We start from the raw sequence: 288,358 nt of genomic DNA on the forward strand, positions 1-288,358 counted from the left end.
AATGCCAGGACTCAGAAGACAGAGGCAGACATCTCTGTGAGTTCAAGGCCACCCTGGGCTACATAAGATTGAATCTGCCTAAAAGAGAAGCAGAGCTCACACAAAGGTGATCCCAGAACTTGGTACCATATGCCTTTAATCCTAGCAGTAGGGAGGTGGAGATAGGAGTGATACGCTTGGGTGGCGAGAGGAATATAAAGGGGCAGAGACAGGAACTCAGTGGAGTGTAGAGTGTGGAGTTTGAGGATTTGAGGAGACAGGATCTCACCCCTTTGGTCTGAAGATTTGGTAGAGATAAAAGGTCTCTTTAGTGGTTGACTGCTTTGCTTTTCTGGTCTTCAGGTTGAACCCTGATATCTGTCTCTGGGATTATACAAGTGTAGGGGCACCATTCATATACACACATGCAAAACCACCGTGTACAGTGTGCACACACAGTTTAAGATGATTAGAGGTAGTGTTATCCCCCTCATCCCGAGAGCTGGGTATAGTCAGTATTGCAGTCCTGCCTCTGCGGCCTGCCACCCCTCATGCCTCCCTCCCTCATGAACAATTACCACCTTGAAGTGCGTATGACCCCAGAGATGAGGGACACAAAACCTCTCTGTTGTCAGAGGAGCAGTGGAGAGGGTCTCAGTGACAACAATCCCCGGGATTGATAATTGAATGCCATTGCTCTCAGCCTGTCATTGCCAGGCAGCCTTCATTCTTGCCTCTCTGGCCCTCCTCACATTATGACAGGCCTCTCATCCAAGTTTGGACAGATGACGGATTGCTCACTGCCCACCAAGAGAGAAAGCATGGATGTGCATAAAATCACAAGTTCAAGTTAATCAGATTCAGCACACATCTAGTGAAGGTCTTTCCTGCTCATCATTCTAGACACTTGGGCAGACCTCATTGTAAAAGCATTTCATTGACCAGCACTCCGTGATGCAGAAAAAGAGAGAGCTCCAGAGGTGGGACTGGCAGGCGAGAGACTGGTGGAGATGGAAGCGTCAACCAAGGAGCATTACCCACAGGCGGCAAACCCAGCCAACCCTGGGGAAATCAATGCATTTCAAGTAAACTGGCAGAAGGGACGCTTGAGTGGAGTGGTTCTAAAGTTTTCCTGCCATTGATGAGAGACGGGGAGGAACGGATGCCGCAGCCCCTGTCTGATGATGAATTCTCTGCTGTGCTCCAGGTGGAATCAAAGAGGCCACTGGTGTCACTGAAGATTGGCAAGGGACAGCTGGAAGACCTGATATACTGCTGCTGGGAGGTGACAATGTAATGACCAGTCGGGTAAGCCAGCAAAGCTGGGCTGCTGTGCACCGGCTGCAGTGTGGCCAGCAGTGGAACGGATTCTTAGGTGTAAGGAGTCTTGTGTGTAATACATAGGCTGCAGTTATGCTATGCTCAGCCTGTGAGTGTAGGAGAGAGGCTGGGGACAGTGCCTCTCTGTGTCTTGGGTTACTGGCTAGAGGTACCATAAGTGTTTCTGGTGCCTGGTTAGCCATATTCAAGCCTGCGTTGCCATTTTGCAGGTTCCTGGGCCAATCTCTAGGAGCTGTGGCTTTGCATGATTAATTTCCCAACAAATCACACTTTCTGTTTTAGCTTTCAAACTGAAAAATTGTTATGTATGTCTTTGGTACATAACTAGGAAGTGAGGCTGCTTTTCCCGCCACACCGTCGTAATTCAGGAGTGTTGCCAGACGACAGAGCTCAGTCCAGAGGAGGTCTGTTTCAGATGTCATCTGCAAGTGAGCCCCTGTGGAGGTAGAAAGTGAACAGGGAACCCCAGGAATGCAAGCTTCTGCAGTGCTGCTCAGATCTTAGCTGCAAACATCCATGCTACACATTATACCCTTCTTTGCATTCTGGTAGTAGGGGCCTCGGCAAGCAAACCTACGCCCAGTCTCTTTGCCAGGGGGAGACAAGTGCTCTCTGTGTTGTGAGTTCTGGGTAAATTTGGCAAGCCTGTCAAACTTGACTTCATCTAATGAGTTTGTAGGGGCCAAATCTGTGATTGTAGCCTCCAGGTAGTGGCGCTTTTCAGCGTTTTACATAGGTGCCTCTTGTTCTGATAGTGTACGATGAGATAGCATTGGGGAAGGGGTATAGGTCTGAGGTGAAGGAACACAAAGGAATAGTCCCACAGCAGCTGTGGTGGAGGCTGGGTCCCCATCCCGGAGAAGGAGGCTGAGGGGACCACAATGGGATGTCTTGAGGGATGTTATAATTGGTATGTGAACAGTTTGCTTTGCTATGGGGAAGTCACATAGGATTGAGTTCTAGAACTCTTGAGCTCTAGTTTGCTAAAGACAGAGCTCTCATTTCCCTATCCCTTGTCCATGGGTTTAGGGTAGGCTGCTTTCTCTAGGAAACAATACGCACGCGCGCGCGCGCACACACACACACACGTACATACATACATCTGTACATAGACTATATATAAAACATATATGCATATGTATATATGTACACACATATATGTATATATTTATACACACATATATATATATGTTTAGTGGGGAATAAGGTCTGGAAACTAGAAGCAATGGGGCTTGGTTGAGAAGAGTAAGATCAGGAGTCTCTAGTACTGTAAGGGGCCAGTGAGGCTCACTGTGGTTCTCTACAGCAAAAGCTGCTGATAGGGAATCTGCATTTTGAAGGCAGGCTAATTCCCCCTCCTCATTCGCTCCACCTGCTTCCTGGAAGTGAGGCCCAGCCAGAGTGCGAATGCTAAAGGGTTGCCTGTTGACCACACTCCTCACAACTGGACAGTCAGTCTGAACTGACCTTCAGTGTGCAGTATCTAGAGCCACGTAGGTATTAGCGGAACACACTTGGCTGGGCTCAAGTAACACCAGCAGGGACTCATCAGTGTGAAACTTCTGCTTGTCAAGGATTTGTGGGAAGTCCTTAGGAGTACATCAGCCGGCCGACACCACCCTTTCTCTATTCTCCTCTCTGCTCCCATCTGGGAAGTCCCTTAAGTGCAGACAAACACCTTTCATGCGGTCTGAGTCTGCATCGTGGTGTATGCCACTAACTCCATCCCCCAAAACGCTTGGATGTCAGCTCCCAGGTGAGATTTCCTTGTGCACATGAACAGCCCGGGGTTTAGCCATGATGCTTTTTTGGGCTTCAATCAGAGTCCGTTTGTCTTTCAGGACTCTGGTGTAGCTGGGCTGAAGACAAGCTGAGTGAGAAATGATTGTAGCCTCCAGGACTGAGAATTTTATGGCCATGCCACATATCCAGCCTGGCCTATTTTCTCAAATATAGTATATTCCATGCACCCTAATTCAGCTGACACACTGTGCCAGAATCTTGAACAAATACAAGCTGGAATCCCTGCCACGACAAGGAAACAGGCATCTGGGTACCCAATACTTACTGCCCGTGTTCAGGCAGTAGAAACCCTTTGCAAATGACACAGTTTTAGTTTAGGACTACAGATACAGGTGAACAGACAGACTGACGTAGAGACAGGGCTGAGTGTCATTGCTGAGAGTGGTGGGTAAGAGGCTATGGTGATGGTCAACTGTGAATCTGGTTGAAAAACGTGTGTATCATGGGATGAAAGATGCAGCAGCAGTGTTCCAGACTGGGTTTTATACTTCTAAAACTCTTATGTTGAAACCTCAAGTGTTAGGCTTTAGACAGACAACTAAGATAACACAAGAGTGTAAGAATAGTCAGTCTAATAGTCCTTACTAGGGCAGGGACTAGGACATGTGTGACAGTGTCCGGGAGAGTATCCTTCAAAGGACCAGAAGACAGCAATACATGTGCCTCGTAGGTTGTGACAGTATCCTTTATCTGCCCAAGCAGAGCAGAAGGAAATGAAGCTCGGCCTGTCATGATGGGGAGGCCTGAGGCTCTTTCTACCACCTTGGCTGACTTAGGAAAGCTGCCTCACAGAGAACCCTGGTTCTGCCATCTGTGAATGGAGCTGTGGCCCTTCTAGAGGGATGTGGAACCTTCCTTTCTAAAGCCATGGCTTCACCAGTGTGAGGGCCATCATTATCTTATTGCTCATCTTGTACTGGGATTATGATACATGCAGGCAAAAGCAGGTAGAGCTGTGCCTTGGGCTACGCTGGCATTTGGCTTCCTCCTCCCCTCCTCCGGTTTCACCCTCCCACTTCTATTTCTCTCCTGCTAAGCTGTGAAGCCTTCCTTGGATCTGTGAGTGGATCTCAGGCTCACCTAACTAGGCCACCTGTGTGACTGGTCCTTCGCTTAAATTGTAGTCGCTATTCAAACATGACTTTTTATTTACAGCCCTTTTGGCGTCTGTCTAGAATACAGACAGTCATGACCATGTCTCCAGACACAGACTGACAAATACCCACAGTGGTATAAAGTTGCCCCTGGTTTGTTTATTTCCTTCTCTGTCACACCTTAATACTACTGTGTATGTCTTTTGACTCTACACCCTTTGGTCTTATGTCTTTTCTCTCAAATCCCCCAGTCTCTTCCTTCCTGGGAATCTGACTTAGACAAATCCACTGATAGAGGAAGTCTGGGGAGAGATCCAGAGAATGATCCTTCCCCTCTTTGGAGTCTACACCTGCTCTAGGCGACGTCACAGGACAGGACATTTGAAGGTTGCTGTCTCCAGCTTTTTCCCTGCTGCAAGTCTCCCAAAGGGGTGCTCTGTGTTGGGGTGCGCACAACTGGGTGTCCTTGCTGCCCAAATTTTAGTTACGCCTGAGCTGGGGACACTCAAGGCTATCTCTGACTATTGCTAGGGGGGCATTGGCCTTTGTACCCCCAGACTGAGCCTAGGGCCAGGTTCTGTCCTTTCCCCAGCAGGTGTCAAGGATAAAGCTTCACTGAGCAGTTTCTTCCTCTAACCCGAGGATGGGGACAAGGGCGGCAAAATACTGCTACAAATATGAAATGCAATGGTTTGCAATGTGTTATTCAAAGGCAGGACACATGTTATTTTAAAAGTCCCGTTGCTAGGAAATCCATAAGATGCCTCGTGAAGAGCTGATTTGGGATATCGGAAGAAGCTGACGATTTCTTGAAATAAAAATTAGAAGAGCTTCATTGTGAGGGTTCCACATCACCACCCCCGACTTCATCACCAACTGAGTGAGAAAGCTCAAGTGAGCTTGATCTCTTTTCTGAATTAAAACTGCCGGTGGTCAGCCTTTGCTTCTAATTGCCCAACGGTCTCTGGAGAAAGCAAACAGCAATGTCGTCAGCTCATGCTAACAGGAGACTGCATTTGCACAGCTCCCCATGAATGGCTGACTGACTCTGCCCTCAGTAAGTGCAGAGTCAGTCTTCATAGGTGCCACCTACTCCTCAGCTACACCCCACCGCCAGTGCAACCATAAGACAGAAATCCCTTAAAATGTGTGAGAATCATATCCAGGTGGCAAGGATGCTAGTTAGCGTGTGTGACTTAAGAGTAGCGCTAAGCATCTTGGCTAAACAGCTTGATTTTCTGAATAAAATCATTTGAGTCTAAAGATGGATTCATCATGTGGTAGAGACAGATCCAGATAGCTGCCTCTTATTAGTTGCAGTCATGAGTTAGAACCCAGGTGTCATGAATGTTGCAAGCACAGCACTGTGGGAACGGGGTCTATTAAGTCAGAGTTGCATGCTGATCCTGCCTGTGGGGCACCTCTGCTCCCCATACGTAGACCCGCAGGTATCATACTGCCCTCCTCTCTGCCCATCTAGATTCAGATTGTTCCTAAGTGACCTGACTTCAGTGCAAAGCAAAGTATGTCACTTCGGAGGGCATAGGGTGCTCACTGACATTCACACCACGGCTGGCAGAGCACCTTGTGTTTACTCTTTGTATGCTTGTGTGCTGGGCAGACACAGACTTTTCTCTCAAGGCTTGGTGGAGGCAGACTGAGCTCACATTGTGCTGGAGCAAGGGCTTGGTTGTGAGAGAAGAGACTGTTTATAGTGCTAAAGGGACTGTCGTTGCGTAAGTGGGATAGGTGCAGTGGCTAGGGAAAGCAATGACCTGATGACCCAGTCAACCGATGCTTATCCGGGCAAGCAGGGAGGCAGAGAGCCCAGAGTATTGGTTCAGAAGGAAGTATGGAAGCCTTGCGGCCTATATCCCTTACTTGTGCTGATTGTGGCTAGCTAGTGGGGCACATGTATGTCAGGCAATGACAGTGCTTATAGTCAATGTCAATGAGTTTGAGAGTCAGAATAATATTGTCCCTGTGGCTCCTCATAAGTGGCTTTAGTGCCATGACAGTACATGCCTGGCAGTAGACAAGCAAACTCTGTCAGGGTCGCTCATGGATTCTTCAAGTGTGGTCATGGAGAATCACAATAGATCCTGAGGCCGCTGATAGCCAACAACACGGCCTTCATAGGACACTGTCCTGCCAGGACACCAGTCATCACACAATGTTGGCAGCAGACTCATAGAGGACAGTGGGGAGAGAAGAGGAGGTGGCACATGATACCAATGTCAGGGACTCAGCCCTGACTTCACCTCACTGCCACCTGGCCTTCCAGGGTTTCTGCAAGAAATTGGTCCCTGCACACTGTTACTTAAAAACAAAGAAAACCAAACAATAACAGCGACACTAGCAGTGACAAAACCCTGAGGAATTAGCTCTTGGCCTTCCTCTTGGAAACAAGGCTTGTTGCCAATTTTTGCCTCAGGAAGATACAGATGCCGCCACCCGGCTCCCTTTTGCCATTGTTAAGCTTTAGAAAGCCCAGGCAGGCATCACCCCTAGAAACGCCTCTAATCTAAAGCCTCTCCCAGGAGGTACCATGTTAATGCTCCATCATCTCCCATCACCCTGAAGGTTTCCCTTGCCATGAATCACTCGGCCACATAGGGCTGTGGAGCTCCTTGCCCAGTGTGTTGTCCCTGGTGTGTGGGCAACAGTACTCAGCCTCCGGTGTTCAGGAGACTAGCCAAGGCTGTGACTGCCATGGCTCTGGGATCCCCAGCCCTGCCTAAAGAAGCTCTCATCCCTGCTGCCTTTCTCCACAGGGAGCGTTGACCTATTCCTGGGGTGCTCAGCTGGCTTATGTAGTCATTACTCCTGCTACAAGCTTGTTTGGCGGGGTGCCAGCCATCCTCAGGCCCCATGTGTCTGTGGGTTTAGCATTCACAGTTATCTTCCAGAGCAAAGAAGACAAGTCCAGGAGTGCAGAGGCCTCTGGTGCTCTGTCCCTTGATCAGCTGAGCATATCCTGATGACCAGGGAGGTAACTAGCTGGGAACTTCACAGTCACCTCTTCCAGTGCATCTGATATTCCCAGTGTTTGAGAGCAGAGCCTGGCCTCTCTAAGAGACAGAGCTACTCCACTTTCCCAGAGCTTGCTTGGACTCAAGTTCAGAGCTGCTCTGTGGTTTATTAATGCAAGTCAAGAGATGTCAATGTGCGTGGTAATAAATGTGCAAGTAGAAACACAAATGTGTCTCAAAAGAGATTAGGATTTTAACCAGACCACTAGAGCCTCACAGACTCCGAAAATCCTCAAGGGTAAAGCTAGTTCAGATCAAGCTTTGGCCACGGCCAGGACTGTGGTGACCATCGAACATTTATGTTCAAAGAGATGAAACAGTTACTGGCAAAGGAGGGGTGTCCTCTGATGCTCTTTATGTTCAGAGCTCGTTCTGCAGTTCAGGTGGCCTCTAGTGCTTTTAGAGGGCAGGTATCTAGCCAGGCTTGAGGGATGTCCTGATCGGCATAGAAGAGTTCATTCATATCATCCTACTTAGACGTGTGGCCCGTTTGTAGAAACTGGGCAGCAACAAGGTTTCAGTAACTTACAGATAGGGCTTTATCATCATGTTCTTTGGACCCATTGTAGTTTCACGAGGATAGCTAGGATTCCTGGTCAAATGAATGCAACTGGCTATGTAGTGTCTGCTGAGATTGAAGAAGGGCACTTGGAGGGTGGAGATGTCTGGTAAGTTGGAGATACGCATTAAATGGGGGCATATTGTGTATTCCAGAGACTTGATACTGGAGGAATTTGAGGTATGGTTAACTAGCTGATAAAGTGGGGATTCCAGTGAGGTGGGACACAGGATATCATGGGAGAGCATCGTGAGGTATGATGTGCGTGCGTGTGTGTCTGAGACACTTGGTAAGATGAGGCACCTAGCATACGCAGGACACGTGGTGGTAGAAATACTTCATAAAGAGGGAGAGCTATTGAGCTGAGGATAGCCGGTAAAGTGGGAACTTCTGGTAAAATCTGTCTTCTCAAGCAAATTATAAAGATCAACGAGAGAGGTGGAAAAGCCATTTTCAGGAATGGAATAGCAGCATCTGGAGAAGCGAGTTTGAAGATGTACCACAGCCATTTTAAAGAAAGGAGCATGGAAACCAGCCATTGGAAGGGAGATTTCCTAAGCGTTGATATCATTTCAGCTCTCTCCATCCTGCTCCCTACATTTCTAGCAAAGTCAGCTGGACATATAGACACACAAACATCTTCCATGTCCCTAAGCATCATGTCTGTGTCTTAGCAGCTGTGTGATCTGGGCCATTTCTCTTGCCACATGCTGCAGCTGAGGTGCAGGACATGAACCAAACTGAGTAAACCAGGGTTGATACTTGGCTCACAGGACTTTGGGGGAAAGTACTGTGTGCCTCTGGGTCTCTGCTTTTCAACAGTATGGTTGTGAGAATGACCTTTTGTAATACTTGAATAAGCTGGCACGGAAAAGACACCTTTTTCTTGTCGGGGCAAGGGTGTAAATGTCAGCAGGTGGTAAACCCTGCTGGGGCTTCGCAGGCATGACTCTGCCCTCTCGCCATCCCTGTGGTGTGCAGTGTGTTTATTTCTCAGTACTTCAGTTTTTATCTTTCCTTACTATGCTTCTCCTAGGATACTGGTATAAGACTCAATGTGCTCAAGGATAGGTTTGCCCATGTGGTATTAGTCAGTGACGGGAACAACAAGCATGCTGATAAGATCCAAGGAAGTACAGGCTGCCGGAAGATTGCTCTGCTTTGCTGTTGATACTAACAGGGCCACTGAGGATGCCATTCATCCACTCCCCATGGTCACCACAGCCATGCTGTTGACGGCACTGCGCTACCCACTCGACATGCTGATGAACCACACAGCCCCAATCCGCTAGTTCCAACTCTGCATACAATCACTTTTGATTATGACCAGTATGATGCTTGAAATGGCCTTGGTCTCTCGGCCCTGGAGAAATGAGTAGTGATTTTTGAGAATCTACAGCAAGGGCAGCAGCATTGTAAATGAAGCCTCTTCCATCTGGAAATACAAGACCGGGATATGGTGGGTGGCTGAGCTAGCTCGAGAGGACTAACTTGCCTAGTTAGTTAGGACCGAAACTATGTCTTCACCAAACCTTAAGAGATGGCAGTTTTGGCATCCCTTGAGTTTAAAAAGCATCACTTTAGGGCCAATACCTTTCCTATTTTATACAACACTTCATGAAGCTGAAATCCTGAGAGGTTGGGCTAAAAGAAAAATGTGAAAAACAAGCTGTGAAACGGCCTATGAATAATTCTGACAGTAACCAGAACCATGCCATCTACTGTACCAGCTTACACCTGTCACTGTCTCTTGGCCCCAGGAAGTCTCCAGCAATCCTATGAAGCAAACCTTTCAATTATCCTGTCCCAGGGACCCAGTTCAAAGAGTTGCAGACATCTGTCCCAGAAAACAATGATAAATAGCATGACTGAATTTGAATCCAGGTTAGATTGACCCCCCCCCCCAAATCTTTCCTTTCTACATGGCCAGCTTGCTCAGCTTTCATTGGTTCATCTTCTTTACAGTCCTCATTTAACTGAGAAAAATAATGCTAGTAATTTTGGAAACATTAAGAGTTGAAGATCAAGGGGGGGCAGTGTCAAGTGGGAGAGCCTGAACTTGTTATCATTATTCCCAGGCAGGGGTTCTCACCTGTACTGTACCCTAAATCACCAGGCTGAATTTCTGATGAGCTAAGTCAGTATTTCCCGGGCTTTGATGCCAGGATTCCAGAGACTGGGAATATTGTAAAACTGCAGAAAGAACACAAACAGAGCGCCTCGGCATCATCTGAAGGTGCTCAAGACAGACTTGTAAGCAGCCAGGGCTGTGTGATTCATAATTCTTTCCCCGCAAGGCTGCCCAACCATAGTTGCCAAGTGCTGGCTGGCTCTTTCACTAGTAAAACATGAAGTAAATCATTAAAACAGAGCCCAGCCGTCACCATTCATCAGAAAGGAAAAACTCATAGGCAAACAAGCTAAAAGATAATTTTTGTTAAATAATGAACACTCGTAAAACAGCAATGACATGGTATTAAAACATCTGTGATTACTTATTTCTCAGCATTCATCTGGCAACTGAAGCAGCATGAAGCAAGAGTTGCACTTTAAAAATGACAAGAAAATAGCCATTCATTTAGTCGACAGAGTAAGGCCCATTTCATTTCCGGGTTCCCAGTATTGCTGCTCACGAGCAGGATGAACGTCCAAGAGTTAAACATCCTGTGTGTCTTCACAGTTCCTTTCGCTCAGGCTGGGCTTGTTCTTGAGAGAGGTGGGGTTATGGCTGCCTCTTCTTTAAGACTGATGAGGCCCCAGAACTGTGTATTGCTGGGTATCTGCAGGAAGCCTGCAGGAAGCCTGATGCTCCAAGCTGGGACAGCGTGCTGGGATGGAGCAGGGCCAGGGTAGGCGCTGTGCTCCTCTAGGTTCGCATTCTCAGGCAGGACCCATCTGTGGACAGAGATAGCCGATTTCCCATCGTGTGCTTTCTGCTCCTTCTGAGCCCCACTTGTTTCTGACAAGGAAGCCACAAAGATGGGGGACACAGAGGAGTTAAGCGGGCCACGGCTGTGGTGACATGTCTCCTGCATTCCGCCTATTGCACCATATTCCATAAAAAATAAACATTTTTTTTAACTGTTTGTATATTGCTAATGGGGCGGCGGTCCAGGCACTGGCAGGCTGCAGAGCTGGGTTGTCATTGATCCATTAGAATCCATCCAGGGGCAGCCACTGGGGTGGAATCTTTGGAGCTTCCATGTGGAAGAATCAGCATCGCTCGCTGCCTGGGTGCTCTGCACAGTGCTGAAGGTGAAGTGGAAGGAAAAGAACAAAAAAAAAAAAAAAAAAGAGGAAGAAGTCTGGGAGTAGAAGATTCCAGGGCATCATGGAGTCGGTTGACAATCATTGTATTATACAGCATCACACAGGTGTCTCTTCTCTGCCCTCACACGGGTGGCCCGGCTCCCCCTCCTTCCGCCAGCCTTTGGGAAGATTACAGGTGGTTGTTCTTGGAGAGGTAGGCGATGAGGGCGACGGCCACACCCACGTAGATGCCAGTTCCGATGGTGATGGACAGCACGGCCAGGAAGAGGGCCCTCCGGGAGCTGGTGCTGGCCTGATGGAAGTCTCCTTTGGCCACAGCTTTGTTCGTCTGCAGAGATGGCAGAGAAAAACAAAGGGAGAGTGAATGAGTTGGAAATAATGGTGAGGAGAGAGTTCTGCTTGGCTTCTTTCCGACATTCAACTTCTCCAGATTACATAAAGGGCATACCAGTACAGGCAAGGACACGGGAACAACAAGTATTCCCATAATAAATGGGCACTAGGTAAGTCTCTAACTGTTAAAGAAATGGATGGTTAAAAAAAAAAAAAAGAAATGGATGGTTGGTGTTTGTCACTGTTCCCCACATGTCAAGGGAGTCAAAGCTCCCATTCTGTCTGGTTTCAAGGAAGTGACATCTTGAAGTATCCCAGTGAGACCACAAATGTGAAGGCAGGGTCTCAGAAAGGATGCCCCAGGGATGGGCGAGGCTCTCATCTCTACTGCCGCCCTTCCTGCTCAACAATGGTATGGTTTTCCCTAGGATAACAATTTCTAAAGAACATTTTCAATCCCTATAGCCCAGTAGAAGTATGGGGAAGGAAATTGTATTTCTCATTTCCCAGAGAGAAAAGTAGGGGAATAATGTTATTAAATGCATCCTAGAAATCTTGCGGTTCCACTCTTCAGGAGTTAGCCACCGTGTGCTATGACAGCCCTGATTCCTGACTGCTTTGGCACTATTTGTCTCTTGGTAGAAGTATTCTGGATACGGCCCTCATCTCTGTGCTTGAGCACTTGGTTATAAAACGGGGCAGTGGTTTAGACATAAACTTCTTGGAACCATGAGATAAATAGTGATGTTGAGATTAGATATTGTCTCAGAATCAGAGTTTTGGGGGCAGAACCTGCAAACCCTCCTCTAATTCCTCCTTTCCTTTTGCCTTTGCACAGTTGAGACTAAAACCAGGGAGGGGAGATGGGTGTTGTAGGAAAGTCTCATTCATCTGTGGAAGAACTCTGGGAAGTATTTTGTTCTCTGCTAAGACACGAAACTATGTAAGATGTAAAAGACACAGTCCTCCTTCCTGCCTGGGGACATGGCTGTGGAGCCATCTATAAATGGGTGTCTTGAGACTGGGGAAGTCCCAGAGGTGATTACAGAAGCCCATGTCAACACTGAGAGACCTCTGAACCCGTTTCAGATGTCTCCTGGTCCACACCTGCTGGCTGAGGAACATGAGTCCCTGTGTTCAGATTCTGTGGGCTGGTTGGGACTCTGCTGTATCACACATGCTCCTTGATTCAGGAAGTGGAGTGCTGTGGAGGGACCTCCTGAGTCACATGGCTCATGGACTAGTGGAAGAGATGCTGTGAAGACACGTGATGCCCTGTAGTGATGCTGTGGAAGGCTAATCTGAGAGGTAAGAGACTCTCTGGTCAGCAGAAAAGTATAGCCCACTCTTCCGTGGCATCCCCTAACTGGCTCCAATTTTCATGGTGCATTTGTGATGATATTTCTGCCTTATATGTGGGTACAGGAGGACATATTGTTCATTTAACCTAAAAGCAATAACATGCCGTGAGTCACAGAAGGTCAGACTTGGAGATAACTATTGAGTGTATTTTCATTTTCCCAATCTCCCGATTCTGATTTAGGGAGATTGGAACCCTGTGATAAGGACTCTCTTCTGCCACTGGACCCTTTCTCTGGACACTAACTTATGAATCTTGAATTCTAGGTTTTATTTTTTTTTCCTCCCTCATTTCTTGCCTTGGCATTGAACTTGGAAGCTAACAGTGAACAAGGTTCTGATGAGGTGGAATTGAGGGAATTTAAAATGAGAAGCCTCAAAGGACAGCAGTAATTAATTAATTAAGCTATAATTAGCTGGGTTTCATTTTATATATCAATGCTTCCAAACACTCCAATGTCCTATAACATAATTCAGTGTAATTGCCCTTCTTGGCATTAACCCCAAACAGCCCTGGGACATCAGCAAGCAGCATGACTTGTCACCAGTTGTCGTTATCTTAGTCTTCACATGGTGTGCCTGGGCTAGGATGGAGGAGGGGAGGCAAAGGAAGCCTGCGGGCGGGATAGAGCCCACTTTAACTGATCAAGAACCTTCTAGAAGATCCCCTGAGTTCCACTTCCCTGTCTCATCAGAGTTGAACCTGTAGATACTTACTATGGACCAGGGCCTGCACTTCCCTTGTCCTCTATGGTCACCTGGGAGCCAAGAGGATGCGCACAGGTGATGGTGGTATGTTGGTGGGCAGTCAATAGCTATTAACGGATGACTAAGTTGGAAGTGCTGAAATATTGCCTTCAAAAGCCACGCAGGGTTTGCCCTTTAGTAACTGGTCTTTGTTCTTCCAGGAGAGAAAGCAGGGAGTAGCAGCCTGCCCAACCCTACAGGTGAACTCTGGCCCCGTATTTAAGGTTCTGAGCACAGGGAGTCAAAGCACTCATACCCAAAGTCTCCATGTCTGAGCGCCAAGCTTACTCCTCCTTCTCCTGGTCTGCCTAAGAAGAACTTGCTTTTTCTTTGTTGTTGTTGTTGTTGAGTTATTGAATATTTCTTCCAACAAATACCGGGGAGTGTGACTTGAGGACAGTGGAAAGAGTTGGTCAAAGCATCACGTAGGTAAGGTCAGGCTGTGCTTCAACAAGGCACTCACATTTGCTTTACCCAGGCTCAGAGAGTTCCTGGGGTCGCAAAACCTTGAGAACAGTTGTCATTTACCTACCCTGTGACCCCAGAAAGGGGATTCCACACCAACCCTTCATCTCAGAGAGTGAATGACTGTGACTACCTGCCTTCTTTGTGAGGGGACAAACCAGAAGAAGTGTCTACCTCCTGGCTCACAGCATAAGGTCTATGGCAGGTTAAATTGCTTCATATGAAGGTTAGGAGTATTCATCCTGTCTGCCAATGATGGCCACAAGACTGTGTACAAGAGTTTTCTTCCTAAGACAGGTTGGCTCAGCTCAGCAAATTCTTAAAGCAGCCCCGCTGCTCCTGACCACTCTGTTGGGGAAGGGGAAGGAGATGAGGGACAAGGGACAGATGTAACCAGTGCCTCAAGGCAACTGGGAGGTTGAGGAGATTGGCTGAAGGAACAGTGCCTGGAATAACTAGATCTGTCTACACTCGGATCTACACAGGGAACTCCCGTGACCAAAGTGAGTCTTTAGGAAGCACTCCAAGAAGTTGATCTCAGGGTATTCTGTGGGTGTGAAACTATTTCTTGCTTGTATGTGAACTAGCCACCTACCTGTTGCAGCTTCCGTGAGACCCAGCCTGACTTGTTAACACTCTATCCCAGAATAGGCCTCACTCTTCACAGTCTAGAAGTTTGTGCTGTGTCCATCATCTGTCACTAAGAAACATGGCATCTCCAACCTCTGTGGTCATATGCAAGGCTACTCACTTATGCCCTACAGTGAGAACTGGCTTGTCAGTCTGACATGGATTCGGCTGTGGCCATCTCCCTGTGCTATGGAAGATGGCTGCTCCTTGGGTTGGCAAGATTCAGAATCGGTTCCCACCCCTGTGGATCCCTCCTCATACTGATTCCTCAATCTTACTCAGATTCCACTTGCCCTCAGTGACTCTTGGCAACCTCCTCTTGATTCTTTCTTAGGATTTGTATGACCACCAGGGATGTCCCATCATCCTCCAGATAGACAACTTGCTCATCCTCACTGTAGCTCAGGATCTTTGCATCTAGGAGGTTCAGACCATAAGGTTATCCCTACCCCTAAAGCCTCTGGGAAAGGCTCCCTACAGAATGTCTACCTGCGGGTTCCTCCAGCCAGAATGGAATCTAATCTCAACCAGCCTTTGGAGTGTCACCAAATTCAGGCTCCTGGGCTTAAGAGGCTGTACCTCTGCAGGGTCACCACAGGGGGCTTTCCTTCAGTTCTTCCTCTGTCACTTTAGAGCCCAGAACTTCGAAAGCCACCAGGCTGAACAAGAGGGTGGTAACCGTGCGTAGCAAGCACTAACTAAATACCCCCCTCCCATCTGAATACACCTTCCTAGCCACAAAGACGTTATGCTTCACAAGGTCACGCTAATCCCCATGGTGACAAAGCTGCCGTCTTCTTCCCTTGTTTCTGGGTACTTCTTTCCCTGCCCTTTAGCCAACATGCTGTTAGTAATGTTTCTCATAAAACAGAAAGTGCAGGAGGTTCACAAGCCAGGAGTAGCCATCGCTTGTGTGCACCTTTGCCTGCCGGAGGAGTAGGGCACAGGGAGGGGCTTAGTGTGGCCGGCAGCCATGGCTTCTGTACTCTTGAGCGCTGCACAGGTGGTTTTCAGCCTAACAATAAAGTCCCAGAAGAGGGAAAGAGAACCTTAGAAACTGGGCTGGGAAGATGGGTTAGTCAGAGTGAGAGCCTGAGCTCAACCCCTAGCTGGCTGTGGCAGTCTGTGCCTGGAAACTTAGTGCTGGGAAGACAGAGACAAGAGGAACCCTGGGGTTTGTTGGCTAGCCTGCCCAGCCAAATTGGCAAGCTCTAGTTTCTGTGAGAGACTGTCTCAAAAACTAAATGAAAGTGATTGTTGAAGACTTCTGATGCTGATCTCTGCTACTACAAGCGCACATGTACACACACACACACACACGGGGGGGGTACAATGCAGGCACATATGCAAGTACAGTTTTGGTTTAGACATAGCTGGAAAGGGAGAAACCACCTAAACCATGAGGAGCTGGGCATGCAGAGGCCACTGTACACACTCTAGTTCCTGAGCTAAAGTGCGTTCTTCTTTTGCCTGGCTGTAAAGATCAAAGGAAAATCTGATCTTAAATTCCAAGAGCAAAAGTAGCCATTAAAACTCAAGATAGCAGGTTCACCTTCCTGAATGAAGAACAGTTCCAGCTGAGACTGAGCTCCGTGCTGTGTGCTTGCCTGGCTCCCTGGAGCCCATCCCCCACACCACAACCAACAGATGAAACCAAGAAGTAAATAAAGAAAGGAACGAATAAATAAAACCCGAAGCTGAGAATATAAAGCCTCTGAAAAATGGGGACCTCTTGGTGAAAACAACTGTGCCCTGACTAGCATTGCCATGCTTTGTTCATATCTCCTTAGGCTAGAGTGGTGGCCGTCCGAAAACTGGGCCAAGGAAACACACTGTGAAAGAACTCAAGGCTTCCTGACATGTGATGGCCATTGTGCTCTGATTTTCGAGGTAAGACACGCCAAGTTTGCAGAGAAGTGGTTGTTTCTTCTTCTGGGGTGGTTGTTTTAATGGCTCTGTCTGGCTGCTGGGAGAGCTCATCTGTGGGCAAGGGCTAGATGATGGTTCAGTCTCAAATAAGCACTGCTTTCTGTGGAGGAGCAGGGTGGCTGTGCCAGGATTCCTGTAGAGTCTGCTGGTGGGGCCACACATTTCTAGACCTAGAGATCTATAAGGCTGGCCTCACCTAGCTTTCCGAATGTCTCCTTTTTGTTGAAGACCCAGGTTACCCAATTGGCATTTATTTATTTATTTATTTATTTATTTATTTATTTATTTATTTATTTATTTATTTTTAGAAAAGGAGAGCCTCAAACACTATTAAATCACTCTTATACAAATCTTGCTCCATCCATCTTGTTGGGGATGGATGGAGACACACACATACGCACTAAAGTATAGCATATGAACTCTGGCTATTCAGTGTTTCAGGGTTGCAATGAATGTGACCGTGTGACCTCCATCCAGGAGGAACACTGTCCCCACCACTGTGCCTGTTATGATCAGTGAGTGTGAGGACACAGACCAATTTTGACACATGGTGGTAAGAGCGTCACAGAGGCATGAATACCTGGGCTAGGAAACACTAAAGCCCATCTTAGAGACTGGCTACCACAGTCATGCCCTGGTTATTTTGAGAATACTGGCCTACTTTACACCTCTTAAAAGTGTTAATGAATGTAACCAAATTATAAATAAAAATTGCATCTGAAATCACTATTTATCTGCAAATCTAGCCATACTGGGAAGCTGTCGTTATACAAGGAGTACAATTTTATCATTGGTACATTTTTCTCGAAACAAGAGTTTCTTTTCCAAGGAAAAGTGTGTGTGTGTATGCATGTAGAGGCACCTACAAAGGCCAGAACATGGTGTTGGGAATCCCTAGGGCTGTAGTTACTTGGAGGCTGTGAGCCGCCAGATGTTGGCGTTGGGAACTGAAGTTGGGTCTTCTGCAAGAACAGGAGCCAGTGTGCTTAACTGCTGAACTATCTTGTCCAGCCCTTATAAGGTACTCTTAAGAGACTTCTGAGAGACATTGTACTTCCCAACTGACTTATCTTAACATAGCTTCACAGGCTGGAATATTCCACTTTTCCCTCTGCCTCCTCTGTTCATTTGGTGGCTTGCTCTTTAATAGACACTTCAGCTGGAAGATTCCTATGAGATTTAAGGTCAGGTCACATGACTTTGCGTTGGCTCCATATTTGGACACAGTGAAACAGCTTCAGGATGAAGGAAATTGAGGAATTCTATGGAGTCAGGGAAGGAATCTTGACATCTGCAGAAACTCATGGTCCCAGCATCTCCACATCCCAAGTGTCCACAGACCTGTGCTCATATTTGAAGTCTTAGAGGAGGCTCACTGACATCCAGAGACCCTGTTCTCAGCAATACCATGGCAAGTTCTCCTGGAGGACACCCCGTCTTCTGCTGGGATGAGACTATATTCTCCACAGTTCCTGGACTCTGCTCTTTCAGTGGGCCAGTGACCGACCCTGGGTTGAGGTTTCTCTAGCTCTAAACTAAAATCTTGACAGGCAGTTCTCAAAGTGTTCATTTCCTTTTGCTGGAAACGAGGAAACGACTTAGTTTGAGGTTTTGGGAAAAACCGCAATTTTCTCTGAAAGACTGCCCCGCTGCTCTGCTTCTCTTAAAGTTACTATCCTAAAGGGAAGAAGGCAGTCAGGCTGGATGCTTCCATGTTCTGCATCATCTACCTCACTAGTCTGCTTGCTGTTCATGGAGAGTGCTGGGTCATGCACAGCATGAGGGCCCTGCCAGCAAACGCTGGATTTCCCCCCCCCCAACCCCCGCCCCATCCTTGAACTGTGACAGGCTCCTGTAGTCTTTGAACGACTTCTCTGAGAATTACTAGCACCATGGGCCCCTTTACTGCCCGCATCCTCAAGGATGAGTGGCTGGCTGCCTTTGCATTCTCAGCGTCGCTTCCATGATTTAGTGCCATCTAACATTTATTGTGCCAGGACAAGATCCTGAGGCTGTACTGCCAGTGAGAGCAGCGCAGTGACCCCAGAAGAGAATGGTCCTTACAGGCAAACAGCTTTCATTCCAATATTAGCTGCCCTATACACAATGTTTGAGAAGAACGAGGGACAGATGGAAAGCCTGAATACACATGTCTAGCTACTTGCCACTGCTTAGATCTGAAAATCAGGTACTTATTTCTATGCTCATGTGATCTCCAATTCTGGTCTCATGGTGAAACTTCCTGCATTTTCGAGAACTGTTACACCTTAATAGGCCACATTAAGGTCACCTGGTATGGCCTGAGTAGAGCAGGCTCGCTCAGGCTCTGAGACATTTGGGGTATAACTGGCTTTGGAGTCTTGACTCTTGCCTGGATAACAGAGGCTACAGTGAGATAAAAGTGAGCAAGTGGAGGGCCTCATTCGACACCTTCTGAGATAGGACAATGCTTTGGATGCAGGACAGCAGATCCCACATTCCCTGAACAGGCTCTTGAGGGCAGCTTGCCTCACAGCACACACCAGGCAAGCTGACCCTGATTTGTAGGTTTATCTGCATGTGTCCAAGGCTAGCATACAGAAGAATACAGAACATTTATTCTTATTTATTAAGAACAGCCTCCACGTGGGTTATATGGAGGAAGGCCTCCCCCAAAAGGAAGTCTAGCTGAGTGCATCCCAGGATTTGGTGATTTCTGTATTTCATCTACCTTGTGATAGCCAGGCCGTGAGTCCATGGCAACCACTGCCATTAGGGGCTCACAGTTGTGTTCTGTGTACACTGAGATCCTGAAGGTTTGACCTAGATGTATAGATATCTCTCTAGGGCATCTCCATCCCTGGCTATGGTACCCAGACTGCATACTGCATACTGTTGCATCCCTTTGTGATGTGTGCTGACAGATCTGTGGTTAAGCCTACTTGACTAGTGCTACTCAGTTGAACCACAGACCACTGGCCTGGACAAAAACCTAACTTCAAAATTTGCAGTATTTTCCCCCTGTTCTCTTGTTCTTTGGCACAGACCTGTACGTCATAGAAACCCCACACCCCACCTCCTCAACAGGGTATCCTTAGTGCTAAGGAGATTAGGGTAGCCTCAAAACTCAGATATCCACCTGCCTCTGATTCCTGAGTGCTGCTGGGATTAAGGGTGAGTACCACTCCACCTGGGATTCCCGCTGTTCCCTTTAGTGCTGCAGTTCTAATTTTCTGGACCTCCGGCCTCCACGCAGGAAGACATAGCCTTACAATACGTGCTGCTGAAGTCGTCTAGAAATCCATGCTGTGACTATGCATACCCGTAAATCACAAGATTCTAGCCATTTGATTATTTAGCATTTTGGATGGATACATAAATCCATGTGGGAACTTCCTTTTCCTTAATTTTTTTTTTTAACAGCCCTTCTCATTTCCAGTACTTACCGGGTCAGTCTCAGCAGCACCCAGTGTACTGTGACCCCTCTCTTCTCTAGGAATGTTTGAGGGCATCCTTCTTCCTGGTATTCTCAAACACTTCCTTGAAAGCCCTTTTTTCTTTTTTGATTGCGGAGCTAGTCTCCCACCAGTCCCTTTTGTGTGCCTGCATGTACTATTGTCCGGCTGCTTGCCCTTGGGGACATTTGAGGAGAATTTTCCAGAGCTGTCCTCCAAGCCTTTTATGGGATGTCATCCTGAATACCGCAGGCTGTATTCCCAAGGACTATTCTTGTGCTCTCCCTGCTGTATTTTTACTTCCTCGTTTTGCTTCAGAAAAAATAATTTTGCTTTTTAGCTCTCTGAAAATAATAATTGTACAATTTTTTAAAAAAGTCCTTTTTCCTAAATGTGCTTGTAGCCCAGTCCCTTTCTAAAGACCCCTCCATTTGTTCAGGTCCCATCTGGGGCTTGGTGTGGTGGGGAAAGGCTATCTCAGATGTCGGGCAAAGGCTGGATGTTATTTAATGTTTAAGAACATCACAAGGCTGACTGGTATATGGGGCTGATGCTCATGGGATTTTCACGGGAGCTTTTCAGACTCCACTGCCTGCACTGTACCCTCTCTGGTCGGCTTACATCTTTCATGTGCTGTGTCACCATCTTTGTTTCCGATGTCTCCATCTCCCTTTTCCTTTTTCCTTTATGGTTTCGTCTCTTTTTCCTCTTATAATTTAATGAACCATTTTTAGGACAGACCTGAGATAGTGAGAATGCTTTAGCTGTATGTGTCACTGGAAATACATCCTTTTGTACTAAATGCCACACCAGCCAGGCTGGGGGCTTGGTGCTGAGACAAGATAGAGCAGTGCCAAGTGTAATAGGGCAGCCTAGGATAAGGGTGACCCCAGAACCAAAAATTGAAAATGTAAGAAGGTTCAAGGAAGAAGCCAATTGATAGGTGTAATTTGATCTTACCATTCATCTTACTTGAAGAAGTCTCCACCCATCAGTGCTCCTCATTCATGGACTTTGCCTGGTTTCCTAGTCAATCACCTGCTTCTAGAATGCACCCCAAGGCCCGGGTTACCTGCTCACATTTCATTCCTCATTGATGACCTCCCAGTGGGTAGAGGGGACTGACTGTCCTAATTATCTGTGGTGGGGTAACAAGCAACCCCAGAATTAGTGGTGTGCAAGATAACCATTTGAAGACAGACTATTATTTTAGGTCAGGAATTCAGGTCAGACCATCTGACTTCTATTCCACTGCCATCAAATGGGGTTGCTTGTTCTCTAGCTTGTGGTTGTGCTCCTCTGAAGGATCCAAGATGGCTTCATTCATATCTAGTGTCTTTCCCCGGGGCTCCAAATGAGAGACAAGAAAGAGGAAACTCAATGTCAAACTAAATGGAGAAAAACTCAAAGCGATCCCACTGAAATTAGGAACAAGATGAGGTTGTCCACTCTCTCAATATCTATTCAATATAGTACTTGAAATCCTAGCTAGACCAATAAGACAACAAAAGATCAAGGGGATACAAATTGGAAAAGAAGAAGTCAAACTCTCACTGTTTGTTGATGATATGACAATATTAGTGACCCCAAAGTTTTATCAGGGAACTCCTATAACCCATAAACAGCTTCAGTAATTTAGTAGGATACAAGATTAACAAAAAAAAAAAAAAAAAAAAGAAAGAAAGAAAAAAAGAAAAGAAAAAAAACCCCAAATCATTAGCCCTCCTTTATACAGTTAATAAGCAGGCTGATAAATAAATCAGAAAAAAAACACCATCTTTCACAATAGCTACAAATAACAAAATATCTTGGGGTAACTCTAACTAACCAAGTGAAAGACCTGTGTGACAAGAACTTTAAATCTCTGAAGAAAGAAATTAAAGACACCAGAAAATGGAAAGATCTCCCAAGCTCTTGGATGGGTAGAATAAAATAGTAAAAGTGGCAATCTTACCAAAACCAATCTACAGATTCAAGGCAATGCCCATTAAAATCCCAGCAAAATTTTTCACAGACCTTGAAAGAACAATGCTCAACTTCATATGGAAAAACAAAAAAACCCAGGATAGTTCCTGTATAATAAAGGAACTTCTGGAGACATCACAATCCCTGACTTCAAACTGTACTATAGAGCTACAGTAATAGAAATAGCCTGTATTGGCATAAAACCAGACAGGACAACCAATGGAATCGAATCGAAGACCTGGATATCAATCCACACACCTATGAACACCTGATTTTTGACAAAGTAACTAAAAATATAAAATGGGAAAAGAAAGCATATTAAACAAACGATGCTGGCATAACTGGATATCAACATGTAAAAAAATACAAATGGATCCATATTTATCATCATGCATAAAACTCAAGTCCAAATGGACCAAGGACCTCAACATAAAACCAACAACACTGAACCTTATAGAAGAGAAAGTGGGAAGCACACTTGAGTGCATTGGCACAGGAGACCACTTCCTAAATATAACCCCAGCAGCAGAGACACTGAGAGAAGCAATTAATAAATGGGACCTCCTGAAACTGAAAAGCTTCTGTAAATCAAAGAACACAGTCAACAAGACAAAACGACAGCCTACAGAATGGGAAAAGATCTTCATCAACCCCACATAGCACAGAAGGCTGATTCTCAAAATATACAAAGAATTCAAGAAATCGGTCATCAATAGAACAAATAATTCAATAAAAAATGGGGTACAGACTTAAGTAGAGAACTCTCAACAAATGAATCTAAAATGGTTGAAAGACACTTAAGGAAATGCTCAACATCCTTAGCCATCAGAGAAATACAAATCAAAACAGCTCTGTCAAAATAGCCAAGATCAAAAACACTGATGACAGCTTATGCTCAAGAGGATGTGGGATGAGGGGATCACTCCTCCATTGTTGGTGGGAGTGCAAACTCGTACAGCTGCTTTGGAGATCAGTATGGCGATTTCTCAGAAAATTAAAAAATAATCTACTCAAGATGCAGCAATACCACTCTTGGGTTTATACCCAAAGGATGCTTAATCATATCACAAGGACATGTGCTCAACTATGTTCATAGCAGTATTTTCATAATAGTCAGAACCTGGAAACAACCTAGATGCCCCTCAACCGAAGAAAATGTGGTACATTTACACAATGGAGCACTACTTAGTGGTAAAAACTAACGACATCTTGAAATTTGCAGGCAAATGGATGGATCAAGAAAACATCATAGAGCCGGGCGATGGTGGTGCATGCCTTTAATCCCAGCACTCAGGAGGCAGAGGCAGGCGGATCTCTGTGAGTTTGAGACCAGCCTGGTCTACAGAGCTAGTTCCAGGACAGGCTCCAAAGCCACAGAGAAACCCTGTCTCGAAAAACCAAAAAAAAAAAAAAAAAAAAAGAAAGAAAACATCATATTGAGTGAGGTAACCCAGACTCAGAAAAACAAATATAATATGTACTCATTGCTAAGTGGCTTTTAGACACAAAGAAAAACCAACCTACAGTCCATAATCCCAGAGAACCTAGACAACAAAGAGGACCCTAAGAGAGACATACATGGATCTAATCTGCATGGGAAGAAGAAAAAGACAAGATCTTGTGAGTAAATTGAGAGTGTGGGGGTCATGGGAGAGTGTAGAAGGGGAGAGGAGAGGAATGGAGGGGAGTGGAAAATGCATAACTCAATAAAAGCAATAAAAAAGAAGAAGAAAAGAAGGAGCAAACTCCACAGAAGACTCAGAGAAGTCCCCATGTTGTGTCCTTTTGGTACAGGTTCTGGGGAAGAGGGCACAGCTGCCAAGAATCATCTTTTCTGCATAAATAGCCATGCACTGGAGTCTTCATCTATGAAGTCCCCAGCTCATTGCTGGTCTTTTAATTTGGGCAGCTGAGTAAATTTCCCTTGTTTTAAATACATGTCAAAAGCACTCCAAGCACAGAAAAAGTGTGCCACCAAAAAACACCTTAGTCTGTCCAATAACTGTGCATTAGTAAATACAATTTTAAAAAATTATATTTTCCCTTATGCTATCATTACTGTGATTCATAAAGGCTTGGGTTCTTTATTCTTTGTCACTCAAGAGCAGTGTGGCTTGCTAGTAACATAAGGCATTTAGATGAGTTCTGGGTGGAGCAAGATTCTATCAATCAACCCACAATTTATTGCCACTTAAAATGATTTTTTAAAAAATGAGGCAGGCATTTGTGACATTTAGTGTAGCTATGGTCATGGTCTCAAGATGGTGTTTGAGACACTGAAGCTTTTAGCAGAGTTTCTCTGTAGGGAAACAAAATTGACAAATTCGAACGTGTTTTTATTTTAAATAAGGTCATGATCAAATACAAAGAACCCAGGATGGTGAGAAGAGACATTAAAATCAAACGTGAATAGAATACAAGAAATAGAATCAGGCCATGGCAGATGGACAGCCTCACACAGCTGACTGGCCTTGGGGCCACTGCGATCTCTAAGAGGTACAAGGTGTACTGCAGTTTCAAGGAAATCGCGTTTGTTTTCATATTGTGAAATAGCCACTTTAAATGTAAATTGCAAACCGACTTCTGACTGTGGTTGACACCAGCATGCTTTGGCTGTCACTGATTCCCAGCTGGGCAGCTAGGCCAGAGTTCAGTGCTTATGACAGAGAGAAAGCTTTTCTCTTACTTGGAGAATTCATATAACATTTAGGACTGAATCTGTTATAATTCAAGTGAAACAAGGATGGTAAGGACACCTGCTCCGCCAGGCTCCCTCTCTTTCTCCCCACATGTGTATGTGTGTGTGTGTGTGTGTATAATCAAAGCCAGTCTTGATACCACCTAACTCTGAAGGAGCACCAATTCATGAGCCATAATGGAGACCCACAGTTAGAAACAATGCTTTATGGGCCTTTGACTGTTAAGGTCAGCAGAGTCAGCATTGCCTGTGCAAAACATTTATTTGTAGTGCAGTTGGCAAACTTGCATCTTCCTACTTTTAAATGTAGTATCTTCTAGAAGGGAGAAATGTTATAGAGATGCCTTGCTTTTGTGTAATTGATTTTACCAAACAGCAAATAGAGGCTGAGAAATACGCAGAACTGCAGAACCAAGAACTTCTGAGAGTGAGATTTGTGTTTGTGACTCTTACTCAGAGTTGGCCCTTACTCCTGTGTGCACTAATTTAGTAGAAACTTATTATGTGGCCCAGCTGATTGGTGGGGAGCACTGTCTTGACCTTCCATGCCCAGGGTAGCCCAATCCTGCATGCTGCATAGAATATGCCAAGGACGAATGCGAGCCACAGGGAGGGATGATTACTTACTTAAACAAGCAACAACTGTTTGCATTAATGATTTGAGAATTTAATGTATTTCAATCAGATTTGTCCCCTCCCCCAAGTCCTCCCATGACTTGAATGACATTTCTGTTTATAATTTTGCTTTCTAACATTTTCTCATTTCCAAGAGTCTTTGTCACTGAGGCTGGTGCTCACCTGTCAGAGAACCCAGTTCGTATTCTAGTAAGATGGTAACCTGGCCTATCCTTCCAAGAGAAATCACGTAGCTGGTGGGTGATGAGCGTCTAGCAGACAGGCCTGCAGGCTGGGGCTGATTTTCTAAGGCCTTGACAGGGAGAGAAGGGAAAGCATCAGCAAGGAGAGAGCCCTTGCATAAAACCAGAAATTCAAAGAGAGTGTCCTCTCCCCCTGCAGGGGACCAGAAACTCCTCCTTTAGGCTGAAGAAATCAGCAATCTCTGTCTTTGACCTGGCCCTTGAGTAAGCAATCAAACCAAGTCCAGGCTAATCAGAGGTGTGGGCTCTGTGCTTATTATATTCAAGGCACAAGTGCCCTGCTGAGAAATTAAAATACAAATGGATTCAGCACTCAAGCTGGGGGGGAAGAAATCAAACCACTACAAAGATAGTCTCTAAGGACAATGACAATTCACAGCAAGAGCTCATGAGTTTCCAGCAGAGAAAAAAAAATATAAACCTGGTTCTAGTTAGACCCACAATAGGAAATTAAACTGCAGGAGACACAAGAGGTTGGTGAGAATCCCATCTCAATCAGGATTGTTACTTCCCCAATCATGTCTTTTCATAGCAACTTTGTTGTAGAGATCTAAGAGAAGAGAGTTGTAGAGTGTGCAGGAACTGGAGGAGGTGGTCTATTGCAATCTCAATGTTCAAAATAATTGAAATGAGTTCAGTAATTAAGAGGGACAGAAAGCTATAATTAATCTAGAGTGGGTAATAGGTCACATTAAAACATGAAACAAATCTAAAATTGGAAGCAGCAAGAATTATTGAAAGTGAAAGAACAGCAAGAATCATGGTTGCAAACAGACGATTCGCCACCCACGGCTGAAGAAAGAATTCGTGTTCGGGAAGAGAGATTTAAAAATGTCAACAAGGCAGGCCTAGAAAGAGAGAGAGATGAAAACCCTAAGGAGATATAGCACACCGGAGAGAGTAGGGTAGAAAGAGTGTTCAAAGCAATGGCTGGGGACAGTCCAAACTCAGTCGGGAGATTAGTCTTCAGACTAAAGGGGTTCCAATGAGTCTTGAACAGGCCACCCTTGTCCTTGGTGATCTGTCCTGCTCTCATTGTGGCTGCATGGGAGGACATGGCAAAAATGTACACATCCTGTAACTATTTCCCTGTCCACATTCTCTTGCCTCTTCTCAGAATATCCCTCAAAAGTCTTTCAGTTTTAGAGGGCCTCAAGGCCTGCAAGTCTTGACTCACCTGTCCCTGTCCTGGTTCTTTTCAAATAGCCTACTGGCCGTTTCTCTGGGCTTTTCATTGAGCCTCAGGGCTTTTGGCTTATCTCCCCAGGAGGATGTCTCCCAGTCTCAACATCTGCATCCACTCTCTCTGGTCATGCCTGTCTACATCATGCATCCACAGAACTGACGCCTCTGTGTTCACACCAGTTGCTGCAGTGCTGTCTCCACCGAACCGCAAGGCCCCAAGGAGTAGAGGCTGCTTCTTTGCTTGCGTTTTAATTGTCAGTAGTTAACACATCACCTTGCTCGTGGGTGACATTGAACTTTACTCCTTTAATGAATGGTTTTCGCTGGTTTTTATTTTGCAGCTGGATGAAATTGTTTCTGGGAACCACTTTTTCCAACATGAATTAAAACAGTCCAGTGATAATATATACATCAATCTAGCAGGTGCTGAACCCCATCAGCCAGCCAGGAGTATCCTAGTGCTGACTGTGAAAATTGAATTTGGCACCACTGGCTTGTTTTCTACATAGCTGCACTCGACTTCAAAGTTAATTTCAGATATTTGGCTCATTGTGTTCTGGCTTGCTTAGCAAAGGTGTTAGATATGAACTTCCTCTCATTGCTTTGTACCTGCAGCCAGGATATGGTATGCTGGGCTGGTGCTCGGCTCACACCTGGCTTTTGGTCTCCCTGGAATCTCATTGGTTTCTATCTGATGGCAGAGTCTACCAGCCAGGCCTGTGCCCCTCTGAATCCACTCTTCGGGGGGGGGGGAGGGGCATCATGTTTGACTTTATTTCTCGCAACAAGAAACAGTTCCTGTCCCAAACTAACACCAAATGTTTGATGATACAATGGGAGCCAGGGAGCCAGATGTCAGACTTTATTTGACAGGTGAAGTAAAACTGAGTAGACCTTGTGGTAAGCACAGTGTTCTTTGTGTCCTCAGATCTCCGGTGAATCCAGGACACATCCACAAGAGGAAAGGCTGGAAATCACAAAGCCACATCAGTGTCCTCTCTGAGGAGAAAATACTCATTTCAAAAGTCGATTTTGCCTATTTATTCCATGGAGGTGTTTCTGTGAGGCAAAATGCTATAGATTGAAAGTTTGTGTTCCTATTGGGTCCTTATGTTGAAGCCTAATTCCCTGTGAGGAGGGGAGGTGAGGCCTTTGGGGTCAAAGGTGAAGCTCTTATGCTGCTATTAACTCTTCCGCAGGAAAACGAGAAAACAGCAGCATTGAAGTCTTCCATGCAGGACACAGGGACCAAGATGGTTGCCTGTAACCTAGAAGAGTCCTGACCAGAACCTGCCGGCACTTGGCCTCGAATTCCCACCCTCCAGAGCCCCATAGAAGGATGTCTGTTGCCTACTACACACAGTTTACATTCTGCTGCTGATGTTGTCCCATCTGACCGTGCAAACTGCTCACTCTGTCCTCCACCTCCCACAAACCTTCCTTGCATGTACCTAATTACTAGTACAAAACTTACGACTCGGGATTTTTATTCCAAGTGAAAAAGTCACTTCCTCATTTGAGCCAGATTCCAGCCTGATTGTCTGTCTCCACTGGGATCAGTTTAGAAATTCATTTGAACCTTTTCTTCTCCTTCCAGTTCCTTGAGAGATTTCCACCCTATGGAAAACACCTCATCTTCCTACCAATGGGCACTTATTACTCTTTTCATTGCTGTGATCAAATACCAGACAAGAAGCAACCTGAGAGAGGAAGGCTGTATTCTGGCTCACAGTTGAGGGGGACACAGTTCACCATGGTAGTGAAAGCCTGGTGGTGTTTACGGCAGTGAGACTTACATCTCGGAAGACAAAGAAACGAAGAGAGTAGAACAAAAGTGTGGCTGAACTATAACCCCTAAGACCTCCCTCCTTCAGCTCACTTCCTCCAAAGGTTTCACACTCTCCCCAAACAGCACCACCAGCCAGGGATCGAGTGCTAAGACGCATGAGCCTGTTGAAGCTATTTTACACCCAAACCATAGCAAGGCGCTGGTTCTGACTGGTTTTATGTTGACTAGAAACAAGGTGGTCATCTGGGAAGAGAACTCTCAAATGCAAAAATCCCCCTACCATATAGGCCCATGGGTTATTTTATTCATTGATCATTGGTGTAGAAGGCCCAGCCCATTGTGGGTGGTACCACTCCTGGGCTGGTGGCCCTGGGTACTATAAGATAGCAAGCCGAGCAAGTCATCAAGCAGGAGTCCTTCCAAGGCTCCTGCATCAGTTTTTCTCTCTAGGTCCTTGCCCCGCTTGAGTTCCTTCCCTGACTTCCTTCACTGGTGGACTGTGCTGTGTAACTATAAACTGCAATAAATCCTTTCCTCCCCAGATTGCTTTTGGTCATGGTGTTTTATCACAGGGATAGAAACACCGAGTAAGACAGTGCATCTGGACATACCGGAGCTGTTTGGAAATATTTACCATCATCCTTCCCAGACAAAGTATTTGGCTCACAAACAATGTCCCCATGGCATCACCTTGCCTATCCTAATCAAAAGGAACCTTACTTCTGAGGCAAGAGCTGAAGGGACATGTACAGAAAACAGATGCGAGTCTGCAGTGTGCTCTGTGTCTCTGCTCAGGTGAATGGATGCCAAGCCCTGCAGAGAGGACCGCCATTTGCTCTGCCTGTGTGCAGAGCACTCCTCCCGTGTGCATCAGTCCCCTGGGATCCCTGATTGGAAGCAGAATGCCAAACTACAAGTCTGCCTCCATGGGCTTCTTTGTTAGAGCTTCTAATGAAGTACCGGTTGTTAGATGAGCTAGCAAGAAGCTCCCTGTTTGCAATAAATTCAAAGGCAAAAATAGGACATTTACTTTTACCAGACTCGAAAGAATGAGATACAAAGGAAGCTGGGGTCCCTTGTCCTTTGGATGGTGCTGTACATGGCTTAACATGAACACATTGTCATCTGCTTGTAGACCTGTTGGTGTCAGATAGGCATGCAGAGCTTGTCAGAACTGTTTGGGGGTTCCAAGTGAGATGCTGGATTGGAAAGGGAAGGTCTCTCTCCAGATACCACCTTTGGGAGAGGAGTAGCTCAGATGTAGATATGAGAATCTCCTGAGGCAGGGCATGCATCTGTCCTCTCCCCTCTACCCCAAGAGAAGTAGCTTATGCGTTAGCATCCCAGGTAAAGTGTGAGCTTACGTTCTAGCCTTGTGAGAGAGTGTCTCAATTTTATGCCAGAAATTTCTGGAGCTAGGCAGCATGGGGAACTCTCACTGCAGACCTCTGAAGCAGAAGGGAAGAGCCCACATCTGAAGGTTTAGCTTTTGAGGTCTGTTGGGATGCTGTTCCCCGAGAATCTGCTGACCACTTGTGAATACTGGACAGATGAAACGGTGGTCAAACGGAGTAGTTGTGTGAGGTTCTTCTTGCTCCAGCCTCTGCCACTCGGCAGTGACAACAGTGCTTCCGTGTGGGCCGGAAGGATAGAAGAGTCAGAGGGCTGAGTCTCCTAGAGAGCTCACAGCTGAGAGTCTCCAATTCTGTCTCACAGGGAAGAAGGCTGTCTCCACCAGCAATTCCATCTATGCTTGTTCCGTCTCCCCTCCTCCTTGTCTGTAGCACGGACTGGTTATCCTTGCTAAGCTGCTTAAGTGGGAGCTGTAACTATGGGAACAGACACTGGTGAATCAGCTCTGAGTGTCCTAACTAGAACCATGGGCTTCTCAGCAATGGCTGGGAAGCCAGTTAGTTTGATCTGCTCATCTTGCGTTTTGCCTAAGCAGTCTGCCATTCCTATTCGGATGATCTATATTTAAGAGATCCCAATGCTTTCAATGGAAAAATCATATGATAAATGTAATTAGCAAGGGCTTTTTTTCCCTTGGAAATGAGGCAAAAATCCTTAAAGACACTTTGGAGGCTCAGTTCACAGGCCAGGATGGCAGTGATGAGGGTCATCTTCCATGTGGCCACAGTCTGATCCTGCAGGCAAAGCAGGCAGTTTTAATCTTCCAATAGTTCCTTCTCCGAGTGTCTGCAAACATTTTGGGAACCCAAGAGCTTGTCTCCCTAATTGTCCAGATCTCAAGTTCACTGCTTACCACTCGAGTGATTTTCGGCAAGAGTTTTTATTTCTCTGAGCTTTGGTCTTTTCCTCTGTCAGCTGAAGATAATGAGCCACTGTGTCATGGGGGTCTCTGGGAATAAACAATTTTTGAATAGTAGCTAAGGCATAGCTGTGTGAGGGGTCTGGCGATCAGTCATTCTGCGGCTAAGTATGCCAGGGGCTTAGTCAGGAGATGTTCATGGATACTGTAGGCCAGAGCGTTCCCATGGAAAGTAGACTCGAGGTCCAACTTGGAATTCTTTTTAGACGTCTGTAGCCTGGGCTGAGGTGACTCAAGGGCCTAGTGCCAGTGGCCTGTCCATGGAGCCAGGCTTGCTTTCAGCATGATGGCCTTACAGGGGCTGATTATTTGCACAGCATCTTGGGTCTGTAATATTTGCATCTCCGCAGATGAGGAAGAGGCCAGGCCTGCGTGACCCTGGCCTTGGAACTCACACAGTTCTACCTTCCCGCATTCTCTCTCTCTGACATGCTGGGTGCTAAGCAAATCCCAGGGTGAAGGAGATGACTGGGCTCCTCCAGAGACAGAGCAGGGAGGGGCAAGGTTACCCAGAAGAAGAGTGGGTGAAATGGAATGTCACTGTAGCCGTGTTTGGAAAACACAGATTGCCACAGTGAGGGAAACGCTTTAAAAGTCATTTTAAATTACATCCGTCTTAGAACCTGTATGAGTTGCAGAGGGCTGGGGATGAATAATAGCCTCACTTAAGGGATGAACACATGGAGGTTTGGTAAAGAAGATTAATTTGCTAAAAATCATACACTTAAATGAAAATGTGTTCGGAATCTGAAGTGTCCTGCTTCCAGAATCAGCCACAGATTTCCCTATATTCCTGTGGGTAATGAGAGGTAGTTAGTCTTCAGGATTCTGCATTCTTCTTTGGAGTATAAAATCTAACTTTTACATTTTGAAATATATAAAGCAACCCAAGTTAATTACCACTCAATATTCTTTTGTTTTTGTCACTGCTCAGGATGAGACCAAGGACCTTGTTTTGATGACTTGTCTACTTCTCTGTTGAGAAATCTAGACAGGAGTTACGGAGTAAACGGGAAAAGCCAGTAGCACACCATTGTTTTGAAGACTACATTTTAAAGACTCTACTTTGAAGCTATATTGCTTCTTGTTTGTAGCTGAGGTATCTGAGAAACCGTCTTGTTCATATATACTGTCATGGTAGAAACACATGTGCGCTGCACATAACTGTCAAAGCTCAGGGCACTTAATCACAGAGTATGTCTCAATGCTTACAAATAAAATGAGTAGGAGGGCAGGGACACCAGGATGAAATACAAATTGTGACAAAATGTCTAATTGCCTTAGAAATTTATGGAGCAGCATGACTGATGGCCTTGATGGGAAGATGTTGACCCAAGTGACTTTGGAAATGAAGTGAGATTGTGGACTAAGGGAAAAGGAACCGCACCAGTGTTTTGCATTCAAGTTCTTTCCTGTGAAGCAGTTAGTCAAAAATTATGAAGCTCCAGGTTAATATTGGAGCAGAACAACTGAGTAAATGAACAGTGACTATTCAGAGACGGGGTTCTCATTGCAGAAGCAGGAATCTGCAGGAACACAAGAGAAGACTGCTATCATGATACGTAATAATTGGTTAGAGCTGGAGGCCTCATCATGGATGGACTCAAATTTAGATTAATATAGACACAGATGGGATGCACATGCAAATGTATTCAAAGTAAGTGTAAGTGTAGAAATACTACGTTTTTAAATGTACAAATTCTATTAGAAGTAGTCAAATGACTAAGCATACATATTTACTTCCTAGTTTTGTCACGGTGACAGCTGAGAATCAATAGTTATTGTCTAGATCTTAGTTTCCTACCCTGTTATCCAATCAAAGAAGCCAGGATCTAGCTGGTTCTAGAGCTAGAACAGGGAAGATGCAGGATGGCAATCCTAAAGCTATCCATTACTGCACATCAACACTGGGTGAATGGGAAGAGCATCTTGTAGTGAAAAAAGTGAGCTCTTGAGATGAAAGGATGTCAGCTGGACACAGGGGCTTGTGTCATGTGCTCCCCCAATGGTAAAGCAATAAAGCAACGTAATTTTAGACTGTAAGGCAATATGCAAGGGTTCATGTAATAGCTCCTTAAATCTGTCCTGTTTTTCCACCATGGATTACACTGTCCAAAACTTCAATAGTAGGAAGAAAGTAAAAAGACTACCAAGGCTGAGACGTGAGAGCTATTAGGTCCTCATTAATGTTAAGCTGATATTTCAATTTGTTCCTACAAGTACAGGGAGGCCCTGGATGTGGTGTTCCTGTCATGCAGGTCAGCAAACTGATCCAGAGGGTAACCACATCATCTGAGCCTGAAGACACTAGACTCCTCCTTAAAATGCATGCCAAGGCTCTGCCTTAGGAGCAACTGGTGAGGAATACTGCCTTGCTCTCTTGGTTCTCATGGGCTTTCATCCATAACACAGGGGACTACTGTGTCCCCAAGCCAACAACCAATATTGTAAGTGCCACTTGGGAAGCATCTAATAGCACTGGATCTACAGGGCACAAGTCTCTGTTGGGGGTGTGTAATCCATCCTAGATACCTTAGAACTCTGCCAGAAACCCAGCCACATTCCTCCTGGCTGTCTTTCACCAGACCAGAGTGGCATCTCTCCTGTTCATGTTTCAGACATTGCACATTTCTGGCTGTGACCCTGTGTGCAGCCTCTACGGTCCCTCCATGAGATGGCGTCTCCTTGCCTCCACTTCCCGCTCACACTGATCATTCTCCAAAGACAACAGTTTTACTTGTTGCCCTGGAAGAAATGGCCATAGAGCTGGTCTCCTGGCTGGACTAGAGTATCTCAGCATAGTTGTCAACAGACAAGACCTCTGACACTCCTGGGCAGTCCCTTTTTGCTTATATTTCACAACTGACACTGAACTCATTCTGAATTTGGAAGTGGAAACCATCATGGGCCCATGATGAGGGTCACCGAGAGCCTTTCACGTTGGAGTCCCAGCCTCTGCTTGTTCACTTAATGTTACTCATCTTGACAATTGCTAGTTTCTTTTTTTCCTAATTGTTTTCAGTAGCAACCACGTCCACAGAAGCTCATCTGAGTGCACATCTGAAAACACACAGATTCTGTCTTGCCTTCCACCACACTGCTGTTCTCATGTCTGCATGCCTTCAGTTAGGATCCCCTCTTTGAAGAATTCAGTTTCATACCTATAGTAGACAGATGTGGTGATGACACGGCTCCCAAATTTAAGAGGAGATGTTACTCTATTGACAGCCACCTGACCATCTTCTTGTGGTGGGACAGAGTTGCTGCACAGCCTCCTGATTGCCCTTGCATTGTAGCCCCAAAAGGGAATTCCTTCCATTTTCATTGATTGTCATATTTCCCACCCACTATCCCCAGGAGAGAATGGTGTGCGATTCTCTGATAGGGCATTCTCATGATTGACTTGCCTCCTCTTCTGTGTTAACAGAGGATAAACCAGCTTGCAGTTTACCTTTCAGACACAGAGGCTGCCCTCCCCATGACCACTCCTGCTGCTCTTAGCTCGTAGCTGTACTCTGGCTGTCTGGCTTAGTCTTCTGTAGCTCAGTGTCGACACTTTGGGACTTTCGGCATATTTTCTCCTGATTTTTCCTTTACCCATTTTTTTCTTTTCCCTTCATTGCTGTTGCCTTGCATTGCTCTGAGATGGTTCTTCTGCCATGCACAGTCATGGAGTCTCTGGCTTTGGGACACAGTGGCAGGGATGTCCTGTACTCACTCTTTTCCTATTCTAAATAAGGGGTGAACAATAGCTATTTATTTTACTCAGGTGACCCATCCACCTTCATCTTTCACAGCTGCGTGTGGCAATACAATGTGCTGGCTGGAAAGAACACTCTAGACATTTTAGCCTTGGCTGTGAACCATTTGTTGCAAGTTACACTACTTTTCAAGGTATTTTCTATGATTGTCTGAGATTGCTTCCACAGAGTCCTGACATCAGGAAGTGGAGTGGTAGTTTGGAAGTAAGGAGGTCCAGAGAGAGCCACATGGTTTCGATCAGCTGACTACTTTCATCCCTATTTTAGAGCCAGCTGTGCCCACTCCCATTCACTCGACAACATGAGTGTTGGGCCTTTGCATGGTGCTTGCTGGCTGAGTACTTGCTCTTGTTTCTGGGATGTCTGCCCTCTCCATTTAAATATAGACTATTAATGGCTTGAAATGGGTCACATCCAGGGATATCAGCTCTTGGGATAACTCTCTTCTGAGGACCCTCTACTGTGCTGGAATTTCCTAGGTTAGTAAGAGGCTCTGGGATCCCATGCTAGGTGGGGCCTCTGAGGACAGATGTCTCTGGAGGGGAGGATCTATTGCAACCTAGTTTCCTATCTGTCTAGGTTCATCGCTTTTGACCTAGAAGAGTTGTTAGCATGAAGGGAGGGGCAGATGAACACGCATCTCTCTTTGTTATTTTTTTTTCTTGGTTTTGTGAGACAGGGTTTCTCTGTAGCTTTGGAGCCTTTTCTGGAACTAGCTCTTATAGACCAGGCTGACCTCAAACTCACAAAGATCCGCCTGCCTCTGCCTCTCCAGTGCTGGGATTAAAGGCGTGCACCACCATTGCCTGGCCACATATCTCCTCTTGCTCAACAGTTCTCCAAATGAACATCTAAGCAATGACTAATGTTAGGAGCAAATGCCCAGACGACACTGGATAATCTTCAGAGGCCTCCATCATAACTTTTAATTTATACCTGTGTCCCCGGGACATCTAAGTACGCTTACACAGTTTCCCTGGGTTTCTATGCTGAAAGGAATTGATTCTTTCTACTGATATGGAAGAGCTCCATTTCCGAAAGGAGAAAAGTAGACATTTTCCCTTTGTAAGTTGATTATCTCAGTTATTTGTCTACACAGTGGGAGGCTGACTAACACATGAGTTAACTGTGAAATGTCAGAACACCATAGCAGCTTGGTTATCTGTGTAAGACCTGCGCACAAGACACACACACACCACACACGGAGGGCAAAAAGGGGAGGGAGGATACTTGGGAAAGTGGTTTTCAAGACTAGGATGAAGATAAAAATAGTAATGAGGGTGAATATGAACACAATACATTGTACACTATATGAAACTGTCATAAAAATAAAATAAAAAGGATATTACAAAATCTTTTGAGTGGAGACATTGAGATGGAGAAAGCATGTACAATCTTACGGAAATAAATTGTTGACACAATTCTAGAGAAGAGACATGCATGACATTATGCGATGTGTATATGCCTCCGTGTGTGTTTGTGTCTCTGTGTGTGTGCACATGTGCAACCATGTGTGTTCATGGAAGTAGCAAGAATGGTGGTCAAGGTAAGCAGTACAGTTCATCTGTGGATCAAATACCACACATACATGGAACCAGTGGGGACCAGTCTCACACAGAGTATAAAAAAATGGGCAATAAAATAGGAAGCTCGTATATATAATTACAATAGTTTGCCTCTGCAAAAAAAAATGTGTTATATGAATGCAAGAAAAAAAAACACGTTTACAATAAGGTACTCCTTTGGTTGGCCTCGTCTCTGAGTTGTATTTCCAATTTAGAGACTTACATAGTTACCAGTAAAAAACAGAAAAAGAAAGAAAAGTGGGAGAAAGGCACAGGGTCTGCTTACTTTATATTCTAGTTGCCAAGAGTGGCAGTGTCTTTTGTTCTCAGGCCTGTCTTTAGCACATCAACAACCTCCATTCCTTACCACATTGAGTTACAAGGAGGCCATTGAACAAAGCAGCAAGCCACAGAGATCTTCAAATGGCAAAATGCAGCTGCCTTCTCTGTGTAGTAGGTGAAGGGTAGCTTTCACCTGAGGACAAGAACTTGTTTCCACTTGATTTCTGCTTGGCTCCTTTCTCTCAACTGAAAGCAAGCACACTTCATCCTCATATGTTCATGAAAGACACTGTGAAGCCACCCTAAGCCCCACAGCTCTGCGATAAAAAGAGAGGTCTCTATTGGCATTGGCTCCCTTGTCTCAAAACTCTCCATGACTACAGAATAAGAGATGGCTGGGAAGCTGTGCTCTCTTCCCATTCGGAGCTGGCAGAAGCAGCGAGGGCCTGAATGCTGCTGAGTCAGGTATCCAGACTGCCTGGTGAGATTGGATTGTGTGGTGTTGCCTGGGAGACCATCAGTACAAGTTTCTGCCAAGCAGCATCAAGATTCTGTACAGTCAGCTTATATTCCTCTCTAAGCCACAGAAGAGATTATTTTAGGGCTTCTCTGTGTGGCAAATGGCACTTCTGACTGACAAGTCCATTGTCAGCAAGTATGGGAGCTGCAGCTCCTAGGTAAAGTGAACCGCTGATACGAAAACAGCATCTACGAATCAATAAAGTATAAAAGTTCCATGGAAGTAGCGGAAGGTGTGAGCTAGTAAGTTACAGAAGCAATAAAAATAATGAAAAGAATATATATGTAAATATTTAACATTGTTGTGACCAAGGAAATGGGAGCTGAAAGCAGTAAGGTCTCTGGCTTTATCTATCAGGTGGTGGAAGTTGAACACTGAGCCCTGCACGCAGAAGGAACGGCATTCCATATTTTGTTTCTCAGGAGTAAACTGACACACATGGCAGAAGAATGGTTTACAGTATCTGACTAAAACTGGGCATGAAGAATTTTTGATCCAGTGGAATTTCACTTGCTGAGATGGATACAAAATGAGAATTTGAAAGCAATTTATATGTTCATTTGGAGGGGAAATGATTAGATTATTACACATTCATAGATCATAATGCTACAAAATCATTAAAAATATCAATACTGAATGCGGTACTAAGAACAAAAGTATTTATATTACGTGAAATTGCAAGCTGCAGTAGATCTTGATATTCTTTTATTTGTAACACAAAACTTTATTCATGAACAGGTTAGCAAATTCTTGGTCTCCTGGGGAGGCTGTCTTTAGGAAAAGACATGGAGAGAGAAGTTCACTTAAATTCTTTTCTTATTCTTCTCCTCATATTAACTGCAGGGGTTCCTTGTGTGAATTAAAAGGTACTGAATGAATAAACAGAGGCATAAAACATTAACATGTCCCACTGTGTGTAAGGGACACAGTGCAGCGGTGCTGGTGAACTGAAGGGGGTTGGATTTGGGAAAGGCTGTTGGTTGCCTATGAGGGGCCCACAGAGGAGATGGTACAGAGCTGTTGGTTGCTGATGAGGGCCCCACGGAGGAGATGGTACAGAGCTGTGGTACAGGGATGCTGTACACTGTATCCCCCTGCGCACTGGGATGCCTAATAAAAGTGACTCTGGCTATTTAGGAAAAGACCAACACTGGCTTTCTTTATCCTAGCAGCTTAGATTCAAACACGAGCTGCGCCAGTCTCTCACAGATTTGTCCATTCAGAGTCTTGCACCCACTCTGGAGGGTCTCTTTCACAGCCGAGAGTATGCATGCATCCCTAAGACGTTCCAAGGCAATCGATGCTGCTGGCGCAGGGTCCACACTTGAAGAACTACCCTTGGAGCCAGTAAAACAGAGGCATCTGATTAAATTGTACAACTTCCTCCTCCAGGGTGATAAATTAGAATTAAGAGAGGCACTGAAAAATCTGCCTTCACCAAGATAACTGGTGATGGGTCCATACTGATGCGTGCTTATGTTTTAGTTTCCCTCTGAACTCCTTTACTGGGTCCTTTCAGCTCTATCCCAAAGGGAGGAAGCAGGAGGATTTCACATGGTGATCGTATGCCAAAATGTCATCTATGGGTTATTGTGACACTGAGGAGGCAAGCAGGTACCAGAGAGGTGACAGAGTTTGGAAGTGGGCTCTGATCCCATGATGGCACTCAAGACTGTGGTACCTACTCAGATTGTGGGACAGGAACCTTCCACTCTGCAGATGAACTTTGGCTGGAGACTACTTCTGGGCACACACCACTATTGAGTATGGCATTAAGCTTGCTGAAGACCAGCAAACCCCCATTGTGCTCACATTACACAATTCCTTCATTTCTAGTTTTCCTGAGGGCATTGAGGACCAGAACAGAATGTGAAGAATGGATGGAAATGATGGGAAAGATTGTGTTGTGTAGCTGGAGCCAACAGTAACTCTGCTGACCGAAGAGAAATAAGGAAACCTCATAGCATCAGAGACAGGGCCTCCAGCATCTCTGCAAAATGCCATCATTTCTTTCAAGTTCTGTTTTGACTTCTTCCAAATGTATTCCAGAAGGGAGACCAGTGTGCCTTGGACCATATCCCACATCAGGTTCCCTCCCTGCATGAGGAGACTTGCTTAAATCCCCAGCTATTAACTGTCCTCTTTTCTTCAAACATGTACTAGACACGACCAGAGGGCCTTTTCCCTACTCAATTCGTACAGCCAAATTATCACCCCGCTCCCTGGATGCTCTACAAAGAACTAGAAGGAATGACTTTGGTGTCATTTTGATAAGATCTCATGGAAACATTCAAATTCTTCTCTGGTAGTTATTTTTGAAGAACCACAGAAATATGTCTTGGAAAAAAATTGAAAAAAACTGTCAGAAGTGTGTTTCCTATTTTCCTAGGTCTGCACATTTTCACTAGCCTTATAATTAAATCGGGTGCTCAACTCAGACACCAAGGGATCTTGCACACACAGGTGTTCAAGAACTGTATCCAGAATACTCACTGGCATCCCTGTGTTCCTCATTCATGGCATTTGCTCAGACAGACTCATGCTGAGGTATGAAGAGCGATTTTAGCTTAGCCTGACAGCAGTGGAGGACAAAACCATAAGGAGACGTGTAGCTGGACACTAGTGACCCCCTTTCTACAAGCTTTCAGAGTTTTTTTTTTTTTTTTGCATCCTTATCCCATCATACAGCCATGCTTGGGCTTGGCACCCAGCTTCTGACTTGTGGTGCTTGTGTGTGGCCTCAAAGTACACAACATCCCAAGTGGGACATGGCCACACTTTGCATCTCTAAGCAGGTCTGTGTCTACCATGGTTGCGGATGTCACCTTAGCTCCTGTATGCTTCCTGCACTCCTCACTCTCATCCATCATCCATCCACTGTTAGAAAGGATTTTGCCGAAGCCATATCATCTTCGCTTCTCTTTGCTGGCAGCCTTCCAAGGTTAGAATTGTAAATCACTCCCAGCTCAGAAGCCTCAGTGCTTTATAAATATGTGGAAAGTCTCAGATTCCATGTGTTCCAACAGCACACATGGCACAGACAGTGCCTTGCTTCCTTTCTTTGGCATGTTTATTCGGTGTTGACACAGCAAAGCTGTTGGATTCTGGAAGGACTGAGTGCATACCCATGATTTCACTATAGCTTTTACTTTCCTTCATGTCTTTTCCTTTTTCTTTCTCTCCCGTCCTTCTCTTTTTTTTCTCCCTTTTCTTGCTTCTTCCTTCAACCCCATATATTGTCAGCTTTCAAATTCTCTGAAAGGCCTGAGGCAAGTCACAGGCAATGTTTCCTATTCCAGGATCATCCATATAGGACTTTCTCCTTCCAACCAGGTTCCCACCAAGGGAGGCATCAGGATCCATTCCTGGGGTTGTACAGGGACACCTGAGTCGCTCTTGGGGAGTCCTTCTAGTGTTAGTGGGAAGTATTCATTAAGTTTGTAGAAGCTGGAAGACACGCTTTGGTGTGGTCCAGAAGGATACTGCCATCTTTCTTCAGAACATATTCTGTGATGAGCATTTAAGTATTGCTTTCATCCCACCAGTCTTGGAGTCACATACATGGCACTTACACAAACGGGTGCAGTAAGGCACTATCCTGGAGCAGCTGTCTGTACCCTGTTGTTATATTAGTGTAAGATGTGTTACATTTGTATTGTGGAATGTTTGTTTAATGATGCAAAGATGTGTTGCATTCTTTTACATTGCATCTTTAACTCTGTGAAGCTGTGTTGCTTTGCCTGCCTAAAACACTTGATTGGTCTAATAAAGAACTGAATGGCCAATAGTTAGGCAGAGAGGGATAAGCTGGGCTGTAAAGCAGAGAGAATAAATAGGAGAAAAAGAAAAAGGGAGGAGCAATAAAAGGAGAAGGAGAGGAGGACACAAAGGTCAGCTAACCTGCCGCTCATGGAGTAAAAAAGGAAAGAAAGGAATATAGAATAGAGAAAGGTAAAAGTTAAGAGACAAAAGGTAGACAAGGTAATTTAAAAAATATTGACTAGAAATAAGCCAAGCTAAGGCTGGGCATTCATAAGCAAGAATAAGTCTCTGGGTATTTGTTTGGGAGCTGTGGGGAAGGTCCCTAAAGAGAAAAAAAAAGCCCCAAACTACATTTTGGTACCCAATGAGGGACTCAAATATCCTCCTAGAGCCTGAGAAAGCTGTAAAAAAAATACATAAACAAACTGACACAGCTCCTCTTAGAGTTTCTTCTTACAGTAAGCTCTTGAGCAACTAGTACATTAAGAAAAAAAAAAGCTAAGTAAAAAACCCCTGCCACAATGCAAGCAATGGCATTCTAGAGCTCTGAGATCTGGAGGGTTGAATGCAGTTCCTGGTCAAATGCATCTCCAACCAGGCTGCTAGCTTTAGGCTTGGCTTTCATGAACCCAAGAAGGGTGTGGAGTCAGCTGATAGAGGCATGTGGAGAACCCAGCTGTAGCTTACCAGTTTAAAGTTGCTTACATGGTCGGAAGAGGTCCAGATGGAACAAACCTCTAAACAGGTTGCAGTGTGTTTAACAATGTGCATAGAAAAGAAAAAGAGACAGTCAGAGGAAGAAATAGTTTAAAAATATTAAAATAAGGTCTTTAAAGAGGCAGTAAAATAATGTAAAACAATAAGCCACATAAAGATGAAAATACACAGGAAGTCTGGATTCTATATGGTATTGTGTTGATTTTGAATTTTTTGATTGCTGATAATTTGACAGCAGCTAAGAGATATGGGATTGAAAGAGGGACTACTGAAATAATCTAGTCTAGATATTTTAAGAATGTCTTAACTTTAAAATGAAACTCAAAAAAATGCTTTGCTTTGGAGAAGAGGTTTTGCCTTTATTTCCACAGGAAACGAGAGGGTGTGGATCCCTTCAGGGTTGATATGGATCAGGTTTGGTTGGGGAAGATCTCCTGAATCTTGACAGGTGACATATATCAACAAAGGTCTTCCCAGGACTTGGTCATTACATCAATTTTCTCAGGGATCCCTAAAACTTCCTTAGCCTACAGACAACAGGATACAGTCTAGAGAAGGTGTCTGCATTCTCAAGAGGTGGGGTGGGTGCTTGTTTGTTATTTAATGGGTTATGGATAGTTGTTATCGTTTAGGGGAGTATAGAAATATAGGATAAAAAGACAAGTATTAATCTCAAACATTTTGCATTGGCATGGATTTTGGTATATTGGTACAAATTTAAAGTTATTTTTATTTATATGTTTATGAAGTTTATTTTATTTCTTTATTTATGTGCATATATTTCTACTTTTTTGTGGTACTGTGCTCATGCAACTTTTAAAAAATGCAATGTATAATTAAGAAATGAGCTTACAAGTTAATCTATAATAATCAAACTTGTAGTCACATTAGGTGTGTTTTCAAGGTTAAACAGGTATATTTTAGACAGGTGATTTTCAAAGATTTCAAAGATCTACAGAGTATGACATTTAAGAATTTTAATAACCGAATGTTTTTCATGACAATGAGACACATTAGCAGGACCAATTTACTTTATAAAAGGATGATGGACATTAAAGAAAATCCTTATGGAGTTTGCTTTAAATGTGGCAAAGGTAGCACATAGGAAAAAAACCTGTTTAACTTTGTCAAGACAAGACAGGACAGTCCTTTAAATTTTCCTCTTCACTGAAAAGTCTGTCAGATATCCTAAGCCTGTAGGCTGAAGATTGATGCCCCAAGATTGAAGAGGAACTTTGGGTGACTGTCCAGGCAGCCAGATGTCTTTGTTGTTAGATAATATTACATCTTTCTGGGGTCTTTGATGGAGTTAAAAACCAAATAGAGTTTTCTGTAGTCATGATAGAAAGTAAATTAGGTAAAAAAAATTGGAATCACTAAGAAAAAAAAAATTATACCCTGATCCTGCTTTTGGGTTTGTATTTTGCATCTCAATTTTTGATTTTTTTTTTTACTAGAACTTTCTAAGGAAGACTGTAGGGGTCTGTGCATTGTTCTTCAGGAGCTGTATCCCTTTTCTCTGTGGCTACACTACTCCTACTTCAGGCAGGAAGTTAGCCTTCAGAGACTACATAAGCCACAGCCACATGGCCTGTGGCTGATATCAGGAGAGAGGTGCTTTCAGAGAGGGTGAAACCAAATAGATGCCATTCAGAGACTTGCTGTGCACGTTCCTCATCACCAGGACTGGTTTCTTCATTCATGTGAAGGGCATGAGATTCTCTCTCAGGGGCTCTTTTGCTCTTTCTAGCTAGATGTGCCCATGTGAACTCTAGAAGCTCTCCTTTAGCACAGGCAGGGTACCTTTTCTCACAAGACAGCAGGCCCTCTGAATCCTTAGCTTCCTCTTCTTCAGAATCCTGAGATCCTGTATATCTGAGAGCTTTGTTGAGTGGAATGGACTGGGCTCAACTTTAGCTGTAGGCTTTGTTATGCCTGGGGTGACTTTTTACTTCTGTCTTCTGAAGGTCAAGGAAAAGAGAAGGTTCAAAGGTTGCTGTAGGATAATGCTCTTGTACACTGTAAAGATTTGTCACTCATATTAGTTTAATAAAATACTTGTTGGACCATAGCCAGGCAGGAAGTATAGGCAGGGTGATCAGACTAGTAGAATTCTTGAAAGAGGAAAGGCAGACGTGCATTCCCCAGCCAGATGCAGAGAAAAAAAAAGATGAGAATGCTTTACTGAAAAAAGGTACCAAGCCACAAGAATTTTGGGTTAATTTAGTTGTAAGAACTAGTTAGTAATAAGCCTGAGCAATAGGCCAAACAGTTTATAATTAATAAAAGCCTCTGTGCATTTATTTGGGACCAAACAGCTATGGAACCGGGTGGGTCAAAAAATTCTGTCCTCAAATAGAAGAGAGCTTTCAGATGTGATAAACAGATGGAAATGATGGTAATGGATGCCAACTTCACAAGGATAGCCACCTCACAGAGGGCACATTCCCCAGGAACTGTTATTCGGACACCCATACCTATGCCTGTGATCACCAACATATATATTCTCATTCAGCGAGCAACAGAAAGGGGTCTTCAGCTCTAGGCTGTCAGACTCTGGAAGAATTGTGTACATGCAGGTTCTTATGTACTAATATAGGCTATCCCAACATGGAAACAGTCCTAGAGTCAGCATCACTGTCCCCTATTAAACAATCAGGGCACTATTCACTCGGGGTCTCCTCCTTTCTCTGATATTATGGCGTTATTGTCATACCTGGACTGCAGAAAGCCTATCACTTCAGTTCATGAAGGTCATGGACACCCCTGTTCCTTCTGAGAATAGGGTAAACAACATGGCCTTCAAGGTCTGGCAGTGCCAGAGTTTTCTACTTGTCTTCTGTCAGTCACAGTTAATTCTGGCCTTGTTTCTTCTAAGAGAAGTGTGTGTGTGTGTGTGTGTGTGTGTGTGTGCATGCGTGCATGCATGCACACATGTGTGCACACATAAGTTATATGAACATACATGTGTCCAGAGGTTAAAGATACCATAAGTAACATTCTTTAAGAGACACTTGTTTTGTTTTTCTCGAATAGGGTATTTCATTGGTATCTGGGGCTCACTGAGGTGACCAGATGGCTGGCCAGTGAGCTGCAGGTATTCTATTCACCTGTCTCTGCTTCTTTCATGCTGGGATTGTAATCATGTTTCTTCCAGATCTTATGAGATTTTAGTAATGCAAATACTTCATTGGTTAAGCTATCTCTTCAGCCCATCCAGAAGAATCTTTGCGTAAGGACAGGCTGAACAGGCTGCTTACAACTTTCTAGTACTTGCCTCTCTGACTGGGTTTCCTTCTTCCTAGCTGGGGACCATTCTGCTCTCATCTGAATGCTGTTAAGTACAAATGATCCAACTGGTTTCACATCTGCTGTGAACCAAAAAACATGAATAAAAGATGTACAGACTGGCCACCACTGAGCGGGTCTTCAGTTCTTCACAGCCGCCCTGCTGTCTAGGGTCAATGTGTGTGCCACACAGAGGGGAGTAGCTGGTGCTATGACATCACATTTATAATGTCACAGGAGAGAAGGGGATCTGCTCCAAGGAGGATGTGAGGGAGGGTTGAACAATCATTCCTCCCTTGGGCCCTTCTTTGCCCTATTTTCAAACTCAGCTCATAAATGTGTTCCTTGTGAAGTTTGGTGGCAGAGAACTCTGGGTCTTATTGTTTGTTTTTATGAGAACCGGTTGGTTGATTGTCAAAACTGGTCTCATTTCTGGGACTATGGAAAAGTGTTGGCTATTGAAAGATACACTAAGATAGAATATGTTTTTTGTTCAAATGACATTAGAATAGAAACAATGCATGGTCTATTTGTGCAGGGTAACCAGGAGCGGTGTTCTAAAACTTGAACTTCAGACCAGTTCCAGAAAAATTGCTAGGAGAAGGACCCAGGTATTCATAGGCCTTAACATTTCCAAGATGACACTATGCAGGCCAGAGGGAAGGTCAATGTTTCTTAGGTTAGAAAATTCAGGTTCTTTGTGGCAGAGATTGAAGAGTTTGTGTTCACAGGGCATTGAAAAAAATTTTTTTTTTTATTTAAATCACTGCTTGGCCCATTAGCTCTAGCTTCTTTTTTTTTTTTTTTTATTCTTTTTTAATTAAAATTTCCACCTGCTCCCCGTTTCCCATTTCCCTCCCCTCCTCCCAAATATTGCCCCCTCCCCTCACTCCCCTCCCCCTATCTCCACTCCTCTTCTCCTCCCCCCACACCATTCCCCCTCCCTCTCGATACTGGAGAGCAGTCCAAATTCTCTGCCCTGCGGGAAGACGAAGGTCTTCTATCTATGTCCAGGAAGGTGAGCGTCTAAACAGGCTAAGCACCCACAAAGCCAGTTCATGTATTAGGATCGAAACCTAGTGCCATTGTCCTTGGCTTCTCATCAGCCTTCATTGTCCGCCATGCTCAGAGAGTCCAGTTTCAACCCATGCTTATTCAGTCCCAGACCAGCTGGCCTTGGTGGGCTCACAATAAATCAGTTCCACTGTCACAGTGGGTGGGTGCATCCCTCGTGGTCCTGATTTCCTTGCTCATGTTCTCCCTCCTTTGGGCATTGAAAAATTTTATCTGGGATATTTTACCCACAGGCATAGGGTTGCCAATGGTGGGGGTGTATACCAGGAAGACAGAATGAGGGTAGGTTAGGTATTATGTCCTTTGGAGCTGAAGTCTCAGTCATTAGCGAACTGACATCTATGGGTATTGGGATCTGACGTTAGGTCCTTTGATAGAGCAATATGCACTTTTAATGACAGACACCACCTTGCTAGACCTAATGGCTATTTCATATATTAACTATCTGTGTAAATATTTTTCTCATTATTATATTTCTTAATTTGTGTATTTGAGTTTCTCCCTTTCCTTCCCTAAAATTGTTTTTGTGTATATTAATTAAAAAATAATAAGATGGGTTGTTTACTTACTCATTAATTGACTGCCTTTCCATTATTAGTTGTTAATTTCCCTTTATACTTGTATTAATTCTTGCATTTTATTTTGAGGTCATTTTCCAGTCTTTAAATTAGTCCTTATATTTATAGATCAATTGCTAGCACTTTCAAAAAGTTCTGGAATTTTATTATCTGTTAATCTCCCTTTATTCAAGAGTTGTTTAATGGTATATATGTGTTACTGTTAATTTCCAATGATATGACACCACAAGCTGACAATATTCACCAATGCTGTGTGCACCTGTATGAACCACATTTGTGCAATCCATATTTTTTGAATAAAGCACTAACATTTCAGAATCTACCACATCCTTTACAATTTTTATCTTCTTTTCAATCTTTGATTGTTTTGACACAGAAAGTTGCTACCTTAGGCACTCTGACTATGCATTTGAAAAGAGAGTGTATTCTGCTGTTAAGGGAGCTGTTCCTTTACTGTCAATGAGGTCAAGTTGATTGACAGTGGTGGTTAAGTCATCTATATCGTTCTAATTTTCTCTCTAATCTGTGAGCTATTGATAGGAGCTGAATCTCCAACTGTAATTGCACCTACACCTCCTCAGTTCCATCAGCTTCTGCCTCATCTGTGACTCTTTGTAGTCAGATGTGCATATGGTTAGTGTACTGGTGTACATTGCTTTGGAAAACTGGTACCTTTATCATCATGGACACTTTTATCTTGATAAGTTTTCATTGCCTAAAATTAACATAGCTAGCTACCTGTGATGATTAAATTTAATTGCCAACTTGATGTAATCTAGAATGACCTGGGAGGAGATTACCAATGGAGACTTTCCACATTGTATTGTCTTGTTGGCATGTCGATGGGGATGGTCTTAAGCTCATTGATGTGGGAGGACTCAGTTCAAAGCTGGAAGCACAGTTCCCTTGGCAAGAGGTCTTCAGAACTCTATGAGTGGAAAGATTGAGCTGAGGACAACTAAGGAAGAGAGTATGTAAGCCTTCATTCTCTCTGATCTTGACTGAGGCTATGATGACCAGTTGTTCAAGTTCCCATTACTGTGACATTCCAAGCTATAGTATGGGATTATGAGCTGAAGTAAATCATGTCTAGGTAGTTTGTCATAGCAACAGAAATAAGACTGGAGCCGGGGCGGTGGTGGCGCACGCCTTTAATCCCAGCACTCGGGAGGCAGAGGCAGGCGGATCTCTGTGAGTTCGAGGCCAGCCTGGTCTACAAGAGCTAGTTCCAGGACAGGAACCAAAAGCTACGGAGAAACAACCCTGTCTCGAAAATCCAAAAAAAAAAAAAAAAAAAAAAAGAAGGAAATAAAACTGGAATACTGGGCTATCTTTATTTTCACTTGCCTTATAATAGTTTATTTTTCTATGCTCCTTTTCATTTGTTTATGTTTTTATGTTTAAGATTTCTTGTAATCAACATAAAGTTTGATTTCATTGTTTTAAAAATCTACTCTGATGATCTCTCTCTTTTGAGGATATCCTTATAAGACTGACAGATATCACCTTAATGTTTGGTACATTTGTTTTGGTTTTTCTTTACTTTTTTCAGCTTTTTCGGATTTAGTTGAACATTTTGTATCATTCCTCTTTTGTCTCATCCACTGACTTATTTATTCTGCTTTATATGTACATACATTTCAGTGACTGCCCAGGGTATACAATGCATGCAAACTAACGTTAAGCCTTTTCATGTGTCACTAGAGCTCCTTCCAGCAGTGCGCTCTGCTCTCTCCCTTGGGGTGTGCTGCCATGTCTCACAGTCTATGTACTAGATTCTTGCTTTAGATAAATCAAGAAGAGAAAGAATAGGATTATCTTTTGCTAGTATTTATTCTTTATCTACAGATCCATGTTTTTTTTTACCTATATCATTTTCCTTCTGCCCAGAAAATTTATTCAGTATTTCTTATAAGCGCAGATCTGCTGGCAGTCAATTCACTTGTTTGAGAATGTGTATTGACTTTGATAGATGTTTTCTTTCTTCCCCTCTTTTTTTATTACAGGTGATGTAATTTTTTAAACATTTGTTATTTTTAAAAATTTAGTTCTTGAGATTTTAATATATAATTGCATCATTTATTCCTTCCCTTTCCTTCTTCCAGATCCTCCCATATACTCCTCCTTGCCCTCTAACAAATTTATGGCCTTTTTATTTATTAGTTGCTATTTCATGAACATATGTTTATGAATACAAATGTAACCTGCTCGGTCTGTTATGTTACTTGTATGTGTGTGCAAATGTGTGTATATTTATGTTTCTTGTGCTTTTTCTTTGGTTCTTCTTTGCTTGATTGTTTGTTTTCTCTTATTAAGGTTACTGGTTTTATTTTACCTTATCTTTTTTTCTCTTTCGCTCATTTTTAGATGCTTGTTCGTTTCCTGAGGAAAGAACGAGAATGTGTATAGATTTGGATAGATGGGGAGTAGGAACAATCTGGTAGGAACTGGGGAAGGGGAAGGCATAACCAGAATATATAGCATGAAAAAATATATTCTCAACTAGAAAAAAGAAAAAAGGAATAAAGAAAATCATTTTGTCCTTGGTCATTTCCTCATATACCTTACAATACATATATCTTGGCACCATATTTGTTCATCCTTGGAAATATAGCTTCTGGAAGATTATACAAATCCCAAAGGGCTGCTGTGATGGGTCTCATCTCTCCATCTCTTCTAGTATCCCCAGTGTTAGTTGTATCCCACGAATACCTCAACTAGCTGGAGTCTAGCATATGTAATGCTGCATGGCCTTGGAGGTCAGATCATAACAAGGTCTTGTGCTCCTAGGTGCCGGAGACATTGCTCCTGTGACACACTGCCATGCTATAAGGATGCTCACATTAGCCCAGTAGTAGAAAGACCACTTGGCAAGGAAAGGGATGACTGCTCTCATAAATAGCCTGGTGAAAGCAGCACCCATAGGCAACTCTGACCACCAATCATGAGAGAAGACACTTCCCAATGGTTCTGCCTGATGTGGGATTCCCCTTGTATGCTGTGAATATGTTTTATTACCATTGGTTAATAAAGAAGCTATTTTGACCTATGGTATGGCAGAATAAAGCCAGGAGGGAAATCTAAACAGAGATAGAGAGTAGGCAGACTCAGAGAGATGCCCTGAAGCTGCCAAAGGAGAAGGATGCCAGAATCTTACTGGTAAGTCACAGCCTTGTAGAGATACACAGATGAATAGAAATGGGTTAATTTAAGACGTAAGCGCTAACTAGGAATATGCCTAAGTCATTGGCCAAACAGTGTTGTAATTAATATAGTTTTTGTGTGATTATTTGGGTCTGGATGGCCAGGAAACAAAAAAAACTGTCTCTGTTTACATAATGGCACCCACCATTTGGGGTGTGGGTTCACATAAGATCCAAAAAAGATTAAGAAAATAAATGAGGGCTTCTAGACACACAAAAACAGTAGCCAAGTGCATCTTCTTGGTAGCCACATATTTTTAGTCAGGCTCTGTTTACTGGCATCAAACAGAGGCACAGCTCCTTTATGAAAAGGCTTTCTGACTCAGTGTTGGCAGCAAAAACTGCATTGCTCCTTTAAGAAACAGCTTCCTGGTTCATGGTGGTGGCACAAAGGGCTCTGGTTCTTTTGAGAGGTCTTGTTATGAGGTACTTAAAAGGGGTTTGTGAGCAGCATGTGGCAAGTTGCTTAATGGTGGCAGCTTAGACCTGCTGCATTCCCTGGAGCTGCAGTGATAAGCATGGCTTGCAGAGCTTATGGTAAATGTACCTCCACCATACTGAAAGGCTGAGAGAGGCATATTAAACATCCAGGGCCACAGAAACCATATCACTGACTTTTTTTTTTTTTAAAAAAACAAACAAACAAACTTCTGTTAGAAAAGGATTTCAGATACACAATAGGACAGATTTGGACAAAAAAAAAAGACCTCTAAATGAGACACAGTGTTTAAAAAATGTATGTAGGCTTAAGAAAAAAATGGGTATAAGCAGTTATAGAAAGAGTTTTTAAAAATAAAGCAAAGTCTTTAAAGATACAGTAAAAGTAATATAAAAGATTACAGAAGTCATAGATTAAAGAAGTAAAGTTAGTAAAATAAATATTAAAAAGTAATAGAGTAAAAAATAAGTCACTTAAAGATGGAATATACAAAGAAAGTTTGGATTATGTGTATTATTGTGTTTTCTTTAAATTTTTTGACTGTGAATGAGCTAACTACAGAGAGCATATTTCACTGTACATACTACTAAGCTAATCCAGCATTTATATTCTAAAGGTATCTTGACTTCAAATTTGAGTCTAAGATATGTTACTCTGGAAAAGAGGTTCTGCTTTTGTTTCTATAGAAGATAAGATCCTATGGATTCCTTCTAGGCTAATGTGGTTTGATGGAACAAGACCACCTGAAAGGTCTCCATGAACCCTAAAAATACTTCACCCAACAAACAGCAGGAAGCAGTTTGGGAAAAACTACACCCAAATTCCCCAAATAATTGTTTATAAATGTTTATTTTTATTTTAAAAGGATTGGTTTAAAAGTAAGGTGGATATGCTATTGAGGTGAATATTTTGCATTGGTAGGGATCTTGGTTTATTGATACAAATTTAAGGTCAAATATTTATATATATTTCTGCTCTTGTTTAAGGTATTGTGCTTGTGAAGCTCACTTAAAAGTGTAATGTATAATTAAGAACTACAGATTAATAGGTAGTCATCTATAATAGTCAAACTGTAGTCATGTTAGCTATGTTTTCTAGATGTACAGAGATATATTTTAGATGGATGGATATTCTTCAAACCTTTCAAAGACCTACAGAATATGGCATTTAAAATGTTGTAAGAACTTACACTTTTCTCAACAGTGAGACATATCTGCTTCTGGCAGCACCAATTACTTCAGAGAGGTTGATGGGCAATGAAGAAACTTGTTATGGAATTTGCCTTCAATGTGACAAGACTAGCCATTTGGGCAAGAAACTGCTCTTGCCTGGACTGCTTGATTATGATATGCTTTATAAACTGGATATGAAGGACCAACAGAATAATGACTTCCTAAAAGACAGAATGGTCCTTTAGGGTTCCTGCTTCATGAAAGAGTCTACAGATATTCTGCAGGACACAGAAAAAAAAAGATTGACAAACTTCCAATATAGGCATAACAGTCTTTCAAATTTCCTGCTTCATGGAAAAGTATGCCAGATACTATGGGCCTGCAGGCTGAATATAGATGCCCTAATATTATACAAGAAGTTTGGGTGATTGTCCAGGCAGCAAGATGTCTCTGTAAATTCTAGAGTTTTGGAAGTTGCTTACAATGCAATGCCTGTTTACTTAGGTAATATTATATCTTTCTGGGGTCGTCAATGGAATTAAAGACAGACAGTTATAGTTATAGCTTTCCTTAGTTATGATAAATGATAAATTAGATATGAAGCTTTCCAGACACAGATAGACTAAATATTGTAAATGTAATTCTTGCTTGATATCTGTTTTGTTACCTGTAATTTTACTATGTTAAAATTAAAAACTTTCTTTTTATTTAGATGAAAAAAGTAGATGAGGTGGGATTCCCCTATGTAGGTTGTGAATATGTTTTATTACCATTGGTAAATAAAGAAACTGTTTTGGCCTAAGGCAGGGCAGAATAAAGCCAGGTGGGAAATCTGAACAGAGATATATCTAGAGAGAGTAGGCAGAGTCAGAGATAGACCATGTAGCTACCAAATAAGAAGGATGCCAGAACCTTACTGGTAAGCCACAGCCTGGTAGCGATACACAGATTAATAGAAATGGGTTAATTTAAGATGTAAGAGCTAGTTAAGAATATACCTAAGCCATCGGCCAAACAGTGTTGTGATGAATATAGTTTCTGTGTGATTATTCAGATCTGGGCAGCCAGGAAATGAATATGCAGACTCCATTTATATCTGCCCATCTGAGGTTCCAGATTTCACTGAGCAGAGATAAGCCCATGTCACAGTGACCACTGAACTCCTTGGCTACACAGAAACATGAACCTAATGATGATGTTGCCTCATACTAAAAGGTATAGGAGTTTTGCAGCACCCAGGTCCTACATAACATTTTGAGTTTTAGAAAAACAGGGAGCAGGTTATATACATACATTTCTCCAAAAATCAACAAGAGCTATGCAGAACTTGGTCAAAGTTTGATGCAAATTTACCCTGCCATAGAGCTCACTTTCTCTGTAGTGTTAAGAAAGCTCCTGCCTGGGTCAGAATTTCTAACCATTCAGCAGTTAGAGTACTTCTGGGTCTATGTGGAGGTCCTGGGGCCTGTGTTCTGATAGAGAACCTTGATAGAACCTTGCCTTATTCAGGCTTTGAACCCAGAAGGCTTAGTTTCATCCTGTATGTAAGTTACTTTTCTTGTTGCTTTGACCAAATACCTGACAAGAGCAAAGGAGGGAAGAGTTACGTGGACTGCTTATTTCAAAGAGTAAAGCTACAGTGTCTTGGAAGTGATGGTAGAGCAGAAAACACATCATAGGGGCAAGAAAGCACAGACAATGAGAACACAGAAAGACCCCAGAAGAGAGAAAGTCCTCAAGGTGAAGCCCAAGTTAGCTATTTCCTCTAACTAAGTCCTAAGTCTCACCAACATCTTACCTATCAACAATGCCATCATACTATGAATCTATCAAGGAGCTAATCCATTCATTAGATCAAAGCCTTCAAGATCTAATCAACTCTGGAAAGACCTGACAAGCACACCCAGGAGCATTCTTTACTAATTCTTCTGGGCATATTTTATCCAATCAATTTGACAGTCAAGATTAACTACCCTAAGCTTCTTTGATGCTCTCAACCAGAAAATACTGAGCTAAGATTTTACACATGGATGTTCAGCTGGTTCATACCATCTGGGGCCTGGGTACTGCATGTTCTTGACACTATTGAAAAAAACCTTCTCCTTTATCAGTGGAGCCTCACAAAATAAAGTACTATAGTTAGTAAGGGTTATACTATTAGCTTATTTTGTGTTCTGTTGTGTATCTCAGAAGAGCTGAGAGCAAGCAATTTATAAAGAGAAGTAAATGTGGCTCTCAGTTTGGGAGGTTGGGAAGTTGGAGAACAAGGAATGGCATATGCTCAGCATCTGGCTAGGACCTTCTGCTGCATTATAACATGTCCAAAGGCATCATCACATGGTGATAGAACAAACATGCAATTCAGGTTTCTCTTCTTAGAAAACCGCCAACACCACCATGGGACCACTTCTACCGACCTTATCTAATTAACAGCACTAATCCCTTCTCAAAGGACCAACCTCCAAATACTATTAACACATGACTGGAGATTAAGTTCTCCATGCAAGAACGTTGGAGAGATACATTCAAATTACAGCAGCTGTTCATGACAACATCGATTGTATTTAACAATGTAAAAAAATAAGCACACTGTTTGGATAAGGTATATGTGTGATCACGTGTGGAGTGCACCAAATGCCTGACCTGGTTGGTGTCACACTAGCGTGTCCCATGGGAACACCTAAGAACAAATGTGTGTGTGTGTGTGGGGGGGTGATGGGGGAAGATGGGGAGAGATGGGGGAAACTGGGGGAAGGGAAGGCTTGCCTTCTATTTCCTGGCTCCATAGCCCTACTCTACTTTGCTTTGCACTGTATGGCTGCCACTTGGGAAGTCTCAATGCTCCCACTACCCTTTTCTCATTGCAATAAAAAGAATCCTTGGAAGAAATGAAATTTTGTGGTTGACAACTCTTGCTGACCAGTGCCCTGTCCCTCTGTTCCACATCCTTCAGACTGGCCCCCTAGGCAAGTTCCGCTTGAGATCTAGTACGAGCATCCATTTCTGTCCTGTTTCTGTTATGACATCTTAAACGCAGGTGAATTTAGGGAGACTTGCTTAGTCCCTTCCAAGTGACTCCCTGCTCCATGTCTGAGAGCAGTTTAGAAAGGAGAGACTAAGCTATGGCAGGAGTGACAGCTGGTGACTGTGCACTAAGGGTTGCTCAGATCATAAGGACATGTGGCCCCAGCACTGGCCAGATCTTTCTTTCACACTCCATGGAAGAATCTCTGAGACCTTCACAGTCAAGAGTGGCGGCAGGTTCTACTAGTCACATGGCCAGAGTGGATCCAGACTCATTTTCCTATTACTAAAGCAGATGAGCCCCACACCACAGCCTTCCCCCAAGCATTTCAGCAAGCTTCAAATTAAAGAACCTCACCCCTGCCATCTGGGCCTGGGAATACTCTCACCTCCCATTTGCTCCCCAGACACCTCTATCTCCTCATCAGAGAATCAAAGGGTTCACAGAGGCCACAGCTGGGTGAAAACAAGTGGTTTTTCATTCCTTCACATATTAGATGACATTTCTTGTTTGTTTTCTTGTTGTTGCTGTAATTGAGGAAACTCATCTTAGAAGATGTTCTGGAAACAGGAGTTAAAAAACTGAAAGAGCATAAGAGGACCAGGAGGAGAGGAAAGAAGAGAGGGAGGAGGGGCAATGGAGCAAGAGGAGGGGAGGAAAGGAGAAGGAAACCAAGGAAGAGGAGAGGCAGCTGCCAGCATCAAGGTGAGAAGAGTGAGACAGAAAATGAAAGACGCTGCCAGTACGAAGAGGTCACAGTGGCTATTTCTGGTGTGTGAGGCATTCCATTAGCGTGGTTATGCGGAGGGCATTAGCGCTGTGACCTGCGGGAAGAAGTGATTTAATACCGAACATCCTTCCTTTAGCTTCCAAAGAGGAGGATCACATGTGAAGGTGGTGAAGACACTGCTGAGAACAAGCCAAAGAGCAATGTGGGCGTCTACCGCCAACTACAGGAGAGCAGTATGAGGCCATAGCATCGCAACTCTACTGTCCTATATAGCCTTGGTACTATCCCACGATACTGCAGGCATACTGTCTTGAGCACCCCATTCAGTGATACAGTTTGGGGAGCGATCACCTTACACCCTCCCTCATCAGTCTGCCCTTAAGTCCTCCTTTGTGAGTTCCTTCAGGCTCTCTATCCTGGAGAATGTTTTTAAACCTGTTCTGCGGCGTTCCTCCATCCCTCAAGCCCCCCCATCCTGGCAGTGTCTTAGGACCTCCACCATCAGGCGCTTTTCAGGCCCACCTCCATGAAGTACGCCTCATGTCTTTCATCACAGGGAGCCTCTCAGACCTTCCATCCTGGGGCACCCCTCATATTTGCCATCTTTGGGCACTGCTCGGATCCTTCATCTGGACCACCTCCTCAATCCTCTGTCATGGGGCACCTCCTAGGTATTTCTTTCTGGGACATTTCTCAGACCCACCGTCCTGGGGTACTTCCCAGACCCCCCATCTTTGGACATCCTTTAGGGCCCCCATCATTGGGTATCTTCCAGGCCCCCTGTTCTGGAGTATCCTTTAATCCCTCTATTATGGGAGTTGACGCATGATTAATAAAAACTCAGAGAGAGAAATTGGGGTTTCATCTGAAGATCTGAAAAGCAAAGCAGCTATCCACTGGCTCTTACTTCCTCAGTCTGGAATGGTGATCTTGCCTCTAGGAATCTCAGAATGAGACTGTGTCTGAGAGCTGTCTCCTCTCGTTTTATAATCCTCTCTAATTCTGTGATTAAAGGCACGCACTACTACCGCCTGGTTTCTATGGAAAGCTAGTGTGGCTACTGAGATTAAAGGTGTGTGTTATTGCTGCCTGGTTTATAAGGCTGGACAGTGTGGCTATTTTACTTTTCTGATCCTCAGGCGAATTTTATTTATTAAAATACAAGTGAAATGACACTACAGGGAGTCACGTATGTTTTTTTCCCTAGTCTTGGAGTATCTTGAAGAAGGAGGCATCCAGGTCCAAGCTGAAGCTAGGCATTGCCTATGACCCCAGTAAATATCCATTCCTAAAACACCAGCGCTGCTGTCCTGCCAAAAACAGTGTAAGGGCTATTCTTGGTTGTCAACTTGACTACACCTGGAATTGACTAAATCCCCAAACTGGAGGAGCACAGCTGTGAGGTATTTTTGTTTAATTTGTGGGGAGATCCACTTCTAATCTGGACCTCTGAAGTGGGAAGACACCTTTAAACCAGATCTTTAGAGGTGAGAAGACCCACCTCTAATCTGGGCCACCCCTTCTGATGGAGGTCTAAATAAGCATATTGAGAAAGGGAGTTTTCACTCTTTGACTGATTGCTTTTGCTTTACTAGGAAGATCATTCCTTAATTGGCATTAGAGCCTACTTCTTCAGGATTCTGGCATATAGTAAAGACCAGCTGAGACATCCAGGCTCGTGAACTGAGCAACTACTGGGTTCTTGGACCTGCCATTCATAGGCAGCCATTGCTGGATTAGCTGGACTATAGTCTATATATCATTCTAATAAATCTATCTATGTATCATTTATCTATATTTATATCTATATGGACAGGACCTGGGGTGGACCTAGAACCCGGAAGCTATAAACTCCCAGGCCCATGAGGCAGATGCAGTGGGTATAGCATGAAGTTCTCACACTCCCATATCCCTTCAAAGTCCCACTGACCACATGGAGATGTCCAGCAATTACAGAAAAGTGAGTGCTCTTATGGCAGGGAGTACTGGGGTAAAGGAGTGGAGGACAGGGCAGAACCTAAGGGTAAAAGAGTATTGGTTACTTTTGCCATTGCTGACGCAAAGTACTTGACAATGATCGCTTAAGGAAAGAAGGCTCTGTGGTAGCTCACTGTTTAAAAAGGGAGCCATCTACTATGGCTGGGAAAGCAGAGAGTTGGGGTGTCAGGTGACTGGCCCTGGTTCATCTGTTTGCAGTCCTGGAAGCACAGAGTAGATAAAGAGTAGGGCTTGGCCTTAAAGCCTCCAGCTCCCTTCACCAGCACATAGTCCATGACATACCTTCCCTAGAGAAATTCTCTCTCCTAAAGGCTCTACAGCCTTCCAAAACCATCATCTACACCTGGAAGTCAAGGGTTCAAACACATGAACTTACACGGGCATTTCACATTCAAACACAGCATGTGGGCTGGCTCCAGGTCACACCTCACTGCCTTGTGGCTTCAGACATCACTCTCAGCTTAATCTGTGATATTAGAGTAATACTTCTGGGTTCACCAAACAGCTTTTAGGGCAAGAGAAATATAAAAGTACATCACATTGGCAAGGCAGGCCATGGTGATGTAGAAAAGTCATGTGGACCAACTATAGGGAGGGAGGTTCAAATCCCAGCAAGGAAAGTGCCTAAGCGTCTTCAGGTATGAGAAGCTGTAAAGATTTTGATAAATGTGTGTAAATCAGCTATTCCTTTCAACTTGAGGTTTACAGTTATTAAAGCGAGCCTCTCAGAGAACCCCTTGACATATAAGCTAATTGCAAAGGAGTAGAAGCACTTGAAAGCAATAATGTTATACCAAAATATTTGACAACTCAGGACTTTTCCCCACTCTTGATCCCAACTAGGAGGTATTATTAAACTCAGTTCATCTAATTCCCTAACCCACCAATTGCATTAATTTACACACGATAAATATTCTAAATATACTTTGAGCATCTACACAGGCAAATCAGGATTTCTCTTTTGACAGCAAGGTGGTAATGATTAAGGCTTTAGTCAGATTTATCTTATGAGCACTTTTCAAGAGGATGGAAGCTAGAATCCATTTCTCCCATATAATTGACCATTCAAATCTTCTGACTGAATTATTCTAGTCTTAGCTTCTGGTGTCAGACTACATTTCCTCAAATTCTTCTAATTGGTTTCCTGAAATCATCTTTATAACAATATGAGCAGAAAATTTGAATAAAGAGGCTTTTAACAAGTTAGTCCCTTCTGATTTCAAGATTTTCTTATTTTTATTTAACATATATGAGTGTCTGTCTGTCTGTATGTATGTATATGTGTACACTCTGTATGTGCAAGACCCACAGAGGTCATATAGGATCCCCTGGAGACTCAGTTCCTTTGTAGGGAGTTCCTTCCTTTCTCTTCTCAGTTGTGAGGAAGGACTTCCGAACTATAGATTAATGTGCCACTTGGTACCTGTAAGTGTGGCTAAGGCACCACTCAGTACCCACATGACACTTTAATGTTCCTGAGTGTCCACTCTGCTGTCTCCATAAGGGCCTTCCTCAGATCTCAGGTTGCTGAGAGCTGAACCCCACTTGCTGCTTAGGCTAAAGAACAATTACCCTTCTGGGCTGGATTTGAGAAAGGATATGTCTAAGGTAAGATATATTTAGAAACGTGTCTGAGGTGGTTCTGTTGAAGCCTGTCCCCCAGCTTTCCAATTCTGTTTAGTTACTGAGGAATAAAATTAATCCTTCCTCAGGTTAATGGAAGGTTGTGCCAAGTCTGCTTTAAGCCTTGTTGCCAAAGTCGGCTGTTAGTCTTTGGGCTTGGGATGCAACATGCCATGGAAAATGAGGGTAGAATTATTTCCTCCCCTGCTTCAAAACAGGGTGGCTTGGATGTCTGGGTGGGCGGGGACCACCACAATATTCTCAACTGAACATTTTTACATTGAGAAGTCCTTTCTGAAAGTTGAGGACACAATCCCCCTTCCAATCCGCATCAGAACACTCCCCTCTACTGAAAAAGGGGACTGTTTGTTGTGAAATATGCAGACTTCTGTGTGGCCTGCATGTCCCCAAGTTTGGGATAAGAAATATCAAAGAATTTTAATATTTTTAAAAAATCCTATTCACTTACCTAAGTATGTGTGAATGAGCATAACATAGCATTTGTGTAGAGGTCAGACAACAACTAGAATTTGGATCTAGATGGAACTTAAAAAATTCAGTATGCATTTGTTTTGTGAGTGTGTGTAGGAGGGAGGGTTAGAACAGACTGGCCAGTCTCAGGAAAGCCTCTGATGTGAGTGTGGAGAGAAGCCAAACTGTCTGCATTTAACAGAGCGTGGGCCTGTAGGATTTGTGATAAGTTAAGTCTTGTTCATCAGGATGCCGTTTTCTTGCTTGCCATGAAGTGGTTATGTCACCGTTGGCAGTTGTGTAGTGAACAGGACACAGGAAGAAAACTCTTGTTACCACATACCATTTCAAGCCAGAAGCAATGGCTGTGTGAAATCTGTATTTTATTCCAGAACACCTGAATGACAGGTTGTTTAACCTTTGGGATCATGTCTGATGCTGACAGGAAGATGGGTCTTGTGGGAATCTCTGTGATTCCTGGGCCCATAGCTGTTCCACACAATGAAGCTGGCACCTTGAGGGGAATAAGGCGAAAGAGCCAGGTTACCTCAAGGGACCACCAGGGTCACGGCCTGTACCGTAATCTGAGTTGTTGTCCCCTGAAGACTCAGGTGGTAAGGGATCAGTCCTCACCGGTGCTTCTGGAAGTGCTAGAACCTTTAAGAGCTGGGACTTAGGGGTATGCCCCGGAAGGAGGTAGGAGACCCAGCACCTTCGTCTTTGCGTGTCTTTTGTACCTTACTGTTGTGTGACACAGTCCCTGGGGAGATGTGAGCGAATACATCATCCTAGGTAGGAAACCGAGGTCAGACCAAAGCATGAACACCACCAGTCCAACTTGGTGAAGCAATCAGCTTTACTGGAGCTACTTATGGGGATGTGGGTGAGGTGTCACTTACAGGGACAGAAATGACTCAAAGAGAGCTGCACCACCAAAGCCGACCCTAGTATGGGAGACAGGTCATAAGAGCTGGAACTCTGGAGCACTTAGCACAGTCTGCCGCCAGCTCAACAGGTTGGAGAATATTCCTTTCCAGTGGCTCAGCTGGTCTGCACCTCTTTAACGAAGCTTGGTTGGCTGTTGTTTCCCGTAAGCAGTTGGGCTGGTCTCTGCTCCTTCCATGCTGCCTGATGTGAGCCTCTTCTGAGAAACTCAGCTTGTCTGAGAATAACTCTCAACAGCCTTTATTCAAGAAAGAGGGGCCTAGTGAATTTGGTCAGTTTCGGGGACTTCTTGAAGCTATTTTGAGTTGTTTGCTTCCCATCTTAATGGGCGTCCCTGTAGGATGGGGTGCTTCACTTTCCCTTAGGACATCACGTTATTTCACTGCCCTTTTCACATTCTATTTTTAAGAAATTTCGATCCAAACTGGGAAGTTTTAACGTAGGAGGAAGCAGAAACATAGGAGTTACACAAAATCTGCCACAAGCCCCCTAAAACAACAAGCCAATGGGCCACTGGCTGCAACCTCTGAAACCATGAACCACAGTGACTCTTTCTTTTCTCAGGTTATTATCTTGTAATAACGGCAAGCTAACGCAGCCTGGCTATGAGGGAGGGGTCAGGGCAGCACCCTGCACAACAGTCATGAGTGACGTGGAAGCTGAAGGCAGGAGGGCAGGCAGCAGGTCAGGGAGGGGCTCCGGGAGAGGTGGGATGAGTTCCAGGTGGGGCTGGGGTAGGAGCACAGGTACACCAGGGGAACTGAGCTCCGTGGAATGAGGTGTGAGGACAGCTAGGCCTGGACTGAAACATCAGGTTCTAAGGAAGGAACCCTGCCTGGGGACCAGAGGAAGCTGAGGGTGTCTCTGTGTTTTTGAATGACAGTAGCCTCTCTACCTCAGGCATACTAACTTGTTGACTTTGGAAGACACACTAGAAGCGGAGGGTACTGAAAACAGGGTTGTGATCTGGAATACTAAATCAACGGCTCTGAAAAGAGATTTGGGCGTGAGAACCTAGTCCCTCAAAGGTCCTGGATAGGGGAATAGGACGATAGGCGCAGCATTGTGGAGTTTTATCTGTAGATAAACGTCAGGTCCATCAACAGATGACGGGAACTCACCTAGCGAATACCTTGAGCGCCACCAGCTTTGAGGAAGTGAACAGATTCCATATGGCTCACCAGGAACCATGCCTAGGCCACACAGGCATGAACAGCCCTGACTTGAAAAAGATGACAGTTCCACCCCTGCCTGCAAATGTAGAGCCAGGAGGCCATCTGAGGAAGATGGGGACCTTTTCTTTTCTCATGTGTCTGGAGCAGCCTCCCTTCCTGTAGCTTTTCCTCTCTACCCGGGAAGAAACACAGGCTTTGGGTACAGACACAAGTACCTGAGGAAACACAGCACAAGACTGTCTTCCCCTCTCCCCTCATCAGTGGACTCTGGGCTGTTCTCTCTCGTGTCTCAGCATTCATTCATAATAGATCACACCCTACTATAGGCAATTAATTAATCGCAAGACAGCTTTGCATTGCCTTAGAAAAACAACCGAAGGTCCAGGGCAGTCAGGCAGTGCATGAATCTGAGCTAACTATGTGGAGGTGTATGTGACTCAAGGACACACCTACAGACTCAGAGCTAGAGATATGATACAAGGTCTAGTTGGTTGCTGCTCGGCTCCATTGTGTATGATGCCCCATGGGTAAAGTGGGTCATGGGTGAATGCGCCCCTGTTGTCTGTGGACGTGCCTTCCTGAATTGTTGCATAGAAAAGGGATTCATCCTTTAGAAGATTCTTTTCATTCTTCACACTCTGTGCGACACTTCTGGAAGAGTACAGAACACTGTGCACGCTCACTGGGACCAGGCCCGAGGTACTCAACATGATTGATCTTGGGAATGCAGAGGTTAGGACCGTGTGTAATGTTGCATATATATAATTCTAGCACTTGGGTGGCTGGGGCAGGATGACTGCTGCAAATTAGACACATCTTGGGCTACACAGTGACTCCCAGATTAGCCTGGGATACAGAGTAAGACCCTGTCTTAGAAGAAAGGTAGGTTGCTAGGTATGGTGGTGCTACCTTTAATCCCAGAGGCAGAGGCAGGTGAGTCTGAGGTCAGCCAGGTCTACATACAGAGTTCCAGGCCAGTCATGGTTACACAGTTGGACCCCGTCTCAACACACAACAGCAACTATAACACAAAATAAAAGGTACAAAAGAACTCAGTATTCATTGGGCTTAGACACAAAGCTTAGGTGATATGCACAGAGGTCAACGTTAGCGAATGCTTACAGTGTCTGGACAGGCTACAAATTAAGTGTCCTGTCTTAAGGATGACAGATAAACTGAGGTAGAGGGTATGAGGGTATGGCAGCATGTTTAGATCACAGCACATGCCTGAGATGGTTTGTCAGCTTAAAATTTAAAATTTGCTAACGCTCAGTATCTGGGATCCTCATAACTCTCAAATGCTGGAAGATGCTGAAGCTAAGCCAGGAGGCAAGGAGGCACTGCTCAGAGTGGGTACCTTTCATGCTAAGGAGTGCTGAGCCTGAGTACAAGCTCTTGTTGGGCATGTTTCAGCACAGATTGGCAGGTGGTCATGTGACCGACATACATATAATGCTGTGTGAGCTAATATGGGGTCTTTGAAATATGATTGTCTTCTGTTGTATTAATTCAAAATGTTCTCAAATCAAATCAAGGTGGACAAACATAGGGAATATTTCAGTAATTTGGGATTGTACTTGATTCAGATTATCTACTGCCTCCCTTTACAATCAATGAAATTGGTAGCCTATTACCACAAGTACTATGCCCACTTTCTCCTTCTGTGAAAAGTGTGCCCAGCAACCTTGGACCCCCACCTGCATCATGCCATTGGTACACTCCTCTCTGAGCCTGTGGATAAACTTCTCTTCCCTTTAATAACCATCAAGTTTGGCCCATTTCTATTTAAATGTATTCCCAATACATCCCAATACAGGGTAAGAAAGGTAGGATCCTGCCTGAACTGATTTTGGGCACATGGGACAGTAAGGCAAAACCTGTGTCCTGAAGTAAACTTATAGGGATAATTATTTATTTATCATTTTATATGTATATATAATTTGGCAAGCTTATCATTAAAGTCAGATGCATTGCCAGGAGGAACATGCTCAGTAAAAAAAGATTATATGACTAATTCATTAGTCAGGACAGAGAACAACCCTCGTTACACCCTACTAGTAAATAAACTCTTCTTGAACCCCATAAAAAGCCCTAAACAATAACTGGAGGGCTTAAATATTTTTGCTCTCATGGTCTCTGCTCCCTTGCAGTGTGTTTGGAGCTTCCCCATTGCTTTGCCTTAGGTAAAGCTTCCTGATACTTTTGCAAATCTGTGTGGATTTTAATTAATTAATTTCCTTGAATAAGAGGTCAAGAACCCGGAAACACTAACCCCAAACACCAGCAACAAAATGGTGTAAAAACCTAGTTGTCAAGAAGGATGTGATTGTAGCCTTTGTATGCAAGCACTGGCATGCACATGTGTGCATGTGTGCGGGTGTGCATGCATGTGTGCGTGTGTACTGTACACCTGTGAATGGATATGGTATATTCCTGTGTGTCAGCATGCATGTGTGTAATCCAGACAACCATTCTTTGCCTGGCTTTTTATGTGGATGTTGAGGATTCAAACTCAGGTCCCCAGGTTTGCAAGTACTTGCCTGAGTTGTCTCTCCAGCCCTGACCTTAGCTTCAATTCACAGATTTGGGAGTAGTTAAGAGAGCAGGAATTGTGTTATCACCACTGCTGGCAATCTCTGTATCCTAACTGTGCTGCTCTTATCCCAGTCTCTCTGAACAGCCTGGCCACTGAGACACATCTGTGCCTCGTGAAAGCCTGACAGCTTCCCTTACCACAAGGAAACGTGGTTTCTGTGGCCTCTTAATCAGTGGCTTATCCATAAAAGGTTCGCTTAAGTTCCTGTAAGTTCCTGCCAAATGTGGTGTGTTTGGGCCTCTTTCCTAAGTTTGTTAACTCCTGTTTATGTGTGTGTGTGGGAGGATTGGGTTGAATGTGAGCACCTTCAAGTGTTGCCATTTAAAGCTGGTCCCAGGGTGGGAGACAGATCTTCTCTCTAGGGTTGGATATAGAAGATAACATTGCTAGTGTTTTATATTGCTTATGCATTATTCATGTGGGTTTACCTACTAGAGAGAATATTAATTGGCTAGCATAGCAAAAGATTGAAATTTCATGACAAAATGGCTTCTGTAAAACCATGTTTGTGAGTCATTGCCTGCAGCAGGATCGGCCAGTCCTGGTGATCACACCAGCTTAGAAGGCAAGAATTCACAGGTCACAGAATCACAGTCATGTCCCTGGATACAGACAGAGCCTTGAGACCAGACCTAGGCCACTGGATGTTGGCATGGGAACTCAACACTTATGAAGACACTGTGGGGGAGGCTAGGACCAACCAGAGCATTCCTTAAAGAAAGTGTGCCCCCAGGCTCTGGCTAAACAGGACTTAGCTCTTTCAGAAATGGCTAACAATGCTATCTCCAAACCAGCAGCTTCTGGCATTGCGCCATCATGGTGCCAAAATCCCCATCTAGAGGGCTCAGTGTTCAAAGAGATGCAAAAGAGGTGTGTGAGCCACTCTGCTGCTGGTGGCCCGCTCCACCCTAGTTAATAGCTTCCGTGACACCATTTACCAGAAAGCATCACACATTGGAAGCACACTCCGAGCAAGCCCTAAGCCTAGACAGAACACACAATGGAACACACTGAGATTTCACCTCTGGGTGCCAAAGTGTCCGCAGAGCACCACCAATGGTGCTTTCAAAGTCAGCTCACATCATTCTCAACTATACACCACTAATCACAAAATCAACACTAATTATCCAGACAAAGCTTTCCCACAACTGAAAAAAAATCCATTCAACACACCACAGGGGAAAACAGACAGGATTTGTTCACTTATTTATCCAAACAAGTTTTGTTGGTTTTTTTTCTTTTTTTATCAGTGACTCATCTACAGCATAGATTCCATGGAAAGAGGTGGAAATCAGAAATCTGATCTGCTTGACTGTATCAGGTCATTAATATTTATGTGGAATTGTTTAAATTCACAAGTTGCAAAAATGACTCTTAGATGCTACAATCAGCATATTAAATATTCATATGGGAACACAGATAGAGATAACGGAGGGGAGAGAGAGAGGCAGGAAGAAAAGCAGTGAGGGAGAGAGAGAGGAGAGTCGGGAGAGGGCTCACAGCTGATGCCTGTTGAGTTGAATGCAATCTCTTGATGCAGGTATGACATGTCCATCTGACACACTGTCCCCTCTGTTGGGCTTTTCAACGAAGCAGCATAGCTGTCCTTGATTTGGCCTGTGTTTACAGGCCACCGCAGCTCCCTCACTGTCCCCTGTGCTCTTGTGTCACTTGCCTGGGGACACTGAGGTAACCCAGTCTTTCCATCTACTCTGTCCTTGTCAGCAGTCTCCTGGTGTGGCCCTGTCTCCTGTTCCCCAACTCTCTCAGCGTTGGGGTACTTTCTTTTCCATTACAGCAATCTCCTAGCTCTCAGAAGACAATCCCCCCAACTCCTAGCAATCTCCAAGCTCTCAGAAGACAATCTCCCCAACTCCCTGCCTGGAAAGCTGTGGCTCTCAGGTGCAAAATTAAAGCTTGAGCTGATGAAATCAGCTAGCGCTTATGGGGTGCATTCAGCCATAGGATCCAATTTACTCTAAATCTAGTGATGCTGAAGAGTAATAAACTCGAGGTCAGAAGAGGCAGACAGCGAAATGCAAAGGGCATTGCCCCTGAAGACCTGTGACTGTTACATATACCATCCAGTGTGGGAAGCCCATGGCCTCTCACAAGATCTAAGCCACAATATTGAACAATAAGAAATAATAAATATTTCTAAGCCTGTCTTTGTACCCAGGCTTAGAGAGGTCAATGTATACATACGTCCCCCCCCCCTTTTTTTCCCAAGAGAAAGCAAATAGGTGATAGTTTCTGAAAACAACCTGTCAGTTTCGGTTTAGATGACTGAGGGAGTCCAAGGCAAATAATCCTAGTAATCAAAGGAGCACCATGGAATGAGGCGAGGTGCTAACAACCTGGACTGCTGGCTCTCAGCATCCATCTCCAGCAGTGCCCGGCTGTGCCTGACCAGGGTCTCTGCTCTTTTCCTCATGAAAAAGACACCCTGGGTAAGTCAATGTCAGCAAACTGTTTCTCTCCACTGCTTCTTGATGCTGTGCTTGCAGGGGAATTCTCCCTGCCTTTAAATGCTGAGCCCATTAGGGACGATTCTGGTTTGTTTAGAGGGCTCTCGGGTCCCACCTTGTCTTCTTAGCTTGTAGTCAGTCGGCTTTCTACTACAAACAGTGTGCCTTCTCAGGCCAGCCTCCTACTTTAATTGCCTCTGTCTTATTTCCAGGAAGGAACTGGAGGACCAAGGCCTTAGCTCATTTAGGAATAGTTTCACCTGACCGCAACAGCCTACTCCTTCCTGGAGAACAGTTTAGAGAACACACTGGTTATGCCTCTAAAGCTCATGAGGCCCTGGTGGTTTGAGTGCTGGCTGCCCATTGTGTTTCACTCAGAGCACGGGGTGGCTGGATTGGTTCTTTGCTGGATTGGTTCCTGCACAACTATGTCTGACCCCCTTAGGTGACTTTGTACTTAGATCTCTACATCTGCTACAAACAACTGCCTTGACTGAGCAGGCACAAGAGGCCAGACCTGGCTTGCTGTTTCTCTGTATTACTGAACTTTTTCTTTCTTGGCTTTTGAATGAGAAGTACCAGGGATTGCCAAATTTCTTACATCATTCAGCCCCAGTAGATCGCACTCAGTTATCCAGGCAAATTTAAGCAACACAGCTTAAATTTCAATTAGCACCAAAGGGGATGGGAGTTTGAGTCATAGATAATTGAAATCCACCACATGAGAGTTCACCAATTCACTAGTCTAAATTCAAATACTGATATTGGAAAAGGAGGATATTATTCATTTGTATAATTTAAAGAGACAGAAGAGCAGACTCCTGCTTTGGGTAGTGGCAGACTAGTAGTTTTTCAATAGATCGTGTCTAAAAATATTATAGAGAAAATAAAAGGCTATTTTAGCAAGCATCAAAGAAATAAGATGAATGGTTATAAGACCAAGATTAGGGAGAGCCAGGAAAGTAGACGTGTGGGGACACTGTTGCGTCATCCATAGAGGTGCCCAGGAAGGTGTTTTTGCTACTTTGTGGGACAGGAGAGAAACAAGTTTAAGTCTAGAAGCCACAAAAAATGGTGACCTTGGAAAATCAGTCACTGCCCTGAGATGGAGGACCAGAGAGCTAAGCAGTGGGAGGTCAAAGAAATGAACCTTGCTAGGAAAAGTCCGTAAAATACCTGCTCACTATGACCAAGAAATTGATCAAGAAGAGAAGGCTCAGAAATATGGGAAGGTGAGTGGAACATAGAAAAAGCCTAATTAATCTGAGAAAGCAGAATCAGAACTCTTAAAACTCGTCAACAGACGAACCCAAGGTTATCCTTCTGGGGATGGTTTGGCAGAAGTTGAGACATGGAAGAGGGGGTTATTGACTAGAATTCCACACCAGGGGCTCAAAACTGCAGTGACAACAGGATATTCCCAAAGACACAGAACTGAGAGGATTTACCACCATCAAATTCACTAGAATGGAAACCCTAAAAATCATAAGCAGGCAGGGCACTAGCTCTATCAAGTGGAGGGTCAAAGATGCTGTGAGGATGAGGACCAAGTCAACTGGAAGATGAGGCCAATGCAAACAAGGGCTTGTGGGATCAAACAGTAACATTACTGCCTTCAGGAAGCATTTGCGTCTTTCTGTTTACCCATCCATTCATATATCTGTCTATTTAGAGCCAAAAAGAAGACAGGGGAAGCCTAAACTCATATCGTGAAAGAGATTAGTGAAGTTGATGATCTATACGGAACTGACAAAAGTCACTTTCAAATGCCTTATCAACCTATCATTCTTCCCAGGGGCAAATCAGCTTTTCTTCTCATGTTAAAAACCTGACGGATGAGGCACTTCCTCCAAAACTCCCACTCCCAGTCCCAGTGTTCTAATAACCACACATGTCCAGTCACAGGCAAAAGCACAGGCACAAGTGGCATTATCTGACTGATGCTCTATGAGGAGCTTTAAAACACAGTTACCAAAACTAACGTGAGAAGAAAAAAAATCCAACCAGCCTTATCAGCATTAAAAAATTAAACCATTAATTTAAAGTCCTCCTGACAACAAAGTCCCTTCCTAGGCACAGAAGCTCCTACCCCTGAACTTCACCTACCATTAAAATAGTCGAGGATTTGTTTCAAACCAAGCTGCAGAGAACAAATGAACAAGGAACTCTGCAAGCAGCATACCAATGGCACCAAAACTCAATGAAGAAATTATAAGAGGTAATGAGGCAAAGAGAAGCTCAACAATTCTGTAGGGAGTGTTCTACAAACGCAAGGGAGCTCAATGCTTTCTAATAGCCCGTACGCTTGCCACATCGGCACAGGAAAGAAGAGCACTCACAGATTATTTGTCATTGGCCCAAAATGTTTAGGTACCCGAAACCAATCCATGACTTAAAGACAAAGTGCCTAAAGATCTTTCTTAACAGTGAAATGGTGGCAATTTCCCCTTAGAGATGAAAAGAATGCCGTGGAGATCCCACAGGCTTTTGTGAGTACAGTAATGGGTAGGCAGAATTAACATAGTAAAAATGGCAATCCTACCAAAAGCAATCTATAGATTCAATGCAATTCCTATTAATTAACATTAAATATTACCCTATTTTTATTCATAACAAACTTTAAAAGCCACAGCTCTGTCCATATTCAACCACATTCAGCTGCTGTTTCTCAAGTATGTGTGCATCCTTTTAACTGAAGTGTGACAGACCTCAGAAAGTGCACGAATCATAGGTGTGGGTAGAGCTCCAGGAGTTTTCAGTGTGTTGCCAACAAGAGATCAAGAACTAGAATGCCCCAGCACCCATGGCGCCTTCCTGGGTGCCTGCCCAGAGCCTACCATTCTGTTTTCTGTGGCATGGTTCCCTGAGCATGGAAGGGTTCTGTCTCACACCCTCTCGAGTCTATTCCTCAGACTGCCCCTCCCTCCAGTGCCCACCCACCTCCTGACTGCTCCCTCTGATGCTTAAGGTTTAGTTCTTGGCTTTAGTCTTGGCTCACATTTGTACCCAATCTTTCCCCTGAACCCCAAACTACACATCCAATCTACCTACTCTGCATGTGCCTCTCTTCTGTGCCAACACACTTGCTGAAGCCAAGCCAAGCCCCCACCCTGCTCCTTTTACATGCTTGCCTTCCTGCAGCATAATGTCCCTTCTCCAGGGACTCCATCCCTGTCTCTTCAAGTCACAATGCAAACTCAGAGGTCATTCTTCCAGAAGACATTCCAGCCTCTCTACTTTAAAACCCCTGGTAGCAGGAGTGGTCCAGCCCCACTGGCTTTCTTCTGGATTATGATGACACCTTTAACTTTGGGACTCTGATGCCAGCTGCCTTCTGCTGTAAAACCACATGCCTCCTCAGACCCAAATCAGAGTCTAGCTCATTTTGACAGATAAAGGTCTTTGGGTCTACCTGTACAGCCATACCTGTTTCTCTGTCCTGGTTTCCAGCTCTCACCTATAGGAGTCTCCTGGCTTTAGTCATACCAGGTCATTCTTCACGTGTGCCAGACTGGTTCCCATCACAAAGCCAACACTGGTTGTCTCTGCCAGGAAGGATATTTCTCAAGAGCACCTCTTGGCTTAGGCCTATGGCTTTGTCATGAAATGTCACCTCCTTAGCAGCCCTTTCTGTGACCACGCCTTTAAATTTTATCTCCCATATCCATTTGCAGTGTTATCTTTCTCCTGCATAATCATAATCCTCTGGTTTTATTCTTGTTTTCCCTGCCTGACTTCACTGGAATGCCAACTCTATGAAAGGGGGGTTTGACCCGTCTTGTTTACCACAGCACCCTGGATCAGAGCTGACACAGTCTCTGTGTTCAATAGATGTAGGCTCCTGGGTACATTCCAAGGAGATGCTGACCAGCTCTGCAGGACCCCTGTCCCTCCAGAAGAAGGTTCTCTTTCCCCTTCATTTTCCTGGTTCCCTTAGCTGTCATTATTCATAAAATTTCTAAATTTGTAAAATTCCACCTCCCATTTAATTATTGCTGTAATATTGTCATTAGTAAAGGAAATGAAATGAAATCAAGGGCATAATGAATGTCTCAAAGAGAACGCTCCGCTAGTCACCTTGCACACGCGACCTCAGGGCTTGTGGCGCAGATCCAGACCCAAGGCCCCTGGGGACTGTGTCCAGCTGCAGCTTCAGGTCACCATCTGTTCCAAGGCACAGTGCTGGGCCACAAAGTCAAACACGACCATGTTTCCCCTGGGATCCCCGTGCCACACATTCTTCAAGTGGGCTGCGGGGGCAGAGGACCGAGGAGGGAGCCCCGTGATCCTGGATGTGTTTGGATAAAGGGGTTCTGGGACAGCAGATTCTGTCTTAAGGGATAGAAGCACCAGCGTTTTGCCTCCTGCACCCCCATACTTGCCACCTTTATGAGATATGGAAATTGTTTTAATCCTTGAAAACTTTTCCATTTCGATGGAGATATTAATTTTTCACTTTTAGACTTATTGGAGGGATTAAAGAAGATAAGCGTGGGCATTAACTAGCTTACAACAGTTACTCAGCAAACTGAGATTTATTTTTACCCTTAGTATCGTTTGGAAACACCAGCTTCTCACTTAATCTGCAGTCCATGCCTTTCTCTGTGAGCTGGCTTGCTGAGCCGGCTCTCATCAGGGCCAGATGACACCATGAAAATGAAGTGGGCCGCATCCTTCACTTGCCGGCCCCGACTCTGCATCTATACCAAGTCCTTTGTTACAGCCCAGGGCACAATGTTGCCTGACAGGTTTCTTGCCAGATTCTCTATCCTCGACCCCTCTCCCCCAGTTTGCATGCCACCTCTCTGAGTCCAGGCTCAGCCACAGTAAGATATATGTGATCCCAGTCCTCATGAGGCCACACGGGTAGACAGCAATCTACCTGAGCTCACTGAGTGGACAGCTCACACTGAGAGCTTAAGAAATCAGCCAGCAAGCTTGTCAAACTGGGGGAGAGGTTCCCTTCCCAGGCCTCACAACAGAGGAGCAGGTCTGTGCTGGGGAGGGAAAGTGTGGTCCCAAAGCATTCTCTTCCCAGAGGGACCAGCGTTTTAGCAGGGGTGCACGGTGGCATGTGGTCTCTGGCGCATAGTGAGTGCTCTATGGCAGTTACTCTTGCTGTCTGTCATACAGTTAGTCTGATCTCACAGCTGTAGGAATCCTGGCTGCTGTATGTAGCCACCTGCCTGCAGATCCACAGTGCTTGGATAACTGTGGGGCCCAGCAGGGCACCATTGTGCTTTCTGTCCTAGCTGCCTCTGGGAAATCTCAGGTGTGGCAGTTATTTTGATGACATGCTGTGGACCAGGAAACAGGAATGGAGGGATTGCCCATATGCAAGGATCTCAGATATGTCTTAGAAAAAGATGGAACCCTTGCCGGGCGGTGGTGGCGCACGCCTTTAATCCCAGCACTTGGGAGGCAGAGGCAGGCGGATCTCTGTGAGTTCGAGACCAGCCTGGTCTACAAGAGCTAGTTCCAGGACAGGGTCCAAAACCACAGAGAAACCCTGTCTTGAAAAACCAAAAAAAAAAAAAAAAGATGGAACCCCAAAAGCACAAGTTTATAAGCCCAGAACAGTGATTCAATCTTTTTACCACTGACTGATTTAATCAGCCCCCCTGATTTGCTTTCCTAGAATGGCCCTGTGTATTTCTGTCACCTGAGAGTTGCTTGACAATAGGTAGGCACAGGTGACTTGCCAGTGGATACACTAAGATAGGTTTAGTGAGAAAGGAAAAGAAACAACAGCAAAAACCAACCAATCAATCAAGCAGAAATAACTGAAGTCACATGTGGAATTCAAAGACTTCTTGGGAGCACTTCCACAGCCTTGGGGAGCCTGTCTTTAGAGTAGCACTGTGCTTGGCTGTAGCTCCTTGGAGGCTCCACAGCTGAGCACTCTGGGCCTTGAAAACATCTGTCAAGAACCTCCAGAGAGAGCAGTCACCGGGCTTCTACCTCCAGGCCCCAAGATTAGAAGTCCCAGCTGGCAGTGTGCAGGCCAGTGTGCCCAGGCCAGCTCTGATTCAATTTAGAGCTTGATTCTGAGGGTGTCTGTTCTAGTCCGTGCCATGCACTCTCCTCTCGGCAGCTGCCTGCTCTCAAAGAGCCTGGAGATTTCTTCCCTGTCTGCAGTTTGGGTTGCAGAGGCATAAACAGAGTGCACAGCAGCCTTTGGGCCGGGCAAAGGCTCTGGAAAGTGTTTGAGTATGGAAGCCCCATCTAGATAGGACTTGGACACAGGCCCTGCAAAGGAGACCCCATCCAGACAGCTCTAATGGAAACAGCAGTAGCAGAGCCCTGGGTTCCACAGCAGGGAACTCATTCTCTGAATGCAGGGCAAAGCGAAGCTGGGGAGGAGGGAGAGGAGCTGGGAGCACCTCTTCCTTCTCTAGCAGCACAGACCCACCCCTACCCACTGCAAATATTTTAGTCTTCCTTCCAAAAAAAGAAAAAAGAAAGTCACTAGAAGTTGGTACAGAAGGTACAGTTTGTATTTCCTGCCGAACAGTAACAACCATCTTGACCACCAAAGGTATTAAACTCCTTGAATCCTGAGGCTCAAGTCTAATAGGTTCTTACCATATAAAAAAGAAGCTTGATTTCTGAGACGAGACTGAATGCTGTAACACCTTTGGTACAAAAAGGTGCTGGCCACAACTCACCCAGCCTACAAGAGGCAGGGGCTTCACTGAAGGATAAGTGAAGAAGCAGCTTCTGGTGTGGACACACAGGGCACCATTCCTTGATCCACGCCATTTATCTAGGGTTCCAGTATTTGATACCCTGGGAAGAGGTGACACCTTCCCCTAGTGAAACCTGAGGTAAAACACCAGTCCCATTTCAAAACTTGATGTCAAATCTAAGCTCTGGTTTTTCACGTGTTGTTGCCTATGCCCCCGCATTCAGGAGGGCAGAAGAACCACATTCTTCTTATTCTAGGACGACATGGATATGAAATACAGGATCCTGGGTCTAGATGCAATTGGTAGCATATTCAGTTCATGAGTTAGATCCACAATGCGCTTGCTAGGTGAGCGGCTGGCTCTTTTCACGTCATTGTCTTGGCCCCGCCCCTCTTTATTAGTAAGACTTATTGTCTAACCCAGATTTAGGGTGCTTCTTATATAGGCAGGAGCAGACTGGACTCGCCAAGAATATCTCACAAAGTCTTTCTCAAACCCTCACATACCCTTATGGGCAGTATGGGCAGTGCCTGTGGAAGCCTTGGACGCCAGGCTCATCTGAGCCTGCCTCAACTCACAGCTGCCTGGGCCCGGGCATCTGGCCTTCTGCACAAGTTTATACTGTTGATTACAGTCATGGGGTGTAACATTCATAGAGCACATTCACAAGAGACACCTAGACAGACCTTTCAGGTCAGGGCTGGCCCTTGAGCAAGCTCTCAGCATAACCTTAGGGGTCCAGGATCACCCATCTAGTGCTTATCATCCAGAACTGAGACCAAAGAACAGCACAAAACAGGAGCTGTGCCCTCTGCTCCACCCTCCTTGTCTGACTCCATATGCCTCCCACCCCCACCCCACAAACATCCTGTCCAGTGTACCCTCCCTTCTGTCTTGAGGCAATTCTCTGTGTCTTAGTTTTTGCAAACAGCAATGGTCCTCAAGAGGTCCTCAGATCTTCCTCTTAGGATATTAGAAATTGGAGGCAGGCAGTTGGCCATTGCTGGAGCCATGCTGGTGCCAAAAAGGGAGCTAGGCAGGGCTTCCCTCACCACACCAGGTCAAACTTCATCAACTCAGAAGCCATCAAGAAGTAACTGCTGGTTCAGGCAGGAAAGCCATGTTCAAACAAGGAAAAGGCTATTTCAAGTATGTCCGTGAGAGTTTGCAGCCTCAGCCTGGGAATCCTGGAAGCCAGTAGGGGTATCCTGGCCTCCTGCAGGGGTCATCTGCCACCGGAAGAACTTCCAGGAGCACTAGGGCTTCTAGCACTCTGCGCTACCCTGGGCTGCCTTTCTCCCTGCTCTGGTTGGGACAATGATGGTAGGTGGTGGCGATGGTAATTTCATGCTTTAATTAGTGCATATAAATGCCTTTCCTTTATGAGTAAGAATATAAAAGCTGTCTCTTTGCTAGGAAAAACCTAGCAAATGCATTCCAGTGGGATGCTGTATAGTAAGATAAGCTGAGAATTGGTACCTTAGTGTCTCCCACACCCCATGGATCCATGGGCTATTGGAGACCAGGCTCTGTTATATGAATATTTTACAACAATGAGCCTTTGCCAATGAAAACAAACTCTGTTTCCTCCTTTCTGGCTACGTTTAGTGTTTATAAAGGTATCTCTAACCTGGACCAGATGTTTCCCTACAAATGACACACCAAATCTCATTTTAAGGTCAAGCCTCCAAAGGCCATCTGTCCTCTGATAGGTGGATGCCTGCTTCGGTCATCAGTTCTGTTTCTGAAGCCAGTATCACCTCTACAAGGACAAAGCTGAGTGACCAGGAGGTAAGGCCACCTAACAACCCTGCTTGACGACACCCTTCATGGCAGACAACGGCCAAGCTTCCTTGGCTATCCTTGGTCAAGGTGTGTTTGTATGAACATCACCCTGTAGTGTGCATACCCAGCTACTAGAGGCCTTACCTCATGGGACAAGTAGAAGGCCGCAATGCCCAAAGGCCAGAAGCAGCAGAGCATGGAGAAGACGCTGAGCCCCAGGTGGTCCCGAGGGGGCATCATGAGGAAGTTGTCCTCACTCTCTGTGTCGCTGGAGTAGTCACTCTGCAGAGACAAGGGGAAGGGCGGGAGGGAGTTCAGTGAAGGAGTAACGGAATGCCACCTGGCCGGAGCAGGCCCTGCCTGGCTGCTGCTCTGCTGTTCTTGCTGTTCTTCCTACCGTGATCACCAGCAAGTGTGAACCTCGAACAAAAGGGTAGCAGTGGGGAAACCTGGCCAAGATCAGGAAAGCTAAAGGCCTTCCCGTTCCAAACCTTGTCCACAGCGACACAGTAGGCAAACGCTTCAGAAAAGAATTGTGATATAAGAGGTCCTCAGCTCACCATGGTTCAACTTAGAGCTTTGCTATTGTTGTTGCCGTTTTGTTTTAGTTTATCATTGATTTCTTCAGGCATTAAATGAATTCTGACATAGAGGATAGCTTAGACTTATAGTGGGTTTATTGGGAGGCCAGTGAGGAAAATCATATTTCAGAGATCTTTGGGACCCTAGTGTATGGTGGCCTAGGAGAATTTCAGGAGACATGACCTTCCTGTATCTTGCTGTTTGTGCGCAGCACATGGTGGGGCTAGTGTGGACAGAGGGAGGATGCTGTCTCTAGGTATGCGCAAGTTTCCTTTGCTGCTGATCCGAGTCAGGATGTAAGGGACCCGAGTGTTACCCAGATGTGCAGCCTCCCTCGTGCATCTGTGACAGCTGTTCTGGGAGCAGCTGCCTGCAAATGCAGCTTTCTCTTCCCTGTGATACAGTGGCGCATGGGACTCTCACAGACCTGGTGAGAATTTCCTGGGAATCTGATGTAGGTGCTTTGGTGGGTGGGCTGGGAATATCAGCGAGAATGATTCCAAGACTTCAGGATAACCACTGCCTAGCTACCTCGTGCATGCTTGCTTCCCAGATCTTGGATGGACATCCTTTGCTAGTTCCACTCCCGGAGGATTTTATCTCATCAAAGCACATGCCCTTTGTGCCGACTCATCAAAAAACAAGGCTGCCTCCTCCAACTGTTTATCTCACACAAAGATGAAGCCCTAGCTTGCTCCAGACACTGTTTCTAAAAACAAAAAAGAAACAGAGCATCTCTTCTTCAAAGGGCTCATTATCATTCAGCTCCTACCCCAGCTGGGAGAGAGAAGCTTGACAATGTACTATGGTGCGTGGCTGTGGGGTGATTCCACTTGACACCTGCCACACCAGGCTAGCCATCGCCCACCCCACCCCCCAGCAGCATGGAGTCACTCATACACAGATGCAAAAATCCCCCAAATGAAAATGATGCTGTTCATAATTTTACACATAAAACTGCTGGAAGCCATAGCCGCCAGGCAGACCACATAGCATTGCATTGAGAGGTCAGGGACTCTGAGTGAAAACTTGGTTTCTGTGTAGTTACTAGAGAAAAGAAGCACAGGGTGTTGGGATCACTCACATAACAAACAAGGATTTCTTCGGGTGAGGAAGAAGCTGATGACGCACTGCCCACATAGGGCTGGTTCTCCCCACCACACACAGGCAGACCTGAGGGGCAGGGGTCCCATGCTTCACTCCCCAGAGCAAAAGTCATCTCTAGAGGCTATAAGGCCAGCTCCCTATTATGGCCCTGTCCTGCTGGTCACTGTTGCTCTCTGCCCAGGTATGAGTCTTCTGCCTGGTACAGCATCTCTTCCATGTGTCTGGGATTGCACAGTGTCCCTTCTACGGAACTACATCTGTGGAATTTCACTTCATTTTATTCCGTACACATCTCCCATATGGTCTTCAGAACAGTAAAGGAAAATGAAAATTACTATCATTATGGCTATCTGAGATGGAAATCAACACAGCCAGCAGGGATGCATAATTCATGCAAGATCCAGGGACTGCACTGTCCAGGCCTTGCATAGCATGGAATCACCTATCAGGATGAAGGAGGCGCTGTGCTCAGCCTGAATGTTGTCACACAGTGCCTCTTCACATACAGACCTGTCACCTTTAGCTCTATTTCCTGCTGAAGACTAGTGATGTAGAGAGGAGGTTTACGGCCACAGCTGCACGTTGACTGTCCTGCTGGAGGGCCATCTCCGCAGGAAGTGCCTGAGAGTTTGGCCTGTGACAAGTCCACCGGGGTCTAAAGAGCACTCTTGGAAGTCAAAGGTCATCCTTCTTCTTCCTCTAGACCTTCACCTTCTTAAGCTACAGACCAAAGTTGCCCTGACGAGAGCGGAGGTTTTGGCTCATGGGCAACAAATCTGTGCCTGTTTGTTTGGATTCTTAGCTTTCAGGTTTTGATGTTTAGTTTACAAAGAGTTCTGTGCTCCTGAGGTCATTGTATCTCATAAGGACTCTAGAAATAATCGAACTTTTATTGCCATTTCTGTTTTATAATGGGCAAAACAGTGGCTGGGAAAGGTTGACATTCTTGCCAATCGCCCCGCTCAGCCAGCTCTTCACTGTCTATTCCAGGCTTCGTGTTATGCTTGAACTCATAGCCAGCTGCACAGAAAACACTTTGGTCACCAGGGACTCTGATTATCTTGCTTCTTAAGTAGTGTGTGCCAAGATGGTTGTGTAGGCATGGCAGTAGCCACAGAGATTCTGAAATGTTCCCATACAGACAGGATAAACTCTGCTCCTCCACAGCACCCCAAGCATGCCAGGACTGTAGGGGCTGGCTCTCCTGTCTCTGAAGAATCACATCACTGTCCCTATGCTGTGGAGAAATGGGTTTCAGGAGAAATGGGTTTCAGAAGAATACATATTTTGCTGCTTCTTAATTGAACCACACACAGAAGTTACAGAGTTTTTCTTGCCTGACACCAAAATAATTAATCATCTTGATTAAAATGGATTTTCAAAATTCAAGAAAAATTACAGAGACGATAAGAACATCCTGCCTTGTAATCCTTCCTTTGCTCCTCGGTCTGTAGGATCCTGATGGGTTTAAGTGGTCATGGGCATAGAGCCACTAAATGGGGAGAGGAGATACAGCTGGCCCAAGAGACGTGCAGATTCCTACGCCAAGGAGATGCAATATGCACCGCCCACGCAGAGGAGACTCAGCTTGTAGGGCAACTGTCTTTTAAATCCCTTTCCTAGGTCACTGTCTGGAACATCTGCAGCAGATGGGGAACATTCACAGAAGTTCAGGATTCATGAGATGTTTCCTTGCGAGCTGTAGGAAGCAAGGCAGAGGCAAGTGGACTGCTGGTTCTACAGCCTGTGCCCGTTGATTGGTTGCTCCCCTGAGTGACATATCTCCCCACTGGGCTTGTGGGTCTCAAGTCTCATTTTATTTATTTGTTTTATTGTTAAATAGTCTCAAGGTCAGGCTTTGTTGCTCATCTTCCCCGAGTTCCACACAGACTGCAGCAATGCGAGCAAGTACTACTGATTGTTTCCAGGGAGCAAACTTTGATTTAGCTCTGTTACTTGAACCCCCTCCAGGTGTCACCACCAGTGTGGGGTCCTGGAGTCATCCTTCTTCCTCCACCCGGTCATCTGGGCAGAAAGGACACCGTTTGGTCCTAGGAGGCACTCTGGCTGGGTTCATTATGCTGAGCCATCAGCTGCTAGCCACGCAGACCTATGCAAACCTCAATCACTTAGAATTAGATACAACCAAGAGCTGGCTCCTGGGACTCAGTACACATTCTGTTACTCAGAAGCCACAGTGTTCAGTATCATCCATCTATCTATCTATCTATCTATCTATCTATCTATCTATCTATCTATCTATCTATCTATCTATCATCTATCTATCTATTATCTATCTGCACACTTCTCTCATGTACTTGCATCACCAGGGTCTCCCCGACACTGGACAGACTGTCTCAACCTTCCTTGGCGGAATCTTCACCTACCCAGAAATTTTCAGCCATGTTGCTGTCTACCAACTGACTTGGTCTGAGCTCCTGGCAGGCAGAGATCCCAGGTGACACACATCGCTGGCACAGGGAGGACTCAGTGCACCTTTGCTGGATAGAGACTCCCCTGAGGCCTTAGTCAACAGAAACATCAACTTCAGCTGAGAAATGACTCCACCAGAGTGGCCTACAGGCAAATCTGCGGAGAATTTTCTTGATTAATGACGATGTGTGTGGGGTGCCCCGTCACTGAGGGTGGTACCACTCTGGAAAGGTGGACTTGGGCTGTATAAAAACCAAGTTGACTGAGTCCTGGGGAAGAAGCTAGTAAGCAGCTTTCTTCCATGGTCTCTCTTTCAGTTCCTACCGTGAGGTCCTGCCTGGTGGTCTGGAGTTTATGAAATAAAAGATGAAATAAATCCTTCCCTCTGGCTTTTGGTCATGGCGTTTTTTTGCATCAATAGAAACGAAGATCAGATAAGGTCCACGTTCCCTGCTTTACTCAAAATCGGGTGACATTAAAATCCATGGCATCCTGTCTAGCCCTATTGTGTGGTACCTGCAAGGCTCAGAGATCTGGGGTCTCACAAACACAGGACACAAGGAAGGCCCATTTCAGGACATGAGTACAATTGTCCTAAACAATACATAAACCATCTTGGGTGTATCTTAGGAGTATGTGTTTAGTTTCTCCTGTTTGGCCCTAGGTTCCCCACAGATTAAAAGTGTATCTGCTTCAAGGTGGAAGCAAAGTAAACCTGCAGCAGGTTGAGGAAGTAGCTCAGTCTAGCATGAACCAAGCCCCTGAGTCTGATCCCCAGCACTTCACAAACAAAGCGTGGTGGGCCATTTTCCTGTCTGCATATTGGGTTCCCAGACAAACTTTTATAAAACAAGTAGCACTTAGTAATTGACAAACTTTGGAAATGAGTACATTAGTGAACCACTCAGAAGCAAATCTATTTCATTTTTCCAAGTGGCATCTAGTTCAATGTTCCTTAAATGATGGTGTATTCCTTGAGATGAAAGTTTCTATGACTTTAGAAGACATTGACCTGATTGAAATCCTGAAATATGAAAATACTTTTTAAATGAAGAAGTAAAAAGTAAAGTTAACTTAGAAGGAAACCAAATGAAATGCAAGTGACATGAATGTCTCCAAGGGATGGGATGGAGTGACCTGAATGTCACCCAAGGGATAGGATGGAGTGACATGAATGCCCTCAAGGAATAGGATGGAGAGACATGAATGTCCTCAAGGGATAGGATGGGGTGACCTGAATGTCCCCCCAGGGATAGGATGGAGTGACATGAATGTCCTCAAGGGATAGGATGGAGTGACATGAATGTCCTCAAGGGAAAGGATGAAGTTCCTACTGCCCACTGTCCAGGCTTGTCTTGCAAGAGATGAGGCAGAGTGTCCTGTCATCTCCCTGCCTATCACTGACAACTTTGAGCCAGACAGAACTGAAGCATGCAGAGAGACAGGAAGAGGTTTAAGCAATGGTTCTCAATCCGTGGCTTGCAACCTCTTTGGGGTCCCATATCAGATATCCCCCATATCAGATATTTACATTATGATTTATAACAATAACAAAATTACAGTTATGAAGTGGCAACTAAATGATTTTATGATTGGGGATTATCACAACATGAGGAACTGTATTAAAAGGTTGCAGCATTAGGAAAGTTGAGACCCACTGAGTTAAGAGGATGTGGGTAAGGAAAGAAATTTCACTGGTTGTTGGGAAAGGATTGCTGCACTACCCTGCAAACAGGGTTGTATCCCTGTTGCTGTTGATCCAGTGGCTTCCAACACCCGAAGAACATGTACCAGTAACCTGTGGAATGACTGACAGGATGCTTGCTAGTGTGTAAATGTGGAGCTGAGGATGAAGGCAAAACACACTGCTGTGTTTCTCACCACCAGGAACAGTGCTTTTCCCCCCAATTACTCATATTTTGTCCTGCTTTGGTCCTGTTCCTCTTGGCTGCAGCTCTTCAGATCCTAGCTCCTACTTTCTCAGCTCCCTATTAAGATCACATTCCCATGGATCAACATGTTTTGTATGAGATTTCAGTCCAGCCTATAAAATGTTCGCTTAGCCTTTTGGAACAGGCTCCAGGTCTTGAAGAGAGCTGTAAATAATTGTCATCCCCACCCACTTGTGTCAAAAACATCTGAAGTCACTGTGCCAGAGACAGGTTCCTCTGGGGAAGACTGTCATGAGAGGGGCTCGTACATGCAAGGCAGTGGTTAAACGAGAATCTTCTGTTCATAAGCATTTGTTCTGGGTAAAAAGCAAACCCATTTTTTTTTTTTTTTATTTGAGAAGTGTCTCTAGTTAGCATCTAAGGATGGCTAAGGCCTTTGGAATCTGTGATGTTCTGAAACCAGGAGTCAAAGGATGCAAAACTCATTCGAATTCACCCCTTGTGTGGCTTTTGGTAAGTCTTTGGTCGGGGGTGGGCAAGATGATAAGGCATACAATTATGTGAGAGGGCTATTGCTCCCTATGCAACCAATGGCTTGGTGAGGATAAGAAGCCCCATTTCCCTCTAAGATAATGTTTCTGCCATTGTTCCTGAGGTCTGTGCGTGCTTAGTGCCCTGGGAAGGCAGCTTTGGGAAGTGCCGTCTTTAGACCCATCTTAATGCTGGATCTCCAGGGTTCCTGGCGTCATTTTCTTGCAAGGCTTTGGTGCTGTATTGGTTACTTTTCTTAATTTTGTGAAAAAATAACTGACAAGAAGCAAGTTAAGGAAGAAGAGGTATAATTTGCCTCCTGGTTTCAGGAAGTTGAGTCTGTGATGATGGGGGGGAGCGAGGTACCTGCAGTGGCTCTGTCTATGATGGCAGGAGTTCGAGGTCATTGCGCCCTAAGCCTTTGCCCACCAGGAAACAGAGAGCTCGGTCTGGAAAGAGGCCAGGCTACAGTCTTCCAAAGCTCTCCCTCCAGTGACCACTTCCTCCAGCTAGTCTGCCTCCTACAGGTTCTGCAGACTCATTTAACAAGGCCACCAGCTGATGTGTCTAAGCATCTGAATCTGTGGAGATATCTCACGCTCAAGCACTCACATGTATGTTTCTCAGAACTCATGTGCTATGAGCTCCATTTCCAAAGCCATCTGTCAATGGCAATAAGAGTGGAAACCAAGTCTGGCTGCAATGTCTGGAGCTGGGAATGACTGGAACTAGATAAGCCTTGGGGTGGTATCCCCACTGGATCCTGATGGCTTTGTAAGGTGAGGAAGAGAGCAGAAGTGATCCATACGCTCCCTGCCTTTTGCTGTGGGATATCCTGTATTGACTAGGCTTTCTGCCATCAAGGTGTTCACTGTCAGATGAAGCCCCTCTGTTTGCTGGTGCAGAACCGAAAGAAACAAGCCTGCTTTTGTCAAAGCCTTGTTTTCATGGCATGGTTATTAGCCATAGAGGATGAACTAATGTGGAGGAACCCCCAGGAAATGAGGTGGGGTGAGAAGTGGCGGACCAGCAGAGACTGCTGTCAGTGCGGGAGCAGTACAGCCTTCATGGGCATCTGGAACCTCTTGCAGGAGTTACAGTTGTTAGCATCTTGGGGGATAGGTTCCCCATCAATTTATAGAGCAGATAAAAGAAGAGAAAGTCTTCAGGTGAGTGGAGGTCAGGCAGGGAACCTCACGGGCAAGAGTGCTACCTCAGAGAGAGTGAGGAGCTAAGTGCACCTCCTCAAACCCTGTGGAGAATTGGGGGTTATTGGATACCCCCAAACTTCAACTAGGGTACCACAAAACTCAGGGTAACCTGGAGAGATGAGGCAAACATCCAGACCAAGGTCAGGTGGGATGAAGAACCATCACCATTGCCAAGAAAATGGGTACAGAGGAGAAACACAAATGTGGTTGTAAAAGCAAAATCAGTCCAACCTAGACTTGGTGTAAAGGACACTGCATGATTCACATAAAAGTGACCAGGACATAGCAGGAGAGCAATGTATGTGGAGTCAGGTACCCCAAAAACCCAGGACAAATGGCTGACTGTGATGCCTATTACCACACCAAACTGCACGATCACTGCAGGCTCACTCAAGGCTCATGGACCTCTCAGCTCTTCTCACCACACCCTCGGCTCTGAAAATCAACAGGCCAGGGGCTGCCCATCCCTTCCCTGTTCCTCTTTGCTATACAAACCTGCCATTTCTGCCACCTGCTCTCTGCTCTCTTGGCTCTCTTGGTCCACTTACTCTTCTTTCTTGTACCTGTCCTTTCTTTTCCTCTCTCACTCAACCCCCCACACCTCTCTCCTTTTCTGGCCTGGTGCCCTCTCTTACAGGGTATGATAAAATCTTTCTCCTCAGTCATACTTTGTGGTCATGTCCTCCTTATATTCATGTGGCAATGGCAATGTTTTGCATGTCTTGTTATGAACACTAACTCATGGCACAATGTGTTAGCCAGATTTCTGTCACTCTAACAAAATACATGAGATAACTTATGAATAGGAAAAGTTTGCCATGGCTCAGTTTTGAAGGTTTCAGTGGGGCCTGTAGTGAGGAAGCATATCATGGCCAACCACACTCACTTCTATGATGAGCCAGAAAACAAAATAGAAGGAAGAGGGGCAAGAGGAGAAGAGAGAAAGGAAGATAGGAGAGAGGGAGAGAGGGAGGGAGACAGAGAGAAGAGAGATCAAGGTCCCATTGTCTTTTTTAAGGAACACCCACCAATGACCTACGGGCTTCCTGCTAGGTTCCACCATCACACAATACTGCCAGAATGGGAATCAAGCATTTCACACATGGTCTTTGGGAAATACTAAACATACACAACAAACATCAGGCTTTAGGAAAAAAATGAGATTTCAGTTTGATGGTCCTCGACTTAGTGAAGGATCTACATGCAGAGGAATCAGCACACGCAAAGGTCGGCATGGGCTTAGGACTGTGGACAGTAAGAGGGTACAAGCATAAGGTGAATGGGGTAAAGCCTGCATCTAGCCCATGCCACCAGCCAGCCACACCCTACTGCGTGAGAAAACTAGGCATACCCTACATCAACATAAGTAATAGGGAAATACTCAGAGGGTTAGTCTATAGGCTGTTGACACAGCAGATAGACCTGCATCATTCATACAGGCGATTCTTCATGACATGTAGTGATCACATGTATATTTTCTAAGACAAGTGCCTATTTCAGATTTCAAACTCTAGTTTGTTATGTTTGGGGAACTTAGACCTTAATCTGCCCTTTACTATTTTTAACTGGTTTTACAAGGAAAGTTGAAAAAATACCCCATCACATAGGCAGGGACCCTGTTTCCTCACCCCTCCTGGAAATGTTCCCTTTCTGAATGCAAAGTCAAGAACAGAGAAAAGCTATAGGCAAGGCAAGTGACCTCTGTCACAACATGTATCAACCAGCCCCATTGTTCTTCCAGATGGTGCTTGACCAATAAGGTTCTCTGGCATTAGGCCTGAATTACAAGACAGTACAACTTCTTTTAGTCTAGTCTGGTGATATCAGTCAACCTTGAACACACTTCCCTGTGACATTTCACTTCCTCTTCCTTGATGAGGGACCTTAAAAGAACAGGCTCTGTTCTGTACAGGCTGAAGCTTTCACTTCAGACCCCACCACATCGCCAAACTTGAACAAGCCCTGCCTGGAGGCTGGCTGAGCAGCTGTGTTGTTGCTGAGACAGCACGGGATTGGGCTGACAGGATGCCAGTCAGTGCGACCTTTAGGAAGCAAAGCTGTCAGGATATAACAAAAACATGGATTTTAGTCTCTGGTCTCACAATCCCAATCCTAGGAATTGATCTGGAAGATTACACAACAGAAATGTAAGATGCAGGAGCACAAGAAGCTTCATTGCAATGTTATTTGTAGCTGCAAAATATTGGCAACAGCTAAACTTGAATATTAGTTCCATGAAGAGTGTTGTTGCATGACTCTCCCTAGATAGATGTAAGCAAATGTTTACACGTCAGAAAGGCAAATGGCAGACCAAAGAACTGACTGTACCCAACTCTAGCTTGGTGAACCAATGGGCTCATTGGACTAGTTACTAACAGGAGCATGGGGAGCACACAGGCAGCCGAATAAACCAAAAGCCCACTCTGAATGGATGATGACTCATAAGGCTGCACCTCTGGGGCTCCCTGTACAGTCTACAGACAGATCTGTTGGCTGGAGCGTCTTTCTCACCAGCAGTTGGTATTGCTTATATGACCTTGGCCAGAGGCTCTGTGACTGTCTTAGCTTCCTGAATCTTGTAAGTTCTGTGAGCAGTTCCTGAGTCATATATTCCTCCATCCTCACTCCAGGAAGGAGTGTTCCAGTTTTGAAAGAATAGCCACAGGACAGGTGGTAAAATGAACTGTGCTGTGGCCCTACAGGAGGACATAATGAAGCTTGTAAGAAAATGATAGATGAGACCAGAGTGAATATTAATAAATACCATATCCGTAGAGAGATAGAAAAGCACACAAGCTTGTAACTCACGACACTTGCTCCATATACAAGGATGGTCACACAGAATATCGTTCCAAGTGACATCGAAGCCATCTTAGTTTATGTCACTCCAATTTATGATGCTTGCACAATGAAATTTCCTAATAGTGTCTTTTATGAGATACATCTAGTTATCAAGTGTGTGAAAGAACATGTATGTTGCTGTGTAATACACACATTATATACAAATCTATTCACAAATATTACAGGGATCACAAGTGCTGGACATTTGTCAAAAGGTGCTAACATGAGCACCTCCCTGCAAATCACTCAGAGATTACCAAGCAACATAGTCCTGTGCTCAGTGAGAAATTTGGCAGGTACCAAAGGAAGAAATCAGAATTACCCAGACTGTTAAAAGGCAAATAGATGCTATTGTCATCCTGACTGGTACCATTTTTATAGATTAAGATTTATTATACAGAGTCAAACAGACAAGCCTGAACTTACAGCTGCCCTGCAATGTAACTGCTAATTTCCTAATAATTATATTCCTAGAATATGTGTATGTGCACACATACATGCATGTATTTGCATGTGTGTAAATATAAATATTTTTCTACTTATATTTAAGAACAAAGAAACATCACAACTGCAACTTACTTCCAAAGAGCACAGAAGACAGAACTTGTGCATTAGTATTGCAACTTTTTTCTGCTATCACCTTAAACATAAAATGTCAAAAGTCTCCTCATAAATGTTCTATTTCAGTAGGAAAATTCCACTTTAAATTGAATTCTTTTCCTTTGGGGATTAAGTATTGCATACAATTTTTTTCCTTCTTCTGATTGTGCTTTAATGGAAATGCTGATGTGGATGCTACTGGAAAAAAATGAAAAAAAGAAGAAACTGAATTCCTTTTTATGACACATGAAAATGGATTCAGCATTGCAATCTGGTTCTCATCCTGTTTGCCCTTTTTGTGTTTCCATAGGGAAACTACTTCGTGGGATTTGGTACACACATCTGCCCTTAAGAACATAAGACATCAAATGCTTCCAACAGATGATCTCGAGCCAAGCAAACCAAAGAGGGAGAGGGCCTTGGGGTCAGGATGGTTTCTCAAACGACACAGCAAATGAGCACCCAGTGCAGGGCCACCAAGCAAACAGCTGCTGGCGCATCTGGAAGAGAACTCGTTGTTTAAGTCACAGGACGCTGGTTGAATTCTCAAGCTCTGTAGCCCAGCAGCTCCACTAGTGTGAACTAGAAGGAATCTGCCAGAAAACCAAGACTGTAACTGCAGGGTGCAGGGTAAGGAGTACGGGCTGGGAGGTACAGCAGCCAAGCAGCAAGCCAGCCCCCGCTAGAACTCAGGGCAAGCTTGGGGAAGGTGAAACTCATTTATCTGCAGCTAGCATCTTCTCAGTAGCATTCTCTGTGTCCCTGCAATGGATAAAGATTATCCCAAATGCTCTGGGAAAGGAACACCACAGTGCCCCTCCCCTCGCAAGACCATTAGCCATTTCTACCCCTGTACCAGCCCTGTACAAAGCCCAGGTTGCCAGCCCCTTTATCTGGGATGAGGATCTCATTGCACTTGGTCCAAAGCAGGTGAGCAGCAGATCCCCACCTGAGCAGCATGATGCCAGTTCACCATCTCCAAGTTCCAGGTACCGGCCAGCAGTACCAGCTCTGGAGAGTTTTAGAACTTGGTATCTACATCTTTGCAACTAGGAGGGAAGCCAAAATTCAAAACATGGGAGCTGGAGGATCCTGTCCTCCAGCAGACCCAGATGTGGTTCAGCCATCTTCTCTCTTGGCCCCGTGTCCCCAGCTGACCAAGGGTCCACACATACCACATGCAAGAAGCACCTACAGCACAGGTGGGCACTTTCGCTCAGAGAATTATTTTCTAAGCCAACAGCTGCTTCTGCGAAAGCGTCAATTACAGCAAATCTTTGTGTTCATCAAAACGGCTGTGTGCTCTGTGTAATTGGGTATCGGCCGTTTTAAACAACTCTCTGACTCACATTTTTCTTAGGTGTTCTAAAACACTCTGAGATTTAAAGGAAAGCATTTATTTAAGGTGTCTATTTAGTTAGAATTTGAAGACTATAGAATAATATTAGAATTCATTAGTTATTGCCATATTTACATACATTTGAGTGTGCATAAATTATTTAAAGTATATAGACTGTATGTACTTCGAAGTAATACACAGAAATATACATACTTTGAAATAGTATATATTCACTTTGAGATATAACATGTATATATATACACTTTGAAATAATTTTAGACACTCATACAAATTTTAAAAATAGAACAGAGTTCCTGTAGAAATGGCAAAGATAGAACAGAGTCCCCACATGCCCTGACTTATGCCTTACATAACCACAGTCCAACGATCAAAGCCAACACAGTGACATCGACTCAGTACCTGTGACTCAGTGCTAGCCTGACGGCAGCCACCTGCTCTCTAGTGTCCTCGGTGTCAGTGGTGACGCTTCTGTGGATTCAGGTCCTCACGTGGGTTTATGTAACTACCAGTAATCAAGAGATAGAAACTGTCCGTCATTTCCAGGAGCCTGCATCCTCTTCCTCTTCAAATCACATCCCTGCTCAGTCTCAGCTCTGAACCATTCTTGAACTATTGTCTGCTCTTACGGTGATGACGTTGGGCAGTGTCACACCACATCACACAGCACATAATCTTGTGAGACAGGGCTTCTACAGTTAGTGCAACACTCCTAGGAGACATCCAGGTATCACTCTTTCCCTCTTGCTGCATAATAATCCATGGGAAAGAAGTACCACAATGTGTCTATCCATTCCTCCTCTGCTTCTGTTTTTACACCATTCAAAGTAAATATTACGGATAGATTTGTTCAGAAATTCACGTGGATGTATGATTGTATTTCCTCAAACATGCACATATAGAAACCACTTAGACAGGGCTAGTTTAACTTTATGGGAAGCAAACTGTTATTCGGAGTGGCTGCAGCGGGTTGCATTTCTATCTGCAGCTGTGAGTCTTGCAGAATTGAAGGCTCTCCGTCTCCATCCAAGACCCCACCAAGCTGTCCTCAGTGCAATGCTCTAACTCTCCCAAGGCACCCCCAGCCTATCGTGGGCTTCATCGTGGCTGGTTACGACTATGAGGTTGTAAGTCTCCTAATAAAATTCTCGTCAACGGGGATTTCATGACACTTCCTGTCTTTGAGCCTGTGGTAATTTTCAGAGCTGTTTACTCTTCGTCCTCACCAGCACCCGGTGGTGCCAGGTTATGGGATTTTTGATGTTGTGGTCTGTCTTCCTTTCCTTCTGATTCTGGTCACTCTAATAGGTAAGTCGTAATATCTACTCACGATTTTCTCTGTGCTTCCCAGATGGCTGATGCTGTTGGACATGTTTTGTGTGTACCCATTTGCCATCTATTTATGCTATTGGATTTTTCCCATTTTAGACTGAACTGTCTGGTTACTTACATTTGAGTTCAGAGAAATTTATACATACTGTGCTAAGATAGTTTAATTGTTAACTTGACACAATCGAGGATCACGTTGGAGCAGTCTTGGTGAGGGGTTGTCTAGATAAAGTTGGCATATCTGCAGGAGTCTGTCTTGATTGTATTTTCTATTAACTGAGGTGTGAAGACCCAGCCCGCTGTGGGTGGCACCATTCCCTAGGCAGGGGATCTGATCTGTGTAAGAATGAAAAAATCAAGCTGAGCCCAAGCATGCAAGCATTCATGGCTTTCTGTTCTCAATTATGGATGTGACAAGATCATCTCTCTTAGGCTCAGGCCACTATGAATTTCCTGCTGTGAGGAACTGTAACCAAGAACTGTGAGGTAAAATAAACCCTTTATTCCCTAGAATACTTTTGTAAGGGTATTTTTATCACAACTAGAAAAGAAACGAAGAGAGTGTCACACAAAGTCTTTGTTGGGTACGTGATGTTTTTATCTTTCTTCTAGTATCCTCACCCACTCTGCAGCTTGGTTTTTACATCAACTTGATAGCGGCTTTTGTGAAATTAAAATACATTAATCTGCATTGTACTTTTGGTACCATATCTAAAACTCTTTCATCTAATACTTAGGTAATGGATAGTTTCTATGCTTTCTTTCCCCAAAGTTTTATGATTACATGCCTTACATGTAAGCGAGATGACATATATTTTTAGAATAGAATTCCTATATATTTGGTTACTAAATTGCCTTATCTAAAAGAACAAATATGCTTACTTGTCTAAGCCCTAATGTGAAAGACACCACTAACGTCAGTGTATGATAGTTTTAAAACAGGTTAGAATATGTTAGTTGATAAATGTCAAAAGAAAACTACCTGTGCTATGTTCTGCACCAATATCTATTCTGAGGCGATAAGACCCACCAACGGTTAAAAGAATCCTAAAGCAAATCCTCCTGTGGCTGCTACTCAGATGCCACAATTGGCTTCATCGTGTGTCTGCCCATCTGCTCACTTTTCTACCCAGCCTTCTCTTCTCATCTTTCTAGATGCTCGGTACTGTGAGTCACGGCCATTTCCCTGACTCTGCAGCACACATCCTTCACTGAGGTTCAGGATTTACTTGCCGGTTTTTAAAGTAGTTTAAAAATGGTTTCAATAGAAAGCTGGGTCTTCTAGTTCTGATTCAGCTCATTTGGATCAGCATGGCCTTAAGATACAAAGCAAGGGGGGAGTAGCTGTAAAGTTTGATTTGCTCTCTCCTAGCTGTGAGACCCTTGGGTCAGTCATCAACATCCTTGGTCCAATATGTTCTTGTGGTCAAGACACCATGATGCCTCAGGGCCGCAGAGATCTAATACCTGATTCTATATGTGAATTTAATATGCACATAGACAGGGTAGAAAAGCAGTGTCTGGAACATCTACTTTGGCATCTGTCACTCTATGGGACATGATTGTCTTCCTTTTACATACGGCCCTATTCCTCTCCAGTGGAACACTCACAGCCAAGGCTGAAGGGTGGCAGTGGTCAGCTTGCAAAATTCCCGCACCCCGCACAGTGACCACTCTGGCTTTATTTTGTGCCTACGTTGCTGTCAATAGCTTGGTTGTAATAGGAGGTGGGCACATCTCCCTGACAAAAGATGAGGCATTCCACAAATGGGTTAGGGTGATGCTGGCAGATAGAAGCTTTTCTGTGTCCCTCAAGTTTCTGGACTCCTACAGCTAGTTCTGGTTACCCCAAACAACTCCAGTCTGTCAGGCATTGCTGGTGGTGACTGGTGACCCCCCGGCAGGGAGCAATGTGAGCAGTGGGGACACAGCTACCTTCTATTCACATATTTATGCTGAGGTACAGCATCATCTTGAAGAGAATGGCAAGAAGTTCTGCTGCTGTTTTTCATCAGCCTTCACTAGCACACCAAACACTGTGGCTACCCTTAGCCCGTGACCTCTGGGAACACATCCTGAGTACTTACAGGAATATAGGAATTTCTTCTTACACTTTTCATTGCTGTGAGAAAATATATGAGGTTTTATACAGATAGGAGGTTTTGGAGGATGCAAGTTCAAACAGTAGTTCTGGTGAGGGCTCCTGTCTACATAACACCATGGAGGATGGACTTGTGGTAAGGAGGACCTCCATGGTGAAGTGGGAATCCAGAGATGGGTGGGGTATGGTCTTGTCCTTTTATGATAATCCTCTCTTGAGAATCAAACCAGGAACCAAGAGAGCCATTTAACACCTCTTGTGTTAGCACTTGAACAACCAAGCTCTTGAAGCCTAAACTGTTGGGGCCACATCCAATCCATGTCAATCCTGTGATAAGACTTTGATCTATAGCTGTAGCACCCAAGGGGATTGTTGGGGCAACATGAGTCTCTTATTTGTTTGGTAGATGTGGTGTGTGTGTGTGTGTGTGTGTGTGTGTTTGTGTGAAAACTCTCCTGGAAGTCCCCAGCATCTTTATCTCAGGTTCTTATAACCCCAACTTCAGTCTTTCACCATGTGGACAGACCCTAAGTGTGACAAAGAAATTATACCATGAGGGACAATAATCAGCCCCTAAAATGACAGCACCCTGTGATATCCAAGCCTTAGAAGTCTAAAGGTCTCATAGTTCTCCCTGCCCATGCTAATGACAGATGGTCTGGAAGTTACCAGCAAACAATTGCAACCGACAGACATCTCAATGTACGAACCAAGAAAGAGCCATGTTGAGTTCCTTTTATGAACCCATTTATGGCTTTCTGGTCATTCCTTGAAGCAAAATTAGAGCACCTGCCTCTAGCAGCTACCATAAATATCAAATATCCTAAACGGGACTGGTCATTACAATTCTCCAATCTCAGAGAAACATTGTGCAACAGATTTGAACACCCTGTTACATCCAGTATCTCAGAACTAAAGCTTGGACTAAATTTTTCACACACAGAACCTGGAGGTGCTTACTATGTTCATACCAGATTCTGACCTAAGGCGCACCACGAATTTCTAAGACCTTGTGGCCAGATGCTTGCCTAGGGTTCTGGTAGATCCCTCCCTCCTAGTCTCCTTCTCTCTTCCTCTCCTTCACTTTCTCTCCACTTCACCCCTTTCTCTCTTCCTTTCGTATATAATAGTCAACTGCCTCATCCCGGACTCTGTACCTCCAGCCTTTCCAAAACAACAGTCTCTGTGCGATCCTCTGTGTTATGCCCCACAGAGTAAAGCTTGACATGGAACACCACACTCGAGGCGTTAAGATCCCCAATAGTGCAACGATTCTGAATGAACTCCACCAACTGCTCCCTTGCTGCCTGTAGTCCATTGGTTTCATGGCAGTGCTGCTTCCCCACACAGGCCCCGGCAGCTCTCACCTATGCAGCAGTGGGATTCCTAAGTACTTGTGGTCTAACACATGGCCCTGCTGTACCCCGACTCTCTGCTTCCAAGTGCACTTCAGGTGCAGTGTGAAAACCCGCTGCAGACCCTGGGGATGTTTTCCAATTAACACCAGCGACCCACAACGTGAACTTCGTGTCTTGAGCATGTGGTTTCTAAATTAGATAGTGTCCGCTTTTCCTCCCTTGGTCTCACATTTCCCTGGTGACTGGTTCATGAGAAACAATGTTATTTTTCATTTTCTGTGAGAAAAGAGAGAAAGAAAACCACCTTTCTTGGGAGATCTATAGGAAACTCCAGCTTCTAAACTATCCAGGCTCCCTGCTATTCCTTAGGCCTCCACTTGGGAATGAAAACAGGTCTCATTGAAGAGATCCCAGAAAAGATCTGCTCAGCATGCATTTCACAATGGGGGTGTGTGTGTCTTTCTCCCATCCTTCTGTCCCCAAATGGTATGTTTGTTTCTGAGAAAAGCACTAGCCATGCAGCCACAGTGCAAGACCCCTGAGCACGGAGGGTTTGGTCTTTATCTGTAAGGACAGCTTCTGTCTCCAGCACCTGATGATTCTAACAGGCAAAGCTACTAAAACAACACAAAACAAACTCTTCTTACTATTTCAAAAGGCTAACTTTTAAAACTGCAGAGCACCAACCCTAGGTCTGTGTCATCCATCCCTGCCCAGCAATTCCCTTCGACATGTCCTGGGCTGCAGCCCAAGCTAGGCAAGCTAAGCAGCATCCGATGCGTGCTTCTTTTATGTTGCCAGAAGATACTGTGATCTGAGCCATGAAAGGAGAAACGGAGACTATCCATTAAAGCTACACGTGTGCTCAGCTTTGATTTAGTGACGGATTTCACGGCTTGCTGTCAATAGAATGATTGGTATGGCCAGTAATATCAGAATCATAATATAAAATGTGTTTGTGTGGCGTTTTCTTAGTTTCTTCTCTAGTTGTGACGAAACACCACAACATGAGTACTACGGGAAAGGAAAAATATATTTCGGCTCATGGTTCCTGGTCACAGCTCATCAAAGCAGCAAATTCACAGGAGCTGGAGCTGGAGGGAGCTGCTCTTGGCATCTTTTTAGCAACATATACATGTGTAGCATGTGTGCCTGCATACATATTCAAAGGTGTGTGGGTCTAGGTAATTGGAGACTGGAAGTTGACACTGGGTATCTTCCCTCATAGGCGAGGCAGGTTTTTTCTTACTTATCCTGGAGTGTGCCATTTTGGCTAGTCTGGCTAGCTATTTCACAAAAGAAATCACCTTCCTGCCCCCTGGGTGCTGGGATCATGGGTGGGCTGCCACACTCACTTGGCTTTTAAGTGGATTCTGGTCCTTACGTTTGCACTGCTTTTACCCATTGAATATAACCCCCCATACACACCTCTTTAGCCAACACGCTTCCAGATTCAATGACTTCTTTGAGTGCAGAGAGTGATCTTTTATCTTAGTCTCATACTTACTGTCAGTATTTTGTCTTTCTGATCATTGAGGTGGGAAGACACACCTATAATCTAGGCCACACCTTCTGCTGGCAGCCTATATAAGAAAGAAGCTTTTATTCTTTGCCTGTTTGCTTTTATCTCACTGGTGAGTCTATTCCTTCACTACCATTAGAGGCTCCTTTTTTTTGGATTCTGATGCACACTGAAGACCAGCTGAGAAATTCAGCCTCACGGATGGAAAAACTACTAGATTCTTAGACCTTCATTCATAGACAGTCACTGTTGGATTAGTTGGAGCATAACCTGTAATAAAGTCTCTCTCTCTCTCTCTCTCTATATATATATATATATATATAGATACATACATTCATACATACATACACACATATGTATATAAACACACTCATACAACAATTTGTTACTCTAGAAAACCCTGATAATGCACTAGGGACAGCATCAGCCACAGTGGGCTGGGCCCTCCTATGTCAATTAGTAGTCAACATATTGCACCACACACATGCCCACAGGCCAGTGAGGTCAACCTGACCTAAGCAGTTCTTCAATTAAAGTTCTCTTCCAAGTGACTCTAGTCTGTGTCAAGCTGACAACGGGAACTAAGCAGCACAATCTGTCCTAGATCTTCTTGAGTGTTGAGACAAGAAGACTTTAGTCACATTGAGGAAACAATATAAGCACATTTTCATTTAGAACGAGAATTATTTTGGTATTTGTTCAAAACTAAGTATGAAAGAGGATCTGTCAGTTATGGGCTTTCCTTTTTCATTGTTATTCGAACTCCATTTGTTTCAATTTCCATGATAAAAAGCACGCGGCTCAGAAAGGGCAGATTTCGTGACAGTAATGATCATCTTGCAGGGACAGGAGGCTCTGTTCTCTGGTGATGATTCTGTTTATTGGCTCCATAGCTATAACAGACCTTCAGCTACGCAGGAGACTGATAATGACCCAGTAGTCACCATGAAGGCTGCTGACCAGCACACTGCGTAATTCCAATTACAGCCTTTGCGGCCTCCAGCAAATTTGGTTGTTGCCTGTGCCTTTGCTTAGTGCCGGGTTGGGGGTACATTTCAGGGGAATATGAGTAATGACCCTGAATTTCTATGACAAGAGAATAAACTATAGGGCAAGCCTGCCCTTCCCATCAAATGGCTTTGTTACAACCTCATCGCTTCTACTGACATGTATAAGATAAAAATATATAAGATGGTGACACAGCGTGCGAAGGGCGAGGGGGTGCAGTAAAGCAATTGCTGATATGACCACTCCATTATCTGGAAAGGTTTCTATTGCAAATGAGAGAGAGAAAAATATCCAGGGGCATCTGTAAGAGACCAGAGAGAAAAGACAGCAGACTGGACATGGCCAGGGCTAGGGAAGAGGGAGGGCAGGAGACAATAGTAGAGATAGAAACAGAGTATAGTGAGAGAGCAAGGGAACAGCACAGGTGGAGAGAGAGAGAGAGAGAGAGAGAGAGAGAGAGAGAGAGAGAAAATAGCAAAGGAGGGTTAGTAGCCTAGCAGGGTTGGTTATAAAGAGGGTGAGTAGCTGGGGGGAAGGGAAGCCAGGGAGCTGAAAGAAGTTTAGAGCAGAGGAGATAAGAAGGGCTAGGATGCTATCATGGGCTTTGAAATGTATAAAAGGGAGCATGGAGACCAGCACCTCGGATGAATGTCAATTGGAGAATCATATGTCCCTTCTGATAGATGTAAGGAAAATTACTCCTTTGGTGTGAGTGTAGGGGATGTACACAAAACTTATTTCACAAGTTACTGAGAAATGCTGTTTTTTTTTTTTTAAATCTAACTACTAGAAATCCTTCTATAGTCCAGATTGAGCTCATTTCTGGATATGTGGATTTCTTAAGACAAAATAGACACAAGATTGTTGGTTATTATTATTTGAAAAACATGCCTGTTATACATTTCAATGAATTTTTATGCCCCAAATTAAAATAATCAATGTCATACTACTATATAATACTATATGTCACATATATGACTATATGTGATTTATATTATTTAAAACATATAATATAAATAATATATGACTATACATAATTTATAATATATATAAATAACTTCCCTGTAGATAAGGATGGGGAACGTGGCTTAATAGGTAAAGTACTTGCCATGCAAGTATGAGATCCTCAGTTTGAATCACCAGAATACACATACAGCTGGACGTGACAGAATATGCATTGATCATCATCCTTTCCTATGGGGAGATGTGTGGTTAAGACAGAAGAATTCCCAGAAGTTTGTAGGTTAGCTAGCATGTCCATATGTAGCAGAAGAAACAAACAAAGCAAAAAAAAAAAAAAACCAAGGAAACAACAAAAACAGTTGGAAGATAAACACCACACACACACACACACACACAGAGAGAGAGAGAGAGAGAGGAGAGAGAGAGAGATAAAAATAATTTATATAGAAATTGCATTTGGTATTATGTCTAGACCAGCAAATACATTTTTTGAAGTAAACTTCATTTCTTGGTGAGTCAAAGTTACTTGTACAGTGCTTTTCATAGAACAAGGTGGAAGCGCAGCTAGAGCCCTAGAAAACCCCATGGGACCGCAGTGACATAAAATAGTTACCTTGTTTGTGACCTAACACAGATCCCAAAGAAACAGAAGTGTCCAAATACAATTTTCATGGGTAGATTGTCCCAAGAGAAAAACATGAATAGCTTAATTTTCTAATAGCATATGTAGTAATTTGTCATATTATTTAAAGATAATTAATTTAATTAAAAATTCTTAGCCTAACCATAAGCCATCTGTTCTAGTTTGATTTCTGTTACTACAATAAATCACTGACCAAGGGGCTGGAGAGATGACTTAGCAGCTAAGGTCATACTGGTTGTTCTTGCAGAGACCCAAGTTCGATTCCCAGCACCCACACAGTGACTGGCAAAAGAAGGTCTGTAACTCCAGTTTAAGGAGATGCAGTGCCTTCTTTCTGTCTTCTAGAGGCATTGTGTGTAAGTGGTACATAGATATACATGCAGGTAAAACACCCATGCACCTAAAATAAATCTAAAACAAAACAAACAAAAGAACACTAACCAAAATAAACTTGGGGAAGAAAGAAAGATGGATGTATTTATTATACCTTGCACATTAGAGTCCACCATCAAGGGAAGAAACCCAGAGGCAGGAACTGAAGCAGAAATCACAGAAGAATGCTGCTTACTGGCTGACTCCCTCTGACTTACTTGGCTACAGAGCTTTCTTATACAACCCAGAAATACCACCTAGGGATGGCACCACCTACAGTGGACTGGGCCCTTCAACTTCAACGAGCAGTCAGGAAAATGCCCCCAGACATGCTCATGGGTGGAGAAAATTCTTCAGCTGAAGTTCCTTCTTCCTAGGTATCTCTAGTTAGTTAGCAGGAAAAAACAGCCAGTATACCGTCTGTTCCCATCTAAACAGCCTCTGTCCTCATCTGTCACATCTGAGGTATGCTGAGACACCCATGTCCAGAAGTTCACATAACATTCCACAAGAGTTCTTGGAAGCAAGGAAGAAGAAGTCAAATCCTGTCTCTAGAAACTCAAAAAAATAGTAACAGCCAGATCAGGGCTCTCAAGCTCAACAAAGGCCATCAACACACCAACGATGTTTGTCTGTGGAAAACAATTGAATTAAATAAGAACAGATGGGGCCCTGCCATTCTTGTGGGCTACTCCTTGCCTTCTCTCAGCATGGTCCCTGAAGCATTTCTTTGAGAATAGAACTGTCTAGAGAAACTATGAGCTTTGCTGGTAGGAAGCACAAATTGCTAGAAGCAGAAGTTGAAACCCATGCCTGCTTAAGAGAGTGGGGAATCTAGGGTTATAGTCTTGGGCCAAGTGTCAAATTGAATCTAGTCAGAAATTTAATAGAGCGTTCCTGGAAATGAGAGACCCACCGAGAGTCTGTGTAAGCTCACCTCTCTTCCTGGATGACCTTGGGTCAAAGCGAGGGATGAAGCAGAGGGAGCAAGGTGGACAGTGGAATCTGGAGAAAACTGAAAGATGTTTGGGTACATCCCCAGCAACACGTGATCGGTGGGTACATTGAAAACATCATCTGCTGGAATTATCTGGACACGGTTTCTAACCAGTAACGATCTAAATCCCAGTGGTAGAAGGGAGAAGTAGAGAGAAAAAACAAAACAAACAAAACCACGACGGGAGTAGTAGAATTGGCCACATACCACAGAAGAAAAAAAGATTGTACATATTAGCCCAGACAAGTCACTAACAAATCCAGTAATAAAAATAAATAAAAACAGAGAGTATTAAGTAACCCACATTTCAAGTAAAAAATCTAGAAAGCATGATCCATATCCAGGGCAAAGAAAAACAGTTCGGAGAACAAGTCTGAGTGGGCACAGCTGTGCAGTTGGTAGGAAAAGAAAGACTCAGTGCAGCTGTTGAAAACATAAGTCTAGCATAAAGGAAGCCATATTTAAGAAGAAAAGAGAACATGATGACAATGATTCAACATCTTGTTAGTGAAGGGAGAGAAACTACTATTGACTCACCAGAAAGCAAATTGAAAATGCATCTGAAATAAATTAAAATAATAAAAATCTTTCTCAAGAAAGACTCAATGGGACAGAGGAATCTACATACTTGAGAGACAGATCTAGTACCCCACTTGGACAGAGAAACAGCAGTGTCAAAGGAGAGTGGATAGCATGCCAGCATATTTACATCAGCTAACAGCATCCTTAACTGTGGAATCCTCCTTCTCTCTCACCCCCGGGCACACAAAGACAAGTTGTTCATTACAACTACCCTTCTTTAAGGTTCACACTTTTCTTTTTAAAGGTTTCTAGTCAGTGCAATGATATAAACAAAAACAAAAAACAAACAACAACAAACAAACAAATCCTCCAAAATCCTCCTACCCAAATCAGCCTAAGTTCCCCTGACCACATGATCACATAATTAATTCCTCATATCTGAAGCTAGGAAACTCACATTTTGAAAATGCTACCGTTTTCTAAGTTTGTTTTGTATCCTTTGAGTCAACTATTCTGAATGTTATTGGCAGGTCTTATCCACATTATTTGGTTCTCCTCAGTTGTCTGTTGAAGACTCTCTACTGTCCTGAGCATGAATGACTGCACAAATCTTCATTGCAGTTGCAGTCACACAAGTCACAAGTTTCTGAATGGAAATACAAACACAGAAGTCTCAGAGGGCCCAGGCTAGGGGGTTCTCCAAGCATTGGCCAGTGACAATCCCAGATGTGTCTTTTTGTGATCAGTTTGGGGACACTGCACAATGCTGGCACAGTGGTTTGCCATACATACATACATACATAAACAAAAAATAAAACCATCATGGTCCCGAGGCAAGAACCCAGAGTTAGCTGCTCTGTCTTAGCTCCAAAGGCTCTAGCAAAGCCAGATGTGTGATGCTGGAAGCGCTTCTAGCATGAGCCATCCCTCATCTAGGGTGAAACTTTAGTGTTCCCTATCTCTAGTGCCGTGAGCATTATATGTCACAACCTGCAAAGTGTCTGGAATGGAGCCAGTGCTCTGTGGGCTTCCACTTGTCTCCCCCTTTTTTACCACAATGAAGAAAAGGCCCAGACCTCATGGGCAGGTATAGACAGTGTAAGTCTGAACAGATGTGTGTTGAAACAAGCAAGCCAGCAGTGATGCGTCTTTTGCTACAGGTCATCACTGCAGTGGCCTCTAAGCACTTCAGCTCACTCCGTGCCTTTAACTCCCATTGTATGCTTTGTAGAATTGCTTTGTTATGTGCCCCTGTAATCTCCCTGCTTGAGCTTATTTGTGTGAAATGAGAAGCGGCTTCCTGTTGTCTATGCTCCTGGAAGCTTCAGGTTTGAGGTGGGGGCTGGCAATCAGATAAAGCAATGATCTCACACCAATACCAAATTCCTAGTATGTGACTATTGCTTCATTTGATTCCCAGCCCTCACCTAAACCTAAGCTTCCTTCCTGCTAGGAAGGATGTCCTGAGGGGCTGGACACCAGGCAATTATTTCTACCCCGACTGCCCTGAAGAAACCAGCAAGATGCCTGTCTAATGAGTGAGCTACCCTGAAAAACCCTGGGAGGTCCTTTAGCTTTCTCTCATACCATACCAAACTGCATCCTGCTTCACTTGGTAACTTGAAGCAGGAAAGATGGTGAACACCTGATGGAACAGGAAAACCTTTCAGGAGTCTTCTTGGAATGGACTGTGGAAGCCATGCACAACACTTCCACAAACACACAGGCCAATGGAGACTCCTTACGTAGTCTCAGAATTGTGGCTGGATGGGAAAGGCTCTCTTGGATCTAGGATTGCCCTCTCCAAAAGAGGAGCTAGTGAGCGTCTTGCTACTTCCTTCTCCTGGTGGAAAGCATTCTAACCTGTCACTCCATCACTGCAGCCCAAAGGTAGCCAGCATTCACAAGCACAGCTGCTAAGCCAATCAACTAGCAGTTAACTACGGTCAATGAGTGAGGCCAGGGGACCAACAGCAGCTAAGCTCAGCCAGTGTTGGCCTCATGAGAAATGCTTTTTTTAAGTCACCAAGCCTTGAAGTGATTTGTTACACAGCACATGCTAACTAGCATATGTCTGTCAATTACTTCATAGAATAAAGAAACAAACAAAACCCACAGAACAGTTAATCAGTTAATATATATTTTTTTCTACTTCTCCCCCGTCCACACACAAAAAGAACTAACAACAGATTGCTGTTATGCCCTAAGAATGTTTTTGAGAACATTTCTTTGTTCTTCTAAGTTTCTTGAAAGACCCAGTAGTCACTCTGGGTATCTCCTTAAAATCCACCACTGGGGTTAGGTCTTAGATTTGAGGAATTGAGAGTGGCTATACTATGTCCTGATTTGTCCTCAGAGTCTGTGGGGGATGGGACTATCTTAGTCTGAGTGAGCTCCCAGAGATTAACCAGAAAGCCTATCTAAATGCCCAAGTGGACATTTATTCTGAACACTGTGCTGTTCCATTAATGTTATTTAAAGGCCTTTCATCTGACCAAAGTAGAAATACCAATGTACTGTGTCAACTAGTAAAAGGCCACTCTAAAATACAAATGCTGAGTAACACCATAACTCAATATTCCAGTTACCTGATTCTTAAAGAATTTTTTCTCTTGGTTACCAATGCCGTTGCATGGGCAGAGGAAGGCATTTGGGTGGTACAGCTCATTTCCTCAGGCCCTTGTGTTACCCATCAAAGTCCTGTATTTATCAGGGTAGGCAACTCTGCCCCCCTTAACACCACCTCCTAATTTTTAAATCAAGAGGTCACTTCTGGATAGATGTCAGACCTCCGCAGAGTTCCATAAACAAAACAAAACAAAACAAAGCAATAAACTGAGGTCACTGTGAAAAAAAAAAAAAAAAACTTGCACTAAATGGAGTCCAGGTGGTAATGGATTGCCAAAAATGTTGATCCAGACATAGCACTAATCAATACAAACCGCATTTAAATATTGGTCGTTTAGTTGCAAGCTCAGTCAGATACCCACAGAAGTGTTAAAAAGGAAGAAAATTCTTAGGCCTTTCTGAAGTCTCAGAAGAGATGTTGGCTGAGGCCTAAGAAGATACACAAACACCTCTTCAGCTCCCAATGATCTCGACAGAGTCGATTACTCAGGAAATATATATGAGTGTGTCAAGAGGGAAAAGGAAATAATACACACATAAGAGGAAAAAGGATAATGGAGACATTCATAAATTTCTTTTACAGTTTCAGTCTGGCCAGTATCCCATGCCGCAATTACAAGGACATAGTGTACCTTGGAACTGACTTTCCAAAACCCCTTCCAGAGCTGCACATGCTTTGTGGGCCCCTCTCTTTACCACCAATCACTTCCCATTGCTAATGCTGTCCTGATTTCCTCTCCATCCCGTATGATAACAGGGCTCTGTGCCTCCAGTTCGCTATGTCTCCTCCTTCTGTTCCCCTACATCTCTCTCACATCCTCTGTCTACTCTGTAGCTAGAGCAGCTTCCCAAAATGCAGGCTGTCTATCTGAGTTAGGATTAACATTGCTGTACTGAAACGCCATGGCCAAAAGAACTTGGGGAGAGAAGGGTTTGTTTCACTCACAGTTCCGCGTAACTGCTCAATATCAAAAGTAGTGAACGGAGTTGCAGCACTAGGGAGAATTGACCCCATCCCTCCCCAAGTGCAGCCCTCCGGAGAGCAGCTCCTGCATCTCACCTGGGCAGCATTGCAGAGTTGTCCCTGATGGCATGGGTGCAGGTGAGTTGGCCCTCAAGGCAGGAGAGTAGGAAAGCTAGACCCATTGTTTGTCGTGCAGTGGTGTGGGCAAGGGAGAGAGATACTCACCTTGCCTCTTGTCCCTCACCACCAGTGGCAGGTGGGAAAAGCTGGTCCCGGGATCACAAGAATAGGACAGCTGACCTTCACTGGCTGCAGAACTCATAAGAGCAGGTTCTGCGCCCTGCCCTGGCAGCACAGAAGGGCTGACACTGTTGATTGGGGAGGGGGCGCAGGTGATGCACCCCTGCTAAAGTGTGTGGGATACCTGACCCCAGTTCTCATCTGCCATATGGTAGTGGGTGAGGGAGTGAAGAGCTCCCCCCAAGCCTGTGGTGAGTGGGAGAGCTGGCCCTGGGGTCATGAAAGTAGGAGAGTCGGCACCACACCTCACCAGGGCAGCACAGCAGAGCTGACCCTCTCCGGGTGGGGGGGGTGGTGCATATGAGCCTGCCCAGAGGGTATGAGAGTGAGAGAGCTGATCCCACACCCTTTGTCACCCATGTGGTGACATGAGTGAGGGAAAGACACCCCCCATTCCTTGCCACCTGTGACAGAGAGAGTTGGCCAAAGGGTCACTAGAGCTGGAGATCTGGTCCCACTCCTCACCAACTATAGCACATGAGAGCAGGCCCTGCACCTCACCTGGGGAGCACACTAGACCCTGCTGGTGGGGGTACAAGTGAACTGGTGTTGTGGACAAGAAACGGGAGAGTGGTACCTACTTCATCCCTTTTATGTGGTAGCATAGGTGGAGGAAAATATACCCTCCTCCCAGCCCTTGCCAACTGCAGCAGGCAGGAGAGCTGGCTTCTGGGACACAAGAACAAAAGAGCTGCCTTTGTTCCTTACCAACTGCAACAGTCCGAAGAGCAGGCCCTACACCGTGCCTGGGCAAGACAGTGGAGCTGGCTCTGGTGGTGTGCGTGCAGGAGAGCCAGACATGCAAGTGAGAAAGCAGGAGAACTGGCCCTGCTCCTTGTTGCCTGCTACAGTGGGTGAGCTACCTGGGTCAGTGCTGGAGAGCGTACCCTGGGGATGACTATGAGGGAGGTGACCATAAGGGAAAGCTGGTGGACTGACCAACCCAGCCACCACCCAGGCTCAGAACCAGGACTATGAGTTATCCTGCCCCAACATCCACCTTATCTGTGATCGGCTGGAGTATGTGAGGGGTCGGATCTGCAGATCCAAAGTTTCAGGGTCTCCATGACACAGGACAGCAACAGGATATCCAGGAGGAGCCCCAGTGAGGACCTAATATCAACAGAGTAGCAGAAGCCAGAAGCCTTAAGCCAAACCAACGTTCCATTGCAAAGAACACTTACAAGTAACGATGTATGGACTAAGAGGTGTGTGGCTCACTAGGCCACACTACAGCTTCCACACTGAGATTTTTATTTTGTTTTGTTTTGTTTGGGGGGGGGTGGTCATAAGGACAGAGGGTAGAGGCAAGGGGATGGAGATGAATGAGATCAGGATACGTAATATGTAATCTACAAAGAATCAATAAAAACCTTTTTTTAAGTAGTAAGAGCAAGAACTCAGGCAGGTATAGTGGTGTGGGACAATGGTCTGTATTTTGTCAATTATATTTTAAATAAACACTGATTGGCCCGTAGCCAGGCAGAAAGTATAGGCAGGACAACCAGACAGGAAGTAGAGGCAGGTCAAGGAGAACAGGTAATTCTGGGAAGAAGGAAGTCCTAGTCTGTCGTCCTGATCCAGTCACAGAACAAGCAAGATGTGACTGCCTCGCCGAAAAAGGTACCGAGCCACCTGGTTAACATAGACAAGAATAATGGGCTAATGTAAGTTATAAGAGTTAATAAGAAGCCTGGGCTAATGGGCCAATCAGTTTATGATTAATGTAGACCTCTGTGTGATTTCTTTGGGACTTAACGATTACAGGAACCGGGAAGGACAGAAAACCCCCAGTCAACAATATAGAACATGAAAGATGCAAAGGCCATAGAGAGGTGTGGCTTACTGGCTTGTTCCTCATGGTTTGCTTAGCCTACTTTCTTATAGAATCCAGGAACACAAGTCCAGAGCTAGCACTACTCACAATGGGCTGGGCCCTCCCCCATGGATCACTAATTAAGAAACTGCCTTACAGGCTTGCCTACAGCCTGATCTTATAGAGGCATTTTCTTAATTGAGGTTCCCTCCTCTCAGATGACTTCAGCTTGTGTCGAGTTGACACAGAACCGTCCAGCACATTTGTCGCGGCCTTCCTGTCTGAAATCTTCTTTGATCCTCTGCTACAGCCAAAGGCAGAAATCAAAGCCTGCAGCCTACAGGGCTCAGTTCCTCCATGTAACATTCCACTTCCTCTGTACTGTTTTGTGGATTAGATACTAGAAGGTTCCAAACTTTTTAAATTGGAATCTAGCAGGTTGGCCCACAAAATGTTGCACAGCAGAGTAGCCAAGGGACATGAAAGGTAGGGATGGGCTTGGACTCGTCCGCCCTGCTCCCTGTCCCTGAAAGCTCCGGCTTGTCAACCTGCCCTTCTGTTTTATGGCTTAGTGTGTAACTTTCCTGAATCCAGTCTCCCTTAGATGGTTAAGGTTCTGGGTGGTAGGACCCTGCTTCCTGAGCTCCATATTCACCGTGCCCCAAAGTCCTTAGTATTTCTATTCATTTAGATTCAGGGTCAGCTGTTTCTGTGCTTACCATATCTCCTAGGTCTGAGATTTTTCTCACAATAACCCCTCAAGCCTCTACATATCTGTTCCCAAGATACAGGATAGGGGTTCCACTTCTTCTGTAATGATCTCGACAGCCTCACATTCAAACCACAATGTCAGTTCCACATCTTCTCTGGGGACTGTTTTCAGAGCCAACAAGATACTCCTTCATCAGAATTTCTGTGTCAAATTCACATGTACCTGTGGTGCTTGCTTCCCTGATTCATACAGGACAGGCAGATTTAGACACTTACCCTTGGCCAAACCCCGAGACTTTGGAAAACAGCAGACACTAGCAACAGGCATTAGCCCAGAAGCCAGAGCACCCAACATCTAGCTTCCCTCAGGCTCTGGCTGGCCTCATGCCCTCTCTTCCTATTAGTGTCTGTCATAAGATGGTCTCTGCTCATGGAGGTGGCTATTCATAGGCCTGTTGGCTCTCACGGGCTCCATTCCTGACCACTGTACTCAAGTCCCAACAGAACACCCTCTGTTCACTACTCTACGTACTTGGTAGTGGCCTCTCAATGACTCACACATCACATGGCTGGCAATCGCTGTGTCCTATCTCAGAGTCCTGCTTGCATGTCTTTGTGTGTCTAATTCAAATGCCCTCACTTGCCTCAACTACTAAAGAGGTAAGGCGTAGTTCAATGGACCAATGCTTTCCTAGGATTTGCGAGGTTCCCAGGTTTAATTACCTTTTCTCCCTTTTAAATTTCTATTGTTTCTTCTGGAGAGTTCTGAGCTAGCAATGATCTACTAGTAGAAACTTCAGGTGTCAAACTAAGGGACCCACTATGACAGTAAACCACTTTTCCACTTGTTGCCACACCATGTGTCTCTAACTCATGTGTCCCTCTCTCTCTCCTGTAGGTTATTCAGTGGCAGTATCCTCAACTACCCTGCCATACAGTGCTGGTGTCTGTTGCCTCACCTACAGGGCTATTACCAAGGGTCACCTTTGGCCAGAATCAGCCACAGTCCCCAGTCTTTTTCCATTCCTTCCATCCTTTGCAAATGCTTAGGAATAAAGTGATACCAAGAACACCGTCTGGGGGCTGGAGAGATGGCTCAGCGGTTAAGAGCATTGCCTGCTCTTCCAAAGGTCCTGAGTTCAATTCCCAGCAACCACATGGTGGCTCACAACCATCTGTAAAGAGGTCTGGCGCCCTCTTCTGGCTTGCAGGCATACACACAGACAGAATATTGTATACATAATAAATAAATATTTAAAAAAAAAAAAAGAACACCGTCTGTATTTTTCCATGGCAAAACACAATGGCTTTTGCTAAGTGCTCACAAGTATCCCCCAGACCCCGTGGCCCCAATCCCAGAAGGACTCCAACAAGCACATCCTCTGACCTCCAGCTCCTGTAACTCCTCTTCCTCCTCCACGTCATAGGACAGGGTGTGGATTTTGATGTCATCAGCTGAGAGGTCGATGAATTTCCCATCGGGGTACTCCAGGCTGTCTTTGGTGGGTGACCGGTCCTCAATGAAGGTGGTCTCACAGCAGTCAGTGGCCACGCCATCCCCCCAGGAGCGGAGTACACCATCTGAGTAGAGGATGATGTTGGGGCGATAGTGGGACTCCACGGACTGCTGCAGTGTGTTCGGGTCCAGCAGCTGCTGCACTGGCTCACTCCTGCCTCCTTCCAGGCTGCCTGGTGCTGCACTGGCCACCAGCCTGTGGCTCTGGTACTGAGGTGCTGGGTAAACAGACACCAGGCCATCCCTGCTCTCAGCCATGAAGTTTCTGGTGTTAATTAAGCCATTCCTTTTGCCAGCATCACTGATCTTATTGTGTACCAGAACACTCTTCTGCTCAACGATGCCATCCATGGTAGACTCCCTCCCTGCTGGGCGTCAGGCTAGCAGGCTGTGCTCACTGGTCACACGAGCCCCATAGGACCCATTTCCCTAGAGGAGCAGGAAACAGAGAAAGTAAAAATTATGCAAAGCTCATCACACAGACCCACATTGCGTCAGAGTTTACTAGGCATCTGCCATGCATAGTAGTTACAGAGTCAGACAAATACAGTCCATCCTGTTCTGTGAATTTTAAAAAGGCTCCATTAATGTGCCATGCAAATTAAGCCAGAAATCGATTACCTGCTTCTCTATGAAGTCTTGGCTTCCAAATGGGGGAAGCTGCAGGAACTGGATCTACTGCAGCCCTACAGAAGCCTCTGCCTGCCAACAGACATCCTGAAGCTCTAAGAAACTCAATCACATTAGCATCCCAAAGGTCTACAGAAAAATAGAATTGTGCGTCTGTAGTGGGAATTGACTATAATGAGTACACAACCATTCATTCAAGAAGGAAACGTACCAAGGGAAGACAGTTTAAAACCATACCCTGCACAGACAAAGAAAATAATGACAGGAAGCCCATGCCACTAGACTGTATGTGGACACAGTTCCACACTAAGGCATACATCATGCATTCTTGTGTACCTAGTAGGATGAACACCGACTGCACTTACAAATAAACACCAACTCCAAATTGGTCCCCCTTAGATAATTTTATCACCTAGGCTTGCACAATGTACAAAGAAAGAGAAAGAGGAAGGAGGGAGAGGAAGGAAATACGAAGGAGACCAGAGCTTAAAGTTCTAGGGAACGTAATGAGTACATTTCCTCAGATTGCGTGTTAATAGCCATTTTCTGTATATCATCTCGTGTGGGCTGAGGAGATGGCACAGTTAGCAAAGTGCTTGCCGTGCAAGCATGAGGACCCTAGTCTCATCCCAAGAACCCACATAAAAGAAAACACGAAGTGTAGTGATCTCTGCCGCGGGGGCCAGAGACAGGAGGATCCCTGGAGCTCGCTGACCAGCCAGTCTCCCGGAATCAGCAAGCTTCGGGTTCAGTGAGAGGCCCTGTCTCAAAAAACTAAGGTAGAGAAATGACCGAGGAAGACGTGTGACGGCAAGCTCTGACCTTCACACACATCCAAACACGTATGGAGACATACACATGAACACGGATCCACACACACAAGCTTCATCTCGGGTTCCTCTGGCACTAACATTTTCTATAACATTTAAGTATTTTCTAATTATAGACGTTTTATTATATGCAGTGGTAAATAGAGTCATCTAAAATTGCACTCTGATGAAAGGAGGAGCGGTAGAGAGGACCTTTGTGGCTAATTGAAAATTCTGAGATCAGATTCAAATAGCGAGGTCAAGCTACAGCATAAAGCACTGAGAGATAATAAGAATTATTAATGTGAAACCATGGACAGTTTAGAGAGGGGTCACAATGCACCATCGCCTCTGCTTATGCAGTTTTGACATGCCTGTCTCTGGAGATGTTATTACTATTTGAGAGCTAAAATCTTGAATTAAACTGCTTGAAGAGAGATTCTGTAGGGGTGACTGTAACACAGCAAGGGTAACATGTTTGAGGACCATCTCTATGCTTCATGTCTTCCAGGCAACCACAGTGTGCTTCTGGGATGTTTCTGGTCCAGTCTTTCTCTTTCTACAGAGTAGGCTCTGGCCTGTGCTCCTGAGTCCCTTGCATCACTGTGGTCTGTGGGTGTACTAGCAAGTCCAGTTAAACCCTGAAGACCCAGCTTCTCAGCCTGAATTCCATCTACACAGAACCTTGTAAATAGCTTTCTAGTAGACACTAATTACTTTTGTTCAAATTCAGCCTTTCAGCCTTTTCCATTGAGTTGTATGCTCTTGGACAGCCAGAAGTAACATTTCCATTGGATGGTGAGCACCAAGAGCCTCTTCTTGACTTTTACCCTTATGATTCCTGTTGCATTCTCTGTGCCATTCTGACAGCTGCTGAGGTCAGCATCCTTCTTCTCCCCAGACAGGAAGTTATGATCAAGCAATCAGTGGCATGTTTTCCCTTTCTTGTATAAGGTATGGAGCCAGCATCCAGGGACTGTGCGTAGAAGTAAGCCATCTTCAGAACTGTGCAATTAGAATAAGCCCTAGCGTTGTCTCCCTGAGTTGGCCAGGCCCTGGAGGGGGCTTCAATAAGGTGCATTGAGGCAGAAATGGCTTCATTTCTTTCATCGTCCCTGTAGCTTGTTGTTCAAAGTGAAACCTGAGAGTTGGTTAGATCTTAGTAAAAGAGCTGCGGTAGAGCTCAGAGAGACAGAACACAGTGCACACGGGGTCCTGGGTCCATCCCTTGCTCCACACATATATACAGGACACATGCAGAGCAGAAGCTGCAGCAGATACATACCTTTTGAATCACAGCCTACATTCTAAATATGATTTCTGCATCTCAGTCTGCACATGAAGGCTTCAGGTTCGGTGGGCTGGCGGGGGGCTTATACTAGTCTATAGCAGTGTTATGTAACAAGTGTCTTGATTCTATAGCTGATTACTTACTCTTTTTGCTGCTTTATTTTTAGAGTATAATATAATTACAATATTCTCTCCCTCCAAACCCTCCCATATACCCCTCTCCACTCTCCTTCAAATTCATGGCCTCTTTTGTATTAGTTATTATGGCATGCATAATATAAATATATTATATCTATATAAATATATTTATAGAAATAATTTTACATACATTTTACTGAATAAATAATATTTATATAAAATTATATAATATACTATATATAATATGAATATAACCTCTTCTGGCCATATAATGTGTCATGTACAGACACTTTCAGAATGACTGTTTGGCACTAGACAACCAATTGGTGTGCTCTTCCCTAAGGAAAACCACCTCTCCTGCTCCCAGAACAAGACATGGAGTAAGAGTGAGACTAGCTAGAAAGAAAAAGGGGTCCAATAAATGAGAGAGGGAGGGAGAGAGGGAGGGAGGGAAGGAAGCAAGAGAGAGTCATGGAGCTGAATCTGAACAAAACACATGGTATATAAGTATGAAATTATCAAATATGCATTGAACACAGGTATGTTTTTTTAAAGAAGAGAAATATAAAATATGAATTCAGGTCCCACTAATTTTCGAAAGATTTATTATTTAATTGTGTATATGTGTATAGGCATCTGAATGAGAATTCAGGTGTTCCCTGAAGGCCAGAAGAGGAAGCCAGATCTCCTCGTGCTGGAGTTGCAGGAAGATATAAGCTGACTGACTCGGGAGTTGAGCACTGAACCTGGATCTTCTGTAAGAACAGTAAAAACCTCTGAGGCATCTCTCTAGCCCCAAGATATAGTCTGCTAATAGCTATTATTAATAGCTAAATGCCTGGGACTGCTTTTAAAATGCTCTAGGTAGAAGGAGTGAGTACCAACATAACGCTCATGTCGAATTGAGAATTCATGAAATTGGTGGATGAAATATGTGGTCTGCTATATAATTCTCTCTAGTTCCATGCATATCTGCAATTTTCTCTAATAAAGAAGATCATTTGCCGCTCAGGGAAGCTGCGTGTGTAAGGGACACTACAGACAGAGGGAGAAGCATCTAGCCAAGGCCGAAAGTAGGGGAAGTGTTGTTGGTGGTGGTAGGTGAGCAGAGAGAGAGAGAGAGGACCAAGAGACATGGAGAAAGAAGGGTGGGGTCTTCTAGGAGGCTTTGCCTTGTTTGTTTTTCAGTGTTGGGTATCTAAGCCTGGATCTGGTACATCCTAGAGCATGTATCACTAAACTGCATCTATATCCCTACCTGGAGGGTCTTGAGTCCCTGTGTTAGGAGACAACCAATGAACTGCAAAGGTTGTTGAGTGGGATGTGCTCATCACACCGGCCATTTAAGTCTTCGGGTCTGTGAGCAGTGTGGGGAATGAATGCCAAGAAAGTATACAAACCCAGATCTGGTACTCCACAGTAATCCCGACTTTACTGCTCAGCTGACCTTGGGGCAGCGAATAGAACATTCAGAAGCACAGAATATCCTACAAGACCCTTTGAGGTTGCATGACCCAAGAGCCATGGCAATGCTGCTGTGCGTTGTGTGTCCCACCTTTGTGAAAAAAGTCACAATGAGGCAAGCTGAAGAGTCTCCTCCAGTGTGGTTAATGCCAAGAAGAACAGCTGCTCATTGCCCTTACTCCCTAGGGAACAAAACTACCTGTCGGCAAGACTCAGTTTAGCTTCTCCAGTCCTCTGTCATGGGCAGGCTTCTGGTGTGGGAGGCAGGAATGGGGCACGTTCAGAGTCACGAGCTCCGTTCACAAAAGACAAACTCAAAGCATAGCTGGTTCAATTCCAGTTTCTACGAAGGTTAATAAGGCAACTGTTAACCTGAGACTACTTCTGAATAACCATTGAAAACCTGTTAAGAATTTCCTCCCCTAGAAAACGACCAAAATAAAAGGTAACAGAACACACCTGAGTGGGAAGAAGCAGAGTTCTTGCCCTCTGTCCACTCCCCCCTTTGCCTGTTTTCTTTGTGGCTGATTTGGTGATTGATTCTTGATGCTTCTATTGCTCTTAGTCTAGACTTAGCTCTCCACGTAGAGCTTCTTCTGTCTCCAATTTCAAAAAGCCATTCCCCATGCTTCACCCCTGGATGCCGTTCAGGGACCAGGTCCTATTCTTAGGACTGGTGGTGCCACTGAGACTCAGCTCATTCTGTCCTGCTGGTCAAATGTTTAATTTACAAATCAGAAATACGGTCCTGGGATGGTCATGTTACTATACAGTATGGGGCAGATCTCTCTCTATCTCTCTTTTCATCCCTCCTCTCCTTTTTCCCTCCCTCCCTCCATCTCTCTGTCTCTTTCTCCTTCCATCTCTGTCTGTCTCTGTGTCTCTGTCTCTGTCTCTGTCTCTCTCTCTGTGTTGGGAGAGTTGCTTTTAATTCATCAAAACATAACTAACAGAAGAGATAGTTTATAAAATATTTCTAAGTTTATTTATGTTGGCACATTTGAAAGACACATGCACAATGGTATTTGGGGTCATGGGCAATCAAGCTAACCATTTTTATCCTGAGGGCTATTGGTGTAAGGTTCTGCTGGCATAGGGTCTTCTGAGAGACTCTCTTGAATGCTGATCACATTTCAAGGCCCCAAATTAAACTTTATCTCCCTCCAACTCTGTCTCATGGACTAAGATTCAGAATGCCTACTGCTCACTCTCTCTCTGGAGCAGGTATCTGTTTTAAACTTATCGTTTCTTTTTTTTTTTTGGATTTTTGAGACAGGGTTTCTCCGTAGCTTTTTGGTTCCTGTTCTGAAACTAGCTCTTGTAGACCAGGCTGGCCTCGAACTCACAGAGATCCGCCTGCCTCTGCCTCCCGAGTGCTGGGATTAACGGCGTGCACCACCACCGTCCAGTTTAAACTTATCTTTTGAATGTGAAAGATTCTCTTGGGGGATCTATCACCCTGTCTTTATCTGCCATCCAGTAATAATTCCCATTTGATCCATTTCAGACATCACTTTCTCTCAAGGGAGAGCCAAGCATCAAGGGTCTCACAGTGTTCCACTCAAGCTCTCACAATGTGCCTATCATGTTCCTAGACATAGCTCCCTAGCGGGCCCACTCTGTCAGCCACCTTTCCACTTCCACTGAGCAGCTCTACATCCTTCGCCTTGCTCCTTAAGTGCCTGAAGAGTAAAACAGTCTTCGGTTAATGACAGCCAACAATGGGTCCTACAGGAAGTGCGCCAAGAACCTTATTGATGAAAACAGAGCATTATTCTTATTCAGTGGAGAAAAACCTCTTGTTCAATAAGTGGTCCACAGAGCTGTGCAATAGATCACCTATCTCAGACCAGACTGTGAAATCCAGTAGCTTCTCTTGATTCATAAATAAAACGTTCATCTACAAAGAAGCTATTTAACCAGAGTTTCTGCATTTCTTAGTAGGAAGTGTATCACTGCACGATCTTCTAGAACAAGCAATTTTCTAGAACTTGCCTCTGGCAACAAAAGCTGCCATTTGATTTCCTTCAACAAGGTATTGGCACAGATGACTACAGAGAACATCACTATGAACTTTGTTAGGAAAGGAGGTGCTTCTATTCATCTTAGTGTGGTTTGTGTTGCTATAGTAAAACACCCGCCGCTGGATAGCTTGCAAAAAGAAGTTTGTGTGGCTCATGACTCTGGTGTCTGAAGGGTCCAAATATCAAGGTGAAAGCAAAAAGGCAAGGAAGGGGCAAGCACACAGGGTGACCTGACTTTACAGTATGCTTTTGAGAGAACTCATCCAATCTTGATCCATTCCCAAGAGACGGCATTGATCTGTTCTTAAGGGCAGAATCTCTGTGTCCTAATAACCTTCCTCTAGGCCTGGCCTATTAGCGGCACCTCAGTATCTCTATGAAAGGATCTTGGCATGGACTTCCATGAATGAACCTTTGGGGAATAAATCACATTTGAGTGCAGCACCGTCAAATCTCTAGTTTATTTAAGGTTGGTGATATCTGAAGACTACAGACGTGCCGGTCTTTGAAGCTTCCTAAAGCTGAACCGAGGCCACCAACCTGCAAAAAGGAAGACTCGTCTAGTGCCAGTGAAAGCCAGTCTTTGAGAACAATGGGCTTCAAAGGGACCCAGTCAGTGCCTCAGAGCACAGCTGGATTCAATTAGTGATGCAAATTCACCAGTGGAAGGGTCAAAATGGGGGATCCAGATTATCACTCAGATGCAGGTTCAGGAAGAAAGTGAGCCAAACCATCAGCATGCAGCAAGGACAGAGCAGGCACAACTGCGCATCCACTTGACAAGCAACCAGTGGCACCAACTGAGGGAACGTGCTGGACGAGGGGTGATGGACACCCTGGCTGGGACGCTATTCACAGCATAGAAGGAAGACCAGTTGGCCCAAGTGCTGGGGTGTGAGGACAGCCAGGGACAAGGTGAAACGAAACGTGCCTGGTAGGAGGAAGCAGATGGGTAATAACCTAGTTTGTGGATAAAGATTTTTCATTTAAGGAAAGTCCTGAAGGGTGGGGTGGAGTTAGTTTGGTCACGAAGAGCAGGGCATGATCCATGCCATATGCTTAGGGCCCTGAGGCAGGGAACAGACAGGAGAAAGGCCAGGACAGCTGGACCGCACACAGGCTAGGGAATGGAGAAGAGGAGGTGGGGGCAGGAGCACCATCCTATTATCTCTGGGACTTAGACCCAGACCTAGATCTTCCTCAGTGTGTAATGTGGGAGGGAAGGAGAGGAGGGTGAAGACTCTGGCTTCTTTTTCTTTTTCCGATGTGGTTTGTATTTATTTCAACGTCCCAGAATCAACTGTGAGAAAGCATTTTCACATCTCATGGTCTAGTGACTCCTGTCTTCTTAAGCTCAGCTGATCTGATGCCATAAAGTCTAGGACTGGGTGCTTCTGACTCTGAAGCGGACAGCCGAGTACTGAATGAATTGCGTCTTCAGATAATGGCATGGGTGCACCCAGGACTGTCATTTAATATCTGTTCTTCTGCATCTTGCTTGTTCTGGATTTTAAAAGTGATACATATTTATGCATTACAAAAGGGCAATTTTCTAAATACTGAAATTACAGATAGCATGTCATAAATAACATTTGCCAAAACCTGCTACATATATTGTGATATATATTTCTTCTACCCACACGCATGGACAATAGAAGACAATGAACAAAAAGGACAGGTAACTAAATTGTCTGTGAATTTGTAAAATGTTGCAAATTTCAAATTAGAAGATTGTTTTTATTTTGAAGTGCTATTTTTAAACAATGTAAATTCTTATGTGCATAGTTTTATTTTGGGCCTCATCCATAATATCAATGAATGTGTTTTCTAGTACCAACCTTAATTATTTATCTTCAGAATATACTTTTTTAAAAAACAAATATAATTTTATTTATTTTAATCTCTTTATTTTTATTATTTTAGTACATTTTGAATATCTTATTTATGAGTGTTTCTATATGTATATGCACATATGTGCCAGAGACTGTCAGATTCCCTGGTACTAGAGTTACAGGTGGTTATGAGCCCCACCATGTGGGTGTTGGGAAGTGAACTTGGGTCCTCTGTGAGGCCAAAAAGTGCTCTTAATTGCTGGGCCATCTCTCCATGCCCTTTTACTAGCATTTAAAAAGACTTCTTTTTTATAATTATATTTTTGGAATAATTCCAAAATAAAAAATTGAGAATGTAATCAATGTGAAAAACATATGCTTTCCATATTTGAAAAATCTTATGATCCAGAAATTTAAATACCAGATTCTTTAAAAAAATAGTTCATTTGCATTCTTGGTTATAATAATTGCTATAGTTGAAACTTTAAGTAAATTGTGACAAATGAAAAAACATTTTTGACTGATTATTCAATCATGATATTCATTTAAAATCTCATCTCTCATTTAAGCAAAACTAAAAATAGTTAAAATTTGGCTATAAGTTTATGTCTTCTTTCATGTCAATCAGTTTTCCTTGCAAACAAATCAAACTATGTCAAATAATTTTTAAAATTCCTTTCGAACACACTGAGAATGTTGCTCGTGTTCAGCATGCACAGATTTGGAAATCTCACAGTTGGCCTTCCTTTCAGTTCTGCATCCACTCACTCAACCAACCACAGACAAAAAGTACATGGAAAATATTTCATCTGTACTAATATTCCCCAAATAATGCAGCTCTTAACCCAATATTCATGCTGTACTAGATATTCTGAGTCACCTAGCAATGATCTGAAGTATATGAGAGGATGTGTGTAAGTCACATGTGTTTTTTTCATGGCTTTATTTTTTATTGTTTATATTGAGCTGTATACTTTTCTTTGTCCCCCTTCCCTTCTTCCTCCCTCCCCCTCTGCCCTCTCCCATGATCCCCACGCTCCCAATGTATTCAGGAGATCTTGTCTTTTTCTACTTTCCATGTAGATGAGAAAACCTCTGGTCTGATTAGACTTTTAGACAGGGAACAGTGAGGACCTAGTGAAAGTTCACACGTACCAGATGAGCTGACCTAATGGGAGCCTCTTCCTACCCAGGCCTCCCCTGCTTAGGAGCTGATGGCACCAGCCAGGACAGGCCAACAGGGTTTCAGGGTGCCCCCTGCAGTTTTATCTAGCCAAAGGATAAATGGCTCAAAACCAATATCCTAAGGATTTGATGATGCTGAGGCCAGTGTCCGGTCCTCTCCTACTGAGCCTCAGCTCTTCAGAGATGAACTTAATTATATGTCTTGCAGTTTCTCTTTTCCTTGGTTCTCCAGACCCTTCCAAGTTCTTGGCTCAGGGTGCTGAGGTTTAAATATCTTTTGCCTCTGCTGAAAGCCACGTTAAAATTTGTCACCAATGTGAAACATCATGGGGTGGAACAGGTGAGTATAAAGCGACTTTAGGGAGGGAATTAAGAATAGAATGTGGTCAGTCTGAACCTTTGGGATGGAGTCTTGCTGACTTTGTAGGAAAAGAGACATTCCAGGACACACACACACACACACACACACACACACACACCTCTGTCTTTCTCTCTCTTTCAGAGCCATTCATACACATGTGTCTGCACAGTACCCTTACATGGCCACACACATTCTCATCAACAGCCACACACACACACACATACACGCACACACACACACACACACACACATCTCTTGCTTACACTCAATCCCCCTCACAAACCCTCAATTCACACACATTCACACGTATTCATTCACTCAACCCACAGAGCTCTCACAATGCCCTTCCATGTTCACACACACACACACACACACACACACACACACACACACACACACTTTGTCCTTACACAATCTCACACACATTCATGCATGCACATAACACATCCATCCTAACACTCACTCACATATTCACTCTCACAGTGATAGACACACAAACACACACTCACTTAGGCACACTCTCACAGTGACTCACCCTCTCACACAGACACATCATACACACACACTTTAACACACTTGTGCACTCACGCACAAATCCACACTCTCACACTGACTCATTTTTTGCACTCAATTTGCACACACTGTACCTTGCCGTGTGATGGTTCCTATGTGTCACTATAAGATTCTGCCAAAGGGAGGGGAGCGGAGAAAAAAGTAGAGCTCAATAAAAATCAATAATAATAATAAAAAAGGAATCTGCCAAAAAGATGTGTCTTCTTTATCTTGGGCCAGAAATGTATGCAGAAATTAACCTTTTAAAAATTATTTTTAATTTTATTTTATCTCTTTTCTTTATAAAGACTGTGGTGTTTTGTGACAGATTCTAGAGCTGCAGTGGCTGCATAGCCTGAACTGGCCATACCCTGTGACTGATTTGGTGACTACCTGGGTTGTCAGAGGAGAGCTTTCATCCAGCAACTGATGGAGGCAGATTCAGGGACCCACTGCCCAACATTGGGCCCTACTCTGGGGGTCTTGCGGAGAAGATGAAGAAGGGGTTGTAGAAAACAGGGGGGCCAGGACCATTGCAGGAAAACCCACAGAAACCACTAGCCTGGCTCATGGGAGGTCACATAAAGTGAACCAACAAGTAGGAAGCCTGCATGGGACTGACCTAGGACCTCTGCATATAGGTGACAATTGTATAGCTTGGTCTGTATATGTGGGACTCCTGGCAGTGAGAGCAGGGCCTGACCCCAGTTCTGTGACTTGTTCTTGGGAACCTGTTCTTCATGCTGGACTGCCTTACCCAGCCTGAACATCAACATGGCAGCTTGATGTATCATACTTTGTTGAAGCCTGTGAGAGGCCTGCCCCTTTCTAAGCGATTACAAAGGGGGGTGTGTGTGAATGGGAGGGTGGGAGTGAGGAGAGGGGAGGGAATGGGAGGAAAGGTTGCTGTCAGGATGTAAAATAAATTAATTAATTAATAAAAAGGAAAAAAAACAGAAAACTAGAATTGCATACAGAGCTTGCTTCTTGGAGAACAAGCCCCAGCCACTAGACTGCTATGCTATAAGCACAATTGTAAGTTCAGTATGGCCAACATGTGCATAGGTATCACCAAACAACTAGAACTCTATCTATGGTCAGGGCTTGGAGAAATGGCCAGCTTGACATATTCAAGCAGAAGCTCCCTCACAGAAGTATAAACAGAAGCAAGAACACTGGCCTGCAAGGGGAAGGAGATTGTGTTGGCATCTTACCACAAAAATCAGAACCAGGTCTGCAAGATGGTTAATTTTCTCTGCAAATTTATAAACTGTTGATTACAGGGAAAAGGGTGTATGGGGGTCACACAGTCTTTGTGACCTTGGTCCCCAAGAGAATAGTTCCTCATCACTAATTGATAAATTGGTATTCTGGTTCCACAAAGCAGTCTCAGAAGGTGGACTAATTAAGCCTGTTCTGAAAGATGCACTCTCTCACAAAGGCTTGGGCAACAGTTTCCTCCTGGCCTTCAGGCACAAGAGCAAACACAGCTCACTGAGCGCTAAAATAATGCATGTTCCTGGGTACCTGTGGGCGCAGACTCGTGGCGGCCCTGGTGGGCCTAAAAGTACAGTTGCTGAGCTAAACGCTGAAAGAAAAGATACCCTGGCTAGTAAGAGGGACAATGGGACTGGAACCAACCCAGGTCGACGTGATGCGAAGGTGTGGTCTCACTGTTCTGAAGACCCATTCGGCAGCTGAGCAGCCTGAAACTGCTCAGACCAGGTTAGCCCCCTCACTGTCTCTCAGGCTGAAAAGTTTTGGGACTGAGAGTGGTCCCCAACTCTGCTGGAATAATGAATGCTTCCAGACACCTGTGGGACACTTCAATTGGCTCCCTGATTTGATTGTAGTTTGTGCCCAGGGTTATGTACAGACAGTCTGACCCTTTGAGGAGGAGGGGAGCATTTGAAGAGGAGGGGAGCATTTGAGGAGGACGCCTATACAATCTTTAGGCCAACTCAGAGTGTCCTGGGGAGATAGGAAGGGAATGCTAAGGGAGGGAACCCTGGGGAAGAGAGGATGAAGGAAAGAAAAGAGGAAGAAAGGGGACAGAGGAAGGCATGGGAGACATAAAAGCTTGAGCCAGGCCAATCAACTTTCGGACTTCCTATTTTTAATGGCACCTCAACCCTCATCCCTTCAATTCCTCTCTCACTATTGCACTCTGCTATGAGGTGACAGAGTGGCTCTTGAGAGAATCTGTGGCAAGCTGCTTGGCCTCCAAAGCTGAGTTAAATGAAACCTCTTTCACAGACTGCCTCAGGGCTTTCGTTAGAGGCACAGAATAATAAACTAACAAGATTAACCATTTCATTCACTTCTTGTCTGCAGTGCTAGGGGTTCTGGGCCATTCTACACTCCCGAGTTACAGCCCTATTCTCATTTTTCAAACCTTCAGCTCTACTGAAACAGAATTCATGAGTCTTAAAACTTAGCTAACTTTTCAAGCGCCGCACTGAGTCTAGGCACGGACTATTAAGAGCTAGGCAACTTTCTCCACTAAGTTTACAGAATTCCCAACACACCACACCCAACAGGCTTTGCCGCTCCCTTTCCCAGGCCCCTGGCCATTACTACTCTTTCTCTCTCTGGGTTTGTTTGTAATGGACATTTCACACCCACAGACTCACGTAAACCTTTGGTGCTTGGCTTCTTCCCTTTAGCTTATTGCTTTCAATGTGGACCATTCTACAGCCCTGTATTCCTTTTATACCTGAAGAGTATTCCTTGTACGCACACATTGTGTTCGGGTGCAGCTTTCGTTTGCTAATTATTGTCACTAAATCCTCCAATATCACTGAGTTAGTTACAATCTCAGTCTTCTGGTGAGTGACTGAAAAAATAATTCTTTCCTTTGGTAGGCATACAGTTAGAATAAAATTATCTTTAAAAGGAAACAATATAGCAATACTCTCAGTAGATACCTTTGTGATGAAGGAATGGTATGGAACATAGGTGATAGATCTCATACTCAGCTGGGGAGGGGCGTGTCTCAGAAACTTCGGCAGGACTAAACCATCCCTACCAGGCACGGTCTCATTGGGAAACATAAAACCCAGACACAACAAGTGCCAGGTGACTGCACTCTATGGAGCTAGATTCCTGCAGATAAGGCTCTTCTCCACCTTCCACACCAAAAGAGCAGCATTTCCTCACACACACCCAGCTTGTAGCTTTCCTGCAGGCCAGCCTGTCCGGGAAGCATTCTGCATCATGGATAACACAGAACTACATAGGATCACTCTGTGTAGAAATCAGGATCGTATGTTACAAGTTTAGTTTTCCTGCATGTGGGTCTAATGATCAATAGAAGGTTTTGCTCTGGAGAAATAACAAAAAGAAATAAACATTCCGGAAAACAGTACCAGAAGAATAACTGTTTTCAAACAAAGGCATGAATAACAAAGTAAATACAAACAGTCACTTTTCCTTTGTTTCAGAAGATATCAATAATTCTGGGTTTAGAAATATCTGTATTTCCCCCTTTCTCTGCTTTTTCTTGGTTGGCCTAGTTGGTCTCCTCCGTTTCTCGGTTGACAGGCCTGCACCTGTGGTCCTGATGGGTTATTCGTGTGAGGGATACAGCGAAAGTTAGAAAGCCTATGTTTGGATCTCTGCTGCTGACAGGAACTTTAGAACAAAGACTTCGGTGGACAATAGTCATATTTAGTACCTACAGAGCAGCTTCCCCAGCAGAAGCTGAAGGTTAAAACAACCCAGGAAACCGAGGGAGAAAACTTAAGTAATTGCAGTTAGCTGAGCCAGGGCTCTGGGTGTGTAATGGGCGGGGCTAGCTCCCAGTCCTTTCAATCCCTTCTCATCCTGCTCAATTAAGCAAAGCACTCAAAGGGCACCAGGTGCCAGTTGCTCCTGAGCCCCGGCACTGCTAGAAGTCTTGTACACAAATAGCCAGCTCCCCTACAGCTAAGCAGACAATACCCATGCTAAAAAAAAAATGCAAATCTTTATTCAACAATCCTTGCCCAGCTTTAATATGAGGAGACGTGCCTAATTTTGTTACATCTTGAAATGCCATGTTTGGTTGATATCCATGGGAGGCCTGCAGTTTTCTGGATAGACAGAGAAGTGGGTTGGGGGGACAGAGGGGAAGCAGGATAAGTGGTGGGGAGGAGAGAAGAGAGGGGAAACTTTGGTCAGGTTGTAAAATAACAATAATGCTAATAATATCAATAATGATAGTAACTCATTAATTAAAAAAATTAAAAACAAAAAATTCACCTCTAGTACAAACACATGGAAAAGCCTGGGATTTGGCAGTGGTGACTGTTGATGAAGTATTCAGAGTCATGTGAGCTATTATTACTATTAGTGTTATGACTATTAAAAATTGCCTCTAGTACAAATGCATGGAAAAGCCTGTCAATCAGCAGGGGCAACTGTTAATGAAGCATCAGGGCCAACATCTGAACAGTATCTTGCCCTGCAATGGCATAGACAATGTGGCCTGGTACTTCCTGCTCACAGGTCAACCCAAGCTTCTGCTGGAGAGTGAAGGCTCCATATAGCACCGTCGGGACTGTCTCTATGCATTCTTCACCTGATTTATTAACGGTCAGAGAAATCTAGCAGTTATAATGGAATTCAGAAATAAAGACACATGGCATATTTGAGCTCTTGCTGCCTTTAAAAATCATGTTAATCCCCTATAGCTTTGTGATTCTCTACATTTCTCCCATACCCTCAAGCAACTTAAAAATTGTATAAGCACATAACTATGCGAATGTGTGGGGCACAGTGTGATATTTCAACACGTGGATTCAATATGAACAGACAAAATCAGAATGATTAGCAGTTCTATCAGCATGGCATTTTGTAAGGGAGATGTGGGAAGAGGAGGTTTCTTTATCACCAGTAGTGCTGCCTGCCAATCAGTGCTGTCTCCAGCACCCTCACTACCACTGTGAGCATAACTTATCTCTACCATGGGAAGTGCAACACCACTGTCGCCATTACTACCACTGTCACAAACAGTATCAACCTGACTACTAGCCTCAGTACCACTTTCCGGACCACCTCTAGCTCCATCCCCAGGGTTGCTACCCACACCACCATCACCATTACCATCATCCCTAGCACCCCAGCATACCATAATCACCACCACTACCATCACAAAGACCTTCACATCATCAGGATTTGCAAACTATTGCTTATGGGCTAAACACCTAGTATCCATCCATGTTTGTAAAACCCAGAAGATGGGGATGGATTTTACCTTTTCTTTTTTTTTTTTTTTTTTTTGGTTTTTCGAGACAGGGTTTCTCTGTGGCTTTGGAGCCTGTCCTGGAACTAGCTCTTGTAGACCAGGCTGGTCTCGAACTCACAGAGATCCGCCTGCCTCTGCCTCCCAAGTGCTGGGATTAAAGGCGTGCGCCACCACCGCCCGGCTTGATTTTACCTTTTCAAATAGTGGAAGGAAAGAATTTTTCATGGCACATGATAATGCCATGAAACACGAACGTTAGTGCCTATGAACAAACTTTCACTACACTATATACACACCTCACTCCCGTTTATCTATGACAGCTTCCTCACAAGGACAGTTCTGATAGGAACCATATCATCTGCAAAGCTTAGTCCACATAATTTGACTTTTAATAGAACACCTTCATCCCCTTCCGACCATTATCCCTGTTACCTCATCAATACTCTGGAGCACCGCTGCACATAGCTGATGCTAGCAGCATGTCTGTCAGCGAGGCCACCACTACCCACTAAGGGAGAGAGGGAAGGTCTTCAAACCATTTGGTCTCTAAACTTCTCATTGCTGAAGCTAGTTTTCAGGGGGCAAGTCTTGGAGCTTAGCTTCTCTTTTGAGGATTTCTACTTAGAAGCCTCTCAGAGGTGCCCATACTCTCAGTCTCTAGAAATGTTTTGGCCATGAATTCCCTTCTCTGTTCATGGCAAAAACAAAAGAACCTATAAAAAAAATGTATGTTAGAGACAGGCCTCATAAGTTCTTCATAGATAAAATGAACCCGGGTTTAAAATTAAAGGGTAAGAAATACTTCTATGGTTTGAATAAATTGCTTCCCCACGACATAAATATGATAGAACTTAATGCCTAAAGTAGACATTAGAACTATGAGAAATAAATTTATATTAGTTATTACTTAACCTGTGGTGTTTTGTGATTGCATCAAGAGCAGACTAAGACAAGCATGCAAGAGGAAATAAGATGCAATTAGCAAGGATAAGCAAAACACCACAAATCAGGAGCACAAAGGCTGCAGATGCTGACACCATCAGATAAAGACTACAGGCTAACAATGCTGAATGTGTCTAAAAATAGAAGACTCAGACTTTTAGAAATAAAGAAATACATTGGAGAAAATTAAACACTCAACAGGCAGACTATTACTTCTGGCATTAAAGTTGATTAGATGTTCTGAATGATCCTCTTGCTGCAAAATGAGAGCTTGAATTCTGAAAGACACTGCTGGCTTGGAGGAAAATCTCCAAAGATTGCTCCTGTACCACACAAACAATTAGTGGAAGGGGTATGATCACACCCAGAAGCCAAGACCAAAGAACTGTTCTCAGCTAAGATTCATTAAAGAATAGGTCTCAGATGTATGTGTGCATCAGGCTCACTAGAGAACTTGCTAGAATCCAGATGGCCAGGTCTGAGAATGTGAAAAAAAAGTACTGGGTGAAGCTGGAAAATCACATATTAAGTAGAAAACTGAGTAGATGGAAAATAAAACTGTAGACTGTAGAAAATCTTCAAGTCTGCGTCTGGTGCAGGACAATTCTGTATTCTGTCAATTATGTTTTAAATAAATGCTGATTGGCCAGTAGTCAGTCAGGAAGTATAGCGGGACAATCAGACAGGAAGTAGAGGTGGGTCAAGGAGAACAGGAGAATTCTGGGAAGGAGGAAGCCCATTCCTCCACAGTCTTGTCCAGACATGGAAGAAGCATGGTGTGACCTGCCCCACTGAAAAAGGTACTGAGCCATGTGGTTAACCTAGATAAGAATAATGGATTAATATAAGTTATTAGAGTTAATAAGAAGCCTGAGCTAATGGGCCAATCAGTTTATCATTAATATAGACTCTCTATGTGATTTTCTTTGGGGCCAAATGGCTGTGGGATCTGATGGGAGGACAGAAACCCCAACAAGCAGGCCTTCATGTTACATGCATCAGTTTCTCAATGGGTGTAACCTACAACATTCAAGCAGTGTTTTTGTGGTGCTGGTAAGGGGAGTTTGTGTGTCTCGGGGCAAGAACGTCCATGGCACATGAAGGTGTGAAGGTTTTCCACTTCTAAAGGACACAGTTTCAAGAAAAATATAAATTATCCAAAGATCACAGAGTCCATGTGGAGGCAGCTTTCTGTATCAACAGTGAGGATACTCAAGGCAGATGTAGGATGCAATTTGCTGTGGCTAGGAGCCAGTTCCTGGCAAAATGGTAAAGAAAACTTCAATAGTCACATGCTGTTTACTTGTCTAAGTTCACAGAAACAAATGCAGAGATGATAATACAGACAGCCCATCATTCATATCACAAATAACATTACTTAAAAATGCTGGGGTGGTTAGAGTATAGATTCTGGGTTTAATCCCCAGCACATAATGATGATGATGATGACATAATAATGACAATAATGATGATGATGATGATGACATAATAATGATGATGATGACATTGATGATGATGACATTCTCGGTTTACAAAAACAAAATAATATAGCTATTTGCTTTTTCCTATGTCATAGGTTTTTCCTCAACCTCAGATTTCCCAAATAAACCAAAAGCAAAAAACTAAAAGTCATTATTCTATGTTTTTCTTCTATAAAATGTGTGTGTTCAATACAAAACTACAACCTGTTTATCACAAAGATTCAGAAATAAATACACAATTTCATGGGTTAGGATTGAATCCACCCTCTAATTAGAATCACATTGCCATAATGAATGCTTAGCCTGCTTCCTGGACCTTCACATGGAACACCAGTTCAGGCTGATAAACAAGAAAATATCTGTGGCTAAAATTAGTTTTTCATAGTTCTAACCAATGAGAAAATGATTCTCAGTGCAATGCAGAATTTCTCTGCTAATATCTTTAATTTATTCCTATAGCTATTTATTATTTGAATACTAGTTTATAATGGTATCATTATTTGCCTATTAGCCTGTGATGGCCTTCAAAGATGGAGTGAGATCAAGGAACACAAACTGGGCTAAAACATCAACTCCAGGGAATGTGATGCCCAACCTGAGTCCACTCAAGGGGGGTCTGATGCCCTGGCCAAGAGGAAGGCCTTTAAGAAGACAGGAGTTCCGGCCCAAAGCTGGGCCAAAGGCCCCTTCATTCATTTCACTACAAAACTTGCCAACAGATAGGAACTTGGGTTTCTACTGGGTGAACTCTGGGGGCTATGTTTTGCTCTGTGGACTTTGTTTTAGACTGGAAAGGCAGTGCGGAGAGGATGCTCCACAGTGAATAGAGAGATGAGTCAACCCTCTGACAGCAGCAAGGGCCCTGTGAATCAGACCTTGGGCAGGAAGCCAGGGGCTGGGACACAGGCATGGCTGGCTAGGGAGCTCCTATGATGACCTGATGCCTGGAGTAACAGAATTAAGCTTTCTTTCCAAATGAAGATATATATATATATATATATATATATATATATATATATATATATATATAATGAAAACATTTCCTTTAAAAATGTAGCCAATGATACAGTGTCCCAGAAGGACACTGTAGTTTTCATAGCCATCATAGCCATCATTTCTGCACAGGAAGCACTGTAGGGACACTGTGGTCCCCAGGCCTCTTCCTCACCAATGACATGCTAGCATGTCATCCAGTGACATGCTAACTAGAATGACATGGCTCATTAGGGCGGTGAAGAGAAACTGGAGACTGTTTTACTTGCCTGGCTGGAGGAATCTCTATGCTAGAAACCCTATGGCACATGGCTCTGCTGTTTGAAATCCTGACATTTTCACAGTTGGGAAACCCTACACTGATGCTCTCTGAAAGGTTGTCTTGAGTGGGCAATTCCTAGGGGTATCTGTCAGGCACACCCTGACATCAGGAAGTCGTCAATGACAATTTTCAGTTACACTTCCATGGAAGACATCTTAATTCAAGACTTTAAAACTTATCCAGAAACAGGCAGAAGTGCTTTCCAGAACTTCAGGGTAGTGAATGAAATAAGTCTGCTCCAAGATATCCAAGACACACAAGAAGGAAGTCAGTCCAAACAGGGAAAACTACAGCATCAAAAAATAGTCTTTAAAGCGCTTGCTACCCAAAGTATGAAGGCCTGAGTTTCATCCCTGGCACCCACATAAAAAACTGGATCTGATGTCATACGTCTTGTGATCCAGCAAAACCACGAGGATTGCTGGGGCTTGCTAACCAGCCAGTCTAGCCAAATGAGTGAGCTCCATGCTCAATGAGGGAGTCTCTCTCTAAAAACAGGGCGCAGAGTAAAAGTCAAGAAGGACACCTAACACCAGTCTATGGTTTCCAAGTGCATATGTGTGCACACTTGTATACACATAATTACATAAACCACACACACACACACACACACACACACACACTTAGGCAAACCAAATTGGAATTTTCTAAATTAAAAGTAAACACTGAATTTCACACATAGCAATTCGTTAATAAAAGCCTGAAATATTTGATGAGGGAATTAAGAAACTAGAAACATGAATTTAGCATGAAATATACAAGTTGCGTTAAACAGCGGGAAAATGACATGAGACTATCCCTCAGTCAAGTAATAAAAATTCTGAAAGAATAGAGAAGGGATTCCAGAAGAAACAAACGCTGAGGAGGAGAAAAGGCAACAGTTGAAGAGATCTGAGAGTTTCTCAGGACTCAGAGATGGTACTTTACAGATTCAGAAGACTTAACACCTGGCAAAGGAAAGTCACTAAAACAAAACTAAGAGATTATATTACCCAGAGGGAAAATGCTGAATTCCTATGTGGAAAAACACATCAAGAGTACACTTCTCACAACAGAAACTATACAAACATGTGTGGAAATGCACACACACACACAAATCTGAAAATGATTTAAAAGTTCATTAGAAAAAACTTTAAATCTAGAATTTTATATCTAGCTAAACTTTCATTTACAATGTCTTCATTCAGGGCCCATGAAAAGAAACACTTGTAGACTGTTGTTAGGGTGATTAAAAACTATCGTTAGGATGATTAAAGGATGTTCCTTGGACAAAATTAGCACCCATCAAAGAATGTGAAAGCAAGACACAGGCAGAAGAAGGAAGCAAGGATTGCTGGTTATCTTAAGCAAGCATTGAAAGCAGAAAACAGCACCAAAAGCTATCAGAGAGATGAACTCTGGTGCTATACAATCTAGATAGAGCAGAAGTAGTGAATAATAATATTAAACGGGGTGGGGGAAGGGTCTAAGTTCTTTGGAAGGAGAACGATGACAGTACTCTAGAACTTAGTCACCTAGAAACACATTTAGAAATGACAAGGGTAACATTTAATATTATGCGTAAGTAGTAAATAAGTAGTATACCTTCTAAATGTGTGTATGGGATATTTATTAGAATGGCTTTCAAAGAAATAAACAACTTTAGAAAAGCTGGTGGGCCAAGATTATTTTACACTTATGAATTATTGGAATACACACACACACACACACACACACACCTCTGCATACACAAGTGTGTTCTGCCTCTAAGGGCTAAATAAAGCACTCCTGCAGCACATCAGGTCATCACCTGTGAACATCAGTCATCTGCACCCGGACTCAGGACACTTTGGTGAATCAGAGCTCACTCTAGGGAGTTCTCCTGTATCTTATCTTTGGCCTTCTCCCTCCTCCTTCTTCTTTGGCCGCTCTGAACACACGCTGCAGCAAACTCTGCACCACCACCCATTCTAGCTTCTTCTTCCTAACCCAACGGCGAGGCTCTGCTAATCTGCAAGCTCCTTGCTTCCCCCTCTGTTCAGCTTCCTTTTCCATAGCTGCTCAAGATTATTCCAGGATGTTCTGTGGGGGAGGTGGGAGTGGGAGCTGGTGAAGTCTTGTCTTAATTTTTTTATACCATTTTGAAGGGCTATATTTATTTCATTTCCAATTTCTGCTCTTGTTTTAACTTTTGCATGCTCATTTGGATTTTATTTTAGGTTTAAAATACAGCCTTTCACTTCTAGACTTCCCTTTTAATTTTGTTGGCTGTGGGCTTTTGCTTGTTTGTTTTAGCATTTATTTTTAATCTCTTTTTATTATACTTACCTCATTATTCATCTGAGCATTTAAATTGCAGGGCATTTCACTATTATTCTATATAGCATCAATTTCCCACTTGTCCTACTGTTAACATTGCCAGTTAATCTTTCTTTCTCGCCTCTTCTCTTAATCTCTTAATCTTTTTACCCTCTTCTCTATGTTCCATTCCCTCTTTAATTAAGCACTGTCCTTTCTAATGGTTCTAAAGATTATGTTGTGTGCCCCAAAGAGGTCCAGGCACTTGATCAGGTCAATCAGCCTGCAGTGGTCTCCTTGGGAGACCACCTATACCCACTGATGTTGTGTCCCATTGAAATGGATCACACTTGTGTCCATTGGACACCGGACTTCCCATGTCTCACCACCCACTCTTGAAAGATGAGCTCCCTGCTTGCAGCATCCAACTGTGGCAAAACTGGACTCCTAGGGCTGTTAAGGAGTCATCTGAAAACAGAGATTTAGACACAGGAGGCCCCACACTGTGCTATATGTGGCTTCTACCACAAGACCCTTGCTCTCAACAGCCAGTGGCAAAATGGTGCTGAGTCTCATTTGTTCTACCTTCACCTTCAGAAACCACAGGGGGATAATGATGGATCAGGGAAGCTGTTCAGAACATCTCCAGGGATGTAGATAGGTCCCTGAGATGCTGAAGTGTCTTACTGAGCCACCCACTAGCACTTCTTAATGGAAGCCCTGGAGGCGTGTTATGCAAGGGCCTCTATGATGGGGCCCTACTAGTTTGAGAGCACCATACACTATCACCAGCCTGTAGGCAGAGCCAATATGAAGAGCTTCTCCTTGTCTTCCTGGGCTCCAGCAGGACAATGTGGTGGCTCTTGACAAAGAGTCGTGTGCTGGTTGCCTTCCTTCTCCTGTTTCTTCCCCATCACACTTCTATGACATCTTGGAGTCTAGCTCTCAGAAAACTACACGCACCCAAATACTTGAATTACAGTGGGTCTTAGGAGGGTCCTGGGTGCCCTAGTCAAATCCTCCTTTGCTCTGGTTGCTATGTCCCAGAGTGTGAGACAGAGGGTGTCCACACCTACCTCTCCTGGCATGGCAGATTCTTTCTCTTATGATGAACTTCAGAAGGCTGACTGGGAGCTAATTCTTCAGTTTCCAGGAAAAAAATCTAAGTGACAATATACTGACCACCTTGAACTCTGGTGGTCTCAAGGGAGATGACTACTGGGCTCTCCACCTCTCAGGGGCTTTCTTTGTATCGCACATGGTTTCCTTATAGCATGAGCATGTCATGGTACTTGTCTTTTCTCCTTCTGGAGGTGTGGACACTTGGCATAGTTTAAAAATGTAACTTTATCCTATGCTCAGTGGATGTGGTGTGCGAAACTCTAACTGTGATCTACTTTCTCATTGGGATTGCCAGCCTGCAAATAATGGCATGGAGACTTAGTATTAATTGTGAAAGTTTGGCCTTAACTCTCGTAACTTAAATTTACCTGTCTCTACTAATCTGCATTTTGTCACATGACTCGGTTACCTCTGCCCTGTACTGTATAGCCAACGTCTACACTTGCTGCCATCTCCCTAGTGTCTTCCCAGAGTCCTCTCTGCCTGGAAGTCCTGCCTATTGTCTCCTGCCTAGCTATTGTCCATTCAGCTCTTTATTACACCAATCACAGCAACACATCTTCATACAGTGTACAAATACCCCAGAGCATCTAACCCTAGCTCCTGGGGGGCTGAGGGAGGAAGATTGAAAGCGCAAAGACAGATCTGGCTACACAATGAGTTTGAGGCTAGCCAGGGCTACGTAAATAGATCCTATCTCAATATACCAAGGGCTGGAGATCTAACTCAGTGACAGAGTTCTTGTCTAGCATGTGTGAGGCCTGGGTTTGGTCCTTGGCATGGAGGAAGGGGTCTAGAAGCACAAAACGCTTAGTTTTATTTTATATGCCTTTTGTCTATAGCCTCTTTTTTTTTTTTTGTCCTTTAAAAGCCTGGGTTAACAGACTCTCACGTCAGAGCAAGAGTAAGCTCCCAGATACAGATACAGATGTGCTGACTTACATGAAAATTCCTCTCTGGAGCTGTTTATAGAACTTTGCAGCACTAATTCAGCACTTGATATAAATTGGGACCAGGAATGGAGAGTATCATCCTGTGGGGGTCAACATTTGAGATGGCATGAACCCCCTCTATCAGATCTGTCATCCGCGGCCACGTAGTGAACAGAGGACCTCACGTCAGCAATACTGTGATGTAGGCGGCCTACACTTAGCACAGGACCAGAGGATTTCATGGAATGGGGAGAGGGAGACAGTTAAGAGTCCCAAGTCTTTAGGAGGCACTGTTTTTAACATTTTCGTTCAGGTGCTGCAATGGTGAAGAAAGTTCTGCTCCCATCCCCTGCTGTCTGTGCCCAGCTTCTTAAGGATAGTTCTGGAAAGCATCCAGTTAACACAAACACCTGAGGCAGACTTGGAGAGTCAATTTTGAATCAGCAAATATACAATAATATAAAAAAAATATATTTATAATTAATATTGATTTTCAATTTGGTATGATCTAATATCATCTAGGAGGCCAGCCTCCAGGCATGCAAGTAAGGGGATATTAGATGAGAATAACTCAATTGGGAGAAACCTCCTTAAATGTGGTTGGGATCCTTTCGTGAATTGGGATCTTGGACTGGGTATAGAGAAGAAAGCGAGCTGAACATAAGCATTAATCTTCCTAACTGCCTCCTAACTGCTGATGCAATGTAACCAGCTGCCTCAAGCTCCTCTGCCTGACTTTTAGCTGTAAGGGACCTGGCACTGTGAGTCAAAACAAATCCTTTCTCCCATAAGTTGCTTTTGTCTGAGTATTTTTATCACAGCAGACAAGTAGTTAGCACAGACAGTTCTTTAAGATCATATTGCATTTAAATTTCATTAAAATATTGTGGCTCTCCTAATACACAACATAGACATCTCAGAAATCCATGCGGACTCCTGGCATCCACCCAAACTGAACTTCTGGGGTGAGGGAGTTGGGGGCAAGTCAGGGGTGAGGATGTGTGGTCGCAATCCTGATCCTCTTTTCTTGTCTCACTGAAGGGAGCCTGCATAACCAAGAGCCAAGAGAAGCCTCCCTATGCCTCACCATGCTTAATGTCTCAGAAATACATCAGCCATGGACCAAGGCTGCACCTGCTTCCCATTCTCTTGCCCCACCAATGTCGCCCTGCACACTTCTCTGTTTTTTCACTAGAGGCTTCAATTCTTTTCTGATTCTTCATCTCCCTGGAGCCAAGGGTCTGTGAACAGGGGACCATCACCACACATCAGACCCTTTGCCAGATCCTCACCACCGTGTGCTGTGAACTGCCCCACCAACTGTCCGCCAATCAAAGTATCAACCCCATAGCTTATTTTTCACCAATTCTTTCACTCCATCTATAATAGTTGTCTTGATTGTCAAGTAGATGAGATCTGGAAGCACCTAGGAGCCAGGGCTGTGCACAGGTCTGTGAGATCATTAACTAGAGGAAAGACCCTTCCCCAGAGTACATGGTACTTTTCTTCAATCCTAAGAGTTTGGAGGAAAATCACTGCAGTTTGCATGTCTGCCTTCACTTCTTGCTGGTGTGTCTATCTCTGTTGTTGCTGCCGCCATCAAATTACAGTTTCTTTGGGCTCCAGTATAGACTAAAAAACCAGCAACTACTCTGGCCATCTTCCCAGGTTTCAGCACCATATTGGGACGACTGAGATACCCTGCTCTGTGTACTGACCACCTAACATATATATACTCCTCTTTTCCAGCGTGAATGCAACCATTGATGAAATACCCAGCCCCTATGTGTCACAAGCTGTTCTATCAATTCACTTTACACACACACACACACACACACACACACACACCTCAAGTCTACTCCTGTAGGGAACTCTCCCTAATAAACCATCCAAAGTGCATCTCTGACCAGAACAATCAATTCTCCCTTGTCACTCTAGACCAAGTCAGCATCATTTTTCACCCAGTTTATATCAAGGGCCTTCTAGCACCTTCCTACTTACACGATTGGTTTATATGACAACATCAGGGGGTCTTCTAGAAATAGAAGTGATCTTGTGTCCCTTCTGAGTAAATTCCTACAATGACATTATGTCTGGAGAACGTACCAGACTCTAGCCTGGCTTTTGCTACCCTCTTTCACCACCCCTGTGTATTCTCTACTCATACTCTTGATGAGTCCCATCTTTCTATGTTCAAACACCACTGGCCCCCTTTCATTCTGGGAGGATAGAGGGGTATTTTTGTCATCCAGATGGTTTTCAAATTCCCAGGTTCAAGGGGTACCATGTAGCTGTGACTACAGGTACGAGTCACTATGCCTGACTTCTTTGACACTTTTTGAAGAATTGTTTTTTTATGACATGAAGGTTTGAAAGTGAATATCCTGTTCCATTCTCAAAAGGACTGAACACCAACAGCTTTCCTGTTTCACAAAAGGATAGCAAAGTTCTAAGACTCAGAGCTTAAGCAGCTTCGTAGCCATAGATAGACAGCCAAGGCTAGGGTAGACAGTATGGCTTGCACATCTGAACGGATTGCTTTTAACTTTCTTTCAAAGGTCTTTTATGTATGTATGTATGTATGCAAGTATGTATGTATTTGGTTTTAAATAGAGTCTCTCTATATAGCTTAGCTGTCCTGGAACTTATTATGTAGACCAGGCTGGTCTTGAACTCACAGAGTTCTGTCTGCCTGTGCCTTACAAATGTTGGGTATAAAAGCAAGCACCACCACACCGAGCTACCAACATTATCTTTAAACAGTTTGGTCATTGATGCAGTTCTTTTGTTAATGTTCCACCTGTATTTGTTCCCTAGGTCACAATACATATAAGAAGCCATCCAGAGACTGCAATGGAAGATCATCTCCAAGCGTGAAGTTTCTCTCCACACATTATGTAGCTATACTTTGTGAGAAATGGCTTTTGAGAGATTCCACCAGCCCAGTAACTTCACAGCTACGTGCTGTTCTAGGGTCATCAGGGATCCAGCTGGAGCAGACCGTGTCTGTGTAAAGCTGGCACTCCATCCAAAGTTTGGAGGCGGATGGCGAATTTAGTAAGGAGCGACATGGGAAAGAGCCACAGAGAAGCCTTTCAAGCAGGAGGGAGCCTGGAGTGCGTGGGTTGTAAGGCATCTCCAGTGGGTGTTTCTGGGGATGGTGCTCATTGCACCTTCTATCAAGAGCAGAAGGAGATGAGCTCTCCATGAGTCTCTGGTCTATTTTTACCTCTTGGACACCATGAGTCATGCTACTGATTGTCTCTCCGCACTGCTGCTGCTGAGCTCACAGTCGGCCATGGACATCAGAGTATATATTTGGGATCCTGACCTCTCTCTGGTTTAATCTCATTTCCCCATAATGTCTTCCATCCACCTCGTTAGCATCACCTGTGCATCTTGTCATACTGACACATCTGTTGGGTGTGCCCTGGGTGATAAGTCCCAGGCAGAAGCAGCCCCTTCCCCTTTATCATTTCTATCCACTGGCAATCCACCCCTGGCAAAACAAAAGAAAGCCAGCCTGTCTCCATGGTCTTCAGGAAAGGGCAGCCAAGAAGAAATGATGAGGCTCCGGCACTCTCACCTGCCTCAGTTAAAGACGTTTACAAACCCTGACACTGAACGCGACCACTCTTGTGTGCTTGCCAAGCTCAGTCATGACAGCCTTGTTACTGGGGTATCTTCAACAATTATCAAATATAATTTTGTAAAAGTTGATTTCTACTGAGGGTCTGATCTTGTCTAAGTTTAGAATAGGGCAAATGTCAATATATCAGAAAATCCCTCATATGTGTTTTCCAGGCAACTCAGAGCTCTGCCTCTGATCAAGCCTTACAATTCAATACTCTTATCTTACTCAGTGGCCTTGGCATTCTTTCCTCTCTAATTGAGAGCGACCCCCCCTCCCCGCCCCGCTCCCACTCCCTGATAGCCAGAAGCCAGATGGCCAAGTACCATGGAGGACGTGCATTTGATCCAGAAAGTGGATTTGCATGTTCCTAAGAAAGATGTAGATGGGATGTTCATAGGATGGCGTTTATTCTTGAAAGCCACTAAAATAGTTTTTTCAGTTTGAGAGAGTGTTTATTTCAGGCCAGTGCTCTTCCCCAGTAGGGCGTGTGTGCAGGGCGAGATGCACTGTGGAGTACCCTGAGAAGTATTCCTTCTCCGCACACCGTGATTCATCCTGAATCGAAGGAGCCAGAGCCCCACATGAGCAAAGCTGACTCCCAAGTGACATTGCCTCCCCTGTGACACATCAGCTCCAGGCCATGCTGCTCCTGAGATGAAATTCACTTGCTGATAAAAGGTGATGATGCGGAACAGGCCACCTTCTCAGCAATGCCACGGTCCCCATGCTTGGATGTTGTCACAGCTTCCCAGAAGCTGACCTAAGAGGAGGGCTGGGCATGGATAGTCAAGTCATCCCTTGGATTTTCTGGGGCTGGCTTCAGAAGCTGACTTGAGAGGAGAGTTTTAGTGTGGACACTGCCATTCCTCCCCTTCCCAGTGGGGCTGACTCAGCACCTCCACAGACAGTGGATGATCAAGTCAATGTTTGCATGTAACTAAGACACATCTTTCAATATACTAGAAATCATCTCTAGATTGCTTATGATATATGATATACTGTAAACATTACATAAGAAGGTGCTACACTATTCTACAGTTTAGGGAACAATGACAAGGGGAACACCTATACATGCTTACTACAGGCAATTATTTTCTAAATGTTTTTGAGTCATGATTGGATCAAAATGGTTGAATCTACAGATGTGGGTCCAACCCTCAGGGTTGATTGTAATTTACTTAGGAAGCAGTTCCAGAAAACTGGGCAGGTAGGTGTGCACAGGGTGTGGAACACAGGGGAAACACTGCTCAGTCAGGTTCTGAGGAAGCCAGACTCAGCCCTGCAGGGCAGTCTAGAAGATGATTCTCAGGAACTCCATTGAAATGTGAGAGCTGGGCCCCTGTCTGCCACCCTCCTGCCCGTTGTTGATGGGAACCATTCCTGTGACATTCTCTCTCCGACTCTGGTAGTTCACCAGTGTGAGCTGAACAGTCTCCAGCTGCTGAAAATAAGTCCCCAGGTAGAAAGCCCTTATCACCAGTGGTAAGAAGCTCTGGACTGACAGAGGTATTTCACACCTGGGCAAATGACCTTATTTGCTCTAGTGTATAAAACTCTTGGATGAGACACCAGTGAATCATCCATTAACTTTGAAAGATACAACCTACTGGATGGGTGGATGGATGGTGGATGGATTGATGGATGGATGGATGGATGGATGGATGGATGGATGGTATCAGAGGCACACAGTCAACCACTTGTGACTGAGTATGCCACCATCATTCTGTAAAGTGGACATTGTTATCACTGCCACCACTTTCAAAGCAGGATCTGAGGTTCAGGGAGGTAAACCTAGTTGCTTACAGTTAAGTAACTAACACAAAGCTGAAGGGGAACGCAACCATTCTGGTTCATGGCCTGTTTTCCAATCTCTGCTCCCCAACATGCCCCCTCAAGAGACATGCAACCACTGGAAAGACTGTCTACAGCAGAGCTTGTGACCTGAGATAAACCTGAAGGCTGGCGTAGGGATTCAGTGATGTGGAGACAAAATCTGCAATGATTCTGCTGTTCTGCACCTTCAGACCCATCAACTCTTTGCCTTGACCCAACCATGACCCCAGGACTCGTGATCCTCTGTAGAGAATTCACAGGCAGAACATTCTAGATCCCAGTGGAACAGCAATTTTCAATAATTTTAATGTATAAGGAAGTACAGTGTTCCAAGCAATTCTGAAATATGAAGCATAAAATAAACTATGCTATACATAAATAGATAAAATATGCAAATGCACAGTTTTCCTAGTTAGAAACATGAAGTTATTTCTTTCCCTAAAAGCTTCCAATTATTTTAGTATGTGTGCCAGCTTAAGGAAATCTCACCTCTTTTCATTCTGTGTGTGTGTACTGTGGTATGTGTGTGTGTGTACCGTGGTGTGTGTGTGTGTGGTGTGTGCGCATTTATATGGCAGTAAACTCTCTTGCTTTCATTTTCAATTTTTCTTCACTAATTAGGAAACGTTCCCCCCGGGCTCCCCTGGAGTTGCAGGAACTGCAGCTGCCAGAGTCAGATCAGCAATGGAATCTGTTTTGCACAATGGGAAGTGGCTCTCCCTCTGCACAGGTATGAGGATAAACCACACCAGCCTCATCCCTCTTCCTCATCAGGAGGCTCCTGCCACCCCAGTAGACACTTAGGGATGTTCAGCATTTACAAGTCAAGCTTTTACTGAGGTTTTCATTTTGGGGGTGTTTTTGAGTCAGACATTGAAGTTAAACCTAAGGAAGGTGTCACTGTGTTTGACAGGACAGTGCTTTGGTTTCATGTTCTGTGACAGGTATAGCACACATGTATTAAGACATAAAAATTTAAACATTTGTGTTACAGTTTGGGCCTGGAAGGCCCTCCAACACTCATTAGTTGAAGACTTGGTCCCCAGCACATTAGCACAGTGCTACAGGCAGGTGGTGGATATAGGAAGTAACCTTGATGGGGTGGGGCTAGGTTACTATGGAGGTATCTTCGAAGAGGCTATTCAAATACAGACCCCATTCCTCCATTCTCAGTGCTTCTGTCTTCTGTACTCCTAGGATGGCCCATTAAACTGTGCTTGCTGCATTCAACCACTTTTCTAGTCCAAAGTCTCAAAAGTATCCCACATTCCTTCAAAACCAGCATAGTTAGGAATGCCACAACAATAGCCCTCTTCCTGGTAGCAGCTTCTGTCTCCGTTACTATTTCTGTAACAAAACACCATAAGCAAGGCAACTTATAAAACAAAGCACTTTGCTTGAGATTTATGGTTTCAAAAGGTTAGAGGCAGTGATGACAGAGCATCTGGGAGCTTACATCTGGATCCACAAGCAGGTGGCAGAGAGAACATACCAGGAACAAGGAGAATCTTTTAAACCTCAGAACCCACCCCCAGGGGCACACTTCCTCCAACAAGGCCACACCTCCTAATCCTTACCAAACAGTTCCAACAACTGGAGACTAAGAATTCAAATACTCAAGCCTGTGGGGGCCACACTCATTCAAACCATCACAGAGAGTTTCATTTATTTATATACTGAATTGTGCTTCCTTTCACCCTCCATTTTCCTCCCACATTCCCTTTCTTTCCCCTTCCTACTTTTAGGTTTTACTTTTATCTGTGGCTCACTAAGTTTAATTAGAGCTTCTTGATGGAGTGTGGAGTTATTCAGTGAAGCAAGAGCAACTTACCTGTGGCTACCCCACTGAAGGAAGTGACAGCCCTCCCCAGCAGGTGGTAATTGCCAACAATCTTAAATTTCTACTTGCGATGGCTATGTCCTATCAAAAGACTGTTTTTCTGTACATCTCCCTATTCTGGATGGTTACCTTTCTCCCATCCCTTCTTTTGTGGTGTTTCCAGAGCCTTGGAGAGGGTGTTATAGCTGGTAATGACAAACACTCTATTATCACTGTTCTAGGTGCTTTGACCAGCTGCAGGTTTCTGCATTTATTGTATAGTGCAGTATAAATCTTCTTTGATGAATGTTTAACACAACACTGGCCTATGAGTATAAGCAGGAGTCTTTTTTTTTTTTTTTTTTTTTTTGGTTTTTCGAGACAGGGTTTCTCTGTGGTTTTGGAGCCTGTCCTGGAACTAGCTCTTGTAGACCAGGCTGGTCTCGAACTCACAGAGATCCGCCTGCCTCTGCCTCCCAAGTGCTGGGATTAAAGGCGTGCGCCACCACCGCCCGGCATAAGCAGGAGTCTTAAAAAGCAGTGTGGCAAAAGGACTGTTTAATATATCGGTAGTAAGCAATTTCCCCCTGCGGCTGGACCTCTCTAGCAAAGGGTTCTTGACCAAGTTTACAGAACCAGACATGAGCTCCTGTCTATGGAACTGGCCTCAAATCCAATCAGAAAGCAGGTAGCTACTCCTGTATCAGAGTTGATGCTTTCTATATAGCTAATGATCATGGACACTTCCTTAAGTGACATGATTTTCATGGCACCTGGACTTTGATTCTGATATTCCCAGTGAATCTTTTGTGAGGATGTTATTGGTTGGGCCACCACTTTCTACTGTGCCATTTTCTTGATTGATCTGCTGTTTCAGGTCCAAAGAAACCTTTTCCTGAGAGCATCTAAGGAAGTAGTCGTGATGAACCTGAGTGGACAATGCCAGGCAGGTGCTGGGAAGTGGTGTGGAGGTCTGATGAGGACCCACTGGAGGCATCCTAGAAGCTGGATTTATCAACATTAGTGCTTTCTCCCATATTTGTCCTTGTGGATTACAGTTGCATTGCCATTTTCAATGCTCATGATGGGTTTTGCTACCTGTAAAGTCACAAAGACTCTCCGGCATGGGGAGAAGCTTGCCCCCCATGTGCAACCCAACGACTTGCTGGTGAACTTCTGGCAGATAAGACACAAATAGGTATCATTATGAACATGTAGGCACATTGAAACCCAAAGTATATTTCTTTGGTGGAAAAAACTCGGTCTCAGATCTTTCAATTTTTATTTTTGTCTTTCTTTATTATTTTTATTTTATTAGTCTTTTGAGCCATTATCTCACGCTGTAATCCTGGCTGATATAGAACTCATCATGTAACCCAGGTCTTAAACTTTTTTGCCATCCTCCAGCCTCAGCAGCCTCAGCTCTTGTACCGAGATACTTTTTCTCTGATGTGTGTAGGGTAATGCATCTTGAGGGAGCTCTGGCAGCTGAGTGTTCTGTGGCAAGTGAGGTACGTGTTGAGGCTTGTTGAGGTGGTAGGTTTGTTGACATTCTCCATCAGATGCTGTAATTTAAGCGTCTCTGACTTTGTATTGAAGGTTCCACACCTCTGAAAGCCCAAAACCCTCAGGAGATATGGATTGGGTCCACCTCAGGACCACTTTCTAAAAAAGGCTCACCACTTTCTAAAAAAGGCTTGGGCTATAAATCATTGGACAGGAAGTCACCCTTGAGGCACTTGGGGTTAATATCCAAAGAAGACTTTTTAGGGTAGTCTTAGAGAAGAAAGAGGTTCCTGGGACAAGGTTTGTTGTCTAAACCGAGATTCTGTTCAGGTGCGTCCTGTAGGTGTGCTCAGCATTTTGCCATTGAAACATGATGTAATTTATAACATTTGGACCCAGGAATTGTTGAGAACTGGGTGATTAAGGCACACACACACACACACACTTACACACGCAATCTCATAATATTTTAAGTGAGTTTATGATTTTGTGTTGGACTGCAGTCTCACTGATCCTCAGGTGCCTGGAGTGTGTGGGCCTCAGCTGGACTTGCCCAGTTATGGGGACAAGAATGGAACATGCACAGCAGGTGTCACCTTGTCCTGAAATTTGCAGACAGTATGTCCTCCCTTCCTTTTGTAGCATCTCAAGCCTTTGTATTTTTTCTGTCGCTTTCTATCAATAACACCTTCTAACAGTAAGGAACCGCTCACTTTTAAAGACGCAGGCGTCATATGTGGCATCATTTCATGTGCTGTTTGTAAGACAGAGCTGAGCGAATCAAGCATCCCCTGGGGCAGCAGGGATGTGAGTCTGTCCTGGTGCTTTGCCTGCACAGATGCAGACGCCAGCTCTGGAGTCCGGTAGCAAACCCATACTCGGTGAAAGACTGCTGCCCTCCACTTTCCGTTTCCCTTTCCTAATGCCTATCATTTGGTCGTTTTACTTTCCACTAAGCATGGGAAAAGGGAGCGTAGCTCTTCAAGATGCAGAGATTGTATTTGAAATATGCTTTGATTAGAGTAATAAAAACAATAGCAATGATGTAATTTACAACACAGTGATGCTCTTCAGTCCCCTGGTTGAAAATTAGGAGCTGGCTTTAATATATATATATATATATATATGGTTATATATATATATATATGGAAGTTGTATATATGTATATATAAACTGTTCATAGAGATCTCAACTATTACCTAGTTTCTAAATGGCAGAAGAGTGGCTCTCTCTTAATTTATTACAAATACATCTAGTTGTTCCCTTCTCTTCCACCACTAAACCATGCTTTGCTTAGACAGACCAGTGAGAGAAGCTATATACACTACAAGGATTCATTGCAAAGCTATGGAATGTGGACAGGAACTAACCTAAGACATATATGTCAAATAATCAAAATTCTGCTCCTTAAATGCTTATGCCACTCAGGCTGGCAGGCGCTGGCAGCTCTCCACAGCTATGGGCAAACATCGTAACTGTGTTTATGGACAGCATGTGATGTAGCCTTGCTGGGCAGCAGAGGCAGACCATAGAATATGAACCAATTATCTTCCATGCCTTCCTGAAATAACTGTGCGCCAGCAGGTGGGATAATGAGAGAACACAAAGCCCCATTTCCTGTTCTTTTCCAATCCAGTCAGAAAAAACATCAGCTCAAGAAAATATTTTCACCTCTCCTTCAAATGGTGACATTCATGAAAATCAAGACCCGTTGGCCGGAACAGCCATTGTGGAAAACAGTGTGAACACTCCTCAAAAAATGAAATGTAAAAGCACTCACTATACGATGCAGAAACCCCATTACTGGCCATGTATCTAAAGGAAATGGAATTGAGCTCTGGAAAGAGATTATCTGAACTCTGTGTTCACTGCAGTGCCATTCACGAGAGCCAAGATTTGTAACCAACTTAAGTGTCCTTCAGGGGACGAAAAATGAAAGACCATGGTTGTACAAACATGATGGAATAGTGTTCAATCTTTAAAAAAAAGAAACAACAGTTCCTGCTATTGGCAATATGGATGAGCTTGGAGGACATATATTAAATGAAGTAAGACACAGGACAGATACCATACATGATATAGAGAATATAAAGCAGTCAAATTTATAAAAGCCAAAAGCAGAATGGTGATTGACAGGGGCTAGAAATTGCAGAAGCGGGAACAAGGAGATACTGGTCGAAAGGCACCAAGTTTTGCTCATGCAAAGCGAGCAAATCTTAGATACCTACTGATTCAGAGTCTGTACATAATAAAAGGGACCAAACTCCTAGACATTTGAGGAATGAATGTCTAATGTTAAGTGTTCTTAGCACTCATAATTACTAGTCCGCAAGGGGAACTTTGCAAGTGATGGGTGAGTTGTAGATGCATGTGATTGATGGCCTCAGGTCTGCACGTTTCTCAGCCATCAATGCTCACAACTTTCTGCCTACCAGTGATATACCTTGATAAACTCGGGTGCTTTGGATTTTTCTTCTGAGCCCACAGCTGGATGCTTTCTTTTGGTCCAGGATTTGATATCACCATGTGGTAAGCACCCTGGGCTGAGGTCTGGGAAACAGCTGAGTGACCATTGATATAACTTGCCATGTATTGCGTGGACAGCAAAGCCTTCTCTGTATGCAAACCTGTACTAGGCTTACTCACTCATTGGTGCATACTAGCTGGAAGCAAAGGATATTGAGCCTGTAGTTCATGGTCCTAGAGAAGCTAAGTAACAAGGTGAACCCTAAGAAAAACATACATAAATCTACCTGGAAAGGGGAAACAGACAAGACTGCCTGACAAAATTGGGAGCATGGGGGTGGGGGTAGTAGGGAAGGCGGAAAGGGAAGACGAGGGGAGAAGAGAGGGAAGGAGAACTTGTGGGAACAGGATTGTCAAGATAGGAGAAGAACAGAGATGAGAGCAAGGAAGAGATATCTTGATTGAGGAAGCCATTATGAGGCTAGCAAGAAACCTGGTACTAGAGAAATTCCCAGGAATCCACAAGGATGACCCCAGCTAAGACCCTAAGCAATAGAGGAGAGGATGCCCTAACTGGCCTTGCCCTGTAGTCAGATTGATGAATACCTTAAATATCACCATAAAACCTTCATCCAGCAACTGATGGAAACAGAGGCAGAGACCTGAGGCATCAGAGCACTGGACTGAGCTTCTAAAGTCCAGTTGAAGAGTGGGAGGAGTGAGAATATGAACAAAGAGGTCAAGATCATGATGGGTACACCCACTGAAACAATTTATCTGAGCTAATGGGAGCTCACCAACTCCAGCTGGACAGGGAAGGAACCAGAATAGGCCCAAACTAGTCCCTCTGAATGTGGGTGACAGTTGCATTGCTGGGGCAGACTGCAGGGCCACTTGCAGTGGCACCAGGACTTATCTCTACTGTTTGTACTGGCTTTTTTGGAATCTATTCTCTTTGGATGGACTTTGCTCAGCCTAAATATAATAGTGAGGGCCTTGGACCTCCCCCAAAACATTGTGCCTTACCCTCTCTAAGGAATGGATGGGGGTATGGGGGGGGGAGTTAGGTGAAGGGATGGGAGTAGGGGAATGGAGTGGCAACTGGGATTGGAATGTAAAATGAAAAAAAAGATAGTTTGTTTTATTTTTTTAAAAATAAAAAAAACCCACAAATAGATAATACAGGCTGAGATGACCATGAATTGTGAGCATTTAGCCAACAGTTCCTGTCTAGTTGCAGTGGAAGTGAACCAACAGATGAAATAGAAAAACAAAACACAGTATAATCCTCAAATATTTCTTGGAATCATTAGCTAAGTTCTGAAACCCTCAATGGGAGGCTTCCCTACTATGCTTTCTCTTCAGAAACAATGGATCTAGGGTTATTTTAGAGCCTTGGTATCAGGTCAGCTGGTGGCAAAGACTCAATGTTATTGAGGAAAGAGACCATCCAATTGTTTGTTACTTCCTCATGGTTACAGTGTGGTGCATAAGGAAGACAAGACCTGTCCTGTTCCAACCAGGTACTCAGCCCCTTTCTATCATTTTGAAATCTAAAGATCTTGTTTATGATTTAAAAGAAATGAATTAAAAGACAGAAAAAAAAAATTGTTGGTTTTTAAGATCTGGACATCAGCTATCCCAAGCTTTACATATAAAACAGACAAAAACAAACAAAAATATTCAGATAAAATTGTGTACTTCTAAGAAAATATGAACTAGTAGTAAGATAGTAAGTGAATTAAATTTTGCCCATGAAGATTCTATAAAACCCTTTAATAGACTCAAATTAAGGCTGGATTCAGAGTAAAGTACCCCGTTTTTTTTTTTTTTTAAGGAAAGAAGTGGGTAGGAATTGAGAATTAGAGATACAGAGGCTGCCACCGAAGAATAAGTAAGTGTGAGACTATTTTAAATATCGCCAGTGCAGAAGCAAACACATTTACCCACCACCAAGAACTTTTACAGGAGTGTTTGATTTAGTGTCAAGCTTTATGGCCAATCTAGTAAAGGGAGGGATAGACTTTACTATCGCTGAGCCATGGACACTCATCATCCTGGGTGGAGAGCCTGCCAACAACAGCAGGGATGAGTTATGGTGCCCATTTTATAGATGAGGAAACAGATGGTCAGGGAAGCCAGTTATCCTGCCTAGGGTTAAAACCTGGTGAATAATTACATCTAGGTTTCCCAGCATCAATCGAAGCTCATATCCATTCCAGTGCATCCTTCCATACTTATGGGAACAAAGCAAAGAAATAAAGTAAGTTTAACAACGATAGGAAACAGCTGTATGCTGAAGACTGCAAGGTGTCATTGGAATAAATGGCAGGGGTCTAAATAAAAGGGGGAGACTTTGTGACGGTGAACTAGAAAGCCTCTATCTTTGATGGCAGTAATTCTAATTGAACCACAGGTTCAGCGCCATCCCTGTTGACATACCAACTGGCTTGCTGGCAGAGACTGACAAGTGTATCCCCAAATTCACATGGAAGGGCAAGGGACAGGGTCACACACCGACTGCTTCTGAGCCATATAGTCAACGGAGCTTTTTTTTCCCCCTGTAAAAATAATAGCATGCTTCGCTTAGCGGGCAGCCACTATTTGCCTAGCCTTCTGCCAGGCTTTAGCAGACTTTGCCGGTATGATCCCACTTGAATCCCCAATAGCTTTAGGATTATGTTACTTTTGCTTTGTGTACTTAGAAGGCCGAGTCCCAGTTCTAAGATTTGAGCCTAGTTCCATCCGGTAAATCCCCCTGTATGTTGAGAAAAAGCTTTCTAAGACTTGAGACTAGTTCTGTCAAATAAATTCCCCATACGTAGAGAAAAGGCTGTTCTTTAGTGGGCTTGCTGTGATCAGTTTGATGTTGGATGCCAATCCGGTGCGTCTCAGGAACAACAGGGCGGTGAGTCAAAACTGTCCTCCTCATGCTCCTCTCCAGTGAGTGAGACAGCTTTGTGTCACCTTGGTAAAATACCTAAGACAAACAGCTTAAAAAAAAGTTGGCATGTGGCTCATGGGTTCAATCCATGGCAGCTTGAACCTGTGACTTTGGGCACAACACATCCTGGATGGATCATATGGCAGAAGAGGTTGCTACCTCATGGCAGTCAGAAAGTAAAAGTGAAAGAGGAAAGTGGCCAGATCCTAATATTCCCTTGAAGGGCAAGTCTCCCACGACCTAACTTCCTTTCTCCAGACCACACCTAGTGTGTGTTCTCTTTCTTCCTAAGAGCTCTGCATGATAGCCCTTGGAAAACATATGAGTGCAAAAGCATAGACCATATCTGTCTCTCAATATCATTGGCTGGTCAATCAGAAATGGAGCTACTCTGAGATCTGAACTAAGACAGGGATAACAATGATGGATGGATGAGTGTCCTTCAAAAAGGTATCAAAAGGAAGGAACCACTTGAAGTTGTCTAGAGTTGATCTTCAGCAAGCTGAGAACAGACAGACCATACCATGCCATTGTTCTCTTACCTAATAGGAACACAATTCATCTTGTGATGATTATGAGAAGCTGTGGACATTCAGACCACAAAATATAACTGAAAAGAATTCCATTCTAGGACTGGAACAAGTCTGCCCTTTGGACCATGGCATCCCATCCTTGTCTTGGATGGTACCATATAATGTTGTACCATAAAACGACTGTTTGCCAACTCTGAGATTCCATCTTTCACCTGTAAGAATGGCCAAGATCAAAAACACTGATGACATCTTACGCTGGAGAAGTTGTGGGGGAAAGGAAACACTTCCGCATTGCTGGTGGGAATGCAAGCTGGTACAACCCCTTTGGATGTCAGTGTGGCAATTTCTCAGAAAATTAGGAAACAACCTTCCTCAAGACCCAGCAATACCATTTTTAGGTATATATCCAAAGGATGCTCAATCGTGCCACAAGGATATGTGCTCAGCTATGTTCATAGCAGCTTTGTTTGTCATAGCCAGAACCTGGAAATAACCTAAATGCCCCTCGATCGAAGAATGGATAAGGAAAATGTGGTACATTTACATATAGCGTACTACACAGAAGGAAAAATGACATCTTGAATTTTGCAGGAAAATGTATGGAGCTAGAAAACATTATTTTTGAGTGAGGTAACCCAGACACAGAAAGACAATTATCACATGTACTCACTCATAGGTGGTTTTTAAACATACAGCAAAGAAAACCAGCCTACAAACCACAATCCCAGAGAACTTAGACAACAATGAGGACACCAAGAGAGATTTACATAGATCTAATCTACACCGGAAGTAGAAAGTAGAAAAAGTTCTCCTGAGCATGGAGACCTAGGGGGAGGGTGGAAGCAGGGAGGGGAGAGGCAGGGAGGGGAGCAGAGAAAAATGTAGAGCTCAATAAAAATCAATAAAAAAAAAGGGGAGAAAAAAGAAAAATCCAGAGCAATTACAAAACAAACAAACAAACAAAAACCCAAAAAACAAACAAACAAAAAAACCTCACAACTATTTGCATCCATAATGCATCAAGTGCTGGTATGATTGTCTTTATGACTACAAGTCATTATTTATATCTATGTAACAACCAAATCCAAAAGGTATCAGTTTCTCAGACCCTAAATGAAACAGTGCACATTTCTCCCAACAAAGAAGGGGATTAGATCCAGATCCTTAGGGGGAGGGGGAGGATCTAGAACCACACGGTACTTGCCATTTCAGGTCCCTCCTGTCTGCACACTGGGGTTTCTCTAGGTAGCCAACCACACCTGCTGCATGAACTGAGGCAGGAGCGAGCAGGCCTGCTCCTTGAGGCACCATTTCCACTCTAGGACCCTCTTCTGTCAGTTGTGCCCTGACCCGGTTGGTCTGCTTCCCCCTTCCTGTTCCTGGTCGCCTTTAGGGCTCACCATCCAAGACACTTTCAACACAAGAAGAATGTGTCAAGAAGAATGCCATTACTTGATCCTTTCTCTCTTCACCACAGGGTTATGTCATTGTGTGACATCGATGTTTGCTAACTCACTCCTGAAGGTTTTGGTTTCTCAACCTCCAAGCTCCTCTTTCCTCTTTCTTCCTCTGCTGCCATCACACTTCAAACCTCAGATTCCTTCAGCTGCACGTTATTAAAACCTCAGTTGTCAGTATATTTGATTGCTGATCGACTCACCTGAGCATCAAGGCTAGGCAGTTCCTGACTCTGTTATATCTTTCACCCTCTACTCAACTGCTCAACCTCAAGCCTAATGAATCTTCCATGTCTTACTCAGCCTGTGCTTTTTATATTCAGACAGCCATGTGAACATTGTTCCCTTGCTGCATCCCTTGCTTTGTTTCTGGTTGGTGAGGCTTCTGCTTTGTTTAAGCACAATCCTTGGTCCTATAGCAACACACTGGCAGACTAGCTTCCACTAACTATGGTGTCTACTGTTCTTCATCCTAGCTTCCACAGCCAGTCTTCTGCTTAGACATCATACGTTCAGATGATGATGGAACCCAACCTGTTCCTCCTTTATGTTCCTGTGGTTGGCTAGTCCTAGGTCTTGGGGATATTATGATGCTAATGGTGCCTCCATGCCTCATTTAACCCCCATCATGCCAGCCCTCTGAGCATGACTGGCTGACATGAGCACTGGGACAAAGTCCTCACACAGGTTTTGATGCAGAATTCTGCCTTCCTCCATCACACTGTCTATTCGCTCAACTGTACAGAAGCACCAGACATTTTCTAAGCACTGAATAGAAAAGCAAGACAGGTAGCAATCCTTGTCTTCATGGAGATTACCACGCAGTCACTCCACCTGAAACCCCAGAGTCATCCTGAGTCACAGTGGCCCAATCCATCTCCAGCCATAGAAAATACTGTTTCAATCTACATCATCTGGACAAGAACATCTATTGCCTATAACCTGATCTCTGCTTACCCCTGCCCTCAACACTTTAGAAAGGCCAACCATCCCATCTTCCTACTGCAAAGAGCCTGACAAACCCTCCCCATATTCATAGACTGAAGTACAAAACCTATCTGAGACCCAGGAGATAATCTAACCTCTAGTGGATGCTCTGAGATCATCTCTAATGACTGTTCCTGCTTGGTGATTCTCTAAGTGTGTGTCTGGTCAGTGCAACCACACTTCTGCTCAATTTTCACCTGCACCACATGCTAACTGGATTTCCATATGGATCTCAAGGCCTGTGCATCCATACTCTGATGCTCTGTCTTTACAAGGTGAGATCACTCTTGTCTTCAGGATCTTGCTGCAGGATTATTTTCTTGAACACACTGTTGTTCACAGCTTGCGCACATGCTGCTCCACAAACCTCCAACAAGCAGCCATGTGAACTTTCTTCTGAGTAGTCACACAACCCCAAACTCTCTCCTCACACAAATAACACCATCACATTGAGACTCTGGTTGAGTCACAACTTTTGAATACCATGCACTCGGAGTAAAACTTGGCATATCAAATCGCTCATCTTTTTCCACCGCTCTCTAGTATTGCCCTTGCTAGCTTCCTGCTTGCAGTGATGAGCAAGGGGTGGGGCCAGTTCTCAGGGGTTTAAGTCCTCAGGGTTAGTTCTCCCACACTGACACTTTCGGGCCAGCTCTACTGTGTTGCTCAGGTGAGGTGTAGGGGCCACTCTCCCAAGTAGCAATGTATTTTCATGAACTATTTTCAAGGGATATGTAATAGCAGAGGGAAATCCACTTAAATAAATCAACTTAAAACAAGAAAAAAAGCTTTACAACTTTATAGTGTGTATACAGGTGAGGGAGAGGTAGATAGATGGTGTGATAATTGAGATTCATGTCCTTATGACCGTGCAAACAAGTTTGTTTAATCTTTAGCAAGATTCAGAGTCAATTTACAAGTGTGTGCTAATTGCCAGGACAAAAACTGGTCCAGATTCATTGAGGTTTGTTGGCATAATTCTGCCAAAGCAATTGGTTTTGACAGTGGCAAAGAAAGCTTTCCACAGCAATGTCCAAAGGCTTCCTTGAATTTTTGAGCATGTCACAGCGCTTTGATAGACTCATACTTGCAAAGTGCCTCTCCAGCCCCAGGCCCAGTAGGCTTTCTCTGCATCATTTATTAATGGGTTAGCAGAGCAGAGTTATGGTAATTAATGTCTTAATCCCACATAGACACACCCCCTACATTGCAGCCACCTCCTGGATTCCTGCCATTCTGCAAATATGTTGATTCTCATGGACCCGACTTTTAGGCAGGAGAATCAGACGTGCCCGGATGTGACCGAATGGAAGAGCCAGTACAGGAAGACTGTAAGTGGTCTGAGTCACCAGGTGCTAAGGAGGTGGGTGAGTCTCTGCCTGGGGAACTTGTAATTAGGAGGACTTGTGTGGAATGATTACACGTTTGGTCATGGGCACTAAAGAATATGCAAAGACCAGCACAGCCCAACTCTAGGAAAACAGGTGATTTTATCCATTGTTTCCTCTGCAAAAGTTCGTGTGTTCAGATATTGGCTTTCTACATTGGAAGTGGGGATCTTTAACAGACTGCACCTAATAGTGGGGCACAATAGTTGTGTCACAAAGGTGTGAACACTCAGAATAATTATACCCTCACCTCCCCCCCCACGCATGCTCACGCACACACACACACACACACACACACACTTACACGCTTCTGGCAGGGCTCTTTCCGGCCTTTACTGTGTGAATACAGTCTGAACATTCACCCCCAAAACTGCGAAACCGCTAAATGAAGTATATTTCTGTGTAAAGCTGGCCTGCCTCAGGCTTCATCATAGCACAATAAGCAGACTAACACGCCTTGCCAGGGTTCCACCAGGCTTTGTTGTTTTATTTTTTCTTTGGAATTTGAGGATTTACCCAAGACAGGTTAAAAATGCACCAGACCACCAGTGTCTTGTCTGGAGCTGAAGCTTAGTGGAACCCACACTCTAGGACCCGCCCATCCTGCTCCTCTCCAGCCTAGGGTACGGTCACCACTCAGTAACTCCCCATGACCTTGGGTCTGGCACACACTTTCTTTATTCAGTGATGTTCCTTGGTGAAAACCCTTCGAGAAAACCATAAGGCTTTCCTGGGACTTGCAAAAAGAGTCTCCCTTTCTGAGGAAGTGCATGTGGTGGAGGTTCTCCCTGGGTCCCTGTGGGTGCTGAAGCAGAACATGCCTGACCCATGATAAGAAACTTAGGGTTACTCGAGGAATAGTGAGGTCACTGAAGCCAGAAACAAGAACCCACTTTCTAGACAGGAAACAGTCAAAACACAGGAGGGCACAGCTAGTACTCCCAACCACAGCTCCAGTACAGAAGAGACCCCAGGGTCCCCTGCTTATCACAGGAAGCAGTAAACTATGACCATCCCACCTCTGTGTTGGTTCAACAGGCGGAAGTCTATTCTCAGCTCCTGTCAGGTAGTGAAAGCCATGATCAGTGACAGACAGACATTAGTGTTGGTGGGAAGGTAAGGCTGCCTGGGAAGTGCCTGTGTCCATATGGCATGATAAGTGTCTGTTTGGCTCTCCCAAGTCTGTGTGGGTGTGAATACAGCATCTACACAGGATCTGAAGGTCCCTGGCTGAATGATTTCCATACTGCCTGTGTGGAAATTCAATGGTGAAGGTCTTGCTCACAGCCAACATTTGCCCAAGGACTGAATTACTGAATTGACTTATGAATACAGATGTTTCTTTCTAGTCATATGCCATCACTCCCTAGGTAATACACCGGAACACTTAGTAGGTGGGTTAAACAGCAGCTACTGAGTTTTCTGATCCAGCTACTGGAGAGATGCTGGGCTCCTGGGTTCTTGGCATCTCTCCTGGGGTCACTCCTCTAAGTTACCCAGGACTCTGTGGTGCCTGGCTGGCACACCGTGGTGTCATTAATGTGCATGGCAGTGAGAATGGTCAGCTAGACCATATTCAGTAAGATGTGTTGACCAAAGACAGGCATGGAACCCACGCTAGGTCACGCGGAGAGCAGACTAGTACTCTTGACAGAAAGCATTGGCAGTGTAGAGTAGGGAGCTTAGTCACTGAGCCTTCCTCAGAAACAATCACCCACCATCTAGAAGCAGGATCCTCTGGAGAAGGAATAAGACGTTATTCCATGCACATGTGTGGGTGGGTGTTGCAGATTTACACTCATTTATTTACCTGATTCTACTGTATGCTAAAGAACGTACTGTATATCTTTGCAAGTATTCCCTCCCTTTCTTCGAGAACATGGAACTCTTTTCAGTTCAGAAATAGAGAAGCCAAAGCAAAGAGATTAATGAACTCAAGTGAGCTGTGGGGCTGGGAAGAGAGAGATCTGGCTTTGAAGCCTCCAGTCCCTCACAAGCCTCCTTACAACAAACTGCCCCCAAATCAGATGTGTGGCAGTAGAGATGCCACACTCGACATACATTCCCCTTCTCCAGGTGTAAACAAAATGGATGCTAGTGCTGGTACCTGTTAGAAACACAGGCTATCAGGCCCAATCCAGACAGGTTAATCTGTAGCCTGCAGTTCTGCGGAGTCCAGGTGGTTGGCACAGGCACCAGCTTGAAGATGCCGCCTCCTGAATGCTGCAGCAGTCAACACTGATGCTGATGGGTCGCTCAGGACTGCCCCACCTTCACCTACAGTAGGTTCGAGTATTCTCTCGTGTCATCTCTTTCCCGTTGCTGTAACAGAACACTTGAGGTTGATATTTCACACATACACACAGAAATGTCTAATCAGCTCACAGTTTGGAGAGCTGAGAGCAGGGCACTGGAATGGCTCAGCTCTAGCGGGGGAGCTGACAAGATAGCGGAAGTGTCTGTAAGAGGAAGCTATCACATAATGAGCAAGAGGCCCTGAGGCACCGGGGTTACTCTTTATAAGAATCCATTCTTTTAGGCACTAACTCATTTTTTCTGAGACCCAATTCACCCGCAGGGCCAGCATTAATCCGTTTCTGAAGAATGGCATCCCTGGGGGCTTACAAGCTCTCCATGAGATCCCCAAAGTTCCATCACCTCAACCACCATACCAGGATGAAGTTGCCAGCTCAGAAAGCTGTGAGTGAGACACTTAAAGTGTTTCCAAACTGTAACAGAAGGTGAGCCAGTTTTTAAATAATCCCAAGTGAGTCTAACAGTCAGCAGAATATGAGAGCCACTCTGGCTCTGGGTGCTCTCAAGGTGTGGTCCAGGAGCTGGTCACAGTGAAATTCAGCCCACGTGCTCACCAGTTGCATTGTCCAAAGTACAGAGAGCTTCCACCCTAGATCTGTCTTCCAGATGCTCTGGCCAAGCCTGTCACTAATAGGTTCCTCTCTGAGTTTACAAACACATTCATCTTTGCCTGAAACCTATGCCCCAGGCTGTGCCCTTGGGGCCTGGCATTGGCTGGATGCAGCACTCACTGATGGATGCCAATCCGTCACCTTTCCCACCTTCCTCAGGAGGCTAGGAACGTTAAATTCTCATGCTCATTCCATACTTCCTTATAACCAATGGTGGCCATGGATCTAGCTAAGGAGTCTCCTGGGAGGTTCTGTCCACCTTCTGTATTTTCTTTGACTTCACACATGTTATCTGGGGTAGAAGCAGCTGCATAGAAGCCATGATGGAAAGGCTGTGAAATCATAGAGGTTCAGTTCTGATTTCACTGGGCACTGAGTCAGCACCTTCTGCCTCCAGGCTCACATCTGAGGTGGGAGGGGGCTCGATTCTTCAGCTCCTGAACAGGAGGATGACTACACACGGCTTCTGTAATTTCTTGCTCTTTAATTCTGACCTGTGCCATATCTGCATGTTTCAAATTTTCATGCTTTAAGGGAGATGTTACAGTGTAGGAAGGAAAGAGAAAAAGGAATAAACAACAATAACAACAAAAACCCAGAGAAGGTAGATCACAATTGGCATTGACACCGATTCCTGTGTAAGTCTGGAGAAGTCACCAGAACAATGATGACCCGACATTTCCAATCTTTCTCCCATCTTTCTAATCTACAGCTTCACTAAAGGAATTTGGAAGTGATGAAATTGAAGAATTCCAAGCCCTAAAACTCCCTTTCACAAGAGTAATATGTCCGTACAGCACATAAAATTGGTGCCATTCATCTCTGTCCCAGTTTCTGACTTATGACCTTAAGTGAAGCATCACACTGTAGGTGAAACTTTTAAGAATAGTCAGACACACTATTTTTACTGACATTGGAGAACAATTAAGACTAAGAAAAATTAGTATACTTTTTAAAAATGAACCTTAATAAATCCTCTGATGAAAAAGGCTCCGCTTTTCATTTTCATGTAACATAAAGGCTTATGGTGTACACAAGCATTTTCCCGCTTAGGGTTGTGTCCACTCATATTTCCGAGGGTGAACAGTATTTCTTGTCTCACATTTATGCCATCTGTGGCCCTGGCACTTTTTGCCAGGAGAGGTATGGGTCTCTGCTCCTTTGCCCCAAGTCTATTTAGGTGGGATTCAGGTTAGCAGAAGGAGGGTGCCGGCAGTGATATTTGGGACTCCTGAGACTTATTAAGAGAAGTTTGTGTAACCTTGATAGAAAACTTGAGCTGAGTCCTGAACTGTCACTAAGAAGCACACAACCTGAAGGCTGCCACACTGTGCTGTGGGGTAGAATGGTGTAGCCTAATAAAGAGTCCACATGGGGACCCTCTGGTAACAGTTTGGGGAAGGGTCCCAGCTTTCCAAGTCCCAACTCTTCCAGGTCCAGATGCCCTTAGATAGTGCTTACATCTGGTTCTAGAAGACACAGCTGACCCTCCAAAGAGTTCATGCACTAGGTTTGGGGCAATCTGAATGCAGCAGTAGGCAAAGCCCGGGGGAGGTGAGTCTGTCTGACTTCACCTGCTGTTCCTCAAGTTGTCCCCTAAACCCTAGTCACATCATCAGTGTGAATCAAATTCTAAAGTCACCTCAAAATCTGACCCTTCACAAGACCCAGCCTCTCTAACCTTTGACTCGGCCCCATTCCCTTCGTCTAGAAATCCGAACTTTCTCCTCTGTCCAGAGCATTTATGTTTAGGTCGTGGCTGATTCTTGCCACAGCATTCTACTTCCTGATCTGGCCAGAGGCCTGGGTCCACCCTTCTCATCACACTCGTGACAGCACAGGGTAGCCTACCTACCTCCTGGGCATGGCTACATGGTCATGGGGTGTTCTACAGTCTTCTCAGCTGTGTTTCTGAGCCTAACGCCACACTTAGCTTACGCCAGCCCAGCAACCCAGGCTCTAGAAGAGCTTCCACTGCTGTGATAATTGAGCCAAACCTGCTACCACAGAAAAGAGAAAGCACACACCCACTCAGAACAGAGGGACACCCTCAGACTGCAGTCTTGGGGAACCCAGGACAGCTCTCTCAGGAGGTAAAGCAGTGGAAGTATGTGGCCCGGTGAAGCCCATGATGTATGTAGACTCCTGGCACAGAGCAGGGGCAAACAGCATGACTGAAACAGGACTCTTGTTCTCTGATGCAAGTGTTCATTTCTACTAATTGTATGTTTTCAAATATTGCTTTCAGTTCTTTATATAGAATATAGAATACAAATTTAGTTTATCAATGGTTTTCATACTTACCAATGCTAAGGTATTCTGCTATGAGCTAGACATAGCCAGGCTTCTTTTTACATACTTTTATTAATGCTTCTTATATTCATTCAGAGACTGTTGTAATAGGAGTTATACTCCCCAGAAACCATGAATTACATGATTACACAGTCTGCCCACTTGCACCTTATTCAAATTCCTGATCCACAGATCCCAAAACACTAAGTTTGGAGGTCAGTTTGTTAAGCACCAACAGCAAAACAAAACAAACAAAAAACAACTAGAAAAGTCTATTAATGGTTTCCTAGTAGCTAGGATTATATAATTTCTAATGTAGTTTTTATTTTTATTTTGGTAAAACCTAAATCACATAAATTTTACCATCTGAATACTTCATATGAACTGCTATGGTGTTCTGTTCATTCAGAATGTGTTGTGAAGTCGTGAGGAGGAGATGCAAACACTTTACACACAAGTAGCCTATTTCCTCCACATTCCATGCTTTCCCCAGGCCCCCACATTGCCATCCCTAGCACTGGGCTCCCAGGAATATATCTTAGCGTGCTTTATCTGTTCTGGGTTTTTTCCATGATAGATTGGATGTAACTGCAAAGCCTTTAAAGGGTCCAGTTTGCCTCTTCTTGGGTCTAGACTGGCTTAGAGTCTTACTACTGAGCAGAAGAGCAGAATGGACATGACACAGTATGAACTCCCTCCTGTTCACACATCATCATCTTTAACACAAGGAAATCAGCTACTCCAGAGCTACTGTGTTGGGTGCAAACTCAGACATGAGATGTGTCCATGAACCAGTTCTAGGGGGCGCAAACCAGCACACTCCAATTCCAGATATCTGGGAAGCCACAAAGGTTGACAAACTGTCTCTGTGGACGCTTGTTCAAATCCTAACCCAATGAACCATGAGTATGGAGTTGGGGCAAGTTAGTTACATAGCAGTAGATAATATCCACATCCTATAAACTATTTGCCAATAACTAAGATTCTAAAAGTTTCCAATGTAGTTATCATTGTTGCTATGGTAAAAGGTGCACTGCCATCAAATTTCCCCTCTTAGCCACTTTGTACTTTACAGTGCAATAGCATTAAGTGATCCGTGTTAGCTTCTAACAGATCTCTGAAACCTTCTCATTTTGTTTCTGAAACTCCATAACCAATAAACAATAACCCACTATCTCCTCTCTTCCTAGCAACCACCACCCTACTTCCAGCTTGACTACTGGTATGTATCTTTTGTGATTGGTTCATTTTACTTAAGTACCCAAGTAGTTCATCCAGGTTATAACATATGTCAGAAATTCCTTCTTCTTAGAGCCTGAGTAATATTCCATTGTATACATACTACACACGTATTCACTCATCTGTTGATGGCTTCCATGTTTTAGTTGTCACCAATAATATGGCTATGAAATATCAAGACTTTGCTTTCAATTATCTTGGATGTATAGCCTGAAGTAGGATTGTTGGATCACGGGGTAATGCTGTTTAATCTTCCTTGGTGCCTCCATTTTTTTTTTCCCACAGTGACCGCCCGATTTTCCCATCTGACAACAGGTGTGGATCCACTTTCTCCACCTCCTTCTTAAAACTTGCCTGGATGCAAGGTCAGTGAATGTGATTTTGCCACTTGGTTTTATTATCTGGTAGAACAATTCTTCACACAAAGACATGCTAAGTATTGCAGCCTCATTATTTTTTCATGAATTTGTGACTCACACCATCAAGCTTAAAAGGCAGCGAACACTGACATTCTGATTAAACGGCCTCTGCCCTATCAACTACCATGAAGGGTTCCTGCTCTCTTACTCCATGAGGAAATCTACATAGTCTGCACTCCATGGATCTCAAACACATCTTGCCGAAGTCACTTCTCGATATCTCATCTTTGGTGGTCCTGCTAGTACCATAGCAGGGTGAATTCAGGTAGGCCAGATACCAGAGACACCCAGAAGTGGAAATGCTGAACTTGGGAGGAGGACACCACCAGGATAAGGGGATAACTAAGCTGATCTCTGAATGAAGTTAGTGAGAAGAAGCTAAACGAAGCTGGAGATGGAGGAGGGCATATGGCATGTGTACACGCATACACTGATGCACGTATGTGCAAGTGCATGGAAGGGTAGGAGGAACCCCATGTTCTGGAATTAGGGGGGAAGTAGTGATGAGATTGGGGGGCCTGTAGCTACTGTTTCAACAGCTTCATATTTTCTTTAAATGGTCTGTCCTGTGTGTCTAGAATGGGGATGCCTGATAAGAGGAAGGGAAGGCTGGTAAGGAGCCAGAGGCAGACGTGCATTCTGGTCAGCTTATTTCTGGACAATCCTCACAGCCAGGTGGCAGGTAGAAGGAGCTGCAGAAAGGCTGTGATAGGGTGGTCAGGAATGGGTCCAGATGTGTCCAATGAGAGGGAGTGGCTAGACAGGTAGGAGGGGCAGCTAAGCCTAGAAAAGAAGAGAAATGAAACCTCAGGGAGTGGGTACCCCATTTCTGAGTATCCCTCTCAGAGGAGGTAGGAAGTGGGAGGAGGGCTGGAGGATGGTAGGGAACCTGCAGAGAATGTGGCCACTGAGGAATATCACATGTAGTGAGCTGAAGGCTGAGCCTTGAGTACTGTCTTAGAACAGAGAAATCAGCTGGGACCCAGCTGTATCTGCGAGTGATCTCTGACTTACAATGGCTCTGCTTAGGATTTTTCAACTCTACAGTAATGCAAACTGGTAAGTATTCAGCAAAGAATACATTCTGGATTTTGAATTCATTTCTTATCCAGTCTGGTGCTCTTGTGTCTGGATCTTTTTCACCTTGCTGTCCAGGGCAGAGAGACGCAGCCACAGAGAGCCCTGCAGTGCCAAGGGAAAACAACTGAGAATACAGCCTGTGTGCTGCTAAGCCATTTGGATGCTCGGCAGGTTGGGTACTGTGGTGGTGTGAATAAGAATATACCTCGCAGGCTCAGGTATCTGAACACTGGATCCCCATTTGGTGGTGCTGTTTGGGGGGGTTTTGGTAGGGCAGCCTTGCTGGAGGAAGTATGTAACTGGGGGCAGGCTTTGAGATTATATAGCCTTTTCTTATTTCCGGTTCCCTTTCTCAGCTCCATGCTTGCAACTGAAGATGTGAGTTCTCAGCCTCCTATGTCTGCCATCATGGCCATCACTTTCCATTGTGCCTTCCCACCACAACGGACTCATCCCTCTGGAGCCATAAACCCAAGTGAACTCATCCTCTGGTAAGCTGCTTCTGCTCCTAGTGTTTGATCACGGCAACAGGAAAGTAACTTGCAGGTGTTTTCAGGGCATTTTAAACTTATTGTATTTCATCAGGGGATTGGTCTCTCCGGGCAGAATCCCACCGTAAGCTGAAGAAGATCTAAAATCCACAACCAACAGTGATGCCACTGGGCAGCTTGGTTAGGAGTGCCAGTTATGGTCTGGGTGTGAAACGACACCACAGGATTATCTGTTTAACCTTGGCCCTCAACTAGGGACCGACTTTAGAACGTTATGGAAACGGTAGGTCACAGCAACGTGACACTCTTCCTTATCATGGGCTGAGAATGAATGGAGCCAAAGCCTAAGGACTGGAAACTCTGAGATGGTAAGGCAAAATAAATTCTCACTTGTATTGCTTTTTGCCAGTCATTTGATCACAGTGTTGCAAAATAGCTCGAACAGCCCTCTTACCCTGACAGCTTTGTAACAGGCAGGAAGGGCAGGAATGGGGGAGACGCAGACGGAGGGATGCCTGCATCACCAGTGGGGTCCCAAGATCCTCTTCTGGACTAAACCAGACCCTATAGAGACAGAAGTACTTCGATAGGGCCCTTCTGAGACAGTTGGAATCATGCTTGATTTCCCCCACAGATATACTGGCCTAAAGACTATTGGACAAAGTCCAACTCACTAAAATGTATTTCTGAAATGCATAAGGTTCTGAAACCAGTTCCAGGAAAGCCAGTGTTTTCTGGGCAGTATCGGCAGAGGAAAAAAGATTCCACCATCAGGGAAAAGATTAATGTTCAGAGCAAGAGAAGAACAAGGGTAGACCTGCTGTTCTATTTAGCTTAGGTTGTTGTTCTTCTGGGACCTGTGGCATTGGAGGCAATAAGCACCTCCCCTCTGGCTGCCTGGATGTGCTGCAGGTGATTTCGGCTCTCTGGGACTCCTAAATCCTGAGTCATGCTTAACCTATGTCCTGTGTCTCACTTGCTGACTTGCTGTAGGCATTGCATCCCATGGAAGCCATCTAAACTGCACAGATAAACAACCTAAGTATGACTTGGTCCACTTGGGAAGCCATCTAAACTGCATGGATAAACAACCTAAGTATGACTTGGTCCACTTAGAATAGTCTCCATCTCTTTGCCTTTCTCACAGGATGTACAACAATTCTAGCAGGTACTGAAGGTTTCAGCAGTGTCAGGAGGCCTGAGCAGCCAAGCATAGCAGGGTGAGATAACATGACCTTTAGAGACAGGCATGCTCTGAAGATGTGCTTCTGCAGCAGTACCCCACTCTGGCAGCATAAGGCCAGACAGCAGGTTGGCACCCTCTGGCTCTCCTGGTCATGCCAAGTGGCCAAGTGTAAAACAGGGGCATCTCCAGAGTGTTCCGAGAGAACCAAATGGAGTCACAGGCACACTCCACATCTCCCTTTCCCTTTTTCCACTCTGCCATTTCCTTCCTTGGTGCTGCCATCTGGCTATGGAGAAACATCACTAGCAATAAGGACCTAAGAGTGGAAGCTGCTGTCAGTTTTCCCATGCCAACACTCATAACATGATGCAAATAAGCCGCACAAGCTTTGGTCTGGCCCCTCCATTAGAACCCCTGTATTTCCTAAATCCATTAGCTCACCCAGAAATCAGAAGTCACCTATATGTCTTCAGAGACAGCCATCCATTCCTGAAGTGAGGAGCTGAACAGAAAGACCAGTCTTTCCACTCCAGCCTGAATATAAACCCCAGGGTCAGAAAGTTTAGAAAATGAGATCAGAAACCCTTGGAATCTGGAAGGTCCTCAGCCAGGCAGAAGTGACAGTGACTGAGGCCCATCATCAGCCAGCACTCAGCTCTCTGTTAGTTCCTTCAGGATTCTGCTCTTCTCACAGGCTCAGTTTCCACGGAGGTGCTAATGTTCCCAGGGCCCAAGGTTCTCCCCAACCTATGTCCCTAGCTCTATGTCACCTGGATACATAATTGTCAGAACACAGTGAGTCCGAGAAAGGAGACACTTGCTATGATCCTATCAAGGCTCACCATGTCCCTGCCATGGCATCATTCACCTGCCCATCTTCTCCACACTACACGCATTTCCATTCTACTCCCTTGACATTGTCACTCCCCAAGCCCCTTCATACACATTCATGAATAGACAGTTGCCTCAACTCTCACTTAGCAGACAGACATATCTCAGATGGAGGACAATGTCTAAAGGGGTGGAACTGATTTCACTCTGGGGCAACAGAGAATCCCGGGAACACCAGACCTTTGTTTAAAGTGTCTGTCAGTGCTAAAACTACCCTTTCAATGTCCAAAGGCAACAGAGAATCCCAAGACTATGAGACCCAGGGCTGGAGGCAGAACTTCCTAGCAGGGCGGTGCTGTGAGGAGGCCCTTGGGGTAGATGGAAGGATCTACATAGTGCATTTGAGTGTCCAAGGCAGCAGAGGGGTCCTGATGGCTAAGAAGAGGCACCAGTTAAGGCATAAGATGATTACTTTTAACCTGTTCTTCACTCCCGGGTCCTGATGCTGGCAGAGTGGACATGCCAGATACTGAAATACTATGAGTCCACCTGTCAGACAGTCTTTCTATTCAACCCTGGGAGAGCTGAGCCTTAAATTGGTTGCTGCTTGCTATTCCTAGTCAGACACGCCTCTGCAGGTCACTGCAGTAGCTAGAGGACAAGACAAGAAGGGGCAGGGGTGTCTTGGACCAGCTTACAGCTTATACTAAATATTCCAGCTATCTATGTGTCTTATTCCTTTGGGCCTCAGTGTACCTGGGTAAGGCTGTAGGGTCTGAATTGGTGGCTGGAAAGACAGTGCAGAGTTCTGTTGGGGTTAGAGCCAGGGAAAGGGTCAGTGGATTGCAAAGGAGCCTCCCAGTGCAGGGAGCAAAAATGGTCAACTAGTAAGATGGGAAGCAAGCATCAAAATATCAACTTTCCCAAATGCAATCTCGAGGCCACAGAAAACCTGGACACTTAAAAACACTAATACTCTAATAAAGAAGGGTGTGCTGGAGGCTGGGTCATGGCCAAGCACAGATGGAGAGAGGTCATGGTGCTCCACTCATGTCTGCACCAACATTTCCTGTGTCCCTGGCCATGTAGACAGGTGATGCTCATCAAATAGGGCAGTTGTTGACATGTGGGATGGAGACACACTCCGTGACTCAGGCTCCTGAAGTGTGCAGCTCTCAGAAAGGCACCTGGAAAATCGGCAAAGTGACCCAGGGTCCTGAAGTGTGCAGCTCTCAGAAAAATGCCTGGAAAATCAGCAACAAGAAAGGGAACTGCAGAGGTCTACGTGTTCTGAGTCAACAAATAGGTTTTCTCCCCATGGATCGTTAACTGCAATCCTGTAAAACACATCTGGGGCTCTTTTTCACAGCCAAGACACCAGTCAGTAGGAGCAGTCAGATTAGCAATGGTGCCAATGAGCACTACACACCAGGACCTGAACAAGGGGCTCAAAGAAGGTGACTAGGGACTCAGGATATGGTGGTTCTGAGCCCCTTGGTCAGCTGTACTGCAGACCACATAAACCTTGCTGTCAGAGAAGCCACATTTGCGCACACACACACATACACACACACACACACTCCCACCTTCTTACACTTCCTACATACACAAACTGTACACACACACACCAGCGGGGTCAGGGTGCAAATGAAAGTCAGGAAATAGTAAAACCGATTATTTCCTCGTATTTACATTTTAAATAAAATTCTATTTCTGTCAGGAAATTTAGAGAATTTTTTTTATGTCAAAGCACTGAAATAACTGGACTAAGGCCTCAGGAGCTGAGTGGGGGGTGGTTGGCACATTCATCAGCCAGTTCCTAGATCTGTAGAGGAGATGGAAGGGATGGGGGGGGTGGGTGGGAGATAGTAGAAAAGTGAAAAGGTTGGATCCGATACAGGCATTATCAAGGCCTACAGACAGATCCTCTTTGCTTGTAGTGACTTTGAATTCAGAGAGCTGTTCTGGGTTATGCAGAGCAGATAAACAGTTCTGAGGTCTATCTAGAGATGTCTGAACTGCAAGCTCCGGACAGACCCTGCTGTGTCTCTCTCAGACGCTACACATAGCTATTGCTCTTCTGTGAAGTCTTACCTCTTCTCACCACCCTAAGGCCCTGCACCAGTATCCCATGGTATGTTCAGCTGGTAGAAATAGGGTCTCTTATAAAGAAAACATATGGAAGACAGGCTGAAACTGAGATTTTTGGAGGTGAAGGTGGGTGTAGAAGTGCCTGTATCTTACTAGATGCATTTTTAGACTCCATTTTCAGTGTGGGGCTGGTGCCAGTCTCTCATAGGATGAGTTGGGGATCCTAGAAATCTACTAAAACTCACTCTTGAGCTTGCCCCACCATGGATGTGCACTGGTCCCAATTCTACCCCAGAGTGGCTCTTGGGACATAAACCCACTTATTTCAAACCTGCTCCAGCTCAGAGCCATCATCACCAGGTGAGGACCAAGCCCATAGGAATTCATTTAAATGCATATTATTCCCACCATGGAAGAATAGGCTTATATAACATCCACTGTTTTAATTTCCTAAGGGAGAAGGCTGAATCCCAAATGTGTTGGAGGTGAGAACACGGCGTTCTGCTTTCTGAAGTGTGTTTAAAGTTGAGGCAGTGGAATGCAACCGCAGTGGTTCTTAGTGTCTGAAACACGTTTGCGATTTTAGATTTAAATACTTTTGGACCAAGAAAAAAGGAAGGAAGGAACAGATAGACACACATCTGAATGGTAGCCCAGTCTATCAAATGATAGATTCAAATGAGATATCACAACTGTTCAAAATATGAATTTCCACATAAGCCCTTTTGAAAGATGGATCTTCAGCTAAATCTAAGTTTCCTCTCTCTGAGTTACAACCTCAAAGTGTTCTATAATACAACTTAAACCCAGGTAGGAATTAAGAGCCAACAAAAATATTCACATTAAACACATTTGAAGGGGCTGGAGAGATGGCTCAGCAGTTAGGACTTAGGTTCAATTCCCAGCACCCACATGGCAGCTCACAACTGTCTGTAACTCCAGTTCCAGGGGACCAGACATATTCACACCGATGAATCTAAAATAAAGACTTAAAAAATGAGACAACAAATGCATTTAAACACCCACAGGCACACACAGAAATACACAGACACACACACATACACACACACACACACACACACACACACTTGAAATTCAGTAGCAAAATGTTTGTCTCTGTAGTAATACTAACTGGATTCTAAATGTTGGTTTATGTACATGAAGTTCCAAAGTTGTCTCTGTGTTTTCTGAAACAATGTTTGCTTGTTTTGTGGTACTGAGAATTGAACCTAGGGCCTTTTGCACTCTAGACAAGCAGTCTGCCATTGAGCTATATCCCTAGTTCATCTTCAGTTTTTCTTTTCATTTGCAATGGGTTCATGATAAGTTAAGTTGTCCAGGCTGGCCATAAACATTTTATGTAGCCTAGGTAGGCCTTGAACTTACAATCCCCCGTCTCAGCCTCCTGGGTAGGTGGGATTATAAGAGTATATAGATCCAGCTTAGATCCAGCTTTTATTTTATCTTCCGTGTGTGTGTGTGGGGGGGGTGGGAGTAGAGGGAGGGAGGGGGAGAAAGGAGGAGAGAGAGAGGGGGGGGGAAGGAGAGGAGAGAGATTCTCCATTTACGGTTATTTGGTTCTAACTGATCTTCCAATCCCAATGCTCACTCATTGTTTTTCTCTATTGCCTTATTTCACTTTATTTTGGGTAACAGATTTAATAGATTTGTTGTCACATGGAGACTTACAGTGATTTAGACTATGTGATGCATACAGCCTAAATCATTGTGATAGTCTAAATCATCATGTGTCCCACATGGTGGCTGGCTTTTGTTGGTAATCTGACATGATGGTTTAGGCAATGAATTGTGAGCAATGAATCGGGAAAGTTCTGCAATGTGATAGGAATCCACTTTTCGCTAAGTTAGCTGTATTCAACACTACTGCTCACGTGGCTGTCTCCATGGTCCCTGAAAATCTAAGTTAGCTGTATTCAACACTACTGCTCACTTGGCTGTCTCCATGGTCCCTGAAAATCTTTAGCACACAGGACTGTTGACCGTTTCACACACATTCCTGTGGGACAGCTGGGCTGCCCTCAGGAAGTGGACACACTGTCCTCCTGAAACTCCTGATGACCAGTAGTTATAAGATACAGATACAGGAAAGGAAGGCCCACTCTGTTTTCTCATCTAGTCAGTTACTGAAAACATGCCCAAAAGAAACAGTCAGTTAAGACTTGTGGTGTGGTTTGAATAAAAATGGTCCCCACAGACTCATATATTCGAATGCTTAGGGAAATGGCAGTGGGGTTGTTTGCAATCATTAGTAGCTGTGGTCTTGTCAGAGGAAGTATGTCACTGCGGGTGCCTTTGAGGTTTCAGAAGCCAGAATCAGACCCAGTTTCTCATTGCTCCTTCCTGCTGCCTGTAGATATGGATGTAGAACGCTCAGCTCCTCCAGCACCGTGTCTGTCTGAATGCAACCATACTTCCTGCCTTGCTGATAATGGACTAAACCTCTGGAACTGTGAGAAAGCTCAATAAAATGCTTTCCTTATTAAGAATTACTGCGGTCGTGATGACTACAATAGAACAGCAACTAAAATCAGACCGAAGGGCGTCCTTTACCTAGAGCTGCCTTTCTTTAGCAAACAGTGGTGACGTCTTTAAATGTTTTGTTTTTAAAACCCTGAGAAGCATGTGATGGAAAAGCAAGAGAATCTCAGGAAAGTTAAGAGATTTCTCTAAGCCGTTCAAAGCTCAGTGGGAAAGCCCAGACTTTGGAACACTGACCTTTCCACTGCTTCTGAAACTTCTGCAGGGACAGACAGACAGCCAGAGGACAGAAGGCTCACTCTTCGCCGGGCGGTGGTGGCGCACGCCTTTAATCCCAGCACTCGGGAGGCAGAGGCAGGCGGATCTCTGGGAGTTCGAGACCAGCCTGGTCTACAAGAGCTAGTACCAGGAACAGGCTCCAAAGCCACAGAGAAACCCTGTCTCGAAAAACCAAAAAAAAAAAAAAAAAAAAAAAGAAGGCTCACTCTTCCCTTTGCCTCCAGAACACCAGTGTTTGTAAGAAACGATGGCCAGGGAACTGGGTCACAGAGTGCTGCTCGATTGCTCACAGCCTCCAGTTAAAACAGGTTTGCAAACTCTCAGCAATAATTTGAAACACGCAAGAGTCCTGCACCGAGAATGTTAAAAATTCACATCTAAAACCACCTGCTGCTCTTCATTACTACAGTTCTGGTGGCCTGGGTAACAGACTGAGTAGCCTGCCTTCAACGTTTTGAGTATTTTCACCTTTTGGACGCTGTGCCTCAGTGTCCCCAGTGCAGTGAAACTAGGTCACAAGCTATGGCCCTCGGAACATCTCTCACGAGCATATTTCTGTAAAACAGCCCCATGCAGCATTCCAGTGTCCCCGGCTCCTACCAGCTGAGGATGACAAATGGACCCCTCGGCCACCCGTCTCATAGTATGTCAAACAGCTGCCATTGTTCAAACCACAGGTTGCAATACTGTGCCAGTGCCTGCCATCCCTGGGGATCTGTGTTCTCCAATGGGCAGGGGAAACTTGGAAGGGACAATGTGAGAAAGGGGCCTGCCCTGGCATAACACAAACATATCAAGGTTTTATCTGGGAGGACATGGTGAAAGTGCTCACCTACATGACAGTTGTCCACTTAACAAAAGGTTAACCAAGGATCCCTTCATACAGCGCTCTTCATGAAGGCATTCCAAAGTCTACCGAGCTCCCAGAACTCCACTGACATTCTCAGAGATGACTGTTATCCCAAAGAAATTACAGAGGTGTACAGCAGGGGTCTGCAGGGGAAGACATTCCTCCTGCAGACCCCCCTGGCCTTCTATGGTATGTGTGGCACCTCTCTACAGTACCAAATCCCAGGCAGGACACCTCTTCTGAGGGCCTAGTAAGCATGACAGGAAGGCCCACCCAAGGCTTCCCAATGCACCCCTGGAGCATGCAGCCTTCCCAGTGAGCCCTGCAACAGCAATAGCAGAGATGGTGTCTCAGAGAAAACTTACATAAGCCAATGTCTCCTGGCAAACAAGACTCACTGAAGGAGGCTAATATGAAGGACAAGTTGCAGCCCTTACATGTATGTCACTGTTAAATGTGGAAAAATTGCGTATGACTTAGGAACTGAATAAAGTTTTTACCAATTTTTTCCCCAATTATTTTGTTGTTGTTGCAGCAACTGGTCAACTAAAATCTCACTCATGCCCCCAGATAGATAGGTATAGAAAAATTTTAAAGTCCCTTTTCCTTAGTAACTGGATTTGTCTTTTCTCTTGAAATGTCCTTTCCCTGTTCATCCAGGAAGAATAGCGGCTGTCTTTCCACTCCCCACCCCTAACAAGAATGGGGAGAGGAATGCCTCCCTCGTATTTGAACGTTATCTGTGCTCTAAGTGGGATCACTAGTAACAGTCATATTTTGGAGCTAAAATGTAACTCAACCATGCTTAGCATTTGTGGTGAGGTCCTGGGATTCAATCCAGCACAGAACCAAACACATAACAGTTATTTCTGATGGTCAGGCCAACCCACAATGAACTGCCATCCGCCACAGAGATAGGACTATGTGCAGACAGATGAAGTCAGCTATGAATGCCTTTTTTTCCCCCTTAAGGTTAAAACCGAAATGAAACACGTATGAAAATTCCATATGTAAGCCTATCACTTTGCTAGGTCATTCAAAAAGTAAGTTGAAAAGGCAATGTAATTTATTATTTTCGACCCATAGATTTGCTTTGTTGGTTACTGTACATACATTCATAATTGTATAAACTTGCAGGACACAAAGTGATGTGTGATGTGGAATAACTGCACCAAGCTAATTAGCATATCCCTCCCCCAAACAGCCATCTTTTGGGGCATGGCTTTTGAAGCCTTTATTTAGGGCCTCCAGCACTCTGAGAAACAAGGAAAGGGCAGGGGCATCTTTCTACATTTCTATACCACTGAAAATTTCTGCAATAGAAAAGTTTGAGATGCTTCCTCACTCCCTCTGCCCCCATGGCGCAGTCCTCTCCCTTACTGAAAAGGGTCAACTAATTTATGAGTCCTCTTTGCACAGGCAGGCAGTGGGGGCAGGGTGAGAAAGAAGGGCACCTGATCACTGACAGAGCCAAGCTCACCCTAGCAAGGGGCCAAAGTGAAGGCGCGAGGAAAGGAAGCAAAAAAGAGAGGTGCTTTCTCACTCATCCACAGGACCAGCACCTGTGGTCTACAGCTTCAAAAGGCCGGTCAAAGGGATATGCAGCTCCTCTGAAAATTCCTCCGTTTCTTACTCCTATTCTCCAAACTGACACCAGACTGTTGACGCTACTTTGGCGACCCTATTTTTCCTCTTTGAAACCATTTCTCTGCACGCACCCCTGAGGCTCCAGCAATGACACCTTGGCAAAGAAAAGTTGGCTGGCCCTGAGGTGGTTGGAGGCTGTCACCGGGCTCAAGCTGCAGGTCTGCGCAGCTCGCTGCCTCTGGCTTAGGGTTCTGACCAAACTCGCTGGGCTGTAGGAGAGGGCCTCACAGAAGCATGTCCACTGCTTGATTCTAAACAGAAAAAAAGAGCCCCTTGGTATTGCCCCAACCGACGTCAGTCCCCCAAATACGCCGGGACCACCGTTTGCTGCACCAAAAACCTGGTGAGGCTCTGAAAGGCGCAGGCAGCCCAGTTCTTACCCGCAGCGCAGAGGCGCCACCACCACAGCTAACACCGCAGGAGCCAGGAGCGTGGTGCGCACTTTAAGTCGGAGGTGCCCCGTGCCTGAGCTTCTGCTGCCACAAGACCCCACAGAAAATGAGGACTGCTAGAAGACCCCTTCCTTTTTTCCTTTAATAAAGCCAAGCGCCCCTCCGCTGCCTCCACAAAACTCAGTTGAAAGGCTCCCACACCGAGGGAAGGGTCCTCAGAACAGGCAAATGCCCAAAGCCCTTTCTTAAGGAAAGTGTCCAACTCTATGGGTGGCCCACTCTTTCTCCATTATACAGAGAGAAGAGCGCAAATGAAGAGTAGAAATCTCGCCTGGGGACAACCAAATTAGTATCTGAACCCCGTTAGCGCATCTGCTTTCCCCCCACCTAAGCGCCAGGACTGGCGGCTCCAAGGCTGCAGACTGTCGCGCTTGCCAGGGCCCGGACCGCTCATAAAACCCGGTCTCTTCCAGGTCGGACCTAAGGGGCTCTAGAAGTCCTGTCCTCCGTCCAGATAGCTTCTTGTGCCCCCTACTTCATCTAGGTCCTTCTGAATTCTACCTTCCCTTTCCTTTGGCCCTTTCCTTCTCTGTCCCATGTGGACTTCAGCGCCAGCTCCACGGGTGCCTCGCTCACCAGCCCCTGTTGGACTCAGCTAGGTCGCTCCAGGGAATGATCGGAATCATCTAGGCTGGTGTACCCGTATCCCGGCCTGGCCCGGAGCAGCCTGGCTCCGTCGCACTCAGTTCACAGACTCACTAGCTCTAACCGACGTCGCACAGCAGTCCCTTCTCGCCGCCTGGGTACCCAAGGTGGCGAGGAGCCAAGGTGCAGCCGGGCTGATAGTACTGGTTCCTGTCCTCTGCATCTTCCCGGCCAGGCGCCATCTCCCCTCTCACTGGGCGACACTGTGTCTCCCCGGTCCGGCTACCGCGACCCAACGGGACTTACCGCGGCCGGCACACCGCCGCCTGGTCTGCGAGCTGCGAGGCGTCCGCCCGCCTGAGCCAGGGCATCCTCCCGCGCCCGCCGCCCGCTCGCCGTCGCCGCCCACTCCCGCAGCCCCCGGTCTTCCCGCGCCGCTCCGGCGCTCAGGACTTACCTCCTGGACAAGGTGACCCGGCTGGTGCGCCCAGGCGGCCGCCCGCGCGTCTCGGGAGCCAGCGAGCGTGCGGGGCGCGGTGCGGTGCGGAGCCAGCCTCTGCTCCTGGGCTCGCGGCTCTCCGCCTCTGCCCTCCCCTGCGCTCTGCTTCCCCCGCCGCTCCCCTCCCTGGATCGCAGCCAGCGCCTCGGGCTGCCCCGCGCACAAGGTTCCCGAGCGCCAGGCGCGGGGCAGCGGCGCCGCCCTAGCCGAGCTGGGTCCTCTTGGCCCCTTGGAGCAGAAAGGGCTCGGGCTGAGCAGGGGGTGACCCGGAGTGCGCCGCTCCGCTCTATTAGGTTCACCGAGACTGGCGACTTGCGTGAGGGAGGAGGCGACCGGGATCCCCCGGGGAGGAAGAGGATGGGGAAAGGGAGCAGCAGTGTGCGAAGGTGGCCGCCAACTTTGCCCCAGGCCAGCCGTGCCCTCGTCAGTGATAAGCGGCTGGCGGGTGGCCCGGGGCGGGTGTCTGGAAACGTTGGGGCGTCAGAGGCTGGGAGGGGGGAAACGGGACTGCCACCGGGGACTAGGAGAACAGGAATTAGCCTCGGACTATGGAAACGATGGCTCCCTTGGTCCTAAAAGGCTTCCCCAGGCTCCAGGTTGCCTTGAGGTTCAGAAGAACTCACTCTGTAGGTCCAGAGAAAGCCCAAGTGCTGACGAGCAGGACCAGGAATAAAGACAGAGGCGGGCGGTCAGGACGTCGGTACTCTGAGACTCAGCCTGCAGCTCGGACCTAAACTGGTGTAGGTGCACTGCGGGTGGCCTCATAGTAGTTGCCACTAGAAAAAAAACTGGGGTGGCGGCGCCTCAGGACTGGGGGTGGGGCAGAGTGGTGGTTTGGAGTAGGTCGAAGTGAGCCATAGCAGAGCCGCCTACGAAGACAATCTACATTTCAAACGTTGTGGAATCAAGCGCGAGAGGGTGTGTTTTCATTATAGATTTAACAGGGAAGAATCTAGAAAATGTGCCAATAACAGGATCAAAAGTTTTTTTGTCTGTGCGACCCCCTTTCAACAACTGTGGAAGACTCTCTGTACTTCAGCTCAACCAAACCCAGGCTTTTGTCCTGAGGGGAGGGGCTCGTCACTGTTTATCCCCTAGTTCTATAACTAGTTGTATAGCTTTCTTAGAGAGTCCGCCCCCTGCTTGAAAAGGTGGGCTTTCCATCTCCGGATTTGGAAGTGGCTCTGGTCCTTCCGGAGAGCCCTCTGCAGCACTTGGCTCCCATGGACCCTCGGCAGTTCATAGAGGGTAATCTTATTAAAACGACATAGGAAGAAGGCTGAGCTGATTAATAGACCCAGGTGTGTTCACTGCAGCTCCTCGTTTGGGTTCATCGGAAGGTCTTTACATCTAAATATCACACCCATTCCCAACTCTGCAGCAGCTAGGTGCCTGGCTTTCTTCCTCTGGTTGCTCTTAGCTGTGGGCAGGATTGTTACCTGGGATGGCCCGAAAAGGACACTGTGAGGGTTCCCCATCGAGCAGCTCTTAAACTGAGGGAGAATCAACCCTAACTATGTAAAAACACCTTTCAGTCTCTGCTTCCTTTCTGAAACCAACGTTCTCTACTCTCCTCTGAACTGCTAGGCTAAGCATATGTTCTTAAACCCATGTGAGGTGGAGAATCACCATGGCTGTTTGTCTGTTGAAGAACCTGAGGCTTGAAAGAATGGGAGCCCCATGGCTCCCAGACTCACGAGTCACCCACAAGTATACTTTATTTTCTCTATATAAGGCAGTGCTTTCTTATCTAACTCACAGAGATCTGTCTGCTTCTGCCTCGTGAGTCCTGGGGTAAAAGACTTGAGCCACCATCGCCAGGCTAAGGCAGTGCTTTCTTGATAGCCCGTCTTGAGGTTGACTTTAGAGGTGGCCTTGGTTTGGCCAGAGCACCTGCCAGGTTTACAACTGCTTGAATTTGAAGTAGAATTTCCCTGCTATAGTAGGCAAATAATTTGCAGAATGTAGTGGTAAGCCTGACCACAGGTCCCCACTGGCTCTCTTTTTCTTCTGAACTGAGAGCAGAAGGAAGAAGGTGCTTTCGCAGTGGCCTCTAGGGTTGAGTCTCTGTAACCTGTTTCCATGAATTAGGGACTGCTAACGGTTTCTACTAGGCCATTCCAGGCCATGTGAGCATAGAAATTTGTCCATAGATTGACAGTTTTATCTGGCCTTTGGTTTGACTGGATAGGTAGGTAGATAGATAGATAGATAGATAGATAGATAGATAGATAGAGATAGGTAAATGTAGTGTGTGTTTGGATTTCTGAGAAAAAGGATTTCTAAGACTTTAATTCTCTTAATCTGCCTTATCTACTTTTCCATTTAACTTTTTACTTTTTACTTGTGGAGTGGATGTCCACCTCTCCATTGAAGGAAGGGTGCCCTCCTAACATGACTGTATTTTATACTTAGTACAGCTTTTTTTTTTGGTCACACCCCAAGTCTTGAGCAAATATTTAGTGATAAATAATTATTGAAGGATAAACCCACACTGGATTAAGCTATCAAAGGTAGAAGTCAGAGCAGGGGACAGCTCAGTGGTAGAACACTTGCCTATTGTGTATGAGGCTCTGGGTTCCACTCCCAGAACCACAAAAAGAAAAACTGATATCTGTTAAAGAAAAAGAACACTTTGGAAAAACAATTTATACCCTGCATTAGCTGTTTTGACTTACTATAACTTTGATTATTATTTGCCTCGTGCTGATCACTTAGCTTCCGGATCCTAGCTAGCTGCTGTCTCCTATTGAGAGCACTCCCCTCACCTCTCGCTGTGAATATCCGGAAGCACACTGAGGCTCACACACAGTTATGTCATCCAAATGAGCCTTTCATTTTGTTTCAAAAGAAATCTACTGTTTCTTAGTCAGGAATCACGTGTTAACAGGGACACCACCTGTTCCTGGCGGATGACAGAACGCCTCAGTTGATCTGGCATACTGGCACACATGAGGGACAATTTTTCCTACCTGCAAAGCCCTAGTTGTTGTTGGGAACGTGGTGATCGGAGCTCTTTTGCTATGTTGTAACAGTGAAATAAAGGCTTTCAAGGAAGTCAGTGAAGAACTGTCAGTATCAGGGTAGAACAGGACACCACAGAAACTGCTAATCTCCTGGAAATTGGCTAACCTTCTCAACAATGCTTATCTCTTAGAGGAGATTACAGAATTCTCAGAGCTTTGGGAGGTGAGTGGGGCCAGTTCCTGTGTTGTGAGCAACTGTCACTCAGGTGCTGAACAAGCTGTCAAGCCTCTGGGTAGCAGAGATAGGGGACATGATAAAGAGAACACAGATTTAAGAGGGTTTTTTTGTTTTTTGTTTTTTTACTTTTTTAAATTTTAGATAGAAGACATTTCTAAGTGTGGACTCACTAAAAAGCTTTAGAGTTCAGGGTAATGCAGTGTCAGGATATGTGCCTCGTGTTTAGGTGTCAACAACATTCATTGAGAAAACATCTTTAGATTATAGGTAGAAAGGTTCCGCCTCCTCAAGCTAATCAAAACGCCAAAGGAGATGAAATCAGACTGTACCCAGTTCCAAAGCTATGCCACTAACTAGGGTTTTGTTTGCTTGTTTTCCTCTTCTCCCTCCAAGATCTGTTATTAAGTTGTCTGTATTGAGCTTAGGAGATTCAAGAATCAAAAAACTGGCTGTCTTGTTAAAGTTAAATCTTATTAACGTGGAGGGTAGGAAGATAGCCATTGCAGTGATTGATATGTTAATAAACCCGGTGGCCAACCTCTATAAGGGGCAAGGGTTGTTATCAAACACAAAGTGAAAAATTCTAACTCTTAAATAAAAGTCGGAGACAATGGTGGCATGAATTTAGGACAGGAAACAAAAGGAAACAATGTCAGAATGTTGGTTGGATGGAGCATCATCTAGCCAAATGCTTGGTATGCCAGCTTAAGCTGTTGCAGAAGAGCTAGGATGTGAGTTTGGTCAACTCCAGGTTCAGCTCCACAATGGTCCAGAGTTTTCAGAGCTCACTTGCAATAGGACTGCTGCAGGCAAAAACGAAAGTGAGCTTCTTTGCAAGTGCTTTTTTTTTTCTCCTATTTTTATTTTATTAAAAAAAAGCAAAAAGCCATCTTTTTTTTTCATTTTATATACCAATCCTAGTTCCCACTCCCTCACCTTCTCACGCTTTATCTGCTTTCCCCACTACCCCACTTCTCAGAGAGGCTAAGGCACATTGCTTTGAGGAAGGACCAAGGCCCTCCCTACTATATCTAGGCTGAGCAGGGTACCCCCCCAAAGAGCCAGTCAGTATAAGCAATAGGGATAAATCCAGGTGCTACTGCCAGTGGCCCACAGTCTGCCCAGCCATACAACTGTTACCTACATTCCGAGGACCTAGTTTGGTCCTATGCTGGTTCCTTCCCTGCCCAGCTAGGGTTGGTGAGCTCCAATTAGCTCAGGTCAGCTGTTTCAGTGTGTATCCCCATCATGAGCTTGACCTCTTTGCTCATATTCTCACTCCTCCCACCCTTCAGCTGGACATTGAGAACTCAGCCCAGTGCTCCGCTGTGGCTCTCTGCCTCTGCTTCCATCAGTTCCTGGATGAAGGTTCTATGGTGATATTTAAGATAGTCATTAATCTGATTACAGGGCAAGGCCAGTTTGGGCACCCTCTCCATTATTGCTTAGGGTCTTAGCTGGGGTCATCCTTGTGGATTCCTGGGAATTTCTCTAGTGCCAGTTTTCTTGCTAGTCTCATTATGGCTCCCTCAATCAAGATATCTCTTTCTTTTCTCTTTGTCTCTCTCCTTCCCCCATCTTGACTATACCGTCCCCTCAGGTTCTTCTCCTTGCTCCCCTTCACCTTTCATCTTCCCCTTTCATCCAATGAAATTGAATTGAGACCCGGATATTAATCCACATACTTATGAAGACCTGATTTTTGACAAATAAGCTAAAATTATACAATGGAAAAAGAAAGCATCTTCAACAAATGCTGTTGGCATAACTGAATGTCAACATGTAGAAGAATGAAAATAGATTCATATCTATCCCCATGCACAGAACTCAAGTCCAAATAGATTAAAAACCTCAAAATAAATCTAACTACACTGAACCTGGTAGAAGAGAACGTGGGAAGTAGCTTTCAATTCATGGGTTCAGCAGACCACTTTCCTGAATATAACACCAGTATCACAGACACTGAGAGCAACAATAAATATATGGGACCTCCTGAAACTGAGAAGCTTCTGTAAAGCAAAGGACACAGTCAATAAGACAAAAAGGCAACTTACTGAATGGGAAAAGATCTTCATCAACTCCACATCAGACAGAAGACTGATCTTCAAAATATATAAAGAACTCAAGAAATTAGACATCAAAACACCAAATAATCCAATTTAAAAGTGGATTACAGAACTAAACAGAGAACTCTTAACAGAAGAATCTCAAATGGACAAAAGACACTTAAGGAAATGTTCAATATCCATGGTTAATATCAGGGAAATGCAAATTAAAATGACTCTGAAATACCATCTTACATCTGTCAGAATGGCTAAAATCAAAAACACCAATGATAGCTTAGGCTGGAGAGGAGGTGGAATAAGGGGAACACGCCTTCATTGCTGGTGGGAATGCAAACTTGTACAACCACTCTGGAAATAACTATGGCAGTTTCTCAGAAAAATGGGAATCAACCTACCTCAGGACCCAGCAATACCACTCTTGGGTATATACCCAAAGAATGCTCAATCATACTACAAGGACATTTGTTCAATTATGTTCATAACAGCATTATTTGTAATAGCCAGAACCTGGAAACAATCTAGATGCCCCTCAAATGAAGAATGAATAAAGAAAATATGGTACATTTTCACAATGGATTACTACTCAGTGGTTAAAAAAAATGGTTTCTTTAAATTTGCGTGCAAATGTATGGAGCTAGAAAAAGCCATCCTGAGTGAGTTAACCCAGACCCAGAAAGACAAACAGTGGATACTAGCTGTAAAAATAAGGATAACGAGCCTATAGTCCATCATCCCAGAGAAGCTAAGTAACATGGAAAACTCTAAAAGTAGCATATTTATAGATCCTCCTGGAAAAGGAAATAGACAACATCTCCTGAGAAAATTGGGAGCATGGGGATGCGGGGAGGTGGGAGGCAAGTACCTTTATCAGGCACTCATCACAGGACTTCATTTACTGAAGCAAAGCTAGTTGCTCAGTCCAGACCAGAAGAGGGAGAAATGACCTTCTGGTGAAACCACAGAAGTCATATTGACATTAGAGATAGCATGTTTTGCAGTGGGCCATACCCCGGAATGAGATGTGTTTATATACCTACATACATGCATACATATATACACAGATACACATACATGCATACATACACACATGCACACATATACATACATACATACATACATACATACATACATACATACATACATACACATATGGCTATTTTACCCTTCAGTAGTGGGAATTGAATCTCAGGCCTCAAGCACTATAGTCACATGCTCTACCACTGAGTTATATCCCCAGGCCCCTTTTCGCTTTTGAGGAAGGGTCTTAATATGTAGCTCAGGTTGACTTGGAACTCTCTGTAGCACAGGCTGTCTTTAACTTGTATTCTTCCTTCCTCAAACTCCTAAATATCTGATTTTACAGACCAGTGTCAATGTATTCCAGCTCCATGTTAAATGATATCTTATTTGTCTGTTAAAGAATTCCACTCTATGGCCCAGGCTGGCCTTAAACTCATTAAGAGTCTCCTGTCTCAGCTTCCCAAATGCTGAGATCAGAGCTTTTAATCCCACACTCAATTCTTCACTGACTCTTTTCTGTTTATTTGTTTGTTTTTCAAGATATTGTTTCTCTGTAGCTTTGGAGCCTGTTCTGAAACTAGCTCTTGTAGACCAGGCTGACCTTGAACTCACAGAGATCCACCTGCCTCTGCCTCCCTAGTGCTGGGATTAAAAGCCTGCAGCACCACTGCCTGGCTCTTCATTGACTCTTATTGAGAACTCTGTGGGGTCCTAAGGATGACCTCTGAGAATTAAGAAACAAGGGTGCAATAGCTCTTCTGGGCCCTCTGTGGTGGGTATTGATGGAGGGCATCAGCAAAGGGTTGAGTAAATGCATACCAGCCAGGTTAAAAACTCAGACTGAGGAGGCAAGGAAACCTGTGCCTGAAGTGTCTGCCACCCTTTGTCACACTGTCCCGACTGGCAGAGCCAGGCTTCCTCATATCTAAATATGAATGATTGTTATGATCTTGCCTGCCTGGCATTGCACTGACATGCTCAGAGGACTCACTGTGTTTCCTGATCAGAGCTGACTGGCTATTGTTCTTAAAGACAGCATGGCAGGCTACTGAGGGCTTTATTCAAGGAGGCAAAGGGGAATGGTACCTTACGGATCCTTGGCACAGAGCCTGGTTGATTCTGGATGTCCTCAGAGTATAAGAAGCCTAAAGTCTACGGGAGGGGGGCTGGCACTCTTTCATCTTTGATTTTCCTTTTTAAGCAGTCATCTTAGATGCTTGAAGTTACAGTTTATGGCTAGTCCTGGTTGTCCAGTTTTCTCCAGAGAGCTTCTGTTTCTGGCCCCTGAGTACAAGAATTAACATGTGTAATTCTTGTTCCCCACACATACCTGGAGTTTCTGTGGGTTCTAAGGACTCAAATGCTGGTCCTCATGCTTGCATGGCAAGTGCTTTAACCAGTGAGTTTCTTTATAGCCCAGCAGTTATTTTCATGAGCAAGGCCCTGGATATGTCAAGCAGCTGCTCTCTGTCACGAAAAGTATGTAACCAGGAGCCAGGACGGTTTTGCCTTGCGTTCCTTTGTGGAAGGGCTATTTTCCCAAAATTATACTAATCACACGTACACTCGACCTGGGGTGTGCCCCAGTGTGGAGACCCCTTACCTAGCACGAGGCAGACTTTGCCTTTCTATCTTTAGTACTTACCACCACAATTTACATTTCTGCCACAGGCCTTTGGGGTCCACCCGGTCTTACATTGTAGAGGTTTTCTGTAATCCAACTTGGCCTCAAAACTGCTGCAAACACTGCTGGCTATGTCAGATAAACACGAAGGGAAGAAGTTTGATGTAATCTGCTCAGTGAGGTAGATTCTGGAACTTTGCCTGCTAAAAGTTATTCTTGTGCCAAACAATTGGGAACAATATAAGAAAGAGTCAGTCAAGTTCCAGGCTGCACCCAGATGAATTGCAGCCTGTGGGTCTGTCCATGGTCATCCAGCTTGCACGGATGCATGGAAAGCTGCAGCTTTCCTGCTCTCTCCCAACCTTGCTCATTCACTTCACCCTCCTAGATAGTCCCTTGCCCTGCAGGTCGACCAGGCTTTGCATTCTCCTGAATGTTTCTGGTTACCACAGGTAACAAACAGCCAACCCACAATGGAGACTGTGGCCCGCATGTCTGCTGTGTGTGTGGTCTCCACATGCCCCAGACACCTACCTGGTTCACCTGGTTCTGTTTTGGTGAATGACTTGCACTTCTGGGTCCTAATTTCCATGGTCCAGCTGATTACTCCATGACTCATACCTATTATGACGACAGAAGGCAGCATTCTCCTCATCAATATCTTTGAAAAAATTTTTTAGTTTACCTGAAAGTTGGAAGCTGTGACTTGTTCCCAGGACTTTCAGAAAGGAGGGGAAGTACAGAGAAAAGAAGAGAAGAAACGAGAAGAGAAAAGGGAAAGTGAGGGAAATAAAGAAAAAAAAAGAACTTGACTTTAGAAATCCTTGCCATCAGGATGGGCTGTGTCCCAGTTTGATTTCTGTGACTGTGATAAGTACCATCACGAACTCAGGGAAGACATGGTTTCTTGGCTTATACTTCTAGGTCACAGCCCATCACTGAGGGAAGTTGGGGCAGCAATTCGAGCAGGAATCTGGAGGCAGGAACTGAAATGGAGACCATGGAAGAACACTATTCAAAGACTTGCTCCCTCTCGTTAAAACTGAGGCCTGCTCAGTCTTCTAACACAACCCAGGGCCACTTACACACAGTGGACTAGGTCCTCTCACATCAGCCAACAACCGAAGCAGCTCCCTCCACACAGGGACACAGGACATCCTGATCTGAACAATCCCTCATTTGAGACCCGGCCCCCTTCTCGGTTAACTCTTAGTTGTGTTGAGTTGGCAATAAGAACTAACCAGGACAGGCTGGGAGGCTAGAATTTAAAGTGTGAATCAAAAGCATTAACTCAAAAACATTGGGACAGATACCTACCCCAACTGATGCTCCGGAGTGGACAGATCCCTCTGCTTCCTTCACTAAAATGAATTGAAGCCATGTTTTCCTCATTGTCAGACAGGAGTCCATACACTGCTACTGCGGCAGGTCTGATGTGAACGGCTGAGAGGTGAGGACTCTGGGAAACACTGCTGGTGCAGAACTACCCATTCAAACGTGTCAGTATTTATTAGTGTGATTTTCTAGCAATTTCTAAAGGGCCCAAGAACTCGTTTTGGGCTCAAGAAAAATATATTTCTTGCTGCATTTGCTTTTTTTTTCCCTACAAAAAAAGAGAGAAAGTTCTATTGCAAAAATAACCTTCTATATCCGTGGAGGATGCAGAGCTGGAGGGGAAACAAGGGTAAGCAGTTTCCTTTCTGTGATTCTGTTTGTCTCTTGCTTTCTAAGGGAAGAATGACTCCTAGACAAAGGAACTCAGACAGGTGCCTGTAATGAGCTGCATTCTCTCACCCCCTCCCCTGTTGCTGCTCCCCACTTGTTCAGAGCCTCCTAGGTTGTGACACCATCATGTCTTGCCTCCAGGGCCTTTGTGTGACTTGCAAGGTAGTCTCATGAGGGTCGTCTCCCACAGTAGGTACCTTGCCTAGCAAAGTGGAATCTCTCCAGTTTGGAGTACAGGGTAAATATGCCTTGGCTAGTAGGGTCCTTTTGGTTCAATGAACACCTACCAAAAAGAGTCTGACCAGCTAAGAACCTCCTTGTCAGAGGAGTTGAATCTTCTCCCACTGCAGCCATGGAAGGAAGAGTAAAGCAAAATGATTCAGAAAGAATGGAGAGAGTGGGGCTAGGGATAAGGCTCAGTGGTAAATTGCAGTGGAAGCATGAGGACCTGAGTTCAAATCCCCAGAAGCCATATAAAACGCCAGCATGTGCTGTCATCCCAGCATTGAAGAGGGTGGCAGATCCCAGATCCTGGGAGTTCAATGGCTAGCTATCCTATTTCCATATGGTAAGCTTTAAAAGTTTAGTGAGAGACCTGGTCTAAAACATAAAAAGGTGGGAAGTAGTAGTGGAAACACCATAGGTCCTCCGTTAGTTAGCCTCTGACCACTAATCTGCACAGCTATGTATGGATACACAATATGAATGCGTGCACTGGGAAAGCTTGGGCAGCCCTGTGATAAGGCAACACTCTGAGGCTGAGTCAACCTGCATACTTTCTCCTGGAACAACAGCAGGATCTGTTGGGGTCTCCTGCTGGGCAGGTTGGGAGTACAGAGGGGTGATTCCTAAGGGCATAGCCCTGCTCACAAGCAGAAGCAGCAGCGACTGTAGCCTGACCAACTGTTCTAAAGAAAGGATACCAGAGTCCCAATTGAGCAGGAAGGAAGTAATAATCAAGACAAGTGGATGGAGAGTAATAAAGGAATCTCTGGCCTAAGTAGGAACACATAGGAGAGCGAAAGGAGGTGATACTTTTATTGGTTCTTCTGGTAGTGTTTCCCCCCTCAACTTGACAAAAATGATGTGGGATTCTCCTCTGTATGCTATGAATATGTTTTATTATCATTGGTTATTAAAGTAGCTATTTCCTCCAATGGCTTGGAAGAGTAAAGCCAGGTGGGAAATCCTAACAGAGATATAGAAAGTAGGCAAAGCCAAGGAGATGCCATGTAGCTACCAAAGCAAAGAGCTGCCAGCTGCCAGTCAGAATCTTACTGATAGGCCATAGCCTCATGCTGTAGGACCCTGGATTCCAACTACCAGGAGGAGTCACCCCAAGAGACCATCTCTCACACCACAGTTGATGTAAAAGCATGAGGATTTTATTAATTCTGTCATGACAGGGTCTTTCAGCATTTGAGAGGCCAGAAAGACCCCAAATGGCTGGTACAGGCTATTTTTAAAGTAAAAAGCCACATAAACAAGGGGGAGTTTGGGGGTTGTTCTTTAACTATTATGATTGGCTTATTCAAATGGCTATTACCAATAATTGGCTAGAGAGCAGTTGCCAGATCAGATGAGGTAAGAGGGAACATCTGAGGGTTACTTTGCCCTTTCCCAGGGACTGAGTCAAAACACCAGGAACTGAGTCAACACCTAAGGGTTATCTTGCCCCTATTCAATAGAACATTCACAAGGACTCAGGGAGATGATGGAAAATTCCCAACATTTTAGTACGTGCATGTATAGTTGTTAGGTTCTTGGTTTCTGGCGGGGTGGGGGAGAGGAAGCTGAGAGGCCTCAAAATTATTTTAAAGTCCTATAATGCCTATACACATCTTAATAGAAATGGGTTAATTCAAGATGTAATAGCTAGCTAGGTGTTGTAATAGGAGGAGCGGCAGGGCTGCGTCCCCGGCACCCGGCCGCCCACATGGCTAGCTTATGCCCCGAAATAATTACACGGAAACTGTATTTTTTTAATCACTGCCTGGCCCATTAGTTCCAGTCTCTTATTGACTAGCTTTTACATATTGATCTAACCCATTTTTAATATTTTGTGTAGCACCACGAGCTGGCTTACCAGGGAAGATCTTAACCTGCGTCTGTCTGGAGTGGGAGAATCATGGCGACTCCTGACTCGGCTTCTTTCTCCCAGCATTTTGTTCTTTCTACTCCGCCTACCTAATTTTCTGTCCTATTAAAGGGGCCAAGGCAGTCTCTTTATTACTTAACCAATGAAACAACAGATAGAAAGATGACCCACCTCCATCAGCTAGGAATATGCTGGAGTCATTAGCCAAACAGTGTTGTAATTAATACAGTTTCTGTGTGATTTTTCAGGTCCGGGCGGCTGGGAAATGAGCCAGCAATCTCCGACTAGCAGTCTCCGCCTACACACAAGCTAGGATTATTTGGGAAGAGGGAACCTTAATTGAGAAAATGCTTCCATCAGATTGGCTTGTGGGTAGGTCTGTGGAACATTTTCTTGATTAATGGTTGATGTAAAAGACCCCAGCCACTGTGATGCCTGGGCAGGTGATTGTGGGTTGTGTGGAAAAGCAAGCTGAGCAGGTCATGAAGAGCAAACCAGCAACATTCTTCTTTGTTCTCTGCTTAGGTTTGGCTTCCAGCTGCCTCCTTGAATCCCTGTCTTGACTTCCTTCAGTGACTGACTGACATAGACATGTAAGCCAAATAAACCCATTCCTCCCCAAGCTGTTTTTAGTCATCAGCTTATCATAGGGATGGAAAGAAGACCAGAACATGAGTCAATTTTTTTTATTTTAATCTCAATTTTTTGAATATTTTTTATTGTTTATATTTAGCTATATATTTTCCTCTGTTTCCTTCCCTTTCTTCTCCTCCCTTCCCCCTGCCTCCTACCCTCTCTCATGATCCCTACAGTCCTAATTTACTCAGGAAATCCTGTTTTTCCTACCTTCAATGTAAATTAGATTCATGTATGTCTCTCTTAAGGTCCTCTTTGTTGTTTAGGTTCTCTGTGGTTGAGAACTTTAGGTGGGTTTTTCTTCACTTTATATTTAAAAGCCACTTATGAGTGAGCACATATTATATTTGTCTTTCAGGATTTGGGTTACCTCACTCAATATTATGTTTTCTAGATCTATTCATTTGCCTGCAAATTTCAAGATGTCATTATTTTTTTTCACAGTGTAGAACTCCATTGTGTAAATGTACCACATTTTCTTTATCCATTCTTTGGTCGAGGGGAATTTAGGTTGTTTCCAGGTTCTGGCTATGACAATGCTGCTATGAACATAGTTGAGTACATGTCCTTATGATATGATTGAACATCCTTTGGGTATATGCCCAAAAGCTGGTGTTGCTGAGTCCTGAGATAAACTGTTTCCTAATTTTCTGAAAAATTGCCAACTGATTTCTAAAGTGGCTGTACAAGTTTGCACTCCCACCAGCAATGGAGGCGTATTCTCTTTATCCCACACCCTTTCCAGTATAAGCTGTTATCAGTGTTTTTGATCTTAGCCATTCTGACAGAATTTCTTTGTATATTTTGGAGATCAATCCTCTGATGTGGGGTTGGTGAAGATCTTTTCCCATTCTGTAGGCTGTTGTTTTGTCTGGTTGACTGTGTCTTTTGCTTTATAGAAGATTCTCAATTTTAGGAGGTCCCATTCAATTTCAGGAGGTCCCATTTAATTGTTGCTGTCAGTGTCTGTGCTACTGGGGTTATATTTAGGAAGTAGTCTCCTGTGTCAATATGTTCAAATGTACTTTCCACTTTCTCTTCTATAAGATTCAGTGTGGTTGGTTTTATGTTGAGTTCTTTGATCCACCTGGGCTGGAGTTTTGTGCGTGGGGATATATATGAATCTATTTTCATTCTTCTACATTTTGGTATCCAGCTATGTTAGCACTGTTTGTTGAATATGCTTTCTTTTTTCCATTTTATATTTTTTTGTGTCTTTGTCAAAAATCAGGTGTTTGTAGGTGTGTGGATTGATATCCGGGTCTTCAGTTCAATGCCATTGGTCCTTTTGTCTGTTTTTATGCCAACATCAATCTGATTTTAGTATTATAGCTCTGTAGTAGAGTTTGGAGTCAGGAATTGTGATGTCTCCAGAAGTTCATTTATTGTACAGGATTATTTTGGCTATCCTGGGCCTTTTGCTTTTCCATATGAAGTTGAGTATTGTTCTTTTGTGTTCTGTGAGAATTTTGCTGGGCATTGCACTGAATTTGTGGATTACTTTTGGTAAGACTGCCATTTTTACTATGTTACTTCTGCCTATTCAAGATCTTGGAAAATCTTTCCATTTTCTGGTGTCTTCTTCAGTTACTTTCTTCAAAGATTTAAAGTTCTTGTCATACAGGTCTTTGATTTGTTTGGTTAGAGTTACTCCAAGATATTTTATGTTATTTGTGGCTATTGTGAAGGGTGATATTTCTCTGATTTCTTTCTCAGTTCATTTATCCTCTGTATAAACGAGGGCCACTAATTTTTTTAGTTAATCTTGTATCCTGCTACATTACTGAAGGTGTTTATGACTTATAGGACTTCCCTGGTGAAATTTTAGGGTCACTAATGTATACTATCATATTATCAGCACCAAACAGTGAGAGTTTGACTTGTTCTTTTCCGATTTGTATCCCCTTGATCTCCTTTTGTTGTCTTATTATGACTCAAGTTGTTTTTATTGGTTCTTAAGTCTGAAAAAGCACAAGGCACCAAAATATAGGTTGTATAAAAGGAGATTGGATAGGCTGTGGTCATCTGATCACAAGAGGCCTCGTGTCAGTATGTGGGAAAGCCCGAGTAAATTTCCACAACAACTCAGAAAAGTAGTTCACAGAAAGAAGTCTCATGACAGCTTCAAAATAGGTACACACCATTGTCACATACTTTCTGCAGTGTGTTTGGCATACAAAACACCTGAAACCAGTGATGTGTCTGTGGTTCCAGTTCTCTCTGAGTTCTCAACCTGGGCATCTCTCCAGGGCCATGTGTCATGGCCACAGGCACATCTCCAACATGGCCTTGTTTTCATCTTAACTCTTTAGTTACCTGTGGTCCTTCTCAGGAAGTACTTCCATCCTGATCTCTCTATGGGTGGAGCCACCTTCTGCCTGGAGCCTCTGACACAGCTCACAACAGATCAAGCAAGCCCTGTAGTGGAGGGGTCACAGGAAGTGGAAAAGTTCTCTTTCTGGAGTGGTTGTGTTCTGAGCCAAGCCTTAGGACAAAAGAGTCAAAAGGGTTTTTAAAAAATAGAAATTTATACACTTACATCAAGCTGAAGTTAATTATCATTGAAGAACAAAAGATATTTTAATAAGTTTAGTGCAGCCTAGACACAGCATTGATGTATCTGCAATGATGTCATTCTAGTCTACTGATGCCCCAGAGGCCCCACAGGCCCTGCACAGTTCATTACTGGCACATACCTTACACGTTCATTCGGCTTCTCAATCTTTATAATGTATCTTTTCTATGTTTTTGTTTGTATATTGTGTGCTCATGTGTGTGCAGAAGCACGTGTGTATCCTTATGGAGGAGAGAGACATCAGGTGCCAATCTTCAGGTGCTACCCTTCCCAACGCCCTCAACACATCTTTTTTTTTTCTTTCTGTTTTTAGACAGGGATTCTCACTGGCAAGTCACTTACCAAGTAGGCTAGGTTGGCTGGCCAGTGAGTCCCAAAGATCTGAGTGTATTTCTTCCTCATCCCTAGCCCATTGCTGAGCCTAAAAACATATGTTTCAGGACCTGACTTTTTTAGGTGGGTTCTGAGGCTTGAACTCAGGTCCTTCCTTGCACTTGCGAGGTAAGCACTTCAATAGCTGAGCCATGTCCTCAGCTGGCCAAAGTAAAAGCCTCTCTCTCTCTCTCTCTCTCTCTCTCTCTCTCTCTCTCTCTCTCTCTCTGTATGTATGTATGCACATGTGTACCTTTGGTGACCTTTTCACTTCCTTTCTGACTTTTTGATTTAGTACCCAAATTCTTACCAATGTGTTACAGTTGCCTGTAACATTCACTATAGTAACTTGAGTCAGCTGTGCTATGCAGCCTGGGGCTTCTCATACTATATCCTCTAGCTGTGTACAAGTGAGCTTTTTGCAGCATCTACAATGACAGTTTCACCTAGTTCTTCCCCTTCCGATGTGTGTGTGTGTGTATAATGTTAGTGTTTCCTGACATACATTTGTGTACTTCCTGATTTATCACTGTCTGGAAGCTCTTATATCATACGAAACAAACATATATGGATGTGTTTGTGTGCTAGTGTGCAGAATTGCTCGTGCAAAATAAGGATAAGCACAGGAAATCACACACAGTGACTCGGATGCATTTTCCATGAAGTTTCACAATGGACCCGAGTTGGTGTGCCTACAGCCTGACATTATACCATGGTGCACTCTCCCAGCCACTTCCTGTGAGCACCGAAGGAGCAGCACAACAGCCTGTGCACACTGTCCCCATCCTGCCAGCAGTCTAAGTACCTGTATGGTGTCAACAGCCTGTGAGTTGGCATATGTAGTATCTACCCTAAGTGAAAAGGTTTGAGAGCTGGACATGGCACTCCACTATTATCTAGGGACATTTTTCTGTGATATTCTCATTACCTAGAATGTGTGTGTGTGTTGGATTTTATCTTTCTTTTATAAATATATTAAAAACTTACAGTATCTATAATGGTAATGATTTGTCATGTCATTAAGCTGAATAAATAAATAAGGCAAAATTTGTTTTTAAAAATTGACAGAATAGACATAAAGTAATTAAGAAGTTTCTTTCTCATAGTTCAGGAGCTGAAGTCTAAGATCTGTATGAGTCATGCCTTGATGCTGGCACATTGGTTCCTGATGATACTTCCTGGCTTGTAGGCTGCTTTCTCACTCTGCTCTTGCTGAGTGGAAAGAGTCCTCTGCACTCCCATTCATTCTATGTATGGACACTCACCCAATCCTGGGGAGCCCCATCCTCAGAACCTCATCTAATCCTAGGTATCTCCCAAAGATCCTTCCTCCCCTAAATAGCACCACAATGGGGGGAAGGAGTAGAACCTCATCAAGTGCCCTAGGGGGAGGCACAGATACTCGGTTCATGTACTGTAATGACACTTGCTGCGTCAGTGACAGTATCAAACCCCCGCAATGATTAAGACAGGGACGTTCTTGCAACCCCAACAGCAACCTTCCCCCTGTTCTGCCCTCCGCTACTGTTCTCAGGATGTGTGTGTGGGTGACAGAGCCTTGGGAAGGGGCTGTGAGCTGAGGCCAGTGACAGATAGTCTCGTGGTCCCAAATCCACAGCAAGACATGGGGTGTCTAGTGACTCATGTGAGTCCTGTATTCAATCAGCGACACCCTTTCCCAGCCTCCCTGCCAGCTCTGCTCCGCAGTGAGTAGTGATTGGAGCTGTGTTTTCCCAGTGTATTCTGATGGGCTTTTCCAGACTGCATATACCTGCCTTCTCAGTTGAATATCTAAGAGGGCACGGGAAGAAAAAGGTCAGGACAAGTCAAGGAGTGAAGTTCCAAGCTGACCATGTGGGCTATTTGCCACCTGAGTGGATGAGCAACTGAAAGGACACTACTACAATGCTGTCCTGCTGGAGAGGAAAAGACTATTGACTTTTGCCTTTATTTAAGCCTGCCACTGTCTTCAGGCCCCTGAGTTCTCACTGTCCTATAAATAGCTCATAAGCTAAAACCGAAATAGCAAAATAAGAACAATTTGACTGTTCTCATTTTAACAGCAGGCTCTGGTGGCACTCCCTTTGTGGCCTTGATGGGACAGGGCAGAGCTGGTTGCACTTGCTATCCAGGAGTGCAGAGGCTGACCTGACTTCCTGCTCCAGACTGCTGTACCCTCAGCTGCAAAGACAGCTGACATCCCACACTGTTGGAAAGAACAAACGCCTGGGTGTCTTTAGTACTGTGGCCAGCATCGTGCCCAATACAGGCCTCTGTTCTCATTGTACATTGTTGTTGATTTTACAGATACCTCCGGTGAAAAGAGGGTGCTTCTGAGAACTCAGACTCACCAGCATCCTGGAGTTGACCACCATCTGGGGTCCTGCAAGCAAGGGGTTTCTTCGCTGACATCTTCTGTCCAAAGAGATGGACACAGAGCTGCATAGACATTGTCTTTTTGGTAGTTGAGTCTACAAGTATCCTTCCTGGAGCTGGTTCAGGTGTTAGGGGATGTAGAGCCCACACTTAGAAAAAGCAGGTATGCTCTGAATCACACCCCACTGCTCACCCATTTTCCTGACCTCTACCCTCCAGCTGCTGGTTTGCTTAGTCCCAGCTTTCTTTGGCCTTGGACTGATTTTCCTGTCTCAGATCTGTTTTTGTGCCAACAACAATTCTGGTGTTGATCAACGGTTTGCCCTAGAACTCCACCTCTGCAGGAGCAGAGTAGGGTAAGGGGATGGCACATGGAACCCTTTTGGTCTTTAGGACCAAGTGCTGATGACCCACATGTGGAGAGCGTCATTAAGGTCTTGGATTATGGGTTTTTCTTCTGTCCACAGCCTATGTATGGAGAAGCCTAAACCACCCTACCTGACCTACGGGGGCTCCATCTATTGCTTTTGACAAGAGTGGGCATATGACAACTCACAGGCTGTTGACACCACACAGGTAGTTTGACTGCTGGCAGGATGGGGACAGTGTGCGCAGGCTGTTGTGCTGCACGGGAAGTGGCTGGGAGTGTGCACCATGGTGTAATGTCAGGCTGTAGGTACACCAACTCAGGTCCATGGTGAAACTTCCCTACTTCTGTTTATTCATTTGTTACTCTGTTCAGAGGAAGAGCCCTTCATTTTTATAAGAAAGAGAAGGAGAGAAGGAAGGAGGGAGAGACCAGAGAGCAGAGGAGGGGAGAAGAGACTTAAAGGTTTGGTGGGAGGAATGGAAGCTAAAACTATTAAGGAAGAAAACCCACAGTAAAAAGCTGCTTTTGCTCCAGGTCTGTGAAGTGGCAAGTTAATCCATTTGTCAGCTTTTATATCTGCCAAATGGAGATACTCACTTCTAAATTTTTCCTAACACCCGAGGGCTTTGGGAGAATCAATGAGCTTGCACTTCGGCATAGTGCTTGTGTGATGGAAGGTGCTAAGTCAATAGCTGGAAGACAGGAATAGTAAAAACTGCATATTCAGGATGTCTGGGGTGTCCCTTGATGGTGATGTGTCGACTCAAAATAAATTCTGCTCCAGCAGAAGAATGTTTTGAATCATGCCGAGCAGCAGCGAAACTACCTTTCCACCAGGCCAAGTGAGGATTGCACATTCAGGGAACCACTGGAAGAGTGGGGCATAGGAGCACACATTTGCAATTCTAGTGTTGGAGGGAGGGGGCACTGCTAGAGACAAGAACGTGGTGAGTTCCAGGCCAGCCTGGCCTACATAGTGATATCCTGACTCAAAAAGTGAAAACCACACAAAAACAAAGGAAAATTCATGTTGATGGGTTGACCTTGCCCTATTCATAACTCAGAGTTTATGGGGCAAAAAAGGCTGTTGTGGGCACTGAGAAGTCTCAGTGGCTAAAGATGCATGCTGCTCTTGCAGAGGAACTGAAATTGCCCATATCAAGTGCTCACCATTGCCTGTAACTTGGGGATCAAACTCCCTTTTCTAGCCTCCTGTAGCAATTGCACACACTTGTATATACCCTTACACACACACACACACACACACACACACTTTTTAAAAACGCTGTTCAACAGCCTAGTAACCCTATCCATGTGCATGTATGTGCTTTTGTGTGTATGAGAGAAAGAATGAGTAAGAGAAAGTGAGAAAGAGTGAGAGAGCAAGAGCTTGAGCAAGAAATCGATAACCTGAGGTTGTGAGCATGAGAGCAAATGAATGAGAGTGAGCAGGAGGTTGTGGAGGGGACCATCTGGGAAAGATACTTAATCTTAACATATAAAGTGGGCCAACAGTAGCATTCCTTCATGATAGACCAGTAAGTAGGTAGAATGGCATCCCACATGCATGAGCTTGCTATGGAACCCTAGGTTAACATGCAAAATACATAAGGTTTTGCTATGGACTCCAGTCTGCCCTTTTCCCTTTTCTCATCAGCACCTGTGTGTCAAGGGTCAACGGAGGAAGGCTTTATTTAGCATGTGCGGAACGAGTAGGTGCCCATCCCCTGGACTCCACGGTGGGAACAAAAGTGAAATAATTTTCTATTCCCTCTGGTTCATACAGCCAAGCAGTGCTTTATAATTAGAGGATTTTTTTTCCAGGGAGAGAATGTCAGAAATTTATGTTACTAGAGCCTGCTTATTGGATGCCCGCACATAAGCAAAGAAAGGACAAAAACACTTAGGGAAATTAGAAGCCATTTAGAAAATAAACCCCCAGGGAATCTTTAGAATTTCAATGGGCTGAAGACAACTGCTACTTTCTACAATATTTTCCTGTCTCCTTTTTTTTTTTTTCACTCCCAAAGCAGGCCATCTTTTCCCAGAGAGTGCTGAGTTGCCAGACATTTCTGAGCAGAAAAAGGAGCAATCCCCAAAGTGAAGCATGCCTTTAAAAGGTGAGATCACAGGGCACAGCAAGCATCCTGCCTTCAGAGGAGTAGGCAGATAAGAGGCTTAACTCACTACTCAATGAGTAGACTCATGATGCTGCAGAGGACATTGATGGTCAATACACAGCTATCTTGACAAAGAGTTACAGCCAGAAGTGGGGGAGAGATGAAGAAAGAGGTGGCGCAGAGACACAGATGTGAATCTGTTCATCCAAGACAGTACACCGATGACGGACTGAAGAAATGATTCCACCTAACTCCAGCTTAGTGAACTAGTGACTTTACTGAGGGTGCTTATAGGAATATAGGCGAGGGGTTACTTATAGAAGCACCGGTGACTTAAAGCAACTGCGTCCCAGAAAAGCGCACTGTAGCATGGACAAGGACTCGTGAGACCTGCATCCCTTGAGCTACTTATATGACTTGCAGGCCCCTAGACTGTATGGAGAAATTGTCTCCTTGACCACTCTTACCTTTACATGGCCTCAGAGAGGGGTCAATGAATCCTGAAAGTTTCCAGAACTTCCTGAGATTTGTGAGCTTTGCTTACTTTCGTAACCTCGAGGATTCTCCCTCCAGACTGACTATTTAACTTCCAAAGACAAGGGGAAGAGTGGAGGGGTTCTGAGTGGCATCTGAGGCAAACTGTGTCATGCATAGCCCCAACCCCTAGAGCCAGGGATCTTACTCAGTCACTAGGTTTTCCAGGGAGTCACTAATCTTGTCAAAAGAGGGAGTGGATGCTCATTTTCACAATCCCTTTTCCCTGAAGTCCATATCCTTTGTCACCATGTAACAACTCTGCTATTAAGCATCTGGTCTAAATAAAAAAGTAAACATTTAAAAGCACACCTACTTGGCAGGAGACATATCTCATGGGTAGAGCTCTTGCCCAGTACACACAAAGATCTGGGGTTGATGCTTAGCAGTGCAGAAGCACAGTAGACCATGTATATATGTAGATAATATGTTTCATGATGTTCTAATTGAATTTTATGAGCATTTGAAAATTTTTGGTATAAAATATCTTCCCAGAAGAATTCTCACTTATTTGATCATAAATATAAGAAGATAATGAAAAAGTTTTCAGGTTCAGGGAAGTGGTTGGCTGTTTGCTGAGGTTTAGGTTGGCGTTCGCCAACACTTTCCCCCATGCTCTTCTGAGGTAGGGTGTGTCAGGGGCTCTCTGTGAGCATGTCACAGGATGCTGCTCATACATGCTTCTTCAATCTCCCCTCCACTATTATGATCTCCCAGCAAAGCGCTAATGGAAATAAATGACTACATTCTACCCCAACCCTGTCTCCTTCAACACAGTTAACAAAATCAGCGTTTTATATGAATGTCAGCAATCAGTCTCCTAATCTTAATTTCTAATTGGATGCAGCAGCATCATTGTGGTGCATTATTTAGAATAAATCACTGGATTTACTAATTCGTATTTGTGATGTGTCTCACTCTTCACAAAAAAAATTAGATTGATTCATTAAACTGTGAATAATAGACTGGGTTATAGTATTAAATACACAATCATCTCATATTAAAATAAAAATGAGTAGTGCATTCCAAGGACCAGCAAACTTCTAAATTCTCCTTTCTGGGTGGAGCTGATAGAGAGTGCTGCATAGTGGCTGTTCTTCTTTCTTCATGGCCAGCTGGATGTCATCAACCTTCTCTGAATGTAGATTTTGTTTGGTTTTATTTGGAGATAGTTTCTTGGTATACAGTTGTGACTAGCCTTAAACTTGCCGTACTCCTGCCCGAGTCTCCAGAGTGCAGTAATTATCACACATCTGGCTTTGAATGCTCCTCTTTTTTGTATATCAAAGTTGCTTCCAAGTCTGTCTTTTCGCCAAAACCAAGAGACGAGACCAATATCTTTTCTTGTCCCTGTGTTAAATGACACCATGATCAAGAAAAATAACCTACCTATCCATCCTCTGGATGAGTGTTCCAAAAAAATCGCTCTTGTCAGAAGTTAAGATTTAGCTAAAGAATCTGCCTATCATGCTTCTCTATGAAACCTCCCCTCTGCATCCACTCTACCACGGTCAATCAATTGCTAACTTGGTAGGAGCTACTTCACTATTGCGATCACCTAGCTAATTCCATAGGCAGCCTGTCTGCCTGCCTATCCTTTTCTGGGTATGAGGAGCGAGAGCCATCAGCATCCAGACCACTGTTTTCCCAAGGCAGGAACCTGCATTAAAGATGCCTTTATCGTCTCTTTCTCTTCCTCCCTGATCCCTCTGTTTTTCTGTACTAGATAGGGAGTCCAGAAGCACAGGCATATGAGGCAAATGCTTTACCACTGACCTACAATTCCTGGTTGGTTTTTTAAAAAAAAAAACAAAAAACTTTCATTTTGAGAAAGTTTGCTAGGCTGGTCTTGAACTGTGGTCCAGGCAGGCATTAAACTCAAAATCCTCCTGTCTTAGTCTTCTTAGTAGCTAGGATTATAAATTCGTGTTGCCAAGACCCTGCTTAAACTTGCCTTTTAATTTTGAGAGCCCATTTAATTCAAATTAGAGCTTTGAATAAACACTAATACCTCAATCTTTCCCAGAATAGTTAAAGCAGGAATTCTGGGTATGGGACCTTGGCATTCACACTTTTTGACAGTCATATGTGATGATGTGCTTCCAAGGTCAAGAGACTTTTACAGAAAAGGTTGGCATTTGCCACTCAGTTTTTCAATCACTCATTTTTACCAAATATTTATTGACTGCCTTGTATGTGCCAGACAGTTCTGAATTCTAGAAATAAAATACACATTGGAGTGACTGGAATCCCATAGTCAAGGACTTTCAGGGGCAAGAAAGGGGTAACTGTAAGATTAAACACACACTGGGAGAAGGGTAAAGATGAGATAATGAACAGAACAAGTCTGGGAAAGTATCTCGCGCTACAGTGATAGCCGGAGGAGTCCTAAGGGAAGTGAGCTGAGAGCTGGTCCTGGGGCTCCAAGAAGGAACTGTATAACTTCCAGGTGAAGGCAAGTTGTCCTGAAGCTGCTTCCTGTCACCCTGAAGTATCCGACTGAAGGGAGGCTTGTTAAGACTTAGGAAATGATTAAAACTTACAGCTCAGAAGGCTCCTTAAACTGACCAGATTAACAAAGCCCCTCTCATTGTTACATAACAGTAGCAATTGCTGGATAGAAGTGGGCTTTCTGGAGAAGCAAGTCATATAGGGAGTTCCAGGGATACAGCTTTGTGGTCCAGCTGGGCATTTTGGTGATACAGATGCCTTTGACTCATTCCTACTCCTGTGAGTGACCCAAATACACTAGTTCACTAAGGTTGTCTGGGGTGAAATAATTTCTTTGGTCTGTTACCCATGCCTTATTTAGAATGAATAGATATTTGTTTCCCTAGGAAAACCATGTAACAGAAGGGAAGGATCTGTAGCGATTAAAAGTTGGGATTTCTTGGCACACAGAAAACAGACAAGGCTGTGCAGCCAGCTACACTGCATGGCTCACATGCATCTGGGGAGTACATGGCGTCTGGGTAGAGTTTCACGGGGTATAAGAAAGACTTGGGTGATGCTATGACACTAAGAAGCCTTGGCTAAGGACTGGAATAGGGTGCGCTCTCAACAGAACAGGCTCCAGACCTGACCTATCTACAAGGCCATGGCAGGGAATGGACTGCTGCTCCAGAGTACACCTTAGGGAGCTGCAAAAACAGCTATGTGGTTACTGAGAAGACCAGGTGTGAGAGGAAGGTGACCCACTGAGGGACAGAAGAACTAGACGTGTTCAGGCAGGCACAAAGAAGCCAGAGAGCATTCTGGTGGAAGGTTAAGATGAGGGAAGGGGCTCCTTAAGAGTCACAGGTGATATGAGGTGACTGCTGAACAGTCTTTCTTCCTCCCCCCACAGTGCCAGAGCAGTTCAAACAGGGCTCGCTGTAGGCCTGGACAGAAGGAAATTATGCTGTTAGTGCCAGGTAGGGCCAGAGGGTGAATGCATCCTCTATCCTGAAGGAAATGAGGGCACTTCCCAAGAGCCGCAGAGGCTGTCCTAAATAAAGGCAATTACTCTACCTGCTCTTCTCCAGAGAAGTGGGTTAGGGATTGGTCTCTTTTCAAGATGAGTCAGGAGGGTGGGGGGTTGTAGGCAGAGCAGAAGTAGGTGAGGAAACCCAGGATCCAGACCTGGTGAGGAACCTCTGACACAGAACACAAGGTGTTTATGGAAGTGTGTGTGTGTGTGTGTGTGTGTGTGTGTGTGTGAACCTATGAGTGTATAACTGTGCATGTTAAATAGTGAAATCGGTGTGTGTGTGTGTGTGTGTGTGTGCATGTGTGTATGTTTGTATGTGGAAGTATACAAGTCCCTAGACAGAATGAGTGACTGTGTGTAAGTACAGTGAGAGTGTATTTGTGTGTCATTGTGTATGAGAGGGTGACAGTGTGTGTGCATTCCTGCATGTGTGTGGATGCATGTCTGTAAATTCTAGTTTGCACATGTGAACATGTGCTTGTGAGTGTGCATGGAAAGGTGACCACAGTAACTGGCAAACTGGGAGGAGGAGCTCACTACTGTCATGTATAGCTCAATTTTTTCAATTATTACTCTATCTGGGACATATTTTTCTTAACCAAACACTACCATGAGATATAGGTATCATATTTGTTAGATGTCATCATAAATTTGGGGCAGGGAAGAATTTGAGTGTGTTACTGACTTCCTTTACAAACTTGGCAGGTTCAGAATGTCCCAGAAAAGCAAGACATTGGCCCCATGTTGAGAAAAAAATTAATAAGGGCCTTGCCTGACAGCGCTGTGTTGAAAAGAACATCGTAACATCAGAGACAGGGGAGAGAGGTAGGTACTCTGTCTGGGAAACACACACATGTATTGTAACAGGAGGTAGGTACACACATAGAACCAGGTCTGTTAATCCCCAAAACATGGATGAAGGCTAGAGCCAGGCAGGAGAGCTCACATGCTTTTAGATCCTGCCACCAGAATCAGACCTGCTGTGAGTGTATGGAGATCCAAGCTACAGAACAACAATTTGGAAAGCCCTGGAAGTGTTCTGCATCATAACACGGCCAGTTATAAGATGGCCTACATAAAGGCTGACTGCACTCGGTCCCTTACCCTCTGGAGCTCACTTCACGGCCCATGATTCTTCTCTTTGCGCATGTGTGTTGCCTGCGGTGCTTTGTACTTGCATTCAATTCTCTTGTTTATTTAAATATTTATTTACTTTATCTGCGTTCATACCCACATGTGGCACAGTGTGCATGAGGAGGTTAGAACAACTTGCAGGAACTGATTCTCCCCTTCTACCGTATGAATGTTGAATGTGCAGGAATCAGTTGGAGATTGTTGGTACTGGCTGCAAGCACCTTTACCTGCTGAGCCATCTTGCCAACTTCACAAATAACCTTTTTTTTTTTTTTTTTTTTTTTTTTTTTTTTTTTGGTTTTTCAAGACAGGGTTTCTCTGTGGTTTTGGAGCCTGTCCTGGAACTAGCTCTTGTAGACCAGGCTGGTCTCGAACTCACAGAGATCTGCCTGCCTCTGCCTCCCAAGTGCTGGGATTAAAGGCATGCGCCACCACCGCCCGGCTACAAATAACCTTTGTTAAAAGAAAGTTTAAACACATTCTAGAAAAGTGATCCATACTTCCTTTTGCTGAAAGAGGCCTTGTTGTAGCATAAGGTGCTTAGAAATTCCAATTCCCAACACTGCTTATCTGGACTTCCCATGGGAAATACATAGCCTCATGTGACTTCTACTCATATCTCTGTCTATGTAATTCTGACTTAAAGGATCACAAGCTACAGTGTTGGTTAGTCCTATCCAGTCTTGACCTGGAAGAATTTTTTTCAAAACCTGGTTTTGAACTGTCTAAGATGGGAGTAGCTGACCTCTAAGGAAGCCATTTGTATTATGGCATAGGGGATTTACTTCATGTTTTAATGTGTGTTCTTGTAAATACTTATAAACAGAGTGAAATAAAATGTAAAGACAATCAATATATGTGGCATAAATGCTTTTAGAGAGTTGCAATGTGTGATGATCCATAGGAAAAAACAGCAATAGTCATTCTTTGGGTTAGTCACTTTAGGATACCTTAGATAAATTCTCTATGGGCAATGCTTTCTCACTGCAATTGAAAACATAAACTTGGCAATCTGGCCTGACTCCAAAGACTATTAATATTTGCTTTCACATTTTCTTGCTCCCTTCTCCCTTTTGCACTCCACAGTTTTCATTATGCATTGCTTTCCCTGCACAGCAGTGTGTAGAGGTGATTAATAGCAGTGATTGTCCATGGCAAGGTAGGGCTCTCTGAGCCCCACGCTTGCTTGTGGCCTGAGGAAAACCCAGGAAATGATGGGAGGTGAGAAATGGCCAGACGATGGTTGCTGAGCTGAGACCAGGACTCTGTGCAGTGAAGGGTTTCTCTCTTTCATGCTATGGCTGGAGCTGGTGGCCCAAGGCTCTTATTTCTGGAAGGTCATAAGGACTCAGAATGACACTAGATGTATTGAAAGGTACCTGTTACAATTTGTTTTCTGTTGCTGTGAAAAATATCATGACCAAAAGCAAACTGAGAAGGAAAGGATTTATTTTACTTATTCTTCCACATCACAGTCCATCACTGAGGGAAGCTAGTATAGGCACTCAGGGTAGGAACCTGAAGGCAAAAAATAAAGTGGAATCATGGAGGAGTGCTGCTTACTGGCTTGCTCCACATGGTTTACTCAGCCTGGTTTCTTATCCAGCCCAGGACTATCTTCCCAGAGGATACATCCCTCACAGTTAAGCTGGCCCTTCCCACATTAATCATTCATCAAGAAAATTCTTACAGGTCACTGTTAAGTAATTCTTTTTTCAATTGAGGTTCTATCCTCTTAGATGACTTCAGCTTGTGTCAAGTTGACAAAATGACCAGCATAGTATCATCATACCAGGAAGCAAGTTTGAGGTATCAAGAACATTGTCAACCCCAGCCACAGAGTTAGGGGAGTGAAGTCCTGTTCAAGTCTCTGAAAGTGATTTGTCCTTATGAATAAAGAATGCCTCATAAGGGTCAGGGATGTAGTTCAATTGGTAGTATAATTGCCTAGCATGCACAAATCCTTGGTACTATTTCTAGCATTGCATAAAACTTGGCGTGATGGCATACACCTATAATACCAGCAGTAGGAAGGTGAACACAGGTGATTCAGTGTTATCCTTTGGTACTTAGAAAGTTCAAGGCTAGCCTCGGATACATGAAATCTCATCTCAAGAAAAGAAGGGGGGAAAAAGAAAAAGAATGTCTTTTTGTGATGCCTCTGGCCTCTGCTTTTCAGGTCATTTCTTCTCATCTATTCTCCAGAGAGGCAGCTCAGCTCAATGGCAGTCACATCCAGTGTAGGAACACAGAAGGTTGGGTCAGTGACATCCCATTCATTACAGGCATGGCCTTGTGCCACTCCTAACACAATGTGTATAGGGCATTGTGTTGGGCAGCTATGCTACCGCTTTGCTTGTTTATCCAGAGTTGTTGGTGTTGGGAGGAGCAGGATGATACATATTCAGAGCCACCAGTTTCTCTGTGATTTGAAAGTTTCCCAGTGGAAAGATCAATGGTGCATAATGTGGAGGGCTTTGCTGAGTCCGGGGAAGCCATGTTTGCTTTGGTTGACTCCCATAACAAATATGAACATCACAGAAAATTCAAGGACGGTGGCCCTGTGGCCCTGCCATTCAAGTGAGTTTGGCCTCTGTGTCATGTACTGCATATATGTATGTGTGCATATTGTATGTAATTATAGATGCACATGTTTGTTCACTCATGTAGAAGGCAGAGGCCAACATCAGGTGTTTTCCTCAGTTGCTCCCCATCTCACTTTTAAGATAAGGTTTCTCACTAACCCTGGAGCTCATTTCTTTAGCCATTCTGACCACCCACCAAGCTCCAAAAATTTATCTAAGGTGCAGACTTCTGATACTTTACACTGGTTTATTCTTGGGTGCTAGAGATCCAAAGTCATGCCTTCATGTAATGACTGAAAAACATTTTATCAATGAAGCCATCTTGCCTGAGTCCTGTCTTTTTAAAGGTGGTGACGGTAGCAGTAGACACCACTGCAATCATCATACACCATCAGGATCCTGCTCAGGAAGACAGATATAAAGTTGGTGATGGATGATTTCCTGTTCTCAGTTTGGAGGAGCTCTTAAATAACATGGGTATCTGTAGGTCATGTACCAAGTCAGTGAAGGTACCATCAGTTTCTGGACTGCCATGTTGTCACCGTTGCCTGTCTGGAACACCCTCCCCACATTATCATGATCATTTTCCAAGCTTGGAAGAAGATCCAAATTTCATTCCTGTCTGGTCCAGACCCACTGGACCTCTAGAACACAGAAGAAAGGATTGGTCTCCTTTGGATGCCTTGCAACCGCACCCCACCAGAAGTCCTCTCTGCTTCCCATCCACGGGAAGGAGTTCTAAGTGTAGCTGTCTTCTTGGGAGGGGTTGAAAGAGGATAGGCCTCACCAGCAACCAGAACAAAATATGAATGAATATTTCAATAACGTCCCACTTACTAACTGTTTGGGAAGTCTTATGAGTGACTAGTTATTAATAATGACCTTCGTCACCTGGCCCAGGAAGGCCAACCTCTGGTCCTGCTATACAGCCGAGTAGGAATCAGCAGCAGAAAGCATCCTAAATATGATTGACGGTTGCTAACATGCTAGCTGCTCAACAAAGGACGTTTGCTGAAGTGCAGGGAAACCATGATGTCTTAGTGCTTTTTGCATGTGCTCCCTATCATTGTTACAGCCTCATCTGTCTGTGCTCTGTAGGCTCCATTGGGCTTAGCCAATGTCTGCTGGCTGAGAATCTTAAGATCTACTGATGACTCTCTGATCCCTCTTCAATTAACTTAATTATAAATTGTCTCTATAGCAATGAAACACTCTGCCATCTCTGCAAATAATTGCTAATTATTAACGAGATATAAAAATCATCTGCGCCACTTCTTCTGGGTAAAGCAGTGACTTTCATCTTTCTCTTGCTGGACCCCTCATTTTATCGGGCAGTATCTTTAATTCAAGGAAAGGCATGGGCTGAAAGTGCCCTTGTGTGAGGATCAGGGATCTTCCAGGTGAATTTCTGTGGTGGTGCTGTCATTTATGCCCACTCTTGATAAATCCTCCAGGTGTGCAGATTAGTTCTAAGATGCCCAGAGGAAACCACCCATTGGTGCTACTAGAATCATCCAAAGAGAAACTTGGTAGAAGGTATATGCACCTCCCTCTGCTCCTAAGTATGCAAGCCACAATCCCCAGGATTAAGAATTACTACTTGAGCCGGGTGGTGGTGGCGCACGCCTTTAATCCCAGCACTTGGAAGGCAGAGGCAGGCGGATCTCTGTGAGTCTGAGGCCAGCCTGGTCTAGAAGAGCTAGTTTCAGGACAGGAACCAAAAAAGCTACAGAGAAACCCTGTCTCGAAAAATAAAAAAAAAAAAAAAAAAAAAAAAAAAAAGAATTACTACTTGAATATGGGAATCCACTCATTTTGTGGAAGGCAGGCTAAGGCTGGGGACATTTGCAAATTCTGTCTCCTGGGAAGAGGTACCTAGCAATTAATTTTTTTCTGGTATGACTTGACTCTTTTCAATACTTTTATGATTAAAGTATGCTGAGTGGATTTTGCATGCCGTGGGAGCAGAATGCTGAGATGACCCAGCCACCTCCCTTGTGCTCTTCCTCCTTAAGTCACTGAAGGATATGGATGCTAGCGAGAATTCCAAAGAGATGGTAGAAGTCATGCCACATTGACTCTAGGATGGGGGTTGTCCAATCATAATACACCCAGATGGGCCTTCCGATCTTTCTTCAGGTCTTCTCCCCTTCTTTCTCCCCTTCTCCCTCCCTCTCTCCCCTTCTCTCTCTCCTCTCTCCCCTTCTCTCTCTCCCCTTCTCTCTCTCTCTCCCCTTCTTTCTCTCCCCTTCTTTCTCTCCCCTTCTCCCTGTCTCCCCTTCTCTCTCCCCTTCTTTCTCTCTATCTCTCCTTCTCTCTCTCCCCTTCTCCCTCTCTCCCCTTCTCCCTCTCCCCCCTCTCTCTCTCTCTCTCTCTCTCTCTCTCTCTCTCTCTCTCTCTCTCTCTCCTTCTCCCTCTCTCTCCTTCTCCCTCTCTCCCCTTCTCCCTCTCTCCCCTTCTCTCTCTCTCTCTCTCTCTCTCTCTCTCTCTCTCTCTCTCTCCTTCTCTCTCTCCCTGTCTCCCCTTCTCTCTCCCCTTCTCTCTCTCTCCTTCTTTCTCTCCTCTTCTTTCTCTCCCCTTCTCTCTCTCCCCTTCTCTCTCTCCCCTTCTCTCTCTCTCCTTCTTTCTCTCCCCTTCTCTCTCTCCCCTTATCTCTCTCCCCTTCTCTCTCTCCCCTTCTTTCTCTCCCCTTCTCTTTCTCTCTCTGAGGAGTGGATGGGTGTGAAAAGGGGGATTAGGTGGAGGGAATGGGAGGAGGGGAGGATTGGAAACTGAGATTGGTATGTGAACTGCAAAAAGATAGTTTGTTTTCTTTTCTTTTTTTTTTTTTAAATAAAGATATCTGTGAAATTACCTAAAGAAAGAAGAAGGAGGAGGAGGAGGAGGAGAAGTGATTCTAATAGAAGCGATGAAGTTAATTCATAGGAGGAAATTTGGCTTGATGATCATGAGTTGTCAAATACTGTGTTTCAACTCTGTACTTGAGGCCACTGGTTTGGGCCGGTTGGGAAACACCAGTCAATCCTCAATACAAACATAGCTCCTCTGTTCCATCTACTGAGGCTCTTGGTTGTCTGAGATGAAATGAGCCAGCCTTTCTTTGCAAAGGAATCATGCAAGATTCCGAGGGCCTCTATTCCCCTGTTCATTTTTTAAATTAAAAACAAGTTTTATTTTGAACAGTTAATAATACTCTGATAAAGTGTCAACAGCAGAATGTAGCCACAGATATATCCCAGGGCAAATGAGATTCAGTAGGATGGAACCACTACCCATATTTCCTGATTAAAAATAATTAAAAAAAATAAAAAGAGAATACTGCTAGAGGACTAATTAGTACAGAAAATTCTAGAACCATGACACCTTTGACATAAAATCATGATGAAAACTGAAAAAGGTTGATCTACCTCACAGCCTGAAAGAAATACCTTCTGCCAGACAGCAAAAGATCTTTGCCTTTTTTTCCCCAGAAATGGCATCACAAGAGAGTTATTAGAGAAAAAGACCCTTTCTTCTCTGCTGTCATCAAGCAATCTGAGCCACAGTCAGTTTTTATTGAAACCACATATAGTTCAAAAAATAATGGCTATCATTTGCTGAGAGCATACCTCAACCATATCAAAGGCATGCTTCACCCTTCACCCACATGCCTTTGATTCCTGCTGAGAAGGAAATGGGTATAGTGGATTTGCCATCTTGTTTGGTCTTCAGGTTACCCGTCTACCACTTCTCTGATTACTTCTAAAATCCTCAGTCTTCCCATAACTTGGGTAAAGACTCTTTAAAAAGTGGGGTGTAACATGCAGTCCTGCTTGCTTTGTTGGGGTTTCTGTCCTGCCCAGTTCCCACAGCCATTTAGCCCCAAAAGAATCACACAGAGAGTCTGTATTACTTATAAACTGTTTGGCCCATTAACTCAGGCTTCTTATTAGCTCTTGTAGCTTATATTAACCCATTATTCTTATCTATGTTAGCCACATGGCTCAGTACCTTTTTGAGTGGGGCAGGTCACATCTTGCTTCTTCGGTGATCTAGGCAGGACTCAGGTAAGAACTTCCTTCTTCCCAGAATTCTCCTGCTCTCATTGCCCTGCCTCTACTTCCTGTCTGGTTGATGTGCTTATACTTCCTGCCTGATCAATCAGCATTTATTTAAAACATGATTGACAGAATACAGACAATTCTCTAGCACTAGTGAGGCTATAATCCAGATGTGGCAGTCATGCACAGCTCTAGTCCCAGCTAGGCCAACATAAGAGGATCATGGGTTTGAGGCCAACATAGGATGTGTAGTAAGACTCTTACACACACACACACACACACACACACACACACACACACACACACACACACACAATAACTCAGTACTACAACCCTTTCCTAGTAGCAAATATAAGAGACTAAATTCCTTCCCCAGTACTACACACATAAAAGTAGTTCCATATTGTCTTCTAACTTGTTACAGTTTCTTGGTTAATGTATTATTCAGATCTCCATTAGCATAGCAAATGCACGAGATGGTTAGCTTATAAAGGGAAAAGGTTTGTTTGTGTTCATAGTTCTGTTGGTTTTACTTCACAATCACATAACCAACCCACTGGAGTGGTACTGTGTTGGCACAGCACACCACAGTGGGAGCAAGTAGCAAGGAATGCCTGTTAACCTCAGGCTAGAAGTAAAAGAGAAAAAGAGGAAGAGACTGGAATCCCACAGTCTATCCCAACCCAAAGAGAATGCACTCGAGAGAGAAGGGGGAGAGAGAGAGAAGGGGAGAGAGAGAGAAGGGGAGAGAGAGAGAAGGGGAGAGAGAGAAGGGGAGAGAGAGAGAAGGGGAGAGAGAGAGAAGGGGAGAGAGGGAGAAGGGGAGAGAGGGAGAAGGGGAGAGAGAGAAGGAGAGATAGAGAGAAAGAAGGGGAGAGAGGGAGAAGGGGAGAGAGGGAGAAGGGGAGAGAGAGAGAAGGGGAGAGAGAGAGAAGGGGAGAGAGAGAAGGGGTAAGGCACATTGCTTTGGGGAAGGTCCAAGGCCCTCCCTACTATATCTAGGCTGAGCAAGGTATCTCTCCAAAGAGAGTGGGTTCCCAAAAAGCTGGTACAAGCAGTAGGGATAAATCCTGGTGCCACTGCTGGCGATCAGCGCTGATCAGTCTCCAAAGAGGCCAAACACAAAAGGAGAAACAATACACACTCATTTCTCAGCATTCTTGGCAGGAAGAGGGTTCCTGTGATTGAGATTTGGCAATTGAATGGTAACTTGAAATTTTGCAGAATATCTAGGTGTTAGCAAAACCTCTCTTCATCTGATGGGGAGGAAGGATGAAGAAAGTTGTCTTGCTGTCTTTCTCCCCATCCCACCCACTTCACGCCTCTGGTAGTAGTTGTCTTGAGGGTACCAAGTAGCTATAATGTATTTGGATGAAAATCTCAGACCAACAGTATGGCCTATTCTTATTCTAGGCCCGAATGTAAAGAATAAGGGTCCTTGAAGGCACAGTGTAACCTGTCTCTTACTAGAGCTGTGCCAAGTTGATCTGAACCACAGTTAGCTGTGAATTCTACCACTTGCAGCCAACACATCCCACAGGCTAAGATCTCCTTAACGTAAGCTTCCCTTTTAGGAACATGATGAAAGAATCTGGGTCTTTTTTATAAAACATGTGTAAAATAGAAAACATATGTAAATTCTTAACATCTTCCACAGAAAAAGACTTAGATGACGTTGCAAACAAAATTAGCAATGGAGGTGAAAAGAAGGCCCTTATTCATTAATGCGTATGAGCAATTAGTACTGGTATTTCCTTCATTATGTCTAATGTCTTTGTCATACAAGAGAGCAGGTGGTAGAGACCATTGCACAGCCCAGGGAGTTTCCCTTACAGGGCCAGAGAGTAAACATTTGAGGCTTTGCTGCAAACAGGCAGCTCTGCTGTCACTCAGCACAATAGCTGCCTCAGCCACTCGATGAACAAAGGAGTTGGGCTATGAATCATGACGTTCAGTTACTGAAGCAGGTGGAGGGCTAGTGTACTGACTCTAGAGGGAAGTTCAGGGAATGAGAAGGCCCAGATGTTCATCAAGAGATCGGTATCAGAAGTGTTACATATATTCACCTCATGCTCTTAGGAAGCCCACAAAACAGATAGCCAAGTTTCAGAGAAAAATAAATCATCCAGCATTCGGCACTGGCAAAACACAGAGCTTTGCTTCCTAAGCACCACGACATGTTTCCTGCTCATTTTTGAGGATTCATGCTCCTTTACTACGAGAAGTGAAATAATCACCTACAACTGTGCACTTGGGTGTGGTTTCTGCAGTGGAAGTTATCTCTGTCAGTCTCTAATGTCTTCTTCCTGTGAGCTAGATGGATAGAAGACAAGACCTTGTATTTACCTTTTCGAAGCCATCAACTTTGCTTTTCCTCTTCCCAAAGAGCCCCTTCGAACCTTTAAAGGAAGAAAAAAGGGTGAAAGCTCGCTATTCCTACCAGTGTATGGGAGAATTCACAGTGGCAGAGTCTGGGGCAGGGAGAAATTGGTGGATATGAAAAGATGCCTCTAGGGTGTCCTTCCACATCCAAACATACGAGTGGACTTGCACGGCTCTCCAGAAACAGCAGATTCTGGCGGGCTGCACTGATTTCTTATTCATGGGGTTTGCTATCTCCATCCTAGCTCAGTTCTGATGCATGTGTGTACAGGTCTATGTGGGTGTTCAGGTTTATCTTGTCTAATAAAAAGAAATGAAACAAATTAGTCAACCGTGACATAAAGTATACACGAAAGGGATTTGCTGTGCTTTCTTTCACTTTTAAATTTATTTCATATATTTTTATGCCATGCATAGGAAACAAATGTTATGTTCAATCAACGACCTTTAGGTGAACTGGGTGTGAAGCGAGCACACTGCTGTGATTCTAATTATTCAGGAAACGGGGCGGGAGGATTCCCAGTTCAAGATCAGCCTGGGCTTCACGGTAAGACTCTGTTTTTAAAATCTCAAAGTTGGGGAGAGGCTGCTGAGCTTGTGGCTCAGTGGTAGAACGCTTGCTTAGTACTGTCAGGGTCAGGGAAAACAGAAGAAGCAGCCGCTTTCATCTCTGAAGGGGTTGCAGATCGATGGGTGAAGTGCTGGTCTGTCTAGCTCCTTTCCTCAGACTCCATTTTGTTCCTGATTTCAAAATGATTTGGTTTTATGTTATGTAAAGCTTTCTTATCAGGTTACTATTACATTTCCTGCTTATTCCTGTCCTGGATTTATATTATATTTATATATTCCCAATTGCATATAAAAAAAACAGACTCCTTCAATCTGTTTTTTCTCTCTTTTTTGTATTCAGAGGAATTTTATTTTTTGAAGTAGAATTGCTCCCTCTGTTTCTTTTTTGTCTTCTGGATTTTATGTGCTCTTGCAGGATTTTCCTTGCTTAAAATATACACATCGTACTAAAGCATTTTTTTAATCTCTCGCCATAGTACAAATGGTGTGTGTATGCACACGTGTGTTATCAGTCAAGAGAAATACAGGAGTTAACCCAAGGCTGAATTAGATTTCGGGGAAACAGCATTGAACAGGGACAGCAGTATATCACGACGCAAACAGTACGTGTCCATAAAGTATGAATGTATTCAGTGAGGTTCAGGTAAGAGAAGGCAAAGTTTTAAAGTTTGAAAGGCAAAATTGAGGCTGATTACACAAGATATTTTGGAGCAATCCTCTTCGACACATGATTAATAACAAAAATGACATCAGTCTCTGGTTGAACAGACAGTTGCTGGGAAGGTGTGTCTGTCAGGGTACTTTTGGTCTGAGGCTGTGGCGGCTTCAGAGGACCTGAGTTTTTCTAGCACAGTCTTGTTGTGGTGTGGCAGGCAATCCTACCGAAGCTCCCAGCTTCCTGTTTTTGCTAGGGCTGACATAAGCGGCTCCATCTGCATCCTATCTAACCAAATGTTTGGCTCATTTGTTATTCTAGAATTTACATTTGTCATGTAACCTGAAGTGGGATTCTTACTTCTTCAAAGTTTATTAATTATATCTTGTGGCTGTTAATAAATTACCAAATCATTTTGCGACTTAAATCAACACAAAGTTACTATAAAAGTTCTATGGCACCCAAACAATCCAACATTGCTCTTGGGACTGACACAAAGGTGCTGAAAAGGCTGCCTTCCTTCGCACATGCTCATAGTTCAGGCTGTGTCATCTTGTCCTCTAGCTTGTGATGCTGCTCAGTCCTTGGCTCATTCCTTAGTCCTTGATGTCAACAGCATCTCACCCCATCTACTTTTCTCTATCACTGACCCCAGACAGGAACCCTCTGCTTTTAAGATCTCCTGTAATTACACTGCATCTGTGTAACCCACCTCACTATTTTGATACTCAGGACTTTACCCACATTTGCAAAGACCCTTTGTCATGTAAATATGGACAGCTGTAGGCTTTTGTATGCAACCTACTACAGCATGGAGTGGAATCTTTTAGATGAAATCTCTGTCTTTTTTTCCAGCTTTGAAAGACCGCTTGCTGTGGCTGGAGAGATGGGTGAGTGATTAAGTGCTCTGTTTTTTTTTTTTTTTTTTTTTTTTCTTGCAAAAGGCCCAAGTTCAGTTCTCAGTACTGACATAGAGGCTCACAAATCTGTAATTACAGTTCCTAAGAATCTGTTGCCCTCTTCTGGCTTCTGTGGGTACTACAGGCTCATGGTACACATACATGTAAATACATAACTCATGTACATAAAATTAAAAAGCACTCATACACATAAAATAAAAACATAAATATTTAAGAGAGTTCTATGCTTATTTGTTATTTGATCTGTTTCTGAGCAATCTGTTCTCTCAATTTTTTTATACCTTTATTACTGCCACACATATTTGATTACTGTAGCTTTATAGGTTATTTTTATATTTGGCATAGCAAGCATTTCATTAATATTTGTATTTCCAAATTTATTACTATTCTTTTGTACTTCCTCTTCCATATTAACTTTATAGATTCCTTTCCAAGATTCATTAGAAATGAACACAGGTTTGAGGCAGGGAATATGTATTAATTAGTTAATTTAAAAGTATTTATATTTTTATAGTACTGATGCTTCCCTCTGTAATGTAGATTATTCTAGTAAGTTTTTCTGAGTTGTTTGAGCTCATATGGATTGATCCTCCATGTCAGACCCAAGTAAGCTTGTCCTAAAGCACCCCCAAGGTCCCTTGTTTGGGGGAGGGCTATCTTCCACCAACTCTGTGACTGGGAGGGAAGAAAACAGCAAAACAGCCCAAGAGTAAAACCATCCTGTCCTTGAATGCAAATAGAAGGAAAATCATTTCTAACAGACAGTACTACTGTTTTCCCAATGATATAAAAGTAGCTACAGTGGGAGAGAAATGTCAGAAATTGAGACATGGGAAGCTCATCCATGGAGAGAAAACTCCCTCGGGAAATTTGGCTTAGTGCTTCAACTCCCACAGCCAGTTTCTGTTAGATGTTGTAGATGCCAGGTTTGATGACGCTGTCTCTGTTGTTTGTTTAGTTGTGTTTTTTTTTTTTGTCTTTTTTTTTTTCAGTGGCCTGAGGATACCCTCTATTCCACCTGGAGCAGGAATTCTAATTTTGCTGGATCTTTATAAGCCCCTGATTTGATGCTGCTGCCTTCCTGCTGGCATTTGTTCTCACCTGAGAGGGCGCTACGCTCTGATTAGGACTCTGGGAATGCCAGCTGACAGCCTCAATGGTGCTTGCCAGTCAATTTCTGCTGGATGTTTTGAACTCCCAATTTGATGCTATTCAATCATTTATCTATTATTTCTATCCATCTGTCACTTGCTATTTTTCTTTTATTTTGGGTTGCTACATATTTAATAAATCCACTCATTCAAAACTGAAAGTATGGCTATCATAGATGATTCCCCAGACTGTATATCCTCGTAGGAAGAAATCAAATCCTGTAAAGACACATGGAGGTGTGTGTGTGTGTGTGTGTGTGCATACACGTGCATGTGTGCCTTAAAGTCTCTACATTCATGCATTTCCTAATTTATGTATTCTGGGGTTATTTTTTTTTACTGTGATATCTCTTTTTAATCTTGATTAATGCAGGTGAAACAGTTGATTTTTCTAGTCCATGTCACCTTTATCAAATCAATGTTTTCAGTTCCAGCTCTTGATCAGTTGATCCTGTTGGAGGGTTGAAGTAGACAAATATTTGGAGTTAGTGTTTCAGAAGTACAAATTAAGGCTGTTAATCATTTCTTTTCCATTAAAGAGCTTTGCCTTACGACTCTTTCACAGTCAGGAGAAAAGGCAGCTGTAAGTAACTGCTTTAAAAGAATTGTGTGCTCACCTCCCTCTCAATCTCGTCAGTAAGAAGCTAAGAATGAAATAAAGCTGGGAAGAGGGCATCATGGTGGGAAGGCCAGGGGTTCCCATGATGAGGTGGGTACTAGTGCCCCCAGCATGGAACACTGGGATCTTATCCAAGAAGGATTCTTTTGGGGGCAATTTGGTCTAGGTTTCCTAGTTCCCTTGTTAGGAGCCTGGCATTCGCTCAGGCCTGGGGTAGGTTCTGAGCTCCCCCAGGATCAGGACTTCTCTTTCATCTTCTCTCCATGTCCTGCATGCTCTGCATACTTCCTGGATACAATTATGGGAAAAGACAGCACTGCTTTCTCGGGTCCTATGGTGGCCTTTCCAGGGTTGCTTCCTGGTCACCCGTCTGCCTGACTGTGTTAGCCTTGGTGGCAGACTGCCACACTGTCAAATCCTCGGGGGCTGTGGAAGCCAGAGTGTTGCTTCCAGCAAATCTCGAAGGAGTAAAAACCAGCACAGCTTCCTTGGAAGTCAGGTGAATGCAGGAGACTGAACTTTTTACTTAGGTCTCTGCTGTTTGTGACAGACACAGGGTCTCCTGACCATATTCATGTGACTGTACCTAACACTGTATGTTGTGCTCTTCTGTAACATCTGTACATACACATATGTGTGTGCATGTACATGTTAGTGACTATCTTACAAATGAAAGTATTGTACAAATGCCTTTTGTCTTCCTAGCTTCTTCTCTGAAAGCTTTTTGACTTTCCTGCCTGTATGCACACACTGTCATGTTCTCACTGCTGGTCACCACTGAGAAGTTATCATTTTCTTTCATTTAACATAATTTTAGGGAGGCTGTCTGATCCTGCTTGACTCCTCTCTCAGCAGCTAGAGCTTATGTTTCATCAATGATCCGATGTATCATGGATAAATGAGTGTGGCATGTGATCCATTCAGACAAATAACCCCATGTGTATAGCTATAAATCAGTAGCTATGTATTTTTGTGATAGTGCTGGTATTCCTTTGTCTGTAAGTTCATGTTTCTCTCAGTATTAAAGACAATTTCAACTATTGTTTCTCCATATAGTTTTCTATCCAATTTTTGTTATCCTTTCCTTCTGAAATACAGTTACACGGATGACATCATGCCATGAGTCGTCTGTGCCTGGCTTAAAGTTTTCAAGCATTTTTTCCCTCTAATCTTCAGATTGCATACTTTTATTTGTAATTTTTGTGTGCACGTTTTTATATATGTGAGCACACACGAGTGTGGTGGCCAGAGGCCAATGCTGCTGTCTTCTTCAGTCATTCCCTATCTTATTTTCTGAGACATGGCCTTTCACTGATCCTGAATCTCATTGATCAGTTAGACTAGGCAGACAAGCCCCAGAGATCCCCTCCACCTTCCCATATCTGAGCTTACATCCTTGCACCTCTGTGGCCAGCTTTTATATGGTGCTGAGGACTAAACTCAGCTCCTCATATTTTGCCTCAAGTATTTTACTGATTGAGGCATCTAGATTGCATACTTTCTGCTGACCTGTGGTTGAGCTCATTGATTCTTTTACTATCTCTAATTTGCTTATATAATCCCAATTGATTAAAAATTTATGCATTGTAATTTTCAGCTCTAGAATTTCCTTTGGATTCTATTTATAATTTTCATGCTTTCCTTAAGTCATGAAGACACTTACAGGTACTGCTTACATGTTTTTGCTGCTAATTTTTATGCTGGGATTACTTATGGTTTATTTTAGAAACATCTTTATTACTTTAGAGCAGTTTTAGGTTCACAACAAAACCATGGAGCAGATTCAGAGTTATCTAGCATAACCCCCCATGTGCAGGGTCATAGATTCTCTCACAATATCCTCTACACATGCATTGGTTAAAAGTCAGTGAATCCGCCACTCATGATTCTCCCAACATACATCATTTGCATCAATTCTCTCTATATATACAGGTTGTTGAACAACCTGTGAATTTTGACCTTCACATAGCTACATGTGTCCGCCATTATATAGTTACACAATGTCTTTACTCCCTTAGCAATCATTTGGGTCCTGTCCCTTCACCCCTCTCTTGCCCCTGACTCACAAACTTGTAGCTTTGCCTTTTATAGAGTGGTACGTATCTAGAACCACACAGCATGGAACTTTCTCACGTTTCTCTTCCTTTTCACTTATTAATATAGTCTTCCATTTCTTCTATGGTTAGATCAACAATGACTCCTATTGCTAACAGGAAGGGGTCTGGTAGGAGATCTTTAAGTTATTAAGAGCATACAGTTAGATAAGATTATGGGTCCCTGGTCCTCTGCTAATTCTCCTTTGCGTCCTGGCTATTAAGGTGGGTAAATTTCTCCACCATGGGCTCCTAACATCATGTGTCATCACACAACAGTCCCAATTCAACAAGGGCAATCATCTATGGAATGAAATCTCCTAAAGTGTGAACTAGAATAAATCTTTCTTTATGAGAAAGATAAGTTGATCATCTCAAGTATTTCATTAAAATGAAAGAAAGCGAAGTCACTGTTTCCTTCATGTCTTTTCACGGCTTGATAATGCATTTCTTTTTAACATGGTCTGATGTACCGCAGAGGATTTATAGCTTCACCTACTGAAAGGCATCCTGATTGCTTACAAGTTTTAGCAATTATGAATAAAGTAGCTGTAATCATGTATGTGATGGATTTTGTGTATACATAAGTTTCCGGCTTCTTTGTTTGGAAGCTGAAGCACGTGACTGCTGAATCACAGTGTAAGAAAGTAAGCTTGGTTTTGGAGAAAACCATTAAAGTGTTTTCTAAAGTGACTGTGTTGATTTGCATTCCCACCAGCAACAAACAAGAATCCTTGTGGCTTCGCAGTCACCGGTTTGCGGCTTGTCAGGATTCTGCATTCCATTCTGAAGATATGTGGTGGTGGGGAGCTCATTTTATCTCATGTTTGTCTGATGGTATATAATGTGGAGGACATTCCACACGCTCGTTTACCATCTGTAAACCTTATCTGCAGGAGGCTATGGCTAACGTCTTTGAGAAATTGTTTAATTAGGTCACATATGCTTGTTGGATTTCAAGTTTCTTATACATTTTAATTGACAGTCTTCTGGTAGACCTGTCTTCGCAAATGCTTTCCTGGTCTGTAGTTTAGCTTTCATTTGTTGCTCAATCCTAATTAGTCTTACTACATAAAACCCCCAGTCAGATATCAGGGGGTGAAAACTGAAAGATCAGAGAAACAGAGCAGCAGCCACTAGAGTTCTCACCTCTCTGAATGCTCAGAACAAATAGGCAAGGCTCTGTCTCTAGGAATCCTCAGACTGAATGCTCTGAGCTCCTGTCTCCTCCCACCTTATAGTCCCCTCTCTGACCAGCCATATCGCTCATGTCTCCACCTTCCTAGTGCTAGGATTAAAGGCATATGACTCCAAGTGCTGATTTCAAAGGTGTGAGCTCTGTTTCTCTTTTAGACTGATTGAATCTTGTATAGCCCAGGGTGGCTATGAACTCACAAACATCCATTTGCCCCAGCCGGCCAGTGCTGGGATTAAAGGTGTGTATCTCCACTGCCTGGCCTCTATGGCTAACTAGTATGGCTAGCTCTGCACTCTGATCTTCAGGCAAGCTGTATTTATAACAGCACAAACAAAATATAGCCACATTCATTCTCTCCACATTGTCTCTCACAGAAGAAAAAAGATAATTTAATCAATCTAGCTTACTTTGGATCATGTTTCGGTGTTATTGTCAAACCAAAGGTAATGAAGAATGACTCCTGAGTTACCATTAAAGAGTTTCATAGTTCTTTGCTGTAGCGTTAGGACTGTCATGTATTTTGAGTCAATTTTATGAAAGGTATAGGAAACTCATTTTTTTTTTGTGTGTGTGTGTGTGTGTCAGTGTCTAGATGCTTCAGCACCATTGTTGAAAGCACTATTCTGCTCTCTTGGTTTCATTACAAAAACTAATTGGCTGTGTCTATGTGGATCAGTTTACCTCTTCTTTTAGTATTTCATAGAATATATTGTATTTTTGTAGTTATCCTATAGTTTTTGGATATATTCTCTGTTTAATCTGTCTTGTCTATACTTTTTAGTTTTGGGAGCTTCTACTGAGCCATTCTTGTGTTCAAAGATCCTGTCCTCAATTATGTCGGGTATGCTAGCACACCCACAGAAGGTCATCTCCATGTCTGCTATGGTACTTTGCCCTCTATTGGGGGAAGGGTCGCTTGTTCTTCCCGGCCACCCAGAACGAAAATAACCACACAGAAACCATATTATTTAAATCACTGCTTTGCCTTTTAGCTCTAACTTCTTATTGGCTAGCTCTTACATTTTAATTTAACCCATTTCTATTAATCTGTGTATGGTCCCGTGGCAGTGCTTACTGACAAAGTTTGGGAATGTCTGACTGGGGGTGGCTCCATGGTGTCTCCTGACTCTGCCCTTCTTTCTCCCAGCATACAGCCTAGCTTTTCCTGCTTGGTTTTCTTCTTCCCTGTTATAGGCTCAAAGCAGTTCTTTATTCATTAACCAATAAAAGAAACACACAGATAGAAGGACCTCCCACACCAGCCCTCTAGCTCTTCCTATTGGTTCTTCCTTAGGATTTCATCTCTGCTACATTTCCCATTTGTTCATGAAAACTGTTTGCCCAGGAGCGACTTTACCTTCTTAGTCAGAGTCTCTTTCAGTTCTTTGATGATTCTTAGCACCTGAACTGTGTCTCAGCTAATGTTTGCTGCTTCCTAGCAGAACCTGTGATTTTGTTGTTGAAAGGCGAACACAGCAAGTTCTGGTGTAGACCATGAACACTGCGGAGGCAAGTTGTGCAGACAGGGGAAGGTTCTACACACCCCGCACACCCCAACAAGACATCAGACTTCCAGTGAGTCACTGTCTGCATGCTGGCAACTTTTGAGAGTTTCCTCTGGTCATCTTCTCACTCTGCTGTTTTCTCTCTAGACAGAGAGTTTCATTGGCCTTTTAAAAAATTTTCATTTTTTGCATGTATAGTACTTTTCAATTGTATAGCAGCTATTGTGACTTGCGTGTTATAGGAACCTAGATTAAACACTCCTGCTTTGAAAGATGTTGGGCTTTGTTATGACAAGCAGCTAGAGCCTGAATTCTAAGTGCTGTTGACCTTAGCTACCAATGGTGTCCCTCCCTTGCAGTGCTGCCCTGTTTGCCATCACAGTATCACCTCCATGGTCATCAAGCACACGCACAGAGCAATGAAAGGTCTCGTAAGGGAAAAGGAGTCTATGATATCTTCACTTTGTAGCTGCAGTAGGAGGATTACTAGTTCAAGGCCTGCCTGGCTCACAGAGTGAGTTCTAAGTCACTGTCTTTATATGATCATATTAACAGCTATGCCTTGGCTGATTTTGATGGTTGTTTTGTTTCTTCAAACTGTCTTTTGTCTTTTAGCCTGGCTTGTAGTTTTGCTGGTGTAGAAAGGTAAGGTTGGGACTGGAGCCCCGTGGCAGTGCTTGCTTAGTGAGGATGAAGTCCTGAGTTCAACCCCACCAGCGCAGCACACATACACCCAACAGCAAAGGAAGCAACAAAATAAAATTAGTCAATTTTTTTTTAATAATTTTCTTGATTGGAAATTCTTGTTTCACTTTCCATCACACACAATTTGCAAACAAGCTCAAGGGACACAGCTGTTCTATCTGCTCGTTAATTGAGCGCAAGGATATCAAAGGAAGCAATAGTGAAGGGGGTGGCATCAATGCGAACCTTTTCACTAAAACAGAAGACGTGCACCACCTTGAAAATTAAAATGACTTATTTCAATGACACGTATTGTCTGAAGCTCATTTGACACAATACACGTTAGAGAAGAAATTTACCAGCACATTCTCCAATTAAGGGACAAAGGCAGGGGTGACTTAGAGATTTGTCTACATGACCAAGAAACCTACAAGGAGTCCAGTTTCAACCCATGCTTATTCAGTCCCAGTCCAGCTGGCCTTGGAGAGCTCCCAATAGATCAGTTCCACTGTCACAGTGGGTGGGTGCACCCCTCGTGGTCCTGATTTCCTTGCTCATGTTCTCCCTCCTTCTGCTCCTCATTTGGACCTTAAGAGCTCAGACGGTTGATCCAAATTGGGTCTCTGTCTCTCTCTCGATCCATCGCCAGATGAAAGTTCCTGTGCCATTCTCCTTGGCCTCTCGTCAGCTCTCATTGTCCACCACATTAAGAGAGTCCGGTTTTATCCCATGTTTTTTTCAGTAGCAGTCCAGCTGGCCTTGGTGAGCTCCCAATAGATCGGCCCCCCTGTCTCAGTGGTTGGGTGCACCCCTCATGGTCCTGACTTCCTTGTTCATGTTCTCTCTCCTTCTGCTCCTCATTATAACCTTGGGAGCTCAGTCCGGTGCTCCAGTGTGGGTCTCTGTCTCTATCTCCATAAACTGGACTCTCTGAACAAGGCGGACAATGAAGGCTGATGAGAAGCCAAGGACAATGGCACTAGGTTTCGATCCTAATACATGAACTGGCTTTGTGGGAGCGTAGCCTGTTTGGATGCTCACCTTCCTGGACCTAGATAGAAGTGGGAGGACCTTGGTCTTCATGTAGAGCAGGGAATTTGGACTGCTCTTCAGTATCGAGAGGGAGGGGGAGTGGACTAGGGGGAGGAGAAGTGGAATGGGGATAGGGGGAGGGGAGCGGGGGGAGGGGGCAATATGTGGGAGGAGGGGGAGGGAAATGGGAAACGGGGAGCAGTTGGAAATTTTAAGTAAAAAAAGAATAAAATAAATAAATAAATAAAAAAAAGAAACCTACAAGGGAAAGATCAGTCTGGTCAGATATGATGGCCAGAGTTTATCCCTTAGCACCACATGGCTCAATACAGTAGACGAAGAAACAACTTAGACAACAGAAAATAACTCCATTATAGGGGAAAGAGCCATGTGGATCCATAGAACACTGCTGCTCAGGGCCAGGGAGATGGATGGGAAATAAATCATTCCCTAAGAAAGAACTTCACAGAATGTTGTTCCTCATGAGGTAGGCTTTATTCTATATGATATATTTTCCCTATGGCTGGAAAGAGTACACTGGTACCTACTCTGTGATCTCATTTTTAAAAAAGGCCAACTGATAAACACCTTTGGTAATGTGGCAGGATACAAAATCAACTCCAAAAAATCAGTGGCCTTCCTATACACTAAGGATAAGGAAGCAGAGAGGGAAATCAGAGAAGCATCACCTTTCACGATAGCCACAAATAGCATAAAATACCTTGGGGTAACTCTGACCAAGGAAGTGAAAGATCTATTTGGCAAGAACTTTAAGTCTTTGAAGAAAGAAATTGAAGAGGATACCAGAAAATGGAAGGACCTCCCTTGCTCTTGGATTGGGAGGATCAACATAGTAAAAATGGCAATTCTACCAAAAGCAATCTATAGATTCAACGCAATCCCCATCAAAATCCCATCAAAATTCTTCACAGATCTGGAGAAGACAATAATCAACTTTATATGGAAAAACAAAAAACCCAGGATAGCCAAAACAATCTTATACAATAAAGGATTGTCTGGAGGCATTACCATCCCTGACTTCAAACTCTATTACAGAGCTACAGTACTGAAAACGGCTTGGTACTGGCATAAAAACAGAGAAGTCGACCAATGGAATAGAATAGAAGACCCTGACTTTAGCCCACAAACCTATGAACACCTGATTTTCGATAAAGGAGCTAAAAGTATACAATGGAAAAAAGAGAGCATCTTCAACAAATTGTGCTGGCAAAACTGGAAGTCAATCTGTAGAAGAATGAAAATAGACCCATATATATCACCATGCACAAAACTCAAGTCCAAATGGATTAAAGACCTCAATATCAGTCCAAACACACTGAATCTGATAGAAGAGAAAGTGGGAAGTACTCTACAACACATGGGCACAGGAGAACACTTCCTACGTACAACCCCAGCAGCACAAACACTAAGGACATCATTGAATAAATGGGACCTCCTGAGACTGAGAAGCTTCTGTAAAGCAAAGGACACTGTCACTAAGACAGAAAGGCAACCCACTGACTGGGAGAAGATCTTCACCAACCCCGCAACTGACAAAGGTCTGATATCCAAAATATACAAAGAACTCAAGAAATTAGACCGTAAAAGGTTAATCAATCCAATTATAAAATGGGGCACTGAGCTGAACAGAGACTTTTCAACAGAAGAAGTTCAAATGGCCAAAAGTCACTTAAGATCATGCTCAACTTCCTTAGCAATCAGGGAAATGCAAATCAAGACAACATTAAGATACCATCTTACACCGGTCAGAATGGCTAAAATCAAAAACACCAATGATAGCCTCTGCTGGAGAGGTTGTGGAGAAAGGGGCACTCTCATCCATTGCTGGTGGGAATGCAAACTTGTGCAACCACTTTGGAAAGCAGTGTGGCGGTTTCTCAGGAAAGTCGGGTTCAACCTACCTCTTGACCCAGCAATACCACTATTGGGAATATACCCAAGAGATGCCCAAACATACAACAAAAGTATATGCTCAACTATGTTCATAGCAGCATTGTTTGTAATTGCCAGAACCTGGAAACAACCTAGATGTCCTTCAATGGAAGAATGGATGAAGAAAGTATGGAATATATACATATTAGAGTACTACTCAGCAGTAAAAAACAATGACTTCTTGAATTTTGCATACAAATGGACGGAAATTGAAAACACTATCCTGAGTGAGGTAAGCCAGACCCAAAAAGAGGAACATGGGATGTACTCACTCATATTTGGTTTCTAGCCATAAATAAAGGACATTGAGACTATAATTCGTGACTCTAGAGAAGCTAAATAAGAAGGTGAACCCAAAGAAAAACATATAAGCATCCCCCTGAATATTAACCTTCATCAGGCGATGAAAGAAGACAGAGACAGAGACCAACATTGGAGCACTGGACTGAAGTCTTACGATCCAAAGGAGGAGCAGAAGGAGAGTGAGCACGAGCAAGGAACTCAGGACGGCGAGGGGTGCACCCACACACTGAGGCAATGGGGATGATCTATCGGGAACTCACCAAGGCCAGCTGGCCGGGGACTGAAAAAGCATGGGACAAAACCGGTCTCGCTGAACATAATGGACAATGAGGACTACTGAGAACTGAAGAACAATGGCAATGGGTTCTTGATCCTATTGCATGTAATGGCTTTGTGGGAGCCCAGGTAGTTTGGATGCTCACCTTAATAGACCTGGATGGAGGTGGGTGGTCCTTGGACCTCCCACAGGGCAGAGAAACCTGCTTACTCTTTGGGCTGAGGAGGAAGGAAGACTTGATTGGGGGAGGGGGAGGGAATGGGAGGTGGTGGCGGGGAAGAGGCAGAAATCTTTAATAATTAAATTAATTAATTAATAAAAAAAATCAGCAAGAAAAAAAAATAAAAAAGGCCAACACAGTGCTATTTTCATGAATACTTTTCACCATAGAATTGCAAACCATTTGCAGCAATCTCTTTCCACATGCCAGTATACTAAATCAAAACCAAATGAGGATGCCTAACTGAGAAAACAATTATAATTTGGGATTCAAGCTTCCAAATAATCAATAATCCAGTTTTGTGAAAGCGCTGTCTCTCTTGAAAATAGATTCTTCTCTCATACAATACATCCCAATCACAGTTTTTCCTCCCTCCACTCCTCCGGGTTGCCCCTTCTTCCACTCTGGCTTCCTTCAGAAGAGTGCAGGCTTCTAAGAGACAACAACGAAACACAAGGCAAAAGTGCACACACCAAAGCTGGATAAGATACTATAACTGGAGGATTTGTTTATGTTTTCCTGCTTTTCTTTAAGGGATTTATTCATTTCCTCTTTAAGAACTGTTGTCATCTTCATATAGGTGGTTTTAGGGTCCTTTTCTTGTGCCTTAGCTATGTTAGAATATTCAGGTCCTTTTGTGGTAGGATAGCTGAGCTCTAGTAGAAACATAACCTGGATGTTATTGATTGTATTCTGACAAGGGGGCCTAGGTATCTGGGTTTGGGGTGGTTATAGGTCTAGGTGCTGATTTCTGGGTTTGTCTCATTTGGATGTTTTGTTCCTTGGTTTCTATTTCCCTTCTGGATTTTCAGAGTTTGATGGCTGTGTGTTGCCTGCTCTGCCGGAGTGTTCACAGGGAATGCCTGCTGGTATTGGATGCAGGGATGCAGGGATGAATGGGGTGTTTGGAGGATAGGAGGGGGATGGTCTGTGGGATCCACAGGGGTTATGTAAGGGGGGAAGGGAGACTGCAGCTGGTGTTCTGTTGCAATGCCAGGGAGCCTGAGGGATTGAGTCTGCTAGGGGAAAAGAGTGGAGAAGGTCTGTGGGCAGGCTACCTGGTCTTCTGGCACGCATGGCCTGTTGAACCTCTCTTTTCTAAACGCTATAGGAATTGCAATGATGCCTTCAAGACCCAGTGTGCTGCCTGGAACAGAGCAGGTGCTCACATTCATTGGTTTATTGAACATCAATTAAGGCTCAGTGCTGACAGCTCTGCTTTCTGTTTTGGGTTCATTCATTCATTTCTGGCATAACTTGTGAGCAGATGTGGGTGAGCCCTTCCAGCAGTAGCCTGTAGCAGCATCTCCATGGAGACTCTACCTTTCCCTCCTGAGTTACCCTAAGGTCCACAAGTATAGGACTGTGAAGCTTCCAGTAACAATTGACTCCCTATTTCACATCTGATAATGGCACTGACGGCATATTGATTCTGTGCATAGTTCTGAGAATTGAAAGAGACAGTGCATTTGAAAGCCAATTGGAAAGTGTCTGGCACTATTAAAAGATAAAGTCACAATGTCAATGTATTTAAATTGAGTTGTATTCCCTCAGAGGGCATTCACTCTGATCTGGGAACTTTAACACAGCACTCATAAGAGATGCCCCATGGGCCTTGGCATTGAAAACACAGTTTGGTCATTCCTACCTAGAGGCTCAGTTTCAAGAAGATCCCTTTCTCTTTTTTTGTCTATTTCTCTTTTTCTTTTTCAGCAATGACATTGAACATGGGGCCTTACACTTGCTAGGCAGCTCCTCTACCACTTAGCAATACCACACACAAAATCCAAAACCATCAGAGTACAACAGAAACTTTTTATAAGGTGTTATGATTTTTCTCTCTGTCATCATTATTAGTCCAGAGGCTTTGTGTGACTTGACCAGAGGCAGAGAGGAAAGTGTGTCATTTGCATGTTAGAGTCAAAAGTGTGACAAAAGTCCAATTGGGAAGAGAAATAAGTTCAACACTTAAATCATGGACACGGAGTCTAGAGTTAATTACAATGCATTGTATTCCTTATAAGTGAAACATGATTATTGACAAGTTGTGTGACCATGGGGGGAGGGTTATTTACTAGAGTATGGCTAACTACTATTGACTATACTACCAAAGAAAATGACTTCCCCTCCCTTAGCAGCCATTAACAGTCAACAGTTCCTCATAACAGGACGGTATTCTTTATGTTAATTTCATTCTATTATGGTGGTGTTTTGTCTGCATGTATACCTCTCCACCACTGTCTGCCTATTGCTTGCGAAGGCCACAACACATTGTCATATCCCCTGGAACTGGAGTTCAGACCATTGCAAGCCACTATATGGTGCTGGGAATTGAACCTCGGTCGTCTGGAAGAGCAGCCAGTGCCCTTAACCACTGAGCTATCTCCCCAGCCCCAAGGGTATCCTTCACAATCACTGAGACTAAGTTTTATTTATTTTTTGACTGAAAAAAAGATAAGCAAGTACATTCCAATTAACCATTTTTAGTCATTTTACAGTGTCTTTGTGGTTCAAAATACTGTGTTATACTTATAAATACTTGCTTCTATCAACTGAAAAATACATGATAAAAATAATTTTGCAGTATAATTGTTAAAGGGACAGGAAAGGACTTTCTGAACTCATTACATAGGGAAAACAGGCTGAAGGAGACATACTTGCTTGCCTAGCACATAGGAGACAGTAGGTTTGATTGTCAGTGCATACACACTCAGTGCGTACACATATACATACAACACACACACAGACACACACACTAAACAAACAACTAAAAAGATAAAGGGAAAGAAAATGGGGAAATTTAAATAAAGACACCATTTTTTTTTTTTTTTTTTTGAGACAGGGTTTCTCTGTGGCTGTCCTGGAACTAGCTCTTGTAGACCAGGCTGGCCTTGAACTTACAGTGATGTGCCTGTCTCTCTCTCTTGAGTGCTGGGATTAAAGGCGTGTGCCACCACCACCCGGCACCATTTCCTTTTTAAGATATCTTTGCCTCCAAATAAACCAATATCGTTGCGCACACATTTCTTTAAGATGATTTTAGACACTAGTAGTACTGCCTTCATTTTTGACCTAGGCTCACTCTGTGGTAAGGAATATATCTTTTTGCTTCCTGCATGCTGTTAATTTCTTTTTTTTCCAATTTTTTAATTTTTAAAATTTATTTACTTATTTTACTTCATGACCACAGTTTCTTCTCCCTCCTCTGCTCCCAGTTCTCTCCACCCCATTCATTCCTCCATTTCTGTTCAGCAAAGGGCAATATTCTCATGGATATTAACAAAATGTGGCATATCAAGTTGCAGTAGGATTAAACACCTCACACTGAGCAAGGCTACCCAGTTTGAGTGAGTCCCAAAAGTCAGCAAAATAGAGACAGTACCTGCTCTCACTGTTAGAAGTCCCACAAGAAGACAAAGCTAAACAATTGTCACATATATGCAGAAAGCCTAGACCAGTCCCATGTAGGCTCCCTGGTTGTGGGTTCAGTCTCTGTGAGCTCCTATGAGACCCAGTTACTTGATTGTGTGGGCTTTTTGTGTGGTGTCCTTGATTCCTCTGGCTTCTTCCTCCCTCTGTTCATCAGGATTCCCAGAGCTAAGCCTAATGTTTGTTGTGGGTCTCTGCATCTGTTTCCATCAGTTACTGGATGAAGCCTCTCTGATGACAACCAGACTAGATATCAATCTGTGGTATATCAAAACAACCTTAGTCATCATTACATTGACATTCTTTCCTCCAGTCATGTTTGGTTCTATCCTAGGTCTCTTGGCCATCCAGTCTCTGTGTCCTAGAACTCCGGGAAGTGTCACGGGTGGGTTCAATCTCATGGCACAAGTTTCAGGCTGAACAAGTCATTGGTTAGCTACTCTCACAATCTCTTTGCCAACCTTACCCAAACACATCTCATAGGTAGGACAGACTAGGCAAAAAGTTATGTGGCTCAGTTGGTGTCCCAGTCCCTCCACTGGAAGTCTTGTCTGGTCACAGGAGATGGTCAGATTAGGCTACATATACCCTGTTGCTTGGAGTCTTTCTTGGTTGGGATCATCCTTGTGGATTCCTGAGAGTTTCCCTTCCACCAGGTTTCTACCTCACCCTGAAATGCCCCCACTTTGCAGTCATTTTTTTCAGTACTCTCCCTTCCATCCCTCCCAAACCTGACCCTTCATGTTCCCATCCCCACCTGCCCCCAGACCCATGAAATCTTGAAATCTCTTCTATTTCTCCTTCCCAGGGAGATCTGAGCATTCCCCTTTGAGTCCTTGTTACCTAGCTTTTCTGAGTCTGTGGATTGTAGCATGGCCATCCTTTACAGCTAATATCCACTTACAAGTGAATGCATACCATGGTTGTCTTTCTGGGTCTGGGTCACCTCACTCAGGATGTTTTTTTTTTTTTCTAGTTCTTTCAAATTGCCTGTGAATTGCATGATGTCATTGTTTTTAATAGCAGAGGAATACTCCATTGTGTAAATGTACCACATTTTCTTTATCCATTCTTTAGTTGAAGGGCATCTAAGTTGTTTCTAGTTTCTGGCTATTATGAATAAAGATGCTTTGAACACAGTTGAGCATGTGTCCCTGTGGTATGTTTGAACCTCCTTTGGGTATATGCCCAGGAGTGGTTGTTATAGCTGGATCTGAGGTAGGTCAAGCCTCAATTTTCTGAGAAACCATCATATTGATTTACAAAGTAACTGTACAAGTTTACACTCCCACCAGCAATCGAGGAGTGTTCTTGCTCCACATCCTCTCTATCAAAAGATCTCACTTGTGTTATTGATTTGACAAGTGTAAGATAGAATCTCATTGTCATTTTGATTTACATTTCTCTGATGGCTAAGGATGTTGAACATTTCTTTAAGTGATTCTCAGTCATTTAAGATTCTTCTGTTGTTAATGCTCTGTTTACATTCGTACATCATGTTTTAAATTGGATTATTCATTTTTTGAGGTGTAGTTTCTCCAGTTTTTTTTTAAATATATATTTTAGAGATCACCCCTCTATCAGATGTGGGGTTGATGAAGATCTTTTCCCATTCTTTAGGCTGTCATTTTATCCTACTGACAGTGTCCTTTGCCTTACAGAGGCTTTTCATTTTTATGATGCCCAATTTATTAATTGTCAATATTGCTGCACTATTGGTGTTCTATTCAGGATGTTGTCTCCTGTGTCAATGCATTCAAAGCTATGTACCACCTTCTCTTTTATCAGGTTCAGAGTGTCTGTATTTATGTTGAGATTGCTGATACTCTTGAACTTGAATTTTGTTCAGGGTGATAGATATGGATCTATGTCAGCACCATTTGTTGAAGAAGCCTTCTTTTCTCCACTGTATCATTTTGGCTCATTTGACAAAGATCAGTTTTCATAGGTGTGTGAAATTATGCCTGGGTATTTGATTCAATTTCATAGATCCACCTGTCTGTTTTAATGTTAATATCACGCAGTTTTTATTACCACAAGGAGTATTGATATTAACTCTTCTTTGATACTCTGGTAGAATCCACCCTCAAATACTCTGATCCTGGACTTTTTTTTCCACTATGGGGGTGAGGGGAGACTTTTAATGACTGATTTTGTTTCCTTAGATGTTACAGATATATTTAAATTGTTTATCTGTTCTTGATTTAAATTTGGTAAGTGATATTTATCTCTATTTCTTGTAGAATTTTCAATTTTGTAGAGTACAGGTTTTTGTAGTATGACATCATAATTCACTAGATTTCTTCTTTCCTATTATTCTTAGGTTTGGTCTTTTCATAGTCTCATATTTCTTAGATGTTTTGTTTCAGGATTTCTTTTAGATTTAACATTTTCATTGACTGATGTATTTATTTTTTCTATCATGTTCAAAGCCTGGGATTCTCTCTTCGATCCCTTGAATTCTGTTGGTGATGCTTGCTTGCATCTGCAGTTCTTGTTGACTTACCTAGATTTTTCATTTCCAGAATTACCTCAGTTTGTGTCTTTTTTATTGCTCCTTTTACCATTTTCAGGTCTTGAACAATTTTATTCCTTTCTATCAACTGTTTGCCTGTTTTTCTTAACATTTCTTAAGAGATTTATTGATTTTCTTTAATTTTTGATTGTCTTTTCCTTGGTTTCGTTAAGGGAGTTTTTCATCTCCTCTTTAAGGATCTCTGTCATCATCATAAAGTTGATTTTAATACCATTTTCTTTTCCTTCCACTGTGTTGGGATATTTAGGGTTTGCTTTAGTGGGATGGCTGGACTCTGGTGGTAACATATTGCCCTGACTGTTGTTGTCTGTGTTCTTACATGAATGTTTAGGCAAGTGATTTAGGTCTAGGTGCCAAATTCTGGATTTGTCTTTGTTGGACAGGTATTTTTTCCCCTTGGTTTCTGCTGTGGCCTGTGGTTGAGCAAAGCATCTCCACCCCACATTGGGGGCTGGATTTTTGATGACTTGGATGGCTTCTAATATGGCAAGGAGTTGCTCCCCAAGGTTGGGACTGGAGTTCTGGCTATATGGGCGGTTTCTATTCTGGCCAGGTATCCTCTGGGATTGAGGATCCTGCCTTGTCTTCTGGTGGGGCAGGAGGCTTCTGCCTGGCTTTTAGGGAATTAGCCTGGTCTCTGAGGTTCAGCATAGTGGTCTGGCCTCTGCAGTTCAGGATGCTGGCTTGGCCTCTAATGGGGTAGAAGGCTTCCACCAGAAGTGTGGGCCAAAATATGCTGATGAGAGCAGGAGCAGTTGGAGTTATGCTGGCCAAACTTGGGTAGGGTAGGGGGCAGACTTACCTGGGGTTTAGGATGCTGGTCTGACTTCTTCTAGTCTTCCTTTTTCCCTGTCTAAGTTTCCTGATCCTTTCCTCTTTCAAATAAACACCCAATGACTGCAATCAAGAGTTCTGCTTTTTAAGCCTCTGACGCTGTTAACTCCATTTTCCGAATATTTCTTATATTTTTAGTAGAAATGAATTAAGATTATTATGAGTTTTCAGAGCATGACTGTTGACTTTTTCTTTTCTTGCTTTGTCTTTTCTATGTGTGTACCAATTTTGAAGGATGAAGGCAAGTTTCACAGCTAGTAATAACGAACACTTCTCTGGCTAGTGAGCATCAAATTTCTATAAAAAAATCAAAGAAAAGATGAAACCAAAAACAACAATAATCTGTAGAGAGCTTGTTCTAGGTACCCCATCAGTTGAATTTGCCAGTGTGTATGTGTGTGTGTGTGTGTGTGTGTGTGTGTGTCTAAACATCAGGGAAGTGAGCTGCTATTTCTCTCTACGATATTTTTTGAGACAGGGTCTTTTTCACTAAACAGGGCATTTTCCATTTGGGCTAAGCTGACTGACCAGAGAGCCCTCTGGTTCTCTCAGTCTCTGTGTCCCAATACTATATTTATAGGTATACCCAGCCCTGCCCTTGAGGATTCCAGTTCAGGTCCTCATACTCTCAGACCGAGTGAACTCATCCACAGAGCCATCTCCTCAGTCCCTGGGTTTGCATTTTAATCGTAGTAGCAAGGAAATCAGTTGAAAGGATTCTTTTTGGCCAGGAATCACTGAGTGTTTAACTTAGGCTGATTCCCAATCCATGCTTTTTTTGCCTCAGTCTCTTGAGAGCTAAGATTTCAGATAGGCGGCTCCACACTCAGTGAGAGGGCCTTTTGTACCTCTTTTTTCCTTACCTTATGGGAAGAAGAGGACTAAGGGGTCATGGGCTGTGTGTTTTATGGGAGTACTTCCCTCCAGAGATCATGCCATTTCTTTCCTATCTGGAATGAAGATAGCACATCTTTCCCGTGACACTCGGGGTTTTCTGGGGAGTCTCATGTGTGTACCCAGCCTGCAACTGACATGGCCCATTGCCCTTGATATCCGGCATTTCTGAGTGAAATTTTAATTTCTATTATTCACATTATTTTGAACTTTTTACATAATTGATGATTTTTATATTTTTCAGGGCTGCTGGATTTAAATTTGTGTAACTATGCTGAAAATCAGAGAATGGGAGAAAACAAGGTCCTCTGTGTAAGGGCCTCACTATCAGGGATGCCCTCCTCCCTTTGGAGTGAACAAACCACAGTAAAGATAAATATATCTTTATAGGGCGCCGGTGAGAGCTCTGGGTTGCCTGCTTCAACCTCCAGCAGCATCTGGGAACATCTTGGAATCCTCCTGTCAGAACCCACTTCTTAGTCATGACACAGTTATTCCTCAGTGATAGACCTGCTCCTAGAGGGGCTAGAGGTGTCTGCGATTGTTTTAACATCTTAATGTTGGAGGACAACACACCCCAATGAGCCTTTAACAGTCCCTCCAGCTGCTCAGACACCTTTATTCCTTACTGGCAAGCCAGTCCAGCTGGGGGATGATGTTTGTACAGGGTAGATTTTGGCATTTGGCAGTTTCTTGCTGTGAGGAAGAGCTCTTGGTCCTTGAGTTAAATTGATTCAGTCCTGACTGCTGTGATTTTCCTCTGATTGGGTCTCTCAAAGAAGAGTTGTACACCTATCCTCTGACAAACACTCAGGGGATTTGTTTAAGGATGCCCATGGCGTGATTTTCATGATGTGTTTTCTCATCCATGCATACAGCTCATGCCCTGCCCATGACAGGCCAGTTGTTCACACTGGCAGATGCTCTTCCTGCTTGCTCTTGAGAAATGAGGCTCCGAGTCAAATTTCATTGTGGAAATGAAGAACTCTAATTTCCATCTAATCTAACTGTACCGCATCACAGCAAGCAGCAAAAGGTGAGTGTGGTGAAGGCCACTGTAGGAAGGAGACTTTGAGTTTGGATGAAGACAGCATCATGCTTGTCAAGTGGGTGACACCTCAGCTCCTCTCTGTCTCTAGATCTGACTAGAGCGGAGTCTACCCATGGCAAAAATATTCTGGCCATCTTGCCAGTCTTCTCAAGGTGAATGATATAGTAGGTGCTGTCTACTTCCTTTTAGGAATTCAAGTAATCACTCTTCAGTATTAAGGAAGCTTTCCTCAATTGGAGAAGCAAGTCCACAGGAAAACTAGCGATGACTTTTGGTGCACAGAGAGTGGTTTGGTTAATTTCTTTCTCCACTCTGTTTTTCTCCTCTTGATGGCCAAAACTTCCACCTTTCCACAGTTATTCCTTGTTTGACCTTGTTCTGGTTAATCTCAGGGGCTCAGATAATATAGCTATTATGCAAACATGCTATATCTCAGCCCAGTTTTGAACTTGCTCACCCAACCCCCTGCCACCTCTTGACTCCAGAATGTTTATAGGTTCTGCAAAGATCTATGCTTTTACTGCAGCAGTTTCCTGAAATAAGTGTTAGCCCTTTATTTTGTTTATAACTGCTTTCTAATTGAAATAAAACTTTCAATGATATTTCGCTCTTGTAAGAATGACTATTAGCAAAAAGATTAAAAAAAATAAGAAAAGCTGATATGAATGTGGAAATTCTTTACACATTGCTAGTGGGGTTGTAATTAGTATAACAATTTCAGAAAACAGGTGGCTGCTTCCCTTCAAGCTAAAAATATATCTGCCATATGAGCTAGATATTCTACTTCTGCATGTATAAGCAATGAAAAGAAAGTAAACATGACAAACAGACACTAGCACATTCATGTCCCAAGAGCTAAGCTGTAGAAGCAGCCCTAGGTGCCTAGCAGAGGGCGAATGAGTAAAGAATGTGCTAGCTATACATTGTGAGGCATTAATCAACTGTAAAAATGAATTGTATCTTGCCATTTGAAACAAAATCAACAGACCTGGAGGACCTTAGGCTAAGGGAAATAATTCACTTGCAGAAACATAGACACTACATGTTCTATGTCATCATGTGGAATGCCAAACACAAAATTAATGTGAAATTGTGATTACTGGAAGTTGGGAAAGTAGCGTGACAGTGAAGGGGAGGGGAGAGGAGTTAAGGGAAGCTGGATAATGACTGCCCAAGTACAATTAGAGAGAGCTAATCACTTCTCATATTCTGTAACACCAGGAAGACCAGAGTGGACAAGAACTCATTATGTACTTTATAGGTAACTGCCAGACAGATGTTCAAAGTCTCCAAACACAAAAACTGTTAAAAGATATAAATATTAGTTACTGTAACTTGATCATGATATATTATATGCTTATATTAAATACTATACTGAACTTGGGCATGGTGGTACATGTTTTTAATCTTGGCACTGTGGAGACAGATGCAGTTTGAGGCCAGTGTGGTCTGCCGAGTGAGTTCCAGGATAGTCAGAGCTACACAAAGATACTCTGTCTTGAAAAACAACAACAAAGATCCTATAATGCATCTCATTATGTGTATGAATTTTATATTGTTTAATGAAAAAAATGTAACAAATTTTAAAATGCTTAATGAAAGAAATAATGCTGCATAATTCTATGAAATACAAAATTATGCTACATTTTAATTTGTGCACATTTTATAATTATCAAATTATGAAATCTAGCATATCCATTACCACAGACAGTTATCATTTCTTTGATGTGACAACATTCAGAATCATCTTTTCTGGTTATTTTGTTTCATTGACCTGTTAATGTGGTTTCACATCTCACTGTGTTTGGAACACTGGAACTTAGTTTTTCTGCTTGATTTTGTACCCGTTGACTGATCTCTGCCCATTCCCCTTTCTCCTTCTCTCCCTGGCCTTTGGTAACCACTATTCTATTGTACACACCCACGAGATCAGCATTTTCAGATTCTACAAGTGAGTGAAATCATGTGTTACTTGCATCTATGTGCTTGGCTTATTTCCTTAATGTATGTTCTCCAGTTTCATCCATGTGATGACAAATGACAGGATTCATTCATCCTTATGGCTTGAGCAGTATTCCATTGTGTATATTATATCATACCTCCATGCATCTGTTAACATGTACTCTGATTGATTCTATGTCTTTGCTATTGTGAATGATGACATGGTGAACATGGGAGGGTGAGCAGCTCTTCGAGACACTGATTTTATTTCCTTTGGATAAATCCCCAGTAGTGGGATTGTATCCAGCTACAGTTTGCAGATTCATTGGAACTACATCATTCTTGAGCTTCCCTAGCTCCTAGCATTGGAATCAGGCTGGGTAGAGCCACATGAGTCCTGCTTTATATGGGTCCTGCTACCTTGCCTTGCTTACACTTGCTCAGTGGGTTCCAGAGGCCAATAGGTTCTAGACCTGACTCTGCCAATCTCCTGTCACTGCAGGACAGTGTCTAGCATGTTCTCTGAGTGATTCTCTCTCATTTCTGCTGAAGGGTTTCTGTCCTTACCCTCCATGTTCATCTACATCACTATGAGAACTTCTACTGAGATTGATGTGTTAGCAAGGGCCCTGAAACAAGGTTGCATTCTATTCATACCAACCTTCAATCAGGTGAGAATGACTTTGACAGAAGTCATTTTGCTTTTTCTCGTTTGCTTCTTATTTGTATTTTCTGCACAGTGCTGGTCATGATTTATATGTGTACTGAGTGGCTTCTAAATTAAGTTCGGGTTCCTACACTGCATTGAGGATTCTGTGAGATCGTCTTTACCTTCTAGTACAGTACATAGTTCAGGTATAATTCATGGAAGAGCTTGAAAAATAAAGAAAAGTAAATGAATTGGCATGATTCTAAGGATTAAAAATAAAAGGGTGGCACTTCATTTCCATAAGTCCTAATATTTGTGACCACCCTTGATGGAACTGTCAAGCATGAACATGATCTAGGTTTTGAGCCTGGACGGCAGCTTTAGATTCTCACAGTGGAATTCATTATAAAGATTAAGCACATTGGGGCACTGCTCTTCTGGGCAGGGGACTCTTAGGGGACTCACCTAGGGTTGTACTGAGAAATAGCTCTCACTGTCATTTCATTCTGATGGCGTGCCAGCTTCCTCCAGCTATGAAGACCACTTCCAGAGTGTCTGAGGATAATTCTTAGGGGTGAGGAGAGGAAGACTGAGGGCAAAGCTCGAAGATGTAGCTGGAATCCAGGAGAAATAGACACTTGGCAACTGAGTCCCAGGATGGGCACTCACTTAGCAGGCAAAAGAAAGCACTGTGCTAAGAATGTCTCATATTGCAAGCTCAGGATATCAGCTTCCTGACAGGTTCACTGTCCCACCTAAAAATCTTGAAGTGATGGGACACAGGATTCAGAAAGAATGTATTTTATTTGCTTTGATGCTTCCTCAGCTGGACAGCTTGATTAGTGCCAAAGCAGCCAGGAAGACGAAGGAGCTCTCTAAAACAATATCAGAAAGGAGTCAGTGTGAGCCCAAGCCCTGCATCTTTGCGCATTGTTCACTATCTGGATGGCTTTCAGCAGTCTCTTCTGCACATTGGAGGAGAGACAGCACATCTGTTAAGTCTAAATCTCATGATTCCTATCTTTGTGACAGGCATCTTTCCAATCCTATTTTAAACACTGATAAACGCCCTGTATATATAAAAGGAATGCTTTAATTTTAGATGGACAAGTGTTACTAGGAAGGATGGACAGAAACTCAGCTTGATAGCCTCTGTTGCCTGCCTCTTCAGGACACCGACCGCAAGAGGACTATAAGCAGGAAGGACATTTATGATGAATGTATGTTTCTACTAGGAACTGCAGAAACGGTGCTCCATTGCCATCCCTCTGCTCATAAATCATCAGAGAGACACCCACAGCAACTGTTCCTGGCTCTGAAGATAAACATGCTCCGGGCTCCGATGTCTGAGACAAAAATAACGAAGCTCAAGCTCTCAGAAGCCTTGTTTCTAATAGTTCCGAACACGCTGCAGACATTAGCAGTTTTATGTGGAAAATCCCACAGTTCATGCTTAGGTCTTCTAAGCTCTCACCTGCAGTCTTTCCTGATGATAACCTCTGTCTATATGACCTCCAAAGGGGTCGCAGCAGGGTTCTGCTTGCTTTTGCACCATTGATATTTAGGACCATTTTTTGAGGGCCCAAATGCTGTGATAGCTCATATACGACATACAGTTTTACATTGCTGTTAATGTAAAAAGGGAATTAAAAATAATTGATATTATGATAGACTATTCTGATCAATTTTGGTGTTTATATGACTTCCTCCTAGAGACACAGTGTTTAAAACTTGGGGATAAGGGTCTGTGAGGTAGATCATCAGATAAGAACACTTGCTACCAAGTTTGTTAAAAGGTAGAAATAGTGACTGCCTGAGTATCTGGGTTCAAATCCCAGGATCCACATAGTAGAAGGAGAACTGATTCCTGTAGGAAGTCCTTTGGCCTCTGCATGTGTTCTCTCTCCCTCTCTCTCTGTCTCTCTCTGTCTCTCTCTGTCTCTCTCTCTCTCTCTCTCTCTCTCTCTCTCTCACACACACACACACACAGAGAGAGAGAGAGAGAGAGAGAGAGAGAGAGAGAGAGAGAGAGAAAGACCTTGGAGACATGTCCTGTGGTGAATTGGATTCAAGTCTTAGGTCTGATTAAGTCTTAGCTGAAGTAACGTGGGCAAATTCTTTAGTAATAATAATCAAATGAAATAAGTGCTGTACAGCTATACATGTGAGCATCTCACTGCAATGACAAAATGATATTTTGCCGTAAGATATGACAATCATTTCAGGTCAGGCCCTGCTTCCAGAGCACAGGACCAGTGTAGAGAGAGAGAGACTTTGTTGTTTTTGGAAATGCTGAGGAGGAGTTACCCTTCCCAAAAGAACCAACAGTCAGCCACTGATTTGAGTTCACAGATCACCTGATTGCTTCTAGATAAGCAACTGCTGTGGGCTATGTAACTCAGAGTCCATGAAATCATGCTGCTGTGATTTTGGTAAGATTTGGTGCCTTGATTGTGTTGTAAGAGCTTCAAGTGCTAGGAGCTTGGGATCCATTATGGTGAGATAGAGATGTGGGGTCTTTAAGAGGTAGCAGACAGACCTGGAAGAGAGTAAAGGAAACTGGCCAGAGAAGGAAGGAGCCTAGATGAAGATAAGACTAGGAAGAGTCGAATTTCAGCATGAGGTTTAATCTAATTTCTGTTGCGAGAACAAAATACTCAAGCTGAGTGCTTTTTTAAAAGAAACAAGTTAATTTGAGTCATAGTTCTAGAGATTTAAGAGAATTGATGGAGGGATTATATGAGCAAGGCGGCGGGGGGTGGGTCAAGATCATGATGGGAAAATCCACAGAGACAGCTGACCTGAGCTTGTAGGAGCTCACAGAATCCGACAGCTGGGCAACCTGCATGGGACCAAGGTAGGCCTGTATGTGGGTGACAGTTGTGTGGCTTGGTCCATCTGAGGAGCCCCTAGCAGTAAGACCAGGATCTATCCTTGGTGCATGAGGGGCTTTTTGAAGCCCATTCCCAATGGTGTAATGCCTTGCTCAGCCTTGATGCAGTGGGGAGGGGCTTGGTCCTGCCTCAACTTAGTGTGCCAGGTTTTGTTGACTCTCATGGGAGACCTTAGTCTTTCTGAATGGGGATAGGTTGAGAGGTAGGTGGGGGAGGGAGTGGGAAGAGAGGAGGGAGGTGGAGAAATTGTGTTTGGTATATAAAAGTTAAATAAAAAGAGAGAGTGGTGTTGGTTACAGTGAGGACTTTCCTGGCTCCACCACACAGTAGCAGAAGGCATTGTGACTTGAGTGTGTGTGTGTGTGTGTGTGTAAGAGGAGGGGAAGGGCATGGATACATGGTGAGACAGGAAGCCATTTTTCTATTTTATCACAATTCAGTCTTGTGAGAACTAACTCACTCAACAATACCAGCAATGAACTTGACAGAGGCAGAGTCCGTAGAAATCTAAACACCCTCCCCTAGGTCCCTCCTCTACAAAGCACCACACCTCCCAACACTATAACAAATCCCAATCTCCCATAACTTGAACAAAACAATAGCCAAACCTTAGTAACATGGCCTACAGGGTGTTTTGGGCTGTGTGTTATGAATGCCACCACAGCTGTTAATCTAGAAACAAGAAGCTGAGCTGTTAACCCCCAAATAATTCACTGACTTAGGGTCACTTTTGGAAGGGTAAATTTCCAGAATTTCTAGTCTAAAGGGTTTCGCTTTAGGCCAGGTAACCTTTTGGTGAAGGTGTTCTCATCAGCTGGACTCTGGATGCTGAAGCCTGAAGAAGCACCTCTAGCAGCATTTGTTAGCTTAAGAATGAGCAACAGAAACAAAAAAATTATTTGTCCTAGGAGCTGAGATAATCACAGGTCCAAAGTTAAGCAGATGTATTATCAAGAAATACATTAGCAGCATTTTCCAAATGTACTTCCAGTTGAGTTAACAGCTGATGAAAACAAATTTTCTAGAGTTACTTGGAGGTAAATAAAAGTGCTTTGCTATGCATCTGGATCATGCTCTAGAATTTATTTAATACTTTCATAACTTATTTATTGTGAAAGCAGAACGTATCATCATACGTCTTTATTTTGGGCAACAGGAGTGCAAGAGAACTAAAGCGAGATTGCTCAGAGTTTGAAAACAAATGGGTTATAATACACAGTTCCCCTGTTGGCTTCTTCACCTGGATATATCCCTCCCTAATTTCGAAATATGATGTTTCTCAACTCACTTATATAAAGTCGTCCCCAGCTGCCTGGCTGGGCTTAGCCATATTCTTACTGAATAAGCTGATGGTGCAGTTTTCAAGGTGAGAAGTTTCAGTTTTGCTACTGAGCAGACAAACACCATTGAGAGAGACCCAGAGTATCTCTCTAGCTGGAAGTTCTTCATAGCCTGGTTCAGGAGTCCTTGTTAAAGTCCTCAGAGCCAAGTATGACACTAAATGAGAGTCAGCAGAAGCCTGCAGCATCTCCTAGGAGCCCACATCACTCCAGGGCCAGATGCAGCTCCTGTTTTTTTTTTTTTTTTCTTTCTTCTGGTCAATCTTCACATTCTGTTAAGGTTTCTAATCCCCACTCCCACTTCTCTTTTAAGTGTTCACTGTCACCCAACACTTCTTCCGAAGAGTTCTCAAATATGTCCTCAACCACAATGGAACCCACCAGTTATGTTTGCTTATTTATTTATTTATTTATTTATTTATTTATTTATTTATTTATTTTTTGTTGCAGTGACAGAAAATCCAACACAAGCAACATAAAGAAGAGAAGATTTATTTTAGTTCCCAATTTCAGAGGGTTCAAGCCATGCTTGCTTGACTGTACGATGAAAGCATCCTGGCAGCGGGATTATGCCAAACAAGAGGCAGAGAGAGAGGGCAGGGGAGCCAGGACTCAAACCCACTCTCAGAGTCCTACTTCCTCTAGCTAGGCCCTACCACCTCATGTTTCCACAACATCCCAGAACAGCAACACCAGCTGGGTCCAAACATCCAAAATACAAAGCGGTTGTGTCATTTCATTTCAATCATATGTTGGACTCCAGGGCCTCTGAGCCTCACTACTCACAGTGTGGTCCTCAGACCAGTGGCATTGGCAACACCAAGGACAAGTAGAATCTTATCTACATCCAAGGCTGACACGAATCTCCACATTTGAAGCAGAATCCCAAGTGGATCATATGTACCCCAAATCTTACAAGCACAGCTGTGGTGGTTCAAATTAGAACTGTCCCCACAAACTCAGGTGTTTGAACACTTGGTCCCCTATTGATGGTGCCATTTGGGGAGGCTATGGAATTTTTAGATGTTGTATCCTTGCTGAGCAAAGAAGGTCACTGGGGACAGGCCTTCAGACTTCATAGTCTCAGCATACTTCCGGTCCACTCTCACTGCTTCTTAGAGGTTAAGGTGTGGTCTCTCAACTCCATGCTCTAGCACTTTCTACTGTGATTCTTCTGCCGTGTGGAACCGTAAGGTAATTTAAACCCTTTCTTTCACAAGTCACTTTTGACCATGGTGGGTTTTTTCACTTGGTTAATCATTTTTTTAAAAAATTAAATTCTTTTGTTTATTATTTATTCTGTGTATCTGTCACATCATGCCTCCCAATCCCACCCATCTCCCTCCCCAACCCAAATAAAACAATAAAATTTAAGAGGAAAAGAAAAAAGGGGAAAAAGGGAAAAATCTTGTCGTTGAAGCCTCAGTGTGACACAATGAGTCATGCAGTAAACCCCTTTATCCATATATTTTTACAAGAAGGCATTTATCACAAAGAATCATTGATCTGGTTTGAGGCCCCTGGTCTCTACTGTATCACTGATATGCTGGGCCCTCACTGGGATTCTTGCTGGACATCCCATTGCTGCCCTGTGTCATGGAGATCCTGCAGCCCTGGGTACACAGTACTGACCCTCTGTCCCCCTGTGCTTCAACAGATCACAGATGGGGTGTGTTGCTGGATCCTAACAGCTCCCTTGGGGGAGGGGGGCAAAAAGGCACAGGGTCAACTGGGAGTCAGGTAAAAGGCAAACAGCAGACTTGTTTCTTTAGCAATGGGGAGAGTCTTATATACCCCCTCCCAGCACACAGGCTGTGTCCTGATTGATCCAGTGATGTTGCATGGTTGCTCCTCATTGGCTAGGCATGATCAGGACCTCTGATAGATCCTGTTGCTAGGCCAACAGAATCTCAACAGGCAGACTCAAGGTTGGTTCATTGCTCAGTCTCCTAGGACCTATCTTCCTACAGGGGTGGATGTTGAGGTGGGCTAACACCTAACTCTGGTTCTGGGCCTGAGTAGTTGCAGGGTCGGCCTGCCAGTTCTCCCATGTCTTTGCCACTAGGGTAAGCTCTCCAGCATTGCACTGGCTAGTTTTCCCCTTGCGGTGAAGAGCAAAGGAGCAGGGCCGGGTTTCTAGTTTTCAACTCCCCATGGTAGGTTCTCTCACACCTGCACCTTCAGGGTCAGCTCTACTGCCGCCCAGGAGAGGTGTAGGGGCCACTCTCTTGAGTGCTGCAGCTTATAAGGGGCAGGGGCAGCTCTATGGCTCTTATGACCTCAGGGCCAGCTCTCTCACCAGTTTCAGGCATTGATGAGCGTGTGGCATTTCTCCCTAGCCCATGCTGCCATAGGACAGATGAGTAGTGGGCACAGCTCTCCCACACTCGAAACCTTGGGATTGGCTCACCCACCCCTCTGCCAAAAGGGTTGACATTATTGGACTGCCCAGGAAGATGCAGTGGTCATTGGGTTTTATTTTATTATAATGAAAAGTAACTAATACAACTACCCTATGGCACAGATTTTCCATTTTATTTGTTAATTAACTCATCTGACCATGAGGCACTTTCTCCAAGTCGATTCTAAGGATGGAAAGTACATTTGTAAGGTGCATAAAAGCAGGTGTTTCTTGGCAGAGGCTTATCCCTTTTGCTGCATGAGGAGGTCCCTGTAGGTTCTCATTAGCAACCTTCATGTTTTAAAAGAACTTAGATGTATTTCCTTGAGGTTCTTAAAGGACCCAAGAGGGGCCATTCTATCAGAGTCTTAATGGCAGACGGACAATGATACCTGAGAATCCTCTGCTTCAGTATTGATCGTTGGAACCATAAACAAAAACTTTTATGCTTGACTTTCTCTCTCTGAGGCCAGCCTTGCCTAGGATGAGGTATAACTGGGCATAGTGATTAACACATAATTCCAGTGCCTCCAGAGGCTAGGGCAGAAGGAACTCCTGGAAGTTCAAGGTCTTAGTGTGTTATGGCACTTTCCTACTTAGTTGTCATTGCCAACTTGACACAAACTAGATTTGCCTCTGAAGATAGAAGTTCTTTTGAGCAATTGCTTGAATAAGCTTGGTCTGTGGCCACATCTGTGAAGAATTACATTGACTGATAATTGATGTGGGAGAGCTCAGACCACTGTGGGTGGCACCATCCCTAGGCAGGTAGGCCAGGGATATGTAAGAAAGCTAGCTGAGTATGAGACAAGAGTCAAGTCAGAGAGTGAGCCAGTGAGTAATATTCCTCTATAGTTCCCATTGGAGTTCCTGCTCTGACTTGCTTCCATGATGGACTGCCATCTGGAATTGAAGGTGCAATAAACATTTTCCCCTCCAAGCTACTTTTGGTCCAGGTATTTATTACAGCAACAGAGAATAAAACTAGACCACACACTAAATACAGTTTTAGTATGGTGGTCTCCTGGGAGTAGAAGACCACTAGCGTGAACCAGCTGCTGGTCATTCATGGGATCCCATTTATGAATAGCTGCTCTTGTCCAGCCTGAGGTATCTGAAATATACTGAAACAAATGCCAAATTAAACAAATACAGGATATAACAGAGCCAGATAAGCCCCTCCATCCACCAAGAAGCTCTGTTTCTGAGACGACGAGACGCTGGACCTGCGTGTGACATCCTTTCTGTGAGGAATATAATTACCCTTCAGATGTGTCTGACACTTTGTCATAAGCATTACAGGTTTCCTTTTACTCAATCCTCACTGCCCTGAACGAAACAAATTCCATTGTTCTCTCCTTTATCAGAAAGCACAGAGAAGCTTGGAGAAAACAGGTCACCTGTTCAGTGTGCGCCACAGGCCTTCAAACTTCAGCCCTACTCCTCAGCACGTACGCCCTCTGTCCCCTTTCCCAGCCCCTTCCTATTAGTTCCCTCTGTTCCCTAGGCAGTTTATACTCCATTTTCAGTGTCGCCTATGCACCCATGATTCCAAAGGTCTATACAAAATCCAGGAAAAAGAAATGAAGACAACATGCTGTTTATCTTCCTGAGACTGACTTAATTTGCTTAGTATGATTATCTTTAGCTGCTTGCATATTTCTGAAAAAGATATAAGTCTGTGCCTTAAGGCTGAAGAATATTGGATTTTATATCGACACACCACCTTTTCCAAAAGCTATTCTTCTAACTTAGAGCACCTAGATCCTGTCTATAACTGAGCCACTGTGAAGGGTGCTGTGATAAACATTGTGTGCAAGTGTCTCCGCGGTTTGTTGATCTGGAATTCTTTTGTCAATGTCTAGGAGTGGTACAGCTGGGACACATGCTAGGCCTAGTAGCTTTTGGAGAAATTTCTGTAGCAGTTGGATTAGTTCACCTTCCCACTAGTGGTGTGTAAGTAAAAATGTTCTCTTTTGCTGCATCCTTTCAGCATCTCTTTGTTCCTAATGACTGACATTCTGATTAGAGTGAGGTAGAAGCTCTATTTGGTTTGTTTTGCATGCCTCTGATGGCTAGAGAGGTTGAACATTTTTCTTTTTTTCTTATTTATTGCTTTATAAAGAATACCATTCAAAATTTCCACTTCCTCCCCTTCTCCCATCTCCCTCCCCCACTCCCCCACCTACCCTTCCTTCCTCTCCCTCCAGTCCCAAGAGAGGGCAGGGCACCCTGCCCTGTGGGAAGTCCAAGGCCCTCCCCCTTCCATCCAGGCTTAGGAAGGTGTGCATCCAAATAGACTAGGATCCCCAAAAGCCAGCACCTGCAGCAGAGACAAATCCCAGCGCCACTATCATTAGCCCCTCAGTCGGCTCCAACTGTCAGCCACATTCAGAGTCCAGTTTGATCACATGCTCCTTCAGTCCCAGTCCAGCTGGCTTTGGTGAGCTCCCATTAGATCAGGCACACTATCTCAGTGGGTGGACCAACCCCTTATCCATTTCCTGGTCACTTGTATTTAATGGTTCTCATTTAGATTTCTGAGTTCTTTACATAGTCCATATTAGTTCTCAGTGTCAGGAATCTTTAAAGTTCCCTTGGTAATTCTAGTTGGCTACCACAGTGAAAATCACCAGTGCATGCAGATTTGTCTTTCACTCTATCCCAAATGAGTGAGGCCGATGTGGTACTAATGGATAACCCCTTTGATACTGTCCTATGAATTCTTGATGGACTTTTATAATGTTCCTGACCAGGAAATTCTGAATTTGAGGGTATTGTTCAAGCTAAACTGGCAGGCAGGGTACTGGAAGAAAGCTGAAAACTCAAGAGGATATCCTGTAGGGAGGAGTCACATTGATGGGACACATGAGCCAAAGTAGATCTAGATTCACATCGGTGTAAAGGGCAGGGCCTGGCCACATTGAATAATGTTCTGGGGCTAGAGCCTGGAGACTGGAAAAATCAAGGTCAATTCCTTTACATGACCATCAGGCTCTGAGCTGTAGTTTTCAAGGTGGTTCACATATGCCTCCCATCTGGGCCACTTATGTTCCAGGAAGCTGCACAGCTGACTCATATCCACTTCACTCTGATTCTCTTTCTTCCCAAGCCATGTCTCCTCTGATATCTTGTCAGTAAGGAACTTGCCCAGGAGCTCTTGTATCTCTGGTTGTGGTTCATCCCTTTGTTGGTGAATGTAGTCGCATTAGCCACCAATCATATCTGATTTTGCTCAGCCATGCCCAAAGAGGTATTTTGACTTTCTCAGGCATGAGTTTATCAAATAGTTAACATTTAAAATTCAAAGAAGTAATAAAACAGCCAAAGAGAGCTGCCAAAAACCATGAGTATTCTAGTTTTAAGACCAGAATGAAAATCCCTTATGATGAGCATTGGAAAGTGTTCAAATTAATTTTTGGCATTAAAAAATATTTTCAGCCCTAGTTAGTGCAGCTTAGGGCAGGATTCCATTTTGTTACCCGTGACACAGAGGTGTGAGGGAGGCTGCTGCTTCCTGGCACGGTTATGGCAAGCTCAGGGTGTGGTGTGACTGTTGGTAGCTCGGATGAGAAGTAGATGTGGGTGCTATCTGGGGTGCAGATGCTTTCTGAGCAAATATATACGTGACAAGTAAAGGCTTGGAAGACAGTATGCCAGCTTTCTTTATTTGTTCTGGAGTAATTTGGTTCATTCAGTGGGATGTGTGAGTGTGAGGCATTTTCTTCACCAGATGGCTCCAGTAGCTTCAATGGGTGTTTTCTACTCCAATCTGTGCACAGTTGGATGTGGCTGGAAGCGGATGGTATCACTGGCTCTGCTCTTGTAGGACCCCCAATAGTTATTCCCCTGATTCATCTTTGAACTCACTTGTAGCAGCAGAACTCCTCTCAAGCAAAGAAGAGAAGCCCCTCTCTCATACACCTGCACCACAGTGTGCCACTGCCTGGGGGATTATCCAGCATTGTGGCAGGCTGCTCAGTTCCCTATAGGGCATGCTAGGAGTGCCATTGGTTTAATACCTTAAGGGCAACCTCAAGCAGTGCAAAATGAGTCATTGGGAAATATCCCAGCTTCTCTGCCCTCCAGAAATAAAATTCGAAGGGCCTCGCAGAAGGTTCCCAGTGGGTTGGTCCTTAGTTATCTTCACTGTGACTCATGCCATCTTGTCTCCTTGGCTTTTAAGTCTCACCTTCCCTTCACATTGCCTTCGGCATTGTCTGCCTTTCTAGGAGCTCTCCAAATAAACTACGCACTCGAAACCCTTCTTCTCATTCATTTTTGAAGAAAATCTAGAGCAAGATAAAACTGGACTGGAGCTGAAAAGCAGAAGGTTGGTCAACCATGCGGTGAGGGCCACTTGGAAACAATGCATGCTAAGGTACCAGTCCATGTCAGGTTCTGTAATGTCATTGTTTTATGGGTGAAAAGAGGTAAACCTGGTTAAAAACATTTCTTGCTATCCTAGAACCCAGAGGAAGGAAGGAGAGAGAGAGAGAGAAAGAAGGAAAGAAGGAAGGAAAGAAGGAAGAACTATAGTACCACTGGAGTTAGAGCAAATGAGAATTTTCACAAAGGACTCAGTCGAGCATTGGAAAAGGCTAGTCATTGCATGGGGATTTCTAGAAAGAGTTAGTGTAATAATATGGCACATTTACTGAGCTCTTAACAGGGTCAGAAGCAACAATTCTCTGACTCAATACAAAATATTCATGTTGGTGCTAGAATTGAGGCAACTTCCAGGAAAGGGTTCTTAGAGAATGAAGGGCTCTCGATGGGTTCAGTCTAGAGGCAGCCATTGCGAATCCACGGTGGTGGGTTTTAGATAAATCACCAACTGTGATCACATTAGGTCTTTGATCACCTTTTAAAGAACAGGTGGGCTCTTGGAGCTCTACTCTAAATATGCCGTGTGGGGCATTAACTGCATCGGAGTGTGCCTATTGATGGCTTTCCCACATGAAGCTCAAGTCAAGAAAGACTGATGCACATCGCAGCTCATCACAAAACAGCAAAAGTCGGTCAAACTCTAAAAAAAGAAAAGCAGAAACTGGGATTTGACATGACCCCTAAGCTTTCAATTCACCATGGTTTCTAGAGCTCAAGATGGTTGACTGTCCCACCTGCTCTGTTGTGGAAGAGGGAGGTTTTACATGGAAAAATATGACTATTCAATTCTTAGATATTATTTTACATATAGTTTATAAACATCTTAGTAATATATCCATAATGCTTTTGAAGATTTATTTGTTTATATTTTATGTGTATGGGTATTTTGCTTGCATATATGTCTGTATATTCTGTGGGTGCCTGGTGCTCTTGGAGGTCAGAAGAGGGCACTGGATCCTCTGGGACTGCAGTTACAAATAGCTGAGAGTCACACGTGAGTGCTGGGAATTAAACCTGAGTCCTCTGCAAGAGCAGTAATTCTCTTAACTGTTGACCATCTCTCCAGTCCCAACACATATTATAACACATTATTAACACTAAGATGCACCTATTCTTGCTACAGTTTTTACTAAAATGATCCAAATGCATATTGTTCCCAAACATTCAATTGCTCAGTAATTTATATAAATGGAATGCACATAAATCATAAGCATGTAGCTTGAGGAATTATCATTTAAAAGTTGCATCTATGAAATCAGTTCCAGAATCACTACATTTGTCACATTGCAGAATGTACTATATTGCAAAGAGAGAGTTATGTATCTAAGGTCTGACAAAACAGCTTCCTACTGGACAAGTATGATGACATGTCTTGTGTGCCCTAAGTTTATAAGTTCTGGACTTTCCAATGCAGCTCTATTGGTTTTCTTTTTAAAAGTGAGTATTAAATTTGTGGTTAAACACAAATGGCTAAATATGACAAATTTTTTCCACCAACAATCCTTTTGGTTTCTAGAAAGTGGGTCACTATGGTTTCCAAGAACAGAAATTAATTTTTTGTATAAATGGAATTAGGCAGAAACTATTTTACTGTGTGTGTGTATGTATGTATAGGTATATATGTATGTATGTATGTAAGTATCCCTGTGGTACACACGCCTGTGTGTGGCTGTGGAGACCATAGGTTGATGCTGCATGTATCCCTCTTTAATACCCTCACTTCATTTGGGGAACATTTCACTCACTGAATTTGAAATTCACCAATTGGTCAGTGGGCTGCTGAGATGCTTCAGCTCTGCTGGATTATAGGTGTGTGACACCATTTATGTAAGAGCTGGGAATCCGAACTTAGATCCTCATGCTTGCACAGCTAGCACTTTAACCACCATTTAACCATGTTCTAAGCCACCAACATTTCATACTTTCCAATTAATAAAACACATTTAATGTCCCAGATTCTACCGATTCCCAACAGTGCTTCCCTCCATACCCTGGAACCACAAGATGAATGAAGATAAGCATAGAACTATTTCTTAGTGTGCAGTGTTGGGGCCTGCATTTTAGAGGAGACCACTTTAAAACCCACCAATGTGATTCTCTAGTGAGATCAACAAGTACTTCCTGTGTGGAGTCCAGGCCCATGGGACCATCAAGGCACCCGTATTACAACTGGGGATCTGTTTGTCAGAACAGCATTCCAGCCCATCTGACCTAGATAAGGAGATTTTCCCATGGACCCAGGAACATGGAACAGAAGCGACTGGTGTTTTAAAAGGCCATTGAGTTTAGGGAGGTTTGTGTCCTAATAACTACTGATAGATACAGTCACTGTGATGATAAGAGAAAAGGTAGATGCTGAAGGGGAGTTGGCAGCCATGGTTGCAGAAGACTTAGGACTTCCCAGACCTCAGTCCCTTGAACCAGCATACTTACATGGGAGGTGGGGGAGTGGCAGGAAGCTGGTTTTGTGAATTTCAACATTGTCTGATATACCCATTTGAAGGATGGAAAAACTGAAACTTGGTGAAGTCAAATAATGTATCCAAGATCAAATAATATTTCTATATTTCATTTGATCCCAAACCTGGGTTTTTTTCTTTCAACTTGCATCTTAATTTTACCTTTCAGCCCTTTATCCTCTTTCTTGAGGATATTCAGTCCATCTATTGAATGGGTTCATTGCAGTTGACTGCTTCAAAGGGGCTGAGGACCAGTACAAGTCCCTGGCTCACCTGATTTTTCTCTACTACCTAATCAGAAGAATTATGAGGACTATCTTTACGCTGTATGTGGTAGCTCAGGAAGTCCCTTTTATAAGCCTTTCTTCTTTGATCTCGTCAGTATACTTGTGTGAGATTGTTGTTTTCTCACCACACTGAAGTGAAAGCTGACACTTGAAATAGATCCCCACTAGTAAGGTCTACATATAGAACGGAGACTCATTCATGCTTTTCAAGGAAAACTTTAGGCCTCTTTCCACTAAAAACAAACAAAAATGGAAAGAAACTATTGATAAAAGGAGAGCTTTGAGAAGTTCTGGGAAGCTGTCCAAAATGTTCCATGTGGTGAGTATAGGTGGATTATTTAGTTCTTTGCAAGGTTTTCGAGATAGATATCTGTGAACTGGAAGGATCTGCTCTGTTGTAAAAGTATTTTAGAAAAAGCCTTTATAACTGGTAATACAAGTTTAGATGAAAGAAAGGTCACAAAAATCAAGCCCCAGGGAAGACTCCTTGACCAAAGGGGACTTCAGATGCTCCGTACAAAGGAGCCACATCTTCTCAGAGAAATCCCAGAGTTGTCAACAGGTGAGACACGGAGGGAGAAGCAGAAGTTGTTGGCAAGTGTCCCAGAGACTGCAAGGGGCATGGGGATGGAGAAGGGGTCTCTGCTTGGGCTGTGGCAGCTCTGCTGAGTGCCAGTGTGAGGATGGATAGACTGTAGTAGGCACACATGCTTTGAGATTCCTTTTTCCTTTCTCCCCTTTACCCTCTTCTCCGTTTCCATCCCTCTCCCCTGTAGCAAGAACAGACACTGGGAATTTCTTTCCCTTACCCTCTCTTCTCTTCTCACAAAAGGTTGAACATATATCCCAAGTGGGCTTCAAGATTCCTATGTAGTCAAGAATGACCTAGAACTGATTCTTTAGCCTCTATCTCCAGAGAAAGTGTTAACCTGTTAACCCCCTCCACAACTCCTTCAAGATCTGTATGTTCTCTCTCTCTCTCTCTCTCTCTCTCTCTCTCTCTCTCTCTCTCTCTCTCTCTCTCTCTCTCTCCCTCCCTCCCTCCCCCATCCCAATGAGTCCAATTTGTGTTACCCAAATACTCTTGGATGTCAGACCTGCCTTCAGGAGTGGTTTACCTACCGATCAGTGGCCATGTCTCCTTACTCAAAGCTATTAAATGTCAATAGCTCCCCAGCTAGTGATGGAACTTTATGTCCCCCTGTCCTTTTCCATGCTTGGATTTTGTCTGGCCTGAGCCTGCATAACTCGTGTATGTTGTCACAGTTTATACGTGCATCTTCTTTGTTGTGTCTGGAAAGGACTGTTTTCCTTGCATAATGCACCTCCTCTACCTCCTTCAATCCTTTGGCCCCTCTTCAGTGAAGATCTGTGAACTTTGGTGTGTGTGTGGTGTTGTGGTGTGTGTGTGTGTATGCATGAGAGAGAGAGAGAGAGAGAGAGAGAGAGAGAGAGAGAGAGAGAGAGAGAGAGAGAGAGATCCAATTTAGGGCTGAACAGTCTACAGTCTTTTATCCTCTTCACGGCACTCAGTTGTGTGTTAATTTTTACCTACTGCAAGACGACTCTTCTCTGAGGAGGGCTGAAAGATGCACAAATGTATGGGCCTAGTAATACATCATTAGGACACTTGGGTTCACTTTCCAGGAGCACAAAGGTCTCAGCTTTCCTGACTTTCTTCACTCCCTTCTTCCTCTCATCTGTCTCCTTCTCGGTCTCTCTGTGATTCCCTTTCCTCCATTTAACCAAACTCTGATCCTCAGCTGATTTGAATTGCTACACTTTATTATCAGAGTGTAAACCAGTGCAATAAAGGAAAACTCAGATCAACCATTAGCTGCAGATACTATGGAAAATGAGCAAATTAGGTTCATAAATATGATGAATTAATAATTAATGTGCTTAACAAACCTCCATCTGCCTCTTATATGAAGCCTTAGATGTCCCATAAAACGAGTGAGTGATTTTTATCAACAAAGCTTACTTATTGAATTACATTCACAATGTTTCCACACACCATAGAACACATCTTACAGAGGAAAGAACAACAGCACAGCCAGGGGGTATAAACACTGAGAAGGAGGCATCATAAAGACCTTTGGAAGAACGTGCAAAGGCTCAGCAGCCTGCCAATCAGCCTCAGCAAGAAGATCAGCAAGAAGAGCAGAAGGTTTGATTTTAAAAAAAATGAGTGAAGGTGATCATAAACCCAATGAACCATGGTGATTAATCCTACCCTGGCCTTTAAGACAAAATATTTCAGGCCTGGAGAAATGGCTGAGCAGTTAAGAGACCTGGATGTTCTTCCAAGCACCCTGGTTCAATTCCCAGGACCTACCAGGGCACCTGGCTAGTGTCTGTAACTCCAGATCCAGGGGATCCCGTGCCCTCTTCTGGCCTCTGTGGGCACCAGTTATGATCTGGTTTGTACATAGACATACATGCAGGCAAAGCACCCTTATGAATAAAATAATAAATAAATAAAAATTAAGAGAGTAAACCTCCACAAGCCAATCTATAACATGGAGTTTATCATGTGATTTTCTTCTGGAAATGTTTATTTAGTTTGTGCTAACTGAAGTGGGCTGATCAAAATCCAGAGCCCTCGAGCAAAGTCTGATACAGACTTTGAAACCTTTGCCATGTGAAGTATTGCCATGAGGTAAAATGATGGAATCATCAGAAGGAAGACCTGCAAAAACCTGGTGGGGAGAAAAAGGATGGAAATGAAGACAAGGGAAACACAACCTAATCAAGACAATTTCTCATCGAGACTTATTTCCCAAGTGATTCTAGATTGTGTAAGATTGAGAAATAATCAAATCCTCTCTCCAACACTGCTCTAGAGATTTCATGTACCATGGCTGCGGAAGAAAAGCAACAGATACAAAATAGAAAAAGCAGCAAAGGATATTGCCAATGAAAAAAGCAATGGGAGTGTCTTGTTCACAGGCTCATCCTATGTACCTCTAAGGTGAAAATTTTAAGAAATCAATACATGCATAAAATGCTCTGGAATTGATGCATGCGGTTAGCTTGCAGAATGCAAGATCAATATACAAATCTCAACTATACTAGCCATGAGTAATCACAAAAGAGATTATGTAAGAAATTCTATTTATAATAGTAACAAGAAATATAGCAATATAAGAATGCAGGCAATATAACATAGGAAGGATTTGTACATTAACATTAAAATACAGCTAAGAAAAAAAAGCAACAGTTCTAAGTGTAAATACCTTGTATGTCCTTGCATAGGGTAACTCAATATTGTCAAGACAGAAATTCTCATCAATTTGGCTAATACATTCAATGCTATTACTTCCCCAACTCTGCTAGTTGAAAGATGACAGACATGGAAACCCATGTTCTATAGGATTTCATTCATATGTTCACCACCAAAGGGACGTCAGTGGCGGCCTGTGGCCTGGAGCAGAAAAGGAGTTTAGCTGAAAATGGTCATGAGAAATCTTTTCATGATGATTACGATGCTCTAAAACCTATATTATGGTGACAGTTACACAACTCTATGTATTGAAATCATAAAGTTGTATTTTTATCAATGATTACTTAATTGTATGTCAATTATAGCTTTATAAATCTGTAAAAAGAAAAGGATATATGATGCATGTGGAAAATAATAGTATCCTTGAAATATAAATGTAGATAACACAACATAAACACCTGAGAGAGAGAGAGAATCAACAAAGAAAGCACAGAAGAAAAAATATAAAATAAATAGGAAATGAGAAAACATTCTCAACTTTACAATAATTTCAGAAAAATAGCTACAGCAACTGAGTATCCAGAGGTTGGTAGAATATGAGGGAGTATTGAAGTTGGTGGATGAATGGATGCCCATTCTCATTGCCAGTGGGCTGTACGTGTGTTTAAAAACACAAGCTACACACAAAGAGATTATACAATTATATTTACACTTTTTTTTTTTTTTTAAAAAAAAGAGGGTAGGGACATTTTGTGCTGCTATGGATTGGATATAGTTTTTTTTTTTCTCTCCAAAGATTCCTTTGCTAAAATCTTGGTTCTTCTGCATGATAGCATTGAAAAGTGGTGGAACTTTTGAGAGATGGAGAACGGTGGAGAGATTGATGTTAGTCTCCTGGAATGGGTTAGAGCTTGCAGGGATGAATCAGTTCCCACCAAAGCAAGTTTGATATATAAGAATAAGTCTTGGCCTTCCCTTCTCTTGCTGGGTAAACTCTGTCCTGTTTTTTGTTTGTTTGGTTGGTTTTGTTTTTTTGTTTTTGCTAGGACACCGCACACTATTAAGATACAAGGAAGAGTTCAGTTAATGACAGGGCCATGCAGTTTTGACTATCAAGCTGTGAGAATTGTGAGCCAAACAAATAATTGTTCATCAAAGTACTAGCTAGCCTCAGGTGTTTTAGGATAGCTACACAAAAATCACAAAATGAACTAAGACAGGAAGGAAGTGACACCAACAGATTACTGGAAGGATGCTGTCACGTAGTGTCCCTTTCTCATCACAGATTTCAAACAGAGGTCACACTCCAGGTGTCCACTATCCTCTATGACTTGAATCTTTGGACCAAAGCTAATGTGGCAGAGCCCCAGGTCATGGAATTCCAATGGCAGAATTGTGCTCTGACTTTCATGATAGATTAGGATAGTCCTTTCTTCCAAAGTTGGTGAGCAATGGGGGTAAAACGACAGAGAGGATGAAAAAATCACCAGTTAACCAGTCTTGCTAAATTCTCTCTTCAAAACTCAGTTTGCAAGCAACAGAGCATTCAGTCAGGAGGCACAGTGCACACACTGACTCCCTCAGGGTGTGTCCAAGGTCCCAAGGCAAAGGTGTTATTTGTGATTGTGTATTGTTCTATTCATTACAAGAATGGCATTAAAAAACCACTGTGAATTACTTTTGTTCAAAATAATCTAATAAAGAAATTAAGAAACAATGCAATTAAAAGATTGCATTCATAAGAGAAACAAAATTGCTAAAGTTATGAGCAATCCACAAATGCTCTGTGCACAGAATCACTCAGCTTTGCTGGGTAACATCCAAGAAGGCCTGAAGAAAAAAATAAAGTTGTTCATTTTGTTTGTGGGTAAAACACTTAATGTTTTCAAAAAGTAATTTCCCCCAAAATAGTTTATGAAATAATTGCATTCTCAACCAGTGCATCACAGTAATTATTGTGAACTTTGGCAAAAGAACACAAAATATTCACAATTATTTTTAAATTAAAATGAATGTGCGGGCGACCTGCCACCTTCCAAAGACTAGCGTTGTTGTAGTTGACTCCTGAGCCACCATAATCCTCCTTAATAGCACTTATAAAAGTTTATTCCAGGTAAATTAAAGTAGAAAAAAATGATGTGAATGCAATGAAAAATAGGGATTTAATCAGTAAATATAAAGCGAGGGAGCATTTATACCATGGGATAACAGAAAAACACGTAAAAATTATACTTAATAAGGAGAATTCGTAATTTTATAGTGAAACTATTTTTTTCACAGTTAAGATAAGCAAAATAATCCTAAAAGATTAGAGGCAGAAAGGAAACTCCATGGCATGTATCAGAAATTCTTAATGCTAGACCCTGGAGAGGTGAGTGTCTGGGTCTCCTGGCTAGCCCAGATCTATAGACCTTAGCCCCCTAAGGAACATCATACCCTACCCCCACTCAGTAAAGTCCCAGAGACCTGGGAACAGCCTCCCTACACTCACAACCATCCCCCACTGCATCTCTGACCACCAGAATCTTAGCTCCTACTGCCCCTGGAGAGGTAAGTGTCTGAGTTCCTAGGAGAACCCGGCTCTCTAGACACTAGCACCCTGAGGCACATCCCATACCCATGTAAGAAGGGGATGTAGAGATCCACAGCTAAGCACTGGGCTGAGCTTCTGGAGACAAGTCAAAAAAAGAGAGGAGCAATAATATGAGCAAAGGGATCAAGACCATGATGGGAATACCTCCAGAAACAGCTGGCCTGAGCTAGAGGGAGCTCACCGACTCAGGACTGACAGTGGGGGAAGCTTCATAGGACCAAACTAGGCCTTCTGAATGTGCTGACAGTTGTATGGCTTAGGCAGTCTGTGGGACCACTGGACCTGGCGGTTGGACCAGGATTCATCCCATTCATCCCTAGTGCTTGAACTGACTTTTTGGAGCCCATTATTTTTGCAGGGATACCTTGCTAGGCCTAAATATAGCAAGGAGGGCCTTAATACTGCCTCAAAGTGATATATTAGACTTTGTTGACTCCCCATGGTAAGCCTTACCCTCTCTGAAAAATAGATGGTGGCGGAGAGTAGGGAGGAAGTAGGGGAAGTGGGAAGAGGGGAGGTAGTAGAAACTGGGATAGATATGTAAAATGGAAGAGAATGTTTTAAAAAAATAAAATATAAAAAAGGAAATACTAATGCCTAGAAAAAGATTCCTGTAAATTCCTTGGAAGGGAAGAGTCTAATGTAAACCTCTGTGGAAGCAAGATTATTTAAAGTAGAGGAAATCCCACCATCAAGGCTATTAGCTGAGGCTGTCGCATGGAGGTGAGCAGCTATCCCGGCAGAGAAGGTCGGTGATGAGAATGTGGTTGATCTATGTACTCTCCTTTCCATCACTTCCTGTTTGCTCAGAAGGAAGAACACCTGAAAAAAAACAACTTACCAACTGAAAGGTTCATTCTAGCTCATGATTTAGAATTGAGTCCTTGTGAAATTAAAGATTAACTCTGCCTCATGATTTAGGATTTAGTCAGGGGTTAGTTGGCCCCGTTGTTTTTAGGGCTCTAGAAGATAGGCCTCCAGCACACGGAATGCACAGTGGAACAAAGCTGCCCAGCTCATGCCATCAGGGGGGGAAGAGAGAGGGGGTGAAGGGGAGAGGAAGGAGGAAGAGAATGAGCCTGAGATAAAATGTATCACTCAAGGGCCTGCTCTCAGAGAACGCCTCTTCCAATAAGGACATGTCAGCAGCTGTAGGCCAGAGATATAGCTCTATGCTGCTACCTGCAGGCCCTGACAGGTTCTATTCAGACCACCACTCACGTGAAAATGGGATTCTTTGCCACAGAAAAGAAGGTCAGGATGAAGTAGTAAAAGCAAAGTTGGAATTTGTTAAAAAAAAGAAAAAAAAAAAGATTTGACAAATATTTAAGCACGAGTGTGAGGTTTCCTTCCTAGGTGGGAGAAGCCTACTGTAGTGCCCAAACACTACTACCTCATAGGGTCTTTGTCTTCCCACCAAGCCCATTGTGCCCTTTGAAGGTCCCAAGTAGCTTTGGAAGACTTTCTTGTAAACAACTGAACATGTTTTCAGCAGAAAAAGTCTTGGCATGGGTGGAGGAAATAATCTTCTCTGATGACCAAGGGTTGTCATTCTGTCACTCTTCCAGGCAGGACCCATGAGGAGATATTAGCAAGTACAATTGACTAAGCAACTTGCTGGAAAAGAATTCTCAGTTCTAAGAATAAACTCCTCACCAGGCTCCTGGCTATATTAAAAAGAAGCAACTATTCCCTTTGTCCCCAGTAGAGTGGAGAAACTTGCAGATTTCAGGGAGGGATGTTATTTTATGAATGTGGAAGCCTGGCTTTTGTCCTCTGCACAGTAATCACCAGGCAACTGAAACAATTTCAGACACGGGCAGTAACTGTTTGGCTTTATAGTGCTTTGCAAAATTCAACCAACCTGCCTTGTCATGCACCAGTAGCATTTGCCTTTATGTGACTGCTGCTGGGAACTGTTAGGTCAAAGCCCGGAACTGGCAGCCCTAATAACCTAGAGTTGACCCCCACTCACTTTAATAATTAAGAATAGAGAAAGGGGATTCGTTCAATGTGACCACATTGGGGAGAGAAACACCATCACCAACCAAAAGATGTCCAGTGATCTAGCAAGTCCATCGGGATCATGGCATAAGGTTTAAATTTATTTATAGACAGGGTTTCACAGTATAGTCTTGGTCAGCCTGGAACTCACTATGTAGATGAGGTGAACCTCAAACATTGAAATCAGCCTGTCTCTGCCTCTTGATGAAGGACTGGGAGTTATACGTACTCCCTGGTAAGCAAACAGATAGGAGAGAGGCTGTAAGCAGGGAATAGAGATGATGAACTTCCAAGATTCCAATATGGCTGGCTTCTTTCTCCCTTTCTGACCTGAGATAAATGCTTGACAGCTTCAAACGAAGGCCTCGTGGACTTTGTCTCCCACCAGCAGCCCTCTGCTGATGGACTGGCTCAACAAGTTTAAGGCCAGGCCAGGCCAGGATATGCTTACACAGTAGTGTGGGTCAATCAATCATCCTAGCTTTCTTCAAACTGATTAACACTAATTAAAGGAAGGGAGAATCTTCAGAGACTTAAAAACCCCTAGTTCTCGAGAAAAGACTGGAGTTTTTTCTTCCCGAGTCTTCCTTCTGCTTTGTGGAGGATCTATTTTCCTGTGACGAAAGCATGAGTCTGTTTCCACAACTCCAATTACCACATTTCTGCCTCTGCTGGTTCTGTCTGCTCCTATTTGCAGCAATGCTTAATATTTAACCCTACTACCTGCATTGTCAAAATGTTTTGCCTTTTTTTTCTTTGTTTTTCTGAGACAGAGTTTCTCTGTCTAACAGTTCTAACTGTCCCGGAACTTGCTCTGTTGGCCTCTAACTCATGGAGATCTGCCTGCCTCTGCCTCCCAAGTGCTGAGATTGAAGGTGTGTGCCACCACTGCCTGGCTATTTTTTTGTCTTTTAATTCTGTAACTGGCAGAGAACAAGAATCTGATCAAGATCCCAAGACAGCAATATTGAGTGCTGGAATTAAAGGCCTGTACCACCATGTCTGGGTGAGGTTTAGACTTAAATATAGGACAAGAGCTCTAAGTAGTTCTGGTCATCACTGACCCATCATTGTCTCTGCTCCAGTCTCTGCTGTAAGGTGGTCTGCATAAAATAGATTTTTATCAGAGAGTTCTTCTGGCTTGTATGAGTTTTTAGTCTTTCTCTTACCTCTGGCATGAGATTCCTGAGATATTCCAGTGCCTCATTGCTCATTGTTTCCACAGTCTGATAGCCAAAGGGAACCACACACGTGTATCTGTTTAGAATATCTTCCCTCCCTCTAGGATAGTTACACCTGCCTGATGTAGGACCCTGAGCAAATCTCCATGGGAAACCACAATGGTGTCTAGAACTCAGCGTGCTGAGACACCTCCTGTCTGCTACTCTCTTTCTGCTGGGGTTTCTGTGATGGCTCCTATGGCTGTTGGCAGTTACCCCACTCATGTGCTAAGTGCTTGAAAAATCTTCTTTTATCTCAATCATGGAAAATTACCCTGGGGTGGGCTCTGTGGCAATGCAGTAGGTTTTCGCCTTTCCTTTGGGATTAGCAACTGTGACCCTGAAAAGAGTCTGTTATGTACTCAACCTCCCAAAGGGAATTCTGGAGATTTGCTAATCTGGAGTTCATAGGAATTTATAGTGTTGCTTGCTATGCACAGCCATCACCCAACATCCCCCTCCTCCAGAAACGCTTCCAGAGAGGCCAGGCTCCTTGTAAGATATCAGATCCAGGAATCCTTCTTTCATATTTTCACCTAAAAGTGCCTGTGTTTCATGAATGGATAACCCTGAACGCTGAAGTCAGGATGGGAGAGCATCACCACATTCATGTCGGCCATGTCCTGCCCCATTCTTCATTAAATAATACAACCTACTGAAGAAGAAGAACTGCTGTTGATTGTTAATACCACACCTTTAAAACCATAAATATTTAGTCTTTATACATCATCGTCTCTCTTCCGTCCTTCTTCTCTCCTTCATCTAAAACTGATGTTCTGGTTGATTTGCAGGAAACCAAAAGCTTCTTTTCTATAGATGAACATGGAGTGGCCAAGGCTGAAAAAGCCAAGAGGCTAGAGAGCGATGAAGAGTTTGAAACTCCCTTCTATCTAGGACTTGCGTCTTTAGCTGGTAGATGTTACCATAGGGGCAGAATGGCATGAGAGATGTCTTCAAAGCTCTTCAAAGATCTCCTCAGCTGAACAATGAAAGCTCTGTTTTCAGCTTACTGAAGTCCTACAGGCCTGTGGCCTATCTGACGAGCAGTCCTCTTAGAAGAACTTGGAGCTGAGCAGAACGGCTGATTTGCAGCACATTGTGGCCTTTGTGGTATGATCACCCTTTCCTTACCTAAGGTTAAGTTCTTAACAGTTTAACAGTGGGCTCAGGTTGACTTAGCTCTAGCATCCCACGACATGAGACCACTCCAGAGTCTACACTGGGTCAGCTGTGTCAGTCAGGGTGATTCCTGTGACAGTCATATTGAGCATCTACTATGTTACCGTCTTAATTGCATAGTGGCATCTGTGGGTACGGAAATAACTCAAATTCCATGACACAACCCCAGAGGTTCTGAGAAACCTTAACTCAGGGGTCCAGAGCTGGCAATTTCCACAGCCTTGCAGGTATGCCCAGAATAAGGCGCCAAGACGACCGTAAGTCTTTATGGTGATTATTGAGGTTTCTTTCTATTGTCCTTAGCTATGTCTGGATCTCACATCCTGACAGTAGGTGAACATGTGATCCACATATGAGGAGAGTCTCTGAAACAAAGGCAGTGCTTGTTTAACAATGATTTGTGATGCATACACAGGACCCTCATTTGGGGTTGGCTGATGATCTGTGTGTCCAGGCTCTGAGCACAACCCATGCAGTCCACACTCTCAGCTTCCTGACACTGGCTCAGGAGCTTGACAGAACCTTCTTCTGCAGAGCTCACCTCCGACCATAGCAGGAAAAACCATCTCAAGACCTGACTCCATCTGCAGCTGCCACCTGACAAAGGTCCAAGAGTCGATGCAGCCGCACCTCAGTCTTCACAGTCAGCCAGCCCATCCACACAGACTTTGTTATAGTTGGTATCCCACCCCATACATAGTGTGCTGCTAACTAATACATGAGCTGCTGAACAGCAGATCTCGGCAAGTCACTGGCTTGCCAGCTCCCGGCCCCTCTCCTGTGGAGTAAATCCTAACCAGAGGAACTCAAGGACACTTCCTGCCCAGCGGTAACTTAGAAAAACACAGTGTGAGCTGTGGTGAGATTGATGAGAGCTTGGGGGCAGTCAGAGTTTGAAGGTATCTGGAGCAAAAGTCAGAAGGTCATTTCATTTGCCTTTCCCAGAAACAGAAAAATTGTTTACATTCTATTCCTATCCCCTTAATTGGACTTTACCATTGAGTAATAAGTTATTTCTTATTTAATTTTAATTATTTCCACCATGGTGTGGGGGATGTTTCCCTTCCATAGTTCCATAGTCCGGTGGAAAGATAAGAAAGATAACTTCAGGTAGAATGAGTTTCCATGGCCTGGCCCCCAGAGGTATCGCTACATCTGAATAAAGGGAACTAACATTTTCTGCTTACCAGCTCATGCAAGGCAACACCAAGGTTCTAATTTATTTGTACAACAATTCTATGAATTGTAGGAATCAATTCCACTGAACTGAAAGAAAAAAAAGTAAGGTTTCCAACATCATCAGTGTTAAAGCTTCTTCTGGACCAGGGAGACAGGCAATTCTTTCTGGCTTTGGGATTTTTTTTTTCTTATTAGTTACTAACGAAAAATGGGTTAGATGTCCTGGAAAGTAGGATGGTATTTGTGAATTTCCTGAAGTGTGGCCTGTTTGTATGTTGGGATGTTTAGGCTATGGACACCCAGACTCCTGTGCTCCTTCCTCCTCCACACATAGGGAAGACTAGGGATCTCATTTGTGTCAACTACCTTGCTCCTTCCTTCTTTTTACCAAAACCTTTCATGTTAAAAGTGCTAGTTTAGGGAATATTTGTAAGGAAAATGATGATTGAGATTTATCTAAGTTGGTTATATGTCACAGTGAGATTCACTTTGGGAGTTAAGCCAAAGTGTGTGCATCCCACGTTAGTCAAAGAATCATGCTTGGTCAAAATTCAGTTAAATCCAGTTTCTAAAACCAAGTCACAAGCAAGTAGCACAGTCTCACGTTCGTTGCTAGGAAGTCCAGTGAGTTTGGGAAGCAGGAAAAAAAAAAGAGAGAAATGGTGTCTCCTGCTTGCTAGCTATGGGAGGTGCTAAGGTGGCCTTGCAAGCCCAGTTAATTGGCCAGGGGTGCTCTTGCCTCGAAGGCCTTTGCCCATCTATCCAAACCCCTTTTAAAACTGAGAACTCTCTTTGAAACCTATAATCCCATTTTGGTTTTAAGATGGAGGAGTTAAGAGCCGGGCTGTGGTGGTGCACGCCTTTAATCCCAGCACTTGGGAGGCAGAGGCAGGTGGATCTCTGTGAGTTCGAAGCCAGCCTGGTCTACAAGAGCTAGTTCCAGGACAGGAACCAAAAGCTACGGAGAAACCCTGTCTCGAAAAACCAAAAAAAGATGGAGGAGTTAACTTTAATGTTATGAGAGACTGGAGAATGCTGTTTAAAGGGAAAGTTGGACAATTCCGTTCCTTAAAACATCTGTAGATTGGTTACAAAAATCCAGATCCACCCTCCTACCTTGAGTTGATCGGAAAACTCACTTCTGGTGTGTCAGCCTGCAGCAGACGGTGACCTTGGTTCATATGCGACAGGTGAGGACCATCATAGTCTTGTGACTATGAGCAGCCATGAGTCTGTCTCACTTCAGGAGTATGAAGGCAGGCCAGAAGAAAAACTGCCTTCTCACCATTATTGGGGTTCAGGGTGGGGCCTGAGGTCAACTGGAAGAAGGGAGAGCTTTTCTTCAGTCTCTAACAGGGCTGTGGCTCTGGAAAAGCTATAGACTTCAGGGAAAAGCCTATGCACCCCCAACCCCATGGAGGCTGAATTCTTTTCTTCTGGGATCTCAAGTCCATATATGTTAAGCCTTATTACTTCTGAGCCCTCAGCCCCTTGTACACTGAGCCCCACTCCTGACATCTAGTTACAAGATGAAAGGCACAGACTTTTCAACAGCCTCTCTCTATGGCATTCTGGGGTGGAGGGGCCATAGAATTTCTGTCTTACTGCTTATAAGTAAAAGGTCCAGAATATGATTTTGAACTAATACTGTTTCTAAATACCACTCACTTTCATCAAATAGAATATTATTCCCCATTTCCTTCCAGCACACAGAATGAGAAGAATGGGATGGGAAACCCTGAAAAGTTAAAAATTGGCTACCCACAGGAAAGTGCCATTGATTAAGGCCGTACATGAAAGGGTGTGACAGATTAAAATAGATGAGCGAATACAAACCCTACACACATAATCTATGTAGATGCATTCTGAACCTGATCACAAGAACTGCAGGTGACATTTTCAATGCAGCCCGTAGATGTACACAAGACAAGTTCTGGGTTCTCCTGACAAGCAGTGCCCTTTCCCATTCTCTCCTGTGCTACTCAGATCTATCCTCTGATGCTGTAGCTTTCTGGAAGATACTTTCATTGGCAATTTCAGTGCTGTTTAACAAGCCAGACACTTGTCCAGAGTCAGAGCATTCCCTTCCATATGTGAAGCTTCCCACCTCCTCCCGTGCACTTCATGTGGGCATCTCTGGTTTGCGAACCCTTCTGGCATTCTTTAGTGCTCCATCTGAATTTTCCTTTTCTCATCCTCCAAATTCAGAGGGGTTTTCTTTGTTTTTCTACAGTTGTACCATAGAACATTCTACTGATACAGAAGGTTAACAACTACCTCTGTTGTTTAGGTGATACCTGCCCTTAAATGTCTTCTGGATTTCAAGCAGAGTCCCTCACTGAGCTCTGCCTTCCTGTAATCTGTCCCAATTCATGTTATTAATGGTATTAGTAACCTACCCCATATCTGTCTGAAGCACATCTCTGGCTCCACTTTTATTTTCTCTGCAGTGCCAAAATCAAGTCACCTCTGAATCTTCTCACTTCTGTCAAATGCCTCTGTTTCTCTAGTGTCACCAGGACAGTACAAGTCATCATTGTCATTGCTTGTCATGATTTCTAAAATAACTCAGCATGGTTTTCTTTCTTCTAAAGGATGAAGGTTGCTTCTCCCAATGGTCCCCACAGAGTTCCCGGGAACTAGGTCTAGAGTTCAAGAATTCTTAATCAGCTCCATGCTGTGTTTGAGTTCATTTGAACTTACTAGAACCTCAGAAGTGTATGGTCTAACTCCAGCTAACCTCTGCCCTTTTGGCATGTCTCATAACCTTTCTTATCCTCTGCTTTGAGAAAGAGCTTCCAGGAATTCTTATCTAGAATAAGTCTTCTCTTTCTCCCCCATTTCTCTATGTGATATGCTTAACCATTCTTATCCTAACCTGCAATCCCTCCACATGTGAGTGTGTTGACTCATCTTTATATCTCTTGTACATACTTAGGGGCTCCATAAATAGAGTTGCAGTTCTTCTATCTCTTCGTCACGGTACCCCCAGAATTTAGAGGAGGATGATCCCTGACCATGCAGGCTGAAGGAATAAAGGATGGTGAAGATTGTGCAAGGGGTCCTGCCATGTGTTGTAATGCTTTCTTATCACTTGATTTCACTGGATTTCAGTCAGGGTGCTGGTAAATGCAAACTACAGTTGGCTGCCTTGCATGCTTCCTTCCAGTTCTGATGTTTATTGACGACAAGAGGCCTGGACATCCCCTCTAGTTTAACAAAATCGGAATGGGGCTTCTTTTGTGGAAACCACCTTGGCTGTGGTGATGGTATTTCTGCCTCAGCTCTGTATTCACAGCCTATGTCCATTGGCCTCAGGTCTTTGACCTCTCAGGATAATGCAAGGAGAGACATCAGCATGTCCCAATGCCATTTAGGAAACCAGGCAACATTCTGCCTTGTTTCCATGGTGATATGACAGCCAGTAGAACTCTAGTTCAAAAGTGATGTCAGCTTCTCCAGAAACATCAATGTTACCAGCTCCTCTTTCAACTCTATTCCCCCATGAACTCCAGCACAGAATAAAGGCGCCCAAAGGAGACACTGAGCCCCACTGATCTGTGAACTTCACATTCTCTGATGTTTCATGAGTTATTCTGGGTTTGTTTTCGGTCTTGGCAACCCTGTGCCTCTGCATGGATACATATGAAGACCTGGCTTTGCCTGTGACTGGAGCGGGAAAAGGGAGCCAGTTCTAAGCCAATGTAGTTGAGACACCAATAAGAGCCTTAAGATCCCAGAAAGGTCTCACCCAAAGGGGTGTCTGACAAGTTGTATATGATTGCCAGATCATCATGCTGCAGTGCATGGGATCCATATCAGGATGTGGCTATAATGTCCTGTCTGGATCTAGGCACATGGATTGTCCAACTGAGATGTACCCCGTGGGGAGTAACATGGGCAGTATTGGAACCCTTACGTTATACATCATACTACACAATAGCACCATGCAAACAATAAAGTAGTCAATAAGAATTGTCATTGGGAGACCAAATATGTTAACAGGTGGATAACTAATACTGCCTTCTGATGGCACTCCTTGACCAGTGTTCCTGGACAGAGGTGAGCAGAGGAGTCATGTGCAGAGAGAGGGGAAGGAATTATGTCCAGGAGGGGCAGGAGACAGGTGTCTGGTGGATGTACCTGGAGAAGTAAAAGTGCAAGTAACATCTGTGAAGGAGGAAGAACGCTGCTTAATCTCAGCTCCTTCTGGATGTATGGGTACCTCCTGGGGGTGATGCTAATGCATGATTTTTAACAGACTACAAAAAAGAAGGAATCTTGTAAGAAACTGTGAGTCAAACTTGCGCAAAGCAAAAAGACTTAAATGGAAGAGATGGCAAGATAGGCTCCAGGGCAGCAAATAATAAAATGTTAATATAGCTTAAATTAAATGTGCTAATCAATGAAAAAACAAAAGTGTTAGAAGAAAGTATGTGAACATGGAATCAAGACTGGCAGAAATGAGTGCTGAAGAATCTGCCTGTAAACTTCCAGATCATGACCTGGCTCTTCTTAAGAGATATGGCTCTTTCTTCTGATTTTTTTAATTCTCTCCAGCAGAACTCCCAGGAGGATTTTGCTCTTTGTTTTTCTCTGTAGGCGTAAAGATGGCTAGAGATACCAGGATGAGCTACTGGGTCAAGATGAGTAGTGTATTTTCATTCAGTTTCCCCCACTGGATCCTTGTTGAGACACATGGATAGTATAAGCTTAAAAAATGTGGATTTTTACCTGAAAGATGGTTTTATAATTCAATACTGATGAGATCAGATTTCCAAGCCTATGGAACTATTGAACTTAGGAACAGTAAAATCCCATTGCCAGGCTTTGGCAGCCTGCCTACTGGAAGAATCAAATCAGCCTCACAGTCATTCAAACTGCAGGTCAAGACAGGCTCCTCACAGATGCTCAAATCGTGCTCCGAAGTTGTCCTTAAACAGTCACAATAAATGATTCTCCTGTTGCTTTGTCCTGCAGGGTGAGATTCTTCACTCCTGTTTATTAACTAGATTATCAAAAGCAGTCTGTCTTGTCCTCACCTCTCCCCACTGCCACAGCATCTGTAAGCAAACAACACAGTCATCTTGCTGAAGAAGAATGAATAAAAAGCTCTTGATTTATATGTCACATGGGAGCTTGGTAGAACAAAGCGTGCCCCCATACAAACTGAAAATATAAATCACTCTCTTGGAGGTGGCATAGATCTAATACTGCCTGAAAATATCCAAAACTATCAGACATAAATTTACATCAGCCCCACATAACTATGACATCACGTGGGAGTCCAGGCCAGGATGCAGGCCACTCTTGGAACTCTTCAGACTTTCCCTCAGCCTTGGGTTTACAAGACTCAATCTGGGTGTGGCAGATTCATCAGAAATGAGTTCTGACTTCTGTCTATTGTGGTATTATGGGCTGTCAATGTGGACAAAAAGGGACCAACCCTAAAACTGAGCCTGATGTTGTTCAAGAGAATTTCTTTAAGAAGGTAACTGAAAATGTTGCCAGATGAAAACATCTGTAGCTGGGCATGATGGCTCGTAACTGTGATCATGGCACTCAGGAGGATACTGAGAATTTAGGTCAGCCTGTGCTAATGCAAAATCCTGTCTTAAGAAAGGAAGGAAGAAGAAAGGAAAGGCAAGTCCCATAGCATAACTAGATTAACAGCTATCGGCTGAAGATTTCCAAATAACTAATGGAGAGGCTTTTGAATGTTCCCAACACAAAGAAGCAATAAATGTCTAAGCTGACAGATACGCCAGTCACCCTGATCTGATCTTCACACTGCTCAGGGGTACTGAATGTCCTACTGTGCCCCATAAATACCTGAAATTACTGCCCCAGTTAGAAAGGGAAAAAAAGGCATTTTGGAAAAAGAATGCGCCCAAGAGTACTTACCACAGGATTCATCATTCAAGCAGGTGCTGTCTTGGCAAGATGTAAATTCAAGGAATCCAGGTCACCTACAAAAGTTGTGAACAGGCTAGAGAAAGCAGACAGTCAACCTCAGAAAGTACAGGAACTGGAATAGCTGAAGCCACTGTCAGGGACCAGCACCGGGCTCAGGACATCTTTTTCTGGGACCCAAGGATATTTTGACTGTGGTGGTTTCTGCCCCATGCACTATTCGAGGTGGTCCTCTCTGACTATCTTTCGTCCAGAAAGTTCCTGCCACCCATGTAAGCCTCCATGGGCTCTGCTTCAGTAAAACAGAAGGCCAGAGAACTGTTGTCTGGAGATGGCTTGGTGTTCTCAATTCTTAAGTCAACAGGGATTTAAAAGAACAGGTAAAAGAGATAGACAAGAAATTTTTGGTGAAAACCAAGTGCCAAGAACTTCTACAGGGAAAGAAAGGAGAGAGAGAGACAAAAGAGATTTCCAGGGCTAAGAGATGGGGAAGTATTCACTGTTGAAGAGGCTAGGGAAGTTTATACTCAGGACCACAATGAAGTAGGTCAGGTCTTTGACTCTCCAGGAAGGTGCAGGGAGGATATTGGCTAACTCACAGATTTCCTCCCCATGTTGTGACAAGGTACACTGACGAAGCACAGAGACAAGGACAGAGGTCTGCAGGAGAAACCCGGACAAGTGAGTAATGAGGCCAAGAACCACTCCCACATGGTCCTAGCTATATTCTGTCTCAAGCCCCTAGAAATGAGAACACATTAGTGTTACTGGCATGCCAAGATTGAGTGGTGTATACTTCCATCCAGACAAGTGGTCTAGGGTTCAAAGGCAGAGGTTCAAACCTCATGGGGTTATTGATTTCTAGCTCTCCTCACTAAAGGCTTTTAGGAGTTTACCTTCTTGGGTCACGAAGAGAGGACCTCGTTGGTGTTGCTCTTGAGAGACAGGAGGAAGTAATGTGTAGGAGACAAGTTTGACTGACTGTGACAGCTCGGCTTGGCTGAGTTTCTTCCTATGGAAGGTGATGGGGGAGATAGCCAGGGTCCCAAGAAGGTTTAGGGAACAGAATCATATCTGAGTTCTCACAGAGGGTTCAAATGAAGGCACCATTTAGAGGCAAGTAAAGGCTATGGTAATAAATCAGCTTTGGTTAAGGCAACTGAGGGCATGAAGTTATTTGATTTCACGTGTAAGAAATAGGGTTAGTGCAGCCAATCAAGATGTGCACATTGGAGAAAAGGCACTGACCTGAAGCTGCTGGTGGCAGCCACCATGGGGTCAAGGTGCTGGTAGAAGAGGCTCTAGGGAAGAAGTACACCTCCACTGGTGTCTTCCAGTCCTCTGCTGGTGAGGTTCATTAGGCAGTTTTGGCTGGACACCTTCCAGTCCGAAGCCAGCCTCCTGAACAACTGGCCCCAGCAGTGCAGGACACACAGTATAGTGACAGGTAGACAATGACTTTGAAGTAGGAAGCATTATTAAAGGCAGAAGCTAAAGGTCTAAGCCTGAGCTTCATAGACTGTGGGTTGTGACCCTCTGTGGGAACATGTAACAGAAAATGGAGATGAAAATTTGGCACCAGTGAATGGTTTCTGAATGTGTAATGACAAAAACATTATTCAGTAGCGAATGACTCCAAGATGTTTCTGGCAGTGTAGTCTGTGTTGCATCTTCAGATTTCACTGCAGCCTTGGCTCTTGAGCTGTGCACGCTATCACGTTACACAACACCAACGAGTGTTGCTTGAAATATCTCAGCTCAGTTTTCTGACTTCTGTATGTTATGAATTGCACTGTTTTATTACATACAGAGTATTTTCTGTTCTTGTAGAGACATAACGGCTTAATCACAGGACATAGAGACTTTTAATATTTTCTGCCATCATTCATCAACAAAAAAAAATCAAATTATTGTTTCTGAATAATAGTATTGCTAGAAATTATTTTTTTAAATTGCTGTGTAAATTACTTTCTTGAGTTTAGTAAAAGATTGTTAACAGAATTTTGGCTTTGATGTAGGACATAATTTCTACAATGGCCCTAGTTATACTTCTGCCATTTTGTACTACGTATTTATAAAAACAATGTTCTTAGCATTGATGATTATAAGATCAAAATACTGATCAACTCTAAAAGACATTGAAGATGCTCTGTGTGTTTGAATATCCAATATTCAATCAAGATTTGATTATTTATGCAAAATTAGAGAGGCACATTAATTTCATTAGTATGCAAATTTGCTTTAATCTTTAATGGTAAAATTATATGTATACTAAACAATTATTTAACAAAAAATTTTATTTGTGATCACTTCCTATAAGTATTTTATATGCATGCCTGTTTTGCACACCTGTATACTCAGGGCTGTGTAAACATTTCTTGGCTGAAAAGAGGTCATGAATAAAAGCAGTTTAAGAGGTCCTGGTCTAAGTCAGATGGACGGTCAAAGACAAAGCCTCAGTTCCAACAGGAGAGAGCCAGGTCATGCGGTCAAAACTGTGCTTCATGAAGCAGGACACCAGTTATATTAGAATGACACTTCTTACATATTCAGGAGAGGTACAGCAGTTGTACCCCAGCCTGCGATGGTAGTATACAATCAGTATAGCAAGGAAAGGTATATCTTCAGCTGGACCGTTGGTTCCTCTTATGTGTTACAAGTCCAACAATTGCGTCTAAATATGGTGATGAGTTACGTGTAGGATGCTGTAATTTGAATATGGAATGTTCCTTAAAAGCCCATGTGATCAAAAACGCTTGATTCTAATGGGAGGTAATGGAACCTAATGTGAAGTCTTTGATTCATTAGGAATGCACACTTGAAGTGGACCGTGAATCTTTCTCTTTCATTTCCTAATGGTGAGAGGAATGGCTTGCTCAGCCACATGCTGTCTCCATGATATGCTACCGACAGCAGGGCCATTGGCTGTGGATTTTAACCTCCTCTGTGATCCCAAACAAACCTTTTCATTTTAGGGTTGATTTTCTTAGGCATGTGATATAGTAGTGGAAAGCTGACTCATAAATAACCTGGAGTCCAAAGTCCTGGAGTCAGTGCTTCTGCTGAGCCAGACTTTGTTTCTAGCTCCCCACAAGTGGGATTTCTCTTTGATTGGTGTCAGTGATAGGATTAGAATTTAGTACAAGATAATTGAAAAGAATGAAGAGGTACACTCCAAACCAAAGGCATATGGTCCAAGTCATTACTTCTTACATGCGGCTGGGAGCAGAGGTCAGAGAATTTCCAGTTAGAGTCCTGCCCCAGCACAAAGAACACTCTGGAGCTTGCTTGTGGGGTCTACATCAGCATCAACCTGTGTCAGAAAAACTCTTCAGTATTAAGTACTGGTCTGAAAGAGATTAACAAGGTAAAAGTGTTCCTACTGCTCTCCATGAAGCTCATGGACAGTGAGCCTGAGATCTTGGAAGATGATTTCCACTGGACGAAACATAATGCTGGAAGCCCAACTGGGAAAACCATTCCTGTGTAATCAGATTCTATGCTTAACCCAATCAAAGCACCCCTCTTTCCACTGTCCATCAAGTCTTTCCATTCCCTTGGGCTTACAAGCAGGGCAGTAGGCAGAGTAGGACCTTGAAGGTAGCTGTTTCATCTTGATTATTGTGTGGCTTCAATCCCTTATTCCCTGGAAGAAAATAGTATCTTAATGTGAGAGGGAAATATGGGATAGAGCTGAAGTCAGCAAGGGATGTTTGTATGTATGTTTCTTTTATGAAGAGCATGACTTTAAAAGTAGCAAACAAGAAAGCTGTGTGTGTGTGTCAGAGATGTGTTCTTATTGCTCACAGACAGTGAACATGAGATCTTGGGAAGATGCTTTCTACACTGTGAATCTCTACCATTTATGTCTGTCTATCTATCTATCTATCTATCTATCTATCTATCTATCTATCTATCTATCTATCTATCTATCTCCCCCTGTCTGTCTCTGTCTATCTGTCTCTCCTCCCTCCCTCCCTTCTCTCTCTTCCCTCTCTCCCTTCATCCCTCCCTCCTGCTCTTTCACTTTTTCAGGGATGGTAGTGTGGAAGAGAATGGACCACCTGGTCTCGAACCGTTATCAGTTCTCCTGTCTCAGTTTTCTAAGTGCTGGTTACCAATATGAGCCACAGCACTTGGCTGCTCTTCTCCTCCTTAAGTAATGGCAGTGTTAGATTGCAGTTCACACACAACTGTATATCAGTGGGAAACAGCTTCTTTCTGTGAGTATTCCCTTTAAGTTGCTCAGGTGAAGCTCAGATTCATAGAATGCCAGTCCCTTGCTCTGAATGAATGTTTTCTGGCCATAGAAGGCAAGGCTTCAAACCAAGCTGAGTCCCCTTGGACACTAAACAGATGAGACAGAACTGGATCCAGCCTGTCTGTACCTCCTTTAGCTGGGCAGCATGCCCACACTCTTTTCATAGAAGCAGAGGGAGAATTGAATCTCTGGATATGCACAGACTGGCAAGGAGTGGGCACTGATACCCCGGTAAAAGCAGGGTTTGGCATGCCAATGCCACTTCCTGAATCCTCATCTCATTACTTAAGATCTAAGGGGTCATGCATCACACATCCCCGCCTCTCTGAGACTCTGAGGCCCACGTTTGTAAAAAGGGAATGACAATGCATTGCAGCAAAAGAAAGGGCCAGTGAAATAAATACTTGTGATTTTCGTAAGATGCTATGTAGCGGAGGTTAAGTGAGGTATGGAAGGGCCCTGAATTCTGGCTGCTCAAAGCATTGGATACAGTTCCTATGGCCTTTTCAGATAGATACCTGAGGCAGGATAGTGCTGGCCCAGAACCTCTGAACTGTGACTAAATTTGGGGAACAGCAGAGGACTGAGCCTTGAGAAGGAACTGAGAGCAGCTCATGAATAAAGGTGTTACCAACTCCATGGTCTTAGTCCTTGTTATGTCTCTCCTATGACCTCTCAATGACTATATCCTGTTTTCACAAAGTTATCTTGCTTATTTCCTCCTAATAACTAACAGCAAGGAAGTCACCACGTCTAGGGAATCAGGACCTAGAGTCTTCTATCAACATAACCCAAAGTCTGGATACCTGAAACAATAAAACAAATATTCAAACATGGTGGCTTCGAGTATCAGTCATTCTGCTGTGTCTCATGCAGGCCAGGTGTGTGTGGCCTGGCAATCCTCTGCCTACATACTACCTGCTAGACTCACCTGGTGGTGTTCCATGCCCATGCTCTGACACCAAAAGGTAGAATTGGGGCCTACTTTATAACTCTGAACTATCTATATATCTCCTATTGACTTCCAAGCAAGGTTGTCAGCCTTTTTTCTCCAAGACAGAATCTTCCAAAGGGCTCTGGTGGAATCTGCAGAGCTTCTCATGACCCAGACCAGAAGCCACTGGACATCATTCTCACTGTGTTCTCTTTCTCTGTGAACTCAGATCAAAGACAGGAAGGAGACCCATCTGACTGCAAAGCATTTCCACATGTGTTCTCAGTAGGGTTGGGTCATGGGCTGCTCTGGAGACAGGCTAATAACCCAGAGTTTCAGTATGTGGAGTTGAGGCCTTCACCAGGCTACCTTTATTTACTTTGGGAGCATCAGGCATATTACCCAGTTCCAAAAATATGGTTTTACCTTCTGAAAACAGAATAACGGAGCATCCTCAGAGGGTTCCCATGGAGCATTGCAGTCATGGCTGTTCATTGCTTAAAAGAAATCAGTCACAGGCTGTGTTCACATTCTACTAGGGTATAAGTGGCTCTACGGTATGCACAGTGAGCCTGCTGTGCTTGGGAATAATGGGCAGGTCAGAGTCAATGCTGGGTCCACTCTGTAATGAGCATCTTGACTATTTTGTACAAAAGTTTCCTCATCTGACAAACACAGATTACAACACTGTATTCATGGGAGCAAATGGGAGGTGATGCTTGATTTGGGGACAGAAAGCAGGCTATGAGTATATTCGTTTTTAAACCAGGTGAGTTTGGAAAGAGATAATGAGAATCTTGGAAGATACTATTGTGTAGTGTGCAAGGGTGGGGGAGATGCAGGCAGAAATGAGGGATGAAACTCAATGATAAAGAAGAGGTGGCAAACTTGAATGGAAGGTAAAGGTACAAAAAAATTGAAGGCAGGAAGGCTGAGGGAAGGACAGAGAGGGAAGAGAGATAGACAGATAGACAGACAGAAAGGATAAAGAGAGAAAGAGTGAGGATATAATGTTCCATATAGAGGTCTTAGCGTGGTGATCTCTGAAACACACACACAATTGTAAGTCACACATTTAGTAAATTAATGTTCCTTGCTTGCAAACATCATAACTTGGGGAGGAATTTAGTCCCCCCCCCCCCAGAGAACTGGAGCAGTAGAGTTGCATTCTCTAGGAAGTAATTAGGACAGTAATAATTTTAAAAAGTCATGCACTAAAATTGACCCAGAATTAGAATAACAATGTGGCATCAGATGGCGCCAGTTGGATGTGACTCCAGTCTCATCTACTTAACTGTCTGCCTGTGAGGCAGCTGGTGGCACAAACGGCTCTGAGCTCAGGGCAAGCAGAGAAGGGAACTCACAAACAGGATGGATTTCCATCAGGGGAGACCCTTGTCTCCTCAAGAACGCAGATATCCTTGTTGGTGGGGGGGCTCCAAATTCAACTCAAATGTGTGTGTGTGTGTGTGTGTGTGTGTGTGTGTGTGTGTTTGTAGGGGTCCTGGCCTGGGATAGTTGAAGTTTTTGACTTTATTATACTGGTACTGTGATATGCATCAGTAAAAAATCTCCCTTGAGATTTTAATTTTGCTCTTTTCCCAGGCTTATAATATGTAGTACAATACTCTGGCTGTTCTGGGCAGGCTAGGGAGCCCAGATCTGATCAGTCTTGCCCACCAAGTATACATTGCAGCATGCCTTGTTGCTATGATATGATGCTCAATGCAGGCTTGGGTATATGCAGTGTATTTTTGACCCACTATCAAAAGGGGCTGGAACAGCCTATCCCTGTCCACATGCAGATATCAACATGTAGGAGTAAAAGTGGTATACGCCAATCCAGACATCAAACCTTAATTGCTCTGAGTACATCAGGGTAAGCACAGACACAGAAACAGACTTGGGCACTGTTGTAGTGGACAAGGCAAACCGAGGAGAGCCACTTTAGAATGAGACTTGAAGAGCCCCATGGAACATCTTTCCATAAAACAGTCATTGTCAGTATAATTTATCTTAAAGCCAACTATTCAATGTTGCTATATTGCATAAATAACATCCAGCAAATACAGAACCGTTCTCTTCAGAAGTATCTGCTAAAAGTGGCTAAGAACAGCGGGAGTGTGATACCTAAGACAACACTGGCTCCTCTTCACAGGCCTCTGGTCCTCGTCAGAGTGATTGATAGAAAAACTCTATTATAGGTGGTGCAGCCAAAAGCCCTGGCTGTTTACCTCAGCCAAGGCAGGCTGAATTTCTCCACATAATGAAAGTTCCTTCCTTTCTGTTGTAGACAGGCTTGCTGTTGCCTGAGAATGTCATGATTTCAAGCCTGGTATTTTCTTTGACAAAGCTGAACTAGGCATGAACGCCCGTGGACATTTCAGATAACAGACCTTGCCAGAGATACACATGTTTAGTGAAGTGCAAGGCCTGAATAAAAGTGAGGTGAGGTCTGCTCAGAACTGGGGGTCCTGGCATGGGCCTCCAAACTGCTGTAAAACACACATTTATTCTGACTTTATATCTAGCTTCTGACTTTACTTTTAATTACCTGTTTATAGTAGACATTGACCCTCCTTGACTTTGGAGATCATGTGACTGCATGGTGTATTCATAGTTTCCTGCTAGTCAGGCTGGAGATAACATCTCTGTCTATCAAGTCTTGTGGGTAACAGTTGCTTGGGCGGCTCTTTATGGACTTGGGGCACCTTTTTTTAAAAAAAAAAAAAAAATGACTCCATACTTATGCTCAGACAGATGTCTTAATGGGTGAACTTTTGATATTATAGCCAAAATTGTTCTCTCTGGTCATGCTAACACTACCATCTTGAGTCTCACGAAAACCCAGGGAGACTGATTAGACAGCCAGGGACCACCAACGGATTCCCTTCCATTATCTTTCCCAAGCCTTGAACCACCACTTCTGCCTCTCACACATGTTCTCAGCCCTCAAACACAACCGCCTTCTGAATAAAGGATTTTCTTGTGCAAAATTTGTTATTTCCATGATTGTTATAATGCATGGTGGGAAAAACAGGCCTGGTTTAATAACTATTTCTTTTGTATGAAAGTACAAATAAATGCTTGACACAAAAATAAATGACGAAGCAAGTAAATAAAATTAAAACAAGTTTGCTTTATGGAGATGTGATGACCTCATCTCCATCAGGGAAGGATGGTCCATTGAGAGGGATCCCTTTGTTAAAGTGAAATGAATTGGATGTACCGGGAAGCCTCTGTGAACAGCGACATGTTAGTCTTTAGTAATGTGAAATTTAAACATTGATTTAGAGAGGTCCACAGGAACATTACCAATGCAAGCAGTATCTCAGCCAAAGTTAATCATTTCATTGTGTTTTTTCAAGTAATTACAGGCTGACCTTACAGACAGAACATAGCAATTTACTGCAGTCTCGATTCTCTATAGCTTCAGCTCTATACAAGGACCAAATGTTTGTATTGTTCTAATTATCAGGTGATTGTGCATTCTTGGGACTTGGGGCTTTGTTTTACAGCTAGAAATTACTGTTTTACATCTCATTGTGAAAATAAGAGCATGTGTCAGCTTTGAAATGGCTTTGTATAATTCAGAATTTTTACCTAATATGCTCTATTACTCAAAGGCTACTAGAAAAGAGAGCAGTCACTGAGGACTTACCATCCTGGGATGTTGAGATATCCCAGGAGATATTCCAAAAAAGATGGTCCACCTCTCAGATAAGTCCCCATCAGCATCAGTCACTCCACGACTTATGCCCCTCATAAATACCATTTTCCAAGAGAAAAACAAAAGAGAGATCCATACCAGGGTGTCACCAGTGACAAAACAGCTAGCCAGTAATAACTGCAGTGAAACATCACAATTAGACTCAACATAAGACAGGAAGAAACATCTTAGAGCTGTTGGAACCTCATGCTTCCAATCTTGGCAAATAATGCCAAAAATATATATGCCACATTTATTTGTGGGTTATAAAGCTAGGAAAAACTCTTGAAGACAACAGGACATCATGCATGAATCCACTACACCAGGGAAGCTAAGGATTTATCTTCCTGCTTCTTAGCAGATAATAATGTGATGGTATCACCATCAGGTAGAGCAGCCGCCAAAGGATGGTGGTACAGTCCTACAGCCTGGCAGGCCTCTGCTCTGTGTTTGCCTCTCCATGTTGCATTCCATGTTTGTCTCTCTATGTTTCTCCCCATGTTTGTGATGTCTGTGGTATCATAGACGTGTATGTGTGTGTGTGTGTTGTGTGTGTGTGGGCACATACTCAAGCTCATGCACATTTACACATGTGTACTGGTACATTTTCTTTTTCTCTATGTAATTGTTCTCATCTTCAAAAAGGATGGTCCTGTCACTTCTGTGTCCATTGTGAACTCTTGTAACATAAGTGTGGCCAGGTTGTGAGTAGCTCACCCTCACTTATGTTGAACTTTCCATGGCTTACTGCTATGTGTGGCTCACCTAACTAGGGCCCACACTGGCATCCATGGCTATGTGGCTGCTTCTACCTAAGGGCAATGGGCAAATAGAGCTCTGAGCTTTCATGGAATAATCCAGAAATCTGCTCAGAAATTGGTAGTAAACCATTGCTGAGCTGAGTTGCCAAAAGAGGGTACAGTCCACGCCAAATGCCTCCAAGACACACTGAATGGAATCTGTGAACCAGGACTTGGATATGTTTACTAAATATGTTTAAAACAACAGTAGTAATAGTAAAGATCAGCTGTGATCTCCTGAACATTTTATACACCCTTGATTAAGGGTCCAAAAATGCCTGGAAGTTTTCCGAGTCATTTTCAGTGTCTCTGAGACATCCTTCTTCTTCCCATTCCATGCCTGAGGGAGGTCAAATTTTTGCACAGTTCTCAGCCTAAATCACATATTACAAAAGACTAAAAGAAAATTAGATTCAATATTCCAGCTGTCTTCTATTAGAATACACATGTGATGAAAAGATTTGCATAACTGTGTAACAAATCCTTTTCTCATTTCTTGTTAATTCTAGAAACACAGTTTTCATTAAAATATGATGTTTACATTATCATGTAGCCAGTCTATTTTTGCTGTGTTAAGATGGGTTAATATATGAAACATTTCTCAGCTTTCATTGTGAATATGGTAAGCATATGTTGAACGATATTTACCAAAGCAATTGGGGGGTTCTCGGTATTTCGATGGGTGTATTGGTTACTTTTATGTTGCTTAATAGAGCAAAGGTTTGATTGCACTCATGGTTTCAGAAGGCTCCAGCCCATCACAGAGAAATTTGGGTGAAGCCACTCAACGTACAACAAAAAGTTCACATGCAGAACTCTGTTCTCATGGCGGACCAGGAAGCAGAAATTGAACAAGAATGAGTTGCTAGGTAGCATCTTGAAAGGCCTGCTTCTGGTGACCCACTTCTGCGGGCTGGTTCCCACCCCTAAATGTTATAAGTCCTCCAAAAATAGCATTTCAATCTGGGGAAAAAAAGGCATTCAAAACAAGAGTCTGTGGGATCATTTCAAGTTGAAATCATAATATTCTAGCCACGGTCCCTAAAGGCTTGTGGCCATCTCATAATGCAAAACTCATTAGTCTTAACAGTTCCAAGATTGGTCAAAACAAATAAATAAATAAATAAAATGAAGTTGAAGGTCTCTCTTGAGGCCTGAGGCAATCCTTTTAGCTGTGACATCCTATAAAATAAATTTTAAAAAGTCACAAATTTCCAATATGCAATTTCATAGAGTGAACATTGCCATTCCAAAAGAGAGGATCAGAATAGCAAGAAGCATTAGACTGAAATAACTCAGGCCCAGCAGGGTAGATGTTAAATCCTATAGCTTCATATTTGCTGTCTGCATGTGGTGGGCAACACCAGAGCTTTAGCTGGCATTAGGTAGCCTTGCATAAGTGCTTGCTGTATGCAGTATCCACAGCCTTTGTCTTGGGCTAGTTCCTACTCAGTGTTTCCTGGGGTCTAATTCTCAGCACAAACTTTTCCGTTGCAAGGTTATCCCCTGACTGCTCAGGAGCTCTCTGTGGGAAGGGCTTCTGCTACTAATTGACTACTGCATATTTTGTTGGTACCTTTGTGGAAGCCTCTTATATGCAGTATACCTCAAAAATCAGCAGTACCTGGGTACCACCAAGTCCTGCTGCCAGTTTGAGCCGTGACCAGGTGCCCTCGGACCTAGGCAGCAGTCTCTGAGAGCCTATGTGACTAAGCCAGAGAAAACTCTTTCCTTGGTGCTCCCATAGCCCTGAAAAGGAGTGTGAACGGTGTTGATCTGGGACATCTGGTGGCTATTGTCTTGTCTGCTCTGAAATCACTAGCTTGCTGATCTCCTTCCTCTGCGGTGGTTCTGAACCAGGTGATAATAACACAGTACTTATCTTCTATTGGCAATGACTGCTTAAGTTATTCACGTGGCTATCATTACATTAAATGGAAGAGGAACAAAGTCATAATTGTACAAAATCCAAAGTCATTAACAGTAAGTAATGTCCCAGGGAATCTAACCAGTCTATCTTATTCCAAAGCAATATTAAACCACAGTTTTTTTTAATGCAATCTGTCTCCATGCTCTGTGTATCACAACCTGAAAATGTTGTATTATTCATATATTGCGATGAACCATGTCATAAGAGATGTATGGAGGCATTCAGCAAACAACATGAAAAGATCTCAAATTAAAGAAGGCATTATCTTAGGACTGTAGGCATATCCTAGGTGGTATTGTTATATCGCACAGCTCAGTTGGCTGTTTATAAGCTATATAAAATCAAGGCTGAGAAACAGGGGATTATAGATGTGAATGGAGGGCAGGAGATTAGGTCTGTGCTCTGCAAAAAGAAATATGAAATTGAAAAGTTATTTAAGGATATAGAACCTCTGCAGAAGAGAATAGCAAAGCCAAGATGAGATGGAAACACTAAGATTTTTCTATAAAAATGTGAAAGGGGGAGGAGTAAAAGATAGAAGAAAATGTGCATTCTATCTCCAGTGGCAGCAGCTCCTCACAGAGCAAACAAAAGCGCCCCCATCCTTTGGTAGACAATGCTTTAAGGAGTGTTCAGCTTATATGTATTGATATCCATGAATCCATCACAAATGCTCTGGTGGTTACATAGTAAATAATCATAATTACTGGTTCAAGTAATATTTGGTGAACAGGTATTACTATGCTTCTCCAAACATATTTCTTTTCACTTCTGTAGATATGAGGCAAACATTTTGATGTGTTTACTTTGACATGAGAGGAGCCTCCTTGATCATTCCAATGGACTGACAGAAAAGACATAAATCTAAAGTAAGTTCTCTAAAACCACCATCCTGGAGCACTTCCTAATTCATCATTAAAAGGAAACTAAGGGTAGTGGTGTAAACCTTTAATTCCAACACTTGGGAGGCAGAACCAGATAGAACTCTGTGAGTTTAAGGTCACCCTTTTATACAAAGTGAGTTCAAGGACAGCCAGAGCTACATAGTAATGAGACCCTGTCTCTAAGACAAAAGCGAAACAAACAAAAACCTCAACTATAACCACAAACAAATAAACAAACAATAACCTAAACCAAAGTAAAGTAAATCCAAACAAAAAAGGAGATGAGGATGTAGCTCAGTGGTTGAGCTTGCCTAGCATTGTGCAATGCTTGCATTTAATCCCTGGTTGCTGTGGGACAATGGTTTTACCCTGTAAACATTTGTTTATTGTACTTGTTTAATAAAATGCTGATTGGCCGGTAGCCACGCAGGAAGTATAGGCGGGGCAACCATGCAGGAAGTAGAGGCAGGGCAATATAAACAGGAGAATTCTGGGAAGAGGATTCTACAGTCTGCAGTTATGACCCAGCCACAGAAGAAGCAAAATGTGACTGCCTCTCTGAATAAGGTACTGAGCCACGTGACTAACATAGACAAAAATAATGGGCTAATATAAGTTATAAGAGTTAATAAGAAGTCTGAGCTACTAGGCCAATTGGTTTATAACTAATGTAGACCTCTGTGTTATTTCTTTGTGACTTAACAACTTTGGGAACCGGGTAGGACAGAAACCTCAGTTAATATCTGGTACTACAAAATCCCAAACACAATAATAGAGCATATAAAGCACCCCAGATACTGAAGCTAGACATGGACATTGGGTGGCCCAATCAGTGTTGGAGATCCAGCCTTGAATGAGGCAGATACGGTCATGATTTCTGCTGCTGTAGAATCTGCACCTGATGAGGGCTCCTAGAGGATGGCAAGCTCTAAGTGGATGGTAGTGAGGTCAGCACAGGGTTTTCTTACGTAAGGACACCCTTGGCCTTCTATGGCTTTAGGGTTGGTTACTTGAGTTGCATGCCCCAGTGGAGGATGGGCCAGTACCACTGACATCCACTGCACGGATTCAGACTTCCTTGGTACCACTTCTGTTATTGTGGGATACAAGGTCTCTTTGGGCAGGTTTTGGCTTCATGGATAAAACAATTTTAATGTGGACCCAGAAGAATGCCAAAGGCAATTCAGTGTCATTGGGGGAAGAAAACATGAGTGTAGGAGGCTTCAAATCTGGGCAACTTTGAGAGGAGAAGAATGGCCAGGAAGAGAGAGGGCAAGGTATGCTTTCTGAGTTTTATAGTGGTATTGACTTTGGAGGGTGTGTGTTTACACGGATTGTTAAAGAGACAGCTATACCCTTTCCTCATCTTGTCCTCAAGTGTAGCATATTTGTTTCAACACAGTCTAGCTATAAGCTAGTACTGATTCTGTAAAACAGAATTTCCCCTTTAACATGGTAGCAGTCTTGTCAAGAAGCAATTCCCTGGCCTGAAGAACACATGAGAGCCACCTGTTGTCTATATCTGTAAAAGTCATTACTGATTGTTGATCATGTTATTTCTAAGGGATGCCATTATCACTGACAAGACCACTTGTGCCAGAAGACTCAGATGTATTGACAATCATTGTCCTGAACTATGCCCGGGGAGAAGATGGGTGTAGAGAGCCTTTCATTCCTTTTCTATCTAAGTTCACTGTCCTATGATGGGAAGGACATTCAAATTGGCACCTTCATGTTTCTCTTAGTCCCTACCTTGTCTGGATTTCTTTCTCTGCACGATCTTAACTTCCCTCTCCTGAGGGCAGCGAGAATCATCCACTCTTTCTTTTCTATCCCATGAGAAAGGTGCATCTACTTAAAATTCACAGCTTTTAGCTCTGTTGAACTATCCATAGCTCCTCTGATCTCTAGTGATGGTTGTACAGGGGATCATCTGAGTTTTAGGAATCCCTTGTCTCAGGGCATAGTTCTGTCTTCAATGTGATGGTCTCAATAAGCTAGAAGCTTCCAAAAAGTACGGAGTTTCATAGTCAAAGTCGATCAGTGACTCCTCTGTTTGAATGGACCCATCTTTATCCTGAAGCAAAAGAGCTGGACCATTCCATGGTGGGGAGCCATTATGTGTTAGAGAGTAGGGTGTTAATAGTGTCTTTTATAACGGTTATTGCATTAACAGAAATAATATTGCATTAACAGAAATAAAATAAGTGGAAAGATAAGAAAATCATGTAGAAACAGGTGCCACACAAAAATGAAAGAAAAAATAGTTTAAAGAACATACAAGCTAAGCCGGGCGATGGTGGCGCACGCCTTTAATCCCAGTACTCGGGAGGCAGAGGCAGGTGGATCTCTGTGAGTTCGAGACCAGCCTGGTCTACAAGAGCTAGTTCCAGGACAGGCTCCAAAGCCACAGAGAAACCCTGTCTTGAAAAACCAAAAAAAAAAAAAAAAAAAAAAAGAACATACAAGCTGAGGCTGTGATTTTGGGTCAGGTTGGTAAGCTGTGTCCCAAGAGGCCCTGGGTTGACTACAGAGTGGAGCCTCCCAGGAGCAGTGTCACATCCCCTCTGAGGAGGCCATGTTCTTATGTATGAGTCTAGAAAACAGGACAGAAGGTCCAGAAAATTCCAAATGCTTTCCTTGGAGTTAATCAGGGATCATGAGAAAACACCCCAAAGACATATAGTCCGTCAAAACTTCAGGCTCATGGAACATTGCAAAGTATCTGGTATCCAGGTTGAAGACGTACAGGCTGGGCAGTCCAAGGTAAAAATGTGAAATTTAAATGTTCCAAAATTCTAAATATTTTGACCATTGACAAAACAAGGGGGAAATTCTATATTGTACTTTCTGTTTAGACATGGGTTCCATCCCCGACAGAGCTCACAGTGAACATTTCAAGCATTTTTACATTGGAAGACGTCTAAGAGCTGAACCTTTTCTGGTCCCAAACAATATGAATAGGGATCCTGTCCCTGATCTTCTCTGAGGAAAGTCACTTGGTGACCCTATCTTGATGGCTTTGATGTTCACTTTAGGATCCTGCAGTGAGGGATAGCCCGCTCCTCTACTGAGATGCAGAGGTCTTACTCCCAGTAGGGACAGAAGGAATGACGATACAGCTACCATTACAATTGAGACACAGGTGGGGCGGCATCAGTTCCTTGTCAGAGATCGTTGCTTTAATAAAGGGGGAAATGGATCTTAAAATTACGAAAGGAGAAGCTAATAACAGACTGGACTGAGAAGTAAAAGGAAGCGAGAAGAGGACTCAGTCTCCTGTGTGAAGCTCTGTGCTCTGCTTCCCTGCTGGAGCCTTCGGCTGAATCAGTCATGAAATGAGCTGCCATCAGAACTGAAACAATCGCATAGCAGTGGTCCAGAGAGGACCAAAGAGCTGGAGAAGAGGCACCACGAAGAGTGTTTCATTCAGAAGAGCCCCATTCAATTACCAAATCACTGGTTTGGGTGAGAGTTAGGGAAATATTGCAATGTGTGAAAATATGTAAAGTGTTTCCTGTTTTTGTACATTTGAGTTTCTTTCTGTGTACATGTATGTGTGAGTACAGCTGCAGATAAGTGTACATGCCAGTGCGTAGAGGTCAGAGGTTGACACTGGGTGTTTTGTTCCTAGCTCTCCGTCTTAGTTGTTGAGACAGGGTCTCTCACTGAATCCAGCTCTCATCGACTGGTTAGGCTGGCTCTGGGGATGCACCTGCCTCAGCCTTCTCAGTGCCTGAGTTATAGATGAGTACCCCAGTGCCTAACTTTTTTTGCAGTTGCTGGGGAGCCAAACTTGGTCCTCATTCATGTGTAGCAGGCACCTTACTTATGAGCCATCCTTCTAGCCCCTGTAATATATTGTAGAAATTTTGCTAACCAAGTGAAATTGTATATTGAGAAAAATAAAGAAATGAAGGAAAGAAGAAAAAGAGGAAGGAAAGAAGAGACAAAGAAAAGGAAGAAACACAAAAACTATAAAGGGCTATCCAGTGCCCCCAAAACTTCAACATTGCTTCTATTTTTTTGTTGTTGTTGTTGTTAATAAAATTCTGAAGGGTTTGAGCACAGTTTATTATTCAACTCACTGCAGTTGAGTTGGGGTGAAACATTCAGGCTTTATAAAAGCCATGTCTTGGATCCCAGCACACACATAGCAAGCCAAAAGTCACAAGCCAGGCATTTCCCAAACACCCCTGTATCTCTAGCTCTGGAGAACCCAATGCCCTCTTTTGGTCTCCACAAGTGCATCTGCACATGCCTCACACACATATGTGTGTATACACTCACACAGGTACATATGCACACATGTATTCTAAATAAACAAAGGGTTTTGTGACCATGTTGTCAAAAAGAGAAAACCAGAGTTACTAAGAGCGTATTGAAATGGAAAGCATCGTTTCACAGACCAGTAAACAAGTGCAAAGCCCTGCCCACAGGAACCTTCTGGTCTGGAGGGCAAGAGACAGACTGACACATGGAAATGAGTGCAAAGAGTCACACAGAAAGTGACAAGTGCTTTGTAGAATATGCAACAGGACAGCAGCACAGCGTCCACAGAAGTGCAGCCCAGGCGGCTGAGACGCCCAGGTTCTGTGGCTGTAACCTTTTGGGTTCTCTCTTCTCTCAGGACTAATCTGGGACTTCGGGCTTAAGCTGGATGATGACATTGAATCAGAAAACCTCCCCAGCTGTCTTTATTTGATGATCTTATCACCATGGCTGGAGCAGCTACATAAATGTTTATCATCTTGAATTCCCTTCACTTTGCTCGCCTGCTCTAAATTCCTTGCGGATTTTAGACATTTCCAGAACAACACGAACAAAGAGACTGGTCGTATCACTCTCCATCCATCCAGGAAGGCCATCACTATTCCAACTTCTGTCACCATCAATTAGCATTCATGTAGATGGGGCCATTTCACGTGTGTCCTTCTGAATCTGGCTCATTGTATCTGCAGAAATGACCTGGTTGATAACATTTGGAAGTTGGGAATTACTTTAATTTGCTCTATGATCATTTAATTGCTTAATAAGTCTGATTTGCAAACCATTCTAGCATTGATGCATGGGTGAGTTTTTCGTTGTATCGAAGTATTCAGAGTGATGTGGTGAGCATGCTTGTTTGTATTTTCATAATTGCCTAAAATAAGTTGCACTCGTGAAAATGTGTACGTTGTGATTATTTACATTGACGGGGTCTGTGAGAGCTGTTGCCAGTCACCTACTTGTGGGCACTTGGTACTATCAGTATCCTTGTTTTGTTTCCTTTTGGCTGTCCCAAGAGATGTCTGTAGTGACTCCTCATTTTATTTAAGTCTGCATCCCCCTGAAGACAAATGGCATTAATCGCCTTTTTATAAGCTTATCAGCACTAGGGATAATTTCTTTTATCGGGTGCTGATTCAGGTATTTTATCCCCTTTTCCTAATGGGTAGTCTGTCTTCACCGTAGATTTATAGATGTGCAGAGTAGAGCTTTGTTGTCCCTTCTCCGCTCTGATGATCCTCTTTTCGCTCGATGAGCAGACTACTAATGCACCAGGCCAGTTTCCCAGCCTCCCCTTTATCACATGCATGCTTTCACTCCTGCTTAATAAATTCTTTCCTCTAAGATGACAAAACCATCTCCCGTGCCACATTGCAGATGCTTCTGTAAAGTTATTCTTTGTGCGATGGAATGTCCCCCCCCCCCCCCGTACATTCTGCAAACACCTTGCACAGAAGAAGAGCAGAAGCACGAAAAAGACCATCTCCTCTGGACCCACACTCTGCAATCAATCCTACAGCTGGCTCTTCTTGTGCTCCAGTCCCAGCTACTGTTCCGGCTCCCAGGAAACTGAAGCAGAGGTACATGAAGAAGCAGAGAGCTTGGAGCGTTTCACAAAAGGAGCCATGAAATAAGGTCTCTCCTAGTGGAAAAATCCAGTCAGCATATCACCAAGATAATCTCTAGGCAACCGAAATCACATCAATTTAAATCATGTCTTAGGCTAGAAAAACTGAGAGCTTTGCTTATCAACATTGAACAGCCCTCACAAGTGTGCCTAGAACTAATGGAAGAAATGCTTCTCACAGAGACGTGACGAAAGTATATACACATGCCTATGTGCATATATATAGTGATATATATCACAAATTACATATATATTCATATATAATATATTGTTATATATATATCACAAATTATGCACAGAGCTACATATAGCTACTAGAATATGCACACATGTTGGTCTTTTATAACCAAGATTTTTTTAAAAAATTAATTTTCACCTTGATGTTTTGGTTGTGTTAAAGACAGGGAAGAACAGACTAAGGCTTTCCTATTTAAATGTTCCTTCTACACTCCACATTTGACATCTCAGTCTAAGGATATGTGTTTATGCATGCATGCATGTGTGTGCTTAAGATACTGGAGAGTAGGTACAGTGCATGCTAAAGAAATATTTATCAACTAACTATATCCCAAGATCTTTTGAAAAACTTTTAATCTGGAAACAGGGTTTCACTAAGTTCCTGGGTGCGCCTTGAACTCTGTCTATAGCGTAAACAGACCTTGTACTTTTAATCCTCCTTCCTCCATCTCCCATTTATCAGGCATGGCAGGTCTACATCACCATTCTGGGCTAGAGATAGATATTGAAGCCAGGATCTGGTTGCAAGGAAGCTGTTGGAAGTGGGGGATGAGAGAGTGAAAAGGAAAGAATTTAGCCAGTGATTAGTGTGTCATATAGAAGATTATAGCCAGAGGTCACAGCAGTTTCAGTACTGTCCATGAATTCAGGATCTGAGTAGTACAAGCATCTCAGAGCAGCCATGTCTAGGGGCAGCAGACACACATTGTTGGGTCCAGGGGAGTTCTCACGAAGATGGGGACAGACCACCAAAGACGAATAAGCCAGAAGCAAACTTTATTCCAGAAACCAGATTCCAGGAAAAAAAAAAATCTCCATGGGGCACAGAGAGCTTATCAGCTAGCTGAGACTACAGCCAGAGATGAATTTTGTAAGGCTGTGGTAAAGGCTGGTTTCTGAACCCACCTTTTCGTAGTAAGGTATAGCAAGCAGTAGATCTGAACAAAGAAATTTTTACAATCTCCAGGGAAAACTCATAGATTGCCTTGCTTTATAATCTCCCTTAACAGAGTTTTTCAGTTAAACTAGTGTTTGTACTTAGTCTGTTGTCTTCCTTGGTACTTCCAGGTGGTGTTTACTGAGCCCTATGCTCTCCCCTTCGATGCTGCCAGTTTCCCATAGCAGACATAATGTGTAATCCAGAGGTCATGTATCTATCTCCTAAAAGTTGACTCATCTCATAACCATAGCCTAGCTCTCAGTTTGCAGAGAGATGCTTTGACCTTGTAAATAGAGCTATGGGTTGTAAAGCAGAGTAACCCACTGTTAATAGTTAATCCTTAAGCTACGGAGAAAGCTGCTGTCAATCTGTTCTCATTCTCCTAGGCTTCCAATTTTATGTTTCTTTATTTCTATGTTCCTATTTCTGGAATCTACATTTTTATATTCTTATTCTTGGACCCTTCATCATGATACACAGATATACATACCGGTCAAACACTAATACTCATAAAGTAAAAAAAAAAAATAAAAATCTTTGAGAGGAAAATTTAGAAGCATGGTGGTGCATGCTAATTCTAGCACTTGGGAAATTGAGAAGCTGAGGCTCAAGAGCTCAAGATCATCCTGGGATACATGAGATCTTATCTGAAAAACAAAAACACAAACAAAAATCTACCAAACCACAATGATGACAGAAAGCACTAAAACAAACATTTTCTCTCAATTATAAATTGAATATTTTTATATGAAATGATTGTGACTAAAAGTATTTAGACACACACACACATACACAGAGAAAGAGAGAGAGCGAGAACTTGAAGGTGGATCACAGTGATGAAACACAAAATACATTTATTTTTCTGCACTAATTTCCGTATACCTGAATTTTGACTTTGGCCTTTCCTGCAGGGCAGAAGAGGATGTTTCTATTGTGGCTTATGTAGCTATTTAAAAATGTTAGTTTGAATGAAAATTACCCCTATAGCCTAATAGCAAGTGGCATTATTAGGGAATATAGCCTTGTTAGAGTAGGTGTGGCCTTGTTGGAGTAAGTATGTCACTAGGGGTGGGCTTTGAGGTTACAAATGCTCAAGCCAGACCCATTATATCTGTCTCTTCCCATTGCCTGAGGATCTGGGTGTAGAATTCTCAACTACCTCTTCAGCATCATGTCTGCTTGCATGCCATCATGCTTCTTGTCATGGCAATAAAAGCCAGTCCTAATTAAATATTTTCCTTTATAAGAATTGCCATAGTCATGGTGTCTCTTATCAGTAATAAAACCCTAACTAAGACATCAAGTTTCAGGGGTCAGAACATTGCAGACTGGGATTTCATTCACGGTTCAGGTTTTGCCCTGGGGGCTTGAGGACTCATGCCAAGGGATGCAAAGAGATTTTTCTTTGGCTACCAGCTCACAAATGATGACACAGAGACTTATTAATCATGAAATCTCGACCTTAGCTTAGGCTTGTCCTACTAGCTCTTACAGCTTACCTTAACCTATTTACTTCAGTCTAAGTTCTGCTACATGACTTGTTACCCCATCTCTCTGTTACTGCCTGTGCTACTTTCTCTATGCCTGGCTGGCAGATCTGCATTTTTCTTCCCAGAGTTCTCCCTTTGCCCAGAAAACCCACTTGTAACTACTGTCTAGCTATTCAGCTTTTTATTACACCAATCACAGTAGTATATTTGCACACAGTGTACAAATATCCCACAGCAAGGGGACTCTGTTATCTGCTGCTCTGGCTAGGTCTCGGCTAGTCTCTACCACTTTCTTTATTTCCAATACAACGAATATAAGTCCGACTTTGCTGAAAACTAGATCCAAGATGACCAACTGTTCTCGGGAAGGCTGTCCTCCACTTTTCTAGCTGGAGTTCATCTTCTCTCATCCAAGGGGCTTTGTGTTTGTGCTGTCTAAATTATCCTTTTGAGTCTTTCTGCCTTCAGGCATCTGGACCTTAATGTACTTGTTCATTCATCCCCCACATGCTTAGGAAGTGTTTCCCACGTGTCAGGGACTCCCATCCAGACACTTTTCAATGCTTGCAGAATTTAAAGACAAGGCATTTTTTTCTGAACACCACACATTTTAGAATTTGCCAGGGACTGGCTTGTTAAACATTTACTTTCTATACTGCAGCCACTCAAGGACACTCCTCCATGCTCCAATGCTCAGGATTCAGCTGCTGCAGGATTGTTTCCAGGGTTCTCTTAGCACAGAACCTCTGAGGCCCTTTTTCTGTTTTGACTTTGCCCTTCAAGGTCCAGTTCAAACGTCATCTCTTCTAGGAGGCCTTCTTAAAGCTACTTGTAGAAATTAAAACTCTTTTCGTCACAGGTTTTCATCAGGAAATGCAATTTGAGCTACTAGCCATCTGGCACCGTGCCCTCTCCCCCTGGCACCACGTCAGCTTTCCCTGCGTGGATTTCATCTCATTAGAGAGGGGTGCGACTCTCCGCATTGCATCTGCCCTTTAGTGGGTATTAAGTAGGTAGTTTAAGGGGCAGTCACTTACGCTGGCTGGGTTGGAGAGAACTGCTGTTCCTTCAAATGGCTATTAACATCTATTCAAAGCCTGCTTGTTTGTTTCAGATGAGGCCATTTAGAGAAACTCAAAATCCCCAAGTCTCTCTGACTCACTGTCTTTAGGTGACCTAGTATCAACTTTGCTCATTAGAATATGAAATCTTCTGTTCCGAGGTGCTCCTTTCCCTCAGTTTTTTTTCAAACACAAGGCATGTATGACCTTAAGCCAGGCATGCTCAGGAATGTGTAGCTTTGCAATAGACCCCGTTCTTCCCATGCCATGTCTTAAGTCCTTTAGTAAAAACTTTCCCTGTTCAAGAGGCAGGTTCTTGAGAATGTCTTATTACCAATCCCTGCCAGGAATTCCTCACACTTCCACCCCCTGGTTGTGCTATGAACTTCGTATTTTGTCACACCTTCACTGGTTTACTCCCCGCAAAGTGCAAGAAGTAAGTTTCAGATAACTAAAGCTAGAAGAGATGGCAAGTCACTATTAATCCACTGATAGACGAAAACTGCCCAAAGCCTCATCACGTTAAATATTGTTGGGGCACAGAACAGCTGAGGCTTTCCCCGAGTGGCTGGAGAGAATGCAGAACGTGACAAGTGCTCTAAGACACGGGTTGTAACTTTCCTATATAATTAAACATACAGCTACTGTACAACTGAGCCTTTATTGTCTTTGTATTTGTGGAGGGGAAATAAAAACATGTTCACATAAGGCTTGCTCACAGTATGTATAGAAGCTCTTTTTTTTTTCTCTCTCTCATAATAACTCCACACTGGAGAAAATTCGAATGCCCATCAGTAGGTGAATGGACGAACACATTGTCTTTCCATATAATGAAACTCTGGTTTTGCAAAATAAAGGAGAAAGCTATTAATGAATGCAAAAATGCAAAGTGTGCAAGCCCCATGCATCTGTGTTTGTGAGATTCTGGAAATTGCAAGCTTAATCTGCAGAGAAAGCAAGTAGATCTTTTGTCACCTGGTACTGGGACACGGTGAATGGGACAGCAAACTTAGGGAGCAACCAGAGGCTTAGAGCAGAGAGGACAATTCCTCTTGGCCAGTTCCAGGGCAGTAAGACTACTGTGGACACGTGCTACAAAGACTAGAGGGCTGCAGTAAGGCTTATGATGGAGAAGCATGCGGCCAAGGAACCATAGAATAGGTTCTGCTGAAAACACAGGAGGCCTTGGAACAACTCACTTGCTTGGTTTGCCTGAAGATGGGTTCCCAGTGTGAGGGTGTTAAGAGGGGCTGTGCCTTTGAAGAAGTTCTAGCCAGAGGTCATTCCTAGCCTTTCCTCTCAACATGTGATATCTTTTTGCAGGCTTTAACAGTATAATATATTCTGCCGTGCTGTGATATAGCCAGAGCCCCCCTACATCTCCACTAGAGCTGATACCATTGTTCCCCAATTGTTTGGACTTGCTTCCCAGTTGTTTTGACTTATAGTTTACAAGCTTATAAAATTGTGACTTTTAATTTTCTCTTCTTTTTTAGTTACCTAGTATCAAGATTTGGTTATAGGAATAGATAATGAGTTCATACCCTTTTCTAAATGTTGCTGTTCTTTGATCCAGCCAAAGTCATCATAAATGATTTTTGAAAATAGACATTGTACTTACCATTCATTGTCTGAAGCAATTCTTATATTTTCATGGTGTTCTTGTTGGGCTCAGAAGGATTGGCTGAGGCTAGCTGGTGATTATCACACAGGTTTGCCATATATGTGTTTAATGACAACTCTTTCCCTCTAACAACATAGAACCCAGGATGTATCTGCAAAACTATAAAACCCTAAGAAATTGGTTTGACTCTGGGGTGGTTTGAATGACAGTGGCTCCCAACTGCTCCCATATTTAAATTTTTAGGCACCAGGGAGTAACTGAGAAAGATTAGAAGGATGAAGAGGTGTGACCTTATTGAAGTAGGTATGACATTGTTGTAGCAAACTGTGTCATTGGGGATGGGCTTCAAGATCTCAAAAGGCTACACCAGGCCAAGAGTCTCTTTCTGCCTGCTATCTGTGAATCGGGATGTTAAAGCTCTCAGTTACTTCTACAGCATCATGTGTCTGCTCCCTGCCTCTGAATCTGAATCAAGCCCCCAGTAAAATGCTTTCTTTTATAAGAATTGTCTTGGTCATGGTGTCTCTTCACAGCAATAGAACAATAATTAAGACATGCCCCACAAAGCAGAGTGGTAGCAAAGTAATCATGTAGTCCACATTGTCAGCGGGAAAGAGCATCAGCACCAGAAGACAGTCTGTAACCATGCATAGCATCTAATTTCATTTGTAAGCGATGTCTTACAGTTGATCTGTCTCTTCCTTCCCTCTCTTCTTTCCTGCTCTGAAGCTGTCAGGCTGAGGACCCAGCAAACAGGGTGAGGGAGGCCCCCTTACACTGGTAGGCCAAGTCCCCTCATCTTCTTGTTTCCTCTCCCCTGCCCCTTCATGCTCCCTCTCCTGTCTTTTTCCTTTCCAGATTTTCTGCATAAAATAGAAGACATCATTTTTAAAAATAGCTTCTTGAATAGTTATTTTATTACAAGATGAGGTAAAAAAATGGTGAAATAGTTTTTAATTTTTTTCCCTCCAGGAATGCACTTTAGGAGATTTGGTCTACCCAGCAGTTCCTGGGCTTTGATTAGTGATCTGTGACCTCAGACAAGGCATGGATACCCTAAACAGTATGGTCCCTTAGCCGCTTCTGGTACTGTATTTTTAACTCTGGGTTTTACTCCACTTCAGAGAAAGAGAAATACAGTGGGAAAGAATTGAGAGCAGGGCCCCCAGCATCCAGCCACACCCACAGGAGGACCCCCCGGGAGGGAGGAGCCTGATGCCAAGAGCTGTGCTCTAGCCACTGCACACTATGACAGATGTTTTAATTGCTCAAATGATATAGGAATAAAAACATGTGATGGAGGTGGGTCTTGTATTAATCTGTTGCTTTCATTGGTTAATTAATAAAGAAACTGCCTAGGCCCATTTGATAGGCCAACCCTTAGGTGGGTGGAGTAAACAGAACAGAATGCTGGGAGAAAGAAGTCGAGTCAGTGAGTAGCCATGATTCTCCCACTCCAGACTGACTCAGGTTAAGATCTTTCCTGGTAAGCCAGCTCGTGGTGCTACACAGAATATTAAAAATGGGTTAGATCAATATGTAAGAGCTAGCCAATAAGAGGCTGGAGCTAATGGGCCAAGCAGAGTTTAAATGAATACAGTTTCCATGTAATTATTTTGGGGCATAAGCTAGCCATGCGGGTGGCTGGGTGCCAGGGACGCAGCCCCGCCGCTCTTATTACTACAAACATGTTTAAATTGAAAGGACAGCATTTGATCTTCTATTTGTAGAGCATAGAACGAATGAGTGAATCAGCAGGCAGAGGCAGGAGACCTTGCATCATGGTGGGTTCAGGGGGACACACATTCACAATAGATTCAGAAACCATGCTTCCACGGTGGGTGCAGGGGATGTAGTCACAGTGGCCCCAGGAAACAGGTAATATTCTTTGATGCACCTGTCGAATACCTATGAGCAGGTGGATGGCTCAGAAAAAACAATGGGTTGTATTGATGAAAACTCAAAGATTACTTTACTCCCCATTAATATTTGACTATGGTATTTTAATTTTCAACCTCCATGAGAACGGATTTTATGAAATATCATTGTGTTATTTCGTTGAACTGTTCATTAGTTATTTAATGAATAGATATTAAGGGATTTTCTATGCGCCGAAACATGCTTTAGAGCTAAGGACACATTGTTATATAACACAAACACCGCTGTGGTCACGAAACATTTGTTTGGATTTAGAGAGATAAGGCGGCGACTGCAACAACAAAATAGGTTGTGAAGTGAGCCGAACGATGACAAGTGTTGTGAGAGGAAGTAAAAAGTGAAGCGGTGCAAGGGGAAGCAATTTTAACAGCAGAAAAGGCAGGAAAAACTGCAAATACAGTCAGTTAGTAGAGCAGTCTACATTTGGAAAGCGACATATAAAAGCCGTAGGGTGTGAAGGGATGAGACAGATACGTAAGGATAGAATTTTCTGGAAAGCAGGAGCAGCCTGTGAAAAGACATAGGACCTGTCTGCATGTTCCAAAAACTGTGAGGTGGAGGCCAGAGAGCTTGGAAAGCTGTGGGGGGAGGCTGATGTAAGCCCAGGTCCCGTGGAACCCAGAGTCTACCATTTCCATTTTCACTTGGAGGAAAAGAGGGGTCTTCTGTCATTCACAGCATGACACCTGAGGTGAGAGGGAGCAAAGGTGACAGAGGGACATCTGTGTGGTCATCCAGGCCATGGCTGGTCAAGGTGAGCAGTAAGCATGAGAAAGTGTGGCAATCTAGAAACAGGGCTCCTCCAGGGAAGTGTGTCCGAGGTGTTAAATTCCTATCTCTCTCTCCTGGTTTAGAAAACAGATGCAAGACCCTTGTGCAAAGAGAATACTGAGGAATGTGGGAAGATGGTGGCGCAGCAGGGTAGCTCTGAGCATCAGCTAAAGAAAGGACATCTAAAGAAGATAATAAAAGCACAAACTGTAAGAGAAAGGCTTGATGGATTTGACAACATTTAACTTGATAAAATTACTAGGCATACTCACCATATGGAGACAAACTGGAAGAAGATGCTTGCAAAACCCCAAACAAAGGAGGCAGCGTGGAGCTCTTATTTTTTAAGATAAAGTCATAAACTCTGCATTTCCTGTTTTGTTGATGAAAATTAAAAAAAGAAAAAGCAGCAAGCAGAAGCAGAATGGCAAACAAAAATACAAATTCCACTTTCTGCAAACTCAGAGCGACCTGCTCTTTCCCAGTTCCTAGTGCTTAGAAGGGCTACCCAGAGGCTGTAACACAGGAGCAGAGGAGACCGCTGCAGGAGATGGTTCTCTTCAGAACCAAAGAGAAATGTAAACTTCTTTTAAACTCAGTTTGAGATTCAGAACTCAATTCCCTGTGTTGTCCCGTTGTACTGCTAATTGCAGCAGTTCTCAGAGTTCAGTTTGATCCCAAGGAACCATGTAGGGTTTTCTGAATGAGTCTAGAGCTTTCCAGAAGTAGCTGGGCAGAGAGACTAGAGAGGATGCATTTGACACCCAAATGCCCCACAGTTTTCTGTGAGTAGCACATTCAACAAATGCATGCAATATCTTGGGTACAAGGACAACCAACTGCCGTTGGTCAGGGGAGGTTCTGTGATTTTCCATATCTAAACAATTTTCCAACAAATGGCCTGGAAAAAATTACCTGCCTCAGAAATGAGTCATCACAGGAAGACTGTGCAGCATTTGTAAAACAAAGGATGACGGGAGGGATGGGCAAAAACAAAACCCCAAATGATGAAAATGCACAGAAAAAGAGAGTCAAGGAAAAGACAGTTGAAACTAATGTATCTGTACGGAAACAAAACGCAGCAAATTAGAAAGAAACTTTGAGGAGGGCTTTATCCATATGCAGCAGGAACACAGCCAGGATCTAAATGCAGGAGGTGGCAGGGAAAATGCTCACAACAAGGAGAGAGAGACTCTGGGAAGAGGCGAGCGGCAGCTGGTAGAGAAGGGTGAAGCAGAGGAAAAAGCAGCTCTGAAAGAGAGATGACCTGGAAGTAGAGGCCATGAACCCAGGTTTAGAAGGCAGGGAGAAGAAACAAAACCATGAGAAGTGTTAAAGAAACAGTTCTAAATAGACACAGTGTAAGATGCAGAGATGAATGCCAACAGCAGAAGCGGAGTCGAAGAAGAAATACAGCATCGTGAAACAGCAGGAACATTTAAAGCTAGGCTGCAAAGAAAGCTTCCAGGAACACACAAATCAAAAGGGATTGACTGGAGCTAGACATATGGCTTGGGGGACCAACCCTTGCCAAGCATGCACAAAGGCCTGGGTTTGATCCAGCACAGCATGAACTGGGCTCAGTTCTGTAATTCCAGCACTTGAAGCCTATCAGATCAGCAGCTCATCCAAAGTTAAATAGCAAGTAGGAGGTCCAGCTTGGCCTATAGACCATGTTCCAATTTAAAAACAAATCAGCAACAATAAAAAAATTAAAATCCCAAGACTCAATTTTATATTGAAAAGGCCCATGGTGTGCTAATGAGAAGTAAAGGGAACACATCACAGACTCACTGAGCCTTCTAAGTAGAGGAGCTACCTTCTGGGGCACTTCGTGAGCACAGTAACCTATTCCGGAAGGTCAGAGGTCAGCCAGGCTTGGGATCCTCCCAGAAATGCAATATAAGGATCACAGGACCATGACAGGGAGTGGGTACGTAAGAAAGTCCTCATGTAAGTCAGAATGAGTCACAGCTCGCCCCTGGGCAAAGCGTTACATAGCGTAGCACAGGGACACACTCACGTATGACAACTTCAGAAAAGACTTTTTTCTTGTGAGTTATTATTTTTTTTTACTTATTTATTTATTTTTATTCTTTTTTAATTAAAATTTCCACCTGCTCCCCATTTCCCATTTCCCTCCCCTCCTCCCAAATATTGCCCTCCCCCCACTTCCCTCCCCCTATCCCCACTCCTCTTCTCCTCCCCCCACTCCATTCCCCCTCCCTCTCGATACTGAAGAGCAGTCCAAATTCCCTGCCCTGCGGGAAGACCAAGGTCCTTCTATCTACGTCCAGAAAGGTGAGCGTCCAAACAGGCTAAGCTCCCACAAAGCTAGTTCATGTATTAGGATCGAAATCTAGTGCCATTGTCCTTGGCTTCTCATCAGTCTTCATTGACCGCCATGCTCAGAGAGTCCGGAATCAACCCATGCTTATTCAGTCCCAGACCAGCTGGCCTTGGTGGGCTCCCAATAAATCAGTTCCACTGTCACAGTGGGTGGGTGCATCCCTCGTGGTCCTGATTTTTTGCTCATGTTCTCCCTCCTTCTGCTCCTCATTTGGACCTTAAGAGCTCAGACCGTTGCTCCAAATTGAGACTCTGTCTCTACCTCGATCCATCGCCAGATGAAGGTTCTAAGGTGATATGCAAGATATTCATCAGTATAGGATAGGGTCATTTCAGGTTCCCTCTCCTTAGTTGCCCAAGGTACCAGCTGGGGACATATTCCTGGACACCTGCGAACCCCTCAAGAGTCAAGTCTCTTGCCAACCCTAAGATGGCTCCCTTAGATAGGATATATACTTCGCTGCTCCCGTATCCATCCTTCCTATATCCCAACCATCCCAATCCTCCGAGCTCCTCCCATCCTCCCCTTCTCATATTTCTCATCCCATTTCCCCTTTGCCCCATGCCACCTCACCCGCAAGTTCCCAGTTTTTGCCCTGCAATCTTGTCTACTTCCCCCTCTCCATGCGGATGACTATATGATTTTCTTTGGGTTCACTTTCTTATTTAGCTTCTATAGGATCACACATTATATGCTTAATGACTTTTATTTTATGGCTAGAAACCGATTATGAGTGAGTACATCCCATGTTCCTCTTTTTGAGTCTGGGATACCTCACTCAGGATAGTGTTTTCTATTTCCATCCATTTGCACGCAAAATTCGAGAAGTCATTGTTTTTTACTGCTGAGTAGTACTCTAATATGTATATATTCCACACTTTCTTCATCCATTCCTCCATTGAAGGGCATCTAGGTTGTTTCCAGGTTTTGGCTATTACAAACAATGCTGCTATGAACATAGTTGAACAGATACTTTTGTCATTTGATGTGGCATCTCTTGGGTATATTCCCAATAGTGGTATTACTGGATCTTGGGGTAGGTTGATCCCAAATTTCCTGAGAAATCGCCACACTGATTTCCAAAGTGGTTGCACAAGTTTGCATTCCCACCAGCAATGAATGAGTGTGCCTCTTTCTCCACAACCTCTCCAGCAAAGGCTATCATTGGTGTTCTTGATTTTAGCCATTCTGACAGGTGTAAGATGGTATCTCAAAGTTGTTTTAATTTGCATTTCCCTTATCGCTAAGGAGGTTGAGCATGACCTTAGGTGTCTTTTGGCCATTTGAATTTCTTCTGTTGAGAATTCTCTGTTCAGATCAGTGCCCCATTTTTTTATTGGGTTCATTAGCATTTTAAAGTTTAGTTTCTTGAGTTCTTTATATATTTTGGTGATCAGACCTTTGTCTGTTGCAGGGTTGGTGAAGATCTTCTCCCAGTCAGTGGGTTTTTAAAGAACCCATTGAACAAATATTGTCAGTCAACTAGGGACATAATGAGATCAAAGAAAAGTTTGTTTATGAAAATAAACTTTATATATGTGTGGAAATAAAAATAAAACAAAGATGAGAAATAGAGCGACAGACTGGACTGGAGAAGTCATGCAATCTGACAACGAAATGATAATGTGATTAAAGTCATCAGGGAGAAGGAGAAAAAGAATGAGGTGTGTGTGCGTGTGCGCACGTGTGCCCATATTTAACTGTGTGTAGGGGAAACTCAAGGATATTTAAAACTATAAACGTAAGAGTTCTTGCATGTGTATTTTGAACAATTGAAAGAAATTGTAATCAATTGAATCAGATACAGAGTCAGCCAGATCAAGCTGAAAAGAAGGAATATGTTCATAATATCGTTAATAGCTGATGATTATGAATTGCTTCCTAAAAAATTGATAACTAAAAACATTATGAAGAGTCATGTTTATAAAGTCACACTACCGAAATGAAAACACAAATCATTTTATAATTAGAAAAAGTTATAATGAAAACAAGCCATATGGAAATACTTTTAAGCTATAAAATTAGAAGATATCAAATGACAGAAAGAAAATGAAACATAACTGTCATTTCAACGATGGGTGGGAATCGCCTGGTAAAA

At 43.8% G+C, this 288,358-nt stretch overlaps 1 protein-coding gene across 3 annotated transcripts; it reads right to left on the minus strand.

Moving 5' to 3' along the window:
- Positions 1-10,229: 10,229 nt before the first annotated feature.
- Syndig1 (synapse differentiation inducing 1) lies at positions 10,230-167,620 on the minus strand. 3 transcript variants are annotated; one of them, XM_057781377.1, is made up of 4 exons: positions 167,466-167,620; positions 105,864-106,421; positions 74,833-74,970; positions 10,230-11,406 (listed from the first exon to the last, which is right to left on the minus strand). In XM_057781377.1, exons 2-4 carry the CDS (start codon positions 106,341-106,343, stop codon positions 11,248-11,250), a joined length of 777 nt encoding a protein of 258 aa, XP_057637360.1. In that variant the 5' UTR covers positions 106,344-106,421; positions 167,466-167,620; the 3' UTR covers positions 10,230-11,247. The 3 variants fall into 3 exon arrangements, with proteins under 3 accessions (XP_057637360.1, XP_057637362.1, XP_057637361.1); XM_057781379.1 differs by lacking the exon at positions 167,466-167,620 and adding an exon at positions 167,315-167,444; XM_057781378.1 differs by lacking the exon at positions 167,466-167,620 and adding an exon at positions 150,248-150,375.
- Positions 167,621-288,358: the final 120,738 nt, after the last annotated feature.

Source organism: Chionomys nivalis, chromosome 9 (assembly GCF_950005125.1).
Source record: "Chionomys nivalis chromosome 9, mChiNiv1.1, whole genome shotgun sequence".
Taxonomy (NCBI): Eukaryota; Metazoa; Chordata; class Mammalia; order Rodentia; family Cricetidae; genus Chionomys; species Chionomys nivalis.

Bases quoted from the DNA above. Each gene is read 5' to 3' on its own strand.
- Syndig1 (XM_057781377.1), bottom strand. From the start codon at position 106,343: ATGGATGGCATCGTTGAGCAGAAGAGTGTTCTGGTACACAATAAGATC. The intron at 74,971-105,863 runs GTCAGAGGATGT...TTGTCTCTGCAG, and splicing joins AGGAGTTACAGGAGCTGGAG to AGTGACTACTCCAGCGACAC. The intron at 11,407-74,832 runs GTAAGGCCTCTA...CCATCTCTGCAG, and splicing joins CCTTCTACTTGTCCCATGAG to ACGAACAAAGCTGTGGCCAA.